The sequence below is a fragment of the Aquarana catesbeiana genome, linkage group LG06 (genome assembly GCF_042186555.1).
Source record: "Aquarana catesbeiana isolate 2022-GZ linkage group LG06, ASM4218655v1, whole genome shotgun sequence".
Lineage (NCBI taxonomy): Eukaryota > Metazoa > Chordata > Amphibia > Anura > Ranidae > Aquarana > Aquarana catesbeiana.
In genome coordinates, this window is record NC_133329.1 from 414,974,302 (window position 1) to 415,229,814 (window position 255,513).

Genomic DNA, 255,513 nt, shown 5'->3' on the forward strand with positions numbered 1-255,513 from the left:
ACACACAGACCTCCGCACACACAGCTTTCCGCACACACACAGAGCTCCACAAACACACACAGCTCTCCGCACACACTGACCTCCGCACACACAGACCTCCGCACACACAGATCTCTGCACACACAGCTTTCCGCACACACACAGAGCTCCACAAACACACACAGCTCTCCGCACACACAGACCTCCGCACACACAGCTCTCCGCACACACTGACCTCCGCACACACAGACCTCCGTACACACAGACCTCCGTACACACAGACCTCCGCACACACAGACCTCCGCACACACAGACCTCCGCACACACAGACCTCCGCACACACAGACCTCCGCACACACACAGACCTCCGCGCACACAGACCTCCGCACACACAGACCTCCGCACACACAGACCTCCGCACACACAGCCCTCCGCACACACAGACCTCTGCATACACAGACCTCTGCACACACAGACCTCCGTACACACAGACCTCCGCACACACAGCTCTCCGCACACACAGACCTCCGCACACACAGACCTCCGCACACACAGCTCTCCGCACACACAGACCTCCACACACACAGACCTCCGCACACACAGACCTTCTAACACACAGACCTCCGCACACACAGCTTTCCGCACACACACAGAGCTCCACAAACACACACAGCTCTCCGCACACACAGACCTCCGCACACACAGCTCTCCGCACACACTGACCTCCGCACACACAGACCTCCGCACACACAGATCTCTGCACACACAGCTCTCCGCACACACACAGAGCTCCACAAACACACACAGCTCTCCGCACACACAGACCTCCGCACACACAGACCTCCGCACACACAGACCTCCGTACACACAGACCTCCGCACACACAGACCTCCGTACACACAGACCTCCGCACACACAGACCTCCGTACACACAGACCTCCGTACACACAGCTCTCCGCACACACTGACCTCCGCACACACAGACCTCCGTACACACAGACCTCCGTACACACAGACCTCCGCACACACAGACCTCCGCACACACAGACCTCCGCACACACAGACCTCCGTACACACAGACCTCCGCACACACACAGACCTCCGCGCACACAGACCTCCGCACACACAGACCTCCGCACACACAGACCTCCGCACACACAGCCCTCCGCACACACAGACCTCTGCATACACAGACCTCTGCACACACAGACCTCCGTACACACAGACCTCCGCACACACAGCTCTCCGCACACACAGACCTCCGCACACACAGACCTCCGCACACACAGCTCTCCGCACACACAGACCTCCGCACACACAGCTCTCCGCACACACAGCTCTCCGCACACATAGACCTCCGCACACACAGACCTCCGCACACACAGACCTCCGCACACACAGACATCCGCAAACACACATTTCCGCACACACAGCTCTCCGCACACACAGCCGTCCGCACACACAGACCTCCGCACACACAGCTCTCCGCACACACAGACCTCTGCACACACAGACCTCCGCACACACAGCTCTCCGCACACACAGCTCTCCGCACACACAGACCTCCGCACACACAGACCTCCGCACACACAGCTCTCCGCACACACAGACCTCCGCACACACAGCTTTCCGCACACACACAGAGCTCCACAAACACACACAGCTCTCCGCACACACAGCTCTCCGCACACACTGACCTCCGCACACACAGACCTCCGCACACACAGATCTCCGCACACACAGCTCTCCGCACACACACAGAGCTCCACAAACACACACAGCTCTCCGCACACACAGACCTCCGCACACACAGCTCTCCGCACACACTGACCTACGCACACACAGACCTCCGCACACACAGACCTCCGTACACACAGACCTCCGCACACACAGACCTCCGCACACACAGACCTCCGCACACACAGACCTCCGCACACACAGACCTCCGTACACACAGACCTCCGCACACACACAGACCTCCGCACACACAGACCTCCGCACACACAGACCTCCGCACACACAGACCTCCGCACACACAGACCTCCGCACACACAGCCCTCCGCACACACAGACCTCTGCATACACAGACCTCTGCACACACAGACCTCCGTACACACAGACCTCCGCACACACAGACCTCCGTACACACACAGACCTCCGCACACACAGACCTCCGCACACACAGCTCTCCGCACACACAGACCTCCGCACACACAGCTCTCCGCACACACAGACCTCCACACACACAGCTCTCCGCACACACAGACCTCCGCACACACACAGACCTCCGCACACACAGCTCTCCGCACACACAGCTCTCCGCACACACAGACCTCCGCACACACAGCTCTCCGCACACACAGACCTCCGCACACACAGACCTCCGCACACACAGCTCTCCGCACACACAGACCTCCGCACACACAGACCTCCGGACACACAGACCTCCGCACACACACAGACCTCCGCACACACACAGACCTCCGCACACACACAGACCTCCGCACACACAGACCTCCGCACAAATAGACCTCCGCACACACACAGACCTCCGCACACACAGACCTCCGCACACACAGCTCTCCGCACACACAGACCTCCGCACACACAGACCTCCGCACACACACAAACCTCCGCACACACAGACCTCCGCACACACAGACCTCCGCACACACAGACCTCCGTACACACAGACCTCCGCACACACAGACCTCCGCACACACAGACCTCCGCACACACAGCCCTCCGCACACACAGATCTCCGCACACACAGACCTCCGCACACACACAGCCCTCCGCACACACAGCTCTCCGCACACACAGACCTCCGCACACACAGACCTCCGCACACACAGACCTCCGCACACACAGAGCTCCGCACACACAGAGCTCCACAAACACACAGATCTCCGCACATACAGACCTCCGCACACACAGCTCTCCGCCCCCACACAGCCCTCCACAAACGCAGATCTCCGCACACACAGCCCTCTGCACACACAGACCTCCGCACACACAGACCTCCGCACACACAGCTCTCCGCACACACACAGCCCTCCGCACACACAGACCTCCGCACACACATACCTCCGCACACACAGACCTCCGCACACACAGACCTCCGCACACACAGCTCTCCGCACACACAGACCTCCGCACACACAGACCTCCGCACACACAGCTCTCCGCACACACAGACCTCCGCACACACAGACCTCCGGACACACAGACCTCCGCACACACACAGACCTCCGCACACACACAGACCTCCGCACACACACAGACCTCCGCACACACAGACCTCCGCACAAATAGACCTCCGCACACACACAGACCTCCGCACACACAGACCTCCGCACACACAGCTCTCCGCACACACAGACCTCCGCACACACAGACCTCCGCACACACACAAACCTCCGCACACACAGACCTCCGCACACACAGACCTCCGCACACACAGACCTCCGTACACACAGACCTCCGCACACACAGACCTCCGCACACACAGACCTCCGCACACACAGCCCTCCGCACACACAGATCTCCGCACACACAGACCTCCGCACACACACAGCCCTCCGCACACACAGCTCTCCGCACACACAGACCTCCGCACACACAGACCTCCGCACACACAGAGCTCCGCACACACAGAGCTCCACAAACACACAGATCTCCGCACATACAGACCTCCGCACACACAGACCTCCGCACACACAGACCTCCGCACACACAGAGCTCCGCACACACAGATCTCCACAAACACACAGATCTCCGCACATACAGACCTCCGCACACACAGCTCTCCGCCCCCACACAGCCCTCCACAAACGCAGATCTCCGCACACACAGCCCTCTGCACACACAGACCTCCGCACACACAGACCTCCGCACACACAGCTCTCCGCACACACACAGCCCTCCGCACACACAGACCTCCGCACACACATACCTCCGCACACACAGACCTCCGCACACACAGACCTCCGCACACACAGCTCTCCGCACACACAGACCTCCGCACACACAGCCCTCCACACACAGCCCTCCGCACACACAGCTCTCCGCACACACAGACCTCCGCACACACACAGCTCTCCGCACACACAGACCTCCACACACACACAGCTCTCCGCACACACAGACCTCCGTACACACAGACCTCCGCACACACACAGACCTCTGCACACACAGACCTCCGCACACACAGACCTCCACACACACACACAGCTCTCCGCACACACAGACCTCCGTACACACAGACCTCTGCACACACACAGACCTCCGCACACACAGACCTCCGCACACACAGACCTCCGCACACACAGACCTCCACACACACACAGCTCTCCGCACACACAGACCTCCGCACACACAGACCTCCGCACACACAGACCTCCGCGCACACAGACCTCCGCACACACAGAGCTCCGCACACACAGACCTCCGCACACACACAGCATTCCGCACACACAGACCTCCGAACACAGATCTCCGCACACACAGACATCCGCACACACAGACCTCTGCACACACAGCCCTCCGCACACACAGCTCTCCGCACACACGGCTCACCGCACACACAACTCTCCGCACACACAGACCTCCACACACACAGCCCTCCGCACACACAGCTCTCCGCACACACAGACCTCCACACACACAGCTCTCCGCACACACAGACCTCCGCACACACAGACCTCCGCACACACAGCTCTCCGCACACACAGACCTCCGCACACACAGCTCTCCGCACACATGGCTCACCGCACACTCAGACCTCCGCACACACAGACCTCCGCACACACAGCTCCCCCGCACACAGCTCTCCGCACACACAGCTCTCCGCACACACAGCCCTCCGCACACACAGCTCTCCGCACACACAGCTCTCTGCACACACAGACCTCCTAACACACAGACCTCCGCACACACAGACCTCCGCATACACAGCTCTCAGCACACACAGACCTCCGCACACACAGATCTCCGCACACACAGCTCTCCGCACACACAGACCTCCGCACACACAGACCTCCGCACACACAGACCTCCGCACACACAGACCTCCGCACACACAGCCCTCCGCACACACAGACCTCCGCACACACAGCTCTCCGCACACACAGCCCTCCGCACACACAGCCCTCCGCACACACAGCTCTCCGCACACACAGACCTCCGCACACACAACTCTCCACACACACAGACCTCCGCACACACAGCTCTCAGCACACACAGACCTCCGCACACACAGATCTCCGCACACACAGCTCTCCGCACACACAGCTCTCCGCACACACAGCCCTCCTTACACACAGACCTCCACACACACAGCTCTCCACACACACAGACCTCCGCACACACAGACCTCCGCACACACAGACCTCCGCACACACAGACCTCCGCACACACAGCTCTCCACACGCACAGACCTCCACACACAGACCTCCGCACACACAGCTCTCCACACACACAGCTCTCCACACACACAGCTCTCCACACACACAGACCTCTGCACACACAGCTCTCCACACACACAGACCTCCGCACACACACAGACCTCCACACACACAGACCTCCGCACACACAGACCTCCGCACACACAGCTCTCCACACACACAGCTCTCCACACACACAGACCTCCGCACACACAGACCTCCGCACACACAGACCTCCGCACACACAGACCTCCGCACACACAGACCTCCGCACACCTAGCTCTCCACACACACAGACCTCCGCACACACACAGACCTCCGCACACACAGACCTCCGCACACACAGACCTCCGCACACACAGCTCTCCACACACACAGCTCTCCACACACACAGACCTCTGCACACACAGACCTCCGCACACACAGACCTCCGCACACACAGACCTCCGCACACACAGCTCTCCACACGCACAGACCTCCACACACAGACCTCCACACACACAGGCCTCCGCACACACAGACCTCCGCACACACAGCTCTCCACACACACAGCTCTCCATACACACAGACCTCCGCACACACAGCTCTCCACACACAGACCTCCGCACACACAGCTCTCTGAACACACACACCTCCGCACACATAGCTCTCCGCGCACATAGCTATGTGCCGAAGCAGGGGTGGAGGGGCGATTTGCCCCTAACATTAGGGGCGGATTGCCCCCATGCTTCGGCATATATTTTTTAATCTTTTTTTGGCACAGTTTGTTGTTGTTTTATTGAGTTAATGTTTTATTGTTAACATTGTTTGCTTTTCAGGTACGCCATTCAGCTGCAGCACTGGTTTATTTATATTGACAGCAACAGCGTTTACTCTCACGATACGTAAATCACCGACTCCAGCGCTGTAGGAGGTGATTTCACCACCACAGTTAAAAAAAAATGGTGCATATATGCCCATCATTAGAAGTGGGTGGATGCAGGGCGGTATTCTAATGGTGGGCGTACCCACCAATCAATCTTTTTTCGTTCAGCCCACAGGCTGCATGAAACAATATGCCCAACAAGGACCAGCAACGTACTGGTATGTTGCTGGACTCTGAGTGGTTATACCAGAATGATGCCTGCAGGTTTAGGTATCATCTTGGTATCATTCTTTTCAGCCAGCATGTCAGCTTGCATATAAAAGCAATCCTAGCGGCTAATTAGCCTCTAGACTTCTTTTACAAGCAGTGGGAGGGAACACCCCCCCTCCCGCCATCTTCCATGGTTTTCTCAGGCTCTCCTGAGAAATGCAGCCGTAGTTCCGCCAGCTGATCATAGAGCTGGTCAAAGACCAGAATGGCTCCAATCATCTCTATGGCCTAAGAAACTGGAAGCTACAAGCATTTCATGACTTTGTTATCGCCGGATATAAACAGCACCACTGGGAAATTGGGAAAGCATTTTTTCCGGACACCACCATGGCAGCATACTAGTGATAGGCTCCGCCTCTTTTCCACACCCTCAGGACCAGTGAATAACATAAATTAAAGGCCTAGTTAGGCCCCACCCCATTCTTCTTTTTTTCCTCATACCTCCACGCACCAGTGAAGAGTAAGCAGCATCCGGCTAGGTTAAGCCTCTCCCAGTGCGAAGTCCCAGTGCTCGGGCTGCTAAATTACGCTAAGCAGCCTAGGGAACCCCTTCTGCCTGGGACAGGCAAGCTTTCCTACAATGCCCCCCTGCTGTTTGTTTCAGGTATGGCACAAAAAAACCCTGTTTGTATATATGTATGTATGCACATATTCGTATGTGTGTGTGTGGGCAATAATTTATTTATTTCCCTTAGACTTTTGTTTAACCACATACCGACCGGCCATAGCCGAAAGACGGCTACAGCGCCGTCGGCTTATTCTGGGAGGGTGTCCAATGTCAGTGATTGATCCGTCCAATGACGGAGCGATCACTTGTCAACAAACCTGTGCCCATCCATGTAACATCCATCTATCCCTGGCTCATCCATGCTCCATCCATCCCTGGCTTATCCATGCTCCATCCGTGCTCATCCATGCTCAGTCCGTTCTCAACCATGCTACATCCTTGCTCAGTCCGTTCTCAACCATGCTCCATCCGTGCTCCATCCATCCCTGGCTCATCCATGCTCATCCATGCTCATCCATGCTCAATCTGTTCTCAACCATGCTCCATCCTTGCTCATCCATGCTCAATCCATTCTCAACCATGCTCCATCCATCCCTGGCTCATCCATGCTCAATCCGTGCTCATCCATGTTCATTCGTGCTCCATCCATGATCCATCTGTGCTCATCCATGGCTCATTCATGCTCATCCGTGCCACAGTGGTGCTCATCACTACTTATCCATGCCAGATCAGTGCTTATCTGTGCCACATCAGTACTGATCCCTGCCACATCCATGCCACATCAGTTCTTATCCGTGCCACATAGATTTGAAATGTATGTCCCTGACGGTGCTCCCTGCATCCCCCCAGGCTGTGGAAAAGTCTCCCACATGTGGTATCGCAGAACTCAGGAGGAGTAGCAGAATGTACTTTGGGGTGTAATTTTTGCTATGTACATGCTATGTGTCAGAAATATCTTATAAATGAACAACTTTGTGTTAAAAAAAAAGCTTTCATTTTCTTTCCACGTTTTCCACAAACTTGCGGAAAAAAATGACACGCTCAAAAGACTCATTATGCCTCATAGAATATATGTTGGGGGTGTTTATTTTCCAAGATGGGATCATTTTGTGGACGTTTCCATTGTCCTGGTGCTCCAGGGCCTTCAAAAGTGTTATGCCCTGTCCACACGATAGGATTTTCCAACAACAAATGTTGGATGTGAGCTTGTTGTCGGAAAGTCCGACCGTGTGTATGCTCCATAGGACATTTGTTGTCAGAATTTCCGCCAACAGAGCTGGTTCTCAAATTTTCTGACAACAAAACTTGTTGTCGGAAATTCTGAGCGTGTGTACACAATTCTGATGCACAAAATATTGAACTTAATTTTTCTCAGCTCGTCGTACTTGTTGTATGTCACCGCGTTCTTGACGTTCGGAATTTCCAACAACATTTGTGTGACCGTGTGTATGCAAGACAAGTTTGAGCCAACATCCTTCGGAAAAAAATCCATGGTTTTGTTGTCAGAAAATCCTATCGTGTGTATGCGGCATAAGAGGTAGTCAAAAAATATAATGTGTAATTTATGTCCCTAGAACGCCTGAAGGAGATCTTTGCCTGTTGGGCCTCTGTATGTGGCCAGGCTGTGTAAAAGTCTCACACATGTGGTATTGTTATACTCAGGAGGAGTAGAAGAATGTGTTTTGAGGTGTAATTTGTGGTATGCATATGCTGTGTGAGAGAAATAACCTGTTAATATGACAATTCTGTAAGGAAAAAAGAAGAAAAAAAATCTTAATTTTGCAAAGAATTGTAGGAAAAAAAATTACAACTTTAAAAAACTCACAATGCCTCTTACTAAATACATTGGATTGTCTACTTTGCAAAAAGGGGTCATTTGAGGGGTATTTGTGCTTTCCTGGCTTGTTAGGGTCTCAAGAAATGAGATAGGCCTTCAGTACATCAGGTGTGATCAATTTTCAGTAATTTGCACCATAGCTTGTAGACTCTATAACTTTCACAAAGACCAAATAATAATATACACCAATTTTGATTGTTTTTGATTATTTTTACCAAACAAATGTAGCAGTATAAAATTTGGCCCAAATGTATGAAGAAAAATTACTCATTTGCAAAATTTTAAACAGAAACGAAAAAAAAATGCATTTTTTTTTTTTACAAAATTTTCTTTTTTCATTTATAGCACAAAAAATAAAAAAACCCAGTGGTAATCAAATACCACCAAAAGAAAGCTCTATTTGTGTAAAAAAAAATGACAAAAAATTTCATATGGGTTCAATGCTGCATGACTGAGTAATTGTCATTCAAAATGTGAGATCGCTGAAAGCTGAAAATTGGTCTGGTTAGGAAGGGGGTTTAAGTGCCCGGTGGGCAAGTGGTTAATGGTGTACAAAACTCAAATATTTATATACAATCTCCTCATACAAAAATGTAGGAGTACTGAGCATAGATGTCAAACCCTGCTAGGGGGAGGTTATAAATAATTGTACACACGTGATCATTCTTGAGGTGATTGTAGCCGTATTAGTGCACTTGCGACAGAAACAACAACAAGTACTGTCCATGATACTTTTTTTATCTGCACTAACATAAAAATTTTTAGGACAGGCTTTTGGGGGGTCAGGGGTCTCCTTCAAGGTCCCAGCAGTACTGTCAAGTATCAGGTGTGACCAGAGCTGTGTGGACGGCAACAGAGGAACAAACGCAGGTAAGGTGAAAATATATGATTTATTAAGATAAGTGAATAAATACCTAATAAATACAACCACCTCCAATATACTACAATGTGCAACCAACCAACCACCAATAGAAACCCACAAATAATAACAGACAAATATATACAAGTAAAGGGGAATACCAGAATCATAAACAGGGCCAGGCCAGGGTCGTCAAAGGGAGGTCAGCAGCTGGGGAAAAGGAAGACAAACAGCACAGGAAGAGGATGGATGGATCACAGCAGGGACGGGTACAGGTACAAGGTTCAGGGTCCAGGGCTCAGGTAACAGACAGGAACAGGATCAGGTATGGGTACAGGTACAGGTACAGGTACAGATGCAGATACAGAGCTTCACAGGTTCAGGGTCAGGGCGCAAGGAAAGATACCAAGGCAAGGCATCAGTGTGTCTGCCGGGACTTATACACACCTCCTGCAATCACTCAGGTGATGCCTAATTGCAGGAGATGATGTCGGCCCCACACTGCCAGGAACCACCCGCTGGTGGACGTCAGTACTGCGGCCCAAGGATTACATAATACCACCAACAGGGGAAGGCTCCCCTGGCAGTTCCAGACTGCCAGGAGACACCTGCTGGTGGACCACAGTACTGCACGCCAAATGTCAGACAGTATCATGAGCGGGTGGAACCTTTCCTGACAGGTACTGAGTAACAGAGTTTTATCAGAATGTTAAAAAAAAAAAACAATCTCAGAGGGAGAAAAAAAAAGCAAAAAAACCCTACAAACAAATGTACACAGAAATGGTAATTGAACTAGGATAGATTGTGAGTTATTTTTTTTTAGTACTGCTTGAACCTTGAAGATGGGGACACACTCCAAAAGCTTGCCCTGAAAAATTGTATGTTAGTTGTTGTTTCTGACACACTTTATCATAAAATTGTCCACAGACACAACCCTCAAATCACCACAAAGTATCACCAGAATAACTGTCCATTTATCCTTGGAGTAGTTGCCAGGTCCACCCCAAGGGGGAGGGGTTGTTAATCTTCGACACGTTTCACAGGCTTTCCCACCTGCTTCATCAGGAAACTATGGAACATATTGCAGATAATAGAGAATTACAAAATCCTCACAGTCCAAAAGTATATTTAATGTTTTCATGAAAACATCACAGAGGTGCAGACACATATCCCAATGTGGGACGTTTCTGATATTTGGGATATAAATACAGCAAAGGATAAAACTCCTGTGAAACAAAGATGAACACAACCCCCCCCCCCTGAGCTGGACCTGACAACTACTCCAAGGATAAATGGACAGTTATTATATTATGAATTTACGTGGTGATACTTAGGTGTAGTTTGAGGGTTGTGTCTATGGGCAGTTTTATGATAACGTGTGCTATTTGTAAACTCCCTTAGCAGGGATTGACAGATATGCTCAGTACTTCTGCATTTTGGGCCAATAAGGAGGGAGAAAGTTATATATATGTATGCCCATAAGTAGCATCTGAATTGTACCTTTGGTTCCATTACAATATGTTACTTAAACTGTGTATTTGGAAATATGGAGCACCCATTTTGAAAGCTGGTTACCTATGGAACTTTATTCTATCTTTGATGGATCAGTCTTCAGCACATTGTTCAACAAGGTCTTCTCTAACGTTGATCAGTCTTATGCATATTATCCTAGAGTGTGTAGTCTATGATTGATCAGTCTTCAGTACATTGTTCTAGAAGGTCTGCTCTTTGATGGATCAGTCTTCAGCACATTGTTATAGAAGGTCTGGTCTTTGATGGATCAGAAAATGGTAGAATCAACCTGCGCTAATGAGCAATGTATGATAGAAAAGTATATATACAAAGGTGCAGCTGCAAATAAAAGTCCAAATATTTATGAAGTGGTAAACATATAAATAAACTTAATTGCGCTAGCAGTAAAAAGATATTGTATTCTAACAATGAAAAAATTGAAAGTGCTTAGGAGACACAATGTGTATGTAAATCCCAACCCAAATGACAATAAGTGCATGGAATATTTATGCAAAAGTGCAAAAAATGTGTTGAAAATCAATAATCATAAACCAAAAACACTTATAATCAGTCCATAATCATATGAATTGCATTAGATAAAGAAGGAAAACGTCCGCTTCATATGTTTCATCACCACACACTAAGGATTGATGAATCAAAATACTTCTGATCAGATGTGCATTGATTGCAGCGAGAGAAGTAATAGGTGTGCGCTTACCCCAAATGTTGGACCTCCACTATGGCAAGGTCTTATGGGCTTGCAGATTTCACCCTCTGCGGGGACAAGATGTTAATCGCCAGGTCTTGACAGCGTATACCACCGACTTCCGTATAGACGGGATGATCCAACTGCTCCAACATCAGAGGGGGGACTCAGGAATGGAAGAGTCCGTATACAAATAAAAGGTATAAGGAGAAAAGACTCCAATAGTATGATAACGTTTAGGGTATTTATTGGTTAAAATAAACCACAAGAGAATATAAAAAAATCCCAATAAAAAATATCATTAAAAAGCCGGCATATGAAGCGGACGTTTTCCTTCTTTATCTAATGCAATTCATATGATTATGGACTGATTATAAGTGTTTTTGGTTTATGATTATTGATTTTCAACACATTTTTTGCACTTTTGCATAAATATTCCATGCACTTATTGTCATTTGGGTTGGGATTTACATACACATTGTGTCTCCTAAGCACTTTCAATTTTTTCATTGTTAGAATACAATATCTTTGATGGATCAGTCTTCAGCTTTTCATTTTAGAAGGTCTAGTCTTTGATGAATCAGTCTTCAGCATATTATTCTAGATGGTCTGGTCTTTGATGGATCCGTTTTCAGCACATTGTTCTAGAAGGTCTAGTCTTTGATTAATCAGTCTTCAGCATATTGTTCTAGAACAGTGATGGCGAACCTTGGCACTCCAGGTGTTTTGTAACTACATTTCCCATGATGCTCATGCACTCTGCAGTGTAGTTGAGCATCATGGAAAATGTAGTTCCAAAACATCTGGAGTGCCAAGGTTCGCCATCACTGTTCTAGAAGGTCTGGTCTTTGATGGATCAGTCTTCAGCACATCATTTTAGAAGGTCTAGTCTTTGATGAATCAGTCTTCCGCATATTGTTCTGGATGGTCTGGTCTTTGATGGATCAGTTTTCAGCACATTGTTCTAGAAGGTCTGGTCTTTGATGGATCAGTTTTCAGCACATTGTTCTAGAAGGTCTGGTCATTGATGGAGCAGTCTTCAACACACTGTTCCAGAAGGTCTAGTCCTTGTGGGGTCAGTCTTCAGCATGTTGTTCCAAAAGCAAATTAGATATAACACCTTCTGTGCATGAGCAAAGTGGTCTGATGCTAAAAGCGTTGCACAATGCCTTGGACTGGAGATCTCCCAAAGCCAACTGAACAAAAAGAGAGGGCGCTCAAGCCTAGAGCATATCACTAAAACCATTTATTCAAACAAACATAAATATATCTACTCACAGACGTCCATACTGACAAAGTGTATCAGAGTAATACAATCAGTTTGTCCACTTTGCTTGCCCTCGGCTTGGGATTACCTCATCAATGATCCAAATGTCGTACGTTTTTCAAGGGCAGTACCCTCTTCCTCAGAGTCAAAGCTATTTGGATCTTAACTATTTGATATTTTTCCAAAAGGCCTGGTCTTTGATGGATCTGTCTTTAGCACATTGTTCTAGAACAGGGGCATCAAACTCAATTTGATCTTTGGCCGAATCAGCATTATGGTTGCACTCAATGGGCCGGTTGTATCTGTAAGAATAGATGTCCAGAGGACCCCACTCCCCCTTATATCAGATGTCAAGAGCCCCCCGCCATCAGAAGTCAAGCGTCCCCCACCCTTCCTTACATCACAGTGCTCCCACATTACCTTGTGCTGCTTCCGTGAAGAAACTGGGAGTGGGAGCTGGGAAGTTCAGGGTCTGGAGGAGGAAAGAGGAGACCTGGAGTCTGCTGAATGCTGAGACCAGGGGGAGGCAGAGATGAGGCTGCACAGAGAGGCACAGAATCCGTAGAAGGAGTTCTGTACTGCTGCCGACTTCTGAGATGGGGAAGGGGGTGGGGGCAGAGACGAGCCTCTCTGGGACTGCAATAAGACACACAGGATCTGGCAGAGGAGTTCTGTGCTCCTCTCTGCTGTTGACTGCTGAGACAAGGTGGGGACAGAGACAAGGGGGTTGCCACAGCTGCAGGAGAGGTGCGAGGGCCACAAGAAATGGACTGGAGGGCCATATTCAGCCCGTGGGCCTTGAGCTTGACACATGTGTTCTAGAAAGTCTGGTCTTTGATGGATCCGTCTTCAGCACATTGTTCCTGGAGGCATAGGTGTGCGCAGCCTCTTGCATTAGGGTGTGCACCCCAAAGCCTAAATACATATGCATGTGTATATGTACTGATGGTGTCAGTAGGGCAGTGGTCAGTGTAATTTAGTTAATTTTCTTTTCCCCAAATTTTTGGGCTTGTGTAACATTTTTTGGGGGGGATGAAATATCAGTGGTCAAAACAGGGGGGAATATGCAGCGCACAAGGCAATTAGGGTGTGCCCAGGCACACCTGGCACACCCTGTGCGCACGCCTATGCCTGGAGGTGTGATCTTTGTCTGTTATGTTCAATGGCAAACTGTAATCTTCCTCGTTTTATTAACCACTTAAGGACTGGAATGATTTACCCCCTTAGTGACCAGGCCATTTTTTGCAATATGGCACTGCGTTGCTTTACCTGACAACTGCGCGGTCGTGCGAAGTTGTACCCAAACAAACGTCTACAAAATAGGGGATAGATATGTGGCATTTTTATTAAATTTTTTTTTTTTTTTTTTTTTACTAGTAATGGCGGCGATCTGCGATTTTTAGCGGGACTGCGACATTGTGGCGGACAGATCGGAAATTTTTGACACTTTTTTGGGTCCATTGACATCTATACAGCGATCAGAGCTAAAAAAAATGCACTGATTACTGTATAAATGTCAGTGGCAGGGAAGAGGTTAACACTAGTGGTGATCAAGGGGTTACATGTGTTCCCTGGGAGGTGTTTATAACGGTGGGGGGAGGGGACTGACTGGAGGAGGAGAGAGATCGCTGTTCTTAGTGACCAGGAACAGACAATCTCTCTCTCCTTCCCTGTGAGAACAAGGATTTGTTTACATTGACAGATCCCCGTTCTGGCTCCCTGTGGAGCGATCGCGGGTGGCCGGCGGACATAGCAGCCGCCGGTCATGCACTATGGCGCCGTGCGCGCGGCCACTGTATCTATTGCATGAACCGACTTTCGGCTACAGCGATTCGCGCAGTACAGACAACCTGCTCCAGTATAATGATGGCGGCTGATCGGCAAGTGGTTAAAAAAAATCTCACTCAGTTTAAGTTGGTGCAATCTCTTTCTGATTGTAGGTTCATGCAGTAACCTAAACACCCCACTATTACATTTCGGGGTTATTGAAGACTTCAGTTGTCATCAAACAGTCAGCTCTTCGGTTATCAACATCTGGTTGGTTGTTAATCCCCAGAATTAGAATTCTGTGTTAAAGTGATTGTAAAGGCTTTCTTTTTTTTCTTTTTTTTCTTTTAAATAACAAACATGTCATACTTACCTCCAACTGTGCAGCTCGTTTTGCACAGAGTGGCCCCGAACCTTCTCTTCTGGGGTCCCCCGGCGGCTCTCGCGGCTCCTCCCCACATCTGATAACCCCCTAGGAGAAGCACTTACCCGAGGGGGTTACTTTGCGGGCGCGATCCCGAGTCCAGCATTTGCGTCTCACCCCCTGCGTCATTGGATTTGATTGACAGTAGCGGGAGCCAATGGCTGCGCTGCTATCAATCTATCCAATCAAGAGCCGGGAGCCCGTGAAGAGAAAGACAGCGTGCTCCCGTCGACTGAATGAAGGGGTTCAGGTAAGTAAAACGGGGGGCTGGTAGGATGCATAGGATGCATTAAAGTGGCGTTCCACCCAAAAAAAAAAAAAATGTCATTAATGTGCATGAAATAAATTAAAAAAAACATTTGGAGAAATGTATTTATTTTTTTACTTACCTTTTAATGCTTGTTACTATGTTGTCCCTCGAAATCTGCCTCCTTCAGCGCCTGGACTCCTGACGTCACTTCCTTCGGTGCAAGAAGGGAGATCACCTCTCCCCCTCCCTCTAGGCAATCATCTGGGACCTGTGAGGTCACGGCGCGCGGCGCATGCGCAGTGGGCACCCACAGTTACAATGCCGGCCCCAGACAAGCGGGGCTTCGATCCCCCACATCGCTGGACCCCAGGACAGGTAAGTGTCCAATTATTAAAAGTCAGCAGCTGCATTATTTGTAGCTGCTGACTTTTAATTTTTTTTTTTTTTTTTTTAAGCGGAACTCGGCTTTAAGGTGAAAAAACCTTTACAACCCCTTTAATATTGAGAATAAACTGTCCAGAATCTGACATGTGAACATGAAATGAAATAATCCGAAAACACAACATTGTAACCATTTTATTCATTTACATTTATCTTGTTACATTGTATGAGACTAAAGTGCCATATACTGTATAGGAAGATCCATTTCAGGCAACCAAACATCAGACCTGCACCAAAAATTGATAGCTGAAGAATGAACGTTGTAATGTGATTGGCTCATAGGACCTGTCTGAATCCACCCCACCCCCTCCATCACCTACCTTTCCCAATAGTTTTATAAATAAGACCCCCAATGGCCAGCAGTTTGGAGACTTCATATTTACTCTTAGGACTCAGACACACCAGCACATTGTAGTAACATGGCATGCATGTGTTGGGTTTTAATGGCTCCCCAATGTAACGCAGCACATGTATGTTGTGATGCAAAACGCCACATGCCAGAAATGTTCCTGTGTTGAGGTAGGTTACAGCCCATTGGTTATTATGAATGGACTTGCTAATGCAGCCGGCTGCAATGCATCTTAAGGCAAAAAACTGTCCGTGTTGCAGCAAAGTTTGTAGTGTGAACAGACCCAGAATGCCGCAAATAATAATTGCACTTCAAAACATTGATAGTCTTCCCTGAGGCTCCATGGAAATCCCGATCCGACCAGGTGACACAAATACAGGGATTTTCAGGAGTCTCTGTCCTGGAGATTTGTGTGATCCCCGGTCACGGTCATAGATCATCACTGGAAGACGATGTGATATTCGGGGTAGGCCTGGATGTCATTAAATATCACAAACATTGAAGGATTCTGGACGTTATCCGTCACACTGTCATAAAGGTCGGTGGGGGTGTCTGCGTTTTTGGCTGGAGGTGTTTTTATCTCTTTATCTCCTACACAGTAGAGTCCGGTGAGAACGCGGGCCAGGTACATGTGTCCCCGTCCATTTTTACCAGGGCTGGCGTAGTTAACAGAATAATTTGCATTGACTGCAAAATACGTGCCATTTCCAAAAAGAGTATCTGTTTGAAAAGAAAGACACGTCACACATTAATATGGGAGAGTTCCAGAGAAGAGGTGCAGCAGAAGAGAAGGTCTGGAGGTGAGAGTGAAACATGGGAGAGAAGATGACACTAAAAAAAGGACAAAATAACAGAAAAAGTCAATGTGCATAACTATTCACCCCCCTAAAGTCAATACTTTGTAGAGCCACCTTTTGCGGCTATCACAGCTCCAAGTCGCTTTGGATAAGTCTCTATGTGGTTGCCACATCTTACCACTGGGATTTTTGCCCATTCCTCCTTGCAAAACTGCTCCAGCTTCTTCAAGTTGGATGGTTTGCGCTTGTGAACAGACATTTTTAAGTCTGACCACAGATTTTCTATTAGATTGAGGTCTGGGCTTTGACTAGGCCATGCCAACACATTTCCATGTTTCCCCTTAAACAACTCAAGTGTTGCTTTAGCAGTGTGTTTGGGGTCATTGTCCTGCTGGAAGGTGAACCTCTGTCCTAGCCTCAAATCACACACAGAGTGCTACAGGTTTTGCTCAAAAATATCCCTGTATTTAGCACCATTCATCTTTCCCTCAACCCTGACCAGTTTCCCAGTCCCGATTGCTGAAAAACATCCCCACAGCATGATGCTGCCACCACCATGTTTCACTGTGGGGATGGTGTTCCTTGGGTGATGTGATGTGTTGGATTTGCACCAGACATAGCATTTTCTTTGATGGCCAAAAAGTAAAATTTTAGTCTCATCAGACCAGAGCACCTTCCTCCATACATTTTGGGAGTCTCCCACATGGCTTTTCGCAAACTCAAAATGTGCCATTTTGTTTTTTTCTGAAAGTCATGGCTTTCTTCTGGCCACTCTGCCATAAAGCCCAACTCTATGGAGCATACAGCTTATTGTGGTCCTATGTACAGATACTCCAGTCTCTGCTGTGGAACTCTGCAGCTCCTCCAGGTTTACCTTAGGTCTCTGTACTGCCTCTCTGATTATTGCCTTTTTAAAGGCCCCAGAGGCTGCAACACCTAAGCAAGAGGCACCACTAACCAAACACTGCCATGAAGACCAAGGAACTCTCCAAACAAGTAAGGGACAATGTTGTTGAGAAGTACAAGTCAGGGTTAGGCTATAAAAAAATATCCAAATCTTTGACGATCCCTAGGATCACCATCAAATCTAGCATAACCAAATGGAAAGAACATGGCACAACAGCAAACCTGAAAAGAGACGGCCGCACACCAAAACTCACGGACCGGGCTAGGAGGGCATTGATCAGAGAGGAGCACAGAGACCTAAGATAACCCTGGAGGAGCTGCAGAGTTCCACAGCAGAGACCGGAGTATCTATATGTAATGACACCCCGAGTATGAAAGGGGTTAAAGTCATTTAGGACATTCCATACCCAAACACAAAGGCAGCTACCGAACACTTCAATCAGCCGAATAAGGAACCCATACAAATAATTCTCCCCCAAATACGAGACAAGGCTCTGTCTTGAGGTTCAAGCAGAAATGATTCTTTATTCAAACACGTTATACAGATCCCACTTCAAAACACTTCCCCCAACCCTTGGAAAACAGGGCGGGTTAAACTGTCCAATGACAATGGACACACAGATCAGGTGTGTTTAAAGTCTAATCAATACACAGTCTTAATAAGGGGCTGCTGGAGGAATCCCCCCTCCCTCTTTCCTCACAGCAAGACACTTAGGCATCCCATAATAGTTGAGGCAGACAGCCACAATAGACAATAGAATACAGTCACACCCCAACCATCACAGCAAAGAGTCCACAACAGGATGAGACAGCACACATTATATATACATATATACAGCATTGAGTCTGACTAGCATAGATCATAGTGGGGTTCTCATTCACCCTGTGCCCCTATTAGTGACTCCCGTCACATGGCTCTCTCCTTGTGGAACACTCCGGCAGACCCGGCTTGATCCTTCTCGGGTCAACTTGGGGATGTCCGGAACTAGGAGGCCAGAGTGACGTCTGTTTGCCGGGACAATCCATCAGCATTGCCATTTTGCTTACCGGGTCGGTAGCTGATGGTGAAATTGTAAGGTTGCAGGGCTAAGCTCCACCGCAGCAACCTGCCATTGTCTCCTGAGATCCGGTTAAGCCAAACCAATGGGTTGTGGTCGGTGACTAATGAAAATTCCTGTCTGTACAAATAAGGGTTCAACTTTTTAAGGGCCCAGACCAGGGCCAAGCACTCCTTCTCCACTGCCGCATAGCTCACTTCCCGAGGTAATAGCTTTCTGCTCAGGTATGTGACAGGGTGTTCTCCTCCATCCTCCCCGATTTGGCTCAGCACAGCACCCAGTCCAAACATGGAAGCGTCTGCGTGGACATGGAAACGTTTGTTAGGTACTGGGGCAGCCAAGACAGGGGCATTTACAAATGCTTGCTTGAGGGCTAGAAATGCGGCTTCCCAAGCTGGAGACCACAGGACCTGCCTAGGTAAATTCTTTTTTGTCAGATCAGTCAGGGGCTTGGCGATAGCAATAATCAGGGACAAAACGTTGGTAGTACCCTGCAGTCCCCAAGAAGGCTAATACCAGGGTCTTAGTACGGGGTGTGGGCCAGTTAGCTACTGCCTCTATCTTGGCTGGCTCTGGTCTTTGGTTCCCACACCCTACTCGGTGTCCCAGGTACTGCACCTTCGCCATACCTAGATGGCACTTGTCTGGTTTCAAGGTCAGGCCTGCAGCCCAAATCTTGTCCAGAATCACCCCTACGTGAACCATGTGCTCCTCCCAAGACCCACTGTAGATCGCAATGTCATCCAGGTATGCACATGCAAAATCCTGAAAGCCATAGAGGAGCCTATCCACCATACGTTGGAAGGTAGCCGGGGCACTTTTCATCCCGAATGGCATGACTTTAGACTGGTACAGGCCAAACAGGGTAACAAATTCAGACTTGGGGATAGCATCCTCGGCCAGGGAAATCTGCCAATAGCCCTTACACAGGTCTATTGTAGTTAAATAACGTCCCCTGGCTATACGATCTAGCAGTTTGTCTACCCTGGGCATCGGGTAGGCGTCAGTGGCGGTCTTCTCATTGAGTCGCCTGTAGTCCACGCAGAACCGAGTAGTTCCATCTTTCTTAGGCACCAGGACTACAGGCGAGGCCCAAGGGCTGTCAGAGGGTGCAATGACTCCTAACTGAGTCATCTCCTGTATCTCCTTCTGCATTCCTTCTCGGACTGCTTCAGGGATACGGTAGGGGGGCTGTCGAAGGGGTGCTTGTCCAGGGGTCTCTACCTTATGCACAGCCAGGGTCGTGTAGCCTGGTTTTTGGGAGAAAGTCACCTGTTTCTACCACAGAAGCCGCTTGGCCTGTTCCTTCTTTGTGGGGTTTAACCGGTCCCCTAGCTGTACGAGGCTAATGGGGTCAGTCTGGGGGTCTCTCTCAAGTAAGTCAGGGAGGGGTAAACTTTCGGAGTCGTCCGCAGCAGGGGCACATACTGCAGCAACATCCTCCTGCCGTTTCTGATACTCTTTTAGCATGTTCACATGAAAGGTTAGCTGGATTCTTTCATCTACACAGCTGTCAATAACATAGGTAGTATCACATACCTGGGCTTCTACTTTATATGAGCCCTGCCAAGATGCCTGCATCTTGTCGGTCTTCACAGGCTTGAGCACTAAGACTTTCCTCTAATGAGATCGAGGGGTCCATGGACCCTTCTCCCATAGAGTAACTCAAAGGGAGAGAACCCAGTAGATTCCTGGGGTACCCCTCTGTATGCAAATAAGAGGTAAGGCAGGAATCTCACCCAGTCTCTGAAAGCGTCCGAAAAGGTCCTCAGCATTTGCTTGAGGGTCCCATTAAAGCGATCGCAGAGACCATTAGTCTGGGGGTGGTAAGGTGAGCTCAGCAAGGGCTTAATATTGCACACCTTCCACAACTGCTGGGTGAGCACAGCGGTAAACTGGGTTCCCTGGTCAGAGAGAATCTCCTTAGGGAACCCCACTCTAGTAAATATTTTAACCAGGGCATCAGCTACTGTCTCTGCTTTAATGTTGGATGTGACAGACCTAGCCAGGAGAGAGACTTTTGGAGGGGACTGTATGCTAGCCTCTTGCTGATCGATCGTGGGCCCTGGCATTTGGGGGAACAGTGCTCTTTGTGAGCTGTATGCCTGGGGACCCTTGATGCGGTATCACTGTGGATTCGGGTCCTGGTCCCCCAGGACACACAGACTCTGGGGACCCTGGATTTGCCATATTGGAATAGTGACTGATTCATACCGTTGGGACTCCTACTGTTAAATGCTAATGTCATCAATTCCAGCTACCTGTCTGTTGTCTGCTAAAATGTGTATTGAAAATAAGTCTCTAGTATGGGATCTAAGGGTCATTAGATCCCCATTGTTGTTTGTGTTTAATCAACTCTGTTATTGTGATAATGTTGATTGGATTTTCTGAACTACAAGACGGCCAGTCTGGCCTAAAGGTCATGTCTGAGTCACCTAGGCTGTCTAAAGGGATTAGTTAATTAGCTCATGTTAATTAGGTTAATTAGGTTACAGCTGTATTGTTAGAGTAATATGAGTCGGAGGTATGCACCTCCACTTTTAGTGTATAAAAGAGCCTGTATATTGCAATAAAAGAGATTCCTGTTTGAACTTACATACAGCCTGCCTGGTGTTTGTTCTGAGCTATCACAACTGGGTTAGAATGGCACATAGCTGAAGTTCTAATCCCGGAGCATTGGATGACCGAACCATCAGACGTTGCAGTCTGATTCAATAGCTGCAGAGGAGTGTCGGGAGAGTGGAATCGAGCGAGCAAGGGGCTCGTTACATTGGACATAGCTACTGCCTCTGGGTAAGGGGTGGCATAGTCCACCACGGTGAGAATATACTTCTTCCTGGATGGACTAGGCTTGGCCAAGGAACCCACAATGTCAACGGCTATGCGGTAAAAGGGCTCCCCAATAATAGGTATGGACATAAGTCCGGCCTTAGGGTGGTCCCCCCGCTTACCTACCCATTGACATGTGTCACACGTCTTGCAGTACTGTCGCACATCCTCGTTAAAATTGGGCCAGAAGAAATTCTGTGTAATTCTATGGGCTGTGCGATGGGACCCCAGATGTCCTGCTAGTGGTAAATCATGCCCGATTCGCAGAATCTCCAGCTGGTATTTCTTAGGTACCACCAGATGTCATTTCTGCAAAGGGGCTTTATTTCCCGGGGATGACTTAGGGATCCTATACAGTCTATCCCCCACCCATTCATAAAGCTCCCCATCTATTCCTCTTTCCTGAGTATCTGCCTTAGCCCTATGCTTGTGTAAGGCCGGGTCCTCCCGGGTTTCCCTCCCGAATGCCTCTGGGGTATGCCAGCCTAGGGGAGCCTGATCTAAGGTACATGTCGGGGAAGATAGTCTTACCTGGGTCTCAGCAGCAAGCGGGTCGGTTCCAACAGCACGGGTCTGGGCACGGGTAGTCACTGGGTTGGCTTTAGCGGGGCCCATCAGCGTGTAAGCATAAACGAGGGGGGCCAAATCATTCACAGTAGTACATCCACTGGCAAATCCTTCATCACCCCCACATTCACAGGTCCCGAACCAACTCCCCAATCCAGGTGAACACGGGCAACGGTTCGCTGGAAAATCGTGCCTCCTGCTACCCTTACGGCTACAGTGTCTCTGGTGTGTTGGCTCTCTGGGATGAGGTTCTTCTGTAATAAGGTCATGGTGGCGCCAGTATCACGTAGGCCATTGGCTACCTTTCCATTAACCCTGACAGTCTGCCTGGGTTGCTGCCTGTTGTCCTAGCTGCTTGTACTGGATCAGCCTAGTGCAGGACGCCCCAATGTTCTTCCTTCTCAACGCAGTGAGCCGCAGACATGGATGTGCAGGGATTCCCCCCAGCTGGCTTTCTTCCCGACTGGGACTGCCTGGCTGGATTCAATGGACAGTCTGGCTTTTTGTGCCCTAGCTGTTTACACCTGAAACACCTGAGGAGTTGTGACTAGTCCTGGGAGTTGAAGCTGAGCTGCTAAGAATAATTGGCCGCTGAAGGTGGTGCTGTAGGGCGGTATGACTGTGGTTGGTAGGTGCCAGCTGGAGGGGGTGCCACTGATCGATAATCCACCCAAGCTGTTGTCTTGACCACAGGGTTATCCAGTTTGCGGGCATCTGTGTATTCGTCTGCCAGGCGAGCTGCTTCAGGCAAGGTGAAAGGTTGTCGGTCCCGGACCCACTCTCTGACTTCCGGGGACAGCTTGTCAAAGAAGTGCTCCAGCAGGAACAGCTGCAGCACCTCTTCCCCGGATACTGCTTGGCATCCAGTGACCCAGTGGGATACCGTGCGGTGTAGGCGGCATGCCCACTTGGTATACGAGTCTCCAGTCTGCTTGCTCATCTCTCAGAACCACCTCCAGGATGCCTCCGGTGTGATGGCATACCTGGCCAAAAGTGCTTCTTTTACCAGCCCATAGTTCATAATATCCTCGTCTGGGATGGCTCTGAACGCTTTACTGGCCTGGCCGGACAATTTCCCAGACAAAATGGTAACCCATTCCTCTGTGGGCACCCGGTGTTCAAAATTGGCAAGGTACCCATCAATCTCTTTTTCTGCTTCGATTAAATTTTTAAAAGCAGCAAAATGTACCTCTCCTCTCCTTTCAATTGGTGCTGCTGTGACTTCTGCTGCTGCAGCACCTCTTTGCTGTAGCCAATTTGCCTACACAGCTGCTATAACTCGGTCTATGATCTCCGCTGTAGGGTTAGGACCATAATGTGCCAGTCTTATGTTAACAGCCCGATCAAAACTTGCCTTTTCGGGTGTCCTGTCTGTTGGGCCTTTCAGTTATGTTGGGTCTTTTGGCTCTATCCATTTCGACTAGTTCTGCGATAATGTCCCACTTCTTACGGTTGTTGGCCGGTCAGCCCCGGTTCTCCAGTAAGTCCTTGAGGGTAGAGCGCTTCAGCCATTCATACTGTGCTTCCATTGGCCTGTGTCCTCTTGTAGCTGTCCTTCTGGGCTGTGGGAATCATCCCGCTGCTTGCCACCAGTTGTAACGACACCCCGAGTATGAAAGGGGTTAAAGTCGTTTAGGACATTCCATACCCAAACACAAAGGCAGCTACTGAGCACTTCAGTCAGCAGAACAAGGAACCCATACAAATAATTCTCCCCAAATACGAGACAAGGCTCTGTCTTGAGGTTCAAGCAGGAATTAATCTTTATTCAAACACATGTTATACAGATCCCACTTCAAAACACTTCCCCCAACCCTTGGAAAACAGGGAGGGTTAAACTGTGCAATGACAATGGACACACAGGTCAGGTGTGCTTAACTTGGGGCTACTGGAGGAATCCCCCCTCCCTCTTTCCTCACAGCAAGACACTTAGGCATCCCATAATAGTTGAGGCAGACAGCCACAATAGACAATAGAATACAGTCTACCCCAACCATCACAGCAAAGAGTCCACAACATAATGAGACAGCACTCATTATATATACATATATACAGCATTGAGTCTGACTAGCACAGATCATAGTGGGGTTCTCATTCACCTTGTGCCCCAATTAGTGACTCCCGTCACACTGTACATAGGACGACAATAAGCCGTACGCTGCATAGAGTTGGGCTTTATGGCAGAGTGGCCAGAAGAAAGCCGTTACTTTCAACAAAAAACAAAATGGCACGTTTTGAGTTTGCGAAAAGCCATGTGGGAGACTCCCAAAATGTATGGAGGAAGGTGCTCTGGTCTGATGAGACTGAAATTGAACTTTTTGCCAATCAAAGAAAATGCTATGTCTGGTACAAACCCAACACATCACATCACCCAAAGAACACCATCCCCACCGTGACCACATGTTGGTGGCAGCATCATGCTGTGGGGATGTTTTTCAGCAATCGGGACTGGGAAACTGGTCAGAGTTGAGGGAAATATGGATGGTGCTAAATACAGGGATATTCTTGATCAGAACCTGTACCACTCTGTGTGTGATTTGAGGGTAGGAAGGAGGTTCACCTTCCAGCAGGACAATGACCCCAAACACACTGCTAAAGCAACACTTGAATGGCTTAAGGGGAAACATGTAAATATGTTGGAATGGCCTAGTCAAAGCCCAGACCTCAATCCAATAGAAAATCTGTGATCAGACTTAAAGATTGCTGTTCACAAGCACAAACAATCCAACTTGAAGGAGCTGGAGCAGTTTTGCAAGGAGGAATGGACAAAAATCCCAGTGGTAAGATGTGGCTAGTTCATAGAAACTTATCCAAAGAGACTTGGAGCTGAGATAGCCGCAAAAGGTGGCTCTACAAAGTATTGACTTTAGGGGGGTGAATAGTTATGCACATTGACTTTTTCTGTTATTTTGTCCTATTTGTTGTTTGCTTCACAATAAAAAAAAACATCTTCAAAGTTGTGGGTGTGTTCTGTAAATTATATAATGCAAATCCTCAAACAATCCATGTTAATTCCAGGTTGTGAGGCAACAAAACATGAAAAATGCCAAGGGGGTGAATACTTTTGCAAGGCACTGTAGCTCTTGGTATTAAAGCCCAGCTTAGTTCTGGTTTGAATGGAAAAGGATTATGGCCTCTGTCTGGCTTTTATTACCTGATACAGTAACTAGGTTTTGAGGCTCCAAACCAGGCTTTCTCATGGGTTCCTCCAGAGGTTGCTAGGGGTTCCTTGAGCAATGCAATTTCTGCCTCTCAGATAAGTTCCCACTGACACTGATTGTAGGTAGGTATACCAATTGGTTTTATTAGTCCTTACTGGATTCAGGCAGTACACTAGTCATGGCACCAGTTGAAGGTATGTTAAATCTCAAGGCAACCCAGTCTAAAATGGGGTCACATATTCATTTGAGCCCCCCTTTCACATCAGAGACCCCTTCTGCCTCCCTTTCACATCAGAGACCCCAGTCCCCCCTTTCATATGACACTCCCTACAACCCTTTCATTTCAGAGCATGCAAATACTCCATTTCACAACTGAATCCTCAGTCCCCCTTTAAGATAAGAGTCCTACCTTCTGATTTTCACCACAGAGGAGAGGTGGTGTGGGTGAATAAAGATTTCCAACCCCTTCTGAATGATGGGGCTTCCCTGAATGCCGCCCACCCTGGATTAACCTCATGTGTTTACGATGCTGCCAGAACCATGAAAACAGATGATGCTGTGTGAAAATACCAGACACAATGTGGCACCCCTGATGGACCCAGGTGGCACCCTGAATGAGAAAGGCTGCTGTAGTGGGCCACAGCCATAGGCTGGGTCCTTGGGGTAGAGTCTTAAAACAGAAAGAGAAATGAGCACCACAAGGGTTTTGATAGTCCATTTGATAGTTATTAGTTGCAGTTTTATGAAACTCAAAAGCATTCTGGGTGTTTAAAGGGACCTCTTTACCAGGACTTTAGACTTTTTAACTAAAGGGAATCTGAGCACAATCTGGATACCAAATACAATCCATTAAAGATATATATTTGATATGCAGCCTTTTCCAGTCATTGGCTTAAGGATTTTATCTGGTATCCAGATTATGCCCAGATTCCATTCGGCTAAAAGTCTAAAGGAGCCATCTGAACCTCTAATAGACATTGGCCTTTCCTTAGAACTCTGCAACTCATAAACTCTGTCTGGACTATCAGAATCTTCATGGCGTTCTTTTACTTTTACCACATTTGAAATTTTTTTTTTTACTGTCTGTGTCTCTGAAGGGAGGATTTCCCAAAATGTCCTCCTCTGGTGAAAATCTATGTGTCTGTGAGTGATAGGGTGTCACTAGGACTGGAAATGGGAGGAAATCTCCTCAACATGGACACAGACAGCGACAAAAACCTGGTGGAGATATGTTATAGTATGTATATAGAAGAGTCAGCTCTGGTGTCCAGCATGAAGCCTGCATTTGATCCAGAGGAAGACAAAAACCTTTACACCACGATCCAATTTGCTGCACCAGTAATTAAATCCATTCTGATCCTCTAAGGTACGCGGCCACTCCCTGAATCATCAAACTACATTCCTATTTTCTCCAGATACCAATGGCCCCTTATATTCTCTCCATTCACATACACATCCAGATCATTTCTTATCATTAATATTGGCTAATAAGCTGTTATTTTTCCCTGAAATCTCTCACTATTTTTCCCTGCGTAGCTCCGGTTGAACCCATTATGATTGACATGTTGGATGGAGGCAAAGTCAGTCCCATGGAAAAGCTCTTTCTCATTGGTGGTGAAACCGTTCTTGGAGTCGATGCTCTGCTTCTTTATCTGGTATTGGAGCCAGAGATCTCTGTTCTGTACACGTAGAATCTGGGAGGACATACAAAGGCTCAGATGTATACAATATTCTACCAATAAACTGCAGACTGATCCAACTATTACACAGGAGAGGACATATTCTAGCATGAATACAGTAACAAGTATTATTCGGGTGGGTGAAAAGGCATGCTCGATATGGAAGGTCAGCACACTTAGGTTATTAAAAATATATTTATTGAAATTCACAGTTCACGGGTGATGCCAACATATCAGGGAAAATGTCTCCCCCTTCCTCAAGGCTGTGATGGTTGGTGTGGTTGGGATTGACCTCATTGAATATGATAGGAGCCCTTTGGTTGCTGTAAAATGACAGAGAACCGGCATGTCATATCAGTACTTGTTGTATTTGAACTCCAGTTCCTGGTCAGTCCTGACCATGCCATCTATCACAGCCAACGCTTTGACTCTACTTATCACCTGTGGGCTGTTAATTTCAATAAATATCTTTAATAATAACCTCAAATGTGACAACCTTCCTCTACAACCATTTGAATCTATCTTGAGGAGCGCCTTTCAGTTGCTACCAGACCCTAATGAGGCTCACCCACATCTTGCCTTTATCGGCCACATTAAAGGACAACATATCCCAGATCACCTCCAGGGATATCAGACTGCAGACTGGTCCAGCGCTGTCTCACATACACACTGAGGTCAAGTATCAAACAGCTCTAACATGATGTTATGGGTAAAATATTCTATTGAAGGTTTATGTCTGACCATTCCATAGTGCCAGTCATTATTCTGTAATTGGAGTGCCCAGTTCTTTGCACCATCATAACCAAACCTGCACCTAAACCCTGATTATACACCTTCTTGTTTATACTTCATCCTAGAGCAGTCTGTTTGCCCTTTCTGCTTTTTAACTGTCACCTACAGGAGACTCTGTACACTGCATGGACTAGACTAATGCCTATGGATGTGGCCTTCACACCTGGCTACTGAGTCAGAAATTTACCTCCAGCTCATTGCCTTTTCACAGATACTCTGACTAAGCTTTGGAATCTGGAGCTGAACTGATTATTTGGAAATCCAACCATACATCCTGCTATTCTGGTGTAATGTTTTCTACTGTTGCCATAAAAGTCATCAGGAGCCTCTACTGGGGGATTTATCTTGTGCCATCCAACAATGGTGTGACCCGGTGACCCTGCTCTCCAGGTAAGTCAAACATCTCTCCCTGTCATGGAGGCTCTATTTACTCCATGACACATACCCAGCACCAGTCTCCAGTGCCATGTTGATATGTCCAGTCCCTACACTATAAGCGTAATACCATCACTGTCCCCCAGAATTCTATCACTGACATCTGCCATCTTTAATCACAATGTATCAGAGACATTACCTTCAGTATTTTGTTTTCACAGCTTTTCTGGAATTTCTGCTGTACAGCAGAGTACTCAGGAGTTCCTGGAATGACATCCACTTCCATCACAATAGTCGCACCCATCGGCTTCCAGTGTGATGGTAATCTGTGAGTGTCCCCATCTGAAAGATAAGATGTGCAGTCAGGACCTGAAGAAAAACCAGACAAGTAAAACCTTTGGTGTACAACCTCACTGAAAGCATTGACATGGCAGCCAATAAGAATGGTTAAATATATAGAAGATAATTCTGAGGTCCCCTCATACACTCAGGTCTCGGTTCTCTGGAAGCGATAAAGCCACCAAATCGTACCAGAGAAGCAAATTTCCACCTTATTCCAGATGGTCTATCCTAAGCTGTCACATTCCCTCCATGTCCCTGCAATGTAGGAAATAGTAACTAGCCATAGACAGGCAGATGTGTCACCAGAAATTAAGGATGATGAGACATCTGGCTGCCATTGAATTTATTGAGCTCATCTTCCTGGGGCCTAAGGCAAGGTGCAAGAAATCCAAGCTGGCCTGTGTTAGTATCGGGAGGCTCAGGAAGATTTCTGCTTGTTGGAGCATCTTCAAAGAAGTCTGCTATGCAGAAAGAAATCCAAGAGAGCTTGGGGTAAGCGGCTGCTGCATGGTCATTACAAGGAGACCTCATTACCCAACCCTTAAAGGTACCCGTAAATGCTTGCATAGGATTATAGGAATAATTCCTATTGAGAGTCTGCTGCTAAAATATTAGGAACACCAATAGCTACACTTAAAGCATCTAGTGTCACTGGAAGGGTTCTACTTAGGATCACCAATAGATGGTCTTAAAGAATTTAATTGTTACTGAAACAATAGGCACATCATTAACTTTGATATTACTAGAAGGCCACTACTTAAGATATTATAGCCACCATCCAATACACCATACAATTTTGTTGCTGAAATAAGATGGCCTGGGTTATTTTGCTGGTTTGGGTATTCTGTACCACCAACCCTCTCTCCATTTGTTGAGCAACTACTCTTCAGAAAGACTAAACTGACTGAAACCTAACTATCGCCCATTGTGCACCATCGGGTGTAGCTATGGGAAGGGTAGGAGAGCCCATGAAAATTCAGTATCTCCTGTGGAAATAATGCTACAGCTGTCTTGGTTGAGAAGACTCTTCCCTGCAATGGCAACTCTTGTTTTTCATTGAGTTTATATAATATAATGGATAAACTACCAACAAAAGTCATATTACCATGTTTCAAAACACGTTGGATTTGAATTTGGTTCCCATGCTTGTCTATGGCAGTTTCTCCTTGTAAATTGACAGTATATTGATTTCCTTGGATCTGGATTGTGATCTGGACCTTCTTGTCATTTTTTGCCTCTTCCAACTCCAGGTTTGTCATCTTGTCGAAGGGAATCATAGTTCCTCCATTGTCATATCTCCATTCCACCAGTTTCCCGGTGAGCTCTGCTGCCCGCTCTCTGTTCTTTCTGTCTTTTACCCGGTTTATAATCATTTCAATCTCCCCGGACACAAGTAGGACATCCCGAGTGAGGCCCACAATCTGGATGGAGGGGTCGGGTGGTTTGTAAAGGACAGAGACTTGAAACTTTTTCTGGAGGTCGGAGATCTTCTTCACCTCAGCTTCTTCTAATTCAGAGATACATTCCTCTGTGATCACCTTCTCTGCCAGCTCATTGTCGATCGTCTGCTGTAGCCAAGCCTTTGTCCTGTCCACGCTTTTTTTATCTTTGGCACACAAGCTGAACACCACAGGCTCAATGCTGTCCATCAACTGGAAAGCAGTGAGCTTCTGAGCTGGCTTCGGTGCTTTTGGTGGCATAAAATATTCTACAGGGGAAAAAAAGAAACAATGGTGTCACAAACTGCTCTGACAGTGGAAATATAAATTGTGAACAAATAGTTTATGAATAGAGATGAGCTTTATGTTTGGGTCGAACATGAGTTTGACTCGAACATTGGCTGTTCGCCCATTTGAAGTTCGAAAAATGAACATTATGGGCCGTTTGTGCCAAATTTGAGCCGCACATAACGGCCCATAATGCACTGCGGGAGCGCAGTGCATTGCTGTCTGATGACTGGCCAAGAATGCACTATAACCCGCATGCTTTGGCCAATCACAGCGCCGTCAGCAAAGAGAGCCATAATTGGCCAAAGGCAGGGTGCCTTTGGCCAAATATGGCTCAGGGGGTTAAGTCCACGCCCCACACTATATAAGGCCGCCTGCACGTCGGCCCTGTATAGTGTGTTGCTGGCATTGACGAAGAGAGTGTAATTTCACTTACATTGAGCAGGCAGGTGATTCAGTTAGCTGCAGTGTATTTATTATATTATATATATATATATATATATATATATATATATATATATATATATATATATATATATATATACACATCCAGGCTTGTATATATGTATATATATATATATATGCACATACTGTATTCAGTTCAGCTAGATCTGACTGCAGTCCGTTCCTGGTATACTCTTTCTAATATACTTCAGGCAGGCAGGTGATTCAGTTAGCTGCAGTGTATTTATTATAATATATATATATATATATATATATATATATATATATATATATATATATATATATATATACACATCCAGGCTTGTATATATGTATATATATATATATATATATATATATATATATATATATATATATATATATATATATGCACATACTGTATTCAGTTCAGCTAGATCTGACTGCAGTCCGTTCCTGGTATACTCTTTCTAATATACTTCAGGCAGGCAGGTGATTCAGTTAGCTGCAGTGTATTTAATATATATATATATATATATATATATATATATATATATATATATACAGTCAGTCTCGTGTATATATATATATATATATATATATATATATATATACAGTATACAGTGTATATATATATATATCCAGTTTAGCTATATCTCACTGCAATCCATTTCTTGTGTACTCTTTCTAACTTACTTTAGGCAGGCAGGTGATATATAAAATATATATACAGTCTCCTACATATATATCCACTGCATTCTAGTCTAGCCAAGCCTATATCTGACTGCAGGCCATTCCTGGTGTACGTTTTCCTTGTCAAAAGAAGTTTATTGAGTATACAATGTTATAAAGATACATAAAGTAAGTTTACAAGGATCTATAAAGTAAGCTCATTGTTTTACAGTAGGGTTTATATAGGTAAATATCATGAAATTTCAAATATTAAACATTGGGTTCACGTAAACCTAATTTAAAGATATATATCATTTCCTTAGTTACTTTTGTAGGTATTTAAATGATTTATACCTACTATACATATTGTTTACAAGTAGAGTGTATATAGGTCAAATAAATTCTGATAATGAGCTTTAATCGTAAGGTGGAGAAAAGGAAAGAGAAAGAAGAAAAAGGGTTGAAAGGTAGAGGTATGGTCCACAAGGTTGTCCCGCTCGTCAGTTTATTATTCTTTTTAGTTCTCTTTGAAGCCTTAGAATGGGTGTCTCTGTAAGTCATTTAATCTGTTACCATGGCAACAGGACAGAGTCATTGAAATTTGACAGGAACTGTTGTTTTATCCAAGGGTGCCAAAGTTTTTCAAATTTTGGAATTTGATTTTGATCGATGGCTACCATCTTAGCATGGGACATTGTATTATTCATTCTGTGAATTGTTTCTGCTAGTACCAATGTAGGAGATTTCCATGCCTTGGCCACTGTTTGTTTTGCAGCCGTTATTAGTTGGATCATAAGTTTGAATTGAGAGAGTGGTAACCATTCCGGTTTTAGATTAAGTAAAGTTAAATATGGATCTGGTTGTATTATCTTTTTAAATATTTTAGATGCAATCACGAAAACTTCCTTCCAGAAGGTTTGGATTACTGGGCACGTCCACCATATGTGTAAATATATGCCTATTTCTGGGCATCCTCGAAAACAAAGAGCTGAGGTATTAGGTGAATATTTTGCCACTCTAGCAGGTACAAGGTACCAGCGAGTTAGGACTTTATAATTTGTCTCCAGTGCTAAGATGTTGGGTGAAGATGACTTAGATGTGAGCCATATGTTAGACCAGTCCGTGTCTTCTAAAGTTCGTCCCAGGTCCTCCTCCCACCTCTGAACGTAAGAGGGTCTATTAAGATTTGCTACTTCATATAATTGATTATAAAGTGATGAAATTGTACCTTTAGCAAATGGATCTTTTGTACAGATTGATTCAAAAATGGATAATTGGGATAATGGTGTATCCCCCTTTAGGAATGGTGTATAGAAATTTTTGATTTGGAGATATCTAAATATCTCAGAGTTTGGTAGATCATATTTTTCTCTAAGTGATGGGAATGAAAGGAATGATTTAGATGCTATGAAGTCACCTGGTGTACGTTTTCAAACATACTTTCAGGCAGGCAGGTGATTCAGTGATCTGCAGTGCATAAAATATATACATACAGTCTCCTACATATATATCCACTGCATTCTAGTCTAGCCAAGCCTATATCTGACTGCAGGCCATTGCTGGTGTACGTATTCAAATACACTTTCAGGCAGGCAAGCAGGTGAGTCAGTGATCTGCAGTGCATAAAATATATATACAGTCTCCTACATATATATCCATTGCATTCTAGTCTAGCCAAGCCTATATCTGACTGCAGGCCATTCCTGGTGTACGTTTTGTTGTAAACTTCAGGTGGTGTTTTGCTAATAAAATTTTACAGCATGTCTGGAAGGCCACCAAGGAGAGGCAGACGCTCACAGGCCACTAAAAGAGGGCAAGCAGGCTCTGTGTCTACAGCCAACAGTGCTGGTCGTGGACACAGTGCATCCTCAGCATGTGGCCGTGGGGCACGCTTGTCCTTTTTTTCGGTAGCTGGCCGTGTTGATCCACAACATGCAGAAGAGTTGGTAGAGTGGATAACTAAGCTGTCCTCATCCTCCTCATCCTCCTTATCCTCTTTCACCCAGGCTCACAGTAGTTTGCCTGCCAATGCAGCTGCCAAAGTGGCCTATTCCATCGGCTCAATGTCATCAGTCACTCCTTCCCTAGCCCCACCATCATGCACGGAGGAGTCCCCTGAACTGTTCGACCACAGTGTCGGGTACATGCTGCAGGAGGATGCGCAGAATTTTGAAGGCTCCGATGATGGTACCCAGGTTGAGGAATGCAGTAACGTGAGCCCAGAGAGAGGGGGTGCCCAAGAAGGACAAGAAACTTGCAGTTATGTTCCCCCAGCTGCAGCATACTGCCAAGTTTGCTCCAGTGACGAGGATTGAGGGGATGATGAGGTCACTGACTCTACGTGGGTGCCTGATAGAAGAGAGGAGGAGGAGGCGGCACATCTCCAACGAGGCAGGATGCCCTCCAGGGGCCAGCTTAAGGACAGCCACCCGACTGCATCACACCGCAGAGCTCCGCATGTGCAGGGCGCTGCTGACTCCCCGCGTATTTTGAAAAGTTCTTTGGTGTGGGCTTTTTATGATACGTCTGCAGCAGATCGCACCATTGCTGTTTGCAACATATGTCTGAAGCGTATCAAGCGTGGCCAAAACAGCAGCCGCTTGGGCACTACATGCTCGACCAGACATATGTCGACCTTCCATGCAGTCTGTTGGCAACAGTACTTAAAAGACCCACACCAAAGAACAAGGCGGACCTCTCCTTGCTCCTCATCAGCTGGGATCTCCAACCCCATTATACCTTCAGTCCTCTCAGAAAACCTGCACTGAGAGGAATTAAGGTGTAGAAATAGGTGTGCCAAGTACTTGCCGGCAATCTGCTATCGCTACACCAACATCCAATTTGCCCCTGTGTTTGTTTTTTATTGTTGGAATTCAATAGTTACCTTCTGGTAACTACCCTGATCTTCCCTGCAACACAAAAAGTCACTCTACCTGTCTGCGATTTCTCACCTGACTCTTCATACCCTCTGGTAACTGCAAAGATTCCACTCTTCTCTTAAACACTGGACTACATTGCCTAACTGAACTTTAATTCTGACTAAGAATTTGAAACTACTGTCTATACTTGTTTGTTTTTGAAAGTGTCACTTATTTTGTATTATGCTGCCCTGAACAAATTCAAACATTTAACCTTATTCTGTTGCCCCCTCTTGCACTGTGTCCAGACCAGTTGTAAAACCCCACCCCCCACAAGCCTGGTTTTATCAGCTTCAAATTGACTAATTTTGAATCTCCCCCCCCACCATCCCAGTATAAATGTAGTTAATTTCTTGGGACGGCTGGTGAGGGTTTAGGCTGGTCACTCCTTGCACGCCGGCAACAAGTGTTTGGCACTTGTACACGGGCACTTTGACTAAGGCACTGCTACAAAAAAGTAAGTACAGACATTATTGTTCAACAGCTATTTTCCAGGAAATTCCTCTTCATTCTCTAACTTTCCTCAGCCTTCCTTCTATTCCCCTCTTCCCATCCTCCAACACGATCACACTAATCTTTGTTATAACATCCTCTCACCTCAAAATCTCATTTCTTTATCCCCCCTCTCCAGCCCCCAACCTGTACATATCTCCCTCTCTTCTTCCCACTCAATATTACGCCACTTACCACCTCCTGCTCTTTCTACGCCATCACAGTATCACCTCTTCCATTCCACCACAGCATCTGCCCTCTCATAAATCCCACTCCCGCCTTATCACCCTCACCCTCCTACTACTCCTAATGTCTGGGGACAACACACCAAACCCCGGCCCTCCCACACCCAATTCCCAACGCCAAAATTGGCCATCTACCTCCTCCAACAGTAGTCGTAACTTCAACCTTCTTATCCCAATTCCCCTGATTCCACAAGTCGGCCCCCCTCTTTCATGTGCCCTCTGGAATGCCCACTCGGTCTTCAACAAACTAGTTTCTGTCAATGACCTTTTCCTCTCCAAATCCCTTAATCCATTTGCTATAACCGAAACCTGGCTCCAAGAATTTGACACTACCTCTCCAGCTGCTCTGTCCCACAGTGGCCTCCTCTGGACTCATTCCACCAGACCCAGTGGACTAAAAGGAGGTGGTGTCGGACTTCTCTCCCCACAATGCACCTTCCAGGTACTTCCCACACCTCCCTCTCTTTCCCCCTGCTCTTTCAAAATGCACTGCATTCGTCTTTTCTCTCCAGCTTGTCTCAGGGTCACAGTCATTTATCGGCCTCCTGGACCAGTGTCACGCTTTCTGGATGACTTCTCTGCATGGCTACCCTATTTTCTCTCATCTGAAGTGCCTGCCATCATCCTAGGTGACTTTAACATTCCAATCAATGTTATTACTGCTACCACTTTTAAACGACTCAACCTAGCCTCCTCTTTTAACCTAACACAATAGACAGAAACCACCACTCACTCCAATGGCAACACTCTTGAGCTTGTATTCTCCCATCGCTGCACTCCCTGCAATCTCTCTAACACCCCCTTTCCTCTCTCTGATCACAACCTTATCCATTTCACACTCTCCTACATCCCATGCTGCCAACCCACAAACCACTACCCGCAGAAACCTTCGCAACCTCAACCCTTCCCTTCTTCATTCTGCTACTGATGGCCTTTATGACAAAATCGCACCCCTGTCCTGCCCAGACCTAACCACTTCCATCTACAACACCACGTTGTCATCCTCCCTAGACATACTTGCTCCTCTTTCTACACGCAGAACCAGGCTCCATCTGCCACAACCCTGGCAAACAGACGACACCAGAAGTCTTAAAAGACACAGCCGTGCTCTTGAGCGAGCATGGCGTAAAACTAAATCCCTGCAAGACTTTACCCTCTACAAATCCCCCCTTCTCAAATACAACTCCTGCCTCCACACTGCTAAACAAACCTATTATAACACTCATCAAAACCCTCTCATCCAAACCTTGTCAACTCTTTTCTACCCTTAATTCCTTACTTCACCCCCCACTGCCCCCACCCACCAACTTGCTTACCGCTCAATAGATTGCCACCCATTTTAATTACAAAATCGACCCATTCGCAAGGAGATATCCAGCATTCAAACTCCTCCCCTACCCAACACATCGGGTCCAACACCACACTCAATACTCTCCTCCTTTTGCCCAGTTACCACAGATGAAGTTGATAAACTCCTTTCCATAGCCCACCTCACTATCTGTCCCCTGGACCCTGTCCCCTCTCAATTACTGCAACCACCTTCCTACTCTATCCTCAACTCCCTAACCCACATCTTCAACCTCTCCTTCCCCGCTCAAACATGCACTGGTTATCCCCATACTCAAAAAACCCTCACTAGACCCCACCTGTTTGAATAACTTAAGACCCATCTCCCTGCTCCCATTTTCCTCCACAAGCTCATCAAACGCCTTGTCCATGACCGAATGAGTCGCTACCTCACGGACAACAACCTTCTCGACCCCCTACAGTCTGGCTTCCGCCCACAACATTCTACTGAAACTGCCCTACTAAAACTAACCAATGACTTACTAACAGCTAAAACCAATGGGCACTACTCCATACTCATACTTTTAGACCTCTCCGCTGCCTTTGACACAGTTGACCACTTGCTCCTCCTCAGCAAATTACACTCCCTTGGCCTCCGTGATTCTGCTTTATCCTGGTTCTCCTCCTACCTCTCTCAGCGCACTTTCAGTGTCACTTACAACTCCATCTCCTCCGCTCCCCTTTCTCTTTCTGTTGGGGTACCCCAAGGCTCCGTCCTTGGGCCTCTCCTATTCTCACTCTATACCTCTTGCTTGGGCCAGTTGATAACCTTCCATGGCTTCCAATACCACCTCTATGCTGACGACACCCAGATCTATCTCTCCACTCCTCAACTCACCCCCTCTATCTCCTCACAGATCTCAAACTTACTAAATGACATATCGATATGGATGTCACACCACTTCCTCAAACTCAATCTTTCTAAAACTGAGCTTGTTATATTTTCTCCTTCACGGTCGCCCCCCTCTGACTTCCACACATGCCAGGGTGCTGGGTGTAATCCTTAACTCTGACCTCTCCTTCAGCCCCCACATCCAATCACTGGCTAAATCCTGCCGCCTTAACCTCCGCAACATCTCCAGAATTCCACCCTTCATGACTAATGACACCACAAAGCAACTTTTTCACTCCTTGATTATTTCCCACCTTGACTACTGCAACTCTCTCCTTAATGGCCTACCCTTAAGCAGGCTATCCCCCTGTGACAGAATCACCCGGGACAGAGGCTGTTGGAGGGGACTGAATGTGAGCTTCTTGACTACAGATTATGTGCCCTGGCATTTGGGGTACCCTTGAGGTGTTGTTATTTTGGTTTCGGGTCCTTGTCCCCCAGGACACACAGACTCTGAGGACCCTGTATTTGCCATATTAGCAATAGTGACTGAGTCATACTGTTGGGACTCATACTGTGAGAAGATGCTAATATCATCAACTCCACTCACCTGTTTGATGTCGGCTATAACATGCTTAATGTAAATGAGTCTAGTCTGGCTCACCACAGGTTCTAAGGGTATTCCACACATTGTTGTTTGTTCTAATTAACCCTGTGTTGATGTGTATGGTAATGTGTATTGAATAGTCAAACTACTATAGTTTGTTGATGACTAGGCTGAGGAGGGGGTGAGATCACTGTTTGTATTGTTAATTGTAATTAGCTCCGGCTATTGTGAGAAAATGTCCTGTGGTTGTACTTATGATAATGTATAATGTACTGTGTGAAGCTCGGTGACCACAAGTCTGTTCTAAAAGGTCATGTCTCTTAGTCACCTAGGCTGGATAAAGGATTAGATAATTAGCTCATGTTAATTAGGTTCGCTTTTAGTCATCCTGCTGTATATATTTGTGTGAGATCTCAAATAAAAAGTTAGTCCATGTTAGCAGTGAAACAAGTGTCGCCTTGTTTTGTGCTTATGAGTGGTTGGAATATCGGATATCTGTATCCGGACTGGGAGGAAGTGGTATATGACGGAAGCACTCAAGTGGAGTGTGGGACGTTCCGTGACATTGGTGGCAAGCAGCGGGATGCTTCCTGCAGTCTGGGACATCCAAGCTTCTACCTGTATCCAAGGTCCGGATAGCAGGAGAAGAGAGGAGAGGTATAGATACCAGCCGCCATGGAAGAGGAATTCAGAAGGAGGTTGCGAGAGATGCAGATACAGCACAGAGGACCAGTATCAGAGCAGGTCCTGCTGGGATGGTTTGTTTCTATCCATTGTGAACTCTGGAAGGAAGCGCTAGCCCGTGAGCAGCGACACCAGGGAAAAGTTCTCCCCTCCATCGAGGAAAGTTACTGGTCGCAGTATTGATTGCAGGTTCTGTTTTTGGGACAAAAACCGAACAAGGAGCAGACAGTGGAATTAAGCAGGCTGGTCTGGACAGAGATGCGGCTGAATGAGAGCTACAGAGCCCTCCGGTGGCATGTATCTCAAGCATGCCCTTTGATAGTTGATGACAGCCCAACGGAAGGCTTTGGCTACGGCGGCCTGGGACTGTTGTATGTGAAGCTGACAGGGGACCCTAACTTTGGGTACGAGGAGATGGTGGTGGAGGGCAGAATGGCTCCGTCACTGAGGGAGGGGGTGATCACGATTTTGTATAAGCGAAAGGGGGAGAGATCGGATCTTAAAAATTGGCGTCCGATCTCTCTTCTGAATGTGGACTACAAAATCCTCGCCAAGGTCCTGGCCAACAGGCTGAAGTCTGTCATCGGACAGATCATCCACCCAGATCAGACTTGTGGCATTCCTGGTCGCAGGATTGTGGACAGCCTTGCGCTTGTCCGGGACACAGTCCAGTACATTCATGGCTGCCGTGTGCATGCGGCCCTGGTCATTCTTGACCAGGAGAAGGCCTTTGACCGTGTCTCCTACGAGTTTATGTGCAGAGCTCTGCACAGGTTTGGTCTTGGGGAAATGTTTTGTTCGTATGTGAATGTAATGTACAATGACATTTCTAGTTTGGTATAAATGACTGTAAAACTGACCCCTTTCCAATTTTGTCTGGGGTCAGACAAGGCTGCCCTCTCTCACCTCTGCTTTTTGTTTGTTGTATAGAGCTCTTTGCCCGAAGCATCAGACGGAACCCAGAGATCAGAGGGATCACCGCACCAGGACCGGACAGACGGGAGGTCAGGTGCTCACTCTACATGGACGTTGTGACGGTGTTCTGTGCTGATCGGCGCTCCATCGACACACTCACCCAGACCTTTGAGGACTTCGGCCAAGCTTCAGGGGCAAAGGTCAACTGCGGGCAGTCAGAAGTCATGCTCTTCGGAAAGTGGTTCCTGCCTTCTTCTGCACCCATTCCTTTCCGTGCCAAGACAGACTTCATCAAAATTCTTGGGGTCTGGTTTGGAGCTGAGGGCGCAGCCCTGAGGTCCTGGGAAGAAAGACTGTCAAAGATGCGACAGAAGTTTGGACTTTGGAGCCTCAGAGAACTCACCATCGAAGGTAAAACACTGGTACTCCACGGCGAGATTCTCCCTGTGTTGCAGTACCTCGCCCAGGTCTGGCCCCCCCGGGTTAACACCTGCAAGGCCATCACCTGGGCGGTGTTTCACTTCATCTGGAGCTCCAAAATGGACAGAGTGAAGTGGGCGGTTATGTTCAAGGAACCCCTCAAGGGCGGTAAGGGCGTGCCCGACATCGCTACCATACTGAGGGTGTGCTTTGCTTGTAACTGCATCCGCAGCACATTAGTTGACAGAACTGTGGACTCTGGCTGTAACTCCATGTCCCGTTTTTTCCTCCTACCTCTTTGGAGGACCCTTGGATGGGACAAATGGGACAGCTCCATCCCCTACAACTGGGACACTCCTTGGTACTACTTGGACACCTTCAAGTTTATTAAGGAGCTGGGGCTACATGGAGTGAAGCCCGACTTGTGGAAGCCAAAAACTATCCACAAGTTGATTAGAGCATCGGACATTGTTGGGACTGTTCCAGCCCTCCCTTCAGCCACTTGTAAAGTGGTCTGGAGGAATGTTTCTTCAAAGAGACTCACCAACAGGTACAAAGATCTGACATGTATGGCAATCCAAGGGGGGTTGCCACTCAGGACATTCATGCATGCCAGAAACCTGTGCAGATACAGGCACTGCCCTTTTTGCATCATCCAGGAGGAAACGGCTCTGCATGTTTTCTGGGAGTGCCCCTTTGCACGGGACCTGTTGAGGGCCCTGGAACCTGAACTCAAAGACTTTGTGCCACAGACTGCTGTCACACACTTTGGTGTGTTGAACGGACTCTTCTGTGGAACTCATTCACAGGAGGACATTGACGTGCCTGGCGGGTGCTGTGTTGCTTTAAGGACGCTCTATGGTGCGCCAAAAAGCGCCTCATCCACCAGCGGGAGAGGATGTCCATCGAGGACTGTCGCAGACTGGTTCAGTCTGCTCAGAGACTATCACTTGATGGACTTCAAGGAGGAAGAGGAGGTCTGAAGATTTACCCATCCCCCCCTCTCCCCCATGTATTCTTTGGCAGTTCAAATAAAGCTTCGGGCCTGTGAACTCTTTTCTCCCCCCCACCCCACCTTCTCCACCCCCCCCCAACACACCCGTTGCTCATTTGAATGCTACTAGACTGTATGACCTGACTTTATGTGAGATGTTTTTGAAAGTAATGCTCTCAGGGTAATGCGGCGTCATGCATGATGTGATGTTTCGGGGTATTATTATGCTGCACAACACATCAGGCATCATATCGCAGAATGAATGTAATTTATTTTGTATGCTTGGAAATGTAGTGTATTTATGCGCTGCGTCACAGTACAGAGTGGAATGTACCCTGTTGAAGTATTTGTTTTTTGTATATTTTCTTGCAAAATAAAGTATACATTTTCAATCAAAAATCTGATATCTGTATCCAGACTGGGAGGAAGTGGTATACTGACGGAAGCAGTTAAGTGGAGTGTGGGACGTTCCGTGACTGGAGTGTGGGACGTTCCGTGACACCCCCCTTTAGTCTATTATGAATTCTGCTGCTAGACTAATACACCTCACTAACCAATCCATGACTGCTGCTCCTCTCTACCAATCCCTTCACTGGCTTCCCCTACCCCACTGTGTAAAATTCAAAATGCTAACCATAACCTACAAGGCCATTCACAACATCGCCCCCATCTACATCACCAACCTTATCGGCAGATATCACCCAAATCGTCCCCTCCGCTCCTCCCAGGACCTCCTGCTCTCTAGCTCCCTTGTTACCTCCTCCCATGCTCACCTTCAGGACTTCTCCAGAGCCTCTCCCATCCTCTGGAACTTCCTGCCCCAGTATGTCCGATCAGCCCCTACCCTGTCCACCTTTAGGAGATCCCTGAAAACTCATTTATTCAGGGAAGCCTATCCCACACCCACCTAACAACTGTCCCCGAGCCACCCCCCCCCCCCATCAAATCATTCTCTGCAGCTATTTCCTTTTGTACCATCACCCCCTTCCTTAGAATGTAAGCTCTACGAGCTGGGCCCTCCTGTACCTTTTGTATTGAACTGTACTGTAATTGCGTTGTCCCCCCTATACATTGTAAAGCGCTGCATAAACTGTTGGCGCTATATAAATCGTGAATGATAATAATAATAATAGTAAGGCAATGGTGTAAATATAAAGAATGTGAAAACAGGGCTGCCATCTTCTGCACACCGAAGGGCTTCCTTGATCACCATGGATTATGATAGAGATAAGTGAACTTAGAATTGAAGCGGGACACTGTGATATTCAATCCCAAATACACTTTTATTCAAATAGTAGATTGTCTGAAAATCCAACGCGTTTCAGGGGCTGTAACTCCTTTATCAGGGCTTAGGAGAATGAAGCAAATATAGTGTATGTGAACTCAATAATCAGTATATAGTTGGATGTTGTTGGAGAGTTAGGAGTTAGCAGTTGATTCAAACTCATTATTGAAATCACATACACTATATCTTTGTTTTATTTTTTAGAGCGGAAATCTCAAATATATCTTCTCTGCATCCTTCCCCTTAGGGGACAAAATACATGTCGCACTTTGTCCCATTTTAATAGGTGTTGTGTATTCTGATCGAGTATGATAAACAGCACGCCCCTGCTCCCCCTATTGCTGTCTGACCACACTGCTCTGTAGAAGATGAATAACTAATTAGCATTTATTGACAGTGTAACGGAATCGCTTCCCACACTCCGCTTGAGTGCTTCCGCCATATACCTCTTTCTCCAGTCTGAAAATAGATATTAGATATTATAGCCACATATTACAACTGAGAACTAGGCAGGACTCGTTTGACTGCAATGCTGGAACATGAACTGTTTATTTAAACAGAGGCACACAGAGAAATTCACTCAGAGGACAATCCCCCCTCCTTTAATTAATGACACAGGGCGGGGTAAACTACATTCAGTAACAGACACAAGGGTGTATTCAAACTTCTCATCAGTAGACTGTCCTATCAGCACGGAGAGCTGTTGGAGGAATTCCCCCCTCCCTCCTCACAGCTAATCCACAGACACATATACATCCCAAAATACTTTTCTCCCTAGGTAGACAGACCCAATAGAACAATGGGATACAGGCACTTAAACAGATAGCAACCCCCACCCCACCTCAAACCATCTAGCAATGGTCTCTGATGAAAGGTGGACGTTATCGTCATATATTCTTGAGGGATATTGTTCAGAAATATTAATGTCCCAAGTGAAAGAGCCCCTTCATTCCTTCAACACAAACCACACACATAAGACCCAGGTTAATGGGTAAAATTAAATGCTGAGTCCAGTGAGGTTGTACAGTGATTCTGATTAGTGCAGATCATAGTGGGATTATCGGTCACCCTGTGCCCCTAATAGAGACATAGTATCTTACACATAGTAGGGGCAGGGGGAGCTGGACAATGAGTTTCCAGAGCTCTCCAAGGTAAGTTGGGTTACACAAGCCCCCTTCCCAAAGTGACACTTGTCTCTAGCACCCCGAACTTACCTGAGACCAGCACCATCAAACTGCCTGCAGAGGGGGAGGAGGAATGTTAAAGCAATTGCCTGGAAAACATCTATGCTCAGACTAGTTCACTGCAGAGTGGGCAGGAGCAACAGAGCAGACAAGATGACAGTTGATGATGACATCAGTGTGCCCAACAGATACACCCAAGACATGCATGGTGACAGCAAAGTGGGCAAGGGTAGACAAGATCAATGATGTTGATATCAGAGCGACCAAAAAGCAAGCCTGAGATGGGCTGTGATAGTGGTGGAGGCAGAAGCAGCATAGTACATTAAATCAGTGAAGATAGCATCTGCACATCAAACAGGTACACCTGAAATTCATGGTGAAAACAGATGAATTACGTGACTGACGGAGTGCATTAAATCAATAAAGATGACTTCAAAATGCCTGACAGGTGCATCCAAGATGCATGCTGACAGCAGAGGGGCTGGAGCAACAGAGCAGACAAGACCTGTGATGATGTTGATGACATTAATGTGTTCAACAGATGTGCCTACAATTCACAGTCACAGCAGAGGGGAGGAAGCAACAGAGCTCTGCTTGATCTACAAATTAGGAAACCCCCACAAATCGGGCTTCTGGCAGGGGAGGAGCTGACAGACAGTAATAGCAGAGATAAAGAATAGATTTACTGCACAACATTCAACATTCAGGGATAAGCATTTCTATGTTTATCATTAGACCAGCAGTTTTCATTGCTCATGAAACCTCTTTTTAAGTCCTGATGAAGGGGGTGGGGTTACAGCCCCCAAAACGTGTTGGCTTTGTAAACAATCTATCATTGTAAATAATTTGTATTCAGAGTTTAATATTAGGCTATAGTGCTTCAATTGGTCATTATTCCAGGATCCTGAACTCCTACATACAGAAGGGTCTCTTCCCCTTTCTTGTTCAGTCAGCCATCCTGAACTCCCACCCCCAACTCACCAGAGATTCTAGTTAAGAGAGATTTGTCTTCAGGCAAGACGGTCCCCTCTCTTGTCTTCATACTCATGTAGAAATCATTCAGCATTGGTTGCTGGAATAGAACCACTTTCACCGTCTGAAGAGAACGGACCGATTTAGACTTGATGAAGTCCACCAAACCATCGAGGATTGAGTCGGCAACTGTGGAGGCGGATAATCCCCCTGCACCTGTATCAACCAGACAAAATGTTTACCATAGATATCTACTGACCACAAAATTTAACTTTTACTTCAATAAATGTAAAGGTAAAAGACATTAATCAGAGGAACCTGACCTCCGGCGCCTCTGCTGTACAAAGCTGGCATCAGAAGAGGCCCCTCCCACTACATCCAAGGATGGAGGGAACCCCTCATAATGGGCACAGCAGGTGCGTAGACATGGGAACTCAGCACAGGGATGGTGGGAACCCCTCATAATGGGTACATCAGGTGTACAGACCCAGGAACTCAGCACAGGGATGGTGGGAACCCCTCATAATGGGCACAGCAGGTGTACAGCCCCGGGAACTCAGCATAGGGATGGTGTGAACTCCTCATAATGGGCACAGCAGGTGTACAGACCTGGGAACTCAGCACAGGGATGGTGGGAACCCCTCATAATGGGTACATCAGGTGTACAGACCCAGGAACTCAGCACAGGGATGGTGGGAACTCCTCATAATGGGCACAGCAGGTGTACAGCCCCGGGAACTCAGCATAGGGATGGTGTGAACTCCTCATAATGGGCACAGCGGGTGTACAGACCTGGGAACTCAGCACAGGGATGGTGGGAACCCCTCATAATGGGCACAGCGGGTGTACAGACCCGGGAACTCAGCATAGGGATGGTGGGAACTCCTCATAAAGGGCACAGCAGGTGTACAGACCCGGGAACTCAGCACAGGGATGGTGAGAACCCCTCATAATGGGCACAGCGGGTGTGTAGGCCTGGGATTTAGCTCTCCACTATCTATCAAACACTAAAATCTAAGTTCTGTCTGGACTGATCCCATTACTCATCTCTTAAGCTTATATCACACTTGTGATCCTGAGGGCAATATTGCTATGGAGGGCACAGCAAGGAGGTGAAACATTCACCTGCTTGGGTGAGTAGGCCTCATGCTGTTTGGATGAGTGAGGTATACAGGTACATTTTAGCAATCTTGTACTAAGTCAGATGGTTATTGGGTGCAGCTGAGAGGAACACATATTTTATCTTGCACATGGAAGTAGAATTGTCTGTGATGCATTGATCATACCTGTTCCTAGAGCAGGGAAGGTGACAGAAGAGGCCTGATGTTTCTCACACTCCTGCAGGATTTTGCGGACAATTTTTTTGATGGATTTTGGATTTTTTGCTACTGTCACATGGAGAATCCATTTACACTGTGTGATGTTTCCAGAATTGGTGATGACGAATCCCTTATGAGGTTGGGCACCTGTCAGAGATGGAAACTTTAGCTGGTAATGTACTGTAGCCAGGGGCAGACTGATAACTCATGGGGCCCCTGGGCAATAGGAGATTATGGGGCCCCCAGGCAATCAGAGATTATGGAGCCACACAGTATGCACACACACAGTATACAATCACACAGTATACACAGACAGATGTAAAGAAAACACAGATTTATACATACTGTCCCTGGTTTTGCTCCCTAGTGGCCCAGGGCCCTCGGGCAATGCCCGAGTCGCTCAATGGTCAGTCCGCCCCTGACTGTAGATATTCCTGAATAACACTAACTAGGCTTAAAAATATCCCTTCTCCCCTCCGGCTACCTCTGCTGACTAACCTGTGGAAAAAAATGTATAAACCAGAGGTGTAGCAAGAACCTTCAGGTCCCCGGTACAAGAGACCATGAAGGGCCCGCCCCCCAGACCCACCTCCCTTCCCTCCGAGACTGGGGCCCTTTACTCCCATTGCAGGGCCCTTCATTACGGTCCCACAGTGGGACCCTTTCACATGTTCTGCAGTGGACCCCCTTCCTGCCTTCTTGGGTAAGGTTGCCACCTTTTCTTCAAGCCAAATCTGAACACTTTAGCTCCACACAGCAAATTTTATTTGTGTAGTAAACACTATATATATATTTTGTGAATAAATAACATTTCTAATCATATGGATTTATTCACAAGAGTTCCCCCTAACATCAGAATCGACAGAGTTCCCCTTTATATCTGAACCTGCAGAGTTCCCCTTTATATCTGAGCCACAGAGTTCCCCTTTATATCTGAACCGCAGAGTTCCCTTTTACTGTAAGAATTTGATTTAAGTGAGAACTCTGGGGACTTCAATTTAAGGGCAACATTGAGAACTCTGATGTAAGGCGAAACGCAACAGTTCTGGTAACCAGAGCCCCCACTTACATCTGAGTTCCCAGTATTCCCCTTTAATCAGGGTTCCCAGAGCCCCCTTACATTACAGTCCACAGAGTTCTCCCTTACATCAGAGTCAGCAGAGCCCCCCTTACATCAGACTCCGCAGAGTTCTCCCTTACATCAGAGTCGGCAGAGCCCTCCTTACAGTCGGCAGAGTCTCCCTTACATCAGAGTCTGCAGTGCCCCCCTTACATCAGAGTCTGCAGAGCCCCCCTTACATCAGAGTCTGCAGAGCCCCCCTTACATCAGAGTCTGCAGAGCCCCCCTTACATCAGAGTCTGCAGATCCCCACTTACATCAGAGATTGCAGAATGTCCACTTAGGCTCGATTCACACTAATGCGTTTTTTGATGCATTTTGCATTTTGCAGAAATGCAGGGAAATTTTTTAACATGAGTTCCTATGGAACATGTTCACATCAATGCTTTTTTGTGCCTTTGCGTTTTTGGAAAGGGTCGGGGACTTCTTTCCCGCAAAATGCAGCATTTTGCTTGTAATAGAATTCAATGGACCCTCATCCAAAATGCAAGTACCGCACTTTTACCATGATTTTACTGAGATTTTGCCGCAATTTGCGTTTTTTCTATTTCTTTTTTTACACTCTATATAGCTGGTTGCTAAGGAGGGGGCTGGGAAGCTGCTGCGTCCTTAACAACTGATGAGTCATCAGCTGTCAGCGGGCTTCCTGCTCAATGTAAAAAAAAAAATGCTGGCAAAAAAAAAAAATCGTGGGGCACCCTCCAGGTCCTTGGGTCTAGTATGGATTTGGAGGGGATCCCCCATGCCAAAATGTACAAAAAAAATGGCGTGGGGGTCCCCCTAAAATCCATACCAGACCCTTATCTGAGCATGCAGCCCGGCAGGTCAGGAAAGAGAGGGGACAAGCAAGCGCCCACCTCCTGAACCATATCAGGCCGCATACCCTCAACATGGGGGGATGGGTGCTTTGGCTCTGCGCCCCCCACCCCAAAGCACCTTATCCCCATGTTGATGGGGACAAGGGCCTCTTCCCGACAACCCTTGCCCAGTGGTTGTCGGGGTTTTCGGGCGGGGGGCTTATCGGAATCTGGAAGCCCCCTTTAATAAGGGGGCCCCCAGATCCCACCCCCCCATGTGAATGAGTATGGGGTACATTGTACCCCTACCCATTCACTAAAAAAAAGAAGTGTAGTGTTAAAAAATACAGTAGACAGTTTTTGACAAGTCTTTTATTAAAAATCTTCTTCTTTTCCGCTTCTTCCTCCGGTCTTCCTCCATTTTCTCCCGCATCTTCATCCTCCGGGCTTCTCCTTCTCCCCCTGGATCTTCTTCCGCTCTTCTTCTTTTTTTTTTGTCCGGTGTTCTTCTTCCTCTGCCGCCGCTCCCGCTGCCGACCCTCCTCCGATGCTGCATCCTGCTGATCTGTCGGCACCGATGTCCTGCACTTCTTAAATAACGATGGGGCGTGGTAATCGGATTACTTCATCTGGAGGCCACATCCCCTTGTGACGTCACAGACCCATCATGCCCCGGGCAGTGACGTCATAAGGGGGCGGGGTCACTAGATGACATGCCTATATAAGTCGTTGCGCACCGCGCACATGGCATTACAGCGGAAGAGCACGTCGAGTCAACATCGGAAAAAGAGAAGAGGGAAGAAGACACCGGAGAAAACTGGGCAAGAGCTAGCAAAAGAGCAGGAGAACCCGGCAGAAGACACCGGACAGCGGGAGAAGAATCGGAGGGCACGGAAAAGAGAGTGGAGAAGTCGGAAGAGACCCCCGAAGCTGCCAAATAAAAGACTTGTGAAAAACTGTCTACTGTATTTTTTAACACTACACATTTTTTCCAGGTGAATGGGTAGGGGTACAATGTACCCCATACTCATTCACATGGGGGGCCAGGATCTGGGGGCCCCCTTATTAAAGGGGGCTTCCAGATTCCGATAAGCCCCCCGCCCGCAAACCCCAACCACCACCGAGCAAGGGTTGTCGGGAAAAGGCCCTTGTCCCCATCAACATGGGGGAAAGGTGCTTTGGGGTGGGGGGGGGCTGAGCCCCCCCGCCCCAAAGCACCCATCCCCCTATGTTGAGGGCATGCGGCCTGGTATGGTTCAGGGGGGGGCGCTCGCTGTTCCCCTCCCTTTGCTGACCTGCTGGGCTGCATGCTCAGTTAAGGGTCTGGTATGAATTTTGGCATGGGGGTCCCCTCCGAATCCATACTAGACCCAAGGGCCTGGTATGGACCTGGGAAGGGGACCCCATGCCATTTTTTCTCTCGATTTTTTTTTAGCCGGATATTTTTTTTTCTTTTTCATTGAGCATGAAGCCCGCTGACAAATGATGATTCATTGGTTGTTAAGGACATGCCGGCCCCCTCCTTAACAACCGGTTATATACAGTGTAAAAAAAAAAACGCAAATCGCGACAAAATTGCAGTAAAAACGCAGCAAGCACCACAAAAAACACTGCAGAAACGCTCAAAAACAACATGTATAGATGTGAATCGAGCCTTACACTGTAAAGGGTATCTCTGTGGACTCTGGAACTCTAACATAAGGGGTGCGCTGGGAACCCAGATTTAAGGGGGGTCTCTGATGTAAGGGGGAATGCTGAGGACTCTGGTGTAAATGGGAACTCTGATTTAAGGGATCTCTGCTCACCAAAGCCCCCTCTTACATTAGAGTCCACAGAGCACCTCTTACATATGAGTCCCCCTTACATTTGTTTACTCAGAGACAGGAGAGAGAAGGGTGGGAGGGGGGCACTTTCCTTACAAACAGGGGATGGAGGATGAGCTAACTCCCATGATGGAGGCTCAGCCATCCTCTGTCTGCACCTTTGATCATCAGCTGCTGGGCTTCACACTTCTTGTGGTGCACACACAGGAGAAGAGGTCGGAGGATGATTTGCAGATCAGCTCTCTCCTCTTCCTTCTGTGCAAGGGAGGATGGAGGGGGGAACTTTCAGTGCTGGTTCTGGGCTGTGTGAGAGAGATGCTCACAGCTCAGAGCCCTGCAGCCAGCTGGGACCTCCCCCCTCCATCCCCCAACAGTGGTGGAAGGCCATGGCCTGGTCGCAAGTGCGACCTTTGCAACCCTGGTAGTTCCACCACTGGTATAAACGTACTTATTTTCAGCCAACTCCCGTCCAGTCATGTGATCTCCTGTGTCAGCCAGTGGTGGCTGCAGAGAAGAACATAGAGCACTCAATAATGGCTGATAAAGCCTGGAGAGGTGACACCATCCACAGGCTCTTATGATCCATCCCTTTTCGGCTCTCTCTCCTCTTCCCTGCAGCTGCCACTGACTGACACAGGGCACAGGGGCACTGGATCACATGACCGAACCGAAGCGGGCTGAAAATAGTAATCACCAAAAATAAAATACACCATTCCAAAGAGTATTACAAAAAAGGCAAAACATATTATAATCAAAAATATCACAAATCAGTGTTATTAAATATAAATATATATATATATATATATATATATATATATATATATATATATATAACAACACTGAAGTTTATATATATATATATATATATATATATATATATATATATATATATATATATATAAACTTCTTGAAGGACTGGTCTACAACCGATTAAGCGACCATCTGACCATAGATAAACTTCTTGATCCCCTTTAGTCCAGATTTTGCCCTCAACACACCACGGAAACTGCTCTCTTTAAACTCTCAAATGACCTAGTAAAGGCTAAAACCAGTGGACACTATTTTGTACTACTTCTCCTGGATCTCTCTGCTGCCTTTGACACAGTGGACCACCCCCTCCTCCTCCTCAATAAACTCCACTCCTTTGGTCTCCATGACTGTACTCTTCGCTGGTTCTCATCCTACCTATCCCACCGCTCATTCATTGTCACTTACAACTCTACTTCCTCCTCTCCTCTTCCTTTCTCCTTTGGGGTCCCCCAAGGTTCTGTCCTTGGACCTCTCCTTTTCTCAATCTACACCACCTCCCTGGCTCAGTTGATTGCCTCCCACGGCTTTAAATATCATCTCTACGCTGATGACACCCAAATCTATCTCTCCACCCCCCCAGCTCTCTCCATCTGTCTCCTCACCCATCACCAACTTACTAGCAGACATATCAGCCTGGATGTCACATCACTTCCTCAAACTCAACTTATCTAAACCCGAGCTCATGATATTTCCTCCCTCAGGTGCCACTTCCCCTGATTTCTCTGTCAATATCAACGGCTCAACTATCAACCCATCTCCCCAAGCCAGGGTCCTAGGTGTAATCCTGGACTCTGAACTAACCTTTCGACCCCACATTCTATCACTATCCAAAATTTGCCGCCTCAATCTCCGCAACATCTCCAAGATACACCCCTTCCTAACCAATGTCACCACAAAGCTTCTAATCCACTCCTTGGTCATCTCCCGCATCGACTACTGCAACTCCCTCCTCATTGGCTTACCTCCAAATAGGCTATCCCCACTTCAGTTCATCATGAACGCTGCTGCCAGGCTCATCCACCTCACAAACCGCTCAGCGTCTGCTATACCCCTCTGCCAATCCCTTCATTGGCTGCCACTCAGTCACCGAATTAAATTCAAGATACTAACTATAACTTACAAAGCCATCCACAACCTGGCCCCAGCTACATCTCTAACCTAGTCTCAAAATACCAACCTAATCGTTCTCTTCACTCCTCCCAAGACCTCCTGCTCTCAAACTCCCTTGTCGCCTCATCCCATGCTCGCCTTCAGGACTTCTCCAGAGCCTCTCCCATCCTCTGGAATGCTCTACCCCAATCCGTCCGATTTTCTCCTACTTTATCCACTTTCAGACGATCCCTGAAAACTCATCTCTTCAGAGAAGCCTATCTGGCCCCCACCTAACAACTGTACATTTATCTTCTCAATCAGCACATCATCCACAGTTATTACCTCTTGTATCTCTTTACCTTCCCTCTTAGATTGTAAGCTCTAATGAGCAGGGCCCTCTGATTCTTACTGTATTAAAGTGTATTGTATTTGTACTGTCTACCCTCAAGTTGTAAAGCGCTACGTAAACTGTTGGTGCTATATAAATCCTGTATAATAATAATAATTATATATATATATATATATATATATATATATATATATATATATATATTACAGTATCTCACAGGAGTGAGTACAGCCCTCACATTTTTGAAACTATTTTATTATATATTTTCATGTGACAACACTGAAGAAATGACTCTTGTCTACAATGTAAAGTAGTGAGTGTACAGCTTGTATAACAGTGTAAATTTGCTGTCCCCTCAAAATAACTCAACACACAGCCATTAATGTCTAAACCGCTGGCAACAAAAGTCAGTACACCCCTAAGTGAAAATCTCCAAATTGGGCCCAATTAGCCATTTTCCCTCCCCGGTGTCATGTGACTCGTTAGTGTTACAAGGTCTCAGGTGTGAATGGGGAGCAGGTGTGTAAAATTTGGTGTTATTGCTCTCACTCTCTCATACTGGTCACTGGAAGTACAACATGGCACCTCATGGTAAAGAACTCTCTGAGGATCTGAAAAAAAAAGAATTGTTGCTCTATATAAAGATGGCCTAGGCTATAAGAAGATTGCCAAGACCCTGAAACTGAGCTGCAGCACGGTGGCCAAGACCATACAGCGGTATAACAGGACAGGTTCCCCTGAGAACAGGCCTTGCCATGGTTGATCAAAGAAGTTGAGTGCACATGCTCAGCATCATATCCAGAGGTTGTCTTTGGGAAATAGACATATGAGTGCTGCCAGCATTGCTGCAGAGGTTGAAGGTTTTGGGGGGTTAGGCTGTCAGTGCTCAGACCATACGCCGCACACTGCATCAAATTGGTCTACATGGCTGTCATCCCAGAAGGAAGCCTCTTCTAAAGATGATACACAAGAAAGTCCACAAACAGATTGCTGAAGACCAGCAGGCTAAGGGCATGGATTACTGGAACCATGTCCTGTGGTCTGATGAGACCAAGATAAATTTATTTGGTTCAGATGGTGACAAGCGTGTGTGGCGGCAACCAGGTGAGGAGGACAAAGACAAGTGTGTCTTGTCTACTGTCAAGCATGGTGGTGGGAGTGTCATGGTCTGGGCCTGCATGATTGCTGCTGGCACTGGGGAGCTACAGTTCATTGAAGGGAACCATGAATGCCAACATGTACTGTGATATACTGAAGCAGAGCATGATCCCCTCCCTTCAGAGACTGGGCCACAGGGCAGTATTCCAACATGATAACCACCCCAAATACACCTCCAAGACGACCACTGCCTTGCTAAAGAAGCTTAGGGTAAAAGGTAATGGACTGGCCAAAGCATGTCTCCAGACCTAAACCCTACTGAGCATCTGTGGGACATCCTCAAACGGAAGGTGGAGGAACGCAACGTCTCTAACATCCACCAGCTCCGTGATGTCGTCACGGAGGAGGGGAAGAGGACTCCAGTGACAACCTGTGAAGCTCTGGTGACCTCCATGCCCAAGAGGGTTAAGGCAGTGCACTCTTTATGGCACAGTAAGAAAGTTAAAATATCATGGTACATAAATCCCAAAATCTAGTGAAGCCCAGTCTGTAGCACTGACAGGAGAAGGATCCTGTGTCTGGCAGCAGAGGAGACTTTTACACAGGCACAGTTACAGGAGAAGACTCTTATTGTAGAGCCCTGTACAGTCAGTGATTTGCCCACCCTCTACCCAATAGGAAGGCACAAAGGATGTGGACTGCTAGGATTGTGGGAGGTGTAATTTGGACAGCCTGAGCTGGAAGGAGGACACTGCAGATCCCACAAGGAACTGGGGGAAAGAGAAGAGGGGGTTCCCTGCTGTTTTCCAGGGCTGAGGAGAAGAAGTGTGGAGACTCCCTGACATCAATGACAAGATCATGCTACCAGAACAAGGGGGGAGGGTTCTACAGCTTTCATACTTCCCATCCTGTTCTTGGAAATCAACATCTGCCTTGACACATTTAATGGTAATTAGATGAAGGTGTCTCTGTTACCTGTGTGGGTATAGACACTGGAGGAAATTTTCTGACATTCATTATAACTGAAGAAGTGACTTGGAGAAGCTTCAAAATATTTTTAACAGGTAGAAGGAAAAAAACAAGGGACGCGCTCCCCTAGTGTAAAACCTCCTTTATTGGTAATGCGACAAGAAAGAGAACAAGATCCTCTCACATGGTTCCAATGAAAACACGCCTGTCACAGAACTTGTAATGTAAACCAGAGTGATCCCATCCACCGAGCCGGGTAGCTGCTCTAAGATGTATTCCTGCATACAGCCAGGGACTCTGAGCCAAGAGCTGCCGCTGGAGACACTCAAACCAATACAGCCTGTGGCACTTGTAATGAAGAGTCAGGATGGCTGTGGGCACCGATCCAATGTGCCGGGGGAGTCACAGAACGTAAGTCCGTGTACTGTGGATACGAAGGCGTGGCCTCCTTCTTCAGGCATGCTCAGTAGCGCTCCTTCATCTCCTTAAAAGCAGATCCTGGCTTAGAGTCCCAGGAGGAGGCATTAACCCCTTACTATCAGATGGCTTACTAGGAGGCATATGTACAGTATATGTATATACACGTTCTGAGCTATCCATCAGCAGTACTATATACCTAAAGATAATTCTAATAAGAAACTTGTCACTACTTGGATGAGAAATATACACATATATACATAATTATGTCATAAAAACATCATATTCCAAAATCATAAAAAAACTCAGAGTCCCTGGCTGTATGCAGGAATACATCTTAGAGCAGCTCCCCGGCTCGGTGGGCCGTGTTTTCATTGGAACCATGTGAGAGCATCTTGTGGTCTTTCTTGTCGTGTTCCCAATAAAGGAGGTTTTACACTAGGGGAGCGCTTTCCTTGTTTTGTTTTTTTCCCTTCTTCCTTTCGTTACAGATTGCAGCCCAGAACTTGTTGACAATCTCCTAGGGGAGCAGCTCTACCTGGTTCACCTAATTAGGACAGTGGATATCTAGGTTGAAGAACGCAGGATAAGAAATCTTTTTTTGTGAAAATATCTTCAACAGAACAAATCAAGCAGAATGTGGCCATTTATTACTAGCTACAGTATACCATGACTTGGATAAATGAGAACCTTCACAGACATATAAAGATGTACATGGCATGGCCTTTACTGGCACCGGGTGAGCGTCCATCAATAGTAATACCCAATGGTTTAAACCCATTTCTCTCTATATCTTCCCTACGTCTATTCTTGTACAAAGGCAAAAACAAAGCATAAAACAAGAATGGTCCAGTGCAGGGCTTTACCCAGAGCCGCAGCAGATGATACAACAGACGGTCCAGCAGCTTCCAGAATCGCTTTTGAAACTCCTACAAATAAAAAACATAAAACACAATGAGGCTCAATTCACAGAGATTCAACACACGGTTTAGTATCCTTATTTATCCATGTGACTGTCATTTTCAAATCTTATTGAACTGAACTGAAAATAAGTATCCTTTACCCTGGTGTGTTAGCTTTGTGAATTGGGCCCTATGTCAACTCAACAGAGAGCTGAGCCCACCAAAATTCATATTCCTTCATCTACGAGTCTTTCCATCTATAACTCATACAAAGCCCTTCACAATCTGATGTCTCTAATACATTCCCTCACGAGTTTCCAGATACAACCACACATGACCTCCCCCTCCCCCCTCCTCCAGTCATGTGCTCATACTCCACCACCTAGAACTTCTCTGGGATTCCCCTCCCCCGATTATCTCTACAGGCATCAAGTGCGCTCTTCACACTCCTCTCCTCAGGTTGTAGTTTTTTATGCTATACTAATCATTGGATCATTGTATGCATTGTATTATCTGTACTACCCACCCGTGTTCTATCTAGGACTCTAAACATAGAACAAAATTATGACCACTTAGCATTTTTTTTTCTGGATTTCTTCATGAGTGATTTACAATCTACACCGATCAGCCATAAATTTATGACAGGTAATGTGAATAAAACTGATTATTTTTGTCATAGACAGAGCCAGAACAGAGGCTGTTGGAGAGGACTGTATGCAAGCCTGTTGCCCACCGATTATGGGCCCTAGCATTTGGAGGAATGGTGCTCTCTGTGAGCTGTATACCTGGGGACCCTGGGGTTGATGTTACTATGGATTCAGCTCCATGTCCCCCCAAAACACACAGACTCTGGAACCCTTTTTATGCCATATTAGAATGGTGACTGATTTATACCATTGGGACTCGTACTGTTAAATGCTAATGTCATCAACTCTGCTATAATGTGTTTAGTGTGGCTCTAAGAGTCTTTTCACCCATTGTTGTTTATGTTAATTGAGAGAGCTGATCACATTAGCCACCAGCCCTGGCTAATAGACGAATGGTCTAGGCTGAGGAGGGGGGAGATTGTTGTTTGTATTGTTAATTGTATTAATGTGTGAAGCTCGGTGCCCACAAGACTGTCATCTGGTCTGGGTACATTTTGTAGTAAATTAGGTCATGTTAATTAGTTTAGCTTTGAGTCATCCCTGACATAAAAAGGTCTGTGAGATCTCAAAATAAAGAGTAGTTCTGATGTACTCCAAGACTGGTGTTGTCTAGTTCTTGGGGTTCCTATAGCCAGATCCATTGGACTCGTGTTTCAGAACTTAGGAAGCGGTATATGACGGAAGCACTCAAGCGGAGTGTGGGGCGTTCCGTGACATTGGTGGCAAGCAGCGGGAAAGCTTCCTGAAGTCTGGGACATCCAAACTTCCATCTGGATCCAAGGTCCAGATAGCAGAAGAGGAGAGGTACAGATACCAGCCGCCATGGATGAGGAATTCAGAAGGAGGTTGCGAGAGATGCAGATACAGCACAGAGGACCAGTATCGGAGCAGGTCCTGCTGGGATGGTGTGATTCGATTCGCTGCAAACTCTGGAAGGAAGCGCTAGCCCGTGAGCAGCGACACCAGGGAAAAGTTCTCCCCTCCATCGAGGAAAGGTACTGGTCGCAGTACGGACTGCGGGTGCGGTTTTTGGGAGAAAAACCACACAAGAAGCAGACAGCTGAATTAAGCAGGCTGGTCTGGGCAGAGATGAAGCTGGATGAGAGCTACAGAGCCCTCCGGTGGCATGTATCTCAAGCATGTCCCTGGATAGCGGATGACAGCCCAACGGAAGGCTTAAGCTACGGCGGCTTGGGACTGTTGTTTGTGAAGCTGACAGGGGACCCTAACTTTGGGAGTGATTTGGAGCGGCGGGTGGACAAAATCATGGATTTCAGAGAAGGGCTACTGAACATTTCAGAAGTGCACTGGGCACAGGAAGATTTGGAGTTTCTGGCCATTCAGGAATGGGAGCTAGAGATCGCCTACAGACGGCTGCTAGACATTGCTCAGTGCCAGGGCTGGGCTCCCTTTGCCTGGGACTATCAGGAAATACCAGCTGACAACCCTGAAATCCTGGCTGAAGAGTCGGCAATGTGGCAGAGCGATAGTGTGCTTTGCCAACCTGCCCCCACAGCTATGGAGGCGGAGGTCTTATGGCGGATGCAGCAAGTGCTGACTGACCTTGATGATCCTGTTTCTGCATGGGATGATCTTGGATGGAGGAATGTGCCTGTCCAGCAGCATGCCAGAGAATCTGCAGTGGAAAATCTGGAGATTGCCATCCCCAAAACTGAAGTGCTGACAACAGGGCAGAGCTCTGCTAACCTCTGCCCAGCACTGATAACATCTTCTGGGTTCCATGGACAGGAGATGGTGAACCTCCATCCCCAGACACCAGTTGCAGAGACAGGGGATTTGATAGACTTTTCTGCTGAGGAAGAACCGTCGGGTGAGCCCCCAGCAGAAGAGTTGGGATTAGGGCCAAACTTCATTGCGCTCTGCTCAGCACTGATGGCATCTTCTGAGTTCCACGGACAGGAAATGGTGAACCTCTATCCACAGACACCAGTTATAGAGGTAGAGGATTTAATAGACTTTTCTGCTGAGGAAGAACAACCTGATGAGCCTCCAGCAGAAGAGCTGCTATCAGGGCCAAAGTTCACTGTGTTCTGCCCAGCACCAACAGTGGCTTCAGCCTTCCTGAGAGAAGAGGTAGTCAGCCTTTCTCCCACAACACTGACAGGGACATGTGATTTTCTGCCAGCAGCATCTATGGAGTTAAAACAAACTTCTCCAGCTGAAGATCTGGTAACTGAACAGAGGGTCCAAGACCTCTGTCCCACACTTTTACCACTTCCAGAGACTGGGGATTTAATAGACATTTCTGTAGAGGAGGAACCACCTAGCAAACCCCCAGCAGAAGTGCTGGCAACCGGACAGAGGGTCCAAGACCTCTGCCCCACATCTGCAGCAATTGTGGAGGCTCAGGGTGAGAAGATGGCAATCACTTCCCAGCAGCAGATACAGGGGGAGAAGGGAGAGGAGGTGTGTGTTGTCCCTCCCCAACAGTTGGCCAGGGTGGAGGAAGTGGGCTTTCCTCCCCAGCAAAGATCCGTGTACCTGGGAGACAGTACCATCGACATGTCGTCCCAGCAGCCAGATGAGGGAATGGAAAAGGAAGCAGCCGGCTCACCTCCCCAATGGCAGCTACACAGTTTGGGAGGGGAGGAAGCCAGCTGCCTGCCCCAACAGTTAGCCGGAGCAGAGGATGCGGAGTCCCCAGCAGAAGTGCTGGCAACAGGGCAGAGTGCTACCAACCTCTGCCCAGCACCAGCAACAACTACAGAGTTCCAGGGAGGCGGGGCAGTCGGCCTCCCTCTCCAACAGTTAGCCGGAACAGATGGTGTGGAGTTTCCAGCAGAAGGGCTGGCAACAGGGCCGAGGACTGCTGGACTCTGCCCTCAACTAACAGAGGATGGATTTCCTGTGAAGGTGGATGGGACTTCAGTCTCCACCTGTATACCCCAGGGATGCTGGGCAGTGGGCCCCGATCCCCAACAGCATGACAGAGAGGTTGGCTGGGTGAGTGATACTCTGTTTGGAATAATTTATTTGGGGTACGGTGTGGGTACAGGCAGTAGAGGACTGGAACTATGGACTAACTTCGGAGTCAACCCGTCTGGGGTCTCCTCCTGTGTTAGTCTCCTGCCGAAAGGGGAGAAATGTCATAGACAGAGCCAGAACAGAGGCTGTTGGAGAGGACTGTATGCAAGCCTGTTGCCCACCGATTATGGGCCCTAGCATTTGGAGGAATGGTGCTCTCTGTGAGCTGTATACCTGGGGACCCTGGGGTTGGTGTTACTATGGATTCAGCTCCATGTCCCCCCAAAACACACAGACTCTGGAACCCTTTTTATGCCATATTAGAATGGTGACTGATTTATACCATTGGGACTCGTACTGTTAAATGCTAATGTCATCAACTCTGCTATAATGTGTTTAGTGTGGCTCTAAGAGTCTTTTCACCCATTGTTGTTTATGTTAATTGAGAGAGCTGATCACATTAGCCACCAGCCCTGGCTAATAGACGAATGGTCTAGGCTGAGGAGGGGGGAGATTGTTGTTTGTATTGTTAATTGTATTAATGTGTGAAGCCCGGTGCCCACAAGACTGTCATCTGGTCTGGGTACATTTTGTAGTAAATTAGGTCATGTTAATTAGTTTAGCTTTGAGTCATCCCTGACATAAAAAGGTCTGTGAGATCTCAAAATAAAGAGTAGTTCTGATGTACTCCAAGACTGGTGTTGTCTAGTTCTTGGGGTTCCTATAGCCAGATCCATTGGACTCGTGTTTCAGAACTTAGGAAGCGGTATATGACGGAAGCACTCAAGCGGAGTGTGGGGCGTTCCGTGACAATTTTGTTACCTGAAAGTGGGTGGGATATATTAGGCAGCCAGTCAACATGATGTCCCTGAAGTTGATGTGTTGAAAGCAGAAAAAAATAGGCAGGTGTCAGGATATCACCGATTTTGACAAGAACCAAATTGTAATCACTAGACCTGTGTCCAAAGCCATAAACGCCTACAATGGGGACGTGAGCATCAGAACTGGAGCACAGAGCAATGGAAGAAGGTGGCTTGGTCTGATGAATCATGTTTTCTTTTACATAATGTGGATGGCCGGGTGTGTGTGCGTCACTTACCTGGGAAAGAGGTGGCACCAGGATTTACTATGGGAAGTCTGATCCATGGAGGCCCCACCTTGCAACTTGCAGGACCTAAAGGATCTGCCAGATACCACAGCATACCTTCAGAGGTCTAGTGGAGCCCATGACTCGACGGGTCAGGGCTGTTTTGGCAGCAAAAAGGGGACATACTGGATAGTCATAGAGTTATGGCTGATTGTTGTATACCGTATATACTCGAGTATAAGTCAAATTTTTCAGCCCTTTTTTTTGGGCTGAAAGTGTCCCTACGACTTATACTCGAGTCACCGCCGTCTGTCTGCATGATCAGCGTGTCATGCAGGCAGACGGCGGCCGGCGTGTGATGATAGCGTTCGGCGGCTATTGCAGCTTTCAAAAGCCGCGCCTCCTGCTCGTCTGTGATAGGCTGAACAGCTGTCAGTGTACAGCCTATCACGGACATTCTCTCATCCTCGTCCGTGGTATGAGAATGAGAGAATGTCCGTGATAGGCAGTCAGCGGTCAGCCTATCACAGACAAGGAGGAGGCGCGGCTTTTGAACTGTGGAATGGCCGCCGAACACTATCATCACACGCCGGCCGCCGTTTGAGGATGGAGATTGTCACAGGGAGGATGGAGATCGCCACAGGGAGGCTGCACAGGACACAGGTAGGCTGCACACAGGACATGTACAGGACACAGGACATAGGACATGTACAGGACACAGGACACACATGTACAGGACACACATACATGTACAGGACACACATACATGTACAGGACACATGCACAGGGAACAGGTAGGCTGCACAGGACACAGGGAGGCATGCAGCTGCAGATGGGCATTGTTGACCCTCTGCATTTCTCACCCTCGTCTTATACTCGGGTCAATAAATTTTTCCCAGTTTTTTGTGGTAAATTAGGGGCCTCGACTTATACTCGGAACGACTTATACTCGAGTATATACGGTAATCTGATATTCAGATGTTGGGGGTCAGAATGAATCACCTTTGCACAATGTGAAGTCTCGGTTGGAAGAATTTACAATGACGTCAGTGTCCTCTTTGGTTATATCTCCGGTCTTCACCTGATAAGTGACAGATCCGATCTTCATTTCATGAACCCCGAGTGACGGGTTTATCTCTGTCTCAAAGAATGCTGCAAGACAGAAAGGATAGGAATGTATGACAGATGTATGTAGAGCCCCTTCCCAAATGACAGAGTTCATGTGGCTCAAGTGAATGGTCCTGGTAATACTACATCGTACAAAGACATCATAGACAATTGTGCCCTGACAATTTTGAGGTAACATAAAGACATGGTGTGACCAGCTTGGTGTGGAGGAAACTGAGTGTCCTGCAGAGCCCTGACCTCATCCCTACTGATCACCTTTGGGATAAAATGGATCTCTGATGGTGAGTTGGGTCTTCAATACCTGACCTCACAAATGGGCACAAATTCCCACAGACACCCTTCAAAACCTTGTGGAAAGTCTTCCCAGAAGAGTGGAGACTACGAGGAGAAGGGGGGTGAGCAACTCCATATTAATGGCCATTATTTTGGAATGGGATGTTCAACAAGGTCACGTAGGTGTGATGGCCAGGGGTATATATTAAATTAGAATCTGATATGAAGCGTCCTTTGTATATTATAAAATATATGGAATAGGGCTGCGGAATTAATGATTAATTCCTCGATTAATCGTTAATTTTTTTGATCGATCAAAATGGTAGGCTGCTTGCCCTGGGGCCGCTTTGGGCCAAGCTGTGGCTGCAGCGCAGCACTCCGCTCCCTCCTCCTCCGCTATATGTCATACACAGTCTGCGGGCATCTCCCGCTGTGTGTCTTGGACCTGAGTGTAAAAACTTAGGCTGCGCTGTGAGAAAAATCCCGCCCTCCACCTAGATCAGCTCGTGTCATAGACGCAGTGTTCTGCCTATCACACAAGCTAGGAGGAGGGCGGGACTTTCCTCACAGCATGGTCAAAGTTTTCACACTTAACTCCGAGACACACAGCGAGAGATGCCCGCAGACTGTGTAATCCAGGCACAGGCACTGACTACAGTGAGGCTGCGATTATGGACATGGTGAGACTGCATTATGGGCACGGTGAGACTGCATTATGGGCACGGTGAGGCTGCCATTATAGGCACGGCGAGGCTGCGATTATGGGCACGGTGAGACAGCATTATGGGCACGGTGAGGCTGCCATTATAGGCACGGCGAGGCTGCGATTATGGGCACGGTGAGACAGCATTATGGGCACGGTGAGGCTGCGATTATAGGCACGGCGATTCTGCGATAATGGGCACAGTGAGACAGCATTATGGGCACGATGAGGCTGCGATTATGGGCATGGAGAGACTGCATTATGGGAACGGTGAGGCTGCGATTATGGGCACAGTAAATCTGAGATTATGGGCACGGTGAGACTGTACTATGGGCACGGTAAGGCTGTGATTATGGGCATGGTGAGGCTGCGATTATGGGCACGATGAGGCTGAGATTATGGGCACGGTGAGGCTGAGTTTATGATGTGTGACGTCCTAGCCATGCCCTGCTATGCCCGGCTTCGGCCGTTGCCATAACAACAGTGCTAAATCAGCTAAAAGTAGTTGGATCTGTATATATGTTATAATTAATCGAAATTAGTCAATTAATCAATTAAAAAAAATAGATCAATCGAACACGAAAATTTTAATCAGTAATGCCACATACACACGAGCTGACTTTTCGGCGGACTAGGTCCGTCAGTCTTTCCGACAGACTTTGCAGCGTAGGTCTGCCGGACTTTCAAACGAACGGACTTGGACACACACGATCACACCAAAGTCCGACGGACTCGTACGTGATGACGTATGACCGGACTAAAATAAGGAAGTTGATAGCCAGTAGCCAATAGCTGCCCTAGCGTTGGTTTTAGCATACAGACGAACAGATTTTTCGACCGGACTCGAGTCAATCGGAAAGATTTGAAACATGTTTTATTTCTAGGTTCGTCAGACTTTTGGGGAAAAAAAGTCAGCTGGAGCCCACACACGATCAAATTGTCCGACGGAGTACGCTCGTGTGTACATGGCATAACAGCCCTAATATGGAATAGTTTGAGGAAATAAACTCCTTATAGCAGACATAGATTAATATTACATAAACATACTTGACCCCGTCCCAGCTGATTGCATGTTGGTGGCCCCGCTAGTGGCAGCATCAGTGCATTTTTCCAGTTGGCTTGTAAATGCCTGAAAATACATAACACAAGAAAACGTCCACTATACAGCAAGAAAAACATATATGAGATACAGGTAATGTGACTTTGGAAGTGAGGTGGCCAGGGTCTAGTGGGATGAAGGAGAGGCTTTCTATAATCGTATGCACTACAATGATACCTTCTAAAAAGAGTCTTTGGTAATCCATGTTTTCGTTTGTAGTCACCAAATGTATCATCCTGTATGTGTATCCTGTTCAAGCCGCCTGCACTATCACCTTCCTCATTATTTGCCAACTGACACTCCTGTAGGATGCAAGGGTCAAATTCCTCACTCCTTTGTTGTTATTCAGATTTTTCCAACAGGTCCTACACAGCTCCAGCACCATCTCCATGCACCTAATGATGGCTCTGTGCTTGCCGGTGACAAGGAGCAGGACACCCCACCACCCAGATGGCCATGCAGAAATATTCAACCTCTAGACTAAGAGCATCACAAAAAAACATGAGATCTCCATTACCTTGATGGTGTCACTGTCACTGGGGTGAAGGACCAAATGAACTTCTAGAAGATTCTGTACGTTGTTTTGGCAGCTAAACTGGAAAATCTCATCGAACATCAAAAATGCCACCAAATCCTTCGGAAAGACGAGTTTGCCGGTTCCAATAGCTGGGAAAGATATTGACGTCCGCTGGTTCTGCTCTGCCAGCGCCAAACAGTTTTTAATATCTGTGCGAAGAATCTGAAACAGAGAGTCCGAGATTAAAGGATAACTCTGAGCAAGATAAAAAAATAAATCACATATATTTAATTTGTATTACTATAGTGCTTTTCTCCCTGGGGACTAAAAAGGGTTTAGGCGGTGGGGCAGCCATCTTGGGAGCACTTAGTTTAGCCAACTGACCTACCAGTCTTTAGAGTGAGGAAGGACACTGGGGTACCCAGATGAAACCCATACAAGCACAGAGATAACCTGCAAACTCCCTTGGAGGGGACTGAAGGGTGGCCTCTTGCCTACTGACTATGGACCCTGGTTTTGAAGGGAACCCTACTCTTTGGGAGGTGTGTGCCTGGGGGACCCCTGGAGTGGTCTTATTTAGAGTCAAGTCCGTATCTCCCCAAAACACACCGACTCTGAGAACTGGAGGTTCTATATACATATTTGGGGCCTCTATGCCTCAAACCAGAAATGACTGTAGATGTTATTGTAATCCACTCAAACCACTGGGGTCCCCTGCCATAATGTGTTTATTGTAAGTAGGTCTCTCCCATAGTGTGCCTCCTAAATGTCTTCCTCCCATTGTTAATTGGATCCCCTATTGTTTCTGTCTGTCTTCTCATCTATGTGTTTATGCTTATAATAATGTTTAATGTACAGTACTTTGTACTCAGGGTTTTAAGTGCCGAATGATCTGGTCACCTAGGCTGGGTTAATTGCCTGGTTAATTAGCACTTGTTAATTATATCACTGTCAGCTAGTAGTTGCTAGATGTGGATTAGCATATAGTATCTGTTGGTTGTTCCCTAGTTATGTTAATTAGATTCCTGTATACAGTTTCCTTTGCATAGGATAATGTGATCAAGCTTTTCTCTGATTTTGTGTGGTATATAAAAATTCTCTGTGAGCTTTCAATAAACAGTTTTTATGTTTTCTCACCACCCAATGCAGTGTCCTGACTAGTGACTGGATGGGCTGCGGGATCTGGTATTCTCCTGTTACAGGGTAAGGGAAGCTTATACGATGGACATGCTCCTCTTGAGTACCGGGGTCCGTCACACCATGCAAATAGTGTCCTGGTTGGGATTCAACCTGAGGACCCCAGTTCTGCAAGACATCTCAACACAAAATGTGGCCCAAATGTATCTCTATGTGGCTCCATGGGAAGTACTGAAAATGTACTTCTTAAAAACACAAAGAGGAATTCCAGACATTCTTTTTCTGAATACGGTAGGAAATGGTTAGTCAAGTGAGGCTTGGCTTCTTCTTAAAGATCCACATGAAAAATTATTCCTTCACATGCCTCTTTATCAGAGGCGTAACTAGAACCTTCAGAGTCCCCCCCCCCCTTCTCTCCAGACCCGGGGCCTTCCCATTGATCCTTTACTTCCATCATGGGGCCCTCTATTATGGCCCCCCAGTGGGACCCTTTCACATGTTCTGCAGTGGGCCCCCTTCTTGCCGTTTTGGGTAGGGTTGCCACCTTTTCTTCAAATAAAATAAAATGACTCTTGGGAGCCACACACCCAACTAATAATAGTGTAAAATTAAATAATAATAGTGTCATATTAAATAGAAAATTATTTTAAAAATGTTGTTAAAGTGAATGCCTTTTTAGATTGCATCAATCCAACCAATGTGCAAAAAAAATCTGTGCAAAAAACTATAATATAAAAGAATATGTGCAAAGAATGTTCCTCGTGATCTTCATGTCATATATTTTCCACCGTGCATTATCCTTTTCTCGCAATGTGCTACCTCCATCGTTTTTGATGTACCCTTGCCTTAAGGCTACTTTCACACTGAGGCGCCCGTGCGCTAAAGCACTGCTTGTTTTGGCGGCACTTTAGCGCTGTTTTAGCCGTGCTTTTCGGCTGCTAGCGGGCGCTTTTTACAAAAAAAATTGTAAAAAGTCCCATGTTGTGGCGCTTTTAAAGCACTTTTAAGGTGCTCTGGAAGCGTTGCCCTTTCATTGCAATGGGCAGGGGTGTTTTGGGAGAGCTGGTTACAGCGCCCCCAACCCTCCCCAAAGATGCTGCTTGCAGGACTTTTTTTCCTGTCCCGCAAGCGCACCGCCCCAGTGTGAAAGCACGCATTTCAATGATTGGGGGGCAGTTTTGAGGCGCTTTACAGGTGCTATTTCTAGCGCTAAAATACTGAAAGCTGCCTCAGTGTGACAGGGGTCTAATACAGCAGATAATGAGGCTTTAGAATTTTCCTTATATAACGATCCTTGCTGAGCCACTTTACTGCATGCCCCACACTCCTCAATCTGCAGCTGGAGATCTAGTCAAATATTGTTATAGTGAAAAAATGGCAACTACTTTCATCCGTGGGTCCCTATATCCAGACAAACTTTTACTTTATGACATACCCTGGTTAGATGGTGTGGATTCGACCTTTTTTGCGCTTTAAGCCTTAGCGATATGCTTATAAGACTCAGCACATCACGGATCTGGTGGACAGATTACTGGGAGGGACTGGGGAAGACCCGGCTGTCATGGTGCACGTTGGCACCAATGACAAAGTCAGATGGAGTGTCCTTAAGAATGATTTTAGGTACTTAGAAGCTAAATTGAGGAAAAGGACCTCCAAGGTAGTATTCTCAGGAATACTACCGGTACATCGAGCCACACCAGAAAGGCAGAGGGAGATTAGGGAAATAAACAAGTGGCTGAAGAGCTGGTGTAGTAAGGAGGGGTTTGGGTTCCTGGAGGACTGGGCCAACTTCTCAGTCGGTAACCGGTACTATAGAAGGGACGGACTGCACCTAAATGAGGAGGGTGCAGATCTGCTGGGAATGAAGATGGCCAAAAAGTTAGAGGGGTTTTTAAACTAGGCGATGGGGGGGAGGGTCCAGAGGTAGAGATAGCCAGCGCGGAAGATATTCCAGAGGGTAGTATTGGGGGCATTAGTGGTAGGTTGACCAAAGCACAAAAACCCAAGGAAGGTATAGTAGCAAGTCCTAGTTGCAATCTCTACCCAATACGAGGACAATATGCGACCGGTCTAAACTATGTGGCATGTTCACCAATGCCAGGAGCATGGCGGACAAGATGGGTGAACTAGAGATACTGTTGTACGAGGAGGATTTGGATTTTGTGGGAATTTCAGAGACCTGGTTCAACAGCTCTCATGATTGGCTGGCAAACATTCAAGGGTATACCCTATACCGCAAGGATAGAGAGGGTAAAAAAGGGGGAGGGGTATGCCTATATATCAAGAATAATGTACAAGTGAATGTGAGAGATGACATCACTGAGGGAGCTAGGGAGGAGGTGGAATCCTTATGGGTAGAGCTCCAAAGGGATGAAGCTAAGGGGAAAATAATACTGGGAGTATGCTATAGGCCCCCTAACCTGAGGGAGGAAGTGGAGACGGATCTCCTATCACAATTTGGATTAGCAGCAAGGATGGGAAGTGTTATCATAATGGGGGGTTTTAATTATCCAGACATAGACTGGGCGGAGGGAACCGCGCATTCATTTAAGGCTCGCCAGTTCCTTAATGTCTTGCAGGACAATTTTATGGGTCAGATGGTAGACGCACCAACTAGAAATAAAACATTACTGGATCTACTGATTACCAACAATACAGACCTGATCACGGATGTGGAAATACGGGGCAATTTAGGTAACAGCGATCACAGGTCAATTAGTTTCAGTATAAATCACACAAATAGGAAACATGAAGGGAATACAAAGACACTGAATTTCAAAAGAGCCAACTTCCCTAAACTACGAACCTTGCTAGAAGGCATAAATTGGGATAAAATCTTAGGAACAAAGAACATGGAGGAGAAATGGGTTTGCTTTAAGAGCATATTAAATAAGGGCATTCCGGATGGCTTAACTCCAATGTAAAAATGAATATAAAAGCAAAGGAGAAGGCCTTCAAAAAATACAAAAGAAACAGAAGAAAAGCACCTCTGAGTGCAGGTATTTAATGGTAACAATTTGCAAGTTATCCACACTAATGCCCCGTACACACGGTCGGATTTTCCGATGGAAAATGTCAGATCGGATCGTGTTGTCAGAAATTCCGACCGTGTGTGGGCTCCATCGGACAGTTTCCATCGGATTTTCCGACACACAAAGTTGGAGAGCAGGAGATAAAATTTTCCGACAACAAAATCCGATCGCGTCAACTACGCCCGTGTGTGGCCTGTTCCAACGCACAAAGTGCCACGCATGCTCAGAAGAAATTCCGACACGGAACAGCTCGGTCTGGTAAAATTAGCGTTTGCAATGGATACAGCACTTTCGTCACGCTGCAATGTTAAAAATGGTTTAATACAGCGCACTCTCTTCTTCTTTATAATGTGACAAGAATTAAGTAGTTTTGCTGCTCATATTCACACAGACTTCTCACAAACTTATTTTGTTACTATTTATCGTGATTCACTCAATATATTTTGATTTCTCACATCTGACAACATTATTTTGGTGTAATTTTTTTTTTTTGGCTTTAATGTAGATTATTTTTTTTGTGTTTGTATTTTTTTGAAGGGTGTTTGTTTTTTTTTTGGATTTTTATTTGTACTCCCGAAATATTTTTTTGTGTGTTTTTTGTGTCAAGTTACCACAACACCATTGATATGTTGTTCTATTTAATCTGTAGGAGATTGTTTGGTGTTGTTGTCCCTTGTTAATTTCACATTTTATGTTTTTAGAAATGAACCTGAATCGTCACCAACAAACTGTCCTTTTTGGATGAAAACACACACAGGAGAGTATAATTTCCCCAAAAAAAACATTTATTAAGGGCTCACAACTAAACAAAGAGGGAGGCAACACTGGAGAAACAGCAGAAATAGGTGAAGCCTTAGACCCCCAGGGCAGACATCAACTATTTTCAAGCAAAATTGGTGGCCTGAGGAGTCCATATCTAAGGGAGGGCAGTCTGGTCCAGAAGTCCCTGAGATCCGGAAAGCAGCACATGACATCTGTGTCCCCAGGCTGTGGTCATACAAGAGACTGCAGCTTCTGTCAGACCAGACTGAACCCAGGGTCATCATTCTCAGGTCTTCTTTCCACGCTTCCTTCCACGCTGTGGCTGTGGTGGTGGAGTTGTGGCAGCAGGAGGTGGAGGAGGAGGATGGTCCAACTCAATCACGTCGGTCTTGGGTGTTAGTTCCCCACTCACCCCCTTTCTTAGGACTTTATAAAGCAGGTCCAACATAGCTTGCGTTGACCCTCCTGCATGGATTAAAAGACTCGGAGGACACCCCTCATCCGAGGAGACCAGAGCCCACCCCCCTCTGGAAGAAGGGGAAATCCCCCCAACACAAGAAGAGCAGGAGGATGAAGATGTGGTGGAAATTGTCACCACAACAGGTGAGTGTCTGCGACCACAGGCTCACGTAAGAGATGGATGGCGGCATATTTTTGACACCTAATTTTTTTGGGGGTTCCTCTCTTTTTAGGTGATCATGATGTTGTGGATCCAGATCCTTTCACATCCGAAAGTGCCCAGATCCTGATCGGGGAGATCATGGGGTGTAATTTACAATTGGAAAACCTCAAGAAAAACATCAATGATGTTATTCAAAAAAATATAAACATCATTGATGTTTTGGGGTGAGTTTAAAGCCCCTCCAAATCCCTTTGTTTTTTGGTGTGCTACAATGTGAAAAATGTTTTTGTTATTTTTTCCCAAAGCCAACTTTGGAGGATGCACACAGTGTGTCAACATGTGCTATCTGCCATCACGGGAGATCAATGGACGTGTTTTGGGGGTGCAACCCCTTCCTCAATTATAAAGTAGAGATGCACACCAATTTACGAATTTCAACATGTGCAACCTGCCATCACGGGGGATCAAGGGACGTGTTTGGGGTGAGAAACCCCTTCCTCTCAGCTACTTTATTATTGAGGAAGGGGTTTCTCACCCCAAACATGTCCCTTGATCCCCCGTGATGGCAGGTTGCACATGTTGAAATTCGTAAATTGGTGTGCATCTTCCAAATTTGGCTTTTCCTGGGGTGACTTCACCCCATCTGAACGCAATATCAAACACAGTTCCTAAATACTCATGTCTGATATAGCCTTCAAATTCTAGCAAATGTGAACTTTGTAAGTTCAAGATTTGTGTCTTTCTTGTTGGTTTTACACATGCCTGTTTTATCTTAAATGGACATTTCTATTTTTGATAATGCTACCCCAAAAATTGGTCGACAACAAACATATTGGTTTGTTTGAAAAACCTTTGGTAAATGCACATGTGATTGTGCAGGTAATAAAAAGTGTGTTAATCAAGAATGTGTGGATTATTGTGTCAACGCTAAAACACTTTGGTGGTGATGTAATTGGTGTTTTCGGTGAAAATGGGGGTTCTTTCCTAAGGGCAAATCCTCTTGGCACTACAAGTGCAGTTTCAGTGCAGTTGCAAGTGCACTTGTAGTGAAAAGTGTCTTTGCATTTAGTCAAGAACACCCAACAGTGCTTTGTATAAGGTTACACAATCACACCATTTTCTGGACTTAACACATTTCTGTCAGGGTCAGCTAAAACAAACACAAGCAGTAAATGTCCACAAATAATTTCTGTTTTTTGCTTTTTTATTTGAAAAAGGCTTCACATATTGATAGCCCCCCTACCCGCAAAGAACTCCAAGTATCGTAACCGGACATCACGGGCACTCAGGGAGGGCAAGCCAGGACGGCCGCTTTCACGCGCTGTCAGTGTTGTTTCAGGTATCACTCTGGCCTCAGGCCCAACAGAGCCAGCATAGTTGGCCGAATGTTTCCTTAAAAAGTTATGTAGAACACAGCAAGCCATGATGATATGATTAAGTTTATACTCCAACATATGGATAGGTGTCAGAAATAGGCGGAGCCGGCTGGCCAGGATTCCAAATGTGTTCTCCACCACTCTTTGGGCTCTGGCCAGCCGGTAATTAAAAACCCTCTGTTCCGGGGTGAGGGACCTCATAGGGAATGGCCGCATAAGATGGTCCCCCAGCGCAAACGCTTCATCAGCAACGAACACAAATGGGAGTCCTTCCACATTGTCCTCTGGAGCTGGCAAGTCCAAGCTGCCATTCTGGAGACGCCTGTAGAACTCCGTCTGGGCGATGACTCCACCATCGGACATCCGGCCATTCTTCCCCACGTCCACATACAAGAAGTCGTAATTAGCCAACACCACCGCCAACATCACAATACTATTGAACCCCTTATAGTTGAAATAGTACGACCCCGAGTTGGGTGGTGGGATGATGTGGACATGTTTCCCATCAATTGCCCCTCCGCAGTTAGGAAAGTCCCGCCACTGGGCAAAGTGGGAGGCCACAGTCTGCCATTCCTGTGGCGTGGAAGGAAACTGTTGAGGAAAAAAAAAAACAATTAATATTTTTGCTCAGAAACATGGCAAGCAGATTAGGCACAAACATTCTGGGGCAACCTCCAGATAGCATTTATTAAGGGGAATTTAACACCAAAGTATAAGGTACACCTATCATATTCCCCCCCCCCCCCCTCTCATGGGCCATTTCGAACATTATAGGGGGTGTGTGGAAATCTTGGACAGGTAACCCTCTTCACTTCATTGAGAGATGAATGCCTAAATAATGGGTATTACTTGGAACAGCCCCTCCTTAGTTACACTATTGGCAGCCCACTGGACAGGTAAGAAGTGTCATAATACAAAGATATAAATACACACTGTACACATTTGAGCACATTTGAACATTCTGCTATTACCTGACTCAAGATAATAATAGGATCTTAAAAATTCAAACAGTACCATTTGAAAGTATACAGGCAGGCCCTTGCACTACATGCTTTGGGGAATTCATCCATAAATCAGAGCACAAAAGAGATGGGTATAGTGTGTATGGGTTTGGCAAAGTCAGCAGATAGATGATTGAGGATAGAGAATTGGGATCAGCTGACTTAGCAGTTGGGGGAGGGAGGGTTACAAAAAATTATTTGGGGACACCACAAAAAAAAAGCCTCTGCCACTCTGCCTGAATTTAAAGCTAAAATAACATTTCAAAACATTTTAAGGAGTGTTTAGGGTAAAGCACTACTATGGAGCTGATAAAATACATTGTTAAGTGACTACATGAGGTGAATATAGGGCCCGTAGAGCATGCTGGGAAGGTTATTGAAGGACAATCTGTATGAAGGACCTAAAAAATTAATTACATAAAAATCCAGCATGCATGAGGACAAAGGGGACATTCACAGCATATTCCAATCATGGTAATTAGGGAATGAGGAAAAAAATACAATATATTAGCACACATTAAATACAATGAAATGTGATATTAAAGGATAAAAATCTTACCTTCATATACTCCTTCTGCAGGACTTGGATGATGGCAGAACAGGTCTCTGGGATAATGATCCCCAGAGCCTGGGGGGAGATGCCTGTCGAGAACTTCAAGTCCTGCAGGCTTCTCCCCGTCACCAAGCACCACAGGGTGGCGACGAGCCTCTGCTCCGCAGTGATGGCTTGCCTCATGCAGGTATCCTGCCTGCTAATATAGGGGGTCAGCGAAGCCAACAAACGGTGAAACACGGGGTCCGTCATCCTGAGAAAGTTCCTGAAATCATCAGGATTATTCTCACGGATCTCACGGAGCAAAGGCATATGAGAGAACTGGTCACGCTGAAGCAACCAATTCTTGGTCCATGAACTCCTCCCCACCCTGTTCATGGACTGGACTTGTGTCAAGGTCAGGACCCCAACACCAAGCCCCCGCACAGCACGAACTCTACGAGGAGTACGCATACGCAACATGGCTAGAAAACGGTCGGCTGCTCAGAACGAAGTAACAGAACGCACTGAAGAACAGCAAGGCCTGTGAAGAGCGACCTGAAAAACAGTAACGAACGAACAAGAACACAATGATTAAGTCACGCGGAACTTGCTTGCACGCACTGAAGAGCAGATACAAACCCACAAGCACAAACTGAACGGCAGAAAACGATCTGAAAACCACGAGTTTGAAAAAGCGCGAATCGTCTCTCACCAAACTTTTACTAACACGAGATTAGCAAAAGGAGCCCAAAGGGTGCCGAACTTGGTTCTGAAATGGCCTTTTCTAGTCTCGTCGTACATGCTTGACGTCATCGCGTTCTTGGCAATCGGAAATTCCAACAACTTTGTGTGACCGTGTGTATGCAAAACAAGTTTGAGCCAACATCCGTCGGAAAAAATCCTAGGATTTTGTTGTCGGAATGTCCGATCAATGTCCGACCGTGTGTACGGGGCATTACAGTGAAGTAAGGAGAAAACAGCTACGAAGGGGAACAGCTCCTGGATCAGTCCCAGCGTCCATGGTATAAATACAGCGGAATGACTCCGAAGGGATGGCCGCGGTTCCCCGCACGGAGAAGACAAACAGCTGAGCTGGAAGGACGTCACATAATCCAGCAAGGCGCTCGTGGACGTGTGACGTCACCAGAGTACAGAGGACCACAATGCCTTTCAGAGCATGCGCGAAGCTCCCACTGGGCATGCGCGCTCCTTTTTCAAGTGTAGGGTGAACGGGGAGAAGAAAAACTTAAATAGCTTCGCATGATGGGACAAACACACTACAGCTGACAAGGAAAACATCAATAAACAAAACTGAGAGATTTGTTTATTGATGTTTTCCTTGTCAGCTGTAGTGTGTTTGTCCCATCATGCGAAGCTATTTAAGTTTTTCTTCTCCCCATTCACCCTACACTTGAAAAAGGAGCGTGCATGCCCAGTGGGAGCTTCATGCATGCTCTGAAACGTGTTGTGGTCCTCTGTACTCTGGTGACGTCACACGTCCACGAGAGCCTTGCTGGATTAAGGGACGTCCTTCCAGCTCAGCTGTTTGTCTTCTCCGTGCGGGGAACTGCGGTCATCCCTTCGGAGTCATTCCACTGTATCTATACCATGGACGCTGGGACTGATCCAGGAGCTGTTCCCCTTCGTAGCTGTTTTCTCCTTACTTCACTGTAAGTGTGGATAACTTGCAAATTGTTACCATTAAATACCTGCACTCAGAGGCGCTTTTCTTCTGTTTTTTTCACATGTTGATCTAGAGAGCTGACTTCGCTCACCCGGAAAGCTTGCCCTCAGCGCTGGTCTTCGCATAGAGACAATCCAGTTTGATAATTACAGTTTTTTATCACAGTGACTATTGCTATGGCTCTTTTATAATCTCCAGCAACTATAGCCTTACTCTTACCCCTAGTTTACTGTATGTTTAACTGCATTTTTTGACTGCATTATCAATGTTCCTGAGCGCTGGCATATATGTGTATGTATACTTCAAAAAATACAAGGTTGAGGGATCATCCTCAGCATTCAGACTTTATAAAGAATGCAACAACAAATGTAAGGGTGCAAATAGGAGGTCTAAGATAGAACATGAAAGATACATAGTGGAGGAGAGCAAAAAAAATCCCAAGAAATTCTTTAAGTATGTAAACAGTAAAAAAGGGAGGGCAGACCATATTGGCCCCATAAAGAATGAGGAAGGACATCTGGTTACAAAGGATGGGGAGATGGTGAAGGTATTGAATTTATTCTTCTCCTCAGTCTTCACGAGGGAATCGGGGGGCTTCAGTAACCAAAACTGCAGTGTTTATCCTCATGACACAACACAGAAAGAACCTCCATGGTTAACAGAGGACAGAATTAAAATTAGACTTGGGAAACTTAAAATTATTAAGTCACCGGACCAGATGGCTTGCACCCGAGGGTACTTAGGGAACTCAGTCAAGTGATTGCCAGACCATTGTTCCTAATTTTTACAGACAGTCTACTGACTGGAATGGTACCAGTTGATTGGAGAAAAGCCAATGTAGCACCAATATTTAAAAAGGGCCCAAAATACATCCCTGGTAATTACAGACCAGTTAGCCTAACATCAATAGTATGTAAACTCTTGGAGGGGATGATAAGGGACTATATACAAGATTTTAGTAATGAGAACGGTATCATTAGCAGTAATCAGCATGGATTCATGAAGAATCGTTCTTGCCAAACCAATCTACTAACCTTCTATGAGGAGGTGAATTGTCATCTAGATAAAGGAAGGCCCGTAGACGTGGTGTATCTGGATTTTGCAAAAGCATTTGACACAGTTCCCCATAAACGTTTACTGTACAAAATAAGGTGCGTTGGCATGGACCATAGGGTGAGTACATGGATTGAAAACTGGCTACAAGGGCGTGTTCAGAGGGTGGTGATAAATGGGGAGTACTCAGAATGGTCAGGGGTGGGTAGTGGGGTTCCCCAGGGTTCTGTGCTGGGACCAATCCTATTTAATTTGTTCATAAATGACCTGGAGGATGGGATAAACAGTTCAATCTCTGTATTTGCAGACGATACTAAGCAAAGCAGGGCAATAACTTCTCCGCAGGATGTGGAAACCTTGCAAAAAGACCTGAACAAATTAATGGGGTGGGCGACTACATGGCAAATGAGGTTCAATGTAGAAAAATGTAAAATAATGCATTTGGGTGGCAAAAATATGAATGCAATCTATAGACTGGGGGGAGAACCTCTGGGGGAATCTAGGTTGGAAAAGGACCTGGGGGTCCTAGTAGATGATAGGCTCAGCAATGGCATGCAATGCCAAGCTGCTGCTAATAAAGCAAACAGAATATTGGCATTAAAAGGGGGATCAACTGCAGAGATAAAACGATAATTCTCCCGCTCTACAAGACTCTGGTCCGCCCGCACCTGGAGTATGCGGTCCAGTTCTGGGCACCAGTCCTCAGGAGGGACGTACTGGAAATGGAGCGAGTACAAAGAAGGGCAACAAAGCTAATAAAGGGTCTGGAGGATCTTAGTTATGAGGAAAGGTTGTGAGCTCTGAACTTATTCTCTCTGGAGAAGAGACGCTTGAGAGGGGATATGATTTCATTGTATAAATACCGGACTGGTGACCCCACAATAGGGAGAAAACTTTTTCGCAGAAGAGAGTTTAACAAGACTCGTGGCCACTCAATTAATTGATTACCGTATTTATCGGCGTATAACAGGCACATTCATTTTAAGAGGGAAGTTTCAGGAAAAAAACTAAAATTTTTAATAAGGAACTTTGAAGCAAAATAAGGGTCAGTGCCCATCTGCAGCCTCACCATTGCCATCAATGCAGCCTGATCAATGCCCATCTGCAGCCTCACAAGTGCCATCAATGCAGCCTCATTAGTCTACATCAATGCAGCCTCACCATTGCCATCAATGTAGCAGCCTCACCACTGCCATCAGTGCAGTCTGATCGATGCCCATCTGCAGCCTAGAGGGGACAGGGAGGCGGGCGGGACGAGCGCCGACAGATTACATACAGTGAGTATCTCCTATGATAGACAGAACAGTGGTGGCCGCCCAGGAGACAGGACTTTCTATTACAGAGGCTGCCAAGTAAACAGGAGATTCTCACTGTATTTAATCTGATGGCGCTCATCCCGCCACCCTCCCTGTTCCCTCAGAGGCAGCTAAAATTGAAGTATTGGCGTATAACACGCACACGCTATTTGCACCCGATTTTCATGGTGAAAAAGTGAGTGTTATACGCCAATAAATACAGTAACTTAATTAAAATTAGAAGAAAAGAGGTTTAACCTTAAACTACGTAGAGGGTTCTTTACTGTAAGAGCGGCAAGGATGTGGAATTCCCTTCCACAGGCGGTGGTCTCAGCGGGGAGCATTGATCATTTCAAGAAACTATTAGATAATCACCTGAATGACCGCAACATACAGGGATATGTAATGTAATACTGACACATAATCACACACATAGGTTGGACTTGATGGACTTGTGTCTTTTTTCAACCTCACCTGCTATGTAACTAATGTGTTTTTTTTTTAATTTCTATGTATTAATTGTTAATAAAAAAATGTATTGTTTATTTCTTATGATTGGTGCCTAGAAAGTCCATTTTTTCACTTACAATATTTGACTAATTGACGTTTAGGACGTGGCACTACGCTACCACAAGCTCCCACACTTCCATCCTGTGTTGGTGCTTTGATAACCCTTATGCCCCGTACACACGATCGGACTTTCCGACAACAAGCTCACATCCAACATTTTTTGTGGGAAAATCCGATCGTGTGTACGGGGCATAAGATTCATACAGCTGGAGATCGTTGTATGCAGATTGAGGAGTGTGAGACACGAAGTAAAGTGACTCAGCAAGGATCGTTATATAAGAGTACCTTCACACTAAAAGCACTGGCCGTACACGCTAAAGCGCTGCTTGTTTTAGCGCTGTTTAACCGATTCACCCCCGGAAGATTTGGTTGCTCAATGACCAGGCCATTTTTTGCGATACGGCACAGCGTCGCTTTAACTGACAATTGCGCGGTCGTGCGACGTGGCTCCCAAACAAAATTGGTGTCCTTTTTTTCCCCCCACAAATAGAGTTTTCTTTTGTTTGTTTTTTTGATCACCTCTGTGTTTTTTGTTTTTTTGCGCTATAAACAAAAAAAGAGCGACAATTTTAAAAGAAACACAATATTTTGTACTTTTTGCTATAATAAATATCCCCAATTTTTTTTTTGAAAAAGCTAATTTTTTCTCAGTTTAGGCCGATATGTATTCTTCTACATATTTTTGGTAAAAAAATCTTGTACAAAAATAAGCGTATATTGATTGGTTTGTGCAAAAGTTATAGCATCTACAAAATAGGGGATAGATTTATTGCAATTTTATTGTTATTTTATTTTTTACTAGTAATGGCGGCGATCTGCGTTTTTTATTGGGACTGCGACATTATGGCGGACAGATCACTTTTGACACATTTTTGGGACCATTGTCATTTATACAGCGATCAGAGCTATAAAAATGCACTGATTACTGTGTAAATATCACTGGCAGGGAAGGGGATTAACACTAGGGGGCGATCAAGTGGTTAATTGTGTTCCCTCTCTGTGTTCTAACTGAAGGGAGGAGGGGACTGTCTAGCGGAGATGACAGATCGCTGTTCATACTTTGTATGAACAGACGATCAGTCTCTTCTCCCCTCAGAGAACCGGGATCTGTGTGTTTACACACACAGATCCTGATTCTCGGTGAATCATGAGCGATCGCGGGCACGAGAGCCAGAACAGGGACATGTGTGTGTAAAGACACAAATCCCTGTTCTGAGAGGAGAGGCAGATCTTGTGTTGCTACTAGCTAGGAACAACGATCTGTCATCTCCTCTAGTAAGTCCCCTCCCCCCACAGTTAGAATCACTCCCTAGGTAACATAGTTAACCCCTTCCCTGCCAGTGACATTTACACAGTAATCAGTGCATTTTTATAGCTCTGATCGCTGTTTATTTGTCAGTGGTCCCAAAAATGTGTCAAAAGTGTTCGATCTGTCCGCCATAATGTCGCAGTCCTGATAAAAATCGTTGATCGCTGTCATTACTAGGGATGAGCTTTGAGTTCGAGTCGAACTCATGTTCGACTCGAACATCGGCTGTTCGCCAGTTCTCCGAACAGCGAACAATTTAAAGGCTTATATGGAAGTTATTGTCATAAAAACTGTTTGGGGACCCGGGTCCTGCCCCAGGGGACATGGATCAATGCAAAAAAAGTTTTAAAAACGGCCGTTTTTTCAGGAGCAGTGATTTTAATAATGCTTAAAGTGAAACAATAAAAGTGTAATATCCCTTTAAATTTCGTACCTGGGCGGTGTCTATAGTATGCCTGTAAAGGGGCGCATGTTTCCTGTGTTTAGAACAGTCTGACAGCAAAATGACATTTCAAAGGAAAAAAAGTCATTTAAAACTACTCGCGGCTATTGCATTGCCGACAATACACATAGAAGTTCATTGATAAAAACGGCATGGGAATTCCCCACAGGGCAACCCCGAACCAAATTTTTAAACCAAAATTTTTTTAAAAAATGACGTGGGGGGGGTCCACCTAAATTCCATACCAGGCCCTTCAGGTCTGGTATGGATTTTAAGGGGAACCCCGCGCCAAAATAAAAAAAAAAATGGTGTGGGGTCCCCCCAAAAATCCATACCAGACCCTTATCCGGGCACGCAACCTGGCAGGCCGCAGGAAAAGAGGGGGGGACGAGAGAGCGCCCCCCCCCTGAACCGTACCAGGCCACATGCCCTCAACATTGGGAGGGTGCTTTGGGGTAGCCCCCCAAAACACCTTGTCCCCATGTTGATGAGGACAAGGGCCTCATCCCCACAACCCTTGCCCGGTGGTGGTGGGGGTCTGCGGGCGGGGGGCTTATTGTAATCTTTAACAAGGGGACCCCCAGATCCCAGCCCTCCCCCCTGTGTGAAATGGTAAGTGGGTACAAAGTACCCCTACCATTTCACAAAAAAAGTGTCAAAAATGTTAAAAATGACAAGAGACAGTTTTTGACAATTCCTTTATTTAAATGCTTCTTCTTTCTTCTATCTTCTATCTTCTTTCGGTTTCTTCCTCCATCTTCTTCTTCTTCTGGTTCTTCCTCCGGTGTTCTTGTCCGGCATCTTCCCCGCGGCGTCTTCTTCCCTTCGTCTTCTGGGCTGCTCCGCATCCACCATGATGGGAGGCTCCCGCTGTGTGACGCTTCTCCTCTTCTGACGGTTCTTAAATAACGGAGAGCGGGGCCACCCGCTGACCCCGTCCCCCTCTGATGCACGGGGACTTGACGGGGACTTCCCTGTGACGTCAGAGGGGGGGCGGGGTCACGTAACGGGTAAAAAAAAAAAAACGCAAAAAAAAAAAAAAAATCGCAGATCGCCGCCATTACTAGTAAAAAATAAAATAACAATAAAAATGCTATAAATCTATCCCCTATTTTGTAGACGCGATAACTTTTTCACAAACCAATATACGCTTATTGCAATTTTTATTATCAAAAATATGTAGAAGAATACGTATCGGCTTAAACTGAGGAAAAAATTACCTTTTTTTTAAAAAAAAATTGGGGATATTTATTATAGCTAAAAGTACAAAATATTGTATTTTTTTCAAAATTGTTGCAATTTTGTGTTTATAGCGCAAAAAATAAAAACCGCAGAGGTGATCAAATACCACCAAAAGAAAGCTCTATTTGTGGGGAAAAAAAGGACGACAATTTTGTTTGGGTACAGCGTCGCACGACCATGCAATTGTCAGTTAAAGCGACACAGTGCTGTATCAAAAAATGGCCTGGTCGTTGAGCAGCCAAATCTTCTGGGGCTGAAGTGGTTAAATAACATTTCTAATCATGTGACTTTAAATACAAGAGTTCACCCTTACATCAGAGTCCACAGAGTTCCCCTTTAAATATGAATCCGCAGAGTTCCCCTTTACATCTGAATCCTCAGAGTTTCCCCTTTAAATATGAATCTGCAGAGTTCCCCTTTACATCTGAATCTGCAGAGTTTCCCCTTACATCTGAACTGGCAGAGTTCACTTACACTGTAAGGGGTGACTCTGAAGACTCTGATGATGATGATAGGGAACTCTGATGTAAGGGGGTCTCTGCTCCCCAAAGCCCCCCTTACATGAGAGTCCACAGTCCTTTCCTTTTTCTGGCTGCTGGACTTCAAACTTCCCACCCACACGGGATACAGGAGGAGGAGGAGCAGAACCAGCTTTCTCTCTCCTCTCCCATCTATTTGGGGGGGGGCAGGGGCAACTGTCAGTACTGTCTCTGGGCTGTGAGAGAGAGACTCTCTCAGCTTAGAGTTCTGCAGCTGATGGGGAGCAACAGTCTTGGCTCTTGGGGCCCCCCATGGTGGCGGAACTCCAGGGTCAGTCACAGGTCTGATCTATGCGACCCTGGTAGTTCCGCCACTGCTCTATTATTATTATTATTATTAATTCTAGAACAACACTGAATAGTCTAGAAGATCTCTCATTCTCCAACATAAACTGCAGTTGTCCCTCCACATTTTAAATGAGAAGCTTGAAAAACCCAAGAATGCTTTCAGTCATATAATGAGATACACATTTGTTGAAAGAGATAACAACATTCACAAGATCAGAGAATATGGTTGTATAAAAAAGATGTGTCTCCAATTGACAAAAAAAAACAAAAAATATGGCCTAATACTCTCTACTGATGTCTCTCTGGAGGTCCACTATATCTTAAACTCAACAAATGGAAGATCTAACCTCATCTCTCCAACACCATGAAGAACACTATAGGAAAACTTGGTTTTGTTGGATTGAGTTCATTCAGAGGAATAATGTGCATTCCTTGCCAAATGATCGTATCCCCAGAAGCCCTTTAAATATTGTCTCCGATATGATTTAAACACTGTTTATTCTTTCTTTACCCCTCTTTTAAAGGTTAATATCAAATAATACAGTGGTCTCTGGCTCAGTACACCCTCCATCCATTTCCCTCCCCCTATTCTCACCCTTCCCACCAATGCTCCCCCCCTTACCATCCATCCACTACCCCCACACAACTGCCTCTTTCCAAATTCCCCCACTACCCTGAAAAAAAAAGAATGCAGTCACCACATATAAGGACTAAACATCTGCAATAAGGTGAAGTTGTGTTGGCCTCAACCATCCAATCATGTACCAGCAAGAATCCTTTTTTTTTTTCTTTGCATGTGATTGGGTATTCTTTGCAATGTGAATTTTTACCACATTCACTAAGCTAAGTGAAAATTTCCTTTACAAATTGATCAGATTTTAGTCCTTTAATAAATCGACCCCAAAGAATTTCCCACCACACTCTGTGGGCCTGAAGGTACCGTTTCTGATGTTCCTTGTCTGTCCCAATGAGGGGCCACAACATGAAGAACCTCTTGACAGTTGAGATTGCAGCTCCCAGTGCTGAACACGGATCCTGGTGCGGCCTGAGTGCCAAGACTTGCATCGTTCAGGCGTTGCTGCATATTAGAGCCTGCCCGACTCAGCAAGGCTTTGGATACGGCACCTCTACTTAGGTTCAGATCAGCTCCTACACTGTTCACAATGACATCCGTCTGCCATGGAAAGAGAAAACAAACATTACCAAGTGATATTCATTAAAAAAAAAAAAACATTTCTAAGAGTTAGTTTGCAATTAAAAAGGATCCAAATAATAATCTTTGTAATTCTAATTTGTTCCAGATCCAGAAAGAAAGAGACGTTGCATATGAAAAAATTACATCAGAGAAGTCCTTCTTAACCTTTTTTTCAATGCAGAAACCCTTAAAATAAGTGCAAACAGTGGGAAGAATTGTCCTTACATTGGTGATCAGTGAGAAGAATGATCCTTACATTGGTGATCAGTGAGAAGAATGTTCCTTACATTGGTGGTCAGTGAGAAGAATGTTCCTTACATTGGTGATCAGTGAGAAGAATGATCCTTACATTGGTGATCAGTGGGAAGAATGTTCCTTACATTGGTGGTCAGTGAGAAGAATGTTCCTTACATTGGTGATCAGTGAGAAGAATGTTCCTTACATTGGTGATCAGTGAGAAGAATGTTCCTTACATTGGTGATCAGTGGGAAGAATGTCCCTTACATTGGTGATCAGTGAGAAGAATGTTCCTTACATTGGTGATCAGTGAGAAGAATGTCCCTTACATTGGTGATCAGTGGGAAGGAGGAGGAGGACACACCCAAAGAGCTCTCTGAGAACCAGCCTTTTTTCAAGCCTGGGCCTTGCCTGTTAGCTTGGTCCAGCAATAATGCCTGATCCTGGGGGAGGCCCAGGGAGGGATCCCCCTGATGACATGGGGCCTAGTGAGGAGGAGGTGGAGGATCTGACTGTGGGTCCAGGCCCTGGTATGGATGGGAGTATCTTCAGACAGAAGATTGTTGATCGTTTTAGGGAAATTGGAAGGGCTGAAGAGAAACTTCAAGTTTTGAAAACTGAACATAAGAACTTCAGAGCCAAATACTTCCAGGCATGGAGTAGAAATCGCACAGCCATGAAGCCTGAGTTACAGGAATTGGAGGAAAAGGTAAAGCAGCAAACTTTATTGTTGGAGAAGTTAAAAGCCAGAAGTGGAGCTTTTAAAGAAAAATTTGATAATGAGAAGAGATTTGCCAGCCAGTCGTCAGTAAGTTGCATGGATCAGCAGCCTCAGGTTATGGATGACCCGGGTCCATCTGCCTCTGCACCTCTCCCCCCATGTAAGGCCTTGGAATCGCCAGCGGCAACCAGCCAGGGGGTTGAGAGTGAGCATGGCACCCTGACCTTCATCCAGCGGATGGAGTCACCCCTGAGAGCAGACAAGTTTGCTATTTCTGATGATCCATCAGAAATCCCTGAGGATGAGAGGAAAAATAAACCAGGGAATGAAGATGGACCTGCACCAAACACCCTGAACATGGATGTTTCTACTCCTGCATTTGCTGAGACCAGTAGTTCCTCTACCAAGTTTTCTCCATGTGTTTCACACAGTATGGTTGACACCTGCGAAGAGATTGCCTCACCTGAGCCTCCCTGTGTTCCAGCAGAGCTGATTGATGCTGATGGGGGAGGGGATCAGCACATTGCACCATGTGCAGTGGAAGCCATGGATGTGTCAGACCAGCCTGCTGAAAGTCCTGTCCTGATGGAAGAGAACAGGCCAGCTGAAGATTCCACCAGCACAGCAGTGGGAACTGACACTGTCGGGAAGACTACAGGAACTGTGAATATACCAGCAAGTATTAAGAATGACAGTAATTATAAAACAATGACTGTGGTGGGTGGTGGTGAAGGGGTTAATACTGCTGGGAAAAATAAAAATGACATTGCTCTCCCTGCTCAGCAGAGGAAAGACTCATCGATTGTGCAGACCAAATCTGTACAATCGATATCTGCTAAGAATGTGTCAGATGGTTCAAAACTCACAAATGTTTCTTCTGCTGGGAGAAATGTGGGCAGTTATGCGTCTGTTCTGGGGAGTCGCACCAAGGAGGGTGGAGGGAATTTTGTAAATATTAGTGGTCACAATTTGGGGAGGCTTGGTGGTGGGATGGTTGGTGGTGGGATGGTTGGTGGGTACAGGAGGAGGAATGTGGTTCAATTGAAGTGGGAGGGGGAGGGGACCCCACCAGTAAGGGGGAGGGTGGCTGAGTTGGTTTTAGAAATGGGGTTTAAAGCATCAGATATATTTGCTTTGATTTGCCCAGTGGGGAGTTATGAATTTGATTTGTCCTTTGTAAAGCCTGAGGGTTTGGATTTATTTTGGGAGAGGTATAGTAGGTGCAAGGGCCTTCCGCAGTGGAGTGGTTTGGTGCCAAAGGTGATTTCCAGGCAGCCTCTGATAAAATCGGTGACAATTTTGGTGCGTAACGAATCCATACCAGAGGCTGATTTGATAGTATGGCTACGCCGATATGGTGAGGTCCTCGCTCCACTGCGGAAGGTCCTGGATGAACATGGAATATGGACAGGGGCCTGGACAGTGTCACTAAAATTGGGCATGCTGGGCAATGTAGTTCAACACCTTCCCTGTTCAGCTTTTCTGGGGAGGGATAGGCTGACCATTTTTTACCAGGGTCAGCCTAAAGTCTGTAATAAATGTGGTGACAAAGGCCATTTTGCATTCACCTGTACCTGTAAGAAATGCTCACTATGCCAGGATTTGGGCCATTTGGCCAAAGATTGTACCGAAATTCGGTGTAATTTGTGCCAAAAGCTCGGTCATCCTTATAGCCAGTGCCCAGAGGCATTACATAACTTGCCAGGATTGGAGGCTGAGCTACAGAGGCTTGATAAAGAGGATGAGGCCGCTAAAGTTAGGGAGGAAACTGTTATTGCCCCTCCTGTTTCTGTTACATCTGTTCCAGATTCTGTTTCCCCTAGTGATGTGGTCCCTGAGTCTGTCCCTCCTGTGTCTGTTGCATCTGTTGTTTCGGATTCTGTTTCCCCTAGTAATGTGGTCCCTGAGTCTGTCCCTCCTGTGTCTGTTACATCTCTTGTTTCGGATTCTGTTTCACCTAGTAATGTGGTCCCTGAGTCTCTCCCCCCTGTGGTGGTCCCTAATCCTACTGTACGTAGATCCTCCAGGCTAGCAGAAGCTGCTGGGGGGGCAGGTTTAGCGGATCTTCCATCTCAGCCTCCAGTCCCTGTATCTCAGCAGCGTAAACGTGGTCAGGGGAATGTGAGGGTGTTGGATGGGGGAGGGGTTGAGGGAAAGGTGCCCATATCCCATGTCTCACCCTCTGTTGAGGGGGATTCGGATGATGAGGGGTGGGAAAAGTTTAGGAGGAAGAAAAAGAAGAAGAGGAAGACAAGTAAAGTGGTCATTTCTTCCTCAGAGTCGGACCCAGGAGGGGTTCCTCTTGGTAATACTTTTTCAGTGTTGTCGGGTGATGAGATGTCTGATTTATCTTTCTCTTTATCATCCATGGATGAGGGGGAGTCACGTAGTCTGAAGAGAGCTGTTTCGGGTGATGAGAGTGTGGCAAAGGTTAAGAAACGACTACCCCAATCATCCTGATGGCAGTTCCCACTCCGATAAAGGTGGCGACCATTAATGTCGCCAGCATTAAATCTGCAAGAGCTCGTGATATTGCCTTATTTTTGCTCAGCGAGTTTGATGCTGAGATTTTATTTTTGCAAGAGACCTGGCTCAATACTTTGGCCGATGTCCATCTAGCAAAAAGGGAGTGGAGATGCGGTCCCTCCTTTTGGTCTCTTGCGGCTGAGCCCTGCAGCGGAGTTGCGGTCCTTTTTAAAACCGATATGGTAACGTGCCGGCGGGTAATTGAGGTAGAAATGGGGAGATGCATGGTCTTAGACGTCTCTGTTAGGGGGCAGGACCTGCGCCTAATCAATATCTATGGACCGCAGTCAAAATGGGGCAGGAAATGCCTCCTCACAGAGATCAAGCCCTTTCCTTTTTACATCCCAGCAGGTTGTCTTTGGAGGTGATTTTAACACCATAATTAGGCCTGAAGACAGGAGAGGCTCCATAGACAGGCTGGGTTACGATAGCGTTTTTCTTAGAGATATGGTGAGACAAGCAGGCCTGGTAGATGTGCATATTAAGCACTGCCCTGGCAGCACGGGATTCACATTTTAGAGAGGGAATAGTCAGAGTAGGATAGATAGGTTTTTTTTTAAAGGAGAACTCTGCTTTCTCGGCTCCTGAGTTGAGGGCGGTGGAGTTCTCTGACCACTGTATGCTGTCTGTGACTCTGAATGCCTCGGACACTCCACCCAGGGGAAGGGGTACCTGGAAACTGAATTTGGCTCTCCTGGAAGATGTAGAGGTAAGACAATCCTTTGAGGATTTTTTTCAGGCACAGGTTTCTATTCTGGACTTTTGCAGCAGTAAGTCAGAGTGGTGGGAGCTTGTGAAACAAAGGACAATTGGACTTTTCAAGGCCATAAGTAAGAAGAAGCAGCTTGGTATGTACATTGCCTACCAGCATTTGCGGAGGAAGCTTGATCGTCTTGTCTCGTATAGAGGGGATCCAGGGGAGATCTCTGAGGTGAAGTTTCTTCTTAGGAAGTGTCAATACGACCGGCATGCCTCCTTGGTTCTGGAGAGGGATTATGGAAAATATCACTCGCCTGATCCTTACCAGAACTGTAAGCAAGGCATAGCAGTTAAGACGATCATAGGCCTGAGGGATAGTACGGGTTCCCTGGTGAAGTCCAGATCAGGGATCCTGGAGATATTCAGATCATATTATGCAGACCTTCTGGGAAGAAAGGACCTTTGTCGGGACAGGATGGAAAGCTTTCTGGATTCTACTCCAGGATTGGGAAATGGTACGTTGCCTTTGATGGATTTGACAGAACCAATTTCAGTGGATGAGGTAGTTCATGCTATAGAGAAGCTGGCTACCAAAAAATCGCCTGGGCCAGATGGGTTGACAGCTGAATTCTACAAGTGTTTTAAGTCCATTCTGGCTCCCTTTTTAGCAGAGGTTTATAACAGCTGTCTAGAAGAGGGTTCGCTCCCTCCCTCCATGAGGCAATCCGCTGTGATTCTTCTGTCAAAAGGTAAAGACCCCTCAATGATTGAGAACTGGCGCCCCATCAGTCTTCTCAATGTTGATAGAAAGATCCTGGCGAAGATTCTTTTTTGGCGCTTGTCGTCAGTAGCAGGTGATTTGTTGTCCAGTCATCAGCACTGCTCGGTCCAAGGTAGAAGTACCTTTTCAGCGGTTTTAGCTGTCCGGGAGGCTTTGGAACGATGCAGGGCTGCTGGATGGAGAAAGTACTTGCTGGCATTGGATCAGGCGAAGGCTTTTGATAGAGTCAATCACGAGTACCTGTATTTGCTACTTGGTAGATACGGCCTGCAGGGGAGGTTTATAGATTGGCTGAAGACATTATATAGAGGGGCTGAGAGCTTCCCACTGGTTAATGGTTGGGTTGGACGGCCTTTTGAGGTTGGCTCTGGTGTGCGCCAGGGATGTCCTCTGAGCCCCCTGTTATATGTATTCGCAATCGACCCCTTCATAAGAAGGCTAGAGAGTGGATCTTTGTGCGGGGTGCCTTTGGGCATTGCTGGTGTGCCGCTGATAAGGTTGGAAATAATGGAGTAGAGTTCTACTTAAAATAGTTTTTTTTCTTTCTTTCTCTGCATAAATGTGTACGTGTCAGTATATGTTGTAAGACTAGTCTTAAGTCTTTCCAGATGTGTCCAGCGTCATGTATGTTGAAATTATACTGCTTGTTACCTTATATGGAAATTTGCTGAAATATGCGATCCTGTAACCAGTCTATAAAAAGCCCCAATAAAGAGCCGACAGGTTCAGTTGACAGTACGGGACCTTTAAGGCTCGGATCTGATATACAGAAACCTATATTCTGTGTCTTATTTCTTTGATAGCTAAATTTGGCAAAGCAATATAAACTAGAAGCAGTTAAGTTGAAAACTGCACTTATCAGTTCTGGTGCCCGGAAGTAGGGACACACCGATGATACTTCAAGAGGTGGATGAATTGGACTGACGGAACAAAAGGACAGGCATTCCGGGAACCACAGATTGAAAACCTGGCCAGGTAAGAAAAAGCTTTATTTTTCTTATATTCTGTGCTCCCCTGATTTGTGCCTATCCGTTCTGTCAGTTATGGTTCTCCTGGTTTTAAAACACCAGCCTCTGTAGTGGTGAGTCTAGAATTACTGCATATTGTGGTTTATATTGCTGGAATTATTTGTTGTTTGTTGTCTGTCTGTCTTGTTGAGAAAATGAATGAGCCTTGCCAAGGTTGGTATGAATTGAAAGAATATCATCCCAATGAGCGACAGAATGCGCCTTTACCTCACATGATGAGCTTGGGGGTCTGATGCTTAAGTTTGATATTCAATTTAATTCATAAACCATAGACGGGTTGAAAGTATAAGCCCTGTCTGCTCCATAAAGCAGGGATAAGAGTGTATGAGAGGGATCCCAGATACAGGGGGAATGAGGTCTCCATAAGCCCGGAGATCTAGTCGGATACCTGGTCACTTAAAGGAATGCTTGTATATGTTGTAGCTGTCAGTCTGGTCATAATATTTGTCAGTTGGCTAGCATATAAAGTAATTCGATTTCAGAAATCTCATCCTGGAGAGGTTTTTAGTATTCTGGCACCCTAGGAGGAAGGCAACGAGGAACTAGTGTAGCTTTTTTAGTATTTAGTACTGTACACTAAGTGTCCCACACGCTACCTAGGCACGGACTGTCAGAATGGGCCAGCAGAACACGAAACCCCGTCAGGGAATTGTGGCGCATTATACGGTGCCACAGATAATTAAAAACATCTATGGGAAAGATGAAGCGCGGGACTTAAAGGATGTCCTTCGTAAATTTAAGGTGAAAGGAGCAGCGGGTTTAGACCCGGATGTATGGAGTGAAATAAAAAGGGACAGACAAGGAGAGGTGTTAGAGAAGCAATGGATGCATCAGGTTCAATGCTTAATTAAGGTCTCAAATAGAGCGAAAGAAGAGGGGTGGAAATATAATCCAGATTGTGATGGTTGGGATATGAAAGATAGAAGAACAAAAAATGTTGAAATTTTAAATAATCTTAGTTCAACCATCCCACCCCCCATATACTGACATAGAGCAAAATTCGCATAAGCCAGGGTTATATCCTGTACTTGAGGGGAGAGGATGGGTTTGTCAGGTTTGTGGAACCCAGAATCCAGAATGGGCAATAGAATGTGTGCATTGTGGGGCACAAAAACCTCATTCAGAAACTGTAGCCCCCGTACGCACTGATACACGCATTGTACAGGTAAATAATCCAGAATTTGGACAAGTAGCCCATCCACACGCCCCACCTACTATTACTCGTAGGATGCAAATAAGGACTTGGAAGCCTTGGTCAGCAGACACCCTTATGGCATTAATACAGAGCGCCCCAGACCCGGTAGCAAAGCCAGCTGCTTTCTGTAGATTTGTGACACAGTTAATGAATACACATGAAGCAACCTGGCAGGATGGGGAGGATTTATGCAGACACAAAATGACTCTGACCCTGTTTAACCAGTTTATGACTGAAATAGGTCCGCACCGACCTGCAGACCGAGCTGACGGGGATGGCAATCTAGAGGCAGGACATGTCAGACACATAGACTCAAGGGCCCCTTTTATTGTTAGATTAGAAGCTTTCTGTCAGGCAAAACAACAGGAGAGGGGGTCAATATCACCCATGAAACAAATGCCAGGACAGACTGTATCGGAATTTTACTTATCTATGGAAAGTATGATGGCAGATGAGGGATTGGATTTGGCTCTGCCAGTCACGATCTGAGCCTTCAATAGACAGTTTATGGAAGGATCAATTCCACAGATAAGTGAAAGACTGAAAGCCTGCATACTACCCTTAATTTGTTGCGATTTTTGGCAGAAAAAGGTTGCAAGGTTAATAAGAAAAAGTTGCAAGTATGTCAGAAAAAAGTTATCTTTTTGGGACATTGTATATCACAGGGTATAAGACATCTCACTGAGGAGAGGGTTCAAGTGATAAAGGGAATGTTACCCCCACGGAATTTCAAACAATTGCATATGTTTTTAGGTATTGTGTCATATTGTAGACAATGGATACCACATGCTAGCGCTTTGATGCAGCCATTATACGATTGTTTAAAAATTGTACCGTATATGCTTACAGAAGTAGCTTATGAGTCATTTGTCACTTTGAAAAGGTTATTGATTTCTGCCCCGGCTATTGGTATTCCAGATTACACCAAGACATTTCATTTGTACATTGCTGAAATCACTGGACACGCCACAGGTGTTTTGACACAGGCACATGTAAAACAAAGACCCGTTGCTTACTTTTCAGCAGAATTAGATCCAGTGTCCAGAGGTTCACCGTCCTGTGTACGGGCGGTAGCAGCGGTGTCGATAATCCTAGATAAGTCATCAGAGATTGTTCTAGACAATCCGGTTGTAGTGCACACCACACATGACATACATGCAATCTTGTCTCAAGTACAGCCCAAACATATTTCCATGGCTAGGCAATTAAGGTTACAGTGTACTTTACTCTTACCTCCAAATGTCACTTTTCAGCGCTGTACAACCTTAAATTTGGCCACCTTTTTGCCTCTTCAGTCACCAGATTTGGCAAGGGGGAATAATAGTGCTAATAAGGAAGGAGATGAGGAAACTGACACCCTTCTGTTTAAAAAGATAGATGAGCACGATTGTTTTCAGCTCATGGAACAGGAGACAATGGGATTCCCACACGTTACAGATACACCAATCTTAAATGCTGAGCACACTTTGTACATAGATGGTAGCAGGTTTGCTGATGACAAGGGTAAATATCACACAGGGTATGCCGTAGTGACTGATACACAGGTGATTGACGCACAGCCCTTACCAGCCCACATGTCAGCACAAGAAGCAGAGTTAAAAGCTTTAGAACAAGCCCTAGAATACTTAAAAGAACGAGAAGGGAATATTTACACTGACTCTGCCTACGCTTATGGCGTAGCGCACGATTATGGCCACATATGGAAGGCTAGAGGTTATCTGACAGCAGCAGGTACACCTGTAAAACATGGAGAAGGAATTAAGAGAGTCCTGAACAATCTTCAAAAGGTTAAACGAGTGGCCATCATGAAGATAGCGGCACACACGAGCGCAAAAACAATTGAGGCAAAAAGAAATGCATTTGCAGATTTGACTGCAAAACAGGCAGCTCTAGGGGAAGGAAGCCCTGAGACCTTAGCAGCGGTAGAGGTGAGTATCCCAGAACCAACATGGCAGCAGCTGAGTAAATTACAGGAGCAAGCAGGGGAGAGCGAGAAAGATAAGTGGGTCAGAATGGGAGCAGCACCAGACCTTGGCAAAATATGCCTGCCTGCCTCTCTGTACCCAGCAATGGCAGCGGCAGTTCACCTACCCACACACGTCAGTTCCAATTCCATGTATAGGATTGTGAACCAAGGATGGCTCGCCCCCGGATTCAGTAGCACTGCAAGAAACTACTGTGCAGCCTGCCAAATCTGTCTCCTGAATAACCCAGGACAGAGAGTAAAAACCCCACGGAAACACCAGGTTCGGGCCCAATACCCCTTCCAGAGACTGCAAATTGACTACATACAAATGCCTAAGAGCGGCCCCTTTGAATTTGTCCTCGTGTGTATCGATTTATTCTCAGGTTGGCCCGAAAGCTATCCAGTAAAATCAGCCACAGCAAAAGCCACAGCTAAGAAACTGATCACTGAGTTAATACCTAGGTTTGGTCTTCCTGAAACTATAGAATCAGATAGGGGGACACACTTTACAGGAGAAATCATGCAGAATGTGATGACCATGTTAGGGGTTCAACAAAGTTTCCACACCCCTTATCATCCACAGAGTTCAGGATCAGTGGAAAGAGTAAATGGGACAATAAAGTTGAAAATACAAAAAGCCATGCAAGAGTTAAACAAACCCATATGAAATACTTTTTGGGAATGCACCTAGATTAGGTCTATACTTTCCACAGAGTATGCAATTGCAATGTGATAGTTTGACTGCATATGTGATACAATTACAACAACGTCTAACTAAGATCCACAAAAGTGTGTATTCTTCTCTTCCAGACCCTAACTCAATAGCAGGTACACATACACTGCTACCAGGAGATTATGTATATGTTAAGAAACACACCAGAAAGACATTGGAACCTAGATTTGAAGGTCCTTATCAAGTGCTTTTGACCACAGCCACTTCAGTGAAATTGGAAGGAAAAGCAGCCTGGATCCACGCATCACACTGCAAAAAGAGTCTTGAACCGAGAGAAACAGAATGAAGATCCTTCTAACTATGATAATAGTGCTTGAATGTTTTCAAATGTTTGTTTATACATGGACTCCCGGTATCAATGTAACAGTTCATGAAAATAGTACTGATCTTAGATGGGTAAATCAGGATAAGAGTATAACACAATATCCTTACTATGAATGGTATACGGTAGGAAATTTTACGGTGTCAGGACAGGAGGGTCCTTTTTATATGATGCAGAATATGGAATCACCAGTAGTGTGGATAAAAGCTAAATTACAAGCACAAGTAAACATAACTTTCCATTGGAGGGACAATTTAACATGGCCCTTTAATAACACACCACATAAATGTCATAAGTTAGGTCCATCTGAAACATGGAGAGAAGTAAAAGACAAATTACTACAGTTACTTAGAACTCTGAATTCAGAAGAATACGAGATAGCACAGAAGGGAAAAGGTCCTAGACCAGCAAGGGGAAGTGGGCAATTCAATCTAATAGGTCCTCTTAGTACCAATCAATCTGCAACTTATATTTGTACAGCATGGTATTTTGTACCAGTAAGGAAATGGGAAAACACAACAGGAGGATATATATACAATGGCAACATTATGGTTTCAATATAAAAATAGAAGACGCTCTACCCACCATCTTCGAATCCTCTGTATTAATTCCTATTCCTAGATCTTGCATAAATGTTTCGGTATTATAACAGAAAACAAAAATCAAATTTAATGTAACTTTTCCCCAGCTACCAGAATGTAGGTATCGCCGAGAATGGTATGATACAGTTCTGGGAGCTGCAGGAACTGGAATGGGAATAATGAATGGGATACAGATGGAAATGATACAAAATAAGTGGAACCGTGCAGGAAGTCACATAGCTGATAGTTTAATAATTACAAGCAAATGGTTACCTACAACATTCGAAACACAAATTAGCCAGGTACAATTAACTAAATATCTCAATATTATGGTTAATCACACAGCACTAGCCAGTCTGGAGTTGTGGAAAGAAAATCAGGAGTTTATAAACATTACTCAATGTGCTTTTTCTACACTATCTTATCACATTCAAATCGCACTTGGATGAACTATTTTAAGGGTTTGAATTTAGAAAGTACATGGTTTGAAGTACCAGGAAAAGAAGTTGAATGTGAGGAAAGATGGTGTGCTGGAAGGTTTGATGTATACAAAGTGGAGGAGGTTCAGGTAATGTGTAAGTTAATAGTGATGCCACTCCTGATAGGAAAGGATCTACCTGAATTTTGGTATCCTGAGATTTATGTACACTATGTAGATACACAAAACATGACTCATGATCTAAGTTTATGTGCTAAAACTAATAAGGGAATAGTCTGTGGAAGAAGTTCTCCAGTCTATGAACCTTGCTTATTGAAACATCAATCTAACATATGTAAGTTTCAGAGATTACCAGCAGGTGTAGGAAACAGATTTATGGAGATAGGACCACAACATATTTGTTTAGTCACAAATGATCAGGAAACTATGGAAAGTTTAAATAAAACGGCCCCTTTTTCAGGATGCGTAAAGAATGTTAAAATGATTAAATGGCAAAATGACACTTTCCTTTTTGAACCAGATGCACATAGAATATTTAATCTAGAATGGACGGTAGATAATCTTACTGATACTACTCCTTTTATAATATCATTAGAGCTCTTACGGCAAATCTTAAATGAGTCCGAAATACTTAGAAAACACATAGAGACACAAGAACATACCCTTCAAAATAATCTAATATCTGCGGTTATAGATAAAGGGAAATTAATACATTTATCCTCACAAATAAGAGATGAAACAACACAACATTGGTATGATGTATTTGCTGGATGGTCACCCACTGCTACGGCAATTCTTAATTTGCTCAATCCGATACTTATTCTAATTTTAGTTTTTGTACTGCTTACCGTGATAAACTGTTGCTTATATAGGAAGATTAAGGCACGAACAGATAGAATGGAAAGAAAAAGGTATTAGGAACTCTAATGACAAAAAGGGTAACTTGACATCACCCCTTTTCTATTCTCTTTGCTTATAAGATGCAGGTATGGATTTGAGGGATGAGGGTAAATAGAGAAGACTTATCCTCCTCTGACAACCCGCGGTCAGGGATAGCACTCTTTGAAGTATCGGCTGTTCACTTGTTTGCAAGGACCCAGAATTGTGGAGGGGATGATGTCAAAGGGGGAAATTGATAAGGTTGGAAATAATGGAGTAGAGTTCTACTTAAAATAGTTTTTTTTCTTTCTTTCTCTGCATAAATGTGTACGTGTCAGTATATGTTGTAAGACTAGTCTTAAGTCTTTCCAGATGTGTCCAGCGTCATGTATGTTGAAATTATACTGCTTGTTACCTTATATGGAAATTTGCTGAAATATGCGATCCTGTAACCAGTCTATAAAAAGCCCCAATAAAGAGCCGACAGGTTCAGTTGACAGTACGGGACCTTTAAGGCTCGGATCCGATATACAGAAACCTATATTCTGTGTCTTATTTCTTTGATAGCTAAATTTGGCAAAGCAATATAAACTAGAAGCAGTTAAGTTGAAAACTGCACTTATCAGCCGCCTCTGAAGGTCGTGGCCTATGCCGATGATGTGTCTGTTATTGTCTCTGGGACAGAGGAGGCGCAGGAGGTGGTCTCTATGATAGAGCAGTACACGGAGGCTTCTGGTTCTAAAGTCAACCATGAAAAGAGTGAAGTTTTCTGGATGGGTGAGGAGGGTGAAAGCTTCGAACTTCCGGATGCCTTCCCAGAGCCCCAGCAGGAAATTAAAGTGTTGGGCATCAAATTTGGTCCTGGTGACTATGGTCATCGAAATTGGGAAAGCAGGTTGGTGTGTGCCAATGCCAAAGTAGCAAGATGGAAGAAATGGAAGCTTTCCTTGAGGGAGAGGGTTGACTTGATCAAAACGTACCTGGTCCCAATCTTTTTATATGTCAGCTTCGTCTGTATCTTGCCAGCATCTCTCTATGCAAGGGTGTACAGCTGTTTTTTCCAACTGTTATGGGGAAGTAGGCTGAACCTGATCAAACGCAATGTAACTTACCTGTCTAGGCGGGAGGGTGGCCTAGGAATGGTCAACCCAATAGTTTTCTTTTCTCTGCTCTTTTTAAAGTACAATCTTGGTAACATGCTAGCAGAGAACCCGCCGGGATGGGTGGGCATTTTTCAATCTTGTTTTAGGCCTTTTCTGCGATGCTGGGAAGATGGCGGGCCAGTGAAAAGTCTGAGAGTCCGACATGGCAAGCTCCCGGCTTATGTTGCCCCGTGTCTGAAAATACTTCGGCAGTGGCAGGTGACAGTGGAGGATATCAAGTCCCTCCCCAGGAAGCTTCTGGAGAAGAGGATTTTGAGCTCTGCTTTCAGTGTGTCACTGGCTTTAAGGCATTGCCCAGGCTCTGTAATGAGGGAGGGGTTGCGTTTAATCAATTTAGAAAGAATCCCCTTGAAGTTTAGGGATCAAGCCTGGCTCGCTTTCCATGGTAGGCTCTATGTCAGAGGGAACTTGAAGCATCGCCCTGTGGATGATCGAGATTGTCCTAGAGCGGAGTGTGTTGGTAAAGTGGAGTCTATGGACCACTTTTTGCTGCAGTGTTCCTTTAACATAGAGGTGTATAAAAGGGTGGGGAGGGCTCTAGGCATCCCCTTTTTCTATCGCATGAGTTATGCGGAGTGGGTGTACGGGGCATTCCCGACTCGCTGGGATTTTGATTTGGATACACTGTTTTTAGTTAGTATAGTTGTCCGTTACTTCACATGGAATGCACGGTGCCAGATTACCCTGCGGAAAAAAAGTCCTCTCTGTTGAGGTGGTGGTGCACGATATTCTGGGTGAGGTTGGGAAAATTCGGGGTCTTGAGAAGGGCAGGGAGCCTCGGGTGGTCTGGAAAAGGGCGTGGAGGAATATCAGACCTGCCTTTGGTGAACTGCCCATCTCTGGGTGAGGAGCTCTTTTTCTTTTTCTGTTTCTTTCACTCCCTTAGCTTTTGTTGGTTAGTATCTTCTTTTTGAAGAAGGGCTGCATGCATAATGGGTGCGGGTTTGTTTCTTGACCTCACAGTTTAGATGTCTGGTGTATTGGTGTGAGTTGTAGTGAGATTATCCCCAATAATGACATGTTCATGAAGAGTTTTGTTTTTGCTGTAAAGTAATTTTTTGTTTGAGAGCAGATTTGCTATATTTATTTTTATTTATGTAAATATGTATATATTTATGTATATTATATATATATATATATATATATATATATATATATATATATATATATATATAATGATTTTATGCTTATTGATTGCAAGACTTTTAATAAAGAAAAATTGGGAAGAATGTTCCTTACATTGGTGATCAGTGGAAAGAATGTTCCTTACATTGGTGATCAGTGGGAAGAATGTTCCTTACATTGGTGATCAGTGAGAAGAATGTTCCTTACATTGGTGATCAGTGAGAAGAATGTCCCTTACATTGGTGATCAGTGAGAAGAATGTTCCTTACATTGGTGATCAGTGAGAAGAATGTTCCTTACATTGGTGATCAGTGAGAAGAATGTTCCTTACATTGGTGATCAGTGGGAAGAATGTTCCTTACATTGGTGATCAGTGGGAAGAATGTTCCTTACATTGGTGATCAGTGAGAAGAATGTCCCTTACATTGGTGATCAGTGGGAAGAATGTTCCTTACATTGGTGATCAGTGAGAAGAATGTTCCTTACATTGGTGATCAGTGGGAAGAATGTTCCTTACATTGGTGATCAGTGGGAAGAATGTTCCTTACATTGGTGATCAGTGAGAAGAATGTTCCTTACATTGGTGGTCAGTGGGAAGAATGGTCCTTACATTGGTGATCAGTGGGAAGGAGGAGGAGGACACACCCAAAGAGCTCTCTGTGAGAACCAGCCTTTTTCAAGCCTGGGCATTGCCTGCTAGCTTGGCCCTGGAATAATGCCTGAACCTGGGGGAGGCCCTGGGAGGGATTCCCCTAATGATACAGGGCCTAGTGAGGAGGAGGAGGTGGAGGATCTGACTGTGGGTCCAGGCCCTGCTGAGAATGTGGATGTCTACAGACAGAAGATCATTGACCTTTTTCGGGCAATTGGAAGGGCTGAGGAGAAACTTAAATGTTTAAAAGCTGAACATAAAAACTTCAGGGCCAAGTATTTCCAGGCCTGAAGTAAGAATCGTTTGGCCATGAAGCCAGAGTTACAGCAAATGGAGGAGAAGGTAAAGAAACAAACTTTATTTTTGGAGAAATTGAAAGATGAAAGTGGAGCTTTTGCAGAAAAGTTTAAAAATGAGAGGAGATTTACCAGCAGACATCGGTGAGTTCTGTGGATCAGCAGCCGCAGGTAACAGACAACTCAGACATCTGCCTTTGCACCTCTCCCCCCTATGTCAGGCTGGGGAATCGCCAGCGGCAACCAGGCAGAGGGTTGAGAGTGAATATGGCACCCTAAAGTTCATCCAACAGATGAAGTCACCCCTAAGGACAGACAGGTCTGTTAGTGAACCATCGGAAGTCCCTGAGGATGAGCAGAGGGGTTACAGACCAGCAAAGCCAGCACTGGTGGAGAAATCCTAGTGCACCATGCTGCCTCCTTCCAACATGTCTGCCCCACCGGCTGTGGTGGATGGTGTCCCGGCTGTGGTGGATGGTGTCCCGGCTGTAATGGATGGTGTCCCGGCTGTGGTAGATGGTTTCCCCGCTGTAATGGATGGTGTCCCGGCTGTAGTGGATGGTATCCCGGCTGTAATGGATGGTGCCCCGGCTGAGGAACAGAGAGAAGGAGCTCTGCAAACAGCTGCCTGTTGGAGTCTCTGCTGTGGAGAAACCTTCTGCAGACATGGAGGGAAAACCTCTGGCAGAGGTGTCATTAGCTCACCAGAGCAATGTGGATGGATCTGCATCTAACACCCCAGACGTGGATTTTGCTGTTACTGCTGAGACCTGTAGTTCTACAAGCAAGATGGCTGCCAGCTCCAAAGAGCCTGTTTCACCTTCACCTGGGCTGATTGATGCAGGTGGGGGAAGGGATCAGCACGGTGCAGCATGTGAAGTGGAGACAGCCATGGAAGTCTCCTGCAATGATTCACCTGTTGCTGTATTAGAAGAACCTTCACTCTGCTCAGCTGATAGTCCTGTCCTGATGGAGGAGAAGGGTCTGCCTGGAGGTGATGTGTGTATGGGGACAGCAGTGAGTGAGGACACGGCAGGAACTATGAATGTGCCAAAAAATAATGACAGAAATATTACTGATAAAGCAAAGATGTTTCTAATGGCACAGATGGATCCTCTGCAAGGAGGAATATGGGGAGTTATGCGTCTGTTCTGGGGAGTCGCACCAAGGAGGGTGGAGGGAATTTTGTAAATACTAGTCACAATTTGGGGAGGCTTGGTGGTGGGATGGTTAGTGGGTACAGGAGGAGGAATGTGGTGACGATCCTGGTGCGTAATGAATCCATACCAGAGGCTGATTTGATAATATGGCTACGCCGATATGGTGAGGTCCTCGCTCCACTGCGGAAGGTCCTTGATGAGCATGGGATATGGACAGGGGCCTGGACAGTGTCACTAAAATTGGGCATGCTGGGCAATGTAGTTCAACACCTTCCCTGTTCAGCTTTTCTGGGGAGGGATAGGCTGGCCATTTTTTACCAGGGTCAGCCTAAAGTCTGTAATAAATGTGGTGACAAAGGCCATTTTGCATCCACCTGTACCCGTAAGAAATGCTCACTATGCCAGGATTTGGGCCATTTGGCCAAAGATTGTACCGAGATTCGGTGCAATTTGTGCCAGAAGCTCTGTCATGCTTATAGTCAGTGCCCAGAGGCATTACGTAACTTGCCAGGATTGGTGGCTGAGCTACAGAGGCCCGATAAAGAGGATGAGGCCGCTAAAGTTAGGGAGGAAACTGTTATTGCCCCTCTTGTGTTTGTTACATCTGTTCCAGATATTGTTTCCCCCAGTAATGTGGTCCCTGAGTCTGTCCCCCATGTGGTGGTCCCTAATCCTACTGTATGTAGATCCTCCAGACTAGCAGAAGCTGCTGGGGGGGCAGGTTTAGCGGATCTTCCCCCTCAGCCTTCAGTCCCTGTCCCTCAACAGCGTAAACGTGGTCAGGGGAATGTGAGGGTGTTGGATGGGGGTGGGGTTGAGGGAAAGGTGTCCATATCCCATGTCTCACCCTCTGTTGAGGGGGATTCGGATGATGAGGGGTGGGAGAAGTTTAGGAGGAAGAAAAAGAAGAAGAGGAAGACAAGGAGAGTCGTCATTTCTTCCTCAGGGTCGGACCCAGGAGGGGTTCCTCTTGGTAATACCTTTTCAGTTTTGTCGGGTGATGAGATGTCTGATATATCTTTCTCTTTATCATCCATGGATGAGGGGGAGTCACGTAGTCTGAAGAGAGCTGTTTCAGGTGATGAGAGTGTGGCAAAGGTTAAGAAACGACTACCCCAATCATCCTGATGGCAGTTCCCACTCCGATAAAGGTGGCGACCATTAATGTCGCCAGCATTAAATCTGCAAGAGTTCGTGATATTGCCTTATTTTTGCTCAGCAAGTTTGATGCTGAGATTTTATTTTTCCAATGACCTGGCTCAATACTTTGGCCGATGTCCATCTAGCAAAAAGGGAGTGGAGATGCGGTCCCTCCTTTTGGTCTCTTGCGGCTGAGCCCTGCAGCGGAGTTGCGGTCCTTTTTAAAACCGATATGTATATGGTATAGTGAACCACAGAGGGAGATTTTATAACCCTCAGTAACGCGTTGCCAACATCCCAAAATATAATGCAAAGAAGCAAGGACCCTAAAAGGGAAACCTTTGTACCCCCCGGTACAGCAGGACTTTACAGGTGAACAAAACAGTTAAATTATAATAAAAAATATTTATTTATTGAAAATTGCTTAAAAAAGCATAAAAACAAGACAGACAATCTAAACATAGATCTATACAAAAGTGTTTATGCAGAGTGCAACCAGATTTTTTCTCATGATATATTTCTTTACACTTTCAATTGTGAATACAAATTTCTCTATGAGCCTGACATGTTTCAGGACGGTGTCCCTTCTTCAGAGTCGTATTGAGGAGAGAGAAAATAGGTGTATTCTGAAAGACAGGTGAGATCAATTTACACATCAAAATATTATTCAGGACACACATTCACATTATGGCAACCGATAATGTCCAGCATACATACCAGTATCCAATCTTTAGAGAAAAGCTGTACAAAGAATATGCAGAAAAGCAAACTCTCATATCAAGAGAGAAGGATAATGTGATTTAAATGAAATAGATATATAACCGCCAATTAACCGATGGTAGACATGGCGGCTTCCACTTGGACCAAGAAAGGACTCCGCAAAGGCCCCTAGAAAGAGGACGAACCCCGCCAAATCCGCAATAGAGCCCTAAGAAAATAGGTTTATATGAATTAATAGATTGCATTCTATTTAAAAATTTGAAAATATACAAAAAGATATAAAAAGAAACCATGTAGGTTATATGCATTATATAATCCAGGTATGGAGTTTGCAGCTTTATGTTATAATTATAAATTTGAAATATTTTTTATTGCTGTGTATTTTATTTATTAAGGAAGGTCATAACTGAAGCCTTTCAATGTAGACAAACAGGGGAAGGGAAAAAAAAAAAGAAGAAAAAGATAGGAAAAACTTCTTTTCCTATGATCTACGCACTGTGGAGATATTGCCCCGTATGCATATTATTAGACAAAACAGGAATTATCTGTGCAGTTACTATGTGGGCTGCACAGAAAGCACTGAAGTCATTATAGAAAGTCATTATATTGTTAAAAGATTCATCCGGACAACCGGGGTGGTGATTGGAACAAGATCTTGCTCCAGAGGGAGGTCCGGTGGATCGCCAATCTCAATGCAACTCAATTTCCAGGTCTCAACACCCAAATGAGTTTCCGTCCATTCTTAGACGGTTTCGCATCAGGAGGATGCGAAAAAGAATAACTCATCATATAAAGACATGCCACATGTCTAAAAATACCTAGGATATGCATGTCTAAATAATATGCTTAAGATTTGATGCTTAAGTTCGATGCGATAAACTGTGTTCTTGTAAGGTACTTTTCTTCATAATGCTGTTTATATTTCCATACGAAAATGCATTCAATATGTTTATGAATTTAACTGTTAATAATATGCTTACGGTCATACAATATATATTTTGATCTTGGTCTCCTGTGTCTCTCCCACATCTATCCCATGTAGCCATTGTTATTTTTGGTCCAAGCTTTGCTCTGTATCCACTGACGCTTATCATCATTCCATCATGTGCATCCGATCGTGCCCACACATCCAGACCAATAAAGCAACAAATTCAATCGGATAATCTATATTTTTTGAGATATTTATTTATTTTTTCTTTTGCTGTTTGGTTTTCCTTTGGTCCCGGCTCTGACTCCGCCCGGCGCATGGGGGCCGTGTTTTCCCCATCTATTTGTTGGGGGCATGGCCTTCTTTTTACACTGCATGCCTGTTCGGCTGAGCCCGGACGTGCCATCGGGGTGTTTTGTGCGCCGGTGGGTCTTATCTGCATGACGCTCCCTTAGTGCTTTGGCGCTGGGCAGGCGCCGTGCAGATTTGTCCCTGGGGCCTCCGTTTTGGATGTCCCCAGTCCGAGTCCCCAGTGATCCCTTGCAAATTGTATTCAACATTTCAGCTTTTCGTTTTGAGTGCCCCGTGTGATTGGTTGTCTTGGCAATGCTTGGTTTCACCCCGAGCAACCTATCACACGGTCCCACCCCCCCTCTTTCTTTTCTCCTCCTTCGTTTCTGCCTTACAGCACCGCCTCTGCATGACGTCACCGCGTTATACGCGATGACGCGGTCCCCCAGCTTTCTCACTTTGCCATCTTGTGATGCCGTCCGAGCACGTCGCTCTGTTATGACGCCAATGCGTCATATGCGACGACATATGCGATGACACGACTCACCTCACCTTGCTGACACTCACGGTAATTAGCCACACTGCGCAGGTGCCAGCGGCCTTTAAAAAACCGCAATCGGCATCCTGTCCAGTGCTAAACATACATGCCACCAACAACCACGCTCCAGCCTTTCGTCCAAAATCTTCAATCCAAGAAAGTAAGTAAGAAAGTTATTTATTATTTTCCTCTACCATCCTCATACCATTGAATAGAAGAGAGGCAATGTTTTTTCCCCTTTCTCCTCCTTGGTTTATTTTCACTTTCTATAATGACTTCAGTGCTTTCTGTGCAGCCCACATAGTAACTGCACAGATAATTCCTGTTTTGTCTAATAATATACATACGGGGCAATATCTCCACAGTGCGTAGATCATAGGAAAAGAAGTTTTTCCTATCTTTTTCTTCTTTTTTTTTTTCCCTTCCCCTGTTTGTCTACATTGAAAGGCTTCAGTTATGACCTTCCTTAATAAATTAAAATACACAGCAATAAAAAATATTTCAAATTTATAATTATAACATAAAGCTGCAAACGCCATACCTGGATTATATAATGCATATAACCTACATGGTTTCTTTTTATATCTTTTTGTATATTTTCAAATTTTTAAATAGAATGCAATCTATTAATTCATATAAACCTATTTTCTTAGGGCTCTATTGCGGATTTGGCGGGGTTCGTCCTCTTTCTGGGGGCCTTTGCGGAGTCCTTTCTCGGCCCAAGTGGAAGCCGCCATGTCTACCATCGGTTAATTGGCGGTTATATATCTATTTCATTTAAATCACATTATCCTTCTCTCTTGATATGAGAGTTTGCTTTTCTGCATATTCTTTGTACAGCTTTTCTCTAAAGATTGGATACTGGTATGTATGCTGGACATTATCGGTTGCCATAATGTGAATGTGTGTCCTGAATAATATTTTGATGTGTAAATTGATCTCATCTGTCTTTCAGAATACACCTATTTTCTCTCTCCTCAATACGACTCTGAAGAAGGGACACCGTCCTGAAACATGTCAGGCTCATAGAGAAATTTGTATTCACAATTGAAAGTGTAAAGAAATATATCATGAGAAAAAATCTGGTTGCACTCTGCATAAGCACTTTTGTATAGATCTATGTTTAGATTGTCTATCTTGTTTTTATGCTTTTTTAAGCAATTTTCAATAAATAAATATTTTTTATTATAATTTAACTGTTTTGTTCGCCTGTAAAGTCCCGCTGTACCGAAATGGGGAGATGCATGGTCTTAGACGTCTCTGTTAGGGGGCAGGACCTGCGCCTGATCAATATCTATGGACCGCAGTCAAAATGGGGCAGGAAATGCCTCCTCACAGAGATCAAGCCCTTCCTTTTTACATCCCAGCAGGTTGTCTTTGGAGGTGATTTTAACACCATAATTAGGCCTGAAGACAGGAGAGGCTCCATAGACAGGCTGGGTTATGATAGCGTTTTTCTTAGAGATATGGTGAGACAAGCAGGCCTGGTAGATGTGCATATAAAGCACTGCCCTGGCAGCACAGGATTCACATTTCAGAGAGGGAATAGTCAGAGTAGGATAGATAGTTTTTTTTTTAAAGGAGAACTCTGCTTTCTCGGCTCCTGAGTTGAGGGCGGTGGAGTTCTCTGACCACTGTATGCTGTCTGTGACTCTGAATGCCTCGGACTCTCCACCCAGGGGAAGGGGTACCTGGAAACTGAATTTGGCTCTCCTGGAAGATGTAGAGGTAAGACAATCCTTTGAGGATTTTTTTCAGGCACAGGTTTCTATTCTGGACTATTGCAGCAGTAAGTCAGAATGGTGGGAGCTTGTGAAACAAAGAGCAATTTGACTTTTCAAGGACATAAGTAAGAAGAAGCAGCTTGGTATGTACATTGCCTACCAGCATTTGCGGAGGAAGCTTGATAGTCTTGTCTTGTATAGAGGAGATCCAGGGGAGATCTCTGAGGTGAAGTTTCTTCTTAGGAAGTATCAATACGACCGGCATGCATCCTTGCTTCTGGAGAGGGATTATGGAAAATATCACTCGCCTGATCCCTACAAGAACCAAAGCAAGGTATAGCAGTTAAGACGGTCATAGGCCTGAGGGATAGTACAGGGATCCTGGAGATCTTCAGATCATATTACGCAGACCTTCTGGGAAGAAAGGACCTTTGTCGGGACAGGATGGAAAGCTTTCTGGATTCTACTCCAGGATTGGGAAATGGTACGTTGCCTTTGATGGATTTGACAGAACCAATTTCAGTGGATGAGGTAGTTCATGCCTGGGCCAGATGGGTTGACAGCTGAATTCTACAAGTGTTTTAAGTCCATTCTGGCTCCCTTTTTAGCAGAGGTTTATAACATCTGTCTAGAAGAGGGTTTGCTCCCTCCCTCCATGAGGCAATCCGCTGTGATTCTTCTGTGAAAAGGTAAAGACCCCTCAATGATTGAGAACTGGCGCCCCATCAGTCTTCTCAATGTTGATAGAAAGATCATGGCGAAGATTCTTTTTTGGCGCTTGTCGTCAGTAGCAGGCGATTTGTTGTCCAGTCATCAGCACTGCTCGGTCCAAGGTAGAAGTACCTTTTCAGCGGTTTTAGCTGTCCGGGAGGCTTTGGAACGATGCGGGGCTGCTGGATGGAGAAAGTACTTGCTGGCATTGGATCAGGCGAAGGCTTTTGATAGAGTCAATCACGAGTACCTGTATTTGCTACTTGGTAGATACGGTCTGCAGGGGAGGTTTATAGATTGGCTGAAGACATTATATAGAGGGGCTGAGAGCTTTCCACTGGTTAATGGTTGGGTTGGACGGCCTTTTGAGGTTGGCTCTGGTGTGCGCCAGGGATGTCCTCTGAGCCCCCTGTTATATGTATTCGCAATCGACCCCTTCATAAGAAGGCTAGAGAGTGGATCTTTGTGCCGGGTGCCTTTGGGCATTGCTGGTGTGCCGCCTTTGAAGGTCGTGGCCTATGACGATGATGTGTCTGTTATTGTCTCTGGGATGGAGGAGGCGCAGAAGATGGTCTCTATGATAGAGCAGTACATGGAGGCTTCTGGTTCTAAAGTCAACCATGAAAAGAGTGAAGTTTTCTGGATGGGTGAGGAGAGTGAAAGCTTCGAACTTCCGGATGCCTTCCCAGAGCTCCAGCAGGAAATTAAAGTGTTGGGCATCAAATTTGGTCCTGGTGACTATGGTCATCGAAATTGGGAAAGCAGGTTGGTGTGTGCCAATGCCAAAGTAGCAAGCTGGAAGAAATGGAAGCTTTCCTTGAGGGATTGGATTGACTTGATCAAAACGTACCTGGTCCCAATCTTTTTATATGTTAGCTTCGTCTGTATCTTGCCAGCATCTCTCTATGCAAGGGTGTGCAGCTGTTTTTTCCAACTGTTATGGGGAAATAGGCTGAACCTGATCAAACGCAATGTAACTTACCTGTCTAGGCGGGAGGGTGGCCTAGGAATGGTCAACCCAATAGTTTTCTTTTCTCTGCTCTTTTTAAAGTACAATCTTGGTAACATGCTAGCAGAGAACCCGCCGGGATGGGTGGACTTTTTTCAATCTTGCCTTTTCTGCGATGCTGGGAAGATGGCGGGCCAGTGAAAAGTCTGAGAGTCCGACATGGCAAGCTCCCGGCTTATGTTGCCCCATGTCTGAAAATACTTCAGCAGTGGCAGGTGACAGTGGAGGATATCAAGTCCCTCCCCAGGAAGCTTCTAGAGAAGAGGATTTTGAGCTCTGCTTTCAGTGTGTCACTGGCCTTAAGGGATTGCCCAGGCTCTGTAATGAGGGAGGGGTTGCGTTTAATCAATTTAGAAAGAATCCCCTTGAAGTTTAGGTATCAAGCCTGGCTTGCTTTCCATGGAAGGCTCTATGTGAGAGGGAACTTGAAGTATCGCCCTGTGGATGATCGGGATTGTCCTAGAGCGGAGTGTGTTGGTAAAGTGGAGTCTATGGACCACTTTTTGCTGCAGTGTCCCTTTAACATAGAGGTGTATAAAAGGGTTGGGAGGGCTCTAGGTATCCCCTTTTTCTATCGCATGAGTTATGCGGAGTGGGTGTACGGGGCATTCCGGACTCGCTGGGATTTTGATTTGAATACATTGTTTTTAGTTAGTATAGTTGTCCGTTACTTCACATGGAATGCACGGTGCCAGAATACCCTGCGGAAGAAAGCCCTCTCTGTTGAGGTCAGGGCCGGACTGGCCTACTGGGATAGCTGGAGATTTCCCGGTAGGCTGGCTATCCTGGGGCCGCTGCCAGCAAGGATCTATGAACAGGAGGTGGGGCTGGCTGAGGAAATTAATTCTAGCAGTGGAGGGCTGGAGGAGCACGTGGCCATCGTGCGGCAGGCAGGTCTGTGGTATGCAGGAGGATAATGCAGGTGGGAGAGAGCATGGACACTTACTGTGTGTTCTCTGGGCAGTGGGTTGATCATTTCTCATAGTAGGGAACCCACAGCCAATAACGCTGCTTAGGATAGTACAAGGGAGGACTTGCTCCTCCTCCCGTCCATCCACAGACAATCGGCAGGCAGTGTAGCCCTCCCCCGCTCACATTTGACTGTAAGTGCTGGAGTGAGGCTGAATGGGGACGCCAGGAGGGAGATACAAGGACCAAGGAGGTATGACTACAACAATGCAAGTTCTCCAGGACACACAACTCTGGCTGAATGGAAAAAACAGGATCGTCTGGAGCACAGTAACATGTTGCTGGCCAGCTGCAGTGTATTCCAGATATCTATGTGATCAGGCAGTGTGCAGGTTACCGAACAGCCTCCCCTCATTCTTGTCTCCCTGGTTACTTTTTTTTATCTGCCTAACCTGACCTGCACATTGTCTGATCACACTGATAAGATCTCTGGAAGACACTGCAGCAGCATTCTATGAGACCGGGGACACATTCCATGAGACCGGGGACACATTCCATGAGACCGGGGACACATTCCATGAGACCGGAGACACATTCCATGAGACCGGGGACACATTCCATGAGACCGGGGACACATTCCATGAGACCGGAGACACATTCCATGAGACCGGGGACACATTCTATGAGACCGGAGACACATTCCATGAGACCGGGGACACATTCTATGAGACCGGAGACACATTCCATGAGACCGGGGACACATTCCATGAGACCGGGGACACATTCTATGAGACCGGGGACACATTCCATGAGACCGGGGACACATTCTATGAGACCGGAGACACATTCCATGAGACCGGAGACACATTCTATGAGACCGGAGACACATTCCATGAGACCGGGGACACATTCCATGAGACCGGGGACACATTCTATGAGACCGGAGACACATTCCATGAGACCGGAGACACATTCTATGAGACCGGGGACACATTCTATGAGACCGGAGACACATTCCATGAGACCGGAGACACATTCCATGAGACCGGGGACACATTCTATGAGACCGGAGACACATTCCATGAGACCGGAGACACATTCCATGAGACCGGGACACATTCTATGAGACCGGGGACACATTCTATGAGACCGGGGACACATTCTATGAGACCGGGGACACATTCTATGAGACCGGGGACACATTCCATGAGACCGGAGACACATTCCATGAGACCGGGGACACATTCCATGAGACCGGAGACACATTCCATGAGACCGGGGACACATTCCATGAGACCGGGGACACATTCTATGAGACCGGGGACACATTCCATGAGACCGGGGACACATTCCATGAGACCGGGGACACATTCCATGAGACCGGAGACACATTCCATGAGACCGGAGACACATTCCATGAGACCGGGGACACATTCTATGAGACCGGGGACACATTCTATGAGACCGGGGACACATTCTATGAGACCGGAGACACATTCCATGAGACCGGGGACACATTCCATGAGACCGGGGACACATTCCATGAGACCGGAGACACATTCTATGAGACCGGGGACACATTCTATGAGATCGGGGACACATTCCATGAGACCGGGGACACATTCTATGAGACCGGGGACACATTCTATGAGACCGGGGACACATTCCATGAGACCGGAGACACATTCTATGAGACCGGGGACACATTCCATGAGACCGGGGGCACATTCTATGAGACCGGGGACACATTCCATGAGACCGGAGACACATTCTATGAGACCGGGGACACATTCCATGAGATCGGAGACACATTCTATGAGACCGGGGACACATTCCATGAGACCGGAGACACATTCTATGAGACCGGGGACACATTCCATGAGATCGGAGACACATTCTATGAGACCGGGGACACATTCTATGAGACCGGAGACACATTCCATGAGACCGGGGACACATTCCATGAGACCGGGGACACATTCTATGAGACCGGGGACACATTCCATGAGACCGGGGACACATTCCATGAGACCGGGGACACATTCTATGAGACCGGGGACACATTCTATGAGACCGGAGACACATTCCATGAGACCGGAGACACATTCTATGAGACCGGAGACACATTCCATGAGACCGGAGACACATTCTATGAGACCGGGGACACATTCTATGAGACCGGGGACACATTCCATGAGACCGGGGGCACATTCTATGAGACCAGGGACACATTCTATGAGACCGGGGACACATTCTATGAGACCGGGGACACATTCTATGAGACCGGAGACACATTCCATGAGACCGGAGACACATTCTATGAGACCGGAGACACATTCCATGAGACCGGAGACACATTCCATGAGACCGGAGACACATTCTATGAGACCGGAGACACATTCCATGAGACCGGAGACACATTCTATGAGACCGGAGACACATTCCATGAGACCGGAGACACATTCCATGAGACCGGAGACACATTCTATGAGACCGGGGACACATTCCATGAGACCGGAGACACATTCCATGAGACCGGAGACACATTCTATGAGACCGGAGACACATTCCATGAGACCGGAGACACATTCTATGAGACCGGGGACACATTCTATGAGACCGGGGACACATTCCATGAGACCGGAGACACATTCTATGAGACCGGGGGCACATTCCATGAGACCGGAGACACATTCCATGAGACCGGAGACACATTCTATGAGACCGGGGGCACATTCCATGAGACCGGGGACACATTCCATGAGACCGGAGACACATGGCTGTTAACCATTTCAGCTTATAATCAGCTAATTAGCCTGAGCTCTGTGTGTGCTGCGCAGATTGTTTGATGGGTTTTTTTTTTTTTTTTTTTTGGGAGGATTTACTGCTGGATCAGGCTAAAAGCTTCACAGACCCATTAAATGGTTACTGTCCTCATCTAATCTTGAGCAGTTCAGTGTTTGCAAAAAAATTGTATTTTGGAAACTGGATGTGATGTTTTCTTCTGTCACTTGCTTGTACTTTAAAAGGAAAATGACTGACTTGATCTTGCAGAGATGGTTTAAATAGAGTGGAGCAACCTTGCGATACTATATACCTGTACACTGAGTTCAGCATTAAATGCAGTCTCTGACCATCTCCTGAATCAATGTCTGCAATCCCTAACCGTCCTCTGTACTATGTCTGCAGTCTCTGACCATCTCCTGTACTATGTCTGCAGTCTCTGACCATCTCCTGTATTATGTCTGCAGTCTCTGATCATCTCCTGTACTATGTCTGCAGTCTCTGACCATCTCCTGTACTATGTCTGCAGTCTCTGATCATCTCCTGTACTATGTCTGCAGTCTCTGATCATCTCCTATACTATGTCTGCAGTCTTTGATCATCTCCTGTATTATGTCTGCAGTCTCTGACCATCTCCTGTAATATGTCTGCAGTCTCTGATCATCTCCTGTACTATGTCTGCAGTCTCTGATCATCTCCTGTACTATGTCTGCAGTCTTTGATCATCTCCTGTATTATGTCTGCAGTCTCTGATCGTCTCCTGTATTATGTCTGCAGTCTCTGATCATCTCCTGTATTATGTCTGCAGTCTCTGACCATCTCCTGTACTATGTCTGCAGTCTCTGATCATCTCCTGTACTATGTCTGCAGTCTCTGATCATCTCCTGTACTATGTCTGCAGTCTCTGATCATCTCCTGTACTGTGTCTGCAGTCTCTGATCATCTCCTGTACTATGTCTGCAGTCTCTGATCATCTCCTGTATTATGTCTGCAGTCTCTGATCATCTCCTGTATTATGTCTGCAGTCTCTGATCATCTCCTGTACTATATCTGCAGTCTCTGATCATCTCCTGTACTATGTCTACAGTCTCTGATCATCTCCTGTACTATGTGTGCAGTCTCTGATCATCTCCTGTATTATGTCTGCAGTCTCTGACCATCTCCTGTAATATGTCTGCAGTCTCTGATCATCTCCTGTACTATGTCTGCAGTCTCTGATCATCTCCTGTACTATGTCTGCAGTCTCTGATCATCTCCTGTACTATGTCTGCAGTCTCTGATCATCTCCTGTACTATGTCTGCAGTCTCTGATCATCTCCTGTATTATGTCTGCAGTCTCTGATCATCTCCTGTATTATGTCTGCAGTCTCTGATCATCTCCTGTACTATATCTGCAGTCTCTGATCATCTCCTGTACTATGTGTGCAGTCTCTGATCATCTCCTGTATTATGTCTGCAGTCTCTGACCATCTCCTGTAATATGTCTGCAGTCTCTGATCATCTCCTGTACTTTGTCTGCAGTCTCTAAACATCTCCTGTGCTATGTCTGCAGTCTCTGATCGTCTCCTGTACTATGTCTGCAGTCTCTGATTATCTCCTGTACTATGTCCGCAGTCCCTGACCATCTCCTGTACTATGTCTGCAGTCCCTGACCATCTCCTGTACTATGTCTGCAGTCTCTGACCATCTCCTGCAATATGTGTGCAGTCTTTGACCATCTCCTGTACTATATTTGCAGTCTCTGATCATCTCCTGTATTATGTCTGCAGTCTCTGACCATCTCCTGTACTATGTCTGCAGTCTCTGACCATCTCCTGTGCTATGTCTGCAGTCTCTGATGATCATCTCCTGTATTATGTCTGCAGTCTCTGACCATCTCCTGTACTATGTCTGCAGTCTCTGATCATCTCCTGTATTATGTCTGCAGTCTCTGATCATCTCCTGTACTATGTCTGCAGTCTCTGATCATCTCCTGTACTATGTCTGCAGTCTCTGATCATCTCCTGTATTATGTCTGCAGTCTCTGACCATCTCCTGTACTATATTTGCAGTCTCTGACCATCTCCTGTACTATATTTGCAGTCTCTGACCATCTCCTGTACTATGTCTGCAGTCTCTGATCATCTCCTGTATTATGTCTGCAGTCTCTGACCACCTCCTGTACTATATTTGCAGTCTCTGACCATCTCCTGTACTATGTCTGCATTCTCTGACCATCTCTGACACACACATGATACACACACATTATACACACCTCCCCATCTGCCACAGCAGAAGTATATTACAGCCCCCAGTCCTGGACCAGCACAGAGGGAGGATGCTTTATGGTGGGCGCTATGGCCAAGGCACATTTCACATTGCAATCCACCCTCCCCCAAAAGACAATTATTCATTCGGTGCAATATACATATAGGTGTAAATACATACAGTGTATGTGTGTGTATAGATATAGAGGTGAGAGAGGGAAAAAAAACAAAGAGGAGGAGAAGGAATAAAAAGAGGGGGAGGAACAAAGAAAGTGGGTGAGAAAGAACATGATGGATAGAGAGCCATATATAGGGAAAAAAAAGCAAGACATTAGGATAGAGAGAGCTAAAAGAGAAAGAAAGGAGAACAAAGAGAGAGTGGTCCATCCTAAGAGGTACCATAAGGGTACCTTATGCTAAAAATACTGTACGAGTGGAAGGGACTCGGAGTGCTAAATGTCAGCGGGTTAGTGGCGCAAATTACTTGCCTTGGGTGCGGACAACCAACGCTACGCCACTGGGGCTGCTATGAAATTATTTCCAGGGCTGGTTTTTATGCCCAGTCTGGCCCTGGTTGAGGTGGTGGTGCACGATAGTCTGGGTGAGGTTGGAAAATTCGGGGTTTTGAGAAGGGCAGGGAGCCTTAGGCGGTCTGGAAAAGGGCGTGGAGGAATATCAGACCTGCCTTTGGTGAACTGCCCATCTCTGGGTGAGGAGCTCTTTTCTTTTTCTGTTTCTTTCACTCCCTTAGCTTTTGTTGGTTAGTATCTTCTTTTTGAAGAAGGGCTGCATGCATAATGGGTGCGGGTTTGTTTCTTGACCTCACAGGTTTGATGTCTGGTGTATTGGTCTGAGTTGTAGTGAGATTATCCCCAATAACGACATGTTCATGATGAGTTTTGTTTTTGCTGTAAAGTCATTTTTTGTTTGAGAGCAGATTTGCTATATTTATTTTCATTTATGTAAATATGTATATTATATATATTTATAGTGATTTTATGCTTATTGATTGCAAGACTTTTAATAAAGAAAAATTGGGAAGAATGTCCCTTACATTGGTGATCAGTGAGAAGAATGTTCCTTACATTGGTGATCAGTGAGAAGAATGTTCCTTACATTGGTGATCAGTGAGAAGAATGTTCCTTACATTGGTGATCAGTGAGAAGAATGTTCCTTACATTGGTGATCAGTGAGAAGAATGTTCCTTACATTGGTGATCAGTGAGAAGAATGTTCCTTACATTGGTGATCAGTGGGAAGAATGTTCCTTACATTGGTGATCAGTGAGAAGAATGTTCCTTACATTGGTGATCAGTGAGAAGAATGTTCCTTACATTGGTGATCAGTGAGAAGAATGTTCCTTACATTGGTGATCAGTGAGAAGAATGTTCCTTACATTGGTGATCAGTGAGAAGAATGTCCCTTACATTGGTGATCAGTGAGAAGAATGTTCCTTACATTGGTGATCAGTGAGAAGAATGTTCCTTACATTGGTGATCAGTGAGAAGAATGTTCCTTACATTGGTGATCAGTGAGAAGAATGTTCCTTACATTGGTGATCAGTGAGAAGAATGTTCCTTACATTGGTGAACAGTGAGAAGAATGTCCCTTACATTGGTGATCAGTGAGAAGAATGTTCCTTACATTGGTGATCAGTGAGAAGAATGTTCCTTACATTGGTGATCAGTGAGAAGAATGTTCCTTACATTGGTGATCAGTGAGAAGAATGTTCCTTACATTGGTGATCAGTGAGAAGAATGCTCCTTACATTGGTGATCAGTGAGAAGAATGTTCCTTACATTGGTGATCAGTGAGAAGAATGTTCCTTACATTGGTGATCAATGGGAAGAATGTTCCTTACATTGGTGATCAGTGAGAAGAATGCTCCTTACATTGGTGATCAGTGAGAAGAATGTTCCTTACATTGGTGATCAATGGGAAGAATGTTCCTTACATTGGTGATCAGTGAGAAGAATGTTCCTTACATTAGTGATCAGTGGGAAGAATGTTCCTTACATTGGTGATCAATGGGAGGAATGTCCCTTACATTGGTGGTGTCAGGAAAGGTTCCCTCCTCTGGTAATATCAATTATTTGGCATGCAGTACTGAGGTCCACCAGCAGGTGTCTCCTGGCAGTTTGGAGATGTCAAGAGTTTTTCCCTGCTTGTATTATGTCATCTTTGGGCCACAGTACTGGCGTCCATCCTAGCAGTGTGGAGCAGGTATTACCTTCTGCAATCAGGCATCACCTGACTTTGATAGAAGCTATAGTATAAATACCCGGCAAGTGCACACACACCTTGCCCTGGTTTTGTCCTTGTGCCCTGACCTGCAGCCTGTTTACCTGTTATCCTGATCCTGATCCTGAACCCTGATTCCTGTATCCTGAACCTGTTGTATCTGTTCCTGTATCCCTTGATCCTTGCCCTGCAGCCTGATCCCTTCCATCCTGTTCCCTGTCTGTTTACTCCTGGCCCCCCATCTACTGATCTCCTGTTTATGACCCTCTGCATGGCTTGACTACGATTCTGGTACTCCCTTTTACTACATATGCTGGTTGGTTTATTATCGTTGTTTGGTTTGTTCATTCAGTTTGTATTGGTGGTGTGTTCACATTTATATGAACTTACTTTAATAAACTTACTTTCACCTATTTATGTCTGGTTCACTCTGTCGCAGTCACACAGTTCTAGTCACATCTGGTTTATGATAGAATACCAAAGCCATCCCTGACCAGAAGTGGCTGCACAGAGGAACCATTTGATTCAGTTTGGTTGCAAACGTGAATGCTGATGAGGTTATTTATTTTTCTCTTCTGGCATCTGAAAGCGGTAATTATTGCCGCTAGGCTTTGAAAGGATGGTCTAGTGACTAGGGATGAGCCGATGTGTGACGCTTCTCGTCTTCTGATGTGAAGGGCCTGGTATGGAATTTAGGGGGACCCGCACGCCATTTTTAAAAAAAATGTTGGTTCGGGGTTCTTACATTGGTGATCAGTGAGAAGAATGTTCCTTACATTGGTGATCAGTGAGAAGAATGTTCCTTACATTGGTGTTCAATGGGAAGACTGTTCCTTACATTGGTGTTCAATGGGAAGACTGTTCCTTACATTGGTGATCAGTGAGAAGAATGTTCCTTACATTGGTGATCAGTGGGAAGAATGTTCCTTACATTGGTGATCAGTGGGAAGAATGTTCCTTACATTGGTGATCAGTGAGAAGAATGTTCCTTACATTGGTGATCAGTGGGAAGAATGTTCCTTACATTGGTGATCAATGAGAAGAATGTTCCTTACATTGGTGATCAATGAGAAGAATGTTCCTTACATTGGTGATCAGTGGGAAGAATGTTCCTTACATTGGTGATCAGTGGGAAGAATGTTCCTTACATTGGTGATCAGTGGGAAGAATGTTCCTTACATTGGTGATCAATGAGAAGAATGTTCCTTACATTGGTGATCAATGAGAAGAATGTTCCTTACTTTGGTGATCAGTGGGATGAATGTTCCTTACATTGGTGATCAGTGGAAAGAATGTCCCTTACATTGGTGATCAGTAGGGATGAGCCGAACACTCCCCTGTTCGGTTCGCACCAGAACATGCGAACAGGAAAAAAGTTCGCTCGAACACGCGAACACCGTTAAAGTCTGTGGGACACGAACATGAATAATCAAAAGTGCTAATTTTAAAGGCTTATATGCAAGTTATTGTCTCAAAAAGTGTTTGGGGACCCGGGTCCTGCCCCAGGGGACATGTATCAATGTAAAAAAAAAATGACGTGGGAGTCCCCCTAAATTCCATACCAGGCCCTTCAGGTCTGGTATGGATTTTAAGGGGAACCCCATGCCAAAAAAAAAACAAAAAACGGCATGGGGTCCCCCCAAAAATCCATACCAGACCCTTATCCGAGCAACCTGGCAGGCCGCAGGAAAAGAGGGGGGGACGAGAGTGCGCCCCCCCCTCCTGAACCATACCAGGCCACATGCCCTCAACATTGGGAGGGTGCTTTGGGGTAGCCCCCCAAAACACCTTGTCCCCATGTTGATGAGGACAAGGGCCTCATCCCCACAACCCTGGCCGGTGGTTGTGGGGGTCTGCGGGCGGGGGGCTTATCGGAATCTGGAAGCCCCCTTTAACAAGGGGACCCCCAGATCCCGCCCCCCCTGTGTGAAATGGTGAGGGGGTACTTACCCCTACCATTTCACTAAAAAAACTGTCAAAAATGTTAAAAATGACAAGAGACAGTTTTTGACAATTCCTTTATTTAAATGCTTCTTCTTTCTTCCTTCATCTTCTTCTGGTTCGGGGCCAGGGTTGTGGGGATGAGGCCCTTGTCCTCATCAACATGGGGACAAGGTGTTTTGGGGGGCTACCCCAAAGCACCCTCCCAATGTTGAGGGCATGTGGCCTGGTACTGTTCAGGAGGGGGGGGCGCACTCTCGTCCCCCCTCTTTTCCTGTGGCCTGCCAGGTTGCGTGCTCGGATAAGGGTCTGGTATGGATTTTTGGGGGGACTCCCACGTCATTTTTTTTTTTTTTAATTTTGGTTCGGGGTTTTCATGTGTTGAATTCCCATGCCGTTTTTATCAATGAACTTCTATGTGTATTGTCGGCAATGCAATAGCCGCGGGTAGTTTTAAATTGAATTTTTCCTTCGAAATGTCATTTTGCTGTCAGACTGTTCTAAACACGGGAAACACGCGCCCCTTTACAGGCATACTATAGACACCCGCCAGGTACGAAATTTAAAGGAATATTACAGTTTTATTGTTTTACTTTAAGCATTATTAAAATCACTGCTCCTGAAAAAATGGACGTTTTTAAAACTTTTTTTTGCATTGATACATGTCCCCTGGGGCAGGACCCAGGTCCCCAAACACTTTTTATAACAATACCATGCATATAAGCCTTTAAAATTAGTACTTTTGATTATTCATGTTCATAGACTTTAATGGCGTTCGCGTGTTCGAACAAAGTTTTTACCTGTTCGCATGTTCTGCTGCGAACCGAACAGGGGGGTGTTTTTGGCTCATCCCTAGTAAGGAACATTCTTCCCACTGATTACCAATGTAAGAACCCCGAACCAAATTTTTTTTTAAAAATGGCGTGGGGGTCCCCCTAAATTCTATACCAGGCCCTTCACGTCTGGTATGGATATTAAGGGGAACCCCACGCCAAAATTAAAAAAAAAGATGGTGTGGGGGTCCCCCTCAAAATCCATATCAGACACTTCAGGTCTGGTATGGATTTTAAGGTGAACCCCGCGCCAAAATTAAAAAAAAAATGGCATTGGGTCCCCTCAAAAATCAATACCAGACGCTTATCCGAGCACGCAACCTGGCAGGCCGCAGGAAAAGAGGGGGGGGACAAGAGAGCGCCCCCCCTCCTGAACCGTACCAGGCCACATGCCCTCAACATTGGGAGGGTGCTTTTAGGTAGCCCCCCAAAGCACCTTGTCCCTATGTTGATGAGGACAAGGGCCTCATCCCCACAACCCTTGGCCGGTGGTTGTGGGGGTCTGCGGGCGGGGGGCTTATCGGAATCTGGAAGCCCCCTTTAACAAGGGGACCCCCAGATCCCCCGTGTGAAATGGTAATGGGGTACAAAAGTACCCCTACCATTTCACAAAAAAAGTGTCAAAAATGTTCAGGGGGGGCGCTGTCTCATCCCCCCTCTTTTCCTGCGGCCTGCCATGTTGCGTGCTCGGATAAGGGTCTGGTATGGATTTTTGGGGGGACCCTACACCAATTAAAAAAAAAATTTGGCGCAGGGTTTCCCTTAAAATCCACACCAGAATGGATTTTGAGGGGGCCCCCACGCCATTTTTAAAAAAAATTTGGTGCGGGGTTCCCCTTAATGTGCATACCAGACCTGAAGGGCCTGGTATAGAATTTAGGGGGACCCCCATGCCATTTTTTTTTTTAATTTTGGTTTGGCGTTCCCCTGTGGGGAAATACCATGCCGTTTTTATCAATGAACTTTTATGTGTATTGTCGGACCGACAATTCATTAATACCCGCGAGTAGTTTTAAATGACTTTTTTTTCCTTTGAAATGTCATTTTGCTGTCAGACTGTTCTAAACACAGGAAACATGCGCCCCTTTACAGGAATACTATAGACACCCCCCCAGGTACAAAATTAAAAGGGATATTACACTTTTATTGTTTCACTTTAAGCATTATTAAAATTACTGCTCCCGAAAAAACGTCCATTTTTAAAACTTCTTTTTGCATTGATGCATGTCCCCTGGGGCAGGACCCGGGTCCCCAAACACTTTTTATGTAAGCCTTTAAAATTAGCACTTTTGATTTCTCCCATAGACTTTTAAAGGGTGTTCCGTGGCTTTCAAATTTGCCACGAACACCCCAAATTGTTCGCTGTTCGGCGAACTGGCGAACAGCTGATGTTCAACTCGAACTCGAAGCTCATCCCTATTCCTTACATTGGTGGTCAGTGAGAAGAATGTTCCTTACATTGGTGATCAGTGAGAAGAATGTTCCTTACATTGGTGATCAGTGAGAAGAATGTTCCTTACATTGGTGATCAGTGAGAAGAATGTTCCTTACATTGGTGATCAGTGGGAAGAATGTTCCTTACATTGGTGATCAGTGAGAAGAATGTTCCTTACATTGGTGATCAGTGGGAAGAATGTTCCTAAGCTAAAAAGATCATTGGTCAGGAGTTACTGTCAGGGGCAGAAATTGCTCAATGGTCAAAGATCCCCCAGTAACCTCTGGAAGAACACTAGGAGTCCACTAAATCCTGATTGAGAAAGGCTTATATATATACACCTTGTAAAAGCAGTAGTGTATTTTTGCCTTAATGTAGGGAAATTGAAACATCTCTGTCAAGTTTCCACTGCTGTTTGGGCCCAGCTGTGGAAATTCTCTTTGACGTCCAGATTTGGAATGGGTGAGAACCTCTGTTATATTTTTATTGCTCTCTGTGTCCCTGTTGGGCAGATTCCCCCCACTTTCTACCATCCAACTTGGACAGGAAGAAAGAAGCAACAGAGGTTCTAACCCTTCCTACCTCTATTTGAATCATAGAAGTGGAATATAAATAGAAAAAACCCTCATGGTGGGACCTTTGGCCGCAACAGGTAAACTGTTCTATTTTAGCAGGAAAGTGCTGAAGAATATACATACCGAGCAGTCCTCAATGTTCTTCTGAAGCAGCTTGATCTTCAGTCCTTCCTTGGTCATCACAGTGTTGTCATTACCTCTATTCACTGGTGCTGGTGGGCTCTGTGTCGCTCTTGTGACCAGCTGGGGTGTCATTGCTGTAGATGGCACAGCACTCGTTTGGTTACCAAATTTTGCCTTCGTAACCTCAGAGAAAATGTTGACGGTTTCATCATTCATATCCACAAGATGGATTCTCTGTAAAGTGCTCTGTTGTCCCGGCGTCTCTACATAGTCCCGTATGGCTTCCACTATGTTTTCAACACATAATTTTAGAGGAAACTCAAAAACTCCAGAACTGACAGCTGGAATTGCTATTGAACTGTGACTCTTCTCAGAGGCCAGCTGTAAACTGGTGGTAATCGCCTTTCGTAAAAGCCATTCACATCTGGAGCTTGAATTTGCATCCCATCGGGGGCCGATTGTATGTATTATTTGTTTGCAAGGCAATTTCCCTGCGTCAGTAATTACTGAATCTCCAGTTAACAATTTACCATCTTTCCTGATAATCTGATCGCAGTCATCTTGGAGTTTATGTCCTGCTGCATCCAGAATAGCTTTTGCCAAACCCTCAATATGTTTCAGATCTTCATTGGCTGCATTAACAATGACATCTACATTGTGATGGCACAGGTCATCTTTATATACAGAGAGGATCATTCCATTTGGAAGATTTATTTGGAATTGGGATTTTTTAAATAGATCATCTTCTACACCAGCCTCATCCAAACATATCACACAATGGTAATTTGTCCTTGCGGTTGTAGCATGCACTTCTTCATTGACCTTACAAAACTTTTTGGCTCCCGGTTTCTCAACACGCAGAGTATCACTGTGAAGTGACTGCAGAATGTCCCGAATGACATTTGCTGCCTCCTGAACCTTCACCCGTGGTCCTGACAGACATATGCTGTTCTGGTTCTTTGTTACATTTAAATTTTTCTTTATCTTTTCCAACATCTCCTTTCTTTCCTCCCAGAGGAACGTCATCTTTGCTGAAGGTTGAACTGGAATTTCTGTCTCTATAGTAATGTTCTTTTCCAGAAAGTCGCTGACTTGTTGGTAACACTTTAGAACATTTGAAGTCAGGCCGATGATGACCATGTTGTCCTCCGTTCCAGAAGAAGATTCCTCTATTAGAACTGTGATTTTCTCTGAATTAAATACCTGAAGCAGATGTGACTGGAGACTTCTCCACTCTGGAGTTTTTAGAAGACTTTTGTCTTCAATTAAAAGCTGTCCGTGGAGCAGATTTTCCTTAATTTGATTTTCTGCTTCTAACAAGTCTTCCTTTGAATGAGCAATAAGTTTAACATCACCATCATCAATTTCCAACATTGCGTTAATGTTGTGACGTAGAAAGAGCCGAGAGGACAGCTCCTCATTATCAGTGGACATCAGGAACTGGACCAGGTGTGGATTCATCTGGAAGGGTTTGCTTTTCATTTGTTTTTTAATGTTGAATATCTCACATTTCGCGGTGAGCACTTCTTCTTTCAGTCCCGATAGACGGGCTTTCTTTGTTGGCACATCATAGTCAAACTTTAGTTCTGGAACTTGGTCTAGGATATTCTTCTTCAGGCCGCTGTTACACATAATCTGATAGAGAGCTGGAGACATGGATATGGTCTCAGTCTTGGTTTGTTTCTTTCTTTCCACCTGTTTGGTGGTTTCCTCTACCAGTTGTCTGAATGTTGGGTCAATTCTTGTAACATCCTTGGACATTCCAGTCAAGAAAACTTTCTCTAAACCAAAGTCAGGTTTGATGAGTACTCCATCATAGGTGGAGCTGTTAACATGTTCTCTAATAGTTTCCCAGACGGACTTAACATCTGGAAGAGAAGAAAACAGGCAGATGGTTCACAGTGATGCTTCACTTAATACTCACATTCAGTCAGTTTTTTTAATCCAAACTCTTTTTTATCAATATAAAAAAGCATCTGAAAAGTACAAATACATATTAGTCAGTATGAATCATACATAATATGCATAAAATAGACAGTCGCCAGTCTGTGCAAATAGAATGTAAAATAATAGAGAATGTAAAAAAAAAAAAAAAAAAACAGATCAACAGATCATAGTTCAATAAGCTGTGCACAATACAATCTCTTTCTGTTTTCCTAGAATAATATACTATAAGCTCAGAACAAGCCTAATATAACTGACGCTTTACGTGGATGAAACAATTCGGGACCCTTAACAGTGGGGCTGTACCATTACTAGCTGTGAAAGAGCGAGGCCGTGAGAATCCAACCAGCTCTGCCAAATAAGATTACATTTTCACCAAGTAGTAGAGAATTAACATACTCAACCCATTTCTTTCTAGCAGGTACCGTGGGTAATATCGAGAACCTAGCAATTAACTTCCTAGCTAAGTATAGCAATCTAGTTATAATGTATACACCCGGTGGGTACATTTCAGTGTCCACAGTTCCAAGTAGGCACACCAAACGGGTTAGAGGTACAGAAACTTGGGGCGAGCTTAGAGATAGTATGTAGGACCTTAGTCCAATACCAAGTGAGGTTTGGGCATCGCCAGATCATGTGTATAAAATCACCCCTATGTATGTTACATTTAGGACACAGTGGCGTATCTCTCCTGTCCCAATCAAACAAGGTGGCGGGTGTATAGTAGGCTCTATGAAGGCTAAACAACTGTGAGAGCTTGTGTGAGGCCGATAGGGATGTAACAGGAATAGATTCTAGGGCCATGTCCCTTTGATCACCATCAGATTCTCCTATATCAGCCACCCAGCGAGCCCTGCATTTCAACAAAGTGTGGTTCTGAATGGAGTGCAACAAATCCAGATATATACAGGATATCAAACCTTTACAGACACTGGATTGTAGGATCTCGGTCACTAAGGCTGAACTAGATACTGTTAAAATAAGTGTTTGTTCTTAAGTTTGTAGTGCATGTCTGAATTGAAGATATTGGTAGAATTGCTTGTGGGACAATGAGAATTCAGTGCATAAGAGATCATATGCCTTAAGGGTAGTAGCACAAAAAACTTGGGGGAAAAAAAACGAACACCCCTTTGTTGCCAAGATGAGAATACCTGCAATTTGCAGAGTTCAGGATAATTAGGGTTTATGCCATAGGGGGGAAAATACAGAGGGCCAGACATATGCCGTGCCTCTTTAGTAGCCTAACAAACTGCCGTGGGGGAAGAAGGGGGAAGGCTCAGTAGGTCCATCTTCAGGTGGGAGCTAGCAGGGAAGGTAGAGTGGGACAGGGTTACCAACTGAGCTACGGGGTCTAAGGTATTACAATGTCCTCAACCAGCAAACTGTTGTATCTGGGAAGCCAGAAAATACATTCTGGGATGCAGAACTGACAAACCTCCTCTATCCTTACTATACTGCACAGTGGTTAAGCTGATACGGGCCTTTTTCTTCTTCCATATGAGATCTTGGAATGGGAAATCAGTGTGTTTAAACCATTTATTAGAGATCCACATTGGAGAGTTATTATTATACAGGATTTATATACCGCCAACAGTTTGCGCAGCGCTTTACAACATCGTGGAAGACAGTACAATTACAATACAATTCAATACAGGAGGAATCAGAGGGCCCTGCTCGCTGAAGCTTACAATCTAGAAGGGAGGATCAAGTGGAACAAAGGGTAGTAGCTGTGGGGGATGATCAGATGGACGAAATGAAAGTACAGCTGTTAGGTGTGGGTAGGATAGGCTTCTCTGAAGAGGAGGGTTTTCAGGGATCATCGAAAAGCTAATAGAGTAGGAGATAGAGGGACAGATTGGGGTAAGGAGTTCCATAGGCTTGTAGGGGCTCTGGAAAAGTCCTGGAGAAGAGCATGGGAGAAGGTGATGAGAGAGCTAAAGAGCAGGGGGTCTTGAGAAGAACGAAGAGAATGAAGAGGTTGGTATTTTGAGACTAGGTCAGTGATGTAGCTGGATGGCTTTGTAGGTAGTTGTTAGTATTTTGAATTTAATTTGTTGGGTGAGCGAAAGCCAGTGGAGGGTTTGATAGAAAGGAGTAGCAGAGACAGAGCGGTTGGTAAGGTGGATGAGTCTGGCAGCAGTATTCATGATAGACTGAAGGGTGGATAGAGTATGCTGAGGTAGGCCAATGAGGAGGGAGTTGCAGTATTTGAGGCGAGAGATGACCAGCGAGTGAAGTAAGAGCTTTGTTGTGTTATTGGTTAGAAAGGGGCGTATTTTGGAGATGTTCTGGAGGTTGAGGCGGCAAGATTTGGACAGTGATTGGACATGGGGCTAAAAGGAGAGTTCAGAGTCCAGGACTACTCCTAGTGCCTTGGCATGTGGGGATGGACTGATAGTTGTGCTATCGATTTTGACCGAGAGATCAGGGGAGGAGGCACACGGGGGAGGAAAAGTGATACGTTCGGTTTTGGATAGATTAAGTTTGAGGAAGTGGCGTGACATCCAGACTGATCTATATATCTGAAAGTAAATTAGTGATACATGAGGAGACTGAAGGAGTGAGTTGAGGGGTAGAGAAATAGATTTGGGCGTCGTCAGCGTAGAGATGGTATTGGAAGCCGTGGGAGGCTATCAGCTGACCCAGGGAGGAGGTGTAGATTGAAAATAGGAGAGGTCCAAGAACAGAACCTTGGGGGACCCCAACAGAGAAAGGAAGAGGAGAGGAGGCAGTAGAATTGTAGGTAACGCTAAAGGTGCAGTGAAATAAGTAGGTAGAAAACCAGAGAAGAGTACAGTCACGGAGACCAAAGGCATGGAGTTTTTTGAGGAGAAGGGGGTGGTCAACCGTATCAAGGGCAGCAGAGAGGTCCAGAAGTAGGAGTACAGAATAGTGTCCCTTAGTTTTGGCCGTTAGTAGATCATTTGTTAGTTTTAGGAGAGCAGTTTCTGTGGAATGTTGAGGATAAAATCCAGACTGAAGGGGATCAAGAAGGCTATTATCAGTAAGATGGACGATCAGTTGGTTGTAGACTAGATGTTCAAGGAGTTTGGATAAAAAGGGGAGCAAGGAGATGGGACATAGGTTGTTAAGATTGGATGGGTCCAGTGAGGGCTTTTTAAGTATGGGGTGGACAAGTGCATGTTTTAAGGAATTGGGGAAGATGCCAGAGGAGAGGGAGAGATTGAAGATGTGGGTTAGAGAGTGTAGAATAGAGCTAGAGGGTGAATGTAGCATTTGTGAGGGAACAGGTTCCAGAGGGCAGGTGGTAAGATGGACGTTAGCAAGTAATTTAGCAACCTCTTCTATAGTGGTGGGGTTGAAAGAGGGAAGTAATGTGCCTGTGGACATGAGGTGTAAGGCATGGAGGGTGTCAGAACAGTATAGATCTCCTCGCAAATTGTATCAATCTTCTGTTTGAAATGATTGGCGATCTCCTGGGCAGTGAGTGAGTTGGCGGGTGAAGGCAGTGGAGGGCGAAGTAGAGAGTTGAAGGCAGAGAAGAGTTGACGGGGACGGGGTGATATGTTTTTAATGAGGGTGATGAAATAGGTCTGCTTGGCGGTGAGGAGGCTGGAATTGTATTTTTGGAGGCCTGAAATCTTTCTGTGACTTCGTCTTACGCCACAGGCGCTCGAGAGCACGGCTGTGTTTTTTTAGACTTCTAGTGCGATATGTTTGCCAGGGTTGAAGGGGGCAGGGCCTGATTCTGTGTGTAGAGAGGGGGGCCATTCAGTCCAGTGAGGATAGAAGTGAAGTGTTGTAGACAGAAGTGTCTAGGTTGGTGCAGGATAGAGGTGCGATTTTGTCATACAGGTGGTCGGTAGCAGAGTAGAGAAGAGAGGGGTTGAGATGGCGAAGGTTTCTACGGGTAACTATTGGGTGTATGGAGGGCGAAGAGGCAGAGATGAGGGAGAGAGTGAAGTTAATAAGGTAGTGATCAGAGAGAGGGTAAGGATAGTTGGAGAGGAGTTATGGAAAATATATAGGAGCTGTGGGGCTCAGATCATCTTTATTAAAGTGGATGTAAACCCAATGTCATCCTTTCTAAACTCCTGCCATAGGGGTTATCTATAAGGATAGACACGCCTCCTGCATGTATCTTTACCTGTCAAATGTCTCCCCTCTGTCTGTTATGAGAACCAAAAAACTGCATATTCTGTGGGCGGGGTCTGTTGTCTGGATCTCGGTGGGTGGAGTCATGATGTCAGTAGACTCCCCGCCAACCTCTACACTCCCCTTGTCAATATGCATTTTCTCCTGTGTATTTCTTACACTGAACTTCTGCTATGATCTCTAACATCCAGTGAAAAGACAGGAAAGTAACCACATGACTTCAGCATGCCCAATCATGGTGAGGTGTGGAACAGCCAATCCTTGCAGAGCTGTTTAAGAAAGGAGTGGGGGTGGGAATTAAAAAATAATGCATGTCTTAGGCTAGTGCATGAGATATGTAAATCACCTGTCACTCACAGCAAGGGAAAGGATTTGACAAAGTTTTTCTTAGTTTGTCAAGATTTATCTCACTGAACATTTAAAGAGGATTGCCCAGAGCTAGATTAACTCTTTGTGACAAGACTGGGCTCAAATGATAGGAAATCTTATACTCTACATTATGACATAAAAAAAATTGGGGGTTTACATCCACTTTGAGTTAACACGCTTTTTAACCTCTGCCTATCCAACAGAGGGGTAAGGTTCAGTTGGAGGTATTCTGAGGGCTCAGGAGATACCACCACCACTAAATACTTAAAAGTGGCAACAGCAATTTGACTAGCACAGGCAGGGAGGGGTGCTTCTAGTGGGCCAAGGGGCATTAGGATCAGAGGTGTATCTAGTGAAAATGGCGCCTATGGCAAGCACTGAAACTGCGCCCCTATCAAAACATTTGCGGCCTTACCAGCACCCAAAAATGCAGTAACATCAGCACCCATAAATGTGGCCTCACCAGCTCCCAAAAATGCTGCACCAGCGCCTCTGACACTGTACAGAGGTAGAGAGGGAGTAGGATCACCAGCGGCTGGGTGCCCTAGGCTGCCTATTTTGCCTAGTGGTAGCGCTGGCCCTGTCTGCTTGGCACACACGCAGAATCACACATGATGGCTTTAAGACCCCTTTCACACTGGAGGCATTTTTCAGGCGCTACAACACTAAAAATAGCGCCAGCATAGAGCCTGAAAAAAGCCTCAGTTTCAAACCCAGTGTGAAAGCCTGAGTGCTTCCACACTGGGGCGCTGCGCTGGCAGGGTGTCACAAAAAGTCCTGCAAGCAGCTTCTTTGCAGTGGTGGAGGAGCGGTGAATACCGTGGATTTAACCCCTTTTCGTCCGCTAGCGGGAGGCTAAAACCGCCCCACTAGTGGCCGAATAGTGCTGCTAAAACGACGGTAAAGCTGCACTACAATAGCGCAGCTTTACTGCTGACGCCGGGGCGGCTCAGTGTGAAAGGGGTCTAAGTCATCATTATGTGCGATTGTGTGTGTGTATGCCAGGCCCAAGGAGAAGCAAGTAGCCAATCAAATATAGTGCTCAATATGGATTAAATAAATATGCCTAGCCATTGATATAAAAAATAAAGTGTAATAAAGTGATTTGTGCAACAGCAGGTACTACGAACACAAATCACTTTTTTACACTTTATGATATCTATGGCTAAGCATATTTATTTAATCCAAATTGTTTGAGCACTATATTTGATTGCTTGCTTTGCAGTTGGTGCTGGTTACTGGTACACATGCACATGATCAAGATCGTGGTGACAAGTGCTGTACTAGGACCTGCTGCTGCTGCCTGGGGGGGGGGGGGGGGGTTCCAATTGTTTTTCTTCTCTCTGACGTCTCTCTCTTCACCTGGTCTCCAGCCTCCATGTTCCCCTTCAGAGTCCTCGCCGTCACCGGCCCGCGTCACAGCACCGAGCAACAGGACGTCACACAGACCCGGGAGACCCCCGAGAAGAGAATCCGAAGCAGCTGCGTAGAGGAGGGTAGGCGGAGCATTAGGCTCTGCCTCCGCCAGTTACTCTATGGCTACGTAGACGACCCGGGCGGTCACTCTGGCCAGACTAACTCATCGGCCGTCATGGGGGGCGCCTGTCGCTTCCCTCCTAACTTGCTAATGTGCTGTCCGGCGCCACGCTCCAGCAGGCCGGTCGTGGCACCAGGGAATAGATTAGAGCAGGAGGCAGCTGTGAGAGGACAGGTGGGAATTTATTTTTTGTGCGGAGGCGGCTTTTTTGCCGCCCCCCCATGGCGCCCATGGCACTTGCCATGGCTGCCATACCCTAAATACGCCACTGATTAGGATGGACTTATACCAATTTACTCCATCAGAGTCTGCAAGGAGCCAGCTGTATCTCCCAACTAGGGATGAGCCCAACACCCCCCTTTTCGGTTCGCACCAGAACATGCGAACAGGAAAAAAGTTCGGTTGAACACGCGAACACCGTTAAAGTCTATGGGACACGAACATGAATAATCAAAAGTGCTAATTTTAAAGGCTTATAGGCAAGTTATTGTCATAAAAAGTGTTTGGGGACCCGGGTCCTGCCCCAGAGGACATGGATCAATGCAAAAAAAAAGTTTTAAAAACGGTCGTGTTTTTCAGGAGCAGTGATTTTAATAATGCTTAAAGTCAAACAATAAAAGTGTAATATCCCTTTAAATTTCATATGCTGGGGGGTGTCTATAGTATGCCTGTAAAGGGGCGCATGTTTCCTGTGTTTAGAACAGTCTGACAGCAAAATGACATTTCGAAGGAAAAAACCCATTTAAAACTACTCGTGGTTATTGCATTGCCGACAATACACATAGAAGTTCATTGATAAAAACGGCATGGGAATTCCCCACAGGGGAACCCCGAACCTAAATTTAAAAACAAAAATGACGTGGGAGTCCCCCTAAATTCTATACCAGGCCTTTCAGGTCTGGTATGGATATTAAGGGGAACCCCGACCAAAATTTAAAAAAAAAATGACGTGGGGTTCCCCCTAAATTCCATACCAGACCCTTCAGGTCTGGTATGGATTTTAAGAAGAAACCCCGCGCCGAAAAAAAAAAAAAAAACGGCGTGGGGTCCCCCCAAAAATCCATACCAGACCCTTATCCGAGCACGCAACTTGGCAGGCCGCAGGAAAAGAGGGGGGGAACGAGAGTGCGGCCCCCCCCCCCTCCTGAACCGTACCAGGCCACATGCCCTCAACATTGGGAGGGTGCTTTGGGGTAGCCCCCCAAAAACACCTTGTCCCCATGTTGATGAGGTACAAGGGCCTCATCCCCACACAACCTGGCCGGTGGTTGTGGGGGTCTGCGGGCGGGGGGCTTATCGGAATCTGGAAGCCCCCCTTTAACAAGGGCACCCCCAGATCCCCGCCTCCCCTGTGTGAAATGGTAAGGGGTGGTACTTACCCCTACCATTTCACTAAAAAACTGTCAAAAAATGTTAAAAATGGACAAGAGACAGTTTTTGACAATTCTGTTATTGAAATGCTTTTTCTTTCTTCTTCCTTCGTCTTCTTTTTTTTTTTTTTTTTTTTTGTGCGGGGTTCTTCTTAAAATCCATACCAGACCTGAAGGGTCTGGTATGGAATTTAGGGGGACTCCAAGTCATTTTTTTTTTTTAATTTTGGTTCGGGGGTTCCCCTGTGGGGAATTCCCATGCCGTTTTTATCAATGAACTTCTATGTGTATTGTCGGCAATGCAATAGCCGCAAGTAGTTTTAAATGGGTTTTTTTCCTTCGAAATGTAATTTTGCTGTCAGACTGTTCTAAACACGGGAAACATGCGCCCCTGTTACAGGCATACTATAGACACCCCCCCAGCTACGAAATTTAAAGGGATATTACACTTTTATTGTTTGACTTTAAGCATTATTAAAATCACTGCTCCTGAAAAAACGGCCGTTTTTAAAACTTTTTTTTTGCATTGATCCATGTCCCCCTGGGGCAGGACCCGGGTCCCCAAACACTTTTTATGACAATAACTTGTATATAAGCCTTTAAAATGAGCACTTTTGATTTCCTCCCATAGAATTTTAAAGGGTGTTCCGCGGCATTCGAATTTGCCACGAACACCCCAAATTGTTCGCGTGTTCGGCGAACTTGCGAACAGCCAATGTTCGATTCGAACATGAGTTCGACTCGAACTCGAAGCTCATCCCTACTCCCAACTATAGAAGAGTGTTGTCTGCATAGAGGGAGATTTTCCCTTCAAAAGAGCCTTGGGTGAAATCCCAGGAATAACAGGATCCTTGTGAATTTGGATGGCTAAAAGTTCCACCTCCAGTGCGAACAAAAGGGGCGATAATGGACACCCTTGTCTAGTGCCCCTATGTAAAGAAAAGGAGAAAGAAAGGATATTATTAATGGGCAGTCTGGCTCTGGGATCAGACTAGAGAACACGTACCCAAAGAGAAGAAAAGTTTTCCCCAGGGTGGGGTTTTTAGGCAGCAAAATACAAGTATTGAGTCAGTATTGTATAAAAAGTAAATGTGTTTTATTGTACAAAAAAATCGCATAACATGAAAGTTAAAAAATGAGCTCCAGTAAGAAGTGCTTAGAAAATTTGTAGGATCAGACACACATTATACAGACATATTTCCATAGTAACATTAAACAAATAATATCAACACCAGAAAATAAAACCTGACGTGTTTCAACCCATATACCAGGGGTCTTCTTCAGAGGTCAGTCTGTTAAAGAATATATGATAAAGGTACACATGTAAGAACTTGATTACGCACAGTAAAAATAATGTACAGTGCATACATGTAATATAATTACCCCACAGTGTGTGTCCAGCAAAAAGAAGCCTCCTACATGGAGATCCTTTTAAAAACTGCCTATTTTCTCTCCCCAAGGGGTCTCAGAACACCTCCGCCGACACGGCAACCAACATCTATATTAGCTTGGGAGAGTATGCCCACGCATGTTATGAACTACTGGTTTTTACATATTTGTTTCCTATGTTTCAAGCAAATGTAAATGGCTATCATGCTTCTTCTCTGCCTTTCTTTCTCCCTTTGGGAGTCTGGCACCCATGCTGCTGCTGCCGAATCGGGGGTTTTCCTTCGGATATGCCTTCCCGGCAAGGGGGGGAGCCGATTTCCATATGTCGGCTCCTCCCCCCCTTTCCCCATCAGGCACCCGGGCTGGCAACGGCTGCTACACTGGGGATCTTTCCTCCTTGCCGGCGGCGTTCAGGAACATTCTCGGACGTTCCCGGTCACTGCGCATGCGCCGGGTCCCGCGCCTGCGAAGTGACGCGGGTGCGTCACGTAATTACGACATGGATGATGTCATTTCGGGGCCGCCGGCCCGTCCCGAACGCCGGGGAAGCCACACGAGGCTGCCTGAATGGCGGCCATGCTCCCTATGACGGTCTCGGATCGGCTTCTGGGGGGGAGGACGTACACCTGTGATGGATTCACCATAATCAATACACGCCCATAGCAAGTATATATACATGTGAAAGACCTTGGATTTGCAGCTTTCCTATTTGGTGGGTCAGATATCTCTGCAGCTCCTGCACTGTAAGTACACTTTTTAGCAATATGCTCCTGCACCATCTCAGCCCTATACAACTATGATTTGTTAATAATACTCATTATGTATCTATGTGTAACTACTTACAACACTACTTCTTTTTTATATATATGTATTCCAGACTTGTCGACTTGGATCGCATACTTATCCACTGAGTCTGACACAACTTGCGGCCAATCCCGGGCTAGGTCACAAATCAGTCTGATCACATAGGGCGATATGGTGCAGCCTCATATGTGCTCTTACACCTTTTGAGGTAATAATTTTGTTTTATTCTGTCACTCCTATGTCTAGCTTTATTGTGGGCATCTCCTTTTTTCTTAGTCACACTTTGTTTTTGCACTTTTGGCTTTCACCTGTTTTTTATTACCGTATGTGCGGTTTTGTATATACCGCACGTATCTTCTTTTATCCTCACATTGTTGGCTATTCACTATCACCTACTCACTTAGTCCCCTTTATCCAACTTTAATCACTTTATCTAATTGAGCTGGTGTATACTATGCTGACCCTTTGATCCAGTACTTTACTTAATTACTTAATCAATTGGTTTTTTCAACTATCTTTAATGAATTTCCCTACTTATCCACTATTTCTTTTCACATGTGTGCTTATCTAATACTTTGAGGCCGCAAACTGCATGCATGGAGATTGGTGCCTCTTAGTTGGCTATTTGGCCACCCTTTTGAAGAAACACTTCTTAATAATTTTTCTCCTATATATTATGGGTGTATTTCTTAGTATATTTCTGGGTTTTTGCTACAGGTGTGGCTCACTCCCCGACCGATTGTCTGGCCTGATGGGGAGCGATTTCTAGTGGGACTTCTCGTAAGCCACATCGTTGGACTACCGCCCCGATGTTAGTTGCCGTGTCAGTGGAGGTGTTCTGAGACCCCTTGGGGAGAGAAAATAGGCAGTTTTTTAAAAGGATCTCCATGTAGGAGGCTTCTTTTTGCTGGACACACACTGTGGGGTAATTATATTACATGTATGCACTGTACATTATTTTTACTGTGCGTAATCAAGTTCTTACATGTGTACCTTTATCATATATTCTTTAACAGACTGACCTCTGAAGAAGACCCCTGGTATATGGGTTTTATTTTCTGGTGTTGACATTATTTGTTTAATGTTACTATGGAAATATGTCTGTATAATGTGTGTCTGATCCTACAAATGTTCTAAGCACTTCTTACTGGAGTTCATTTTTTAACTTTCATGTTATGCGATTTTTTTTTTGTACAATAAAACACATTTACTTTTTATACAATACTGACTCAATACTTGTATTTTGCTGCCTAAAAACCCCACCCTGGGTAAAACTTTTCTACTTTTTTGTTTTTATCGCCAGTGGTGAGCAGCACTTTATCTCCTCTTTTTTGTGTTCTTTCTTTGTTAGAGAACACGTACCCAATTAACAAAGCTTTTCCCCAGCCCAAACCTCCTAGAGGTAAGGCCATTCGACATTGTCAAAAGTCTTGGCTGTGTCTAAGGAGAGATGGGCCCTACCTCTTGTGTTATCCACTGGCACTTGTACATTGAGAAACATCCTCCTAATGTTATTAGCCATTGACTGATGTGACAGACCCAACGGGGACAGAGGCTTTTGGAGAGGACTGCAGGGTGTCCTCTTGCCTACTGACTATGGGCCCTGACTTTTAAGCGAATGCTATTCTTTGGGATATATGTGCCTGGGGGACCCTTGGAGTGGTCTTTCTTTGGATTCATATCCATATGTCCCCAAAACACACAGACTCTAGGAACTGGAGGTTCCATAAACATATTTGGGGCCTCTATGCCTCAAATTAACATGTACAGATATTGCATATGTAATCAGCTCAAACCACTGGGGTCGCCAGCCGTAATGTGTTTATTGTAAGTAGGTCTCTCCCAAGTGTCTTTCTCCCATTGTTAATTATCTGAGAATTATAGGAGAAGTGTATACTACTAATTCTGTTGGGGACAGAAGTAGTGTCAGGGAAAGGTTCCTAACGAGGAGGGAAAGCATAGAGATCGCTACTTCTCTGGATATCCTCCTGCTTTGGCATGAGACGGCCAGGCTGCATTCTGCCCCTCATAACAGACGCTGTCAGATTGGCTGATAACTGCTCTCTACACGCTGTTGGAATCCCTGAGACTTCCCACCGGGTTCAATGTGAATGATCTTTGCATTACTTTATTACAAGTTCTCCATATCACACTTGGACTGGGTGTGTTATTGCCACCTCACCACGCTTCACCCTACCTACACTTGGCGGCAGTCAACAGGACATGTCCCTTGCAGCGGGTGCAGAATGAGGATTGGGTTCCAGCATGGCTCCACTAGGATCTGCCTTAGTCCTAATAACAAAGTTCAGTGGCTCCAAGATTCCTCAGGCAAAGTGGGTGGAGAGACTAGAAAATGCCCCGTGCCTATACCAGGTTCCGGCTGTTGGTGGAGCTGGCTATTAATGCCCTAGTGGATGTGGCTACCTTGACACAGGAGGTAGTCTCCTCTAAGAAGGACTCAGTCCAACACCATAGGGGTGAAAACCCACTGCGCAGGGATCCCAAGGAGGACAAAATGCTGATGGTGCGACTGCTACGGGCACATATCCAAGAACTCTGGGCGGTCTGGTTTAGAAACTCTTCCAGGCTGTCGTTTAACTACTGACTACTGGGGCAGAGGGATGAACCCCGGGACTAACAGCACAAAGTCCAAGCAAGTCAGAGGACATTGTCGCACCAAGCCCAACAGTAGCTGCCCTGGTCAACAGGCAAGAAGTCCTATGCCTGATTGACACTGCATCAGTCAAAGGTCACAGTCATAGAGTATGATTTCTATGTGCAGAGATTTGGAGTACGAGAACAATTAGACCCCAGCTGCCTATCCCTCAGAGCAGCCAGTAATCAACCCATTCTGGTCGACCTGGGTGAGGATTCAAATCAAGACCTAGTGATGGAGCGGGTAGGGGTAGTTGTGACCCCTGGCCCAGTCAACCCAGCGATGATTGTTGTGCTGGGCATGAATGTCCTGAAAGGCCTGGACTTACCCCACTTGTTGGCCAAATATGAACATTCGGGGCAGCGGACACATGGCTGCGGTCTGCGAACTGTGTGGCTTTGAGTGCTCCAGGCCTATGAGCACAAGCGCAGGGCAAAAAAGAAGCAAACAGAGCAAGTAGGAGTGGTCTGTACACCCCCAATCAAAAGTTATTCTTGCAACCCCTGCAAAAGGTGGTGTGACAGACCCACATATTCAAGACGAGTATGTCCGCCGTAAAAGCTTCCTTTTTCCGGTACCAGCACGAACCAAGATCCCTTAGCCCACCCAGTCAATTATCAAGGCATCAGTGTAGGGTGAAGAGTAGGGATGAGCTTTGAGTTCGAGTCGAACTCATGTTCGACTTGAACATCGGCTGTTCGCCAGTTCGCCATACAGCAAACAATTTGGGGTGTTCGCGGCAAATTCGAAAGCCGCGGGACACCCTTTAAAAGTCTATGAGAGAAATCAAAAGTGCTAATTTTAAAGGCTTATATGCATGGTTTTGTCATAAAAAGTGTTTGGGGACCCGGGTCCTGCCCCAGGGGACATGGATCAATGCAAAAATAAGTTTTTTCGGGAGCAATGATTTTAATAATGCTTAAAGTGAAACAATAAAAGTGTAATATTCCTTTAAATTTCATACCTGGGGGGGTGTCTAGAGTATGCCTGTAAAGGGGCGCATGTTTCCCGTGTTTAGAACAGTCTGACAGCAAAATGACATTTCAAAGGAAAAAAAGTCATTTAAAATTTACTCGCGGCTATTAATGAATTGCCGGTCCAACAATACACATAAAAGTTCATTGATAAAAACGGCATAGGAATTCCCCACAGGGGAACCTCGAACCAAAATTTAAAAAAATTATGTGGTGGGTCCCCCTGAATTCCATACCAGGCCCTTCAGGTTTGGTATGGATATTAAGGGGAAGCACGGCCAAAATTAAAAAAAAAAATGGCGTGGGGTCCCCCTCAAAATCTATACCAGACCCTTATCCGAGCACGGAACCTGGCAGGCCGCAGGAAAAGAGGGGGGACGAGAGAGCGCCCACCTCCTGATCCATACCAGGCTACATGCCCTCAACATTGGGAGGGTACTTTGGGGTAGCCCCCCAAAGCACCTTGTCCCCAAGTTGATGGGGACAAGGGCCTCATCCCCACAACCCTTGCCCAGTGGTTGTGGGGGTCTGTGGGCGGGGGGCTTATCGGAATCTGGAAGCCCCCCTTTAACAAGGGAACCCCAGCCAATATGTAAAAAAAAAATGGCGTGGGCCCCCCTCAAAATCTATACCAGACCCTACAGGTCTGGTATGGATTTTAAGGGGAACCCCACACCAAAATTTTAAAAAATATTAGCGTGGGGTCGATCCAAAAATCCATACCAGACCCTTATCTGAGCACGCAACCTGGCAGGCCGCAGGAAAAGAGGGGGGGGACGAGAGAGCGCCCCCCCCATCCTGAACCGTACCAGGCCACATGCCCTCAACATTGGGAGGGTGCTTTGGGGTAGCCCCCCAAAACACCTTGTCCCCATGTTGATGGGGACAAGGGCCTCATCCCCACAACCCTTGCCCGGTGGTTGTGGGGGTCTGCGGGAGGGGGGCTTATCGGAATCTGTAAGCCCCCTTTAACAAGGGGACCCCCAGATCCCAGACCTCCCCCCTGTGTGAAATGGTAAGGGGGTACAAAAGTACCCCTACCATTTCACAAAAAAAAGTGTCAAAAATGTTAAAAATGACAAGAGACAGTTTTTGACAATTTCTTTATTTAAATGCTTCTTTCTTCTATCTTCCTTCGGTTTCTTCCTCCATCTTCTTCTTCTGGTTCTTCCTCCGGTGTTCCCGTCCGGCATCTTCCTCCGCGGCGTCTTCTTCCCTTCTTCTTCTCGGGCCGCTCCGCATCCACCATGATGGGAGGCTCCCGCTGTGTGACGCTTCTCGTCTTCTAGTGGTTCTTAAATAATGGAGGGTGGGGCACCCGGTGACCGCGCCCCCTCTGAAGCGGGGACTTGACGTGGACTTCCCTGTGGCTTTTCCCATGCATCAAAGGGGGCAGGGTCACCAGGTGGCCCCACCTTCCGTTATTTAAGAACCGTCAGAAGACGAGAAGCATCACACAGCGGGAGCCTCCCATCATGCCATCATGGATGCGGAGCAGCCTGGGAAGAAGAAGGGAAGAAGACGCCACGGAGGAAGATGCCGGACGAGAACACCGGAGGAAGAACCAGAAGAAGATGGAGGAAGAAACTGAAGGAAGATAGAAGATAGAAGATAGAAGATAGACGATAGAAGATAGAAGATAGAAGAAAGAAGAAGCATTTGAATAAAGGAATTGTCAAAAACTGTCTCTTGTCATTTTTAACATTTTTGACACTTTTTTTGTGAAATGGTAGGGGTACTTTTGTACCCCCTTACCATTTCACACAGGGGGGAAGGCTGGGATCAGGAGGTCCCCTTGTTAAAGGGGGCTTCCAGAATCTAATAAGCCCCCCGCCAGCAGACCCCCACAACCACCAGGCAAGGGTTGTGGGGATGAGGCCCTTGTCCCCATCAACATGGGGACAAGGTGCTTTGGGGGCTACCCCAAAGCACCCTCCCAATGTTGAGGGCATGTGGCCTGGTACGGTTCAGGAGGGGGGCGCTCTCTCATCCTCCCTCTTTTCCTGCGGCCTGCCAGGTTGCGTGCTCGGATAAGGGTCTGGTGTGGATTTTTGGGGGGACCCCACGCCATTTTTTTTAATTTTGGTGCGGGGTTCCCCTTAAAATCCATACCAGACCTTGAGGGTCTGGTATAGATTTTGAGGGGGACCCCACGCCATTTTTTAAAAAATTTTGGTCGGGGTTCCCCTTAATAACCATACCAGACCTGAAGGGCCTGGTATGGAATTTAGATGGACCCCCCACGCCATTTTTAAAAAAAATTTTGGTTCGGGGTTCCCCTGTGGGGAATTCCCACGCCGTTTTTATCAATAAACTTTTATGTGTATTGTCGGATCGGCAATTCATTAATAGCCGCGGGTAGTTTTAAATGACTTTTTTTCCTTTGAAATGTCATTTTGCTGTCAGACTGTTCTAAACACGGGAAACATGCGCCCCTTTACAGGCATACTATAGACACCCCCCAGGTATGAAATTTAAAGGCATATTACACTTTTATTGTTTCACTTTAAGCATTATTAAAATCACTGCTCCCGAAAAAATGGTCGTTTTTAAAACTTTTTTTTTGCATTGATCCATGTCCCCTGGGGCAGGACCCGGGTCCCCAAACACTTTTCATGACAATAACTTGCATATAAGCCTTTCAAATTAGCACTTTTGATTATTCATGTTCGTGTCCCATAGACTTTAACGGTGTTTGTGTGTTCGAACAAATTTTTTGCGTGTTCGCATGTTCTGGTGTGAACCGAACAGGGGGGTGTTCGGCTCATCCCTAGTGACCATTTGACCTGTGCAAAATTGTGGCAGAAAACATGGCAAAATCGCAGTAAGAACATGCGACTTTCTGCCTGTAAACGAAATGCTCAGTTGTGAATGCAGCCTAAACGCTGTTGGAATCCTCGTTGGAATCCCTGAGTGTTCCTGGTTGGATTGTCTTCCTACTCTTTCATTGCACTAGGACTATGTGTGTTATTGCCACCACACCATGCTGCACCCAACCTACAAGTTTATGAAGTGAACAAAACCAAAAGGTTTTTGTAATCTGTTGGTCAACAATTAATATTACATAGCATATCATTAGACTGATAAAAAAAAGTTAATATTGCTATAAAAAAAGGCTGTTCATAACCAATCCCCTGGCCTGGTTCACTCATAATCAAACTGGAGCATTGTTTGAACACTTTGATGTTGACCACAAGTGGCTCTATGTCTCCTTGATGTGTTGCTTGGGACAATTCTAAACAATTAAATGTTTTCATAAGCATCATCAACCAGCAATCATTTCCAACATATGAAGGTCTTCTCTGTACCCACTCTGTGAACTCACCTGCTGTCTCCTGAAACGTGATCAGCGCAGCTCTTTCCTCTGGTAACATCACAATGTCTTTTTTTCTTCCTTCTCCCTGTTTTGGGTCCTCAAAGAAATCTTTCAGATGCATCACATATGTGTTCTCCGGGACATTCTCCACCCTGACACTTCGGAATTCCTCCAGAGGCCTCCCTGTCAGCCTGTGAACCGCTCTCGCTCTGAGGTTACTGAAGAATGTTCTGACGAATCTCGGAGTATCTGGAGAAAAACAGGACAACCCCCCCCCCCCCCCCCAAATTTAATGGCAATAAGTACAACTGTGTAAAAGTTTTACTGATGGAAGAGAATGATAGAATCTTGCTGTTTTAACATTTTATATACCGTATTTATCGGCGTATAACACGCACCCCAATTTAGGAGAGAATTTTAAGGAAAAAAAACTTTTAGGAGGGAAGTTGAAGGGAAAAAAACTTACATTTAAATGCCCTTCATTGCAGCCTTGTCAGTGCAGCCTTGTCAGTGCAGCCTTGTCAGTGCAGCCTTGTCAGTGCAGCCTTCCCCAGTGCAGCCTTGTCAGTGCAGCCTTCCCCAGTGCAGCCTTGTCAGTGCAGCCTTCCCCAGTGCAGCCTTGCCCCAGTGCAGCCTTGCCCCAGTGCAGCCTGGGATCCCCTGTCCCTGCTTCCAGGGCTTCAAAATCGCGGTCCGCGATTTGAAAATGGCGCCGTCGGCGCCGAATTACACAGAGCCGGTCCTCGGCTCTTTCCGGCGGCTCTCGTTTACTTTCGGCTCCACTCGTAGTCCCGAGTGGAGCTATCCGAGTAGGTTCGGATAGCTCCGCTCGGGACTACGAGTGGAGCCGAAAGTAAACGAGAGCCGCCGGAAAGAGCCGAGGACCGGCTCTATGTACTTCGGCTCCGGCGGCGCCATTTTCAAATCGCGGTCCGCGATTTTGAAATTTGGACAGCTCGGGATCGGCGGGGATCGGCGTATAACACGCACCTGCGACTTTCCCCTGATTTTAAGGGGAAAAAAGTGCGTGTTATACGCCGATAAATACGGTAACTAATAATGATATACATTCGGTGCATTATTGAACTCTAATACAGTCCCAATGTTCCTATCTATAATTAATCATTCACGGGGTTATTTTAATTTTTCTTGAAATGTCTTCATTGTACAGTGAGCACATTTTTGGCATGTGAATCTGTACATTGAAGCTTTTAGCATTATTGCTCTCCAGCATTCAGTAGATAAAGATGTGTAGAGCGCAGGCCTCATGGCAGCTCCCCGTTTTTTGGCATATGGCAAACAACATTCTCTTACAAGAGCCATTGGCTGGTAGGACATGATGGAGCTCTTAGGCCCATACTAGAAGCTGTGAGCATCATTTCAGGCTCTGTATCTAAATCATGGGCAAATCATAAAGATTGGACCGATATCACATGTGAAGGTGACAACAGCAGATTGGATCTCCGGAATTATCTCCACATAGAAGTCCGTGTCCTCAACCTTCTCACTGGTATTCTTCACCAGGAGGTTTTACATCTCAGGAGTGTGGCTGTCCTGGACATTCTCAATCAGAACCAGAGAGCATGAGGGGTTTTCATCATCTGATGCGGCTGTAACACAGCAAAATATATTCCCGGGAAAGTTTTTTGAGTGGAATTCTTTCATCTACATCATGATAAACATAATGATTTAAAGAATATTCTGAGAGCTATCTGCAGAGATTGTGTTACTTTGTTGGGTTGCTGAACTCATTCACCAGGACAGGATGAGAGTTGGTGACCTCAGAGTGGAGCCATTGTTCCTTCTAATTGTGGAGGGCTAACTGAAAAGAAAAGCATGATATATATACATAGAGGCCTTCTGAAAGGATCCAGCTGGTCCTGCTCAGGGACATCCAATTGTTGGAAGATTCTGAGATAGATTTAAAATTCATTGGAGGTAATATATCTCCATCCCAGGACTGACCCTGAACACACTGGAGATAATATATCTCCATCCCCGGACGGATCCAGAACACACTGAAAATAATATATGTCCATCCCTGGACTAACCTAAATACACTGGAGGTAATATATCTCCATCCCAGGACTGATCCTGAACACACTGGAGGTAATATATCTCCATCCCAGGACTGATCCTGAACACACTGGAGGGAATATATCTCCATCCCAGGACTGATCCTGAACACACTGGAGGGAATATATCTCCATCGCAGGACTGATCCTGAACACACTGGAGGGAATATATCTCCATCCCAGGACTGACCCTGAACACACTGGAGGTAATAAATCTCCATCCCAGGACTGACCCTGAACACATTGGAGGTAATATATCTCCATCCCCGGACGGATCTAGAACACACTGAAAATAATATATGTCCATCCCTGGACTGACCTAAATACACTGGAGGTAATATATCTCCATCCCAGGACTGATCCTGAACACACTGGAGGTAATATATCTCCATCCCAGGACTGATCCTGAACACACTGGAGGTAATATATCTCCATCCCAGGACTGACCCTGAACACACTGGAGGTAATATATCTCCATCCCAGGACTGACCCTGAACACACTGGAGGTAATATATCTCCATCCCAGGACTGACCCTGAACACACTAGAGGTAATGTATCTCCATCTTAGGGCAGAACTCGTTGGAGGGGTTATATCTCCCTATTGGTATTAAAACTAGGAATGACGGACAGGGGGATGAGGGAAAATCTCTCTTATGGAACCCCAGATTGCAGTTAAGTCCTAATCCTTCCCCCACTCCACCCAAAATTAGAAAACAAGTTTTTGGCTCGACACTTTAACCAATTTTGCTTTGCAGGAATTCTCTGTAAAAGATAAATTGGCAATTTTGGTGCAAAATCAGCAACTTCTCCCCAATGGAAGCACAACAGCAATCAGTGCCAGAAGGCAGACCGGCCGCAGACACCTTATCCTCTCCCTTCCCCCGCTCCCACCATTGTGATCTTTGTTGGGTTGCTGAACTCATTCACCAGGACAGGATGAGAGTTGGTGACCTCAGAGTGGAGCCATTGTTCCTTCTAATTGTGGAGGGCTAACTGAAAAGAAAAGCATGATATATATACATAGAGGCCTTCTGGGAGGATCCAGCTGGTCCTGCTCAGGAACATCCAATTGTTGGAAGATTCAGAGACAGATTTGAAATTCATTGGAGGTAATATATCTCCATCCCAGGACTGACCCTGAACACACTGGAGGTAATATATCTCCATCCCAGGACTGATCCTGAACACACTGGAGGTAATATATCTCTATCCCAGGACTGACCCTGAACACATTGCAGGTAATATATCTCCATCCCAGGACTGACCCTGAACACACTGGAGGTAATATATCTCCATCCCAGGACTGACCCTGAACACACTGGAGGTAATATATCTCTATCCCAGGACTGACCCTGAACACATTGCAGGTAATATATCTCCATCCCAGGACTGACCCTGAACACACTGGAGGTAATATATCTCCATCCCAGGACTGACCCTGAACACACTGGAGGTAATATATCTCCATCCCAGGACTGACCCTGAACACACTGGAGGTAATATATCTCTATCCCAGGACTGACCCTGAACACACTGGAGGTAATATATCTCTATCCCAGGACTGATCCTGAACACACTGGAGGTAATATATCTCCATCCCAGGACTGATCCTGAACACACTGGAGGTAATATATCTCCATCCCAGGACTGATCCTGAACACACTGGAGGTAATATATCTCCATCCCAGGACTGACCCTGAACACACTAGAGGTAATGTATCTCCATCTTAGGGCAGAACTCGTTGGAGGGGTTATATCTCCCTATTGGCATTAAAACTAGGAATGACGGACAGGGGGATGAGGGAAAATCTCTCTCATGGAACCCCAGATTGCAGTTAAATCCTAATCCTTCCCCCACTCCATCCAAAATTAGAAAACAAGTTTTTGGCTCAACACTTTAACCAATTTTGCTTTGCAGGAATTCTCTGTAAAAGATAAATTGGCAATTTTGGTGCAAAATCAGCAACTTCTCCCCAATGGAAGCACCTCAGCAATCAGTGCCAGAAGGCAGACCGGCCTCAGACACCTTATCCTCTCCCTTCCCCCGCTCCCACCATTGTGATCTATAGGACAGATATTACTCTAAACATCCAATTAATGATTTCTTACGTTTGTCCTCGGCACGGCCGGACTGTGAGCCCTGAAAATAGAAGATAAACCGCTATGAGTCATTTCTAGAGATTCTGTTCATTATAACAATTCTTATTTCTACAACAATCATTATTTCCAGTAGAGACAACCAATGAGAGCTGAGAATAGAAAATGGTTACTGCCCTCTGATTCGGTTCACTGCCTCTCTCCCATCTGAGCTGCAGATCCCCTCATCTTATTTCTCCTGGACTGGGCGATCTCCCCTGTGACTTTATTGATATATTACCTGGGGTAGATCATAGGATGGTGGCAACAAAGCCATGACTGGAGAGGGGAGAGTAGGAGAAGTAGAACTCTTTACACGAGGGATGTTCTTCATTGGGCAGTTTAGTTTCCTTCAAAAACTTTTTCTTTATGAGTTTCAGGTTTTATATGTACCTGTTTAGAATCACTTCATTGCTCTGGATAACAATGAATCAAAAAAAGAAATAGTGCTCAGAGGGCATAAAAAGTAGCTGACCCATCAATCAACACAAATTGATATACATATATAAACACATAAAAACAGTACAGCGCTAAATAAAGTGAAAAAATAATTTTTTTAAATAAAATAAAAAGCGAGTCCAAATTAATAAATAATCCCGACAGTCCCAAAGTGATCTAAGAAATTCTTTCAATTGTGTTCCCACATAAGATTCTCCATACAAGATGACCGCGTTGTGTAATCCAGACAACGTCCGATATGACAAAATGCGTCGGATGGAGCCAACTCTCGTGACGTCATCACGTACATTGAGAACTACGAAGCTGCCCACCTGTCCCCTGGCTACTGTTTGTATATTGTTTTGGTGCATATGCATTTTAATCATGTAAATGTTCTACCTTTTAACACTTTCCCGCCCAGCCTATAGTACAATGGCCGGGTAGGAGGACGTCATAGCTGTGATTTGTGACAGTGATCACATGGTACAGACAGGATCAATAACAGCAAATATGTACCATGTGATTTGCTTTGACCAATCACAGCTAATCACAACAAAAGACAGTAAATGAACCAGTTTACATAGTTACATAGTAGGTGAGGTTGAAAAAAGACACAAGTCCATCAAGTCCAACCTATGTGTGTGATTATATGTCAGTATTACATTGTATATCCCTGTATGTTGTGGTCATTCAGGTGCTTATCTAATAGTTTTTTTAAACCATCGATGCCCCCCGCTGAGACCACCGCCTGTGGAAGGGAATTCCACATCCTTGCCGCTCTTACAGTAAAGAACCCTATATGTAGTTCTGGAGTTGATTCCTTTTTAATGCATGCCAATATTCTGTTTGCTTTGTTAGCAGTACGGATGAGCTTTCTGTTCGGGTCAAACATGAGTTCCACTCGAAACCAAATTCGAGCGGCGCGTAACGGCCCATAATGCACTGCGGGAGCGCAGTGCATTGCTGTATGATGATTGGCCAGAGCATGCACCATGACCTGCATGCTTTGGCCAATCACAGCGCCCTCAGTGAAGAGAGCCATAATTGGCCAAAGGCAGGGTGCCTTTTGTTAATCATGGCTCAGGGGGACTAAGTCCACGCCCCACACAATATAAGGCCGCCTGCACTTCGGCCTGATGTAGTGTGTCGTTGCCGGCATGGACGGAGAGAGTGTCATTTAGAGCAGGCAGGCAGGTTATTCAGTTAGCTGCAGTGAATTTTACACACACATTATATATATATATATATATATATATATATATATACATACATACACAGTCAGTCTTGTGTGTGTATATATATATATATATATATATATATATATATATATATCTATATCTACATATATATGTATATAGATAGATAGATAGATAGATAGATAGATAGATAGATAGATAGATAGATAGATAGATAGATAGATAGATAGATAGATAGATCTCCACTGCATACTGTTTAGTTATATCTCATTGCAGGCCGTTCCTGGTGTACTCTTTCTAATATGCTTCTGGCAGGCAGGTGATTCAGTTAGCTGCAGTGTATTTTATATATATATTCAGACAGTCTTGTGTGTGTATGTATATATATTATATATATATCCACTGCATACAGTTTAGCTATATCTCACTGCAGGCCGTTCCTGGTGTACTCTTTCTAATATACTTCTGGCAGGCAGGTGATTCAGTTAGCTGCAGTGTATTTCATATATATACACAGATAGTCTTGTACATATATATAAATATATATACCCGCATACAGTTTAGCTATATCTCACTGCAGGCCGTTCCTGGTGTACTCTTTCTAATATACTTCAGGCGGTGTACACAGTACCGTGCACCCCTAGTGCAGTTGCTACTACTTTTCTGGTGGTGTACACAGTACACAATACATTCAGTGCACCCATAGTTGCTATTAGACTGCTGGTGGTGTACACAATACTGTGGCACCCATAGTGCAGTTGCTACTACTTTTCGGTGGTGTACACAATACACAATACATACAGTACACCCATAGTTGCTATTAGACTTCTGGTGGTGTACACAATACTGTGCACCCATAGTGCAGTTGCTCCTACTTTTCTGGTGGTGTACACAGTACACAATACAGTGTAGTGTGATGTTGCAAAACAAAATCCCCATCATGTCCGGAAGGCCACCAAGGAGAGGCAGATGCTCACAGGCCACTAAAAGAGGGCAAGCAGGCTGTGAACAGGGACAGAAAAATTAGGCCTTGGACAGTGGTGGTGGTGCCCTAAACCAAAAATATTGTTGGAAGCTAACATCATCAAGATTGAGGAGGAATAGGATAGTCACTCAGCATAGGCAGTCTTCAAGGGATCCCACATCCATAGAAAAATCAATCAGTTACATCAGCATCAGGTGCTTGATAGCTGCTGCTGATCCAGGACTGATTCATTTTTATGAATGTGAGCCTATCAAGGGAGTCTGTGGACAGGCGCACTCTATGATCCGTTATAATTCCTCCAGCAGCACTGAATGTTCAGGAAGAACGCTGGCTGCAGAACAGGCCAGTAGATCAATTGCATATTGAGCAAGTTCTGGCCAGTGGTCCATCCTCAAGACCCAGTAACCCAGTGGATGCTCTGTTGGAAAGGTCTCCAAGTCTGCTCTTGCCCCTAGATATTCCTGCACCATGTCATGCAGACACTGGCAATGGTTGCTTGAAATCAGACCTTGGTGCTGAGGCCTGAAAAATTATCTAAAGGCATCGGTCAGCCGGCCAGCTTCTCCACTGCTCTTCCTCTGACTGAACGAAGCTGTCATGGTTATGCAGTAATCTTTGTCTGTCAGCTTACCTCTCTTCCATGTGTTCACCTTTAGAGGCCAGCCACTCTCACCTGGGTACTTAAATAATCTCTCCTCAAAGCATGGCTCCGCCCCAGCCCCTATCAGGGAACTCTATATTAACCTGTGCACTGCAAGCCTGCTTCGCTGATCAACCCTTGTGTGTTTAGCTTCCGTGTGCATCTTGCTGTGCCTTCTACATCTGATTCCAGTTACTGATCTTGGCTTGTTCTCGACTATCCCTGCCTGCTTGTGACCCTGACCTTTGCCGTGTTCTATGTTTATCTTTGTCTGCTAGTCGCCCCGACCTTTGGCTTATTCCCTTACTATCTCTGTCCTCCTGTAGCCTACTGTGGGCGTGAGCTGGGAGACCCTGGGGGTTGTGACCTGGAGCCAGTTGCAGCCCAGTCCATCCTCACCACTAGAGGCTCTGGTGAACACCTGCTGGCTCTTAGACTCCGTGCCCTGGGGAATCTTACACTCTAGGCCCTGTGGGATCCGTGTTGGTGTTCCAGTGGACCTGCCTTCCTTAACCACCTAGACTCCCATCCGCAGCAGTAAGCCGTAGGGTCCACTACCTTTGCGGTGCACTCCTGACCCCAACGGTGTGCATCTGTCACCTGGCCTCAGGTGACCTGACAGCTCAGCAACACGTTGTCCAGCACCAGGAAATTGCAACCTCACATGGTCTGGAAATGCATTGCACAAACCTTTCTTCAAGGCCTCCTGAAGATGTTTCATCCTCTGCTCCCTCTGCGAAGGCAGGATGAGTTCTGCAACCTTACCCTTGTAACGTGGATCAAGAAGGGTTGCCAGCCAGTAATGATTCCTTCTCTTTGATACCACGAATCCTAGGGTCCTTTTGCTGCATGGCCTCTCTGATTCTGCAAAGCCTGCGGAAGTTTGCAGAGTCATTCAATTCTGAGTCCTCTGGGTCACTAAGGATCACATGATCTCTAACAACCTCCTCCCAGCCACGTACAACTAATTGGGTTTCTGGGGACTGAAAACCATTCCTTGAAGACTGCTGCTGAGTGTTATCCTCCACGTCCATGCTGACACAAAAAGAAGCCAAGTTCCCCTGACCCTGTCCTGGTGCCATACTCACACAGGTACTCATTGATGGACCTCTGCCACGTGTACAGCTGCTGCAGCATTGCCAATGTTGACTTCCACCTGGTGGACATGTCACAAATGAGGCGGTTGGTGGGCAGGTTGCATTCCCTTTGAATGTCAGCTAGCCAAGCACTGGCATTGTATGACCGTTGGAAATGACCACAGACTTTTCTGGCCTGCCTCAGGAGATCTTGTAAGCCTGGGTACCTGCTCAAGGACTGCTGCACCACCAAATTCAGGATGTGTGCCAAACATGGAACATGGGTCAAGTGTCCCTGTCGGAGGGCGGAGAGAAGGTTGGTGCCATTGTCGCATACAACCATTCCTGGCTGAAGCTGGCATGGTGTTAACAACCTCTGAGCCTGCCCCTGCAGAGCTTACAGGATCTCTGCCACAGTGTGGCTCCTGTCCCCTAAGCAGTGGTTTAACCTTACACTACGTAGAGGGTTCTTTACTGTAACAGCGGCAAGGATGTGGAATTCCCTTCCACAGGCAGTGGTCTCAGTGGGGGGCATCGATAGTTTCAAGAAACTATTAGATAAGCACCTGAACGACTGCAACATATATACAATGTAATACTGACATATAATCACACACATAGGTTGGACTTGATGGACTTGTGTCTTTTTTCAACCTCACCTACTATGTAACTATGCAACTCAAGCACCGCATGGCATCTTTTTGCCTGAATGCTTGCGTAGCCCCTTGAACGCTTACGGAGCACTGCTGGTTCAGAGAACAAATCTGCAGAAGAGGCCATAGAGGAAGAAGAAGAGGAGGGGGTGGAGGAATGAGCTGTGGCAGAATCACCGCTAGCATTTTGGAGGCGTGGTGGCAGAACAAGCTCCAACAATACTGCAATACTGAACCCTATCCTGAATCCTTCCCAGCTGCCAGCAGTGTTACCCAGTGCGCTGTGAAGGAAAGGTAACATCCCTGCCCATGCCTGCTAGACCATGAGTCTGCGGTAATATACACCTTATATACACCTTACTGCTGTCCGCCGTGTCCAACAAGACAAAAACATTGCCTTCCACATGCTGGTAGAGAGCTGGAATGGCCTTCCATGAAAAGAAATGGCATTTTGGAACCTGCAACTGAGGTAGGAGGGAGGTGTCATCCCAGTAGGCACTGTATATTTTTCTAGAGGTAAGCCCCCATCCCAATTTTTGCCAAACCTAAGCACCCCCTGAAGGAGTGCGATTCCTCTAGCGGGACTTTTTTCACGGGGTTACCTCTAATAAAGTAGAAAGTAGTAGAAGTTTATAGTTTTTGTATAAAAGTATTGTAGTTTATTAATTTAGCATCTAAAAATCATTACACAACCTAACCATATATACAATAAAATGGATGCATGTAAATGGGAAAAAGTAATTCTACAAATAAATGACCAAATGCAATGATACAGGTAGTAAAGAACCAATGATCATAGAACCCGACGTTTCGAGGTAAGCAAAAGGGGTTGACCTCTTCTTCAGGGGTAACGACAATTGATCAAAATGGATATTTCATCCCTTAAGACTCATATAAACACTCCCAGGGACATTATCAGCATCCAATGTTAATCAAGAATTTACCGCCCGTCAAGGCCACACAGGGATCACAGAACCGAGGCTCAAGAAGATAGGGAAGATACCAGGTGAATCACAGGAAAAAGAACCAGGGTGGACTGAGGTTGCTTCACAAAGGATATCCCCAATATAAGAACAGACACAGTCCTCCCCTCACTGCGAAGGCTTGAGACAGCCTGTTTGATGGAGTTAGAGGGTGGGGGGTACAATCCTGCTAAAAACTGAGGATAAAAGGAACCAGATCATGGGTCCCAATTTCAGCAGCAGGAAGTATTTGAATAATACCCCAGAATCAAAATGGGCAGGAGTCCAAGGAAATATGCAGGTTCCCTGGTTGGGTGTGAGTACACATAAGTCTGCCTGTCTCAGCTTCCTCCACCCTCTAACTCCATCAAACAGGCTGTCTCAAGCCTTCGCAGTGAGGGGAGGACTGTGTCTGTTCTTATATTGGGGATATCCTTTGTGAAGCAACCTCAGTCCACCCTGGTTCTTTTTCCTGTGATTCACCTGGTATCTTCCCTATCTTCTTGAGCCTCGGTTCTGTGATCCCTGTGTGGCCTTGACGGGCGGTAAATTCTTGATTCGCATTGGATGCTGATAATGTCCCTGGGAGTGTTTATATGAATCTTAAGGGATGAAATATCCATTTTGACCAATTGTCGTTACCCCTGAAGAAGAGGTCAACCCCTTTTGCTTACCTCGAAACGTCGGGTTCTATGATCATTGGTTCTTTACTACCTGTATCATTGCATTTGGTCATTTATTTGTAGAATTACTTTTTCCCTTTTACATGCATCCATTTTATTGTATATATGGTTAGGTCATGTGTAATGATTTTTAGATGCTAAATTAATAAACTACAATACTTTTATACAAAAACTATAAACTTCTACTACTTTCTACTTTATTAGAGGTAACCCCGTGAAAAAAGTCCCGCTAGAGGAATCGCACTCCTTCAGGGGGTGCTTAGGTTCTGCAACTGAGGTACAGCACATTCCACAAATTCACAAAAGGGGGCAGAGTCTACCAGCTAAAAAGGCAGTAGTTGCAGTGCTAGCAATTTGGCCAAGCCGGCATTCAAGCTAGCATTCAGACTGTAAGCATGTGGATGGCTGGGACTGAATTTCTTTTTACGGTTTAGCAACTGGGGTAGGGAAATTTGCCTGCTAAAATCAGATGGTGGTGTACTGCTAGCAGATTGGCTGCAAGTACTTGGGACACCTATTGCTATACCTTCATTCCTCACAGTGCAGGTTTTCAAGAGGACTGGAGTAGGGTTGGAGATCCCAGATGAGGAGCAAGGAGAAGTCCACCTTTTTCGTTGATGTGGGTCTACGGACTTGTTGTTTATGAGTTTATGTGAAATCTACATTAATAGCTGTAAAATATTGGAATTATGAATATATTTAATTTATATTTAATTACTTATATTTTATATTTAATTTATATTTAATTAATTTATATTTAATGAATATATTTCATTTAGCTTTTTATCTATGTAGGGTGGAACATATTATCTTCACAGAAATCTCTGGTAGACAGACAAGTTGGTGCCTAGGCTTGTGTATACAAACAATGGGATCCAAACCTCATTGTTTTACACATACTCACTTCAAAGGATCCCATGCTGGGATATGCAATGAAGGGAGGCCAAAATTCAAGTTAAGCTCCTGCTCAGAATAGTCACAAGGATTTCCATGAAAGGGGGCTCACGTATGCAAAGTATAGGGATTGGAGATGTAGCCAGTCCTTAACCAGGAATAGGGAAGCTCACCAATCAGAGCCACGCTATGCCAACCAATGAGGCATCAGCATGTAATGATATACACAAACTATATGGGAGGGAAACACACACTTTTATGGGAGAGCAACCATCAGAATGGAACCTTGGTGCAAAGGGTAATTATGGAAAAGGTCTACATTTTACTTGTAACTAAATATGTTTGCAGATTAATGTTTTCAGGAATATACTCTGTATTCCTTCATGTAATTCTCTTATTTTAACCTAATATTTTCTTCCTTGGTGCACTGTAGACTATAGATAGATGGTTGTGCATTAGATAGACTTTCAACTAATCAATAAATGTTGTTATTGTGTTAAAACTTTCACTCATGGTCAAAGAACTCTCATTTAACCCAAATCATATCTGAGAGATAATAAATTTCAAATATAGTATACGGTAAAAAGACTGCATGGGGGGTCGTCGTATGTCTGCTCAAGCATGTGGTGCCAAGCGGCTGCTGTTGTGGCCACGCTTGATCCGCTTCAGACATAGGTTGCAAACAGCAATGGTGCTGCAATGATTTGCTGCACACGTGTCCAAAAAGGCCCACACCAAGGAACTTTTCAAAATCAGCGGGGAGTCAGCAGCACCCTGCACCTGTGGAGCTCTGCGGTGTGATGCAGTAGGGTGGCTGCCCTTAAGCTGCCCCCTAGAGGACATCCTGCCTCGTTGGAGTTGTGCCTCCTCCTCCTCTATTCTATCAGGCACCCATGTAGAGTCAGTGACCTCATCATCCCCTCCCTCCTCCTCACTGGAGTAAACTTGACACTGTGCTGCAGTTGGGGAACATGACTACCAGTTTCTTGTCCTTCTTGGGCACCCCCTCTCTCTAGGCTCACGTTACTCCCTTCCTCAACCTGGGCACCAACATCGGAGCCTTCAAATCGCCAGCAGCATGTACCCAACACTGTGGTCAAATAGTTCGGGGGACTCCTCCGTGCATGATGGTGGGGCTACGGAAGGAGTGACTGTGGACAAGGAGCCGGTGGAATAGGCCGCTTTGGTAGCTGCTTAGGAAGTGAAATCTTCTGAACAGGTGCACAGACAGCAAAACAAATGTCACAGGGGTGATAACCCTTCCCTATGTTATCCAAAAAGCTTAAAACTAGATTTTTTGGCTGGAGCTACACTTAACAAATGTACCAGTTCAAAATTACAAATAGATTCAACTTAACAACAAACCTACAGTCCCGGTCTTGTTTGTAACCCGGGGACCGCCTGTATACTGCTGTTCAGAGTATATAGGGCCTGGGGGCCACACGCCTTTTTTATTTATTTAGGTGCGGAGTTCCCCTAATATCCATACAAGACCCAAAAGGTCTGGTAATGGGCTGGGAGGGGACGGGGCAACATTACATTACAGCCGCCAGTAGTTTTAAATGACTTTTTTTCCTTTAGAAATGTCATTTTGCTGTCAGACTGTTCTAAACACGGGAAAAATGCGCCAGTTTACAGGCATACTATAGACACCCCCCAGGTACGAAATTTAAAGGAATATTTCACTTTTATTAAAATCACTGCTCCCGATAAAACGGCTGTTTTTAAAACTTTTTTTGCATTGATACATGTAACCCGGGGGCATGACCCGGGTCCTCAAACACTTTTTATGACAATAACTTGCACATTACCTTTAAAATTAGCATCTTTGATTTTTCACGTTCGATTCCCATAGACTTTAACGGGGTTCGTGTGTTCACACTAATTTTTGGTCTGTTCGCCTGTTCTGCCGCGAACTGAACCGGGGGATGTTCAGCTCATCCCTAGTTAGCAGCAGCTTGACATTGCATGCCATTGCTGAGCCTATCATCTACTAGGACCCCCAGGTCCTTTTCCATCCTAGATCCCCCCAGAGGTTCTCCCCCCCCAAGTCTATAGATTGCATCAATATTTTTGCCACCCAAATGCATTATTTTACATTTTTCTACATTAAACCTCATTTGCCATGTAGTTGCCCACCCCATTAATTTAATGTAATCTCAGTGATCTCCAGAGGGTCTATTATAACTTGCCCCTATTCCTTGTCCTATAGCAGGCCTCCATTCTCCAACTTCATCTGTAGCATATCCACAGAGCCCGACCTTCTCCTGTACTTTGTAACATTAATTTAATGAATACTATTTGTGGTGGCCCCTTGGAGATGTCAGAGGCCCCAGCTGAGGCCCCCTGTACCTCATTAGTTGACCACCACTGATTTAAAGTGTATGCAAACCCAACAATGATCTTCTCTGATTTCCTCCCCTTTGGTCTGTTAAATTTCTGCCTGGAAGTGTTTTGTTATGTCCGTCTTCTTTCCACCAAAATGAAGCAGCAGAAGTGTGAATCATACATTGCATTTACAACCGAATATATTGCCAGTGTATATTTCTTCTTCAATGTCAAAGAGAAGGAAGGAGGCTTCCAGTGCCACTGATCACAGGGGATCAATACGGATTGAAGAGGTTTATCTATCTGATCAGTTGGGTGGTGACGGTTTCTGCAGACACACATGGGATTATTGGTGGAAAATGTGTCTGGGGGCCCCTTCAGGTGATTGAAGAGATTTCATGGAAAATAAGTTTTATGATATTCTGATACACGATCCATAACTTCAATGTGGAGCTTGTCTGGCAGATTTACTTACATGGACCGATCCCAATGTATTCCCCGCCTCGTCTGGACTCTCAGTATTCGGCAGTGAGACGGTCAGATGTATTTCTTCCCCATTGGGAAGTTTCAGCAGATGGTGTCCTTTCTGGAGGACTCGATCCCGAGCTGGAAGACAAGGAGAACCATGATGAGGATTTTCTATGGGAATGTCACCGGTCACATGACCATCTATATCCAAAGTGCTCCATGTCAGGTGGACCGCCCCCAGATTCGGAAAACCATACCACGCCATAGGACCACACATCCTTATGGTGTCACAGCTCCAAGCACATTATTAAAGTACTTGTCAAGAACAGTGTATGTTTTTATTTACTGTTTTCCTTTTTCTTTTTTTAACATATATATGAGACCCTCATCAAGGATAAGGGTCTGGTATAGATGGGTGGAATCTCTGGCTTTGTTTACAAACAGAATGAAGAGGCCGGGATCTGTCAAATCTAAACACAAATTTTCTCTGTAAATGTCGGTGTTGCTGTAGTAGGTTGTATACATCATACAGAGGTTAGTTATCGGTGAATGTCTCTGAAACCTGCCACATCCAAATAGCTAAACAGAAAGAAGAAATATCCCCTAACTGGACTTTTAAGGCACTAAAATTTCATTATAACTAGATAAGTATAAGTTTTTTATCAATATTGTACATATGTCATAAGACACAAAATAAAATAAAAAAGGCGGAATGTTAACAATAATGCATATGAATTTAGACAGTCACCACAGTGATTGACAGTGGTTTCTTATGATTCACCCAATGCGTTTTGGAGTTTTCAAAAACTCCTTCTTCGGGGGGTAAGTAAGAGAATCAATCATGTGTCTATAATATATTAACAGACAGTTTAGATATACAACCTTGGTAATTAAGATAATTATAGTGTGTATAACATGTATACTTACATGTTTACTGAAACTGTCATATGCATAACATTCCACAAAGTATTAGAAACAACAGTAAAATGGAGCGGAGTTATGTCTATGATATGCCCGTCTATGATTTTTTGGTATCACACTTAGCGTGAAAGTAATTGCTGAGGAGTGGCCTATCAACCCGGGAGGAGTCAGCACCCAATACTGAGGAAGTCAGAGAGAGGCGTAACCCTGTGGGTAAAAGCAGTAGGGATGTTTAAATATTTATTATAGCTTTGTCAAAAACTCACACATTTCCACACATCAAATATTGTATTTCTTCAATATCATACCTCATAATGAGAAGATTAGTGCTGTTCGTTCACATGTGAGTGTAGCACACTATCAAGCAAGTGGCCACTGAAAGATAAAGGATGAAGAGTAAGTGGTGTGTGAATATGATGGCTATTAGATTAATTGGGGCTGCCTGAATGCCCAGGATAAGTCATTGAGCACATCCGATCTCACAACCAGTCATGACAAAAAGGGACTTAATAGTTTCACAAAATGGAGATAATTAGGTATGAGATTTGGATCTATAATACAAAGGCTCATTATGGGTTATCCGCATAGATTTTCCCTGGTGAACACAAATTTTCAAGTAGAGAGTAGTGGTAAAAAATATATGTAGATTTGCAATATATATTGTGTCCACCAGGTGGCCTCCATCTGGCTTGTCAATCAGAAAATGACAAGCGCACTTAACAATAACAAGAGCACTTCACCCAGACACGATGATACCAGTTGTCCCATAGAACCTGCTGCAGATATCACTTTTACTAATACTGAACTGAACATTATTAATTTGTCATCCTACAGCAATTCTCCAAGCGAAATTATGGTTTTAAGTAAGTAACTTAGTTTCTGCCCCAATCACGATCTCAATAAAATTTGAGATCTATAAAGATCTTCAACTGTTCGTCCGCAAACCACTGCTCAAAAGCCTTGACTAAAGGATTCATCAATCTTGGTCCTTACCATTAAATTAAAGACACGGACATGGGTTTTATATGGCCACAGCAGCCAAATTTTATTAACCAAAGAATAAAATAACAGCATGTAAAACATACCCGTAAGTGCAAATTTCAACAAAGTAATGCCCAACAACAAGAGGTCTTTGGGTGTCTTTTTAAGGCACAATTTATAACTGGAATGGTCTATGTCCTCAGCCGTGCCCCAACCGGCTCCAAGACGCTTCGACATCACACATCCTTCCATATTCCCCTCCCCCAGGGGAGCTAGCTCCTCGGAGAACCACCGCTAACCAAGTGAAAGCGCCATACCTTAGATGGGCCCCACTAATCCTGTAACCATGTAATTCCTCACTGACCCCCCAAAGACCCCACAATTGACAATATACACCAGTCAGTAAATTATACCCATATACAATGTATTTTTTTTTGTGTTTAGTTTTCTCTTTTTTATTAGTTTATTGCAATTTTTTTTTTCAAAAACAAAAACATCAAAAAACAAAACAAACTCACTCAACACTAGAGACACCAATACGCCCCCCTACCTGTCCAGTGCGATAACTCCTAACACCAGGGCGGGAGGGTGAGAAGTTGTCACTTCTCCTAACTTCCTTGGAAAGTTGAAGAATATGCCCCCTACGCAATACCCTCTCCTCTGGACCCTGCCCATTCTTCAACTTCTGCCTCCAATCAGGTAAGGTCTCCACCCCTGCCCCCACCACTGACCTAGCTGACCACTCCCTGACCCTGTTCCTCCCCAAAAAATAAGAATTTGGATGCCAAAGAAATCGAGGCCCTTGAACAACTTTCTTCCAATAATCATATTACCATAAAGCCTGTCGACAAAGGCGGAAACATTGTCATACTCGACAATGAAGATCATACAATTATGTGTAATAAGATATTGAAAAACCAAGAGTGCAACAGGTGGATTACACCCAAGATCATTGAAAAATGAGTTCTAGTCATTGGTCGATTCAGCATATTTGAATCGAACAATTAACAAGAAGACATGGGATTTCATTAGAACAAAGTTACCTATAACACCCACATTTTATGCGCTCCCCAAGGTGCATAAAGACATAACCAACCCCCCGGGAAGACCAATTATTTCAGGCCGAGGCGCTGTGAGTGACAATGCTAGTAAACTTGTTGACGAATTCTTGAAGCCATATGTCAGTTCATTGCCATCTTATGTAAAGGATACCATTTATTTTCTAAAAATTCTTGAAAGTCTATACATTCCAGAATACGCTATACTAGGCCTTGCGGCCCTTCAACATGTTAAAGGTGCGGTCAGCGATGGGAATTCCCTATATAACAAGTTCATTCTCTTCCTCTTAGAATACATCTTAGAACATAATGTATTTTCCTTTCCTGGTTCCTACTACCACCAGATACCGGGTGTGGCAATGGGGACTTTGTGTGCCCCATCCTACGCCAACCTGTATCTGGGGGAGTGGGGAAAAGATGCTGTTTTCTGATGATTCTCTATCTATGTATACGGATCATATTACATCATGGTTCCGCTACATAGACGATATTTTCATTATCTGGGACGGCCCCATTGAATCACTACAGCACTTTTTAGAAAGGATGAATAAAAACTAATTCAACTTGAATTTCACCATGAGTTTTGATAGGGAACTAGCATTCTTCCTAGATGTTGAGGTCTTTAGAGACAATGATGGCAAACTAGGCAGTAATTTGTACAGAAAACCCACTGTGGGCAACATTATACTTCATGACTCGAGTTTTCACCTTCAAACGTTAGTAAATTCAATACCGTATAGTCAGTATTTGCAGATAAGGCGGAATTGCTCTGGGGAACAAAACTTTAAAGTTCAGGCCTTACAGCTCCACGACAGGCTCCCTCAGAGCCGGGACAGAGGCTTTTGGAGGCTTTTGGAGGGGACTGAATGCCAGCCTCTTGCCAACCGATTATGGGCCCTGGCATCTGGGGGAACGGTGCTCTTTGTGAGCTGTATGCCTGGGGACCCTTGAGGTTGCATTACTTTAGATTCAGGTCCATGTCCCCCAAGACACACAGACTCTGGGGACCCTGGATAGGCCATTGTGATGGGAGTCACTAATAGGGGCACAAGGTGAATGAGAACCCCACTATGATCTGTGCTAGTCAGACCCAATGCTGTATATATGTATATATAATGTGTGCTGTCTCATTGTGTTGTGTACTATTTGCTGTGCTAGTTTGGGGTGGGGCTGTATTCCAATGTTCTATTGTGCCTGTCTGCCTTGGATATCACAGGATGTGTAACTCTATGGAGGGAGGGGGGGATTCCTCCAACAGCTCTCCCTGCTGATAAGACTGTTTATTAACGTTAAACACACCTGACCTGTGTGTCCATTGTCATTGGACAGTTTAACCCACCCTGTTTTCCAAGGGTGGGGGGGTGTTTTGAAGTGGGATCTGTATAACATGTTTTTGAATAAATAATCATTCCTGCTTGAACCTCAAGACAGAGCCTTGTGTCGTATTTGGGGGAGAATTATTTGTATGGGTTCCTTGTTCGGCTGATTGAAGTGTTCGGTAGCTGCCGTTGTGTTCGGGAATGGAATGTCCTAAACCACTTTAACCCCTTTCATACTCGGGGTGTCGTTACAGGCTATTCCCAAACCTCTCTGAAGAGAGCCTATCAACGAGTTCTGTCGCAAGACAGTAGCGAACACTTATGCCGCGTAAACACGATCGGACTTTCCGCCAACAAAACCGTGGATTTTTGTTCGAAGGTTGTTGGCTCAAACTTGTCTTGCATACACACAGTCACACAAATGTTGGCCAACAATGATGAATGTGGGAACGCGGTGACGTACAAGACGTACGACGAGCCCAGAAAAAGGAAGTTCAATAGCCAGTGTGGCTCCTTCTGCTTGATTCCGAGCATGCGTGAACTTTTGTGCGCTGGACTTGTGTACACACGATCGGATTTTCCGACAACGGGGTCTTGTTGGCTGAAAATTTGAGAACCTGCTCTCAAACGTTTGTTGGCGGAAAGTCCGACAGCAAATGTTCGATGGAGCATACACACGGTTGGACTTTCCGACAACAAGCTCACATCCAACATTTCCCTTCGGAAAGTCCAACCTTGTGTATGCGGCATAACATATCCAAAAGCCGAAAAATGATATCAACCCCATCCGTATTATCACAAGATACAGCAACCAACAAACTAAAGCAAATAACATCATTTAAAAATACTGGCATATGCTGTTATCAGATTCAACATTAGGACAATTTGTCCCTGAACGCCCCCTTTTCTCTTTTAAAAGAGTAAAATCCATCAAAGATAAACTCATTTCGATTCGCTCAGCAGAGCCATGTTGCAGCAGTACAACTGTGGCGGCTGGTCGGCAAGCGGTTAAAGGTAGGCACACCGAATCTTCACCAGCACCTCAGAGACAGAGAACAGTCCATAGCTTTGTTTTTATGTTTTATTAGGGGGTTTCAACTTGGATTGGGATGGGAAGTTATGGGATGCCCACTTGACTTCAACAACTTCAGGGACAACTTCTTAAATACAGTCTCTATATACAGTCTCTATATACAGTCTTCACTTCTTCAGCCACCTGCACACACTTGGTTCCTGTTGGCTCACTCCTTGAGGGGAGCTGACAATGCCTGACTGTCAGCTCAGCAATAGTCCATTACAGGCAGGAACTTATAGTCCCTTGACAATAGCACACAGAAGTGACACAGCTCAGACTTCCACATCACTTCCTCCCTGTGGTCACTAATCCCAGCACCACATCTTCAGGCAATGCCAACCCACCTGGCTGTGTCTGCCCCTTTACACCAGCCCACCCGGCTGACTCTCAGGAGATCTCTACGGAAAGGCAAAAGACATAAGCATACCTCTGTCTTCAGGGGGGAACTGGCTACATGTGGCAGTCTCCCACATTTTTAGTCCCCACAGTGCTACTCACTCTGTCCTCTCTTGCTCCCGTGCCTCCAGGAAGACTTCCTCCTCTGTGTTTTAGCAGGAATCCTCCAGCTCCCGAGTCCTGGCCCAAGGTGCCCCCCCCCTTTAGCACTGAATCTTCATCTGCCACTGCTGGCATGGCCCATGTCTATTTATGAGGTGAACCTTGCCCCCTGCCAGCCCTCTATGGGGGGATTGGCCGAGGCCCTCATAAATATTCCAGACAGCTCCTCCTATCCTTCACCCACCAGCTCTGGAAGTTTCTACAACCGGGGGAGCTGTCAGGGTGAGTCATTCATCCCTGAGTCACTGAACCCTGACCCAGATTCACAGCTCAGGCTTTGCCCTGAGCTAACTATATGTACCTACTCTAACAAACCTCCACTACACTACAAAACATAGCACACTCCTTCATCAAGCACACACTAGAGGGTGCTACACGGTGTGGTGAGGTTTTACCCCCTTTGTGACCAGGGCAAATGGAAATGTGTTCCTCTTGCGGAACTTTAAAAGGAGAACCTACTCAGGAGTAATAAGGAGTATGAGGAGTCCACATCCTCAGCACTAGGCACTCTGACCTCCATGACAACGTGGCTTCATCTTGCCGGGGTGTCAGTTCATGCCACATTGGGCAACTGCATGACCTGCCTGTGTCGGCCCTTTCTCACATACCGAACAGGACCTTACCCGCCCAGCATCTACCACCTACTCCAGATTGGAGCCCACCCCGGGACCACCATATCCATTGGTGTTTTTGACGCCCTCTGTTGGGGAACACCCCCCTGGTGACTCCACTGTGACAAGGTACACACGGCCTGCCCGACCTGGACCAGGAGTGAGCACATACCTCAGTGTTCAGTGGCAACATGTCCCCCCCAACCCTCTCCTTCTGAATGTTTTTAAATGGATGCAGTAATATACACACTCCCCCAAGTAATACTACATGACATACCTCTGTTCATGCTGATTCCAATCAGACACCCCTTAAGAAGTGTATATCTCGAAACGCGTTGGGTACTCCCTGTATGTGTGTTCCATATGTACCGGAATTCTATGATCGTGTATCTTTACATACTGTATTGCAATTTTTTTGTCTGTATCACGCATCCTGCATCCCTTTGCATTCCTGTACATTCACCCTGTTCACTGTAGACCCGTTTTAGGTCTATACCCTAATAAATACCCAATTTCATTTCAAATTTACACTCCTCATACTCCTTATTACTCCCAAGTAGGTTCTCTTTTTAAAGTCCCGCAAGAGGAACAAATTTCCATTTGCCTAGACATATTGGGGATGTGGGTTTACCCTACTCTCTAGACCAACTCAGCACCACCCCTATCTTGTTTCACTTTGTGACCAGAGCAATATTTGCTATTCAGCACTGCGCTACTTTAACTGGTAATTGTGCGGTCATGCAATTCTGTACCTATATGACATTTATATCATTTTTTTCCCACAAATAGAGCTTTCTATTGGTGGCATTTGATCACCCCTGGGGTTTTTATCTTCTGCAATGTTTATCTATATATTTATCTATACATATATTTTCTGTTTTCTGTGATAAAACATATCCAATAAAATCTAATTTCTTCATCAATTTAGGCCAATATGTATTCTGCTATATATTTTTGGTAAAAGAAATCCCAATTAGTGTATATTGATCGGTTTGTGTGAATGTGTTAACATCTACAAATTATGAGATATATATTTGAAAATCAATCCTATACTGACAGCCGATCTCATTTCTTAAGGCCCAAAAATACCAGAACAGCATAAATACCCCCAAATCACCCCTTTTTGGAAAGTAGACAGTCTGAAGTTTTTAGTAATGGTGAGTTTTTTGAAGCTGTAAATTTTTTTGTAAACATTTTTTGGGAAAATTAAGAAATTAAGTTAGAAGGCCGGCCATTGGCTAGCCTGAGTTTGTAGGAGGAGTCTGGAGCTTATAATCCCCCCTCCTTCCCTACACACTCGTCGGCTAGCGTTTTTCTGGTTTCCTTTCCGTGACGCAGTCGACGACGTCACTTCCGGTTTCTGTACGGTGGTCTGTGGCAGCATAGGCGTGCGCACAGGGTGTGCCAGGTGTGCCTGGGCACACCCTAATTGCCTTGTGTGCTGCATATTCCTCCCTGTTTTGACCACTGATATTTCATCCCCCCCAAAAAATGTTACCCAAGCCCAAAAATTTGGGTAAAAGAAAATTAACTAAATTACACTGTCCACTGCCCTACTGACACCATCAGTACATATACACATGCATAGGTATTTGAGCTTTGGGGTGCACACCCTAATGCAAGAGGCTGCGCACACCTATGTGTGGCAGGCAGTGTGGATGCTCCAGGCCCTCTGGATCTCCTTCATTTTCGTAGCGGCATCAGTCTCGGCCAGTGGTGTGGGTACCTAGGGAGGGTATCACAGGATTTAGCACGCTTTGTTCAGGTAGAAGGTAGGTGCGGGACCGGAAGCTCGTGGTGGGGGGGGTGTGGACAGGCTGCTGCATCCATCATGGGGCATGTACACTGATCTCATGTTTGGCGAGATCTTGCCCCCATACCACAGGGATCGGCTGTCTGCACAAGCGGCGTAAGCCGCATGGGGGTCATCACAGATTTGTCACCCACGTGCAGGGCACTATTTCAGTCCCAGGGTAGCAGTCAGCCACTCACTGTCCCCGTGGGTCACGGCACTGGCAGTCCCACTGACATCACTCAGGTTCAACCTGCCGAATCCTGGTCTTCACAGGTTAGGGGGTTGAAATTGAATCTTGGAGCTGGACACTTCTTCACGTGTTTTCATGTGTTCCTGTCAACCCGTTGTTCACCGCACATCCATGTCCACACATGCAGCTTCTGGTGGTTATTCATGACAAAGTTGCCCTTTTGACACCATGTGGCGGTTGCATTACCATTGGTTTGGCCAGCGGTCAGCATTCCAGCACCAGGGGCCATAACACTGGGCACCTCACTGGCGTCATTCGGGCAAACCGCTGGGTCTTCACACCTCACAACTTTTTGGGATGGGAACGAGGGACACCTATTAGCAAAAGTATGTAGGCATAGGACACACCCCCTGACACACCCTCTTAAACACTTGCCGGCCGCACTGTAGTTGTCAAGCAGCTATAGTGTGGTCGGCGCACGGGCAGCGTGCTCTGTGTTCGGCTGTGTCCTCCGGTGACAACAGATCACAGATCGGGGTAGAGAGTCAATCAGAGGCTCTTTAGCACGTGATCAGCTGTGTCCAATCACGGCGGATCACGATGTAAACACAAGCCAGCATGAGGAGAGGAGAAGAGAGCCGATAACTGGCTTGTGTGAAATGGATATCTACACTGATAATCAGCTCACTGAATATCAGTGTCCTGATTATCAGTGCAGTCCTAACAGTGCCCATCGGTGCTGCCAATCGATGCCCATCAGTGCAGCCTCATCAAAAACATTACCAGTTTGCAAAAATTTTATAACAAACCATGAAAAACATTTTTTTTCAACATTTTTTGTCTTTTTTGGTTTATTTAGCAAAAAATAAAAAACCCAGTGGTGATTAAAAACCACCAAAAGAAAAGCTCTATTTGTGTAAAAAAAAAAAGACAAAAATTTCATATGTGTTCAGTGTTGCATGACCACACAATTGTCATTTGAAATGTGACAGCACTCAAAGCTGTAAATTGGCCTGGGCAGGTGGTTCAATGAGAATTATACCAAAAAAAAAAAAAGAGGGGTTAAACCCACAAGTGCTTTTTTTTTTACCATTACCATTCCTTTTTATTGGCTTTTGAAATTTACAAATGTAGCAATTTAGAAATCAGATGAAAGAATTAGCGCTGGGAAACACTTTTTGAAAGTTAAAAGGTGCATTTTATTTACAACCGTAGAGATCAGACCAAAATGAAGGACAAATGAGGGACAAATGAGGGACAAATGAGGAGGAAAGAGGGACAGAGGGACATTGTTCCAAATCAGGGACAATCCCTCAAAATCAGGGACAGTTGGGAGCTATGGGTCTTGTAGTTCCACAAACTGGTGGCCTCGGTTCAGCCCCTCATTTGGGTTGCCTCATCACGTACATCAGCACAATTAGGTCAGGCATGGCAGGGCTCGCGCCCAGCTCCAGGGGCCTCAGTCCTGGGAACGTCATTGGCGTTACACCTCTCTTTCTCCCACCACAGAGCCCACGCTTCACTCTGTTCAGGTGGTGTCTTATTTTGGTGTTGCTTTTAGGTTTTTGATTTTCTGCTTGTTCATTCCATCATTTTTTTTTTTTAGTGAATACCTCATGATGTGGTTTCAGGTGGATTCCACACTCTACGTTCAGGAACAGCAAGGCGTGTTCTGGGTTTTTTTCCGGTCAGAGGTCATAGCTGGTTACACTACATACCAGAGGTAGGGGACTCGAGTCACATGACTTGACTTAAGTCAGACTTGAGTCACCTGTTTGAGGACTTGCGACTTGCTTGATAAAATTAAATAAATGACTCGACTTGACTTTGACTTGTCACCAATGACTTGCGACTTGACTTTGACTTGGGCTATTTGACTTGCAATGACTTGGCACCCCCCCCCCCCGAAATATTACCCACACTCTCCGCCCACCACCACCTCTGAGCCAATCAGCATTTGCCAAATGTCATTGGAGCTGTTCAGGGTAGCGGTAGGAGTCATGTCAGTCCCTGCATCAAGCGCACCTATTGAACGTGTGTTCAGCCATGGTGATGGGTGATAATGCGACCCCATCGCTCACAACTGAGCGAGAAAGTACTTTCCAATTTATTTTTTTGCAAATGCAATGCATTTTAAGTGGCTATTCTCATCACCATTCAAGTGTCCAGATGTTGGCATTGTGTCAGGTTCAAACTTTGAGCTTAGTTATTTTCCCCCTCAGCAAGGACTACATTTTTTCAGGCTTGTTGGCCATTTAATTGCTGAGTGTTCTGCTCCTTGTCTGCTGTTTGGGCATTCAAAGTGTTTCTTTAATATGCCAAGAAAAAAGCACTAAGCAGTTTTGTTAATGTTGAAAATAAAACAAAACCTTTCCTAGAAACTGACTTTTAACTCATTTTAAAGGTGGAAATGGGGTAGATCAGTATTTTGACTTAATTTGTGACTTGACCAAAATAAATGACTTGATTTGACTTGCTTGACTTCTAGCTAGGGATGAGCTTCGTGTTCGAGTCGAACCCATGTTCGACTCGAACATCGGCTGTTCGATCGTTCGCCGAATTGCTAACGTTATGGGCCGTTCGCGCTAAATTCGTGTGGCGCGTCACGGCCCATAATTCACTGCGGCATCGCAGTGCATTGCTGGCTGATGATTGGCCAAGCATGCACTATGACCCGCATGCTTGGCCAATCACAGCGCCGTCAGTAGAGAGAGCTGTAATTGGCCAAAGCCAGGGTGGCTTTGGCCAATTATGGCTCAGGGGATTTAGTACACACCCCACACTATATAAGGCCGCCTGCACGGCGGCCCTGTGTAGTGTGTGTTCCGGTGTGCTGAGAGATAGAGAGAGAGAGAGACAGTGTCATTTGATTTGAGTTAGATAGATTAGGCAGAACAGTCAGTCAGTTAGCTGCACTTACAGTGTATTGTGTATATATATGCATCCCAGGTGTTGCATATATATATATATACACTGTATTCAGTTTAGCTAGATCCGTTCCTGTTATCTTCTATCTAGACTATTTACATTTAATGCAGTGCGTCCTGCTCACAGTGTTCAGCTAGATCCGTTCCTGCTATTTACATTTAGTGCAGTGCGTCCTGCTCACAGTGTTCAGCTAGATCCGTTCCTGCTATTTACATTTAGTGCAGTGCGTCCTGCTCACAGTGTTCAGCTAGATCCGTTCCTGTTATCTTCTAGACTATTTACATTTAGTGCAGTGCGTCCTGCTCACAGTGTTCAGCTAGATCCGTTCCTGCAATTTACATTTAGTGCAGTGCGTCCTGCTCACAGTGTTCAGCTAGATCCGTTCCTGCTATTTACATTTAGTGCAGTGCGTCCTGCTCACAGTGTTCAGCTAGATCCGTTCCTGCTATTTACATTTAGTGCAGTGCGTCCTGCTCACAGTGTTCTGCTAGATCCGTTCCTGCTATTTACATTTAGTGCAGTGCGTCCTGCTCACAGTGTTCAGCTAGATCCGTTCCTGCTATTTACATTTAGTGCAGTGCGTCCTGCTCACAGTGTTCAGCTAGATCCGTTCCTGCTATTTACATTTAGTGCAGTGCGTCCTGCTCACAGTGTTCAGCTAGAGCCGTTCCTGCTATTTACATTTAGTGCAGTGCGTCCTGCTCACAGTGTTCAGCTAGATCCGTTCCTGTTATCTTCTAGACTATTTACATTTAGTGCAGTGCGTCCTGCTCACAGTGTTCAGCTAGATCCGTTCCTGCAATTTACATTTAGTGCAGTGCGTCCTGCTCACAGTGTTCAGCTAGATCCGTTCCTGCTATTTACATTTAGTGCAGTGCGTCCTGCTCACAGTGTTCAGCTAGATCCGTTCCTGCTATTTACATTTAGTGCAGTGCGTCCTGCTCACAGTGTTCAGCTAGATCCGTTCCAGCTATTTACATTTAGTGCAGTGCGTCCTGCTCACAGTGTTCAGCTAGATCCGTTCCTGTTATCTTCTAGACTATTTACATTTAGTGCAGTGCGTCCTGCTCACAGTGTTCAGCTAGATCCGTTCCTGTTATCTTCTAGACTATTTACATTTAGTGCAGTGCGTCCTGCTCACAGCGTTCAGCTAGATCCGTTCCTGTTAAATTCCTATTGACAGGCAGGCTTGTCTGGTTACAGTATATAAAGCTACCTGAAGAAAATTACAGGTGTTCTATTTGATTCTATTAGTACCACGGTCAGGCAGCTAGACTATTTACATTTAGTACAGTGCGTCCTGCTCACAGTGTTCAGCTAGATCCGTTCCTGTTATCTTCCTACTGACAGGCAGGCTTGTCTGGTTACAGTATATAAAGCTACCTGAAGAAAATTACAGGTGTTCTATTTGATCCTATTAGTACCACGGTCAGGCAGCTAGACTATTTACATTTAGTACAGTGCGTCCTGCTCACAGTGTACAGCTAGATCCGTTCCTGTTATCTTCTAGACTATTTACATTTAGTGCAGTGCGTCCTGCTCACAGTGTACAGCTAGATCCGTTCCTGTTATCTTCCTACTGACAGGCAGGCTTGTCTGGTTACAGTATATAAAGCTACCTGAAGAAAATTACAGGTGTTCTATTTGATCCTATTAGTACCACGGTCAGGCAGCTAGACTATTTACATTTAGTACAGTGCGTCCTGCTCACAGTGTTCAGCTAGATCCGTTTCTGTTATCTTCCTACTGACAGGCAGGCTTGTCTGGTTATAGTATATAAAGCTACTTGAAAAAAATTACAGGTGTTCTATCCCAGCTTAGTGCAGCTACAGGCCATTAGTATGTCTGGAAGGCCAAGAAGGAGAGGCAGACAGTCACAAGCCAATAAGAGAGGGCAAGCAGGCTCTGTGTCTAGTGCTGGTCGTGGAGACGGTGCATCCTCATCAGCACGTGGCCATGGGACACGCTTGGCCTTTTTTTCGGCAGCTGGCCGTGTTGAGCCGCAACATGCGGAAGACTTGGTCGAGTGGATGACCAAGCCGTCCTCATCCTCCTCATCCTCTCTCACCCATGCCCAGGGTGCTTTGTCTGGCAAAGCAGCGGCCTCTTCCCTCAGCTCAATGTCATCAGTGACTCCTTCCCTAGCTCCACCATGTCCTCATGAGGATTCCCTCGAACTGTTTGACCACAGTGTTGGGTACATGCTCCAGGAGGATGCCCAGCGTTTGGAAGGCTCTGATGACGATACTGAGCTCGATGAAGGCAGTAACATGAGCACGGACAGAGGGGGTGCCCAAGAAGGACAGCAATCTGGCAGTCATGCTCCCCCTGCTGCAGCATACTGCCAGGTTTGCTCCAGTGATGAGGAGGGAGGGGATGATGAGGTCACTGACTCAACGTGGGTGCCTGATAGGAGAGAGGAGGAGGAGGAGGAGGAGGAGGAGGAGGCGGCGGCACATCACCAACGAGGCAGGATGCCCTCCAGGGGCCAGCCTAAGGGCAGCACATTGACTGCATCACACCCCAAAGCTCCACATGTGCAGGGCGCTGCAGTCTCTGCACGTTATTCAAAAAGTTCTTTGGTGTGGGCCTTTTTTGAGACGAGTGCATCAGATCGCACCACTGCTATTTGCAACATATGTCTCAAGCGTATCTCGCGTGGCCAAAACATCTCCCACTTGGGTACCACATGCTTGACCAGACATATGTTGACCTGCCATGCAGTTCGTTGGCAAGCGTATCTAAAAGACCCACACCAAAGAACAAAGAGGATCTCTCCTTGCTCCTCATCAGCTGAGATTTCCAACCCCACTAGACCTTCAGTCCTCTCTGAGACCTGCAGTGAGAGGAATGAAGGTGTAGAATTAGGTGTGTCACAGCCAAGTACTTGTGGGCAATCTGCTTTTGGTACACCGACGTCAGATTGTACCAGGCAAATTTCCCTGCCCCAGCTGCTGCACCGCCGAAAGAAGTTTGCTCCCAGCCATCCACATGCCCAGCGGTTGAATGCTAGCTTGGCAAAATTGCTAGCACTTCAACTGCTGCCTTTTCAGTTGGTAGACTCTGCCCCCTTCCGTGAGTTTGTGGAATGTGCGGTTCCTCAGTGGCAGGTACCCAAACGCCACTTTTTCTCACGGAAGGCGATTCCGGCTCTCTACCGGCATGTGGAAGGCAATGTCCATGCCTCGCTGGACAGGGCGGTCAGCGGTAAGGTGCATATTACCGCTGACTCATGGTCCAGCAGGCATGGACAGGGACGTTACCTAAGTTTCACGGCGCATTGGGTGACTCTGCTGGCAGCTGGGAAGGATGCAGGACAAGGTGCAGTAGTGTTGGAGGTTGTTCCGCCACCACGCCTCCAAAATGCTGATTGTGACACACCTCTCTCCTCCACCCCCTCCTCTTCTTCTTCCTCCATGGCCTCTTCCTCGGAACCAGCGGTGCTCCGTAGGCGTTCAAGGGGCTACGCAAGTACGCAGGCCAAAAGATGCCATGCGGTGCTTGAGCTGGTGTGCTTGGGGGACAGGAGCCACACTGGGGCAGAGGTTCTGTCAGCTCTGCAGGGGCAGGTTCAGAGGTGGTTGACGCCACGCCAACTTAAGGCAGGAATGGTGGTTTGCGACAATGGCACCAACCTCCTCTCTGCCCTCCGACAGGGACAAATGACCCATGTGCCCTGTTTGGCTCACGTCCTTAACTTGGTGGTGCAGCGGTTCTTGGGCAGGTACCCGGGCTTACAGGATGTCCTGAGGCAGGCCAGGAAAGTCTGTGTGCATTTCCGCCGGTCATATAATGCCAGTGCTCGGCTGACGGACCTCCAAAAGGAGTTTAACCTGCCCAAGAACCGCCTAATCTGTGACATGCCCACCAGGTGGAACTCAACGTTGGCCATGCTGCAGCGGCTGCACACGCAGCAGAGGGCCATCAATGAGTACCTGTGCGACTATGGCACCAGGACAGGGTCAGGGGAGCTTGTTTTTTTTTCCCCACGCCAGTGGGCCATGATCAGGGATGCATGCACTGTCCTGTCACCATTCGAGGAGGCCACGAGGATGGTGAGCAGTGACAGTGCATGCATCAGTGACACTGTCCCCCTTGTCCACCTGTTGGAGCACACGCTGCGTGGAATAATGGACAGGGCACTTGAGGCAGAACAGAGGCAGGAAGAGGAGGACTTCCTTAGCTCTCAAGGCCCCCTTTATCCAGACAGTGTTCCTGCGTGCCCGCCGATCACACAGGAAGAGGACGAGGAGGAAGAGGAGGAGGAGGAAGATTGTGTCAGTATGGAGGTGGAGCCTGGCACTCAGCATCAGCAGCAGTCTTTAAGGGATCAGTCCCAAGAAACACATGGACTTGTACGTGGCTGGGAGGAGGTGGCTGCGGACCATGTCGTTCTTAGTGACCCAGAGGACTCCGGACCGAATGCCTCAGCAAACCTACGCTGCATGGCCTCCCTGATCCTGCAAAGCCTGCGTAAGGATCCTCGTATTCGTGGTATCAAGGAGAAGGACCAATACTGGCTGGCAACCCTCCTTGATCCACGTTACAAGGGTAAGGTTGCGGACCTTATCTTGCCATCGCAGAGGGAGCAGAGGATGAAACATCTTCGGGAGGCCTTGCAGAAAGGTCTGTGCAACGCGTTCCCAGAGACTGGGAGGTTACAAACTCCTGTTTCTGGACAACGTGTTGCTGAGGCTTCGGTCAGTCAAAGAAGGAGCGGTGGAGAAGGTGGCCGTCTGACCGATGCGTTCAGACAATTTTTTGGTCCGCAGCCCCAAGGTATGATCGGTTCCAGCAACCATCGCCAGCATCTGTTTTACATGGTGCAGGAATACCTAGGGGCAAGATCAGACTTGGACACCTTTCCCACCGAAAATCCTCTGGGTTACTGGGTCTTGAGGATGGATCACTGGCCAGAGCTTGCACAGTATGCAATTGAGCTACTGGCCTGTCCTGCATCCAGCGTTCTTTCGGAACGCACATTCAGTGCTGCTGGAGGCGTGGTAACCGATCACAGGGTGCGTCTGTCCACCGACTCGGTCGATCGGCTGACCTTCATAAAAATGAATGAGTCTTGGATCACCACCAGCTACCAAGCACCTGATGCTGATGTAACCGTATAATTTTTTTTGAAATCTCAGATCCCTTCAAAGACTGCCTATGCTGATGCTGAGTGACTATCCCTGAGTAATTATCCTCTTCCTCCTCAATCATCACGCTGATAGCTTGTAAGAACATTTTTGGTTCTGGGCGCCACCACCAGTGCCTAAGGCACAATTTTTCAGCCCCTGTTTAACAGGGGCGTGTAATTACAATTTTTGATGTAATACTTTGCAGCAGGGCTCGTTCCTGCATTCCAACTAGAGTGTCTGTGAGGGGTTGCAGTGTTGTGGCACCAGCACCAGTGCCTAGGGCCCAATTTTTCTGCCCCTGTCTAACAGGGGCGTGTAATTACAATTTTTGATGCAATACTTTGCAGCAGGGCTCGTTCCTGCGTTCCAACTAGAGTGTCTGTGAGGGGTTGCAGTGTTGTGGCACCAGCACCAGTGCCTAAGGCCCAATTTTTCTGCCCCTGTCTAACAGGGGCGTGTAATTACAATTTTTGATGCAATACTTTGCAGCAGGGCTCGTTCCTGCGTTCCAACTAGAGTGTCTGTGAGGGGTTGCAGTGTTGTGGCACCAGTGCCTAAGGCCCAATTTTTCTGCCCCTGTCTAACAGGGGCGTGTAATTACAATTTTTGATGCAATACTTTGCAGCAGGGCTCGTTCCTGCGTTCCAACTAGAGTGTCTGTGAGGGGTTGCAGTGTTGTGGCACCAGCACCAGTGCCTAAGGCCCAATTTTTCTGCCCCTGTCTAACAGGGGCGTGTAATTACAATTTTTGATGCAATACTTTGCAGCAGGGCTCGTTCCTGCGTTCCAACTAGAGTGTCTGTGAGGGGTTGCAGTGTTGTGGCACCAGCACCAGTGCCTAAGGCCCAATTTTTCTGCCCCTGTCTAACAGGGGCGTGTAATTACAATTTTTGAAGCAATAATTTGCAGCAGGGCTCGTTCCTGCGTTCCAACTAGAGTGTCTGTGAGGGGTTGCAGTGTTGTGGCACCAGCACCAGTGCCTAAGGCCTAATTTTTCAGCTCCTGTTCAACAGGGGCATGTAATTACAATTCTTGATCTAATATTTCACAGCAGGGCCCTGTGAGGGCTTACAGTGTTGTGGCCACAGCAACACCTAAGGCCCAAATTTCTGCTGAGTATATAGGGCAGGACCCTACTTTCAAACATCTAACTTACAAACGACTCCTACTTGCAAACGGAAGGAGACAACAGGAAGTGAGATGAAATCTACCCCTAGGAAGGGAAATTCTCTCCTGTAAGAGTTAATATGGGAAAACAATTTCTCCTTTCCACTGATGCTTTCCAATCCTTGTTCCACAAAAAAACCCAAATTTTCAAAAAACATTTTTCATTGGGACAAAAAAGTGAGGTGAAATCTTCTGAAGAGGAGGAAAGACAGCAAAACAAATGTCACAGGGGTGATAACCCTTCCCTATGTTTTCCAAAAAGCTTAGAAAAGATTTTTTGGCTGGAGCTAAACACGTTAAAAATGTTCAAAATTACAAACAGATTCTACTTAACAACAAACCTACAGTCCCTGTCTTGTTTGCACCGCCTGTATACTGCTGTTCAGAGTATATAGGGCCTGGTGGCCCCACACCTTTCCTTATTTTAATTTGGGTGCGGGGTTCCCCTTAATATCCATACAAGACCCAAAGGGCCTGGTAATGGACTGGGGGGTACCCATGCCGTTTGTCTCACTGATTTTCATCCATATTGCCAGGACCCGACATTACATTAAACCCGCAAGCAGTTTTAAATGAGATTTTTTCCTTTAAAAATGACATTTGGTGCAGGGACTGTTCTAAACATGGGAAACACGCGTCACTTTACAGGCATACTATAGACACCCCCCAGGTACGATATTTAAAGGAATATTTCACTTTTTTTTTTTTACTTTAAGCATCATTAAAATCACTGCTCCCGAAAAAACGGCCGTTTTTAAAAGTTTTTTTTGCATTGATACATGTCCCCTGGGGTAGGACCCGGGTCCCCAAACCCTTTTTAGGACAATACCATGCAAATTAGCCTTTAAAATGAGCACTTTTGATTTCGAACGTTCGAGTCCCATAGACGTCAATGGGGTTCTAACGTTCGTGCGAACTTTCGGTCCGTTCGCGGGTTCTGGTGCGAACCGAACCGGGGGGTGTTCGGCTCATCCCTACTTCTAGCAGGGACTCGACTTGACTTGCTTGACTTCTAGCAGGGACTCGACTTGACTTGCTTGACTTCTAGCAGGGACTCCAATTGACTTGCTTGACTTCTAGCAGGGACTCGACTTGACTTGCTTGCTTTTCGCCACAGTAACTTGGGACTTGCTTGTGACTTGAAGGTTAAGACTTGAGACTTGCTTGTGACTTGCACACATGTGACTTACTCCCATGTGTGCTACATACCAGAATCTGTCACGTCTACAGATCCATGCGAGCTGAGGTTTCATTTTTAAATGATTGTAACATTTGCAGTCTTCTCACCTGTACTTCATACATCATACGTTGCACATCACTTACAGTACATTCCTATTTCTACCTGCCACGGTCTGTAGGTTCCAAGCTTTAATTGTTCGTTTTTAACCACTTCCTGCCTGGCCTATAACAGATTGATGGCCGGGAAGTGGTTCTGTTATCCTGACTGGGCGTCATAGGACATCCAGCAGGATAACATGCCGGCGCGCGGCCGTAGGGACACGCAGCGCGGCGATTGCGAGTGCAGCGTATCACTCTGACACACCTCATCTCCGATCGTGATAAGAAGCCTCTGACAGACTTCCACTGGGAACTCTGGAAGGAAGTGCTAGCCCATGATCAGCTGGGGAGACACTGAACTGAATGTGCAGTTGCTGCTGATCATGGAAGCCGCCAACCGAGGAGCTCCACTGTTATCTCCTTTTGGACTAAGGCTCATTAGCCACCATAGACAACACTATAGTCCAATAACATCGTTATAACTTCAAATACCCAGGTTGCTATCAGTTAGATGGTCATCCATCTGTTGGAGCTAGAGTTGAGAACTTTTTTCTTTACACAACAATAGCTGACGGACGTGACGCCCTTTGTGTCCGGTCTCGATTTGCTGATGATCTCGGTCTCGTGGTGGTGGCGCCGATACTCGGTTCTGGACCTCGGTGGCTAACCATTTTATCCTTCCCCCTCTCTTGAATCGGATGTCATGTGATGTTGACCATATAATACTATGACGGATATACACCTCACCCCCAGCCCCTGAAGAAGAGGTTATAATCATTATTAAATACCTTGAAACGCGTTGGGCTTGCACTGTCAATAGCTCCTTGCTCAAACAGCCTCCAAGGGTCAAGTGTAGTTCCGTCAATCTGTTTTGTATACCTTTGGTTGTATTATTGTTATTTGTACATTCTGGCATCCATAATATTTGTCGGTATCTGTGATCCCTATTAGTATGTGCCATGTTTTTTAATTTTTTGATATAATAAAAATTGGATATTTTTTATACACTTTTTGTCATACTTCTTGGAGACCTCCCCCCATTTAAAATCCCAACTAAGAGGAAAAAATTTTTTCTATTCATAGCCCATGATCAGCGACACCAGGAGGTAACCAGGCTGGTCCAGGTGGAGATGCGGTTGGACGAGAGCTACAGAGATCTCCGCTGGTATGTAGTCTAAGTGTGCCTGTGGACAGCGAACGACACCACAACAGAAGGCTTTGGCTACGGAGGCCTGGGGCTGTTATTAGAGAGGCTCCTGACTTTGGGTGCGATTTGGAGTGGCGTTTGAAAGAAATCTTGGAATACATAGAACGGAGGCTGAATGTCTCAAAGGTTTCCTGGGCACTGGAAAATTTGGAGTTTCTAGCCAATCAGGAATGGGAGCTGGAGATCGCCTACAGACGGCTGCTAGATTCTGCTAAGCGGCAGGTCTGGGCTCCCTCTGCCTGGGACTATCAGGAAATACCAACTGACAACTCTGAAATCCTGGATGAAGAGTCTGCAATGTGGCAGAGTAATGCTGCCCATACACTATACGAAAAATTTGCCGAACCTATTTTCGAAAAACGAACGTTCGGCCGTGAGCGCAAACGATGGTGCCATCATGTAATGACCTATAAATCGTTCAGTGGACATAAAAAAATAAATTTTGTGTTCGTTTTTTCACATATACCTAGTGCAGACAGTTCAGACGGGAAACACATTAATCATTCAATTTATCGTTCGTTCGGCTGAAAATTTCCAAACTTGTCCTTCGTTTTTTCGGCTCAAAAACGTCCAAACAATGATAGATTTTGTGCCCATTAACTGGCCGAAAAACGTACAAATTTCGTCCGAATTTTCGTATAGTGTATGGCCAGCATAACAGTGTGCTTTATTCATCTCCGCCCGCAGCTATGGACGTGGAGGTCTTATGGTGGATGCAGCAAGTGCTGACTGACCTTGATGATCCTGTTTCTGGGTGGGATGATTTGGATGGAGGAAAGTGTCTGTTCAGCAGCTGGATGAGGGTACAGGAGGTGGAGCAGTCGGCTCATCTCTCCAGCCACAGATCACAGAATGTATGGAATTAATTGACTTTTCATCAGAGGAAGTTATGAATGATGAGTCACCTGCCCAAGTGTTGGCACTGGGCCCAAGGGCCACCAGCCCATGCCCTGGACTGTAAGCAATTCCAGAGACTGGGGATTTAATAGACTTTGGCAATGGTTTAGATCAAAGCATATTCATGAGTTAGAATGGCCCAGTCACAGTCCAGACCTAAATCACATTGAGAATCTGTGACAAGACTTGAAAATTGCTGATCACAGACGCTCTCCATCCAATCTGACAGAGCTTGAGATATTTTACAAAGAAGAATGGGCAGAAATGTCCTCTCTAGATGTGCAAAGCTGGTAGAGACATCCCCAAAAAGACTTGTAGAGAAAGGGGGTTCTACAAAGTATTGGCTCCGGGGGGCGCCATACAAATGCCCCTCCCCCACACTTTTCACATATTGATTTGTATCATTTATCATTTTCCTTCCACTTCACAATTATGTGACACTTTGTGTTGGTCTATCACATAAAATCCCAATAAAATACATTTACGTTTTTGGTTGAAACATGACAAAATGTGGAAAATTTCAAGGGATATGAATACTTTTTCAAGGCACTGTACCTGCCTACTCCTTGTAGTGTATAATGATCCTCCTCCCCCTCAGTACCTACCTTCTTCCTCCTTGAAGTATATGAGGATGTATCCCCGGCTGCAGTCGGTGTCTTCAATCTCACATTCTCCTCCATTAGATTCGCTCCTCTTCTGGAAATACAGTAGAAGTTTATTTTTTAGCTTCTTCAGCCTCTGGGGGCCGTCAGCCCACTGGAGAGAGACGGGGTACGGGTACTGGGAGTCACCCATCCTCTGGTAGTAAAGGTTGGTCTGGACAGGTGAAGGTCTGAGAGACAAATGTTGTGTGATCTGGGTGTGGATCATGGAATGGCTCAGAGCTCTTTACTTTCTGTTTCATTTTGTGCTCTCACCGAGATCTCTCCTCCTGTTCAAGGAAAGTCCCTCCACACACACAGACCTCCGCACACACACAGACCTCCGCACACACACAGACCTCCGCACACACACAGACCTCCTCACACACACAGACCTCCGCACACACACAGACCTCCGCACACACAGACCTCCGCACACACAGACCTCCGCACACACAGACCTCCGCACACACAGACCTCCGCACACACAGCCCTCCGCACACACAGACCTCCGCACACACCCATTTTATAGAGGTTTTTAGATCCTTGGTCCAGCAGGATCTAGAAGGATTGTCAATCAAACCCAGTAGGTATAAAACAGACATAGAAAGGGGTATCAAATCCCTAGAAGAAAATAAGCAGATTGTCATCCGAAGTGCGGATGGGGGGGGCTTGTTATCCTTAAAGTGGAGTTCCACCCAAAAATGGAACTTCCACTTTTTGGATTCTCCCCCCCCTCCGGTGTCACATTTGGCATCTTTCAGGGGGGAGGAGGGAGCAGATACTTGTCTTATACAGGTATTTGCTCCCACTTCCTGGCATAGATCACCGCGATGATTGCGGTGACCTACGCCACTTCCGCCGCCTACCCCATCCTCCCCCGCTGTATGCTGTGAGACACAGAATACAGCAGGGACCTGTGAGGACATGCAGCGTGGTTCGCGCATGCGCAGTAGGGAAGCAGGAAGTGAAGCCGCACAGCTTCACTTCCTTATTTCCTTACGGAGGATGGCGGCGGCAGCAGCTGAGAGCCGAAGGATGGATCGGCTTCGGCTGCCGACATCGCAGGCTCCCTGGACAGGTAAGTGTCCATATATTAAAAGTCAGCAGCTTCAGTATTTGTAGCTGCTGGCTTTTAATATTTTTTTTTCAGCGGACCTCCACTTTAATAAATCTGACTATTTAGCCGAGCTAAACAGACTTGTCTATGATGCTGAAACATATGAAAAACTGGGATGTAACCCTACCAACAAATTCAAAGCCAAGCTGAGATGTCTGGTAAAGGATGCCCAAGATGAAGGTATTGTCACCAAAAAAGAGGTGAGATATCTGGTACCAGATGCCCCATGAGTGCCAGTTATCTACCAATTACCCAAAATTCATAGGAACCCAGCCAAACCTCCTGGCAGACCCATTGTGAGTGGGGTGGATTCTTTGTTTGCCAGAATTGGTGAATACTTAGATTGTTCTCTACAGCCGCTGGCACAAAGTTGTCCAGCCTACCTCAGGGATAGCAGACATCTCATGGAATGATTACAGTAGGTAGTAGTTGGCGATGGCCATATACTAGCCGGTACTGATGTCAATTCTCTGTATACCAACATTCAACGGAGACATGCAGTTGAAGCTGTGGTTTGGGCCTTAAATAATACCAAAATGAAAAACAAACCCAAAGGATTTTCTTGTCCATGCCCTGGATCTAGCCATGAGCCACAACTTTTTCTGGCATGATAAGCAATATTTCAGACAGAGGAAGGGTGTGGCTATGGGGGCAAAGTATGCCCCCTCGGTGGCAAACTTCCTCATGAGTTTTTGGGAGAAAGGTGCCATTTCTGGTGCTAACATTCCTCAGCTTAAGTTTTACAAGCGTTATATCGACGATATTATTATTATTTGGGCAGGATCAAATGAGTCTTTTTCCCAGTTTTTGTCGAAAATTGGTGAGAATAGGTTTGGTATATCATTCTCAGTTAATAGATTGGTTTGGCAAGAACAATTCTTTATGAATCCATGCTGATTACTGCTAATGATATCATTCTTATTACTAAAATCTTGTATATAGTCCCTTATCATCCCCTCCAAGAGTTTACATACTATTGATGTTAGGCTGACTGGTCTGTAATTCCCAGGGATGTATTTTGAGCCCTTTTTAAATATTGGTGCTACATTGGCTTTTCTCCAATCAGCTGGTACCATTCCAGTCAATAGACTGTCTGTAAAAATTAGGAACAATGGTCTGGCAATCACCTGACTGAGTTCCCTAAGTACCCTCGGATGCAAGCCATCTGGTCCCGGTGATTTATTAATGTTAAGTTTCTCAAGTCTAATTTTAATTCTGTCCTCTGTTAACCATGGAGGTGCTTCCTGTGTTGTGTCCTGAGGATAAACACTGCAGTTTTGGTTACTGAAGCCCCCCGTTTCACTCGTGAAGACTGAGGAGAAGAATAAATTCAATACCTTCGCCATCTCCCCATCCTTTGTAACCAGATGTCCTTCCTCATTATTTATGGGGCCAATATGGTCTGTCCTCCCTTTTTTACTGTTTACATACTTAAAGAATTTCTTGGGATTTTTTTTGCTCTCCTCCGCTATGTGTCTTTCATGTTTTATCTTAGCTGTCCTAATTGCACCCTTACATTTCTTTTTGCATTCTTTATAAAGTCTGAATGCTGATGATGATCCCTCAACCTTGTATTTTTTTTTTTTTCAACAATAGTTTTTATTCATTTTTCAGCATTACAGAAGATGAAAAGCTTTGAAAAGTTAGTACAGTACAAGTACATATTTCAAAGAAAAAAAAAGAAAGATACAAATATTTGTTCTATAAAACGTTATCTATAAGAACACTTATCATTCCTCTTAACCTTTGGTCTGTCCCTCCGTCCCGATCGCCCCTCTGGGAACTAACTGCGACCGGGGATGAGGAGCTGCCTGCTGTGTATCCTCTACCATTCCTTTCTTTTTTGTAAGTTAAATGTATATTTCCAGTAGTACGTACTGTCATCTTCTTATGTAATGAGAGATAAACTATTAGAAGATTTAACTTGAAACTGGGGAATTGTAAACTTAAAATAAAGATTTAAAAAGGAATCGAAAAGGTGGGGAAAGAGGGGAGTAGGAACTAGTTTCCTGAAGATGGATTTCTGTGTTGATTTTTACTTACGTAAAAAATTTTTTTTTTCCCATTTATAGTGTATGGTTTTATTTTCCCATTTTATGTCCACTAGATATGTTGTTTTGTAGTTTTATTATAGCTTTTATACCATTCCATCCATGGTTCCCAATGTTTAATGAATTCTGCGTATTTCCCTTCTCTATAGGCTAACATGCTTTCATAGGTAAAGTGGATTGTAAGTGTGCGTACTACATCTGCGATATTTGGAAGATTAGGGGATCTCCAGAGTCTAAGTATCACCAACTTAGCTGCTAGGAATAAGTGTGTAGTAAATGATCTGAATAGGTAGGGGATGTTTTCAATGCCTAAGTTTAATATGGCCAATTCTGGTGAGAGTTGGATAGTTGATCCTATGACTTGTTGGAGAATTATGAATACTTTGGGCCAGAATGCTGCTAATTTCCCACATGTCCACAGAATGTGGAACAAGGTTCCTGTTTGTAAGCAATTTCTCCAGCATAATGGAGGTGTTGAGGGATCAAATTTTGTTAGTCTGTATGGCGTTAAATACCACCTTTGTGTAATTTTGTGGGATAGTTCCCACATGTTTGTACTTTTGGTGGCTGAGTATATGTATTGTAGTGCTTTGTGCCACTGGTTTTCAGTATAAGATGTTTCTAGGTCTCTTTCCCATGCTTTCATAGGATTAGATTTTTCTAGGATAGATTTGTTGCCAAAAAAATCATAGAATAGTGAAATTCCTCCCTTGCGACTCACTGTAGAGGTAAGATAAATATGTATTTTCCAAAATAATTTGCATTGTAGGAGTTTGTTATTCCTGAGGAATGAGGATATTCGTATGTAGTTAAATTGTTCAGAGGCTGGAAGGTCAAATTCTGATTGTAGTTGAATAAAAGATTTTAATTTATCATCTTTAAATAGATTGGAAATCCATTTTATTCCTATAGACGACCACTTGGTTAAGCATAAGTTAGGGACAGTTATTGCTATTGCTTCAATGGGTATATCTAGATGAATAGTGGGTGTTGGTATAGGATTGATTGCTGTTAATTTTTTCCAGCAAGCTTGTGTGGTATTGTGGGGGATAAATGGTTATATTTTTGGATTTGGAAAGGTGAGGCCAGAATGAAGTAGTATAGGTTCCCCCTTGGTATTTGAGATTGTTCTAGGTTTCCCCAGAGTGGTGTTGCATGATTAGGAAACCACCCTCTGATCTGCGCTAATACTGCTGCCATGTGGTAGTCCTCCAAAATTGGGGCTCCTACTCCTCCCGCTTTTTTTGCTTTGCTGAGTTTAGAGAAGGAGCTGCGTGCTTTTTTACCCTCCCATAAAAAGGTAGTTAGTATATGTTGTAGATTTTTAAAGAAGGTTTTTGGTGCTGGTATGGGAATTGTTCGAAAAACATACAATATTTGAGGTAATATTTGCATCTTAAATGCTGCGAGTCTACCTGACCATGATAGTATAAGTTTGCTAAGTTTTTGTGTTCCTTCTTTTACCTTCCCTTCAAGTGGTAGGTAGTTTGCTTTAAATAGTTGTTCAGGATGTGAGGTAAGGTTAATCCCCAAATAATTGATCATGTGATTGTTCCATATATATGGGTATTTAGCTTGTAATTCTATTTTATTTTGTTGGGATACTCCTAGATCTAGTATGTATGATTTGGTATCATTCACCTTATAATATGATACTTTGCCGTAGTCTCTTAGTAGGGAACATACTTTTTCCAAGGAAGACACCGGATCAGTAAGCATCAGGATCACATCATCAGCGAAAAGACTTATGACGTGTTTACTTTTATTGATCATAAAGCCTTGTATTTGGGGTGATTGTCTAATTTTGGCTGCTAGTGGTTCCATGAGTAAATTGAAAATGAGGGGGGACAAGGGGCACCCCTGCCTCGTGCCATTTGAAATCCCGAAGGATCTAGATAACATGCCTGATGTATATACTCTTGCTGACGGGGCAGTGTATAAGGCCAGGATGGCGGATAGGATGTGTCCTGTTAGTCCGAATCTTTCTAGGGTTTGTGACAGATATAACCAATGCACCCTATCAAACGCCTTCTCCGCATCCAATGCTAGAAGCAGAGAAGGCGTTCGAGTTCTCCTAGCTATGTGGATTATATTTATTAGGCGTCTGGTCGCATCTGATGCCTGTCTTCCTTTGGTAAAACCTGATTGGTCTGGGTCAATTAAGGTAGGGAGTATATTTATCATTCTAAGTGCTATCATTTTGGCGTATATTTTCAAATCGTTGTTTAGTAATGAAATTGGTCGGAAATTTTGGGGTTGATCCGGTGTCTTCCCAGGTTTAGGCAGTGTCACAATAATTGCTTCGAGCATTTCAGAAGGGAAGGAAGCAGAGGCAGCAGCTCTATCGTACACCTTAAGGAGGTGTGGACTTAAAATCGACTGGAAATTCCTATAGTACTCGCCTGTTAGACCATCTGGTCCTGGTGATTTGTTGTTTGGGAGTGTTTTTATAGTGTTTAGTAACTCTGTCATGGAAAATGGTAAGTTGAGCGTTTGTAGTTGAGATGGTGTGAGTGTAGGAAGATCTATGTTGGAAAGAAAGTCGTTTATTGTTTCTGGTGTGGGTTGCGGTGTTTTATCATCTTTGTGTAGGTTATATAGAAAACCATAATAGTCGCTAAATGCGTCTGCGATACCTTGTGGATCATATATTTTTTGCTTTGTGTTCGGATGTATAATGTGGGCTACTTTGGTCTTAAAGCGTTGTCCTTGTATCCTCCTTGCTAATGCTTTACCAGCCTTATTGTTGGTGGAATAGAAGGACGCTTTTGATTGTTTTTCTGTTAGTTCGTGTGTTTGTATTAATACTATTCTGAGTTTATGTCTTAATTCAGTAAGTGTAGTGCTTATAGAGGGGGTGGGGTTGCTTTTATTAAGAGCTTCTAAAGTGTCAATTTCTTTTAATAAATTTGCGATGTTTTGCTGCCGCTGCTTCCTGAACCTTGCTCCTAGTTGTATAAATATTCCCCTTATATATGCCTTATGGGCATTCCATAATAGAGAGGCATCATTTGTAGATGGTGAATTGACCCGAAAATAACTGGACAAGTGGTCTTCCAATAATTTTTTAGTTTTAGGGTTTTGGATGATGTGGGAGTTAGCGCGCCACATATAAGCGGCAGTGGTAGGGTAAGAATCCTTAAGTGTAAGTAGAACAGGAGCATGGTCTGACCACGCTATTGTTCCTATTTTTACCTGAGTCACTTTTTGCAATAGCCACTTGTCTGTCAGGATCAGGTCAATTCTCGTATACGTACAGTGTCTATGTGAAAAGAAAGAATAATCCTTTTCATTGGCGTGCAGACAACGCCAAGTGTCGAATAAGTCATGGGAGCGTAAAAAATTGTTTAGGGAATATGTTCTTTTAGTAGGGGCTGTAGTAGAGTCCATTTGTGGATCCGGAACGATGTTAAAGTCCCCGCATATTATGAGAGAGCCTTGGTGTAAGTTTTTTACTTTCCTCATGAGCCCATGTAAAAATTTGATTTGCCGTTTATTGGGTACGTAGACATTGAGTAGGGTGTATCGGATGTTGTTGATATCACATATTATTATGAGATAACGACCTGCTGTGTCCGTCGTAGTGGAGATTAAGTTGAAAGCGATTGTATCCTTTACTGCAATCATCACTCCTCTTTTTTTTGCTGGCATGTTGGAAAAGAAAAAATGTTGGAAGGAATTATGTGAACATTTAGGTGGTGCCTTTTGGTGGAAGTGGGTCTCTTGGACGCATAGTATATCGCATTTAGATGTATCTGCTTCTCTCCATAGAGATGTTCTCTTAGCTGGGTGGGCATTTACTGATAGAATGTTAATTGGCATCTTGGTATTTTAAATGGTGTGCTTATGTTTGATGATAAACGTACTTACAGTTAGGAGTAGTGGAAGGTTGCATGTTTCTAAACGTTGTTCTTTTGTTCTTCTTGTGGACATTCATGTTGGTTTCTTGAGTGTCTTGAACGTGGTAAGGGTATTCAATAGATTCTTCTGGATAGAATGGTGGGAATAGTTCCTGTAAGATAGGGAAAAGTGGAGAGCAAAACAAAAGAAGAAAACCAAACAAACTGAAACTTAAAAGGAGGGTTATGATAACCCTTGTGCAGATCATGTCTGCTCAGGCTTTGGGAGCTTGTGGGGTGGTATAAGCTCCAATGAGCGGGGCCCTGTGTTGGGCTAATGATATGAGGCCTACTTTTCTAGGCTTAGGGTGGCTGTTATCATTTGTAAGCTGCGGCTTGCTGCCAATCTGGAGGGACTTTGTTGAGGTTCCTGTCTTCAGAGGAGGAGGTGTGTTCATCTGAGATGATTTTCCACTTTTGCAGCAGTTTGTATCCCTTAGATGGGGATGTGATTACATGATTTACTCCATCTTTAGTGATTAACAGTTTAGTTGGGTAGCCCCATTTGTAGGTAATGCTATGGTTCCTTAATGCTTTGGTAATGTTATTCAAATTCTTGCGTAGCTGCAAGGTAAATTGTGACAAATCTGCATAGAATTGTAATGCGGCGTATTCTGTGTCACGGTGTTCCCCTTTACGTGTAATTGTCATCAGGCGCTCTTTTGATTGGTAGAAGTGCATTCTGAATAATACATCTCTAGGTACATTTTCTGGTATAAATGAGGGTTTAGGCAGTCTGTGTATCCTATCTATGGACAGTTCTATGGCCGGTATTTCTGGCATAAGGGTGGTTAGCATTGCAGACGCATAGGTGCGTAGATCTGAAGGTTGCACATTTTCCGGTATTCCACGGATCTTAACATTATTGCGTCTGGATCTGTCTTCTAAATCTGCTAATTTAGCTTTGATCCATGTTTGTTCTTCTTCCGCTGTATCGTGTGCGTCTACTAGGTCGTTAATGGTAGTGGCATAGTCCCCCATTCTGGTCTCAATATGGTCTACTCTTTCTCCCACTGCAGTCAGTTCTGTGTTAAACTTCCTCATGCATGCCATCATGTCGGTGTGCAATGTGCTCCTTAAAGATATGAGCATATCTTTTAGTGTGGTGTCTGACACTGGTTGGTTCAGCGTGGGGAAGGAGACTATGGAGTCCGGGAGCTCTCTTGTGTCCTCTTGTGAGTCTGCATTAGATCTTACCTCACAGTTCTGTGTCCCAGCTTCATCCATTCTGAAGCGTGCTTTGGCCGGACTTCTGTTTAGTGGTGATGAGGGTTGTGAGGAATCCTCCATGTCGAAAGCGCGTCTGTATTCCTGGGAGTCGCGGCTCTGTGAGTGTTTGTGAGCTGCGCGCTGTGATGAAGAGGGGCCGGCGCCATCTTGTCCATGAGGCCGCTGTGGCTGTGTGTAATAGTCCGTCAGCTTTTTCGGGCGGTGTTCCGCCTGCCGTTTTCTAGGCATGTTCCCGGAGGGTTGGGGGGTTGATCCGCCGGTATTAGAGGTTTTTATTGTGCCTCTAGTCGCTATGAGCCGCTATTTCTTCCCGCTGTGTGCTGGAGCTCAGGAGTCACACCGCCATCTCGGTGGAGTCCAAGCCACGCCCCCTATAACCTTGTATTTTTTGAAGGCCTTCTCCTTTGCTTTTATATGCATTTTTACATTGGAGTTAAGCCATCCAGGATTTTTGTTCGCTCTTTTAAATTTATTACCCAGTGGGATACATTGGCTAATGCCCTTATTTAATATGCTCTTAAAGCAAACCCATCTCTCCTCCGTATTCTTTGTTCCTAATATTTTATCCCAATTTATGCCTTTTAGCAAGGTTTGTAGTTTAGGGAAGTTGGCTCTTTTGAAGTTCAGTGTCTTTGTGTTCCCTTCATGTTTCCTATTTGTGTGATTTATACTGAAACTAATTGACCTGTGATCGCTGTTACCTAAATTGCCCCGTATTTCCACATCTGTGATCAGGTCTGTATTGTTGGTAATCAGTAGATCTAGTAATGTTTTATTTCTAGTTGGTGCGTCTACCATCTGACCCATAAAATTGTCCTACAAGACATTAAGGAACTGGCGAGCCTTAAATGAATGCGCGGTTCCCTCCGCCCAGTCTATGTCTGGATAATTAAAATCCCCCATTATGATAACACTTCCCATCCTTGCTGCTAATCCAATTTGTGATAGGAGATCCGTCTCCACTTCCTCCCTCAGGTTAGGGGGCCTATAGCATACTCCCAGTATTACCGTATTTATCGGCGTATAACACGCATTTTTTTCCCCTTAAAATCAGGGGAAAGTTGCAGGTGCGTGTTATACGCCGATCCCCTGCGATCCCGAGCTGTCACAACTTCAAAATCGCCGACCACGATTTGAAAATGGCGCCGCCGGTGCCGAAATACACAGAGCCGGTCCTCGGCTCTTTCCGGCGGCTCTCGTTCACTTTCGGCTCCACTCGTAGTCCCGAGCGGAGCTATCCGAACCTACTCGGCTAGGTTCGGATAGCTCCGCTCGGGACTACGAGTGGAGCCGAAAGTGAACGAGAGCCGCCGGAAAGAGCCGAGGACTGGCTCTGTGTATTTCGGCGCCGGCGGCGCCATTTTCAAATCGTGGTCGGCGATTTTGAAGCCCAGGATGGCAGGGACAGGGGATCGAAGGCTGCACTGAGGAAGGCTGCACTGGGGAAGGCTCCACTGGGGAAGGCTGCACTGGGGAAGGCTGCACTGGGGAAGGCTGCACTGGGGAAGGCTGCACTGACAAGGCTGCACTGGGGAAGGCTGCACTGACAAGGCTGCACTGACATGGCTGCACTGGGGCAAGGCTGCACTGAGAAGGCTGCAGATGGACACTGATAAGGCTGCAATGATGGGCATTTAAATGTAAGTTTTTTTCCCTTCAACTTCCCTCCTAAAAGTTTTTTTTTCCTTAAAATTCCCTCCTAAATTGGGGTGCGTGTTATACGGCGGTGCGTGTTATACGCCGATAAATACAGTATTTTCCCCTTAGCTTCATCCCTTTGGAGCTCTACCCATAAAGATTCCACCTCCTCCCTAGCCCCCTCAGTGATGTCATCTCTCACATTCACTTGTACATTATTCTTGATATATAGGCATACCCCTCCCCCTTTTTTACCCTCTCTATCCTTGCGGTATAGGGTATACCCTTGAATGTTTGCCAGCCAATCATGAGAGCTGTTGAACCAGGTCTCTGAAATTCCCACAAAATCCAAATCCTCCTCGTACAACAGTATCTCTAGTTCACCCAAACCCAAACAAAATGTATTTTCTTTTTTTCCCACAAATAGAGCTTTCTTTTGGTAGTATTTGATCACCTCAGCATTTTTTTTCTGCACTATAAACAAAAAAAGAGCGACAATTTTGAAGAAAAAGCGTTTTTTTTTCTATAATAAATATCCCCCCAAAATATATATATATAAAAAAACAAATTTCTTCCTCAGTTTAGGCTGATTTGTAGTCTTCTACAAATGTTTGGTAAAAAAAATTTGCAATAAGTGTATATTGATTGGTTTGCCCAAAAGTTATAGCGTCTACATGAAGCGCACTACCCCCGTAGGAGCTGCTGGGTAGTTGGTTCTTCCCTGAAGTGCGTTCCCGTTACCCCCTATCCCTCACAGATGTGACACGACAGACAGTCCATGAACATTAAACTTTATGAACTTTATTCAACTTCTGGCATTCCATTGTTATCACATGACTCAATCCAGAATATGCAAAGCATTGGTGGAGAACTCTCATCTTGCACTGGTTCCAAAATGTGTAATGCATCTTTCCTTCCTCCTGTTAGTCACTATTTCCTGACTTCCAATTTAACTCTAAGGACGATACTCTGAATAAAGTCCAGAGGGGCGACTTTTTGGATTCCTCCTGGGTGTTAGTTCTCTAAGGCCCACTCCTATTCCTTTTCCTGGACCCGCACTCTAACCCCTTTAAAGTCTCCTGAAAGCACTGTTCCCCTGGGTTACACTCACTTGTGTTTACCGAGCGATCGTCCATAATTCCACAGAAGATCCTCTCCCAGTCTTTGTATCTGTCAGTAGTAACGACCTCCATGTAAATCTCCTGCAGTCTCTTCTCCACCTGCATGTTCCTCCCTCTCCCCCGCAGGGGAGAGCACCAACGCTGTACTGGTCTCTACATCCTTCTTCTCTGGATCTCAGCAGACCAACCACACCAGGAAGCATGTGACCAAGCCTTTTATAGCAGTCCCGCCTCCGCCCAAACAAAATAATGATTGGTCCAGAGGGGTCTCCAAAAGACTGCCTGTCACTCCAGTCCTTTATTCCTCTGATTTTCCAGAACATTTCTTAGAAAAAGGTGGAAATTACACAGGCAGAGTGCAGGTGGCCACACCTTCCTCTACTCTAATCAACCTCCAATGCCAATCAAACCCACCAGCTTACACCACATGGTAAAACACTGGTAATTTGGCCTATTTCTAAACCTACCTATCTAATCTAGCACACTCCTAAGTAGGTGGGCGCTACATACAAAATAGGGAAGAGAGAGATGGCATTTTTTTATTTATTTTTTTAACCACTTGACGACCGCCTAACGCCGATTTACTTCGGCAAGGTGGCACGGACAGGCAAAATCACGTACATATACGTGATTTGCCTTCCGTGGGTGGGGGGTCCAATCGGAACCCCCCCCCCGGTGCCCGAGGCGGTCGTCTTTTGTCCAGCGGCGATCAGAGGTGAGGGGGAGACCATCCGTTCGTGGCCCCCCCCTCGCGATCGCCGCCGGCCAATTGAATCATTCCTTTGCTGCTGTATGCTAAACAGCAGCAAAGGAAATGATGTCATCTCTCCTCGGCTCGGTAATTTCCGTTCCGGCCCGAGGAGAGACGACATGTGAGTGCACAACACTACACACACACACAGTAGAACATGCCAGGCACACAAAACACCCCGATCCCCTCCCGATCGCCCCCTGATCACCCCCCCCCCCCCGTCACAAACTGACACCAAGCAGGTTTTTTTTTTTTCTGATTACTGCATGGTGTCAGTTTGTGACAGTTACAGTGTTGGGACAGTTAGTATTACCCCCCTTTAGGTCTAGGATACCCCCCTAACCCCCCCTAATAAAGTTTTAACCCCTTGATCACCCCCCCGTCACCAGTGTCACTAAGCGATCATTTTTCTGATCGCTGTATTAGTGTCGCTGGTGACGCTAGTTAGGGAGGTAAATATTTAGGTTCGCTGTCAGCGTTTTATAGCGACAGGGACCCCCATATACTATCTAATAAATGTTTTAACCCCTTGATTGCCCCCTAGTTAACCCTTTCACCACTGATCACCGTATAACTGTTACGGGTGACGCTGGTTAGTTTGTTTATTTTTTATAGTGTCAGGGCACCCGCCGTTTATTACCGAATAAAGGTTTAGCCCCCTGATCACCCGGCGGTGATATGCGTCGCCCCAGGCAGCGTCAGATTAGCGCCAGTACCGCTAACACCCACGCACGCAGCATACGCCTCCCCTAGTGGTATAGTATCTGAACGGATCAATATCTGATCCGATCAGATCTATACTAGTGTCCCCAGCAGTTTAGGGTTCCCAAAAACGCAGTGTTAGCGGGATTAGCCCAGATACCTGCTAGCACCTGCGTTTTGTGCCTCCGCCCCGCCCACCCAAGTGCAGTATCGATCGATCACTGTCACTTACAAAACACTAAACGCATAACTGCAGCGTTCGCAGAGTCAGGCCTGATCCCTGCGATCGCTAACAGTTTTTTTGGTAGCGTTTTGGTGAACTGGCAAGCGCCAGCGGCCTAGTACACCCCGGTCGTAGTCAAACCAGCACTGCAGTAACACTTGGTGACATGGCGAGTCCCATAAGTGCAGTTCAAGCTGGTGAGGTGGCAAGAAGAAGACAAACACAGGCCCGTCGTGCCCATAATGCCCTTCCTGCTGCATTCGCCAATCCTAATTGGGAACCCACCGCTTCTGCAGCGCCCGTACTTCCCCCATTCACATCCCCAACCAAATGCAGTCGGCAGCATGAGAGGCATTTTCTTTATGTCCTCCCGAGTACCCCTACCCAACGAACCCCCCCAAAAAGATGTCGTGTCTGCAGCAAGCGCAGATATAGGCGTGACACCCGCTATTATTGTCCCTCCTGTCCTGACAATCCTGGTCTTTGCATTGGTGAATGTTTTGAATGCTACCATTCACTAGTTGAGTATTAGCGTAGGGTACAGCATTGCACAGACTAGGCACACTTTCACAGGGTCTCCCAAGATGCCATCGCATTTTGAGAGACCCGAACCTGGAACCGGTTACAGTTATAAAAGTTAGTTACAAAAAAAGTGTAAAAAAAAAAAAAATATATATATATAAAATAGAAAAAAATAGTTGTCGTTTTATTGTTCTCTCTCTCTCTCTATTCTCTCTATTGTTCTGCTCTTATTTACTGTATTCTATTCTGCAATGTTTTATTGTTATTATGTTATCATGTTTGCTTTTCAGATATGCAATTTTTTATACCTTACCGTTTACTGTGTTTTATTGTTAACCATTTTTTTGTCTTCAGGTACGCCATTCACGACTTTGAGTGGTTATACCAGAATGATGCCTGCAGGTTTAGGTATCATCTTGGTATCATTCTTTTCAGCCAGCGGTCGGCTTTCATGTAAAAGCAATCCTAGCGGCTAATTAGCCTCTAGACTGCTTTTACAAGCAGTGGGAGGGAATGCCCCCACCCCACCGTCTTCCGTGTTTTTCTCTGGCTCTCCTGTCTCAACAGGGAACCTGAAAATGCAGCCGGTGATTCAGCCAGCTGACCATAGAGCTGATCAGAGACCAGAGTGGCTCCAAACATCTCTATGGCTTAAGAAACCGGAAGCTACGATCATTTTATGACTTAGATTTCGCCGGATGTAAATAGCGCCATTGGGAAATTGGGGAAGCATTTTATCACACCGATCTTGGTGTGGTCAGATGCTTTGAGGGCAGAGGAGAGATCTAGGGTCTAATAGACCCCAATTTTTTCAAAAAAGAGTACCTGTCACTACCTATTGCTATCATAGGGGATATTTACATTCCCTGAGATAACAATAAAAATGATTAGAAAAAAAAAAAGAAAGGAACAGTTTAAAAATAAGATAAAAAAGCAAAAAAATAATAAAGAAAAAAAAAAAAAAAAAAAAGCACCCCTGTCGCCCCCTGCTCTCGCGCTAAGGCGAATGCAAGCGGCGGTCTGTCGTCAAACGTAAACAGCAATTGCACCATGCATGTGAGGTATCACCGCGAAGGTTAGATCGAGGGCAGTAATTTTAGCAGTAGACCTCCTCTGTAAATCTAAAGTGGTAACCTGTAAAGGCTTTTAAAGGCTTTTAAAAATGTATTTATTTTGTTGCCACTGCACGTTTGTGTGCAATTTTAAAGCATGTCATGTTTGGTATCCATGTACTCGGCCTAAGATCATCTTTTTTATTTCATCAAACATTTGGGCAATATAGAGTGTTTTAGTGCATTAAAATTTAAAAAAGTGTGTTTTTTCCCCAAAAAATGCGTTTGAAAAATCGCTGCGCAAATACTGTGTGAAAAAAAAAAAATGAAACACCCACCATTTTAATCTGTAGAGCATTTGCTTTAAAAAAATATATAATGTTTGGGGGTTCAAAGTAATTTTCTTGCAAAAAAAAAAAAACTTTTTCATGTAAACAAAAAGTGTCAGAAAGGGCTTTGTCTTCAAGTGGTTAGAAGAGTGGGTGATGTGTGACATAAGCTTCTAAATGTTGTGCATAAAATGCCAGGACAGTTCAAAACCCCCCAAATGACCCAATTTTGGAAAGTAGACACCCCAAGCTATTTGCTGAGAATATTTTTTTGCACAAAGTTGTCACTAAATGATATATTGCTCAAACATGCCATGGGAATATGTGAAATTACACCCCAAAATACATTCTGTTGCTTCTCCTGAGTACGGGGATACCACATGTGTGAGACTTTTTGGGAGCCTAGCTGCGTACGAAACCCCGAAAACCAAGCACCGCCTTCAGGCTTTCTAAGGGCGTGAATTTTTGATTTCACTCTTGACTGCCTATCACAGTTTCGGAGGCCATGGAATGCCCAGGTGGCACAAAACCCCCCCAAATGACCCCATTTTGGAAAGTAGACACCCCAAGCTATTTGATGAGAGGTATAGCGAGTATTTTGCAGACCTCACTTTTTGTCACAAAGTTTTGAAAATTGAAAAAAGAAAAAAAAAAATGTTTTTTCTTGTCTTTCTTCATTTTCAAAAACAAATGAGAGCTGCAAAATACTCACCATGCCTCTCAGCAAATAGCTTGGGGTGTCTACTTTCCAAAATGGGGTCATTTGGGGGGGTTTTGTGCCACCTGGGCATTCCATGGGCTCCGAAACTGTGATAGGCAGTGAAGAGTGAAATCAAAAATTTTCACCCTTAGAAATCCTGAAGGCGGTGCTTGGTTTTCGGGGTCCCGTGCATGGCTAGGCTCCCAAAAAGTCCCACACATGTGGTATCCCCGTACTCAGGAGAAGCAGCTGAATGTATTTTGGGGTGCAATTCCACATATGCCCATGGCCTGTGTGAGCAATATATCATTTAGTGACAACTTTGTGCAAAAAAAAAAAATTAAAAAAAAAAAAGTGTCACTTTCCCGCAACTTGTATCAAAATATAAAATATTCCATGGACTCAACATGTCTCAAAGCAAATAGCTTGGGGTGTCTACTTTCCAAAATGGGGTCATTTGGGGGGTTTTGTGCCACCTGGGCATTCCATGGCCTCCGAAACTGTGATAGGCAGTGAAGAGTGAAATCATAAATTTACACCCTTAGAAATCCTGAAGGCGGTGATTGGTTTTCGGGGTCCCGTACGCGGCTAGGCTCCCAAAAAGTCCCACACATGTGGTATCCCCATACTCAGGAGAAGCAGCTGAATGTATTTTGGGGTGCAATTCCACATATGCCCATGGCCTGTGTGAGCAATATATCATTTAGTGACAACTTTTTGTAAATATTTTTTTTTGTCATTATTCAATCACTTGGGACAAAAAAAATAAATATTCAATGGGTTCAACATGCCTCTCAGCAATTTCCTTGGGGTGTCTACTTTCCAAAATGGGGTCATTTGGGGGGGTTTTGTACTGCCCTGCCATTTTACACCTCAAGAAATGACATAGGCAGTCATAAACTAAAAGCTGTGTAAATTCCAGAAAATGTACCCTAGTTTGTAGACGCTATAACTTTTGCGCAAACCAATAAATATACGCTTATTGACATTTTTTTTACCAAAGACATGTGGCCGAATACATTTTGGCCTAAATGTATGACTAAAATTGAGTTTATTGGATTTTTTTTATAACAAAAAGTAGAAAATATCATTTTTTTTCAAAATTTTCGGTCTTTTTCCGTTTATAGCGCAAAAAATAAAAACCGCAGAGGTGATCAAATACCATCAAAAGAAAGCTCTATTTGTGGGAAGAAAAGGACGCAAATTTCGTTTGGGTACAGCATTGCATGACTGCGCAATTAGCAGTTAAAGTGACGCAGTGCCAAATTGTAAAAAGACCCCTGGTCCTTAGGCAGCATAATGGTCCGGGGCTCAAGTGGTTAACTAGTAATGGCGGCGATCTGTGATTTTTAGCAGGACTGCGACATTGCGGTGGACAGATCGGACACTTTTGACACTTTTGACACTTTTTTTGGGACCACTGACATTTATACAGCGATCAGAGCTATAAAAATGCACTGTTTACTGTATAAATATCAGTGGCAGGGAAGGGGTTAACACTAGTGGTGATCAAGGGGTTAAATGTTTTCCCTGAGAGGTATTTATAACTGTGGGGGGAGGGGACTGACTGGAGGAGGAGAGAGATCGCTGTTCCTGATCACTAAGAACAGACAATCTCTCTTTCCTGTCAGAACAAGGATCTGTTTGTTTACATTGACAGATCCCCGTTCTGGCTCTCTGTGGAGCGATCGCAGGTGGCCGATGGACATCGTGGCCGCTGGTCACAGGCTCCGGCACCCACTGTATCTATTGTAAGAACCGACGTATGGCTACGGTGATTTGCGCAGTAGAGCCAACCTGCCGCAGTATAATGACAGCGGCCGATCGACAAGTGGTTAAAAAAAATCTCACTCAGTTTAAGTTGGTGCAATCTCTTTGTGATTGTAGGTTCATGCAGTAACCTAAACACCCCACTATTACATTTCGGGGTTATTGAAGACTTCAGTTGTCATCAAACAGTCAGCTCTTCGGTTATCAACATCTGGTTGGTTGTTAATCCCCAGAATTAGAATTCTGTGTTAAAGTGATTGTAAAGGCCTTCTTTTTTTTTTTTTAAATAACAAACATGTCACACTTACCTCCACTGTGCAGCTCGTTTTGCACAGAGTGGCCCCGAACCTTCTCTTCTGGGGTCCCCCGGCTCCTCCCCACATCTGATAACCCCCCCGGAGAGGCGCTTCCCCGGAGGGGTTACCTTGCGGGCGCGCTCCCGAGTCCATCATTTGCGTCTATAGACTCAGAATGCTGGACTCGGCCCCGCCCCCCGCGTCATTGGATTTGATTGACAGCAGCGGGAGCCAATGAAATGAAATAATCTGAAAACACAACATTGTAACCATTTTTATTCATTTACATTTTTACATTGTAACAGACTAAAGTGCCATATATAGGAAGATCCATTTCAGGCAACCAATCAAACATCAGACCTGCACCCAAAATCGATGGGTGAAGAATGAACGTTGTAATGTGATTGGCTCATAGGACCTGTCTGGATCCACCCCCCACCCCCTCCATCACCTACCTTTCCCAATAGTTTTATAAATAAGACCCCAATGGCCAGCAGTATGGAGACTTCATATTTACTCTTAGGACTCAGACACACCAGTACATTGTAGTAACATGGCATGCATGTGTTGGGTTTTAATGGCTCCCCAATGCACCGCAGCACATGTATGTTGTGATACAAAACGCCACATGCCAGAAATGTTCCTGTGTTGAGGTAGGTTACAGCCCATTGGTTATTATGAATGGACTTGCTAATGCAGCCGGCTGCAATGCATCTTAAGGCCTAAAACTGTCCGTGTTGAAGTAAAGTTTGTAGTGTGAACAGACCCTGAAGGACACAAATAATAATTGCACTTCAAAACATTGATAGTCTTCCCTGAGGTTCCATGGAAATATTAATCACAAGGACACTTATTATGTGTATTGTGTGAAAGAAATGTTACATTCTGTATAAACCCGTATTATATTCTGTATGCTTTGCTTATATTCTGCACTCGGCACTAATAATGTTCTAATTACATTTTTTATTATTCTTTAGTGTCTGATAAGAAGATGGCCTGCCTATGTTCCTTACTGTAAGAGCGGCAAGGATGTGGAATTCCCTTCCACAGGCGGTGGTCTCAGCGGGGAGCATTGATAGCTTCAAGAAACTATTAGATAATCACCTGAATGACCACAACATACAGGGATATGTAATGTAATACTGACACATAATCACACACATAGGTTGGACTTGATGGACTTGTGTCTTTTTTGGACCTCACCTACTATGTAACTATGTAACGCCCCTTGTTACTGTAAAAGTACAATTATAATATCAATGTGATACTGATGTAATCATGGTTATAGAAAACTCAAGATATGCCAAATAAACAGAAGAGTGATTTGGAAAGATGCTGAGTGTATCTTGTTGTGTCTGTTCCCTACTGCAGCCATTATTATTATCTGGAACCGCTGATCGGTATGAGGATAGGAGTTGCCTTTCTATAAAATTTCCAAGACTGTTGCACTGCAAAAGATGGAAAAGGTTATGTGTGTACGATGTTTGTCCATAAAGTGTGGAGGATGGAAACATCTCAGTAGATTGAGGAGATGGTATAAGCTGTGAGAGGTCAGAGGCCAGAGGGCGGAGTCACTGGTTTTCCAAGTGATGGGTGGAGCTGAGAGGGTGAGAGAACCTCCACCAGAGCCTCATCTATTGGCCCCATAGAGCAATGTGTGGTCACAGCACCAACCAACTAAATAGCACTTTATTTGCTGTTGCCATCAATTGATGGTGAACCATCTCACTGATAAGGCTTGGATTTTCTGGGAGAAGAGACAACCCCAACCATGACTATTCTATGGAAGACTGATGGACCATCATGGTTCCTCCGTGCAGTCTTTATCGTCATTATTGGGAACATGGAGGTGGTGCTGTGTAGTCACATGGTATCCAAAGGAGGATGAAGTTCTTCTGAACCACCATGTCACCTTTAATACACTATTATTGTAAATACAGTATGTAACTGGTGATACCATAGGGGACAACCTTGATTGTTCTCCACCCCCCCGCCAGAAGCAGTCGGCTCTCCCCGTCTGAGGCTCAGTGAGTGAAGATCAGAGTTCCAGAGAATAAGTGCAGCACATGAGAAGTTGTGGAGCAATGATCCATGAAGAGCCCAGAGAATATAGACAATGGGAGGCTAGGACATTCCCCTCCTCCTCACTCTCTGATCCTTCACTGATGAGTTCCTGTGTGCTTGTTTCCTCTGGAATTATTTAGCAGTGTTTTATGGCTGCTGTAGACAAGTGATGGAGCCACGCTCTGACAATATTATATCCCGATCCGACCAAGTGACACAAATACAGGGATTTTCAGGAGTCTCTGTCCTGGAGAATTGTGTGATCCCTGGTCACAGTCATAGATCATCCCTGGAAGATGATGTGATATTCGGGGTAGGCCTGGATGTCATTAAATATCACAAACATTGCAGGTTTCTGGACGTCATCCGTCACGCTGTCATAAAGGTCGGTGGGGTTGGCTGCGTTTTTGGCTGGAGGTGTTATCATCCCTTTAAGTCCTGCACAGTAGAGTCCGGTGAGAACGCGGGCCAGGTACACGTGTCCATGTGCATTTCCATCCGGTTTGGCGTACCTAGCAGAATAATTTGCACTGATTGCAAAATATGTGCCATTTCCAAAAGCAGTACCTGTGTGAAAAGAAAGACACGTCACACATTAATATGGGAGAGTTCCAGAGAAGAGGTGCAGCAGGAGAGAAGGTCTGGAGGTGACAGTGAAACAAGACGACACTAATACACACCACACCGGATGTGATAAGGAAGAGCCCAGCTGTACTGTACTTGATGCTACAGTGCCTTGCAAAAGTATTCACCCCCCCCCCCCCACACCTTGGCTTTTTACCTATTTTGTTACATTACAGCCTTTAGTTCAATTTTTTTTTAATCTGAATTATATGTGATGATCAGAACACAATAGTCTAAGTTGGTGAAGTAAAATTTGAAAAATATATACATAAAACTATTTTTCAGAAATAAAAAACTGATAATTGGCATGTGCGTATGTATTCACCCCCTTTGTTATGAAGCCCATAAAAAGCTCTGGTGCAACCAATTACCTTCAGAAGTCACATAATTAGTAAAATGATGTCCACCTGTGTGCAATCTAAGTGTTACATGATCTTTTATTACATAGACACACCTTTGTGAAAGGCCCCAGAGGCTGCAACACCTAAGCAGGAGGCACCACTAACCAAACACTGCCATGAAGACCAAGGAACTCTCCAAACAAGTAAGGGACAATGTTGTTGGGAAGTACAAGTCAGGGTTAGGTTATAAAAAAATATCCAAATCTTTGATGATCCCTAGGAGCACCATCAAATCTATCATAACCAAATGGAAAGAACATGGCACAACAGCAAACCTGCCAAGAGATGGCCACACACCAAAACTCACGGACCGGGCAAGGAGGGCATTAATCAGAGAAGCAGCACAGAGACCTAAGGTAACCCTGGAGGAGCTGCAGAGTTCCACAGCAGAGACTGGAGTATCTGTACATAGGACGACAATTAGCCCTTTCCCTCTGACCAGTTTCCCGTCCCGACTGCTGAAAGAGATCCCCACAGCATGATGCTGCCACCACTATGTTTCATGGTGGGGGTGGTGTTCTTTGGGTGATGTGATGTGTTGGGTTTGCTCCAGACATAGCATTTTCTTTGATGGCCAAAAAGTTCAATTTTAGTCTCATCAGACCAGAGCACCTTCCTCCATACATTTTGGGAGTCTCCCACATGGCTTTCCACAAACTCAAAACATGCCATTTTGTTTTTTGCTGAAAGTAATGGCTTTCTTCTGGCCACTCTGCCATAAAAACCCAACTCTATGGAGCGTACGGCTTATTGTCGTCCTATGTACAGATACTCCAGTCTGTGCTGTGGAACTCTGCAGTTCCTCCAGGGTTACTTTAGGTCTCTGTACTGCCTCTCCGATTAATGCCTTTTTTAAAGGCCCCAGAGGCTGCAACACCTAAGCAAGAGGCACCACTAACCAAACACTGCCATGAAGACCAAGGAACTCTCCAAACAACTAAGGGACAATGTTGTTGAGAACTACAAGTCAGGGTTGGGTTATAAAAAAATATCCAAATCTTTGATGATCCCTAGGAGCCCCATCAAATCTATCATAACCAAATGGAAAGAACATGGCACAACAGCAAACCTGCCAAGAGACGGCCGCACACCAAAACTCACGAACCGGACAAGGAGGGCATTAATCAGAGAGGAGCACAGAGACCTAAGGTAACCCTGGAGGAGCTGCAGAGTTCCACAGCAGAGACTGGAGTATCTGTACATAGGACCACAATAAGCCGTACGCTCCATAGAGTTGGGATTTATGGCCGAGTGGCCAGAAGAAAGCCATTACTTTTAGCAAAAATCAAAATGGCACATTTTGAGTTTGCGAAAAGGAATGTGGGAGACTCCCAAAATGTATGGAGGAAGGTGCTCTGGTCTGATGAGACTAAAATTGAACTTTTTGGCCATCAAAGAAAACGCTGTCTGGCGCAAACCCAACACATCACATGACCCAAAGAACACCATCCCCACTGTGAAACATGGTGGTGGCAGCATCATGCTGTGGGGATGTTTTTCAACAGTCGGGACTGGGAAACTGGTCAGAGTTGAGGGAAAGATGAATGGTGCTATATACAGGGATATTCTTGAGCAAAACCTGTAGCACTCTGTGTGTGATTTAAGGCTAGGACGGAGGTTCACGTTCCAGCAGGACAATGACCCCAAACACACTGCTAAAGCAACACTTGAGTGGCTTAAGGGGAAACATGTAAATGTGTTGGAATGGCCTAGTCAAAGCCCAGACCTCAATCCAATAGAAAATCTGTGGTCAGACTTAGGCCCCTTTCACACTGGGGCGGCTTCAGCAGAAAAACGTTGCTATTTTTAGCGCTGCTTTACCGTCGTTTTAGCTGCGGTATTCGACCGCTATCAGGGGAGGTTTTACTCCCTGCTAGCGGCCGAGAAAGGGTTCAAACCACCTCAAAGAGCTGCTGCAGCAGCGCTATGCCGGCGGGATAGCAACACTGCCCCATTGATTTTAATGGATAGGAACTGTGAAGGAGCGGTGTATAAACTCCGCTCCTTCACTGCTCCAAAGATGCTGCTAGCAGGACTTTTTTTACCGTCCTGCCAGCGCATCGCTGCAGTGTGAAAGCCCTTTCAGGGCACTTTGCAGGCGCTATTTTTAGCGCTGTATCGCCTGCAAAGTGCCCCAGTGTGAAAGGGGTCTTAAAGATTGCTGTTCACAAGCGCAAACCATCCAACTTTAAGGAGCTGGAGCAGTTTTGTAAGGAGGAATGGGCAAAAATCCCAGTGGTAAGATGTGGCAAGTCATAGAGACTTATCCAAAGCGACTTGGAGCTGTGATAGCCACAAAAGGTGTCTCTACAAAGTATTGACTTTAGGGGGGTGAATAGTTATGCACATTGACTTTTTCTGTCATGTTGTCCTATTTGTTGTTTGTTGCCAAGGGGGGGTGAATACTAGACATGTGCACTGACAAAAAATTTGTTTGTTTTCATTTTTGTTCCATTAGTTTTTTTGGAAATTCGAAAATTTCCAAATTTCCGAATTTTCAAATTTTTCGAATTTTAGAATTTTCGAAATTTCTAACTTTTGAATTTCTGAATTTTCGAATTTTCTAATTTTGGAGTTTTCGAAACTTCAAAAATTCGAAAATCCAAAAATTCGAAAATCTGAATAAAAGAAAGAAAATCAGTAACATTTGAATTAACCACTTGACGACCGCCTCACGCCGATTTACGTCGGCAAGGTGGTACGGACAGGCAAAATCACGTACATATACGTGATTTGCCTTCCGCAGGTGGGGGGTCCGATCAGACCCCCCCCCGGTGCCCGAGGCGGTCGTCTTTTGTCCAGCGGCGATCAGAGGTGAGGGGGAGGCCATCCGTTCGTGGCCCCCCCTCGCAATCGCCGCCGGCCAATAACATCATTCCTTTGCTGCTGTATGCTAAACAGCAGCAAAGGAAATGATGTCATCTCCCCTCGGCTCGGTAATTTCCGTTCCGGCCCGAGGAGAGAAGACAGGTATGTCAGTGCACAACACACACACACACAGTAGAACATGCCAGGCATACTAAACACCCCCGATCCCCCCCACCGATCCCCCCCCAATCACCCCCCCCCCCCCCCTGTCACAAACTGACACCAGCAGTTTTTTTTTTTTTTCTGATTACTGCTAGGTGTCCGTTTGTGACAGTTACAGTGTTGGGACAGTTAGTATTACCCCCTGTAGGTCTAGGATACCCCCCTAACCCCCCCAATAGAGTTTTAACCCCTTGATCACCCCCCCTCACCGGTGTCGCTAAGCGATCATTTTTCTGATCGCTGTATTAGTGTCGCTGGTGACGCTAGTTAGGGACCTAAATATTTAGGTTCGCCATCAGCGTTTTATAGCGACAGGGACCCCCATATACTACCGAATAAATGTTTTAACCCCTTGATTGCCCCCTAGTTAACCCTTTCACCACTGATCACCGTATAACTGTTACGGGTGACGCTGGTTAGTTTGTTTATTTTTTATAGTGTCAGGGGACCCGCCGTTTATTACCGAATAAAGGTTTAGCCCCCCGATCGCCCGGCGGTGATATGCATCGCCCCAGGCAGCGTCAGATTAGCACCAGTACCGCTAACACCCACGCACACAGCATACGCCTCCCTTAGTGGTATAGTATCTGAACGCATCAATATCTGATCCGATCAGATCTATACTAGCGTCCCCAGCAGTTTAGGGTTCCCAAAAACGCAGTGTTAGCGGGATCAGGCCCAGATACCTGCTAGCACCTGCGTTTTGCCCCTCCGCCCGGCCCAGCCCAGCCCACCCAAGTGCAGTATCGATCGATCACTGTCACTTACAAAACACTAAACGCATAACTGCAGCGTTCGCAGAGTCAGGCCTGATCCCTGCGATCGCTAACAGTTTTTTTGGTAGCTTTTTATTGAACTGGCAAGCGCCAGCGGCCTAGTACACCCCGGTCGTAGTCAAACCAGCACTGCAGTAACACTTGGTGACGTGGCGAGTCCCATAAGTGCAGTTCAAGCTGGTGAGGTGGCAAGCACAAGTAGTGTCCCGCTGCCACCAAGAAGATGAACACAGGCCCGTCGTGCCCATAATGCCCTTCCTGCTGCATTCGCCAATCCTAATTGGGAACCTACCACTTCTGCAGCGCCCGTACTTCCCCCATTCACATCCCCAACCAAATGCAGTCGGCTGCATGAGAGGCATTTTCTTTATGTCCTCCCGAGTACCCCTACCCAACGAACCCCCAAAAAAGATGTCGTGTCTGCAGCAAGCGCGGATATAGGCGTGACACCCGCTATTATTGTCCCTCCTGTCCTGACAATCCTGGTCTTTGCATTGGTGAATGTTTTGAACACTACCATTCACTAGTTGAGTATTAGCGTAGGGTACAGCATTGCACAGACTAGGCACACTTTCACAGGGTCTCCCAAGATGCCATCGCATTTTGAGAGACCCGAACCTGGAACCGGTTACCGTTATAAAAGTTACAGTTACAAAAAAAGTGTAAAAAAAAATATATATATAAAATAAAAAAAATAGTTGTCGTTTTATTGTTCTCTCTCTCTCTATTCTCTCTCTCTCTCTCTATTCTCTCTCTATTGTTCTGCTCTTTTTTACTGTATTCTATTCTGCAATGTTTTATTGTTATTATGTTTTATCATGTTTGTTTTTCAGTTATGTAATTATTTATACTTTACCGTTTACTGTGCTTTATTGTTAACCATTTTTTTGTCTTCAGGTACGCCATTCACGACTTTGAGTGGTTATACCAGAATGATGCCTGCAGGTTTAGGTATCATCTTGGTATCATTCTTTTCAGCCAGCGGTCGGCTTTCATGTAAAAGCAATCCTAGTGGCTAATTAGCCTCTAGACTGCTTTTACAAGCCGTGGGAGGGAAAGCCCCCCCCCCACCGTCTTCCGTGTTTTTCTCTGGCTCTCCTGTCTCAACAGGGAATCTGAGAATGCAGCCGGTGATTCAGCCAGCTGACCATAGAGCTGATCAGACCAGAGTGGCTCCAAACATCTCTATGGCCTAAGAAACCGGAAGCTACGAGCATTTTATGACTTAGATTTCGCCGGATGTAAATAGCGCCATTGGGAAATTGGGGAAGCATTTTATCACACCGATCTTGGTGTGGTCAGATGCTTTGAGGGCAGAGGAGAGATCTAGGGTCTAATAGACCCCAATTTTTTCAAAAAAGAGTACCTGTCACTACCTATTGCTATGATAGGGGATATTTACATTCCCCGAGATAACAAAAAAAATTATTAAAAAAAAAAAAAATGAAAGGAACAGTTTAAAAAAAAGCAAAAAAAATAATAAAGAAAAAAAAAAAGCACCCCTGTCGCCCCCTGCTCTCGCGCTAAGGCGAACGCAAGCAGCGGTCTGTCGTCAAACGTAAACAGCAATTGCACCATGCATGTGAGGTGTCACCGCGAAGGTCAGATCGAGGGCAGTAATTTTTGCAGTAGACCTCCTCTGTAAATCTAAAGTGGTAACCTGTAAAGGCTTTTAAAGGCTTTTAAAAATGTATTTATTTTGTTGCCACTGCACGTTTGTGCGCAATTTTAAAGCATGTCATGTTTGGTATCCATGTACTCGGCCTAAGATCATCTTTTTTATTTCATCAAACATTTGGGCAATATAGTGTGTTTTAGTGCATTAAAATTTAAAAAAGTGTGTTTTTTCCCCAAAAAATGCGTTTGAAAAATCGCTGTGCAAATACTGTGTGAAAAAAAAAATGAAACACCCACCATTTTAATCTGTAGGGCATTTGCTTTAAAAAAATATATAATGTTTGGGGGTTCAAAGTAATTGTTTTGCAAAAAAAAAAAACTTTTTCATGTAAACAAAAAGTGTCAGAAAGGGTTTGTATTCAAGTGGTTAGAAGAGTGGGTGATGTGTGACATAAGCTTCTAAATGTTGTGCATAAAATGCCAGGACAGTTCAAAACCCCCCCAAATGACCCCATTTTGGAAAGTAGACACCCCAAGCTATTTGCTGAGAGGCATGTCGAGTCCATGGAATATTTTATATTGTGACACAAGTTGCGGGAAAGAGACAATTTTTTTTTTTTTTTGCACAAAGTTGTCACTAAATGATATATTGCTCAAACATGCCATGGGAATATGTGAAATTACACCCCAAAATACATTCTGCTGCTTCTCCTGAGTATGGGGATACCACATGTGTGAGACTTTTTGGGAGCCTAGCCGCGTACGGGACCCCGAAAACCAAGCGCCGCCTTCAGGCTTTCTAAGGGCGTGAATTTTTGATTTCACTCTTCACTGCCTATCACAGTTTCGGAGGCCATGGAAAGCCCAGGTGGCACAAAACCCCCCCAAATGACCCAATTTTGGAAAGTTGACACCCCAAGCTATTTGCTGAGAGGTATAGTGAGTATTTTGCAGACCTCACTTTTTGTCACAAAGTTTTGAAAATTGAAAAAAGAAAAAAAAAAAAGTTTTTTCTTGTCTTTCTTCATTTTCAAAAACAAATGAGAGCTGCAAAATACTCACCATGCCTCTCAGCAAATAGCTTGGGGTGTCTACTTTCCAAAATGGGGTCATTTGGGGGGGTTTTGTGCCACCTGGGCATTCCATGGCCTCCGAAACTGTGATAGGCAGTGAAGAGTGAAATCAAAAATTTACACCCTTAGAAATCCTGAAGGCAGTGATTGGTTTTCGGGGCCCCGTACGCGGCTAAGCTCCCAAAAAGTCCCACACATGTGGTATCCCCATACTCAGGAGAAGCAGCTGAATGTATTTTGGGGTGCAATTCCACATAGGCCCATGGCCTGTGTGAGCAATATATCATTTAGTGACAACTTTTTGTAAATATTTTTTTTTTTTTGTCATTATTCAATCACTTGGGACAAAAAAAATAAATATTCAATGGGTTCAACATGCCTCTCAGCAATTTCCTTGGGGTATCTACTTTCCAAAATGGGGTAATTTGGGGGGGTTTTGTACTGCCCTGCCATTTTAGCACCTCAAGAAATGACATAGGCAGTCATAAACTAAAAGCTGTGTAAATTACAGAAAATGTACCCTAGTTTGTAGATGCTATAACTTTTGCGCAAATGAAAAAAATATATGCTTATTGACATTTTTTTTTTAAGACATGTGGCCGAATACATTTTGGCCTAAATGTATGACTAAAATGTAGTTTATTGGATTTTTTTAATAACAAAAAGTAGAAAATATCATTTTTTTTCAAAATTTTCGGTCTTTTTCCGTTTATAGCGCAAAAAATAAAAACGGCAGAGGTGATCAAATACCATCAAAAGAAAGCTCTATTTGTGGGAAGAAAAGGACGCAAATTTCGTTTGGGTACAGCATTGCATAACCGCGCAATTAGCAGTTAAAGCGACGCAGTGCCAAATTGGAAAAAGACCTCTGGTCCTTAGGCAGCATAATGGTCCGGGGCTCAAGTGGTTAATAACTAACTGCTAGATTATAGGTATTGGAATTTCCTTTCAAGAAATCTACACGTGCTTGCTCCTGACGAGTGGCATATTAGCCACGAAACGCGTAGAGCTACCGGTTGCCGTGTCCTTATTAATTTATCAAGATTTTTCAAGATATTATGCATGTCTACCTCTCCAGGTTGTATGAGGCCATAGGTCCCGCAGATTCACCACTTGTATCATTCTATACACTTTTTTCTTTCAAGATGAACTGAGGAATTTAATGTATTTACATCATGTGAGATTATTATCAATTTTAGTATGTTGTTGAATGTTTACCGTTGTCATTACATGTGTACATGGACTGTCATCAGGAGTCTAATCAGTATATGCATGTTATCTTTGTACCATTGCAATCAACACTATTTATGCTTTTATATCTAGTCTTTCAATAAAATTCCTTTTTATTCATCTAAGTACTCCCTTGCTGTCCGATGCTTCATTTAAAGTCCCACCTTCCTTGCCAACATATCCTCCTCTCCGAATGTATATGGGATGGATATTTGTGATCTCACCAGATCACAATATCATTTAAAGTCCCTAGGGATGGAAACACATGACCCTACCATGTCATGGATTCCTGAAAGTCCCTAAATTTCTTCCCCTTTCATTCATTGTATTTCAGATAATTCGTAACTTCGGATAAATTCGTACTCATTACGTTCACTAACAGCCAAATTTGAAAGGAAATTCCAATACCTATAATTTAATATTTATTATTAGTTAGTTATTATTTCAGATTTTCAGGTTTTTGAATTTTCAGATTTTCATTCTTTTGAATTTTTAGATTTTCATTCTTATTCTTGAATTTTCAAATTTTCAAATGTTTAAATTTATGAAATTCAGAATTTCAAAAATTCATAATTTCCAAAATTCAGAATTTCTGAAATTCAGAATTTCCGAACTTCAGAATTTCCGAAATTCCAGAAATGGAAAAATTCGGAAATGTAAACGAATTGCATATGTCTAATGAATACTTTTGCAAGGCACTGTAGTGCAGCGTACACACGAGCGGACTTTTCGACCGGACTGGTCCGACGTGCCGAGTCCGGCGGACAATCCGACCGTGTGTGGGCTTCATCGGACCTTCAGCGGACTTTTTCTGTCGAAAATCTGACTTTAGATTTGGAACATGTTTCAAATCTTTCCGACGGACTCGAGTCCGGTTGAAAAATCCGCTCGTCTGTATGCTAGTCCGACGGACGAAAACTGACGCTAAGGCAGCTTCTGTCTACGAACTTCCTTATTTTAGTCCGGTGTATGTCATCACGTACGAATCCATCGGACTTTGGTGCGATCGTGTGTAGGCAAGTCCGTTCATTAGAAAGTCCGTCGGAAGTCCGTCGGAAAGACCGTCGGACCTTTGATGCCGAAAAGGCCGCCCGTGTGTACACGGCATTGCTCTTGGTATTAAAGCCCAACCTCAGTTCTGGATTGAATGGAGAAGGATTATGGCCTCTGTCTGGCTTTTATTACCTGATACAGTAACTAGGTTTTGAGGCTCTAAACCAGGCTTTCTCATGGCTTCCTCCAGAGGTTGCTAGGGGTTCCTTGAGCAATGCAATTTCTGCCTCTGAGATAAGTTCCCACTGACACTGAGGATCCTTTTAGCTATCTGTAAGGGGGACTTTCTTCCCAATGATCGTCATGCTAATGTACTGGGAGCTCTAGTTATAGCTATTATTAGCAGGGGTTCCCTGAGAGTGGAAAGTTATTTCAAGGTTTCCTCAATGATAAAAAGGTTGAGAAAGACTCTGGACTCTGTTATAGGTAGGTATACCATTTGGTTGTATTAGTCCCTAATGGATTCAGGCAGTACACCAGTCATGGCACCAACTGAAGGTATGTTAAATCTCAAGGCACCCCAGTCTAAAATGGGGTCACCATCTTCATTTGAGTCCCCTGTCACATCATAACCCCCCCGTCCCATCAGAGACCCCTTCTGCCTCCCTTTCACATCAGAGACCTCAGTCCCCCCTATCATATGACAGTCCTCAGTCCCCACCACCCTTTCACTTCAGAGCATGCAAATTCTCCATTTCACAAATTAATCCTCAGTCCCCCTTTAACATAAGAGTCCTACCTTCTGATTTTCACCACAGAGTAGCCGTGGTGTGGGTGAAGAAAGATTTCCAACCCCTTCTGAATGATGGGGCTGCCCTGAATGCCGCCCACCCTGGATTAACCTCATGTGTTTACGATGCTGCCGGAACCATGAAAACAGATGATGCTGTGTGAAAATACCAGACACAATGTGGCACCCCTGATGGACCCAGATGGCACCCTGATTGAGAAAGGCTGCTCTAGTGGGCCACAGCCATAGGCTGGGTCCTTGGGGTAGAGTCTTAAAACAGAAAGAGAAATGAGCACCACAAGGGTTTTGATAGTCCATTTGATAGTTATTAGTTGCAAAGTTTTATGAAAACTCAAAAGCATTCTGGGTGTTTAAAGGGACCTCTTCATCGGGACTTTAGACTTTTAGCTAAAGGGAATCTGAGCACAATCTGGATACCAAATACAATCCATTAAAGATATATATTTGATATGTAGCCTTCTCCATTCATTGGTTTAAGGATTTTATCTGATATCCAGATTGTTCCCAGATTCCCTTTGGCTAAAAGTCTAAAGGAGCCATCTGAACCTCTAATAGACATTGGCCTTTCCTTAGAACTCTGCAGCTCATAAACTCTGTCTGGACTATCAGAATCTTCATGGCGTTCTTTTCCTTTTACCACATTTGAAGATTTTTATTACTATCTGTGTCTCTGAAGGGGGGATTTTCCAAAATGTCCTCCTCTGGTGAAAAATCTATGTGTCTGTGAGTGATAGGGTGTCACTAGGACTGGAAGTGATAGGAAATCCCCGCAACATGAACACAGAGAGCGACAAAAAGCTGGTGGAGATTAGGGATGAGCTTCGAGTTCGAGTCGAACTCATGTTCCACTTGAACATCGGCTGTTCACCAGTTCGCCGAACAGCGAACAATTTGGGGTGTTCGCGGCAAATTCGAATGCCGCGGAACACCCTTTAAAAGTCTATGGGAGAAATCAAAAGTGATAATTTTAAAGGCTTATATGCAAGTTATTGTCATAAAAAGTGTTTGGGGACCCGGGTACTGCCCCAGGGGACATGGATCAATGCAAAAAAAAGCTTTAAAAAACGGCCGTTTTTTTGGGAGCAGTGATTTTAATAATGCTTAAAGTGAAACAAAAAAAGTATAAGAGTCCTTTAAATTTTATACCTGGGTGGTGTCTATAGTATGCCTGTAAAGGGGCGCATGTTTCCCGGGTTTAGAACAGTCTGACAGCAAAATGACATTTCAAAGGAAAAAAAGTCATTTAAAACTACTCGCGGCTATACTGAATTGCCGGCCCGACAATACACATAAAAGTTCATTGATAAAAACAGCATGGGAATTCCCCACAGGGGAACCCTGAACCAAAATTTTTTAAAAAAATGACGTGGGGGTCCCCCTAAATTCCATACCAGGCCCTTCAGGTCTGGTATGGATATTAAGGGGAACCCCGGCCAAAATTTAAAAAAAAATTGGTGTGGGGCCCCCCTCAAAATCTATACCAGAGGTCTGGTATGGATTTTAAGGGGGACCCTGCGCCAAAATTAAAAAAAAATGGTGTGGGGCACCCCCAAAAATCCATACCAGACCCTTATCCGAGCACGCAACCTGGCAGGCCGCAGGAAAAGAGGGGGGGACGAGAGAGCGCCCCCCCCCTCCTGAACCGTACCAGGCCACATGCCCTCAACATTGGGAGGGTGCTTTGGGGTAGCCCCCCAAAACACCTTGTCCCCATGTTGATGGGGACAAGGGCCTCATCCCCACAACCCTTGCCCAGTGGTTGTGGGGGTCTGCGGGCAGGGGGCTTATCGGAATCTGGAAGCCCCCTTTAACAAGGGGACCCCCAGATCCTGGCCCTCCCCCCTGTGTGAAATGGTAAGGGGGTACAAAAGTACCCCTACCATTTCACAAAAAAATGTCAAAAATGTAAAAAATGACAAGAGACAGTTTTTGACAATTCCTTTATTTAAATGCTTCTTCTTTCTTCTATTTTCTATCTTCTTTCTTCTATCCTCTTTCAGTTTCTTCCTCCATCTTCTTCTTCTTCTGGTTCTTCTTGTTCTTCTGTTTCTTCATCCGGTCTTCTCGTCTGGCATCTTCCTCAGCAGCGCCGTCTTTACTTCATCTTCTTTCCTCGGGCCGCTCCGCATCCACGATTGGATGGGAGGCTCCCGCTGTGTGACGCTTCTCCTCTTCTGACAGTTCTTAAATAATGGAGGGCGGGTGACCCCGCCCCCCTCTGACACAGGGCGGGTGACCCCGACCCCCTCTGACGTCACGGGGGATGCCCGAGGAAAGAAGATGAAGTGAAGACGGCGCCACTGAGGAAGATGCTGGACGAGAAGACTGGATGAAGAACCAGAAGAACAAGAAGAACAAGAACCAGAAGAAGAAGAAGATAGAGGAAGAAACTGAAGGAAGATAGAAGAAAGAAGATAGAAAATAGAAAAAAGAAGAAGCATTTAAATAAAGGAACTGTCTCTTGTCATTTTTAACATTTTTGACATTTTTTTTGTGAAATGGTAGGGGTACTTTTGTACCCCCTTACCATTTCACACAGGGGGGAGGGCTGGGATCTGGGGGTCCCCTTGTTAAAGGGGGCTTCCAGATTCCGATAAGCCCCCTGCCCGCAGACCCCCACAACCACTGGACCAGGGTTGTGGGGATGAGGCCCTTGTCCTCATCAACATGGGGACAAGGTGCTTTGGGGGCTACCCCCAAAGCACCCTCCCAATGTTGAGGGCATGTGGCCTAGTACGGTTCAGGAGGGGGGGCGCTCTCTCGTCCCCCCTCTTTTCCTGCGGCCTGCCAGGTTGCGTGCTCGGGTAAGGGTCTGGTATGGATTTTTGGGGTTACCCCACGCCATTGAGGGGGGTATAGAGGGGGACCCCATGCCAATTAAAAAAAAAAAAATTTGGCCGGGGTTCCCCTTAATATCCAGACCTGAAGTACCTGTTATGGAATTTAGGGGGACCCCCCACGTCGTTTTTTTTTTAAATTTTGGTTCGGGGTTCCCCTGTGGGGAATTCACATGCCGTTTTCATCAATGAACTTTTATGTGTATTGTCGGACCAGCAATTCATTAATAGCCGCGAGTAGTTTTAAATGACTTTTTTCCTTTGAAATGTCAATATCATGCATATAAGCCTTTAAAATGAGCACTTTTGATTTAGAAACGTTCGAGTCCCATAGATTTCAATGGGGTTCTAACGTTCGTGCGAAGTTTTGGTCTGTTTGCAAGTTCTGGTGCGAACCGAACCGGGGGGTGTTCGGCTCATCCTTAGTGGAGATATGTTATAGTATGTATATAGAAGAGTCAGCTCTGGTGTCCAGCATAAAGCCTGCATTTGATCCAGAGGAAGACAAAAACCTTTACAACACGTGATCCAATTTGCTGCACCAGTAATTAAATCCTTTCTGATCCTCTAAGGTATGGGCCACTCCCTGAATCATCAATCTACATTCCTATTTTCTTCAGATACCAATGGCCCCTTATATTCTCTCCATTTACATACACATCCAGATCTTTTCCTATCAGTGTTGGCTAATAAGCTGTTATTTTTCCCTGAAATCTCTCACCATTTTTCCCTGCGTAGCTCCGGTTGAACCCATTATGATTGACATGTTGGATGGAGTCAAAGTCAGTCCCATGGAAAAGCTCTTTCTCATTGGTGGTGGAACCGTTCTTGGAGTCGATGTTCTGCTTCTTTATCTGGTATTGGAGCCAGAGATCTCTGTTCTGTACACGCAGAATCTGGGAGGACATACAAAGGCTCAGATGTATACAATGTTCTACCAATAAACCGCAGACTGATCCAACTATTACACAGGAGAGGACCAGGAGAGCATGAATACAGTGACAAGTATTATTCGGGTGGGTGAAAAGGCATGCTCCATATGGAAGGTCAGCACACTTAGGTTATTAAAAATAGGATTTTTTAGGACAGCTTACCTGTAAAACCTTTTTCTTTCGATGGACATCACGGGACACAGAGCCACAGTAATTACTGATGGTTATATAGGGTATCACTGGTGATTGGACACCGGCACACCCTATCAGAAAGTTCAACCCCCTATATAATCCCTCCCCTTGCATGGATACCTCAGTTTTGTAGTCAAGCAATATAGTGTATTAGAAGAGGGGCGGGACCTCTGTGTCCTGTGATGTCCATCGAAAGAAAAGGATTTTACAGGTAAGCTGTCTTAAAAAATCCTATTTTCTTTCTCGAACATCACGGGACACAGAGCCACAGTAATTACTGATGGGATGTCCCAGAGCAATGCTATCTGAGGGGGGGAACCACGACCAAGTAGGGTGTAATCAGACCTGAGGACCCTGCACCGCTGCCTGCAGCACACTATGCCCAAAGGCGATATCCTCATGCCTTCTCACATCCACCTGATAAAATCTGGTGAATGTATATGACTGAAGACCAGGTTTTGGCCTTGCAGATCTGAGCCATAGAGGCCCGGTGATGCACTGCCCAAGAAGCACCAATAGCCCTTGTGGAATGTGCCCTGATCTGAAACGGAGGAATCTTCTGGTTCAAACCGTAAGCCTGAATAATCAACTGATGAATCCATTTAGAAATGGTAGCTTTTGACGCTGTCTATCCTCTATTGGGACCGTCTGGCAGCACGAACAAAACATCTGTTTTGCAAATCTGAGCAGTTGCCTCGAGATAGGCCCTGACTGCTCTTACTACATCCAACGAATGTAGAGATCTCTCTTCCGGAGAACAGGGATCTGGAAAAAAGGAAGGCAGTACAATGTCTTGGTTTAGATGAAAATCAGAAACCACCTTTGATAAAAAACTAGGATGAGGGCGCAGTACCACTCTATCCTTGTGTACAATCAAATAAGGCTCCTTACAGGAAAGGGCTGCTAATTCTTAAACTCTTCTAGCAGAAGAGATGGCTACCAGAAAAATTAACTTCCTTGTCAACAAGACCAAAAGAATCTGACCTATTGGTTCAAAAGGCTGTTTCTGTAACACAGCCAGGACCAAGTTCAAGTCCCAGGGGTTTAGGGGCGCCCTAAGCGGAGGATTAAGACGCATCACCCCCTGTATAAAGTTTCGGACCAAAGAATGCGAAGCAAGTGGCCGTTGAAATAATACTGATAAGGCCGAGACCTGGCCCTTGATGGTACTCAAGGCCAGCTTCATCTCTAATCCTAATTGTAGAAAATCAAGAATTCTATCTATGGCATATTTTCTGGGATGCCAACCCCTGGATTCACACCAGGAAACATAAGATTTCCAGACTCTATGATAAATCATTCTGGAAGCTGGCTTCCTGGCATTGATCAAGGTAGATATGACAGGACCTGAGAGCCCACGACTCCTCATAACCTGGGTCTCAATAGCCAAACCGTCAAATTTAGCATTTGTAAGGCAGGATGGAACACTGGACCTTGAGATAACAGGTCTGGGCGTACCGGTAGGGTCCACGGGGAACCCACCATCATCCTTACTATTTCTGCATACCAAGTCCTTCTGGGCCAAGCGGGGGCCACCAGAAGTACCGACTTCCATACCTGCTTGATCCTGCAAAGGAGTCGTGGCAGTAGCAGAATAGGCGGGAATGCATAAATCAGTGAGAACCGATGCCACGGAATCACCAACCCATCCGTCCCGCATGCAAGAGGATCCCTCGTCCTTGCCACAAATCTGTCTTTCTTTTTGTTGAATCGGATGCAAAGAGATCTACATCTGGGACCCCCCATCTTTGGCATATATACCAAAAGAGGTCGGGATGTAGAGACCATTCCCCTGGAAGTAGCTGCTGGCGACTTAGATAGTCTGCTTGCCAGTTCTCTATTCCCGGGATGAAAACTGCCGATATGCATGGCACATGCTACTCTGCCCAGACTAAGATCTGGTTCACCTCCTTTTGAGCAGCTCGGCTCTGGGTGCCTCCCTGATAATTGACATAGGCCACTGCTGTGGCATTGTCGGACTGGATCCTGACCGGGCAACCCTGTAGCCTGATAGTCCAGGCTTTTAGGGCCAGGTATACCGCCCGTATCTCCAGAATGTTGATGGGTAAGGTCCTCTCGGTCTTGGACCATAGCCCCTGGATCACAGACTGTTCCAGAACTGCTCCCCAACCTGACAGACTGGCATCTGTTGTTACCACCGTCCAGGTAACCGGTAGAAAGGATTTCCCCTTCTGCAGGTTTTCGGGTATTAGCCACCAATTGAGGCTCTGACGCACCGCATGCGACAGGTGCATCGGAAAGTCTAATGCCTGAACCTTCTTGTTCCAGGTAGACAGAATACTGTGTTGCAGCATTCTTGAATGGAACTGAGCATAGGGAACTGCTTCGAATGAAGACACCATCTTCCCTAGCAGCCTCATACAAAGGCGGATAGAAGGACCCTTCTTGGTGCTGACTGCCAGAATCAGCTCTCTTAAAGCAGTGATCTTTGCCTGTGGTAGAAATATTTTCTCCTGGCTTGTATCTATGATCAGACCTAAATACTCCAGTCTTCTTACTGGTTTTAGGAAAGATTTTTCTAGGTTGAGGATCCAACCCAGGTGTTCCAGATACCTGACTGTGGTCCTCAAATTTCCGTTCAAGGAAGTTACCGTCCGGTCTATTAGTAGCAGGTCGTCTAGGTATGCTATGGCAGCTATACCCTGGGCCCTTAATCTGGTCAGAGGAGGGGCCAAGACCTTTGTAAACACCCGAGGTGCAGTGGCTATCCCGAAAGGCAGAGCCACAAACTGGAAATGGCGCCCTCCTATCTCGAAGTGCAGAAACTTCTGATGAGCAGGAAAAATGGGCACATGTAGGTATGCATCTCTGATGTCTATCGAAGCCAGGAATTATCCTCCCTGCAGGGTGGAGACTACTATCCGAATTGATTCCATGCGGAAGGACTGAATCCTTAGGAATCGGTTCAGATCCCTTAAATCCAGAATGGGTCTGACATCCCCATTTGGCTTTTGGACTGTAAAAAGGTTGGAATAGAAACCCAATCCCTGGTCGTTTGTGGGAACCATCATAATGACCTCCTGCCACAAAAGTCGCACTAACGCTAGAAGGAGCGACTGCTTCTTCTCTGGGTCTCTGAGGACATTTGATCTGAGGAACCAAGGAGAGGGAAATTCCTGAAACTCCAGCTTGTGCCCTAAGGTTACTGAGGAGATTACTCATCTGTCCTGGAAGTCCTCCTGCCAGAGTTCTGAGAACTGTCGCAGTCTTCCCCCCACTCGGGCGAGCGGGGGCGCCCCTTCATGAAGAGGTCTTAGTGTTTTGCCTAGTAGGCTTCTTCCCCTAGGACTTCTGTCCCTGGGGTTGACTCTTGTCTCTGGACCCAGACGGAGGAGGCCGTCGAGACTGCCTGGAGGCTAAAGCCCCTGGCGCTGGGGAAAGAGTCCGTTTGAAAGAGGGACGCTTACTTTTCTTCTTGGCAGGTATGAGAGTGCTTTTCCCACCAGAGATTTTCTTGATATAGTCATCCAAGACATCTCCAAACAACCTTGCACCACGAAACGGAAACCCAGCCAGCAGCTTCTTACATGGTGCTTCGGCTGACCAATTTTTCAACCATTGGATTCTACGTATATGCACAAACCCCAGTGAAAGACGAGAGGATTGCACGATAGAATCTCTGATGGCGTCAACAACATAACAAAAGGCCGCAGGAAGGTTAGCCAACCCTTGGGCCTGCTGTTCAGGTACAACTTTGATGACCTGTTTAACATGGTCTCTTAGGTATTGACAGACTCCAATCGCTGCTACTGCAGGTTGAGCCACTGAACCTGCTAAGGAGAAAACATCCTTCAATAGGGATTCCATCTTTTTATCTACAGGATCCCTGAGCATCTGAGCATTGTCTACAGGACAAGTCAGACTATTTTTTACGGAGGAAATGGCGGCATCAATGGCCGGTATTCCCCACATTTTAACAAACTTTTCTTCCATCGGATAAAATGTTGAAAACTTTCTCGGCGGAAAAAAAAAAAACGTTTGTATGGGTGATCCCACTCAGAATAAATGAGCTTTTCAAGTAAATTATGAACAGGAAAAGCATGTGCTGTATGAGGAGGCTTCAGTGACCCCAAAGAAGAAGAGGGTTCTTTAACTGATTCAGATACGGGCAACTTAAATGTGGAGCGGACCAATCCAGTAAGGATCTACACTAAGACTTTCTCCTCTTGTGAAGTCGCAGAGGGTCCCTCTCCACCTGATTCCTCCGAAGAGGAACCATCGGTCCCATCCCAATCCTCTGAAAGGGATTCGTCTCCTTTATCCCAGAGTTCCTCTTCCTGAGGGTCTTGGGAAACAGAGGAAGGCCTAGTGCGTTTTCTTCCACTGAGTGAAGACGTAATCACGGCCATTAATCTTTCCTCGAAACCATTAATGGCTGAGGAAAAAACCTCCTTTGTAATGTATACAGGGGCTGAAGTGCCAGAGGCAGGTATAGCCCCTGACCCCAATGGCTCCCCCTGGCTAGCCGTCCCTGGCCCCTCAGGGGGGAAGGATGCTGCAGAAAGGGGGTCCTCAGAACCCGACTGAGATCCCCTAGTGTCTCTGGTTCTTGGGGTATTTGAACCTCTTCTACCCATAGTGCAAAGTAACAAGGTGCAGGTATCACAAATGAACACTGACTGCTGAGTAATGTAGTCCGGCTAAAAGCCCTGCTACCCAATGCCCAGTCTGGTGTTACCTTCGTAAATGCTGCCTAGGAGAATGCCTGTGTCCCACCTTACATGCGACCGTCAGCTCTGTGTCCCTCCAAAGGCTGTGTGCACCTGTACAGAGTGCTTTTCAATAGCCTGCAGCTGGCCTGAGTGGGAGTCTAAGCACCTGTGCTGACCTACCGCCCCCCCCCCCCATCGAATTTCGAAAAAACGAGCGCTTCCCGCGCTGGCCGACCCTCCGGAAATAACACGGAGGAAGGCTGGGGGAGGGGGAGGCAGGAGAGAGGCCGGTAAAGATGGGGCCTGTGTAATGGCGGCAATGGCGGGGCGATGCTCGAATGGTGTATTACCGCTTCTCAGACCCCTTCGGCCTCCCCCTAGCCTGGGGGGAACATTGGTGAAGGAGAAATCCCCCCAATCCCATCCTACCTGGAGCCGGCCAGAGATGCTGTGTAGTGTGAGAACCCTGAGACAGACATCAGCATGTGAATGTATGTGCTCTTGGCAGCCCACGGTGGTCACAATAGGCATAGCATGCATTTACCTTAAAGGAGAAAACCTACTAGAATTAAAAAATTCTGTGGAATCTCCTCTTACCTTATCCAGCCGTAGGGTTCTGTTATACAGACCCAATCTTCACCTCTCATGGTGGGCTCCATTTGGAAAACTGTCAGAGACTGGGGCCCCCTACGAATAAGGGGATCCTGCAGTTCTGGACCTGTAAAGCACCCGGCTAGAAATTAGGCTAGAAAAAACATTTTCTAATATGCGGGGTCCAGCTCTCTAAAAAGAGAAGCGTTACAGGTAAAACCTTGTTTCTTCGGACACGAGGCCCGGGTACCATCCAATTCGGCCATGAAAGGACACTTAGAATGAATCCGGTTCGCCTGGCTTGCCCCAGTATAGGATCTTAGGATATTCCCCTTGGAGCTCAGCACAGGACATCTTTACACGTCCAACACCTAAGACACTGGCGTAAAAACTGAGGTATCCCTGCAAGGGGGAGGGATTATATAGGGGGTTGAACTTTCTGATAGGGTGTGCCAGTGTCCAATCACCAGTGATACCCTATATAACCATCAGTAATTACTGTGGCTCTGTGTCCGTGATGTTTGAGAAAGAAAATATATTTAGTGAAATTCACAGTTCACAGGTGATGCCAACATATCAGGGATAATGTCTCCCCCTTCCTCAGGGCTGTGATGGTTGGTGTGGTCGGGATTGACCTCACTGAACATGATAAGAGCCCTTTGGGTGCTGTAAAATGACAGAGAACCGGCATGTTAAATCAGCACTTGTATTTGAACTCCAGTTCCTGGTCAATCCTGACCATGCCAACTATCACAGCCAACGCTTTGGCTCTACTTATAACCAGTGGGCTGTTAATTTCAATAAATATCTTTAATAATAACCTCAAATGTGACAACCTTCCTCTACAACTATCTGAATCTATCTTGAGGAGCGCCATTCAGTTGCTACCAGACCCTAATGAGACTCACCCACATCTTGCCTTTATCAGCCACATTAAAGGACAACAAATCCCAGATCACCTCCAGGGATATCAGACTGCAGACTGGTCCAGCGCTGTCCCACATACACATTGAGGTCAAGTATCAAACAGCTCTAACATGATGTTATGGGTAAAATATTCTATTGAAGGTTTATGTCTGCCCTATCCACAGTGCCGGTCATTATTCTATAATTGGAGTGCCCAGTTCTTTGCACCATCATAACCAAACCCGCACCTAAACCCTGATTATACACCCTCTTGTTTATACTTCATCCTAGAGCAGTCTGTTTGCCCTTTCTGCTATTTTCCTGTCACCTACAGGAGATTCTGTACACTGCATGCACTAGGCTAACGCCTATGGATGTGGCCTTCACACCTGGCTACTGAGTCAGAAATTTACCTCCAGCTCATTGCCTGATCACAGATACTCTGACTAAGCTTTGGAATCCAGAGCTGAACTGATTACTTGGAAATCCAACTGTACATCCTGCTATTCTGGTGTAATGTAATCTACTGTTGCCATGAAAGATGACCGAAAGGTCCTGCATCCTTGCACCTGTTTGTTGCTGCCTTTCTGGACTATTGGCAAGCTTCTACGAGATCAGCACTTTACATCTGTGTAACCTATACCAGAAGTCACCAGGAGCCTCTACTGGGGGATTTATCTTGTGCCATCCAACAATGGTCTGACCCGGTGACCCTGCTCTCCAGGTAAGTCAAACATCTCTCCCTGTCATAGAGGCTCTATTTACTCCATGACACATACCCAGCACCAGTCTCCAGTACCATGTTGATATATCCAGTCCCTACACTATAAACGTTATACCATTACTGTCCCCCATGTTGCCTTATGAGTTTATGTGAAATCTCCATTAGCAACTAAGAATATTTGTATATAGATATATATATAGTTTTGGATAAGAAATAATAGTAGTGTGTATGTGATATTGTTTCAGTAAAGGGTTAACTTAGCTAGATGTAAATATATGACAGGGGGATGCTCCTCACATTACTGCATGAAGGATTAAGAAGTTGGTTAGTTTAAAGTTGAAATTGCGATGAGGGAGGGGGGGCGTGACCGGATGCTGAGGTGAGGGAGAGCGATGCAGCCGGACCTGACCCTCGCCCTTCGCTCTCACTCCCGCTCCTGAGATAAGGACGCAGCATGGCTGGGAAAGGACGCTGAGGAGGGGGGAACGCCTGAAGCACCTGGGGGCTGTAACAGCTGCGGCACACTGCCCGGATACACGGCGCTGTGACACGCTGTCTGAACGGAGCGGAGCTGAACCTACACACACTGTGCCTGTGCCTGTGTTCAGCTGATCGCACACAGCACTCCTGAGAAGGACACCGGCGGCGCTCAGCCCAGTGAGAGAGGGGGGCGCTGACATCCAGGACTGAGCTTGGGTGTTGGAGAGCCCTTGAAGAAGAGCATTAACCAAGCAGCAGAGGAGCCTACCCACAGCGTTTGAGGGGGTGAGTAGGTGGTTATTTACTTACTCACCTGCAGTACACCAGCTTACAAAGGCTTGTTAAAGAAAAGGCTCATACAGCTCATATAGCTAATAACTTGGTGGGGGAGAAGAGGTACACCCCCAGGCCAGAGTGATACTTAGCACCGCGGTGGGAATAGCACCCTGTCGGTATGACGAGGAGGAAGGGGATGGAGGATGGACCAGCGCAGGAGGGATTGGGGGCCCCTGGACCTCGTGGTACGAAGGAAAAGGGGAACCAAGTGGCAGCCAAACTGGAGCGCTTTGCGCATACCCCGAATCAAACCCCTAAAAAGGCGAGTAGTACAGGGGGAGCCCAGCACCAAATTGGCCACCCTGGGAGGAGAAGTCAGGCCCAAGAGAATAGGACTTTGGTAGCTATACCACCAGCGGGCCCAGCAGCAGCAGGAGGAGGCCCAGAAAAACAACAGGTCTTGGGTACAGAGGGGGCAGTAGGGGGAGGTCAGTGTGACCCGACTAATGAAAAAGAGCCATCCCTAAATGACATTTTTCTGGCTGTTAACAATTGTAAACAATCAATTAATGAACTGTCCGAGCAACTTAAGGGCATTAGGGATGAATTGTTAACCGTCAAGGGAGATGTGCGCGCAGTGTGCATACGAACAACAGCTTTGGAGGAAAGGTTCAGTCAAATGGAAGATGAGGTATTTCCTTTAAAACAAGAAGTAGCACTCATGAAAATCCAACTGAGGGACTGCCTACAGAAAATGGATAACATGGAAAACAGGTTGCGCAGGGAAAATCTGAGGGTACTTGGGCTCCCAGAGGGCTGTGAGGGTAACAATCCCATCAAATTTATGGAGGAGTGGCTGAGAGAGAAATTCGGCAGGGACTCATTCTCAAACACCTTCGCCATAGAGCGCGCACATAGGATAGCCCCCAGGACCTCAGCTCCAGGGGGCCATCCCAGGCCTTTTATTTTTAAACTTTTATGTTTTCGGGACAAGGTTACTATCCTGCAGAAGGCAAGAGAGTTAAGAAATATCCAGCATAATGGTGCCAGGATTTCGATATATCCAGACTTCTCCCCCGAGCTACAGAGACAAAGAGCTAAATTTGGAGACTGTAAAAGAAAGCTTCAACAACTAAGAGTTAACTATGTGCTATTGTACCCGGCACGGCTGCGCGTCACAGCTCTGGGGGAGGTCAGGTTTTTTTCCACCCCTAAGGATGTGTCAATTTGGTTAGAGAAGAACGAAGAGAGAATAAGACGGGGAGAAGAAATTTAGACACTTTTTTTTTTTTTTTTTTTTTTTTTTTCTTTTTGTGCTGGGGTTCCCCTTTTTTCCCCTTTCCTTTTTTTTTTTTTTCTCCTTTTTCAGCTTTTTGTTCTATATTCACTGTTTTTCAGAATGTAATCTGGAGTGGAGTGGCGTGGGGGGTGGGGGGATGGTAGGGGATTAAATATAAATATAAGTTATAAATGCAAATATATTAGTATTAGTAAGAGGTATTAGTTTAGCTTAAATCACTAGCACATTAACTATAACATTAATAAGGATAACATTCAGGGGATAGCTCCCCTCCTACTAGGTTTGGTGCACAGCTTTTTTTTAGCCTTAGAGAGTTTTTGAAGGTCACTATAGAAGCCCGAGGGGTAGGCCCAAATTTGGGCACAGGGGTTTGGGATAGGGGGGGGAGGGGGGGTGGGGGGTGCTGGGGGGGGAGGGGAGGAGGTTGGGGGTGGGGGGAGATTTGGGATGGGGGGGTGTACACTGAGGGTAGAGAGGGGGGGAGTATGGTCATGGATGGATGAGTGTTGGTTTAGCCTATCACAGCAAAGGGACATAATAAAAAGTAGGGTTACACACAATGTTCACAAAAGAAGGTGGTTTGGTTTATTAGGAGACAAGTGTGTGGTAAGGTCACTAGACCTAAGGGCTGATGATAACCGAAAAGAGGTGTAATAAAACCCCAGGAGTTGGTGGAAGGGTTAATATATGCGCATGGAATGTAAGGGGGATTGGGGATAATTTTAAAAAACAGGTAATTTTTTCAATAGCCAAGAGGAGGAAAGTCAAAATACTTTGCCTGCAGGAGACCCATTTGGTAAAGGACTCAATTAAAACTTTAGACAACACGCAATTTCAGACACAGTATCACTCCACCCACTCCTCCTATTCCAGAGGGGTGAGTGTATTGATAAGCACTGGTTTGCCCTTCTCCTGCAGTCAGAGTAAGGTGGACGAATACGGGCGGTATATCTTTCTTTCCTGCTTGATAGAAAATAAAAGATTTATTTTGGCCAAGGTTTATATCCCTCCACCATTTAGCATGGCAATACTAGATGACTTAGCCAGTTTTATCATGAACTCCCCCGGGACCCCGGTCATAGTGGTGGGTGATTTTAACATGACAATGGACAACAGTATAGATAGGTTCCCCCCCAAAATTGGATCTAGAGTGGCACCTAAGAGCCCCCTTATGCAATATTGTGATGAAATAGGATTGGTAGACATCTGGAGGAGGAGGCATCCTGGGGTGAAGCAATATTCATGCCACTCCAGGACCCATGCCACTTTATCCAGAATCGACCTGGTTCTGGGAAACGAGGAAGCATTAAACGTAGTGGAGGAAATAACGTATGAGCCAAGGGCCGTTTCGGACCACACGCCTGTTATTACTGTTGTGAAGGTAGGAGAGCACCATATCAGGGGGAGCTGGAAGGTCAATCCCTTCTGGCTTGATTTAATAGGAGAAGAGGAGAGAATGAAGGAGAGCCTATCGGAGTTTGTTAAAATAAACCTGGGCTCGACCTCAGTGGGGGTTGTTTGGGACTCCCTGAAGGCATATCTCCGGGGAGTACTAATCCAGAAAATCGCATTTAATAAAAAGCAATCGCAAGCAGAAGAACAAAAAGCTAAAGAGAGTGTAGAAGTAGCAGAAGCGCAGTATGTAGACATACCATCCCAATCCAGCTATGAGCTCTGGGTGGAGAGACAGGACAAGTGCAGTAGGGTGCTCCGGGAAGGGCTGGAAAAGAGGAGATTATTTCAGAGGCGGAGCTTTTTCGGAGAGGGGGAGCGAGTTGGGAAGGCTCTGTCTCTAATAATCAAGGCAAATGGCCCCCTAGGTACAATAGCAGCAATCAAGGGGGGGGACGGAGTAATGAAAAAAACCACTCCCGATATACTGTGTGAATTTAGGACATACTTTGAGAAGTTGTACAGCTCTCATAGAGTAAATGTGGAGGCCGAAATGCAGGTTTTTTTTGAGGGGTTAAGGATAACCCCATTAACAAGTGAAGATAGGGAAATGCTGGATGCTCCACTGACCCTTGCAGAATTGCAGAGGGCAGTGGGAGATATGGCAGGCCAGAAGTCACCGGGTCCCAACGGCCTGCCCATAGAAATATTCAAAAAATACGGGGAGGTATTATTGCCCCTACTCTTGGAGGTGTTTAACAGAGCCAGGGAGGACGGGGTCCTGCCTCCGTCCATGTCAGAAGCTATAATAATAACCCTGTTGAAAGAAGGGAAGAACCCAATAGATATGACCTCATATAGGCCTATCTCGCTCTTATGTTCGGACGTGAAGATTCTGGCAAAAGTAATGGCCGCAAGGCTGAATAAGATAATTTCCAAAACAATACATACGGATCAGACTGGGTTTATCCCGAATAGATCTACGAGTACGAACATAGGACGAGTGTACCTGAATATGCAAATACCGGTGGAAAATAGTGGGGGGAGAGCGGCTCTTTCATTGGACGCGGCCAGAGCCTTCGATTCGCTGGAATGGCACTACCTGTGGAGGGTACTAGCGGAATACCAGTTTGGCCCTGGGTTTGTCCAATGGTTAAGGCTGTTATACAGTGGCCCGAGGGCCAGGGTTAAGATCAATGGCCAGTGCTCGGAGGGGTTCCAGCTGAGCAGGGGTACGAGACAGGGGTGCCCTCTGTCCCCCCTGCTCTTTGCCCTGGCAGTTGAGCCTTTGGCGATAGCCCTGAGGGCGGCGCAAGGGGTGCAGGGATTTAAAAGAAGGAAGGGGACGGACAAGGTAGCTATGTATGCAGATGACATCCTGCTGTTCTTGGCAGATACGCAGAATTCATTAAAAACAGCCATAGGGATAGTTGAGGAATTTGGCGTGTTTTCCGGGTTGTTGATTAACTGGGAGAAATCAGTAATCCTACCCATAGATCCGCTGAATGAATCCCTTCCTTGTCAAGTATCCCAGGTTAAAATAGTCAGCCAAATGAAATATCTGGGTATTAATATAACCAATGATCCAGGACAGTATATATCCGTTAACTTAGTCCCACTTATGAAAAAAATGAAACAGAAGTGTCGGGTGTGGGGTCGCTTGCCCCTCTCAGTCGTCGGACGCTGCAACCTGATCAAGATGGTCTGGCTACCCCAACTTTTATATGTTTTGCAGAACTCCCCTGTGTGGATTCCTAAGCACTGGTTTAAAAAAATAGACAGTGTGTTTAGAGAACTTATTTGGAAAGGTGGGACGGCCAGGATCAGTTTGCGGACATTGCAACAGCCAGAGGCGAAGGGCGGCCTGGCAGTACCGGATCCATATGGATACTTTCTGGCCTCCCAACTGCAGCAAATGGGAGGCAGTAATAGGCCATGGGAGGAAGGAGTGGGCAGTAGCGTCTTGTGGAACGACATCGGCCATGACACGATCGCAGAGGCATTAGAGGCAGACTCATTTAGTACTAAATGCCCCACTACCCAACTCATGGTTAAGGCTTGGGTACAAGCCAAAAGAACTCTGGGATATACTGGCTTTGCGGAATTTTCCCCACTCTGGGATAATAATAACCTCAATGAGCTTAAAAAAATGGGACACTTTGTGGAGTGGGACCGCCAGGGTATCCATTGCCTGGCACAGGTATATAGAGAGGGGAGGTTAAAATCTTTTAAGGAGTTGGTAGAGGAGTATGCAATTTCTAATAGATCTTTTTACAGGTATTTGCAACTCAGGCATGCCCTAGAGGCAAAATTTGGGAAGGATGCGCCAGTGTGGTGCGAAATGACCTCTTTGAGAAAGCTTATTGATGTACATACTACGAAGGGGTTGATTTCTGAAATGTACGGATGCCTGAAGGCTTCAGCCCAGGGGGGCATGGTGGAAAACAAAAATAGGATCAAATGGGAGGGAGATGTGGGGGCTCTGTCCGATGATCAATGGAAGCAGGTTCTGTCGCTGGGGCCCAGGGTCACTCTGTCTCCTTCACAGGTGATGTCCCATTTTTATCTTTCCTATAGGGCATATTACACACCATTGAAATTATTTAAGTGGGGTAAGAGGCCCGACCCAAAGTGCCAAAGGTGTGGGGGAGGGTATGGAGACCTGATCCACATGTTTTGGCGATGCCCCAAACTATATATATATATATATTGGAAAGGGGTCGTGGAAAGGATAAATTTGGTGTTTGGGACGTCATTGAGAGTAGAGGCGAGGGAGTGCCTGTTGGGATTAACGGGGGATAAGGTGGCCTCAAGGGATATACAGACAGCAAGGATTAGATGCCTGTTTCAGGGTAAAAAGCTTATCGCACAGTATTGGCAAAGAAAGGGAGCACCGACGGTTTCAGAATGGGTGAATGCATTTAGAGAGGTGATCTGCAGAGAGAAATATATATACAAGACGAGGGGTAACTTTAAGAAATTCGAAAAAATATGGAAAGCTTGGCTGGATCTGGAAGAGTTGGATTAATAGGAGGGGTGGGTTGCGGATGATTTGGGGAGGGGGGGATGGTTGAATGAATAATAAAATGTATGGCAAAGTGTATGATGGGGAGTGAATGGGGGGCGGGAGAGTGAATGGGGGGAAAAAGGAAGAAAACTATTCTCGAAGCCTATAGCATAAGGGCGGGTTGAACTGACGCACATTAGAATGATAATATAGGGATAGGTATTTATGTGTTTTTATTTATGATAACATTACTTGTTCCCTTATTATATGTTTGTTGTGATGGAAAACTTTTTTTTTTCAAATAAAAAGAATTTAAAAAAAAAATATATATATATGACAGGCTTTGCCCGAGAAGAGCTAATTCATTTAACAGTTCCATGTAGTATGCGAGAAGGATGTGCTGTAGAGACGCTCTGTTGTTTACCTAGCTTAATATTCAAAGGGCCAGGAAAAGATACCAACTGAAGTGTGTAGTCATCACAGGGCCGAATTCATTAGCTCGATAAAGGCCTTTGTATTCCTCCGTGCTAATCAACCATTTATCCATTTCAAAGGGGTGTTTGATAGGATGAGAATATTTCTTTCATCTGTTCAGGAAAGGAGGTTTTGCCCTGGCTAATGCCATGCATAGTTAAGTGCCCCATTCAAGAGAAGGTGATGACCTCCACCTTAATTCCTCTTCAAACAAATTATCACTAACTCGTTAACCCAAGAAGAGGAACTCGCCCAAACTAGGAGATACGCCCGGAGGGAGTAGAGGGCTAACAGAATACCCAATCAGAGTGGCCCTGTTCAATGAGAGATGGTCGTATAAGAGTAGTCCCAAAGAGAGTGGTTAGAGAGATGAAAACTGACCTGGGCCCGGGACCATTAATATAGGTAATTATCAGATCATCTCCCAGCACTTAAAGGCATACCTGCTTGTCATATGTTTGTTTGTTTACTATTTGTATTGTGATGAATATACTCTGCATTCTTGTATTTTAACCTAATATTTCCTCCCTTGTTTAAGACTATAGATATTGTCTGTGTATTAGGTAGACTTTTAAGGATACTCTAATAAATGTTATTATATTAAAGCTTCCACTTCTGGTCAAAAAAAACTCTCATTTAACCAACCTCATATCTTGTGATTAGTAAATCATAAATATACATTTTATAAAGGTTAACACCCAGAATTCTATCACTGACATCTGCCGTCTTTAATCACAATGTATCAGAGACATTACCTTCAGTATTATGTTTCCACATCTTTTCTGGAATTTCTGCTGTACAGCAGAGTATTCAGGAGTTCCTGGAACGACATCCACTTCCATCACAAGAGTCCCACCCATCGGCTTCCAGTGTGACGGTAATCTGTGAGTGTCCCCCTCTGAAAGATAAGATGTGCAGTCAGGACCCGAAGAAAAAACAGACAAGTAAAACCTTTGGTGTACAACCTCGCTGAAAGCATTGACATGGCAGCCAATAAGAATGGTTTAATGTATAGAAGATAGTTCTGAGGTCCCCTCATACACTCAGGTCTCGGTTCTCTGGAAGCGATAAAGCCACCAAATCATACCAGAGAAGCAGATTTCCACCTTATTCCAGATGGTCTATCCTAAGCTGTCACATTCCCTCCATGTCCCTGCAATGTAGGAAATGGTAACTAGCCATAGACAGGCAGATGTGTCACCAGAAATTAAGGATGATGAGACATCTGGCTGCCATTGAATTTATTGAGCTCATCTTTCTGGGGTCTGAGGCAAGGTGCAAGTAAACCAAGCTGGCCTGAGTTAGGATCGGGAGGTTCAGGAAGATGGCTGCTTGTTGGAGCATCTTCAGAGGAGTCTGCTATGCAGAAAGAAATCCAAGAGAGCTTGGGGTAAGCGGCTGCTGCATGGTCATTACAAGAAGACCTCATTACTCAACCCTTAAAGGTACCTGTAAGTGCTTTCATAGGGTCATAGGAATAATTCCTATTGAGAGTCTGCTGCTAAAACATTAGGAACACCAATAGCCACACCTAAAGTGTCTAGTGTCACTGGAAGGGTTCTACTTAGGATCAGCAATAGATGCTCTTAAAGAATTTAATTGTTACTGGGAGGCTGAAACAATAGGCACACCATTAACTTTGATATTACTGGAAGGCTGCTACTTAAGAAATTATAGCTACCAACCAATACACCATACAATTTTGTTGCTGAAATAAGATGGCCTGGGTTTTTTGCTGGTTTTGGGTATTCTGTACCACCAACCCTCTCTCCATTTGTTGAGCAACTACTCTTCAGAAAGACTAAACTGACTGAAACCTAACTATCGCCCATTGTGCACCATCGGGTGTAGCTATGGGAAGGGTAGGAGAGCCCATGAAAATCCAGCATCTCCTGTGGAAATAATGCTACAGCTGTCTTGGTTGAGAAGATTCTTCCCTGCAATGGCAACTCTTGTTTTTCATTGAGTTTATATAATATAATGGATGAACTACCAACAAAAGTCATATTACCATGTTTCAAAACACGTTGGATTTGAATTTGGTTCCCATGCTCGTCTATGGCCGTTTCTCCTTGTAAACTGACAGTATATTGGTTTCCTCGGATCTGGATTGTGATCTGGACCTTCTTGTCATTTTTTGCCTTTTCCAACTCCAGGTTTGTCATCTTGTCAAAGGGAACCATAGTTCCTCCATTGTCATATCTCCATTCCACCAGTTTCCCGGTGAGCTCTGCTGCCTGCTCTCTGTTCTTTCTGTCTTTTACCCGGTTTATAATCATTTCAATCTCCCCGGACACAGGTAGGACATCCCGGGTGAGGCCCACAATCCGGAGGGATGGGTCGGGTGGTTTGTAAATGACAGAGACTTGAAACTTTTTCTGGAGGTCGGAGATCTTCTTCACCTCAGCTTCTTCTAATTCGGAGATAAATTCCTCTGTGATCACCTTCTCTGCCTGCTCATTGTCGATCATCTGCTGTAGCCAAGCCTTCGTCCCGTCCACGCTCCCTTTATCTTCAGCACACAAGCTGAACACCACAGGCTCAATGCCGTCCATCAACTGGAAAGCAGCAAGCTTCTGAGCTGGCTTCGGTGCTTTTAGTGGCATCAAATATTCCACAGAGGAAGAAAAGAAACAAACAATGGTGTCACAAACTGCTCTGAAAGTGGAAATATAAATTGTGAACAAATAGTTTATGAATAGGATGTAGACCAGGTTTGGGTAACGTGGATTGACATCTACTTTAATCTGTGAAGCATTAAATATCAAATGAACTTTATACAGAACATCCTCACAGTTCCTCAGCTGAAATACATGTTACCCAAACCTGGTGTACATCCCGTTCATAAACTATAACATAACTGAAAGACCAAACTCTGCCCCTGTGTTTGTTTTTTATTGTTGGAATTCATTAAGGCAACGGTGTAAATATAAAGAATATGAAAACAGGGCTGCCATCTTCTGCACACTGAAGGGCTTCCATGATCACCTTGGATTATGATATGGATAAGTGAGCACTGTGACACTGTGATATTCAATCCCAAATACACTTTTATTCAAATAGTAGATTGTCTGCAAAGCCAATACGTTTCGGGGCTTAGGAGAATGAAGCACAAATAGTGTATGTGAACTCAATAATCAATATATAGTTGGATGTTGTTGGAGTGTTGGGAGTTAGCAGTTGATTCAAACTCATTATTGAAACTACATACACTATATCTTTGTTTTATTTTTTAAAGCGGAAGTCTCACAATATATCTTCTCTTCATCCTTCCACTTAGGGGACAAAATGCATGCTGCACTTTGTCCCATTTTGATAGGTCCTGTGTATTCTGATCGAGTATGATATACAGCACGCCCCTGCTCCCCCTATTGCTGTCTGACCACACTGCACTACAGAAGATGAATAACTAATTAGCATTTATTGACAGTGTAACGGAATCGCTTCCCACACTCCGCTTGAGTGCTTCCGCCATATACCTCTTTCTCCAGTCTGAAAATAGATATTAGATATTATAGCCGCATATTACAACCAAGAACTAGGCAGGACTCGTTTGACTGCAATGCTGGAACATGAACTGTTTATTTAAACAGAGGCACACAGAGAAATTCACTCAGAGGACAATCCCCCCTCCTTTGATTAATGACACAGGGCGGGGTAAACTACATTCAGTAACAGACACAAAGGTGTATTCAAACTTGTCATCAGTAGACTGTCCTATCAGCAGGGAGCTGTTGGAGGAATTCCCCCTCCCTCCTCACAGCTAATCCACAGACACGTATACATCCCATAATACTTTTCTCCCAAGGCAGACAGGCACAATAGAACAATTTGATACAGGCACTTAAAGCAGAGGTCCACAATAAAAAAAAATACATAAACACGCTCTTTAAAATATATTAAGAAACATTTGGAAAAACATTTTTTTTTACTTACCAGAAATGGCTGTTGCTAGGTAGATCGTCCTAATCTGCCACTTCCTACACCGCGGCACTTGTCCTCCCTCGCGTTGTCTCCTGGGAAATGGGGTGCAATGTCTTCTGGGACATGTGTGTGTCCCAGAATACAGCCGTCCATTCACAAAGTGCTGTGCGACTCGCGCATTGGTAGTAGGAAACGGGCAGTGAAGCCGCAAGGCTCCACTGCCTGTTTCCCTTAGTTAGGATGGCAGCGACGGATCGGCCTCGGGGGGGGGGGGGGGGGATGGGGGGGGCGACATTGCGGGCTCGCTGGACAGGTAAGTATCCTTATTAAAAGTCAGCAGCTACAGTGTTTGTAGTTGCTAACTTAAAAAAAAAAAAAACGGCTGGACCTCCGCTTTAACAAAGAGATAGCAACCCCCACCTAACCTCAAACCATCTAGCAATGGTCTCTGATGAAAGGTGGACTTTATCTTGATATATTCTTGAGGGATATTGTTCAGAAATATTAATGTCCCAAGTGAAAGAGCCCCTTCATTCCTTCAACACAAACCACACACATAAGACCCAGGATAATGGGTAAAATTAAATGCTGAGTCCGGTGTTGTTGTACAGTGATTCTGATTAGTGCAGATCAGACTGGGGTTCTCGGTCACCCTGCGCCCCTAATAGATACAGAGTGACTTACACCTAGGATGGGACAGGGGAGCTGGACAAGGAGTTTCCAGAGCTCTCCAAGGTAAGCTGGGTTCCACAAGCCCCCCTCCCAAAGTGACACTTGTCTCTAGCACCTCGAAAGTACCTGAGACCAGCACCATCAAACTGCATGAAGAGGGGGAGGAGGAATGTTAAAGCAATTGCCTGGAAAACCTCTATGCTCAGACTAGCTCACTGCAGAGTGGGCAGGAGCAACAGAGCAGACAAGATTACAGTTGATGATGACATCAGTGTCCCCAACAGATACACCCAAGACCATACTTACCAACTGTCCCAAATTTCCCGGGACATTCACGGGATTTGGACCTTTTTCCCAATTGTAGCATTTCCCGGTAAATGTCCCGGGAAATTCTTTTTTTCCCGATTTTTCACGGCTCCCCGCCACCTTCGCTAGAGTCCGCCGGCCGCCATTTTCCCGCAGACCAAGAACAAGAGGCGTAGCCGGCCGGGTGGCTGTAACACCCACTGTGTGCCTTCATCCCACCCAGCCCCTCTCACCCAGTTAAACCCCGCCTATTCCCTGCAACCCCTCCCACCCTGATACACAACACTGCCCCCCCAGCATGCCATGACGTTAATGTAACCTGGAAGCTGATATGGTCTGGATAAGCCTTCCTGTGTAGCAGCGCCGTGTATAAAGAAGGGGCTTGCGTCCCACGCCTCGGCTGGGTGACCCTGTCCCTGTTCAAGTCTGCGGTTATGGCGGTGGAGGCTGGAGAGCGCTGCAAGGGGTTATGGCGGCACCTCTCTTGTCACTTTCCCCCGTCTTGTGTTATACTACTCCAGGTAACCAGAGGCCTGGGGACACCAGATGTAAGGAGGGCTCCGCTGGAAACACCAGATGTAAGGAGGGGCTCCGCTGGGGACACCAGATGTAAGGAGGGGCTCCGCTGGGGACACCAAATGTAAGGAGGGCTCTGCTGTGGACACCAGATGTAAGGAGGGCTCTGCTGGGGACACCAGATGTAAGGAGGGGCTCCACTGGGGACATCAGATGTAAGGAGGGCTCCGCTGGGGACACCAGATGTAAGGAGGGGCTCCGGTGGGGACATCAGATGTAAGGAGGGCGGCACAGTGGTGCAGTGGGTAGCACTCTCACCTAGCAGTAAGAAGGGTCACTGGTTCGAATCCCGACCACGACACTACCTGCCTGGAGTTTGCATGTTCTCCCTGTGCCTGCGTGGGTTTCCTCCGGGTACTCCGGTTTCCTCCCACACTCCAAAGACATGCTGGTAGATTAATTGGATCCTGTCTAAATTGGCCCTAGTATAGGTATGAATGTGAGTTAGGGACCTTAGATTGTAAGCTCCTTGAGGGTATAGGGACTGATGTGAATGTATAATATATATATATGTAAAGCGCTGCGTAAATTGACGGCGCTATATAAGTACCTGAAATAAATAAATAAATAAATAAGGAGGGGCTCCGCTGGGGACATCAGATGTAAGGAGGGGCTCCGCTGGGGACATCAGATGTAAGGAGGGGCTCCACTGGGGACACCAGATGTAAGGAGGGCTCCGCTGGGGACACCAGATGTAAGGAGGGGCTCCGCTGGGGACATCAGATGTAAGGAGGGGCTCCGCTGGGGACACCAGATGTAAGGAGGGCTCCGCTGGGGACATCAGATGTAAGGAGGGGCTCCACTGGGGACACCAGATGTAAGGAGGGCTCCGCTGGGGACACCAGATGTAAGGAGGGGCTCTGCTGGGGACACCAGATGTAAGGAGGGCTCCGCTGGGGACACCAGATGTAAGGAGGGGCTCTGCTGGGGACACCAGATGTAAGGAGGGGCTCTGCTGGGGACACCAGATGTAAGGAGGGCTCCGCTGGGGACATCAGATGTAAGGAGGGGCTCCGCTGGGGACATCAGATGTAAGGAGGGGCTCCGCTGGGGACATCAGATGTAAGGATGTAAGGAGGGGCTCCGCTGGGGACACCAGATGTAAGGAGGGCTCTGTTATACCAGATGTAAGGAGGGGCTCCACTGGGGACACCAGATGTAAGGAGGGCTCCGCTGGGGACACCAGATGTAAGGAGGGGCTAAGCTGGGAACATCAGATGTAAGGCGGGGCTCCGCTGGGGACATCAGGTGTAAGGAGGGCTCTGCTGGGGACACTAGATGTAAGGAGGGGCTCCGCTGGGGACATCAGATGTAAGGAGGGGCTCCACTGGGGACATCAGATGTAAGGAGGGCTCCGCTGGGGACACCAGATGTAAGGAGGGGCTCCGGTGGGGACATCAGATGTAAGGAGGGCGGCACAGTGGTGCAGTGGGTAGCACTCTCACCTAGCAGTAAGAAGGGTCACTGGTTCGAATCCCGACCACGACACTACCTGCCTGGAGTTTGCATGTTCTCCCTGTGCCTGCGTGGGTTTCCTCCGGGTACTCCGGTTTCCTCCCACACTCCAAAGACATGCTGGTAGATTAATTGGATCCTGTCTAAATTGGCCCTAGTATAGGTATGAATGTGAGTTAGGGACCTTAGATTGTAAGCTCCTTGAGGGTATAGGGACTGATGTGAATGTATAATATATATATATGTAAAGCGCTGCGTAAATTGACGGCGCTATATAAGTACCTGAAATAAATAAATAAATAAATAAGGAGGGGCTCCGCTGGGGACATCAGATGTAAGGAGGGGCTCCGCTGGGGACATCAGATGTAAGGAGGGGCTCCACTGGGGACACCAGATGTAAGGAGGGCTCCGCTGGGGACACCAGATGTAAGGAGGGGCTCCGCTGGGGACATCAGATGTAAGGAGGGGCTCCGCTGGGGACACCAGATGTAAGGAGGGCTCCGCTGGGGACATCAGATGTAAGGAGGGGCTCCACTGGGGACACCAGATGTAAGGAGGGCTCCGCTGGGGACACCAGATGTAAGGAGGGGCTCTGCTGGGGACACCAGATGTAAGGAGGGCTCCGCTGGGGACACCAGATGTAAGGAGGGGCTCTGCTGGGGACACCAGATGTAAGGAGGGGCTCTGCTGGGGACACCAGATGTAAGGAGGGCTCCGCTGGGGACATCAGATGTAAGGAGGGGCTCCGCTGGGGACATCAGATGTAAGGAGGGGCTCCGCTGGGGACATCAGATGTAAGGATGTAAGGAGGGGCTCCGCTGGGGACACCAGATGTAAGGAGGGCTCTGTTATACCAGATGTAAGGAGGGGCTCCACTGGGGACACCAGATGTAAGGAGGGCTCCGCTGGGGACACCAGATGTAAGGAGGGGCTAAGCTGGGAACATCAGATGTAAGGCGGGGCTCCGCTGGGGACATCAGGTGTAAGGAGGGCTCTGCTGGGGACACTAGATGTAAGGAGGGGCTCCGCTGGGGACATCAGATGTAAGGAGGGGCTCCGCTGGGGACACCAGGTGTAAGGAGGGGCTCTGCTGGGGACACCAGGTGTAAGGAGGGGCTGGAACACCTGATGTAAGGACGGACTCTGCTGGGGGCACCTGATGCAGGCGACGTGGCAGGTGGTAGGGATCTCACTGATTCAGCATTATGGTGAGTTGAATGATTTCATTCTATAATACAATGTAATAATAGAAATAATGTACTACACTATAACAACCATGGTGCCGGGATGATTGAAGTGCTAACACCAGGTGTTTGGAGTATCTTTATTTGCTGACTTTCTAGAATACACATATTTCTATTGTTGTGTAGGATATGGGGCTGCTTTCCCTCCATCCCTCTCCCCCCCCTTTCCCTCTCCATGCCTCATTCATCTCAGACTCTAACCACACCCCTTTGAGCCATGCCCATTTAAGCCACGCCCACCATTCCACGTAAACTACGCCAATTCTTGCTGCGGCGTGCTTCAGCCAAAAAAGTGTCCCGAAAATTTTTTGTACAATGTTGTACAACTATGCAAGACATGCATGGTGACAGCAAAGTGGACAAGGGCAGACAAGATCAATGATGTTGATATCAGAGCGACCAAAAAGCAAGCCTGAGATGGGCTGTGATAGTGGTGGGGGCAGAAGCAACATAGTACATTAAATTAGTGAAGATAGCATCTGCACATCCAACAGGTACACCCAAAATTCTTGGTGAAAACAGATGAATTATGTGACGGACGGAGTGCATTAAATCAATAATGATGACTTAAAAATGCCTGACAGGTGCATCCAAGATGCATGGTGACAGCAGAGCTGGGCCGGACTGGGAATAAAATCCAGCCCTGGAAAAGATTTCATACCAGCCCCACAGCATTATTATACCAGCCCAACAGCATAACGTCATTATTTTCTTGTTCATGAAAGGGAAACCATATATTTTAAAGCACACATATATATATATATATATGCAAATTCCAGTTAAAAGTGGTAAAAGTGGTCAATCATCATGGGGGACCCCAGGAACTCAGAACGTGGGGGGGGACCATCTTCCGCAGAAAGAATACACTAAGGTAAGGGGGGGTGGGTTACTGATATAAGGGGGAAACCGTTTATATCAGTGCCCCCTTACATTATCGTATTCACTCCCCCCTTACATCAGTGAACCATGCAGGGCTCAGTCAGTCGGCTCCAGCTCGGTGGCTCTGGTTTTATCCTATAGTCTCCTCTCCACAGTCCACACACACGTCTGACTTCTCCCATGACCCCCATCCTGGCGGTGCTCTCACTCTTGACTCCTCTCCAGACTCCCTCAGAGACTGCAGACATGATACAGGAGATGGTCAGAGACTGCAGACATGATACAAGAGCTCAATGCAGCCTCACCAGTGCCCTTCAAATGCAGCCTCATCAGTGCCAATCAAATGCAGCCTCACTGTGCCCATCAATGCAGCCTCACTGTGCCCACCAATGCAGCCTCACTGTGCCCATAAATGCAGCCTCACTGTGCTCATCAAATGCAGCTTTACTCTGCCTGTGAATGCAGTCTCACTGTGCCCATGAATGCGGCCTCACTGCGGCCTCACTGTGCCCACCATTGCAGCCATACTGTGCCCATCATTGCAGCCTCACTGTGCCCATCAATGCAGCCTCACTGTGCCCATCAATGCAGCATCACTGTGCCCATCAATGCAGCATCACTGTGCCCATCTAATGCAGCTTTACTGTGCCGTGAATGCAGTCTCACTGTGCCCATGAATGCAGTCTCACTGTGCCCATGAATGCAGCCTCACTGTGCCCATCTTTGCAGGCTCTCCTGTGCCCATGTCCCAGACTGCAGTCCCTGTCTGTGGGAAGGTGTGTTGTTGATGCTCGGTACGGTACCTTGCATGCCAGCAGGATATCCATGATGGCTAGCAGCAGGCAGGGTCTGTTCTCATTTTGGATGTGACAGTGCTCCTTCCAGAGGATCTGTTTGCTGTGAGATGGAGTGGTCCCTGGCCACCTGCACCTTCAGCTGTTCTCATTTTCCGGCCCCAGTCAGCCTGTCCTCCGGTCCTGGGGAAGTGGAGAGCACTGGGTGGGAGCTGGAGAGAAGGGAGAGCAGAGAGTACTGGCGGGGTTGGAGAGCACATGGGTGGGGGCAAAGAGCAGGGGGGAGTGGAGATCACAGGGGTGGGGAGCGGAGAGCGCTGGAGGGGCAACTTGAGAGCACTGGGGGGGGCAAAAAGAACGGGGGTGGAGAGCACGGGAGGCTGAGAGCACTGAGGAGGCTAAGAGTGTGGGGTGGTGAAGAGCACTGGGGGGGGGGGGCAGAAAAACAATGATGAAGAGCACGGGGGCTGGAGAGCACTGGGGGGTACAAAGAGTAGGGGGGAGTGGAGAGCAATGGGGGGAGCTTGAGAGCACCAGTGGGGGCCAGAAAGAACAGGGGTGGAAAGCATGGGGGACTGGAGAGCACTATGGGGGCGGAGAGCACTGGCGGGGTTGGAGAGCCCATGGGTGGGGGCAAAATTCAGGGGGGAGTAGAGAGCACAGGGGTGGGGAGAAGAGAGTGCTGGGGGGGAGCTTGAGAGCACTGGAGGGGGAGCCAAAAAGAACAGGGGTGGAGAGCACGGGGGTCAGAGAGCACTGGAGGGAGCTGGAGAGCAATGGGTGGAGCTTGAAAGAACAGGGCTGGGGAGAACGGGGGGCTGGAGAGCACTGGGGTGGGGGCTGGAGAGTGATGGAGAGAGCTGGCGAGCACTGGGGGGAGAAAGAACAGGCATGGAGAGCACTTGGATGGTGGCTAGAGAAGGATGGGGAGAGCTGGAGAGTGGAGGGGCAGAAAGAACAGGGGTGGAGAGAACTGTAGGGGGGCTGGAGAGTGTGGTGGGGAAGGAGAGCACTGGGGGGGGGGGGCAAGGAGCACAAGGAGAACTTGGGGGGGCCAGTAAAAGAAGTTGGATAGGAAGATCGGCAGGGGGGCGCATATAGAGGAATTGAGCTTTCTATATTCCTCCATGCAGTTGATGAATGCTTGATTCTCCTCCTCTCCCTTCTGCAAGCATTCCGCGGCTGCATGGAGGAATATAGAAAGCTCATTTCCTCTATATGCGGCCCCCCCTGCCGATCCTCCTATCCAGGCACACAGGGCGGGCATCTCCTCCAGCTCGTGTGGTAGGCGGAACACTGATTCTATCTACTATCACACAAGCCGGTCTAGAGGGGCAGGACTGTGTTACAGCGCTGCCGCCGAACACAGACCCAGCCAGCTCCGTGACACACAGGAGGGAAGCATTGCAGCCGCAACTCAAAGCGGGCCCCAGGGCAGGCAGCCTACCAGGAAAACTCCTTGTATCCCGGTAGGCCAGTCCGGCCCAGCAGCAGAGGGGGCTGGAGCAACAGAGCAGACAAGACCTGTGATGATGTTGATGACATTAATGTGTTCAACAGGTGTGCCTAAAATTCACAGTCACAGCAGAGGGGACAGAAGCAACAGAGCTCTGCTTGATCTACCAATTAGGAAACCCCCACAAATCGGGCTTCTGGCAGGGGAGGAGCTGACAGACAGTAATAGCAGAGATAAAGAATAGATTTACTGCACAATCTTTCAACATTCAGGGATAAGCATTTCTATGTTTATCATTAGACCGGCAGTTTTCATTGCTCATGAGACCTCTTTTTAAGTCCTGATGAAGGGGGTGGGGTTACAGCCCCCAAAATCTGTTGGCTTTGTAAACAATCTATCATTGTAATTAATTTGTTTTCAGAGTTTAATATCAGGCTGTAGTGCTTCAATTGGTCATTATTCCAAGATCCTGAACTCCTATAGGGTTGCCACATCATCCCTTTAATCCAGGACATATATTAATTACACAGGTTCTGTAGCGGATTAAGGTGGTAATTAAACTCACTTGGTGCCTTATCTGCATTAAATCAGCCTCAGAACCTGTGTAATTAATATGTGTCCTGGATTAAAGGGATGATGTGGCAACCCTTGTCTCTTCCCCTTTCTTGTTCAGTGGCCACACTGAGCTCACACCCCCAACTCACCAGAGGATTTGTCTTCAGGCAGGGCGGTCCCCTCTCTCTTCTTCATGCTCATGTAGAAATCATTCAGCATAGGTTGCTGGAATAGAACCACTTTCACCATCTGAAGAGAAAGGACCGATTTAAATTTGATGAAGTCCACCAAGCCATCGAGGATTGAGTCGGCCACTGTGGAGGCGGCTAATCCCCCCGCACCTGTATCAACCAGACAAAATGTTTACCATAGATATCTAATGACCACAAAATGTAACTTTTCATTCAATAAATGTAAAGGTAAAAGACATTAATCAGAGGAACCTGACCTCCGGAGCCTCTGCTGTACAAAGCTGGCATCAGAAGAGGCCCATCCCACTACTTAGTGCAAGGATGGTGGGAACCCCTCATAATGGTCACAGCAGGTGCGTAGACATGGGAACTTAGCACGGAATGGTGGGAATCCCCATAATGGGTACAACAGGTGTACAGACCTGGGAACTCAGCACAGGGATGGTGGGAATTCCTCATAATGGGCACAGCAGGTATACAGACCCAGGAACTCATCACAGGGATGGTGAGAACCACTCATAATGGGCACAGCGGGTAAAAAGATCCTGGGAACTCAGCACAGGGATGGTGGGAACTCCTCATAATGGGCACAGCAGGTATACAGACCCAGGAACTAATCACAGGGATGGTGGGAACCCCTCATAATGGGCACAGCGGGTGTACAGACCTGGGAACTCAGCACAGGGATGGTGGGAAACTGCCATTCTGCTCCTTGACAGTGAGGTGTGAGGTTGCTGGTTCCTTTGCTCCTGTGCTTCCAGAGACCAGGGGCTAGAGTTACTTCTCTGCCCCAGGAGAGATGCTCTATCCTGGGGAGGACCCTGGTGGGGGCCCCCTGGATATGCTTCAGCCTGTGGAAGATTCTGGGCCTGGCCCAAGGAAAGATGAATCTCTGTCTGCCTTTAGACGGAGGATTGTGGAAACGTTGAAGTGGATTGAGAAGGAAAAGGAGAAGTTGGTAGATTTGAAAGCTGAATTTAAAAAGAAAAAGCAGATTTGTGTTAAGGTGTTCAGTAAGAAGAGACTGGCTCTGAGGCCTGAGTTGAAAGACCTGGAACAAGCTCTGCGGAAACAGAAAGAACTGGTGAGTTCTCTGAAGGAGAATAGTGGAGCATTTAAAGAAAAATATAAGAATGAAGAAAGATTTAGCTAAATGAGAAGAGGAGCCGCTTCCTGCATGGAGGGTGAGGAGATGCAGGTACAGACAGCAGAGAGTGAGAAAGTGGGCCCGGAGAATGAGCCCAGCTTTTCAACACCTCAGACATCTGCTGAGCCCTCAATGGTGGAGGCCTCTGTCCCCTTCACTCCCCAGCAATGTGGAACATCTGAGCAGGAGGTTGAAGGTTCTGGCATGCTGGATTCAATCAATAAACTGGAATCCCCTCTGGATGCGGCTTCCCAGGATGATGAGGAGAAGATGGACACCGTTCTTATCCCTGTGGAAGAAAGACCTGTGGAGAGAGCAGGTGTAGATACAGTGTGTGTGCAAGATGGTGTGAACTTTAATGACAATGGGCTTGCTGAGGGTTGTAGTGCTACAGGCAGTCAGCCCAGACCCATAGACAATGAACAGCATGCAATAACATCTGTCATAACTGTCAGCTTCAGTCTGCAGAGAGGTCCATAGACAATACAGAGACTTTGCCTGGACCAGGCACGGCGGCTGTTCCTGTGAATGGTAGAGGAGATGCTGGGTGCAGTAGTGCTACAACTCTCCTGGAGTCTGCAGTGGACAGGATTGAAGCTGTGTGTTCAGAGCAGGGGGAGGGGGCAGGTCCTGCCTCTGCTAATCAGAAGACTGCTATTACAGCTGATTCAGACTCTCTGCCAGCAGGTTTGAATGTGTCTAAGGACAAGACTGCAAATGCTGCTGGTGTAAGAAAAACTTATGTTGGTGCTGCTGCCACAGGTTCTGAGAAGGGGGAGCAAGCAGGGAAGGAGCATGGAAATGTTCCATCTTCCTCCCTGTTTAAAAGGAGGAATGTTGTCCAGTTAAAATGGGAAGGCAGTGGAATCCCCCCACATAGGAGGGCAGTGGTGGATAAAATCCTGCAGATGGGGTTTAGGCCCACGGATATCTTTGCCCTGATCAGTCCGGCAGGTTCCTATGAATACGATTTGTCCTTTATCCGTCCGGAGTCTTTGGACATATTTTGGGAGAAATATGAGCACGTGTGCTGCCGGACTGGAAAGGGCTCATCCCCAAGCTTGTTTCATGCCAGCCCCTCATTAAAATGGTGACAATTCTTGTCCGCAATGAATCCATACCACAAGGGGATTTATCTGTATGGTTGAGGAGGTATAGAGACGTCCTGAGCCCCCTAAAAAAGATTGTGGACAATCGGGGAATATGGACGGGGGGATGGTCTGTGCAGCTAATTTTAAAGGTCGTTGACAATGTTGGCCAGCATCTTCCATCCTCAGCTTTCCTGGGGAGGGACAGGCTGACCATCTTTTATCCAGGCCAGCCAAAGCTCTGCAATAAGTGTGGTGATAAAGGGCATCTTGCATCCTCCTGTCAAGTGATGAAGTGCTCTCTGTGTCAGGATATAGGACATTTGGCGAAGGACTGTAATATCATCAGGTGCAATCTGTGCAATGCGGTGGGACATCCTTACAGTCAGTGCCCTGAGGCAATGCACAACAATCCTGAGCTCATGAGAGAGTTCTTCCGCATGGACATGGAGGATGCTCAGAGCTCAGCAGCTGGAGTGCCTGTGAGTCCATCTGAGTCTGTGCCAACACCTAATGTGTCTGTGTCTCCCCAGTCTGTGCATTTACCTAGTGTGTCTTCCCAGTCTGTAGATAAGGTATCAGTTGCTGAGAATGTGTCCAGTCCTTCTGTGTCTGTGTCTTCTAAAATTGCAGGGGCAGCAAGAGGTGCTGAGGCTTGTGCGTCAGGTGTGGTGACAGTCCCTCTCCCCCGACGCTGCAGGGTTTCTATTGAGGATCGTGGGGTGCAGAGGAGTGGGGAGGATGGCGGAGAGGCTGGCCTGGTGGTAGATAAGGGAAGGGGGAGTGGGGGGGTGGGGGGTGAAGGGGAGGATAGGTGTGGGGAGGCTGTTGAGTCTGGTTTGTCTAAGGATGATATGGAGTGGTTGGAGGATAGGAGGAGGAGGGGCAAAAGAAGGAAAAAAAGGGGTTCAGTTACCTTGAATCCTAAAGTTTTGCCTTTGGAAAATAATTTTAAGGTCCTGTCTGATGATGATGATGATGATGAGTGGGATTCGTTCAGTTCAGCATCCTCTATGAATGATGAGTGCCAGGGTGCAAGGAAGCGCGCTGGTTCTCCAGGGTGAGGGAGTAGTCAGGCTAAGAAACAGCTGCCTCAACTACCCTAATGGCAGTTCCCACTCCGCTAAAAGTGGCAACCATTAATGTTGCCAGCTTAAGATCAGTAAGTGCTCGTCATATGGCCTTATTTTTGCTCAGCGGGTTTGATGCTGACATTTTGTTTTTGCAAGAGACCCATCTGAGTAGTCTGGCCAATATACATCTGGCAAAGAAGGAGTGGAGACGTGGGCCCTCATTTTGGTCTCTTGCGGCCGAGCCTTATAGCAGAGTTGCAGTCCTTTTTTCTGGTATGGTAACATGCCGGCGGGTAATTGAGGTAGAGATAGGGAGATGCATGGTCTTAGAAGTCTCTGTGAAGTGACAGGACTTGCGCCTGATTAACATCTATGGTCCCCAGAGGAAGTGGGACAGGAAATGCCTCTTTACAAAGATTAAGCCTTTTCTTTTTACGGCCCAGCAGGTTATCTTTGGAGGTGATTTCAACACCATTACTAGGTCTAAAGACAGGAGAGGTTTCAGAGATAAGCTGGGCTATGACACCCTTTTTCTTAATGCGATAGTTAGGGAAGCAGGTCTGGTAGATGCGCACATTAAGCGCTGCCCAGACAGCACGGGGTTCACTTTTCAGCGAGGTAGTAGTCAGAGTAGGATAGGTAGGTTTTTTTAAAGGGGGACTCTGCTTTTTCGGCACCTGTGTGTCGGGCAGTGGAGTTTTCTGATCACTGTATTCTATCTGTGACTCTGAATGTCTCAGACATGCCACCTAGGGGGAGGGGTATCTGGAGATTGAATTCGGCCCTCCTGGAAGACGAGAGAGTAAGACAATCCTTTGAGGATTTTTGTCAAGCACAGGTAACGATCCTAGACTTCTGCAACAGCAAGTCAGAATGGTGGGAGCTTGTTAAACAGTGGACTATTGGGCTTTTCAAGGCCATAGGAAGAAAGAAGCAGCAAGATAAGTATATCACCTACCAGCGTTTGCGGAGGAAACTTGACCGCCTTGTATCGAATGGAACAGATTCTGGGGCGATCTCTGAGGTGAAGCTCCTCCTTAGGAGACATCAATATGACCGGCACGCCTCTTTGGTTCAGGAGAGGGATTACGGGAAATACCATTCGCCTGACCCTTACCAGAACTGTAAACAGAGCGTAGCAGTTAAGACGGTCAATGGCCTTAGGGACAGTACGGGCTCTCTGAAGAAGTCTAGGTCAGGGATCCTGGAGGTTGTCAGGTCATACTATGCCAATCTCCTGGGAGGAAGGAACCTTGATCAGACAAGGATGTTGGGTTTTTTGGACTCTACACCAGGACTGGAAAGTAATGTTCCTTTGATGAATTTGACAGATGAAATCACTGCAGATGAGGTAATCCAGGCTATTGATAAACTGGCCATCAAGAAAACGCCAGGGCCAGATGGTTTGACAGCCGAATTTTATAAATGTTTTAAGATGATCCTGGCTCCCTACCTTGCGGAGGTTTTTAATGGCTGTTTGAATGAGGGTTCTTTCCCTCCCTCCATGAGGCAATCTGCAGTGATCCTTCTGTCAAAGGGTAAAGATCCTTCGATGATTGGGAATTGGCGCCCCATTAGCCTTCTTAATGTCGATAGGAAGATACTGGCAAAGATTTTCTTCTGGCGATTATCACCAGTTGCAGGCAGTTTGTTATCCCGCCACCAGCACTGTTCGGTCCAAGGTAGAAGCACTTTCTCAGCAGTGTTAGCTGTCCGGGAGGCCTTGGAGCGTTGTAGGGCTGCTGGATGGGGTAAATTTTTGCTGACACTGGATCAGGCTAAGGCCTTTGATCGGGTTAATCATGAGTACTTGTGGCTCCTTCTTGACAAATATGGCCTGGAGGGGGGTTTCATTGATTGGCTCAAGATTTTGTACAAAGGGGCTGAAAGCTTTCCTCTGGTTAATGGTTGGGTCGGGCAGCCCTTTGCAGTCGGCTCGGGTGTGCGTCAGGGGTGTCCATTGAGTCCTCTGCTATATGTGTTTGCAATTGACCCCTTCATTAGAAGGCTAGAGAGTGGACCATTGTGTGGGGTACCTTTGGGCATCGCTGGTGAGCCTCCTTTGAAGGTTGTGGCCTATGCTGATGATGTTTCTGTTTTTATCTCTGGGACTGGGGAGGCGCAGGAGGTGGTCTCAGTGATAAGGCAGTATGGAGAGGCATCAGGTTCAAAGGTCAACCAGGACAAGTGTGAAGCTTTCTGGATGGGCGTGGAAGGTGAGAGCTTTGTTCTCCCGGATGACTTCCCGGAGCCCCAACAAAAAATTTGAGTTCTAGGCATTGAATTCGGCCCAGGTGACTATGGTCATGCAAATTGGGTGAACAGGCTGGAGAATGTCGATGTCAAGGTGGCAAGCTGGAAAGGTTGGCAGCTTTCCTTGAGGTAAAAGGTTGATCTGATCAAGACTTACCGGATTCTGATTTTTCTGTATGTCAGTTTTGTTTGCATTTTGCCAGTTTCTCTTTATACCAGGATCTATAGTTGTTTCTTCCAGCTGTTATGGGTGAACAGAATAAACCTTGTCAAAAGGAATGTGACTTACCTTCCTAGGCGGGAGGGTGGTCTAGGGATGGTCAACCCTGTAGTCTTTTTCTCTCTGATGTTTGTGAAGTACAATCTTGGTAACATGTTGGCAGAGAGACCGCCTGGGTGGGTTGGTATTTTCCAGTCCTGGTTTAGGCCCTTTCTGCGAGACTGAGAGAATGGTGGGCCAGTGAAAAGCCTGAGGGTCAAGCATGAGCAGCTCCCGGCCTATGTTGCCCCGTGTTTGAAAATGCTTCAGCAGTGGCAAGTAACAGCAGGAGAAGTCAAATCTCTTCCAAGGAAACTTCTTGAGAAGCGGATCATGAGCTCTGCTTTTTGCGAGCCACTGGCCTTGAGGGATTGCCCAAGCTTGGTTTTGGGGGTGGGTTTGCGATTGATTAATTTGGAGAGAATCCCAATGAAGTTTAGGGATCAGGGTTGGCTTGCCTTTCATGGAAAACTATATGTGAAGGGCAACTTGAAGTTTCTTTCCATGAGTGATCGGGGCTGCCCGAGAGTGGAGTGTGGAGGAGTGGTGGAGTCCATGGATCACTTTCTACTTCAATGCCCTTTTAATATAGAGGTGTACAAGAGGGTGGGGAGGGCTCTGAGTATACCCTTCCTCCCCCATATGAGTTATGCAGAGTGGGTGTATGGGGCATTCCAGACTCGTCGGGATTATGATTTGGAAACACTTTTTTTAGTTAGTCTAGTAGTCCATTATTTCACGTGGAGTGCACGATGTCAGGTATCCTTACGGGGTAAAATTCTCCCTGTGGAAGTGGTGGTGCAGGACATTCTGGGTGAGGTTGGGAAGATTCAGGGTCTTGAGAAAGGCAGGTGGCAGCAGGAGGCCTGGATAAGGGCGTGGAGGAATATCAGGACTCTGTAGCTGCTGCCTGTTGATCTCGGGGTGTGCGGCTTTTCTTTGTATTCTTGATTCACTCCCCTAGATTTTCAAGATCAAATATATTTTTGATAAAAGGCTCCATGCATGGTGACAGTGATGTTCCTTAGTCTGGCTCTCCCGTAGGGATTGTGTTGTGCGCAATTTGGTTTGTACCATTTATTATGTTCTTGTTTTGTATAATCATATTCAATTATTTTGTAAATATGTTTTATTTATTTATTATGGTTTTATTGTATATAAGTTGTTGTTTGTAAGATTTTTAAATAAACAAAATTAACCCCTCATAATGGGCACAGCGGGTGTACAGACCCGGGAACTCAGCACAGGGATGGTGAGAACCCCTCATAATGGGCACAGCGGGTGTACAGACCCGGGAACTCAGCACAGGGATGGTGGGAACCCCTTATAATGGGCACAGCGGGTGTACAGACCCGGGAACTCAGCACAGGGATGGTGAGAACCCCTCATAATGGGCACAGCGGGTGTAGAGACCAGGAAACTCAGCACAGGGATGGTGAGAACCCCTCATAATGGGCACAGCGGGTGTACAGACCCAGGAACTCAGCACAGGGATGGTGGGAACCCCTCATAATGGGCACAGCGGGTGTACAGACCCGGGAACTCAGCACAGGGATGGTGGGAACCCCTCATAATGGGCACAGTGGGTGTACAGACCCGGGAACTCAGCACAGGGATGGTGGGAACCCCTCATAATGGGCACAGTGGGTGTGTAGGCCTGGGATTAACCTCTACACCTTCTATCAAACACTGAAATCTAAGTTCTGTCTGGATTGATCCCATTACTCATCTCTTAAGCTTATATCACACTTGTGATCCTGAGGGCAATATTGCTATGGAGGACACAGCAAGGAGGTGAAACATTCACCTGCTTGGGTGAGTAGGCCTCGTGCTGGTTGGATGAGTGAGGTATACAGGTACATTTAAGCAATCTTGAACTGAGTCGGATGGTTATTGGGTGCAGCTGAGAGGAACACATATTTTATCTTGCACATGGAAGTAGAACTGTCTGTGATGCATTGATCATACCTGTTCCCAGAGCGGGGAAGGTGACAGAAGAGGCCTGATGTTTCTCACACTCCTGCAGGATATCCAGGACAATTTTCTGAATGGATGTTGGATTTTTTGCTACTGTCACGTGGAGAATCCATTTACAGTGTTTGATGTTTCCAGAATCGGTGATGACGAATCCATTATGAGGTTGAGCACCTGTCAGAGATGGAAACTTTAGCTGGCAATGTACTGTAGATATTCCTGAATAACACTAACTAGGCTTAAAAATGTCCCTTCTCCCCTCCGGCTACCTCTGCTGACTAACCTGTGGAAAAAAATGTATAAACCAGAGGTGTAGCAAGAACCTTCAGGTCCCCGGTACAAGAGACCATGAAGGGCCCGCCCCCCAGACCCACCTCCCTTCCCTCCGAGACTGGGGCCCTTTACTCCCATTGCAGGGCCCTTTATTATGGTCCACAGTGGGACCCTTTCACATGTTCTGCAGTGGACCCCCTTCCTGCCTTCTTGGGTAAGGTTGCCACCTTTTCTTCAAGCCAAATCCGAACACTTTAGCTCCACACAGCAAATTTTATTTGTGTAGTAAATACTATACATATATTTTGTGAATAAATAACATTTCTAATAATGTGGATTTATTCACAAGAGTTCCCCCTAACATCAGAATCAACAGAGTTCCCCTTTATATCTGAGCCTCAGAGTTCCCATTTATATCTGAACCTCCCCTTTATAGCTGAACTGCAGAGTCCCCTTTTACTGTAAAGGGGACTCTGCAGAATTTGATTTAAGTGAGAACTCTGGGGACTTCAATTTAAGGGGAACATTGAGAACTCTGATGTAAGGCGAAACGCAGCAGCCTCTGGTAACCAGAGTCCCCACTTACATCAGAGTTCCCAGTATTCCCCTTTAATCAGGGTTCCCAGAGCCCCCCTTACAAATGAGAGTCCTCATAGCCCCCCTTACATCAGAGTCTGCAGAGTCCCCCTTACATCAGAGTTTGCAGAGTTCTCCCTTACATCAGAGTAAGCAGAGCCCCCCTTTACATAAGATTTCGCAGAGCCCCCCTTACATCAGAGTCCACAGAGTTCTCCCTTACATCAGAGTCGGCAGAGCCCTCCTTACAGTCAGCAGAGCCCCCCTTACATCAGAGTCCGCAGAGCCTCCCTTATATCAGTTTCTACAGTGCCCCCTTACATCAAAGTCTGCAGAGCCCCCCTCACATCAGAGTCTGCAGAGCCCCTCTTACATCAGAGTCTGCAGAATGTCCACTTACACTGTAAAGGGTATCTCTGTGGACTCTGGAACTCTAACATAAAGGGTGCACTGGGAACCCTGATTTAAGGGGGGCACTGATGTAAGGGGGAATGCTGAGGACTCTGGTGTAAATTCACACTGCTTGTGGTGCACACACAGGAGGAGAGGGCGGGAGGATGATTTGCAGATCAGCTCTCTCCTCTCCCTTCTGTGCAAGGGAGGATGGAGGGGGGACCTGTCAGTGCTGGTTCTGGGCTGTGTGAGAGAGATGCTCACAGCTCAGAGTCCTGCAGCCAGCTGGGACCCCTCACAGTGGTGGAAGGCTATGGCCTGGTCGTAAGTGTGACCTCTGCAACCCTGGTAGTTCCACCACTGGTACTCAATAATGGCTGATAAAGCCTGGAGAGGTGACACCATCCACAGGCTCTTATGATCCATCCCTTGGCGACTCTCTCTCCTCTTCCCTGCAGCTGCCACTGACTGATACAGGGGCACTGGATCACATGACCGAACCGAAGCGGGCTGCAAATAGTATCTATCTATCTATCTATCTATCTATCTATCTATCTATCTATCTATCTATCTATCTATCTATCTATCTATCTATCTATCTATCTATCTATCTATGCACTGTATATCTACACAGACAGGTGGTTAGATAATACCTCTATATGGTACACTAGTAATGCTGCGTACACACGAGTGGATTTCTTGTTGGAAAAAGATATGGCGGCTTTTCCGACGGGATTCCGCTCAAGTTTGCCTTGCATACACACAGTCACGCAAAAGTTCGCTGAAATTACGACCGCCAAGAACATGATGACGTACAACACTACGACGAGCCGAGAAAATGAAGTTCAATGCTTCCGAGCATGCGTCAAATTGTTTCCGAGCACGCGTAGGGATTTTGCGCGTCGGAATTGCCACAGTCGATCGCATTTTCGGATAAGAACTTTTCCCGACCGAAAAATTTAGATCATGCTCTCAATCTTTTGCTGGCTGGAATTCTGCCAACAAAAGACCGATGGAGCATACACACGGTCACATTTTCCGACGAAAAACTCTCATCGGTCTTTTGCGGGCCGAAATTCCGTTCGTGTGTATGCGCGGCATTAGAAAGGTAAAATATCAGGGTACATAGATCCCAAAATCTAGTGAAGCCCAGTCTGTAGCACTGACAGGAGAAGGATCCTGTATCTGGCAGCAGAGGAGACTTTTACACAGGCACAGTTACAGGAGGAGACTCTTATTGTAGAGCCTTGTACAGTCAGTGATTTGCCCACCCTCTACCCAATAGGAAGGCACAAAGGATGTGGACTGCTAGGATTGTGGGAGGTGTAGTTTGGACAGCCTGAGCTGGAAGGAGGACACTGCAGATCCCACAAGGCACTGGCATAGCTCCCAACTATCCCTGATTTTGAGGGACCGTCCCTGATTTGGAGCAATGTCCCTCTGTCCCTCATTCCTCCTCATTTGTCCCTCATTTTGGTCTGATTTATATAGATGTATATAAAATGCACTTTTTATCTTTTAAAAAGTGGGCGGCACAGTGGCGCAGTGGGTAGCACTCTCGCCTAGCAGTAAGAAGGGTCGCTGGTTCGAATCCCGACCACGACACTACCTGCCTGGAGTTTGCATGTTCTCCCTGTGTCTGCGTGGGTTTCCTCCGGGTACTCCGGTTTCCTCCCACACTCCAAAGACATGCTGGTAGGTTAATTGGATCCTGTCTAAATCGGCCCTAGTATAGGTATGAATGTGAGTTAGGGACCTTAGATTGTAAGCTCCTTGAGGGTATAGGGACTGATGTGAATGTATAATATATATATGTAAAGCGCTGCGTAAATTGACGGCGCTATATAAGTACCTGAAATAAATAAATAAATAAATAAAAAGTGTTTTCCAGAACTAAACCTTTCATCTGATTTCTAAATTGCTGCATTTGTAAATTCCAAAAGCCAATATAAAGGAAAAGTAGTGGTAAAAAAAAAAATCACTTATGGGTTTAACCAACCTCGTTTTTTTGTACAATTCTTCTTTAAGGGGGCATGGCAAGGGGCGTGCCCTATGCCTGCATGCTTTTGCTGATAGATGTCCCTCGTTCCCATCTCAAAAAGGTTGGGAGGTATGCACTGGGGCAGGGAAGAGGGGGTTCCCTGCTGTTTTCCAGGGCTGAGGAGAAGAAGTGTGGAGACTCCCTGACATCAATGACAAGATCATGCTACCAGAACAGGGGGGGAGGGTTCTACAGCTTTCACACTTCTCACTGACGTGTAAAGTCAAGTCAAGCTTTATTGTCATTCCACTACATGTAAGAACATACAGTAGAACGAAATGTCGTATCTCACAGGGCCACGGTGCTACATACAAATTACATATAATTAGAACTAGATGTACAAAGGAATACACATCTGGGAACTACATAACTGTAAATATACTATATGTTTCCAAAAGTCTTTGTAGCAGCAAGTGTTTATAAAGTGTTTATAAAGTGTTTATAAAAGTGTCTAGTGCATATTCAAGAGTAAAAAGAAGGGGACGTGAGACGTTCCTGATCACAATATATAGGAATAGAAGAGGTTTCAAAGAGGATTGGAGTTGAGGGCTCTCACAACTTGGGGGAAAAAACTGTTGAACAGTCTGACAGTCCTGGTTTTGATACTCCGGTACCTTTTACCTGATGGCAAGAGCTGAGAGAGACAGTGTGAGCGATGGGTAGGATCCCTCACGATACTGGTAGCTTTTCTGGAGCATTGTGTATGGAAAATGTCCAGGATGGAGGGGAGAGAGACACCAATAATCTTTTCAGCCGTCTTCACTAGCCGCTGCAGGGTCTTGCGGTCAGCAGAACTGCAGTTCCCATACCAGACAATGATGCAGCTGGTCAGCACTCTTTCAATGGTTCCCCTATAAAATGTGGTAAGGATGAGGGTGGGGAGACTGGCTTTTTTAAGGCGACGGAGAAAATCTAGGTGCTGTTGTGCCTTCTTGGTTAGTGACGTGATGTTGGTTGTCCAGGTAAGATCCTCTGAGATGTGCACTCCCAGGAATTTAATACTGCTTACTCTCTCCACAGTCAAGCTGTCGATGCTCGGTGGGGGGGTGATCAACAGAATTTCTCCTGAAATCCATCACAACCTCCTTTGTATTGCTTACATTAAGGAACATGTTGTTTGTACTACACCATTTAACCAGTTGTTCCACTTCCTCTCTGTAGAGTGTTTCATCATTGTTGTTGATGAGACCCACCACAGTTGTGTCATCCACAAACTTGATGATATGGTTGGAGCTGAACTTGGCAGTACAGTGGTGGGTCAGCAGTGTGAAGAGCAGTGGGCTGAGCACACATCCCTGTGGGGCACCCATGCTCAGTATGGTAGTGCTCAGTGTGGTAGTGCTCGACGTGCTGCAGCCAACACGGACTGACTGAGGTCTTCCGGTTAAAAAGTCCAGGATCCAATTACAGAGGGGCAGGTTGAGGCCAATTCAGTTCAATTTAGTGATAAGTTGCTAAGGAATTATTGTATTAAATGCTGAGCGAAGGTCAATGAACAGCATTCTAACATAAGAGTCTTTCTGTTCTAAGTGGGTAAGGGTCAAGTGAAGAGCAGAAGATACTGCATCATCCGTGGAATGGTTTGGACGGTATGCAAACTGATATGGGTCCAGCGTGCTTGAAAGACTGGACTTAATGTGATGCATGACTAACCTCTAAAAGCTCTTCATCATTATTGGAGTTAGTGCTATAGGACGATAGTCATTCAAACAGGACACAGGTGTCTTCTTTGGCACTGGAATTATGATGGTGGATTTAAGACATGTAGGGACAACCGCCTGGCTCAGCGAAATGTTAAAGATATCTGTAAGGACATCTGTCAGCTGTACAGCACAGTCTCTCAGCACACGTCCAGCTATGTCATCAGGGCCAGTAGCCTTCTGTCGGTTGATCCTGAACAGGGTCTTCCTTACGTTGGTTGGAGAAAAGCAGAGCGCCCGGTCGTTTCGGGATGTGAGTCGTTTTTGTGAAGGTGTTTGGTTCTACATCTCAAACCGTGCATAAAAGTGGTTGAGTGCATCCAAGAGAGAAGTATCATTATCATTGGCCTGTGGCAGGGGCTTGTAGTTAGTGATGGTCTGGATGGCTTGCCACAGGGCCCGTGTGTCTTTGCTGTCGCTAAAGTGTTTATTAATTTTTTTAGCATATTGTTGTTTTGCCCTCTTGATGCCATGAGACAGATTGGCTCTTGCTGTTTTGAGAGCTGTTTTATCTTCTGATCTGAATACCTTTAGCAGCCCACGAACCTCTGCTGTCATCCCTGGCTTCTGGTTGGCACGTGTGGTGATAATCTTGGTGACCGTCCCATCACCTCTGCACTTTTTGATGTAAGCAGTCGCTGTTTCAGTGTACTCTTGTAAGTCTGTATGATTGTTGTAAGTGGCTGCCTCTTTAAACATGTTCCAATCTGTGTGCTTAAAGCAGTCTTGCAGTACTGGGGTAGCATTGTCTGGCCATACTGTGATTTCTTTTTGAACTGGTTTTGCAAGTGTAAGCAACGTATGCTGGAATTAGCATAACAGAGATGTGATCTGAATACCCAAGGTGGGTGTGGGGTTCAGCCTTGTATGCATTTTTCTCTGTTGTATAAACAAAGTCCGGTATGTTGTTTCCCCTTGTAGCAAAATTCACATATTGGTAGAACTATTTGCTATACGCTGCGCATAATCCATGTCACTTTCAGCCTTTTGGTGTAATGTATCTTAGTAGGACCCTGTTTCTCGTATCTTCCCAAGTAACACAGACATGACCTCCATTCTTACATCCTTAGCTCCACAGTACGACTGTCCCTGGAGCCCCTCTGTTCTGTTTATTTAGAGTGCTTAACAATAGAGCTTGATGGTTTCACAATCGGCCAATCAAGCACAGGCATTCCTTCAAACAGGAGGAGTTATACAAATCTCAACCAATGAACAATGACTAGGAGAGTCTTATGGGTGTGTCTGGGCAGGGGCAGTGTATATGATTTCCTGCCCCCTGTCTCTGTAAGCCATCATCTTCAGCTAGACAAAGGAAGTCTTGAAATCATGGACTCTGTCCCCGACCATAACAATTCAAAGACTCCCATATTTACCGTTTGGTGTGAATCCTTATTCTGCATTATTCATAGAACAACGCATACCCGGATTATACTACCATTCCTGTGGATGGGAGATTATCTGCAGGGGCACGCTATGGTCCCTCCATGTGCTGATCAGATACACCGAAAGACAAAAGTGCGAATCCCCCCATAACCGATAATGTATTTGCAGAGCGAACACCCCCCCCCAACGATCGTCTGTGCATCGCACAGGGGCCCTTTGCTGGCGGACATATCCCCACTCTGCAAACACTTCTCTGCATCCTCAGGTACTTTCCATTATCAAAACGATTCTCAACTGGCGTCAGTCTGCCCCGGTCCGCTCCGTAGAACGGGCTGCAGGAGAACTAACACTGGGAGACACTGTGACAATACATATTAAATACATCTTCATAAAATAAAACACCATCCTGTTCTTGGAGATCAACATCTGCCTTGACACATTCAATGGTAATTAGATGAAGGTGTCTCTGTTACCTGTGTGGGTATAGACACTGGAGGACATTTTCTGGCATTCATTATAACTGAAGAAGTGACTTGGAGAAGCTTCAAAATATCTTTAACAGGTAGAAGGAAAAAAACAAGAGACGCGCTCCACTAGTGTAAAACCTCCTTTATTGGTAATGTGACAAGAAAGAGAACAAACTGCTCTCACATGGTTCCAATGAAAACACGCCTGTCACAGAATTTGTAATGTAAACCAGAGTGATCCCATCCACCGAGCCGGGTAGCTGCTCAAAGATGTATTCCTGCATACAGCCAGGGACTCTGAGCCAAGAGCTGCCGCTGGAGGCAGGGCGGAGACACTCAAACCAATACAGCCTGTGGCACTTACAATGAAGGGTCAGGATGGCTGTGGGCACCGATCCAATGTGCCGTGGGGGTCACAGAACGCAAGTCCGTGTACTGTGGATACGGAAACACATTTCCAAAGACGTGGCCTCCTTCTTCAGGCATGCTCAGTTGCGATCTTCCATCTCCATAAAGCAGATCCTGGGTTGGAGTCCCAGGAGGAGGCATTAACCCCTTACTATCAGATGGCTTACTAAGAGGCATATGTACAGTATATGTATATACACATTCTGAGTAGGTATGAGCCAAACACCCCCCGGTTCAGTTCGCACCAGAGCCTGCGAACGGACCGAAAATTCACGCAAACTTTGAACCCCATTGACGTCTATGGGACTCGAATGTTCAAAATCAAAAGTGCTCATTTTAAAGGCTAATTTGCATGGTATTGTCCTAAAAGGGTTTGGGGACCCGGGTCCTGCCCCAGGGGACATGTATCAATGCAAAAAAAGTTTTAAAAACGTCCATTTTTTCGGGAGCAGTGATTTTAATGATGCTTAAAGTAGAAAAAAAGTGAAATATTCCTTTAAATATCGTACCTGGGGGGTGTCTATAGTATGCCTGTAAAGTGGCGCGTGTTTCCCTTGTTTAGAACAGTCCCTGCACAAAATGTCATTTCTAAAGGAAAAAAAGTCATTTAAAAGTCATTTAAAACTGCTTGCGGCTTTAATGTAATGTCGGGTCCCGGCAATATGGATGAAAATCAGTGAGACAAACAGCATGGGTACCCCCAGTCCATTACCAGGACCTTTGGGTCTTGTATGGATATTAAGGGGAACCCCGCACCCAAATTAAAAAAGGGAAAGGCGTGGGGCCACCAGGTCCTATATACTCTGAACAGCAGTATACAGGCGGTGCAAACAAGAAAGGGACTGTAGGTTTGATGTTAAGTAGAATCTGTTTGTGATTTTGAACTGGTACATTTTTAACGTGTTTAGCTCCAGCCAAAAAATCTATTGGAAGCTTTTTGGAAAACATAGGGAAGGGTTATCACCCCTGTGACATTTGTTTTGCTGTCTGTGCTCCTCTTCAGATTTCACCTCACTTTTTGTCCCAATGACAAATGTTTTTTGAAAATTTTGGGTTTTTAGTGAAACAAGGATTGGTGATAAAGCATCAGTGGAAAAGAGAAATGTTTTTCCCATATTAACTTTTACAGGAGGGAATTTCCATTCCTAGGGGTAGATTTCATCTCACTTCCTGTTGTCTCCTTCCGTTTGCAAGTAGGAGTCGTTTTTAAGTTGGATGTTTGAAAGTAGGGGCCTGCCCTATACACTCTGCAGAAATTTGGGCCTTAGGTGTTGTTGTGGCCACAACACTGTAAGCCCTCACAGGGCCCTGCTGTGAAATATTAGATCAAGAATTGTAATTACATGCCCCTGTTGAACAGGGGCAGAAAAACTGGGCCTTTGTGGTGGTGGTGCTGGTGCCACAACACTGTAAGTCCTCACTCGCTCTTGGTGGATGTAGAAATGGGCCCTGCTGTGAAATATTAGATCAAGAATTGTAATTACATGCCCCTGTTGAACAGGGGCAGAAAAATTGGGCCTTAAGCACTGGTGCTACAGCACTGCAACCCCTCACAGATACTCTAGTTGGAGCGCAGGAACGGGCCCTGCTGCAAAGAATTGCATTAAAAATTGTAATTACATGCCCCTGTTAAACAGGGGCTTAAAAATTGGACCTTAGGCACTGGTGGCGGGACTGGCAGCGCCCAGAACCAAAAATGTTCTTACAAGCTATCATCATGATCATTGAGGAGGAAGAGGATAATTACTCAGTATAACAGGATAGTCACTCAGCATCAGCATAAGCAGTCTTTGAAGGGATCTGACATTTCAAAAAAAATTATTCGGTTACATCAGCATCAGGTGCTTGGTAACTGGTGGTGATCCAAGACTGATTCATTTTTATGAAGGTCAGTCGATCGACCGAGTCGGTGGACAGACGCACCCTGTGATCAGTTACAAAGCCTCCAGCAGCACTGAATGTGCGTTCTGAAAGAACGCTGGATGCAGGACAGGCCAGTAGCTCAATTGCATACTGTGCAAGCTCTGGCCAGTGATCCATCCTCAAGACCCAGTAACCCAGAGGATTTTCAGTGGGAAAGGTGTCCAAGTCAGATCTTGCCCCTAGGTATTTCTGCACCATATAAAACAGACAGCTGGCGATGGTTGCTGGAACCGATCATACCTTGGGGCTGTGGACTAAAAAACTGTCTGAACGCATCGGTCAGACGGCCACCTTCTCCACCGCTCCTTCTTTGACTGACCGAAGCCTCAGCAACACGTTGTCCAGAAACAGGAGTTTGTAACCTCCCAGTCTCTGGGAACGTGTTGCACAGACCTTTCTGCAAGGCCTCCCGAAGATGTTTTATCCTCTGCTCCCTCTGCGACGGCAAGATAAGGTCCGCAACCTTACCCTTGTAACGTGGATCAAGGAGGGTTGCCAGCCAGTATTGTTCCTTCTCCTTGATACCACAAATATGAGGATCCTTCCGCAGGCTTTGCAGGATCAGGGAGGCCATGCAGCGTAGGTTTGCTGAGGCATTTGGTCCGGAGTCCTCTGGGTCACTAAGGACGACATGATCCGCTGCCATCTCCTCCCAGCCACGTACAAGTCCATGGGTTTCTTGGGACTGTAAATGATCCCTTAAAGACTGCTGCTGATGCTGAGTGCCAGGCTCCACCTCCATACTGACACAATCCTCCTCCTCCGCCTCCTCCTCGTCCTATTCCTGTGTGATCGGCGGGCATGCAGGAACACTGTCTGGATAAAGGGGGCCTTGAGAGCTAAGGAAGTCCTTCTCTTCCTGCCTCTGTTCTGCCTCAAGTGCCCTGTCCATTATTCCACGCAGCGTGGAATACGCTGCATGGAATACAAGGTGAGTATAGTAGCAAGTCCAAGTTGCAATCTTGAAACACCCAATACGAGGACAATATGCGACCGGTCTAAACTATGTGGCATGTTCACCAATGCCAGGAGCCTGGCGGACAAGATGGGTGAACTAGAGATACTGTTGTACAAAGAGGATTTGGATTTTGTGGGAATTTCAGAGACCTGGTTCAACATCTCTCATGATTGGCTGGCAAACATTCAAGGGTATACCCTATACCGCAAGGATAGAGAGGGTAAAAAAGGGGGAGGGGTATGCCTATATATCAAGAATAATGTACAAGTGAATGTGAGAGATGACATCACTGAGGGGGCTAGGGAGGAGGTGGAATCTTTATGGGTAGAGCTCCAAAGGGATGAAGCTAAGGGGAAAATAATACTGGGAGTATGCTATAGGCCCCCTAACCTGAGGGAGGAAGTGGAGACGGATCTCCTATTACAAATTGGATTAGCAGCAAGGATGGGAAGTGTTATCATAATGGGGGATTTTAATTATCCAGACATAGACTGGGCGGAGGGAACCGCGCATTCATTTAAGGCTTGCCAGTTCCTTAGTGTCTTGCAGGACAATTTTATGGGTCAGATGGTAGACACACCAACTAGAAATAAAACATTACTAGATCTACTGATTACCAACAATACAGACCTGATAACAGATGTGGAAATACGGGGCAATTTAGGTAACAGCGATCACAGGTCAATTAGTTTCAGTATAAATCACACAAATAGGAGAAGGGAACACAAAGACACTGAATTTCAAAAGAGCCAACTTCCCTAAACTACAAACCTTGCTAAAAGGCATAAATTGGGATAAAATATTAGGAACAAAGAATACGGAGGAGAGATGGGTTTGCTTTAAGAGCATATTAAATAAGGGCATTAGCCAATGTATCCCATTGGGTAATAAATTTAAAAGAGCAAACAAACATCCTGGATGGCTTAACTCCAATGTAAAAATGCATATAAAAGCAAAGGAGAAGGCCTTCAAAAAATACAAGGTTGAGGGATCATCCACAGCATTCAGAATTTATAAAGAATGCAATAAGAAATGTAAGGGTGCAATTAGGATGGCTAAGATAGAACACGAAAGACACATAGCGGAGGAGAGCAAAAAAAATCCCAAGAAATTCTTTAAGTATGTAAACAGTAAAAAGGGGAGGACAGACCATATTGGCCCCATAAAGAATGAGGAAGGACATCTGGTTATAAAGGATGGGGAGATGGCAAAGGTATTGAATTTATTCTTCTCCTCAGTCTTCACGAGTGAATCGGGGGGCTTCAGTAACCAAAACTACAGTGTTTATCCTCATGACACAACACAGGAAGCACCTACATGGTTAACAGAGGACGGAATTAAAATTAGACTTGAGAAACTTAACATTAATAAATCACCGGGACCAGATGACTTGCATCCGAGGGTACTTAGGGAACTCAGTCAGGTGATTGCCAGACCGTTGTTCCTAATTTTTACAGACAGTCTATTGACTGGAATGGTACCAGCTGATTGGAGAAAAGCCAATGTAGCACCAATATTTAAAAAGGGCCCAAAAAACATCCCTGGGAATTACAGACCAGTTAGCCTAACATCAATAGTATGTAAACTCTTGGAGGGGATGATAAGGGACTATATACAAGATTTTAGTAATAAGAATGATATCATTAGCAGTAATCAGCATGGATTCATGAAGATTCATGAAGGTACCCAAACGCCACTTTTTCTCACGGAAGGCCATTCCGGCTCTCTACCGGCATGTGGAAGGCAATGTCCATGCCTCGCTGGACAGGGCGGTCAGCGCTAAGGTGCATATTACTGCTGACTCGTGGTCCAGCAGGCATGGACAGGGACGTTACCTAAGTTTCACCACGCATTGGGTGACTCTGCTGGCAGCTGGGGAGGATGCAGGACAAGGTGCAGTAGTGTTGGAGGTTGTTCCACCACCACGCCTCCAAAATGCCACTACTAAGGATTGTGACACACCTCTCTCCTTCACCCCCTCCTCTTCTTCTTCCTCCATGGCCTCTTCCTGTGCTTTGTCCTTGGAACCAGCGGTGCTCCGTAGGCATTCCAGGGGCTACGCAAGTATGCAGACCAAAAGGTGCCATGCGGTGCTTGAGCTGGTGTGCTTGGGGGACAGGAGCCACACTGGGGCAGAGGTTCTGTCAGCTCTGCAGGGGCAGGTTCAGAGGTGGTTGACGCCACGCCAGCTTAAGGCAGGTATGGTGGTTTGTGACAATAGCACCAACCTCCTCTCCGCCCTCCGACAGGGAGAACTGACCCATGTGCCCTGTTTGGCGTCCTTAACTTGGTGGTGCAGCGGTTCTTGGGCATGTACCCGGGCTTACAGGATGTCCTGAGGCAGGCCAGGAAAGTCTGTGTGCATTTCTGCTGGTCATATAATGCCAGTGCTCGGCTGGCAGACCTCCAAAAGGAATTTAACCTGCCCAAGAACCGCCTAATCTGTGACATGCCCACAAGGTGGAACTCAACGTTGGCCATGCTGCAGCGGCTGCACACGCAGCAGAGTGCCATCAATGAGTACCTGTGCGACTATGGCACCAGGACAGGGTCAGGGGAGCTTGGTTTTTTTTCCCCACGCCAGTGGGCCATGATCAGTGATGCATGCACTGTCCTGTCACCATTTGAGGAGACCATGAGGATGGTGAGTAGTGACAGTGCATGCATCAGTGACACTGTCCCCCTTGTCCACCTGTTGGAGCACACATAGTTACATAGTTACATAGTAGGTGAGGTTGAAAAAAGACACAAGTCCATCAAGTCAGACCTATGTGTGTGATTATGTGTCAGTATTACATTACATATCCCTGTATATTGCGGTCATTCAGGTGATTATCTAATAGTTTCTTGAAGCTATCAATGCTCCCCGCTGAGACCACCGCCTGTGGAAGGGAATTCCACATCCTTGCCACTCTTACAGTAAAGAACCCTCTACGTAGTTTAAGGTTAAACCTCTTTTCTTCTAATTTTAATTAGTGGCCGCGAGTCTTGTTAAACTCTCTTCTGCGAAAAAGTTTTATCCCTATTGTGGGGTCACCAGTCCGGTATTTATATATTGTGGGGTCACCAGTACAGTATTTGTATATTGAAATCATATTCCCTCTCAAGCGTCTCTTCTCCAGAGAGAATAAGTTCAGAGCTCGCAACCTTTCCTCATAACTAAGATCCTCCAGACCCTTTATTAGCTTTGTTGCCCTTATTTGTACTCGCTCCATTTCCAGTACATCCTTCCTGAGGACTGGTGCCCAGAACTGGACAGCATACTCCAGGTGCGGCCGGACCAGAGTCTTGTAGAGAGGGAGAATTATCGTTTTATCTCTGGAGTTGATCCCCTTTTTAATACCAATATTCTGTTTGCTTTGTTAGCAGCATCTTGGCATTGCATGCCATTGCATCTACTAGGACCCCCAGGTCCTTTTCCATCCTAGATCCCCCCAGAGGTTCTCCCCCCAGTCTATAGATTGCATTCATATTTTTGCCACCCAAATGCATTAATATACATTTTTCTACATTGAACCTCATTTGCCATGTAGTTGCCCACCCCATTAATTTGTTCAGATCTTTTTGCAGGGTTTCCACATCCTGCGGAGAAGTTATTGCCCTGCTTAGCTTAGTATTGTCTGCAAATACAGAGATTGAACTGTTTATCCCATCCTCCAGATCGTTTATGAACAAATTAAATAGGATTGGTCCCAGCACAGAACCCTGGGGAACCCCACTACCCACCCCTGACCATTCTGAGTACTCCCCATTTATCACCACCCTCTGAACTTGCCCTTGTAGCCAGTTTTCAATCCATGTACTCACCCTATGGTCCATGCCAATGCACCTTATTTTGTACAGTAAACCTTTATGGGGAACTGTGTCAAATGCTTTTGCAAATTCCAGATACACCACGTCTACAGGCCTTCCTTTATCTAGATGGCAACTCACCTCCTCATAGAAGGTTAATAGATTGGTTTGGCAAGAACGATTCTTCATGAATCTTTGTTCTTTGGTGTGGGTCTTTTAGATACGCTTGCCAATGAACTGCATGGCAGGTCAACATATGTCTGATCAAGCATGTGGTTCCCAAGCGGGAGATGTTTTGGCCACGCGAGATACGCTTGAGACATATGTTGCAAATAGCAGCGGTGTGATCTGATGCACTCGTCTCAAAAAAGGCCCACACCAAAGAACATTTTGAATAACGCGCAGAGACTGCAGCGCCCTGCACATGCGGAGCTTTGCGGTGTGATGCAGTCAGTGTGCTGCCCTTAGGCTGGCCCCTGGAGGGCATCCTGCCTCGTTGGTGATGTGCCTCCTCCTCCTCCTCCTCTCTCCTATCAGGCACCCACGTTGAGTCAGTGACCTCATCATCCCCTCCCTCCTCATCACTGGAGCAAACCTGGCAGTATGCTGC

At 45.9% G+C, this 255,513-nt stretch overlaps 2 protein-coding genes across 3 annotated transcripts in view; both read right to left on the reverse strand.

Moving 5' to 3' along the window:
* Positions 1-16,115: 16,115 nt before the first annotated feature.
* On the reverse strand, positions 16,116-173,552 carry LOC141147317 (protein mono-ADP-ribosyltransferase PARP14-like). Its single transcript, XM_073634534.1, has 16 exons — positions 173,301-173,552; positions 151,586-151,716; positions 141,229-141,259; positions 137,053-137,292; positions 118,569-120,436; positions 81,664-81,897; positions 63,837-64,058; positions 63,268-63,349; positions 61,119-61,268; positions 55,362-55,424; positions 45,988-46,167; positions 44,711-44,917; positions 30,090-30,692; positions 28,842-28,984; positions 27,316-27,490; positions 16,116-17,198 (listed from the first exon to the last, which is right to left on the reverse strand). Exons 1-16 carry the CDS (start codon positions 173,488-173,490, stop codon positions 16,918-16,920), a joined length of 4,800 nt encoding a protein of 1,599 aa, XP_073490635.1. The 5' UTR covers positions 173,491-173,552; the 3' UTR covers positions 16,116-16,917.
* A 17,449-nt stretch (positions 173,553-191,001) lies between these two features.
* The window catches only part of LOC141147311 (protein mono-ADP-ribosyltransferase PARP14-like), a 154,213-nt gene continuing 89,701 nt past the window's right edge, over positions 191,002-255,513 (reverse strand). Inside the window, exons 12-17 of one of the 2 annotated variants that reach the window (XM_073634525.1) lie at positions 240,984-241,163; positions 233,154-233,345; positions 223,155-223,736; positions 221,899-222,041; positions 206,918-207,050; positions 191,002-193,371 (exon numbers count right to left, since the gene is read on the reverse strand). In XM_073634525.1, coding sequence (XP_073490626.1) covers positions 193,088-193,371; positions 206,918-207,050; positions 221,899-222,041; positions 223,155-223,736; positions 233,154-233,345; positions 240,984-241,163 — 1,514 coding nt within the window. In that variant the 3' untranslated portion in view covers positions 191,002-193,087. Of the gene's footprint in view, positions 193,372-206,917; positions 207,093-221,898; positions 222,042-223,154; positions 223,737-233,153; positions 233,346-240,983; positions 241,164-255,513 lie in introns of both variants that reach the window. The other variant, XM_073634524.1, reaches the window with a different exon arrangement.

Bases quoted from the DNA above. Each gene is read 5' to 3' on its own strand.
- LOC141147317 (XM_073634534.1), bottom strand. From the start codon at position 173,490: ATGGGTGACTCCCAGTACCCGTACCCCGTCTCTCTCCAGTGGGCTGAC. The intron at 64,059-81,663 runs GTACCTTCAGGC...TCTCTGTTTCAG, and splicing joins GACAAGGAACATCAGAAACG to ATTCTTCGCACAGATATTAA. The intron at 55,425-61,118 runs GTGATTCATTCT...TTTTATTTGTAG, and splicing joins AGACTTCACATTGTGCAAAG to GAGTTTCAAAAGCGATTCTG.